This window comes from Gobio gobio (genome assembly GCF_949357685.1).
Source record: "Gobio gobio genome assembly, chromosome: 18".
In the NCBI taxonomy this organism is placed as follows: domain Eukaryota; kingdom Metazoa; phylum Chordata; class Actinopteri; order Cypriniformes; family Gobionidae; genus Gobio; species Gobio gobio.
The window spans coordinates 27,641,821-27,884,320 of record NC_137111.1 but is presented as its reverse complement, the minus strand read 5'-3'; the positions used below and the strand labels follow the sequence as shown (position 1 = coordinate 27,884,320).

The 242,500-nt window shown below is 38.7% G+C and overlaps 9 protein-coding genes across 14 annotated transcripts in view; 4 read left to right on the top strand and 5 right to left on the bottom strand.

Annotated features, from left to right (window-relative positions):
- ogdhl (oxoglutarate dehydrogenase L) overlaps positions 1-23,961 on the top strand; it is a gene marked incomplete at its 5' end in the record, with an annotated part of 24,378 nt that extends 417 nt beyond the window's left edge. The window contains 23 exon segments of the mRNA XM_079842977.1: positions 821-857; positions 860-907; positions 910-986; positions 1,871-1,973; positions 6,869-6,984; positions 7,220-7,374; positions 7,595-7,741; positions 7,828-7,918; positions 8,004-8,183; positions 8,331-8,459; positions 8,580-8,759; positions 12,354-12,506; positions 13,157-13,259; positions 13,887-14,015; positions 15,637-15,787; positions 18,858-18,985; positions 19,220-19,398; positions 20,169-20,240; positions 20,742-20,867; positions 22,308-22,380; positions 22,480-22,643; positions 22,730-22,881; positions 22,963-23,961. Coding sequence (XP_079699103.1) covers positions 821-857; positions 860-907; positions 910-986; positions 1,871-1,973; positions 6,869-6,984; positions 7,220-7,374; positions 7,595-7,741; positions 7,828-7,918; positions 8,004-8,183; positions 8,331-8,459; positions 8,580-8,759; positions 12,354-12,506; positions 13,157-13,259; positions 13,887-14,015; positions 15,637-15,787; positions 18,858-18,985; positions 19,220-19,398; positions 20,169-20,240; positions 20,742-20,867; positions 22,308-22,380; positions 22,480-22,643; positions 22,730-22,881; positions 22,963-23,086 — 2,817 coding nt within the window. The 3' untranslated portion in view covers positions 23,087-23,961.
- A 630-nt stretch (positions 23,962-24,591) lies between these two features.
- cUnh10orf53 (chromosome Un C10orf53 homolog) lies at positions 24,592-25,102 on the bottom strand (the record flags this gene model as incomplete). The annotated part of the gene is made up of 3 exons (XM_079842584.1): positions 24,592-24,656; positions 24,744-24,863; positions 25,009-25,102. 3 exons carry the CDS (start codon positions 25,100-25,102, stop codon positions 24,592-24,594), a joined length of 279 nt encoding a protein of 92 aa, XP_079698710.1.
- Positions 25,103-25,985: 883 nt separating this feature from the next.
- Positions 25,986-41,783, bottom strand: chata (choline O-acetyltransferase a). Its single transcript, XM_079842207.1, has 16 exons — positions 41,637-41,783; positions 41,205-41,315; positions 40,650-40,841; positions 40,425-40,543; positions 38,931-38,984; positions 38,670-38,850; positions 38,348-38,525; positions 37,988-38,157; positions 37,813-37,913; positions 37,413-37,541; positions 32,837-32,959; positions 32,611-32,749; positions 32,395-32,457; positions 32,124-32,261; positions 31,199-31,993; positions 25,986-27,826 (listed from the first exon to the last, which is right to left on the bottom strand). Exons 2-15 carry the CDS (start codon positions 41,250-41,252, stop codon positions 31,715-31,717), a joined length of 1,914 nt encoding a protein of 637 aa, XP_079698333.1. The 5' UTR covers positions 41,253-41,315; positions 41,637-41,783; the 3' UTR covers positions 25,986-27,826; positions 31,199-31,714.
- Positions 41,784-42,531: 748 nt separating this feature from the next.
- On the bottom strand, positions 42,532-45,035 carry slc18a3a (solute carrier family 18 member 3a). Its single transcript, XM_079843021.1, has one exon. The coding sequence runs from the start codon at positions 44,631-44,633 to the stop codon at positions 43,092-43,094; it is 1,542 nt and encodes a 513-aa protein (XP_079699147.1). The 5' UTR covers positions 44,634-45,035; the 3' UTR covers positions 42,532-43,091.
- Positions 45,036-53,270: 8,235 nt separating this feature from the next.
- On the bottom strand, positions 53,271-61,831 carry rgra (retinal G protein coupled receptor a). Its single transcript, XM_079843004.1, has 7 exons — positions 61,325-61,831; positions 60,925-61,081; positions 60,171-60,292; positions 59,456-59,609; positions 59,106-59,223; positions 55,739-55,852; positions 53,271-55,222 (listed from the first exon to the last, which is right to left on the bottom strand). Exons 1-7 carry the CDS (start codon positions 61,401-61,403, stop codon positions 55,079-55,081), a joined length of 888 nt encoding a protein of 295 aa, XP_079699130.1. The 5' UTR covers positions 61,404-61,831; the 3' UTR covers positions 53,271-55,078.
- A 4,402-nt stretch (positions 61,832-66,233) lies between these two features.
- Positions 66,234-70,685, top strand: lrit1a (leucine-rich repeat, immunoglobulin-like and transmembrane domains 1a). Its single transcript, XM_079843003.1, has 4 exons — positions 66,234-66,515; positions 66,905-67,365; positions 68,178-68,483; positions 68,653-70,685. Exons 1-4 carry the CDS (start codon positions 66,394-66,396, stop codon positions 69,693-69,695), a joined length of 1,932 nt encoding a protein of 643 aa, XP_079699129.1. The 5' UTR covers positions 66,234-66,393; the 3' UTR covers positions 69,696-70,685.
- A 105-nt stretch (positions 70,686-70,790) lies between these two features.
- On the top strand, positions 70,791-76,978 carry lrit2 (leucine-rich repeat, immunoglobulin-like and transmembrane domains 2). Of its 2 annotated transcripts, XR_013818479.1 has the most exons (4): positions 70,804-70,961; positions 71,388-72,160; positions 73,209-74,617; positions 74,693-76,742. XR_013818479.1 is itself a non-coding variant. In XM_079843383.1 (3 exons), the coding sequence occupies exons 1-3, from the start codon at positions 70,855-70,857 to the stop codon at positions 74,009-74,011; spliced, it is 1,683 nt and encodes a 560-aa protein (XP_079699509.1). In that variant the 5' UTR covers positions 70,791-70,854; the 3' UTR covers positions 74,012-76,978. The 2 variants fall into 2 exon arrangements, 1 of the variants encoding a protein (XP_079699509.1); XM_079843383.1 differs by having other exon boundaries at positions 70,791-70,961; positions 73,209-76,978.
- A 493-nt stretch (positions 76,979-77,471) lies between these two features.
- On the bottom strand, positions 77,472-219,611 carry cdhr1a (cadherin-related family member 1a). 5 transcript variants are annotated; one of them, XM_079843379.1, is made up of 18 exons: positions 219,567-219,611; positions 207,134-207,237; positions 91,033-91,128; positions 90,400-90,545; positions 90,267-90,317; positions 90,097-90,186; positions 89,851-89,937; positions 87,403-87,522; positions 87,109-87,252; positions 86,228-86,306; positions 86,015-86,115; positions 85,527-85,730; positions 84,902-85,054; positions 84,222-84,386; positions 82,845-82,912; positions 80,530-80,758; positions 80,185-80,439; positions 77,472-78,733 (listed from the first exon to the last, which is right to left on the bottom strand). In XM_079843379.1, exons 2-18 carry the CDS (start codon positions 207,153-207,155, stop codon positions 78,209-78,211), a joined length of 2,535 nt encoding a protein of 844 aa, XP_079699505.1. In that variant the 5' UTR covers positions 207,156-207,237; positions 219,567-219,611; the 3' UTR covers positions 77,472-78,208. The 5 variants fall into 5 exon arrangements, with proteins under 5 accessions (XP_079699505.1, XP_079699508.1, XP_079699506.1 ...); XM_079843382.1 differs by lacking the exons at positions 207,134-207,237; positions 219,567-219,611 and adding an exon at positions 91,587-91,746 and having other exon boundaries at positions 77,472-79,534; XM_079843380.1 differs by lacking the exons at positions 207,134-207,237; positions 219,567-219,611 and adding an exon at positions 91,587-91,746.
- Positions 95,206-102,800, top strand: chst3a (carbohydrate (chondroitin 6) sulfotransferase 3a). Its single transcript, XM_079843020.1, has 3 exons — positions 95,206-95,629; positions 99,644-99,830; positions 99,926-102,800. Exons 2-3 carry the CDS (start codon positions 99,751-99,753, stop codon positions 101,097-101,099), a joined length of 1,254 nt encoding a protein of 417 aa, XP_079699146.1. The 5' UTR covers positions 95,206-95,629; positions 99,644-99,750; the 3' UTR covers positions 101,100-102,800.
- Positions 219,612-242,500: the final 22,889 nt, after the last annotated feature.

Sequence of the window (242,500 nt, the reverse complement as noted above, 5' to 3'; positions counted from 1 at the left end):
TATTTAGCAATATTTTGTCTATAATTACATTTCATTTTAAAGATGAAAAACATTGTTTTATTAAGTTTTAGCTTTTATTAAGTTGTATTTTAGTAATTAAACTAAATGAGAATGATACATGTTGTTAACTTGCTAAAATAAGTTTCAAGTTTTTTTTACATTATTTTAATAATAACCCCTGATTTACATTTATGCATTTTGCAGACACTTTTATCCAAAGCAACTTACATTTCATTCAGGGTATACGTTTGAAAATTCTGTAATTTCTGTCATTACCCTCATGTCGTTCCAAACCATAAGACCTTCGTTCACCTTCGGCACACAAAATTAAGATGTTTTTGATGAAATCCGAGAGCTCTCACCAAAAATGTTTACTTTTTGGTGAACTAACCCTTTAAGCCTAGTCCCAGACAAAAATGCATGTTTGAGCTGTCTTCACTGAAAGCAACTCACACTGACATAAACTTAAAATATGCCAGTGCCGTTGTTTGTCTCAAGATGCACACCAGTAATGTTTTTTTCTATGGCATGTTTATAAAAGCTACTTAAATGTCCTAATTTAACTAAGCCTACTCATGGCTTACATACCAGGCTTATATGTGGTATTTCGCTGAATGTTTAAGCTGCTTTGTACGATAAAAGTGAATGGGGACTGGAGAAAATAAACATCTTGGACATTTTGCTGAACATCTCCTTTAGTGTTCCACAGTCATATGGAATTATAATGTCAGAAACATCAGAAAACCTTTAAGCTTTTTGTTTGAACTAGTAAATAAGAAGATTTGACCTTTTGAAATATGTTCTTGTTATATTGCAACAGTCTTGGGATGCATACTTCCGTAACGCCCAAGTCAGCAGTCAGAAGAATCTGGAGAGAAGCGTCTGTCTTCGCTGCTCCAGGGAGAGGCCAGTCTCAGACACCTGCCATGTCACAGAAGGTGGTGGAGGATCATTTGGCAGTCCACACTCTTATCAGAGCCTATCAGGTAAAGTGAGTAGCTCTGGGTTAAGGCCTGTTCACATCAAGAGCAAGAACTTCAAACTTAAAGTCTTAAAAATCCCAAACTATGGCAATAGCAAAAATAGCAAAATCTGCAAAATACTGTAGCTATAACAATAACAACAAAGATATAATTGAAATCACTTTCAGAACAAGAGCTTGAGCATTTAAAACACCAGATGATGGAACTTCAGCATGCACTGATAATAAACAGAATGTTATCATCCATTGGTGTGGATGCTAATATAGTTATCATTTCACAGTTCATCATTCTTGGTATGAACGGGTCTTCAGACAGATGATCAGAGGCAGAAATGCCGAATTTCAGGGGATAATTTTCAGTTTAGAGTATCCAATACACCATAAATTATTTTGTATAAGTCAATCCAATCATATACACTGGCACTGGACTGCAACAAATCAAAGACGCGCCTGTACATCCGTACATTTTAGAGTGTCCCTGTGTAGTTATGCAAATCACGTGATTAATTCAAACCTAATTAGACTATTTTTTTCCCTTTTGAAAATGAAAATATCAAAGAGATTGCTTGAATCAAAACAGGTGGTAACATTTTTTCTGCATCCGCTAATTAATTAGATGAAGTATCGTAGGGATTTATTAAATTCAGTCTTTTGGCAAAGCCAGCATTTTCTTTCCATCTCCTGTTGCCAGCCTTTTGGGATTGTATGTTTAACTTATTGTGAATCCTTATGAGATTTGTTAGTCATGTGACACGCTGGCTCATATTTGTGTGGGTCATATATCCTCTAGTTACTTCCTGGCTCAGTCTCGCTTCTGGTTCTTTCATGCTTTCCTTTGGGTATGAAGAGAGCAAATCACATTCTATCATTGCGTTTTACCCCCTTTAGGTACGTGGTCACCATGTGGCCAGGCTGGACCCTCTTGGCATCCTTACTGCTGACCTGAATTCCTTTGTTCCCTCAGATTTGATCACGTCAATTGACAAGCTTGGTAAGATTATATCCATTTAGCATATTTCCCACTAATATTTAACTTCATAATTCTTCCTTTCACTGTCCTACTTAAAGAAGGATCTTTGTTCTGAAGAAATTTGATAAATGCTGACTTAGTTCCTTGCTTGAGGCTCATCCTTATGAGGCTATATCCTTTTTTGTTATTATTCTCTGTATCCTTAGCCTCTCCCTCACCACCATTCAATACTGCAGCTGCTGAGTAATACACTTCTCTTTACAGAAACTCTCTATAGAAACTTCTATTTACTGTTAAATATATTGTATTGTACAAACTTTTAAAACAATGTCAATGACAATGTCATTTTCTTTTGTCCAGTCATTAAAAATGCAATTCATATACAGTATACAGTGACTTGAATAGACATTGTCATCTTCTACAAGATGTCTGGATACAATTTATTTTATTTATATTATATTGTAAAATGTATTTTATTTTTGAGGGGCATAAAGTCAAGACCTGTCCTGAAACCGTCATGAAGAAAAAGCCTTATTAAAAGAATAAAATTGTTGAAAAAAATCATTAAGAATTTTGGTCAATCATTCAGAATCATTTGAATTTTGCAGATTTTGCAGGTTTGCCCACTTACAAAGCATGTAGAAGTTATTTTTATCATAGGTACTCTTCAACTGTGAGTGACGGAATATAAAACAAACATCCAGAAAATCACACTGTATGATTTTTAAGTAACTAATTTGCATTTTATTGCATGACATACTGTAAGTATTTGATGCATCAGAAAAGCAGAACTTAATATTTGGTACAGAAACCTTTGTTTGCAATTACAGAGATCATACGTTTCCTGTAGTTCTTGACCAGGTTTGCACACACTGCACCAGGGATTTTGGCCCACTCCTCCATACCGACCTTCTCCAGAATCTTCAGGTTTCGGAGCTGTCGCTGGGCAATACGGACTTTCAGCTCCTTCCAAAGATTTTCTATTGGGTCCAGGTCTGGAGACTGGCTAGGCCACTCCAGGACCTTGAGATGCTTCTTACGGAGCCACTCCTTAGTTGCCCTGGCTGTGTGTTTCGGGTCGTTGTCATGCTGGAAGACCCAGCCATGACCCATCTTCAGTGTTCTTACTGAGGGAAGAAGGTTGTTGGCCAAGATCTCGCGATACATGGCCCCATCCATCCTCCCCTCAATACGGTGCAGTCGTCCTTCCCCTTTGCAGAAAAGCATCCCCAAAGAATGATGTGACCACCTCAATGCTTCACGGTTGGGATGGTGTTCTTGGGGTTGTACTCATCCTTCTTCTTCCTCCAAACATGGCGAGTGGAGCTTAGACCAAAAAGCTCTATCTTTGTCTCATCAGACCACATGACCTTCTCCCATTCCTCCTTTGGATCATCCAGATGGTCATTGGCAAACTTCAGATGAGCATGGACATGCGCTGGCTTGAGCAGGGGGACCTTGTGTGCGCTGCAGGATTTTAATCCATGACGCCGTAGTGTGTTACTAATGGTTTTCTTTGAGACTGTGGTCCCAGCTCTCTTCAGATCATTGACCAGGTCCTGTTGTGTAGTTCTGGGCTGATCCTTCACCTTCCTCATGATCATTGATGCCCCACGAGGTGAAATCTTGCATGGTGCCCCAGACCGAGGGAGATTGACCGTCATCTTGAACTTCTTCCATTGTCTAATAATTGCGCCAACAGTTGTTGCCTTCTCACCAAGCTGCTTGCCTATTGTCCTGTAGCCCATCCCAGCCTTGTGCAGGTCTTGACCATTGTGGAGAGGTTGGAGTCTGTTTGACTGAGTGTGTGGACAGGTGTCTTTTATACAGGTAACGAGTTCAAACAGGTGCAGTTAATACAGGTAATGAGTGGAGAACAGGAGGGCTTCTTAAAGAAAAACTAACAGGTCTGTGAGAGCCGGAATTCTTACTGGTGGGTAGGTGATCAAATACTTATGTCATGCAATAAAATGCAAATTAATTATTTAAAAATCATACAATGGGATTTTCTGGATTTTTAGATTCCGTCTCTCACAGTTGAAGTGTACCTATGATAAAAATTACAGACCTCTACATGTTTTGTAAGTAAGAAAACCTGCAAAATCGCCAGTGTATCAAATACTTGTTCTCCCCACTGTATAATGTAAAATAAAAACAAATAAAATGTTATATATAAAAAGGGCAGACCCTCATTACTGTGTGTCAAGATCAATAAATCTCTTTTTTATGACAAGGTAAGGCTAACTCAGGTTGTAAAATGTCATGTGGTTGACTCCTCAAAAATGTGATGCAGTGTTTATGATATTGAAAGACATGAAGTTATTAAATTGAAACTTCTATTGAAAATCATACAAAAAAATATTTTAAAAAATATATATATAAATATCATAAAACCAACATAAATGCAAATAGTTTATTTCTAAGAACTTGAACATGTGTTTTAAACTAGATTAAAAAAAAAAAAAAGTCTTACAGTATATGATATTGACCCACAGACTTCAGGCTTTTAAAAATGATTTTTTAAATATTTTATTTTATCTACACATACTTTCAATCTTTATCTTTGTTGTTTATTTTGTCTATTGTCAGCGCTACAGTTCTTGCTTGCATTACAAGCCAGCTCAAGCTACCGGAGCTGTGTGTAATGTAATTGGTGGCTGACCTTGCCAACCCCAGCCACTGTGTTTATACGTTACTGTAGCAACAAAGCTGCACCCATCCGCTGCATACATCTCCTTTTTAATTATGAAAGGAAAATTAGATTGTTGGAGCCGACTGAAAAAACTCTTTCATTGCAAAGTGAGGACTTCCAGTTATTAGACCATTCATCAAATGACAAATTGCGAGCCCCATATCATTAAAATGTAAAATACAAACCATTAAATATGCCGAAGGTATAGAATGTGTAAATTCTCTGCAAATAAATCCAAATGCCGTGCTGTTTCTGAGATGTTCCTGCATGTGTATAATCTTTTAGATCAGTCTTTTCATTTTAGCTCAGGGCTTCCGAAGACCATTGGAAGTTGCTTCCACAACCTCATAATCAGAGCTGATAGCACTTCATGTTATATAAGGATCAAGATTATTGTAATGAAGTTTAGTAACACTGCCTGTACCAATGCTTGCGTTTTGGTTATTTGGTGACTCATAGTGCTCGATTAATGGAAAGGGGGAGAGCGAGCGTAGATGTTTCTGCTTTTAGGCGCTGTAGTTTTGTAAGTGGTCAGCAAACAATTCCTCATTTGGCCATTACAGATTCCCCAGTCCCAGACAGCGACAGGGGCTGGAAGGGAGAGCTATGCCCTAGACTCAATCGCAAGCACAGGTTAATGTTATCTGAGATAAAGGCCCATAAATCTTCCCCTTTGCTCCTGTCGGGTCCTATTGCCTTTAGTGTCGCCAGAGTAGAAGGATGTAGCACATGTTCTCACAACAGATCGAAAAAGAGAGAGTAATAGCCAGTGAGAAGACCTCTCAAAACATGCCTCTTTTACCTCACTACTCTCTCTATGTGTCGGTCAGGTCAGGTTTTGTCATAGCTTTTCCTATAGCCTTCGTGCAGCTAATGAGGGCGTGTATTGGACCAGAAGGCTCTTAATTTGGGTATGATGCATCTTTCCTCTTTATCTGTACTGTGGCTTTAATTACATTTGCACCTGTCTCCTCTTGTGTGTGTTCCTCTCTTGAGGAGACACAGTCTTACTGATAGACCCCAGTGTTATCTACAGGATGCATTTGCAAACTACTATGACTGCCTGCATTGCATGGTTTTCGTTCACCGTTTAGGGGTGTAACTAACCATGAAATTGGTAATGATGTTAGTTAGAATTGACATATCAGGGCTCCAGGCTGCGACTGAAATGGTTAAAAATGTGTCGGAAAATAAAGATGTGTTACAATAACTAATCTAGAAAGCTTTGTGTGGGTCTTTATACGGTTACGCTGTATATCATCTTAAAATTGATTGTGGAGCAGCCGTTTTATTCATACATTCATACATTCATGTGAATAATGAATGGATGAATACAGTATATCCACACAAAACAAATGATTGCCAATATGTCTAGGCTTTTCTAGGGCTAATTAACGTATATCATTATTTAAAAATTATTTAATAATTATTTTTGACAATTATTCACAACCGCAATAGTGCAAAGAATCACATTTTAGTGAATAATATGGTAATTCTCACTTTGTTCTTCACTAATCTCAGTTTTGATTAGAATACATCACATCCTTTCTGGGGCTCGCATATGGTCTAGCCACAAAAGTTTAAATATTTCAATGAACCAAAGCTAAAAAAAAACTGCATCCGGCAAATTCTGCATACACAAATGAACGGAACTCCTCACAGCTCCTCTCTATTGTAAATCAATGACTTCAAATCGGTCTTTGTCTGAAAAAAGTGAAAAGGCAGTTTTAGCGTGTGCCAGTGTTTTCTGCAAGCAACGACGAACACAGCATGAGCTGTGAGGTCCGATTTGTGAATAGATTCTTGAAACAGTCATGTTGTGAGAAAGCTATTTAAATCAGAGTCATTTTTGAGCTCACAACTGACTGCTGCACTGAACTGCGAGTCATTCTTCAGTTATGTCCTATTCAAAACAAACAGGGAGCCGGTATTGTACAGTTTACAGTCTATAGTATGAAAATGTAATCAAAAATACATATCATAATTCAACACAGTGAAAGAATTACTGTATTCTAAAAAAAAATTGTAGTTTTAAGATTAAATCGACTGTAAAGGAAACTGTGTTTGAGTAACTTGTTGGAACCATAATCAACACATCTTTACTTCACTGTAAATCATAATATTTGGTTTAAAAAGGAACATGGTGGGGGCCTTCTTACATTTCATTACAGTGTTTTTCTGTTGCGGTTTTTGCTTTACCATGCTTCTCCTCTTTAATCTTTAGAGTCGTACGGCTTGGGAGAATCTGATCTCGATAAATCATTTCAGTTGCCACTAACCACATTTATTGGGGGAAATGAAGGCACACTCCCACTGAGAGAAATCATACACAGACTTGAGGTGGGTAGATGCTGGATTACTGTGATTATCACCCAGTATTTGAGATGAAACACTCCTTCCTCATTTCTCATTAGCTGGTTTTGTGACTGGATTGATTCAGATATGACATTCACTAGCTATTCTGAAAGGATGTAATTTGGGTAAATATGACAAGCTCATCGCTTATATTATATGATGTTTAATTATACTTCAAAAATGAATGCATTAATAAATGAATGTGCTTGGAATGTTCCAGACATCATACTGTGGACATACTGGAGTGGAATTCATGTTTATCAACAATATGGAGCAGTGCCAATGGATCCGACAGAAGTTTGAGACTCCAGGAATCATGACATTTTCTGACAGAGAGAAGAGGACCTTGCTGGCCAGGCTGGTTCGCTCAACACGGTGCATATCTTTAAAATAATGTACTATGTGTTGTTTTCTTGGTTCTTTATTAGAGACTTATTTTTCTCTGCTTAAACCATATTTTGGGAAGTCGTGGTTGTGTGTGTGTGATGTATATTAGAATTAATATATAATTGAATTGAATTCAGCAAAGTAAAACTGACAATGAATGAATGTTATGATAATGGATAATGGCTATGGCAATGATTCAATGTTCTAGGTTTGAGGACTTTCTTGCTCGCAAATGGTCTTCAGAGAAACGATTTGGTTTGGAAGGCTGTGAGGTCCTCATCCCTGCCCTGAAGATGATCATCGACAAGTCCAGCGAAGCTGGTATAGAGAGTGTAATTATGGGAATGCCTCACAGGTACCATGAAAACCTGCTCCTTTCAATCTCACCCTGCTTTTATGAATCCACCCCAGCAATAATAACACAACCTCTGATTCACACAGGGGCCGACTGAATGTCCTGGCCAATGTAGTTCGCAAAGATTTGGATCAGATATTCTGTCAGTTTGATCCCAAACTTGAGGCTGCAGATGAGGTAATATGATGAAAGATGTTTTTGTCATATCGGATTTTGTCTTATTGTGCTTCTGATGTACATTCCTCACTTTTATATACTGTAGGGTTCAGGAGATGTGAAATATCATTTGGGGATGTACCATGAACGGATCAACAGGGAAACGGATAAGAATATCACATTGTCTCTGATGGCTAACCCCTCTCACCTGGAGGCGGTAGATCCTGTCGTTCAGGGCAAGGCTAAGGCAGAGCAGTTCTACAGAGGAGACACTGAAGGAAGGAGGGTTGTACTTTTATCTTCAGATTGTCTTTAAAGTTGAACCACTGCAAGACATAACCACATATTCCGCTTTTTCCTGCTGTATAATGGCATGTTGGATGAATACAAACCAAAAACAGCATTTTGAAGCCAGGAATTCCTTTCTTTGCAGGTGATGTCCATTCTCATGCATGGTGACGCTGCATTTGCAGGTCAGGGAGTCGTATATGAAACCTTCCATCTCAGTGAACTGCCTTCCTATACAACTCATGGCACCATCCATGTTGTGGTCAATAATCAGGTTGACATCCAACATCAGATTTTCCTATTAGAATCGATTTGAGGAGTAGCCTTCTGCAAAACCTTAACCCCTGACCTTTTAATATGTCGTAGATTGATGAGTGTTATCTGATGTTGCCAGATTGGATTCACCACAGATCCTCGAATGGCACGGTCCTCTCCCTACCCAACGGACGTGGCTCGTGTGGTCAACGCACCCATCTTCCATGTCAACGCTGATGACCCAGAGGCTGTGATGTATGTGTGCAAGGTTGCTGTAGAATGGAGAAACACTTTCAACAAAGATGTGGTGATTGACCTGGTAAATACTGTGACGACACGTCATACATATTATTAAAATATCACTGAACCATAAAATAAATCACTTGTTTGGACTGCTATAATGCTTGATTACACAAGATTTATTTTTCTGGTTTAGTATCACAATCTTTTCTGTTACACTTAGGGGTTTCAACCAGTGGACCGTGAAGTTAATGCTGGGGGGCCATGGACAGATATTTAAATAATATATAATTTAAAAACATATCAGAATATGTCAGGGAAAAACATTGTGCAGTTTTTAACATTTTAACAGTGGTGTTTCTTTTGTGAATGAATCAGTGTTTTTGAACGAATCAGTTGAGTGAATGACAAAACGAAACGTTACTGAATTAATTGTTTGAGTGAAATGTCCTCACTACTAAAGACTAGTTCACAATAAGAATGAACTACAACAATAACTTTTATATTAAGTAATAGGAAGGATTTTTATTGGCTGTCAGTGTCTTATTATTCATCAGCTGGGATAAAAAACGCTCTGAAAGTTGTTCCAATTTCCAATGATATTATTGTGGTGTGGACTCCGATATTCAATTAAATTAAATTCACATTTATTTGTATAGCGCTTTTCACAATACATATCGTTTCAAAGCAGCTTTACAGAAAATGCATGTGTCTACATTACAATTTAGAGTGATCTGTTATCAGAGGTGAAGGTCTCTGTAACACGTTCGATCAGGATAAGGAAGGAAGAAGGCAGGGTCGGCTTGTTGGAGACTCGGGTTTCTTTTATTATACTCTTTTCATTACCCAACATAAGTCACGCCCACTGGCGTTCACAATAAACTCAAACTTTCTCAAGGCACAGTCCAACGCTCTCCTGAGCTTCAGCACACTCTCTCCGTGGTTTCCCGAGCCTCCAGACACTCTCTCTCCCTGAACACCTCTCCCGGGTGGTTTATATTCGGTCTCTCCAGCCCATTACTGAAACAAGACACAGGTGTTTATGCTTTGCACTTGACCCACTTACGGCGCACCTGTCTGCCGGCTCTCTCTCCCGTCACAGACCTCGCTAAACCACGCCCCCCCTGGCACATACCCCCACCGCCCGACTCAGGCCGGGGAGCCCATTATCAGCCCACCACATAGAGCAGCCTTTATCTGGGTGAGGGCCTGCTGACACCGCTCCGTCCACTGGACCGGATCTGGCGCTTCCTTTTTAGTGAGATCAGTCAGCGGGCTAGCGAGTTCCGAATAATTGGGCACAAACCTCCTATAATATCCTGCTAGCCCCAGGAACTGTCTCACCTCCTTTTTGGTCTTAGGTCTCGGGCAGGTTGCAACCGCTGCCGTCTAATCAATTTGTGGACGCACCTGCCCTTGGCCCAAGTGGTAGCCCAGATACCTGACCTCCACATGCACACTCTCTCCGTGGTTTCTCGAGCCTCCAGACACGATAAACCACGCACAGTCTCCAAGTTATGTATTTCAGAAATGCACAAATACAGTGGGGATAACAATTATTTGATACACTGCCAATTTTGCAGGTTTTTCCACTTACAAAGCATGGAGAATATTTATTATTTTTATCATAGGTACTCTTCAACTGTGAGTGACGGAATCTAGAAAATCACATTGTATGATTTTTAAGTAATTAATTTGCATTTTATTGCATGACATAAGGATTTGATACATCAGAAAAGCAGAACTTAATATTTGGTACAGAAACCTTTGTTTGCAATTACAGAGATCATACGTTTCCTGTAGTTCTTGACCAGGTTTGCACACACTGCAGCAGGGATTTTGGCCCACTCCTCCAAACAGACCTTCTCCAGATCCTTCAGGTTTCGGAGCTGTCGCTGGGCAATACGGACTTTCAGCTCCCTCCAAAGATTTTCTATTGGGTTCAGGTCTGGAGACTGGCTAGGCCACTCCAGGACCTTGAGATGCTTCTTACGGAGCCACTCCTTAGTTGCCCTGGCTGTTTGTTTTGGGTCGTTGTCATGCTGGAAGACCCAGCCACGACCCATCTTCAATGCTCTTACTGAGGGAAGGAGGTTGTTGGCCAAGATCTCGCGATACATGGCCCCATCCATCCTCCCCTCAATACGGTGCAGTCGCCCTTCCCCTTTGCAGAAAAGCATCCCCAAAGAATGATGTTTCCACCTCCATGCTTCACGGTTGGGATGGTGTTCTTGGGGTTGTACTCATTCTTCTTCTTCCTCCAAACACGGCGAGTGGAGTTTAGACCAAAAAGCTCAATCTTTTTCATCTCATCAGACCACATGACATTCTCCCATTCCTTCTCTGGATCATTCAGATGGTCATTGGCAAACTTCAGACGAGCATGGACATGCGCTGGCTTGAGCAGGGGGACCTTGTGTGCACTGCAGGATTTTAATCCATGACGGCGTAGTGTGTTACTAATGGTTTTCTTTGAGACTGTGGTCCCAGCTCTCTTCAGGTCATTGACTAGGTCCTGCCGTGTAGTTTTGGGCTGATCCTTCACCTTCCTCATGATCATTGATGCCCCACGAGGTGAAATCCTACATGGTGCCCCAGACCGAGGGAGATTGACCGTCATCTTGAACTTCTTCCATTTTCTAATAATTGCGCCAACAGTTGTTGCCTTCTCACCAAGCTGCTTGCCTATTGTCCTGTAGCCCATCCCAGCCTTGTGCAGGTCTACAATTGTATCCCTGATGTCCTTACACAGCTCTCTGGTCTTGGCCATTGTGGAGAGGTTGGAGTCTGTTTGATTGAGTGTGTGGACAGGTGTCTTTTATACAGGTAACGAGTTCAAACAGGTGCAGTTAATACAGGTAATGAGTGGAGAACAGGAGGGCTTCTTAAAGAAAAACTAACAGGTCTGTGAGAGCCGGAATTCTTACTGGTTAGTAGGTGATCAAATACTTATGTCATGCAATGAAATGCAAATTAATTATTTAAAAATCATACAATGGGATTATCTGGATTTTTGTTTTAGATTCCGTCTCACAGTTGAAGTGTACCTATGATACAAAGCATGTAGAGGTCTGTAATTTGTGAGTAGGAAAACCTGCAAAATTGGCAGTGTATCAAATACTTGTTCTCCCCACTGTACAAATTACAAAGTTATTTAACTATTAAATAACTTTGTTTCAATTGTTTATTAATTTAAACAATGTATTCATTTAAGGCGCTTTAACTATATTCTCTTATAGTTAAAGCGATTTTTAAAACTTCATGCTTAAAGTCATTTTTCTTTGTGTGAATGGCCCTTAATATTCAGACTGACAGCCTGTCTGAAAAGCACACTGAGAATTGACTAATTCAAAACAGCGTCTTTGCACCATTGAATGGCACTTCGGAAAGGGAAAACTAGCTGAAGAATCGCCTTCAGGAATAGCCTGCTATGAGGCCATTAGCGAAGAATACATGGGCTCTTGAACTAAAACTATATCTTAAATTATATCTAAAATATATTAAATAAACTTTCATTCCTAACTGATAAAGATGTAGCAAAGAATGGCAAGATGTGAAAATGGGATGGACATCGGATCTTAAGTAGACACTGGTAATATAAATTGTTTTGAATTAATGATACTGAATTTGTATCTTATCACATGTAAAATGACATTGGTGATGTGTTTTATAGGTGTGTTACCGGCGGTTTGGACATAATGAGATGGATGAGCCCATGTTCACTCAACCCCTCATGTACAAACAGATCTGCAAACAGGAACATGTGCTGAAGATATATGCCGACAAGCTCATCTCTGAGGGAGTTGTAACACTGCAAGAGTTTGAGGTTTGTGTCTCACTCTATGGAAATCTCATTATTGGGCCATTATGTAATGTGAAAATGTCCACCTGCTGTTGTTCCTCCCACAGGTCACCCTAATTGACCTTTTTAACTCATCTAAAGCATCTTTTCCACAGCTGTTGTTTTCCTGGCCTATTAGGAGTGATGGGTTTCCTGTGCCGTTTATATATTGTTTCCTGACAATTGATGAAGGTTGTGTTCAGATGCTCAGCCAATGTCTTTTCGCTCTGGCTATGACACGTTTCATACTTCACCCGATGACCCAGGCTCTCATTCCCCGGGCTCAAAGCTAGCCGCCCCTCCCCTCCCAACCACCATCAGATTTGTGTCGCCGTAGAAACCACAATCGTCGGACCAAACCATCCCTCCAGTGCGGATAGCTGACACCTTGTCTCGCCCGGCGACAGCTCGTTTTATTTACAACTGCATCCCTGTCACTCTTCACTCGCTGACATAGCTCTGGGGATTTCACTTAGAGAATAAATTGTGACTGGAATCTTGCTGTTTTCTCTACGCCGTAGCACATAGGTGCCATGAATCATTAATTAATAATTTGTCACAAATGTGTCATGTGTCTGGGTTTTTGATGAATATAGTGGATGGCGGGCTGATGCTGTACTGTGAATTGTTTTCAGGAGGAGGTTGCTAAATATGACAAGATCTGTGAGGAGGCATATACCAGCTCTAAAGATGAGAAGATCCTACACATCCGCCACTGGCTTGACTCTCCGTGGCCAGGTACATTTTGAGGACTTTATAGATACCAGGCGTGGATTTAAACCAGTGTTTCTCAACCATTTTGACTCAGAGGCCCTCCATTGTGCTCAACAATATTCGAAAGCTCCTTAGTCCTAGTTTTAAACGTGTTTTAGTCTATGGGCTCTACTAGTTTTTGTACATTAAAGTAGTAACTAAAATCATTGAATTTCAGAAGTTTTAGGAGCTGAATGTTCTTCAGAATTCCCACTCTTTTTTTAACCAATTAATTTTCCAGTCATTCGTAAAGTATTGGGTAAACATTAAGGATAAACATCTTTTTTTTTTGTCACAATTTCTTCTCAACAAAATATTTTAGAGCTTGGCATAACTAGTAAAATGTTTTTTCTTTATATAAATGCACATGGCATTTTAAGATAATTTAAGACATTTCCAGGTATAGAAATCACGTATCCAGGTTTTCCAAGACTATGGAAATCCTGCAAAACAAATGGTTCTTCAGGGGGTGAATTAAAATAAGAAATATGTTGCTTGTTTTGTCTTATTTTATCTTTAGGCCCCCTTGAAAGTTTGCAGAGGCCCCCTATTGGGCCCCAGTCTCCCGGAGCCACGGATTAGTGGTTATATGTGCTCTGTTTTGTGTTTAAGACTTCTTCAAACCAGATGGAGAGCCAAAGAGCATGAGCTGCCCTTCCACTGGACTAAGCGAAGAGGTGCTCGGGCACATTGGTGCGGTAGCCAGTTCAGTCCCTCTAAAGGACTTTGCCATTCACAGTGGTGAGTTTCAGGTATTTAGATGGGTACGCATTCAATTCAGAAGTCTGATTGTGGCAGTGTTGAATTCACAATTTCCATCTAAAATTATACAAGTATGATTTCTTAAACTGGGTTTTAGCCCAGTGGGTGAAAATCTAGGCCAGTAACTGAAAGGTTGTAGGTTGAAACCCTGGAAGAGCTTGATCCCTGAACTATCACCATTATACCCTTGAGCAAGGGAATGGATGGGGGCCGTCCTGTCAGTCTCCAAAAATACACTATAAAAGCATAGTCCATACAACTATTATGTTATATTTTAATACATTTGAATCTTTTGATGCCATATAATAGCTAAGAAATGAAAATAACTGAAAATCTTTTGCTTGACATTTTGTAATCACTATGGACTTGTTTGGAAAAGAGCCTTTCAGAATACAAGAAAGAAAGTCATACAGGTTTCAAAAAGACATGATGGTTGAAAGAATTTTCACTTTTGCTTGAACTATCACTTGAATTATTGCTGTGGAGTCCCAGAGGCTGTTACAAGCTGTCAGTTTATCAACTAGATTATATCTTACTGTATGCACTTTTAAGCTTTAACCACTAAGGACAAAACCCTGGAAACTGACATCAAAGCATTGCAGGATGATGGTGCTAATGGTGTGGAACAGATGATCCTTACACTTCTGATATTCTCCTCACGGGTCATCATTTTCTTTCTCTGAGCAGGGGACGCATGGGAGCTATAGTGGATTGATGGAGTTGCACTATGGGACCATTGCACTTAAAGAGCCGACTCCAATCTGGCAGCCTTAAATTCTGCTAAATCACCCTAACTACCATAGCCCTCCAGCTAAACTCTGCTTATTGCCTGCCTCTAAGCACAACTACCTCCGAGCATCAAACCATCCCACCGGCAAACTTATTTCTGACACATAATGATGCTTTATTCCAGTGTGATATTGTGTATGAAAAGTAAGACTACTCTTATGGGTTTGCTTCTCATGAGCATGAACTGTGGAAGGAATATAAACACATATGGCATAGACATATTGCATATATTGTAACCTTGATCTTCAAAAGATAACGGCAATACCTAAGATGATGGTTTTTTTTAAATCTAGCGTTATGTTTTAATAAATCATGGTTTTGAGATTGATATTTCAGCTAATTTTAATCTGATACAGTAGGGATTGGTATGAGGTTATTGGTGCAAAAAAAAAAAATTGTACATTGCAAAAACATTACCAGTATTTGCCAGTATTTGTATAAATATATGAACTATTTTACTGTTTAATATGAATTAACATTAAAAATGTTCTAGTTTTTCTGTGTAAATAAAATTCTGCAAACGTAATGCTTGTAAATTAAACTTTTATACTTTTATGTTTTTTTCTTCTGAGACCATTAAAAAAAAAAAGTTAAACTTTTTAGCTGCATTCACCAAGCTCGAAACAGATGTTCAGTCTATTCTGACTCTGTTTATGTATTTTCTTCTAAACTTTTCACTTGGACAGACAAAGCTTATCTATCTATCAAAAAAGTCTGTCTTGACAAACGTTCCTTTTCTAGGAAATGCTGTGTCACAATAAAAGGTACAAGTTTATGACTTTCTATACGTTCTGTATCTATGTTAATTCAGGCTTGTCACGGATCCTTCGAGGCCGAGCAGATATGGTTGCAAAACGCAAGGTGGACTGGGCCCTGGCAGAGTACATGGCTTTTGGCTCTTTGCTGAAGGATGGTATTCACGTGAGACTCAGTGGACAAGATGTGGAAAGAGGAACATTTAGGTAAGACATTCAGTCCATTTCCATTGGAAACTACTGTGGTTTCTTCCTTTTGTTCTTTTATATGATTTATGGAGGACACAAAAAATGGAAGTTCAGCACATGCAGTTATGGTGGACCATACGTTGTTGTCATATACTTTCTAAACAGTGGCATTTCACGTATCTAGGGTCCGTTCTTCGTACATCGCTAACTTAGTTAGCTGGATTTGATTGTTGATGATTTGGCTTGATCTTGGATTGTTTGGTTCTTCAACGCTCATCCTGGACTTGCTGTTATAGCAACAGGTTTGTAAGCTGAAACCTGCTTGGGAGCAGGCTTATTTCATGTAAACAGGATTAGATTGCATCTTTTTAAGCGGCATTGATACTTCAAATCTGTCCTAGCCACTGCTACTTTATTAGTTCCTTACCGAACCTGGGGTAATAATAATTTTAAGTAATAATATAAACATTTATTTGAAAATATTTATATAGATCAGTGGTGGTGACAGATAGTATGGGAGTGGCTTGATGCTGCGCATGAGGTGCAGATAACTTGATCTTGACCGTTAAGAAACTTCAGTAGATCGATTTTTAGTATATTAATGCTGTCACATAACAAATCTGCTTCAAAGGTAAAATTGTATTAATTGCTAATTACAAATTGAAATAAAAATGTAACCCCTGTACAAATACTATAAATCATTAATATATGTATATGTATGTATGTAAATAAAATAGTGCACATTTAATTTATCTATTATAACATTTATTCATATAAAGGTCGAGAAATTCGTCAAGTTTTTCGTCAGGTGTCTTTTTTAATTATATGATGTCATTATGTTGCTGTCTTTACGCAAGCCAATCGCTGCATTCGAGTATCAATGCATCTGCCCTCTTCAGGGACCAGAAGTACGTGCAGTAATCGCAGACATATTTTGATCCAATCCACAAATTTGTTTGAAAAACCAAATTAGCCAGAGTTCGGTTATCATGATTAGAAGATCTGGCAGTCAAATCATCTTAGCGAGGTAAGAAGAACAGACCCCTGGTCACTTTGTAGACTTTAACTGACTAGATTTCTAAAAATAACCAAGTATATATTTTATGCCTTATGGCTCCATTCAAACTAAAATGTCAACACATTGACAAATGACGTCAGCTTTTCGCACACAGATAGAGTCCTCTGGGAGTGTCAGAGAGACACCCACATGGTGCCGTCACGGTACTGCTTCTGAAGGAAACCCGTTTTATGTCAGCCCACAGCAGTACAGACACATACTCCCACGTCTGTTAGCTTCTGTCTTGCGCAAGACATTTTTGCAACCAGTATACATCAATGAAACTCTGAGACATCACCGCAGCTGAATTTATCACACCACAAACAGCATTATTTACTGGTTCACTTTATAGTTTTTGACTACATTTTCTCTAAATTGACAGTTTCATGCTTTGCTTAGAGCATAATGAAGGAAAAATGCGAGTGAAAAGACGTCAGCAAAAGAGCTTCTGTGTGTTATGAGCCTTTTTATCAAAGTAGATTGTCTGCTGGTGCATATATTTTTTTTTCTCATGCAAAGGCTCTGGGAGTGAACATATTGGTGTGCTCCAGTCTGCTGGTTCTGCTTGTTACTCAGGGAGTTAATGGCTATGAGTAATTGATTCAGTCTACTGTGTTTGGGAATGCACTGAGTACTGTGCTCTGGTCCCTTGATTGATGAAACCAACACACAGCTGATGCACTGTTTACTCCCCAGATTCTCTGTTTTTCCAGAGCTAACCCTCAGGGACAGGACACTTTAGCTTAAAGAGCCACTTTTGATTTACATTTGTGATTAAATGAGCAGAGCAGACAGACCCCAATTAGCTTGAACACATTCCTTGTGGTTACATTCTCCATTTCACAAGATTATCTAAGAAGGGAGCTCCTATACGCCAAATGTGAATTACCAGCGGGAAATACGTGGTTAGTACTAAATGTTATATAATGTCTATATACTCATTGTAAGTCGTGACGGCCTGTGCAGGACATCATTACTGTGATATTTAAAGGACTTTAAAGATTGTCTAATCGCACTGGGTCTGATGGTTGGTTTGAACATCGCATCAGAGTAAGCCAGCAAAACATATCAAATCTCCTGTCTCAAATCCACTACTGTTCATGATCTCTCACACTGATACGACATAAAGAGTTAGAGTGCCTCTGTTCTGAGGTTTGACATTACAGCTTAAGAAAATATTCCTTAAGATGGTATTCCTTAAGCTTCTTCCAGAATTCACAGAATCTGGGTGTCAGTAGGTTTTATTTTCTTTTACATATATTTTATACAGACACTACCGTTCAAAAGTTTGGGGTCGATAAGATTTTTAAAACATGTTTTTAAAAGAAGTATCTTATGCTCACCAAGGCTGAAATTTGGTACAAAATAGAGTAAAAGCAGTAATGTTAAAACATTTTTTACAATTTAAAATAACTCTTCTATTATTTTAAAATGTGATTTATTCCTGTGATGGTAAAGCTGAATTTTCAGAAGCCATTAATCCAGTCTTCAGTGTCACATGGTCCTTCAGAAATCATTCTAAGAAGCTGAATTGTTGATCGAGAAGCATTTTTTTTACTGTTATCAATGTTGAAAACAGTTGTGCTGCTTAATATTTTTGTTTAAACCGTGTTTTTTCAGGATTAAACAGTTAAACCATTTTTTTTTCAGGATTCTTTGATGAATAGAAAGTAGAACAATTTGAAATAGAAATATTCTGTAACAATGTAAAAGTCTCTACCTTCACTTTTGATCAAATTAATGCATCCTTGCTGAATAAAAGGATTGTCTTACAAAAAAAAACCCAATAAATAAATAGATACAAATATTACTGACCCCAAACTGAGATTACATTAATTTCATCAAAAATGACAGTATGTAAGTGACGGTACACACACACACACACGCATGCATATCTGTCTGTGTCCCATTTTCTGTATATGTTATGTGAATATTTATAAATATACATGTAAAAAAAAATGGAATCAAGAAATAGGTATCTTTTTTTTACCCTGTTTACTGCTTCTTGAATTTTTGACCTTATCTTTGCAGTCACCGTCACCATGTCTTGCATGATCAGGAAGTTGATAAGCGCTTCTGCGTTCCGATGAACCACCTGTGGCAAGACCAGGCTCTCTACACAGTGTGCAACAGCTCCCTGTCTGAATATGGGGTTTTGGGTAAGCACCACCTGTGCTTAATTTCCATCTGGTTATCAATCAGAGTGCACAGAAATTGAAATCATCCAAGGTATTCCCTGTTTCTGATACCTGTAAAATTACCCTCAGAAATGATCAGCTTGTACAGAGCAATTTTTCCCAAAAGCCCAATTTTCACCGACACATCCCCTTGCAAAAACCATACTCCGAATACTTTGGACAAAAAAAAAAAAGGATTCTGTTTTTTTAATTTAGGTTTTGAGCTTGGTTTTGCAATGGCTAGTCCTAATGCCCTGGTGTGCTGGGAGGCTCAGTTTGGCGACTTCCAAAACACAGCCCAGTGCATCATTGACCAGTTCATCTGTCCAGGCCAGGCCAAGTGGGTCCGACACAATGGCATCGTTTTACTGTTGCCACATGGGATGGAGGGAATGGTGAGTCTGCTGATGGCATGCCCTTTTATATATTATATAAGTGGCATAATATTGCAAATGGAACATTTGCATGGGTAACACTTTATTTCGATTGTCCACTTTAGACATTCTACTACTAATAAGTAAATTTGCATGTCATTAGAGTATTAGTAGACTGCCTGTTTATTATCTGCTAACACTTTATTGTGATGCTTCCTTTAACAGACTGACTATTAGTAACTTTGCAACTACATGCCAACTTACAGTATTCTACTAACCCCTAACCTAACCATCTACTGACTCTCTAATGAGAGTTAGTTGACATGTAGTTGCAAAGTTACTTAGTAGAATGTGTAAAATGGATTATGGAAATAAAGTGCAACCCTTGTATGTTGGTAAACATAAGACGCAAAGCAAGTATCTGTTTTCCTTGCATATGTAATTGAAAACACACAAGACAGCAGCATAAATATCATGTATTATTTAACTTGTTTCTTATTTCTGCTTTTGCCCTATTAGACCATATCAAAGCAAGTGTTATTTTTAGAGTCAGTTATGTAGATCACAGCAGTCCTATTGACCACTGAATCTAATTTCCTGCATGGCTAAAACGCAGGGTAACATTTTTTTCAATCCTTCTCCTCACTCAAAAGCAGAATAGCTGTACTAGAATCAATAATGATGACTCAAGTTTGGTCTGAGCCAATAAATGAGGCTATAATTCTTTAGCTTAGTGTGGCGTTTGATAGACCTACACTCATTAGCGCTGGTGTGTTTGCACTAATGAGCAGGGCCCGGAGCACTCGTCAGCACGGCCTGAGCGCTTCCTGCAGATGAGCAAGGATGACCCTGATCGCTATCCGGTAAGTGGCCCTTCCGGTCATGCCTCATGCTGATGGCCACAGGTAGTTTGAAACGGACACACTTCACTGATTGCCAATTGGTTCGATGCTTAATATAGTTCTTGTTAATACTGCTTTCCTTTTTAGTCTCAGCAGTATGTCAGTCCCAGTGGCAGGGCATCATAGGTAAAGACATAAATGGTACTAATTATAACCCTGATGATCAGTATTTACAAGACATAATCAACAGGGCTATTGACTAAACCAGCCAAAAGTCAAATCAATTTATGATTGTCCTTTTCTTTTAAAGGAAGTAATTAGCAAATTCATCAGTAAAATTAATGAGTGACACCATCTTTGTGCAATCTTGTAATGTGTGTATGTTAAATGTTTTAAAAGAATGGGCATCTTCTGAAATGTCACAGGATTATTACGTTTTTGCTGTGACACATTATGGAATTAGTTTTGACATGATATTAATAGATCATTTTAATGAACTGTGTTTTATTTACTTCATTTAAGGAATTCACTGGAGACTTTGAGGTCCAGCAGCTCTATGACTGTAATTGGATCGTGGTCAATTGTTCAACACCTGCCAGCTACTTCCATGTGCTTAGAAGGCAAATCTTATTACCATTCAGGAAGCCAGTAAGACCATCCTTTTTCCTTTCTATGTGTCAGTATTAGCATGTACAATTTCATTTCTCAGTGTATTTTGTGGATTCATTGTTCGGTCAATATACGTATACATTAGAGCTGCACGATTCTGGTTAAATTGAGAATCACGATTTTTTTTGTTGTTGTTTCAAACAGAGATCACGATTCTCCCACAATTCAGAATAGACAACTAAATAAAACATGTAATCTGCTAGAAGTTCTGACAAAATGTTAATTGCTGCAATTTGAATGAATTATTTTGAAAAGCAGTATGAATGAATGATTCAGTTCTCACTCATAAATACTTCAATTGTTTCGTCGCCACTTGATGGTGTAATGATGCAATCAATACAATCGTCATTTGAAGCGCCAATTCTTTAAAAAATTGATTTCCTCTTTTTCGATCGCTTCCATAGACATCAGTGTTTATATCCCAACTGTACTGCTGTGATCATAATGAATATTGTAACTGAAATAATGAAACTGTGGTTGAGGACTGTTTGTGAAGCTGTTTCATACCTACAGTATACTGTATGATAATGCTCTGGCTCAGCGGCTGCACGGACACATTGGAATGTTCCGGTGGGATTTATTAGTCAAAGGTTTAATAGAAACCGGCGAATAGTGTCATTTAGGAATGAGATTGCATGGGTGTTTGAATCAAAATCACAATCTTTTACAGATAAATCGTGCCACTCTAATATACAGGCTATTCTAATGAATGCACATTTGGTATTATAGATTTAGATAGACTTGAGATATAAGAGTCACAGCTGCTGTGATGGACTAGATGGACTTTATTAACTTAAAGGGATAGTTCACCCAAAAACGAAATTTCTGTCATAATTTACTCACCCTCTAGTTGGTCAAGTTTATTTTTTCTGTTGAACATAAAATAAGATCTTTTGAAGAATGTTGGTAACCAAACAGTTGATGGACCCATTGACTTCCATAGTATTAATTAAATATCTAAAATATCTTCTTTTATGTTCAGCAGAAGAAAGACATTTATACAGGTTTGGATTTTGGATCTACTTGAGTGTGAGTAAATTTATGACAGAAATTTTATTTTTGGGTGAACTATCCCTTTAAGCCTTAACTTTAATGTGAAGGTTTAATGTACGCCCCAATCCTCTTTTGCTTCTGTGCCACTGCAATCGTCTAAAGTGATTCCCTGTTGTGGAGAAATGCAGAGGTTTGTGGAGCATGAGAAAATCTCTTCCTGAGTAAATTAAACTGTGAGCGTCTGGGGATGATATTGTTTGTTTTGTATGAAAGTGCTCTTAATTTACTGTTTTGCTTGATTTCACAGCCGTGTTATATTACTATTTTTGTTTTCCCTGGCCTGAAGTTTCAAAAGTTCCTCTATGCAATGAATCATATACAGTTTGTCTTTATTTGACTTACCACATTTTCATATTTTTTATTCAGCTGATCATTTTCACACCAAAGTCTTTACTGAGGCTGCAAGAGGCCCGTTCCAGTTTTGATGAGATGATCACAGGTACAACATTCTTGTACAGAAACATTGTATCAAGCTGTTTGAGCTCTGTCCAGCTTTAAGCAATAACATGTGGGTGTATCTAATTAATCTATATTGCAGGGACAAAATTCTTAAGGATAATTCCAGATGATAGTCCTGCATCGAAAAACCCCAAAAAAGTAAAAAGGGTCATATTCTGCACTGGAAAGGTTTACTATGAGCTGGCAAAAGTGAGAAAACAGCTTCAGTTGGAGGAGGATGTTGCAATTGTCAGATTGGAGCAGGTTGCCATTATAGTTTCTTGATTATAAGTTTAAATAGCACTCCAAAAATGACTTTATTCACAATCAAATATATTCTTTCCTCTTAGATATCACCATTCCCTTTTGACCTCATCAAGGCTGAGGTTGAGAAATACAGCAACGCTGAACTCGTATGGTGTCAAGAGGAGCACAAAAACATGGGGTACTATGACTACGTAAGGCCACGTTTCCTCACAGTGCACCATAAGAATCCAATATGGTGAGTCTCTTTTTAAGCTAAATGTTTGGTGTAGCCTAAAACTTTGACGCACCAAATTTAAAATATTATTTACACTTTTAGGTATGTTGGCCGTGACCCTGCAGCAGCCCCTGCCACAGGAAACAAATTCACTCATGTGACTGAGCTGAAGAGGTTCTTGGACACTGCGTTTAACCTTGAGGCATTCAAAGGCAGGAGTTTTTAATGCTGTTGTGTCAGTTGTGGAAATTAAATATAATAATAAGGTTATTTTCTTGTTGCCAAAGTATGTCAAATTCTTAAAATACATTGATAAATAGAGCACAAGACAGCAAATATAAATTTGTGTACTCATTCTGTATCAGATTTAGCCGTAGATTTGTACCAGAAATCATTTATCTGTCTTAAGTAATTTTTTTTGTCTTGTCTTCCATAACTGTCACACTTGGCTTCATCCTGAGACATCAGACAGATGGCATGTAGACAAGTAACAATATTCTCTGTGGCAGTGGTGATATTCTCTGTAGCTTCCACAAAATATGCTTCCTTTTTAGACTTTCTGGTTCTTGTGGAGTTTAAGACTTGTGGGAATGAGGACATTTATAACGTCAACATGTCTGTGACAACTTTGAAATGCTATACAGACTGGGAAACAAATATAAGGCGGTAACAAAACAATTACTTAAACAACCAATCTGATAAGCACAAGTATCTGATGCATTATCTTCCTGTGCAATCTTATTCTCAGCAAACTGCTTTTGTTGTGGAATTCATCTATACTAAATCTTGTACATGGTCATACACTAAAGATCATTCTAGCTGCTTAAACAGTTAAATCTTTATCATTCAAGCTGGACTAAACAGCTGTAAACTGGATTTTACTTTAATCTGTGCTGTAGTAATTCACGTGATAGACACTTGCGAAAGTGAATTGAATGCAAATGTTTCTTTTGTAAAAATGTGGTTTTAGTAGGCCTATATTGTAGACACCGGACATTGGTTATGGGGGAAAAAGATCATAAATTTAATTCACTGTGATAGATTGTGATGAATGATAGATGTTTCACAGCAATAATGCAATAAAACTGCGTGTCACTGACAAACGATGGATGTTTGCTTGGTTTTTTATCATTAATCATATACCTGTGTGCACATTCATAAGAGGTCTCTCCACAGGCAGTGTGCCGTCTTTACATACAGCAGGACACCATTAGACACATCATAACATGCATGCCAAAAAAGGCAAATGTTAGTTAGCTCACTAGATTTAAAGACATTGGCTATGTTTTAAATAGTATAATTTACAATTGCTGTGTTAGCATATTGTGCACAATACACAGTAGGCTACACACTACATACATGTAGTGTGTACTGTGTATTGTGCACAAAATGCTAATTTCCTGACTTATATGTGCTGAAATGAGCAGTGTACAACAAAGCAAATGTCATCTCGTGACAAATATAGTTAGGTCATTATTTATGTAGCAAACTACTACTGGTTTACTGTTTATAGTGGAATAACGCCATCTGGTTCACTTATTTATTTATTTTTCAAGTATATTATGCGTACTACAGTATTCATTAAATAGCTAAGCCTTATTTAATTCTGAAAAATGCCACTTAATGCGCAAAGTAGTAAGCTAATTGTTCCATTATTTTAAGTGGACTGCGCAGTATTCAGTAAGAAGTATGATAGTGTTCCATTTCGAACACGCGGCATGTTGATGTTGTTTAATACGCGGTCCTCACTGCGTCGATGGCCTCCAGGCACCGCGGATCAAGTCTTCCATCACCGCCTATGAGCAAAGAGGAAAACTTCATGGTGAACATAACATCTGTTATCTTTCAGAAAGCAGAGGTTTCCAAATGCTGACGCAAATTACCAAACTCAAGGTCAGTTATGTTGCACGTGTAGACGCACTCTCCATTGACAATGAGCTCAACTATATTCCAGTCATCTGTTTTCTCGAGGACACACTGGTGGCCATCGGCTTTTAGGGCAGCTAGAAGTGGGGGAAAAGTATAAGTGACCATATATCCGCCAGATTACAATAGTATTGTTACTACAAACGGTACGTATAGGCTACCCGTAACAAAATTAATGAAACCTATTCAAAGCTGTTACACATCTTTAAGGATTAACGTTACCTTGCAAACCGTCCAGTCGAAATGTTTTGTGCTCGACAATACCACACGACTCATATGGACCATACCGTACAGTTACCACTGAATTAGTAGGCATACTTATACATTACTATTAAAATATATCCGTTAAGCAGCAGAAGGCAAAGTGCTACTGTTGTTGAACTGCGTTTGTGTGTGTACAGCTCTCCATAGTAACATGGGAGCACCGAAACAAGCAAACATAAGCGCCAGCAGGATATACAAAAGGCTTTTCACAAATACTTAACTCTGGGTCATTTTAAACACCGGGTAAATGCAATGTTATCTTTATTCACGTTTCACACTTCTCGAAATTTCCCCCTCAAACGCTAAAACTACTTTTTATGTCCGTTTCCGCAACAGTCCGTGAATGAGGCAGGCGATTAGTTATCGGTTGCTCTAGTCGTAACATTCTATCACCTCACCGTTACACTGTACAAGTTTTGCAGAGTTCAGGGCAGGGTTTTATAACCCCTGGTAAAAAGCAGTTAACCTCGCATCAAAATTACAAGTGTGAAACGTTTCATTACTCGGGGTTTAAAGCGAGTTTAAATGGGTGGTGTATCAAGCCGATTATAGAAATATTTAACTTAATTTAGCAATATTTTAAATGCTAAGCTTTTTGTTTAAAGGGTTAGCTACATTATGTATAAGCACAAAATAGTTTACATTTGTAATCTCAAAAATATTATTGGAGTGTTCTTCTAATTAAAACAAATAATATGGTTCTTCTTCAAAATTAGATTACAAGTGACATTCTTAAATGTATATTTTGTCTCAACTCAACAAGTTGTTGGTTGCTATGAATAAAACAATTTTATATGACACATTTTAATGTAGCCTACTTGGCCCAAATCATTGCAGTTTGTATGTGAAAATGTAGGACACTTCTATGCTGTAAAACTGCTAGAATAAACTGTAGATTTCATTTGTGGTATGAAATACTCAGTGCACGCATCGTTGGATTTGATTAGTATTTTATTGGCATCATTAGAATACAGTGATATTTGATAAATAGACCATTTATCTTTTGAAAACTCAAACTTATAAAAATAAATATCTCAGAGTTAAAGAACATCACAGTTTAAGCACTCCACCACTAGTTTAACAAAATACATTCTGATACATCTTTACTTTCACATGTTTGCTGTTTCCCTCATATATTCCTCCTGTTTCCTCATCCTCATGTATTTATGTTCAACATAAGGTCAAGATGTGCAACTAACATAGTCTATTACCAATACTAAGGCTATAATTTCTCTATATTTGCAGTATATGTATTCTCTATAATCTAGGATACCATGATTGAGTGGTTTAATAGCTATGCTATTTACTACAGTATATTTGATCTAGTTATAAAGTGCTAAAATACATTTCTCAAGGCATCACTGTATTAGAATTTTTTAGACCTACATTACAATTACTATCATGACTGGTTCAACACAGGATATACAAATTAAATTACACACATTTCAATGGAATTTCACAATATAAAAACATAGTGTACATTAGACAAACATCAAATATTGTTCTTTTTTGTTTAATATACTGTTTTGACTGACTGTGCAACATGTCAGTGTCTTTTTCAGACATAATATAAGCACATTGTCACATATAGAATGATGATTGTACTTTAAAAAAAGCTTTTGCCACAGTACTAGTAACTATTCGTTTCTGCTATTGCATTGGAAAAGTAAAATCCCTGTTACTATTATTGCATTGGAAATCAATCCCACAGAATAGACCCACATAACAATGGTCATGCAACATGCTGGTTCGCAATGGATGATATTCTTTAAACATTTATGCACACTGGCTAGTTTTTATAGGAGCTCAGACTGTGCATTTCAGAATATGGCCCATTGAGAATTCAATTGATAGAAAACTTAAACTACAGCACACTTTAAAGCTATAATACCATACAATATAAATTATAATGCCTGGTCCTGGCATTTATTTTGTTTTCTGCAGACCCAAAATAGACTTTGCTATATACGTTTTTTTTTTAAACAGATATATCTTTGATTTGACATACATTAAACAAATTTGAAATATGAATGTGAGACTCACAAAGATAAAGGGAAATAGCAGCGTCTGGTCCGGTTCCACAGAGTCGTCATTCAGAGTACTGTATCTTGACGGCATCTCTAACCGCAAGGTATGGTGACTCTGACATGACCATTAAAAAACTGGTATAGATTGTAAACAGCTATAGGCTATATCACAATATTCATATGCATACTAAACAAGCAGACCTACATGATCTCAAAGGCAGCATCATTGAGAATGTCAAGCAACTACTTAAAAAATTTTCCGACGACAAGCACCAAGTCAGTGTTGCTTTGGACAAAAACAACATTCTTCAAAATATCTTCTTTTGTGTTCCACAGAAGAAAGAAAGTCATACAGATTTGGAACAACATGAGGATGGGTAGATTATTACTGAATTAAAATGTTTGGTTGGACTATCTCCTTAATGCTGCCTTTGACATTGTCAACTATAATATACTCTTAAGGCAAGCTCACACTACACGACTTGTGGCTGGACAACCCCCCGGATTGCGGCCAAATCGGTGCTCGTTGCATAGGAGCAATTAAGCAACGTGATCCGAGACACTGCGTAATTTTCAAAACTGTTTGATATTATCGCCACGTGATCTTGTAGTGTGTGCAATGCAACGACAAAGTGGAACTAATCCAGCCAATCACAGTGCAGATGGTATAAACGGAAAAATCTCGCAATCACTTTAGTGAATTTCTCGCGTGAATTTATGTGAGAGAAATTTTTCTCCGTTGGTCGGGACTGCTCCTCCATGGACTGCCACCTTAACGTGGTGGAGGGGTTTGAGTACCCGAATGACCCTAGGAGCTATGTTGTCCGGGGCTATATGCCCCTGGTAGGGTCTCCCAAGGCAAACAGGTCCTAGGTGACGGGTCAGACTAAGAGCAGTTCACAAACCCCTTATGATGACAAAAAGAAGGAGGACCGTGACGTCGCCCGGTATGGCGCAGCCGGGGCCCCACCCTGGAGCCAGGCCTGGGGTTGGGGCTCGTATGCGAGCGCCTGGTGGCCGGGCCTTCCCCCACGGGGTCCGGCCGGGCTCAGCCCGAAGGAGCGACGTGGGGACACCTTCCCGTGGGCCCACCACTCACGGGAGGGACCGTAAGGGGCCGGTGCAAAGCGAATCGGGCAGCAGTCGAGGGCGGGGGCCTAGACGACCCGATCCCTGGACACGGAAACTGGCTCTTGGGACATGGAATGTCACCTCGCTGGCGGGGAAAGAGCCTGAGCTTGTGCGTGAGGTTGAGAGGTTCCGACTAGAGATAGTCGGAATCACCTCCACGCATGGCTTGGGCTCTGGAACCACACTCCTCGAGAGGGGATGGACTGTTTACCACTCTGGAGTTGCCCATGGTGAGAGGCGGCGGGCTGGTGTGGGTTTGCTTATAGCCCCCCAGCTCTGCTGCCATGTGTTGGAGTTTACCCCGGTGAACGAGAGGGTCGTTTCCCTGCGGCTTCGGTTCGGGGATAGGTCTCTCACTGTCGTTTGTGCCTATGGGCCGAACGGCAGTGCGGAGTACCCGGCCTTCTTGGTGTCCCTGGGAGGGGTGCTGGAAAGTGCTCCGACTGGGGACTCCTTCGTTCTACTGGGGGACTTCAACGCCCACGTGGGCAATGACAGTGAAACCTGGAGGGGCGTGATTGGGAGGAACGGCCCCCCTGATCTGAACCCGAGTGGTGTTCAGTTATTGGACTTCTGTGCTAGTTACAGTTTGTCCATAACGAACACCATGTTCAAGCATAAGGGTGTCCATCAGTGCACATGGCACCAGGACACCCTAGGTCGTAGGTCAATGATCGACTTTGTGGTCGTTTCATCTGATCTGCGGCCGTATGTCTTGGACACTCGGGTGAAGAGAGGGGCGGAGCTGTCAACTGATCACCACCTGGTGGTGAGTTGGATCCGATGGCGGGGGAGGAAGCTGGATAGACTCGGTAGACCCAAACGTACTGTGAGGGTCTGCTGGGAACGTTTGGCCGAGTCTCCTGTCAGAGAGATCTTCAACTCCTGCCTCCGGCAGAGCTTCGACCGGATCCCGAGGGAGGCTGGAGATATTGAGTCCGAGTGGACCATGTTCTCCACCTCCATTGTCAAAGCGGCTGCTCGGAGCTGTGGACGCAAGGTCTCCGGTGCCTGTCGAGGCGGCAATCCCCGAACCCGGTGGTGGACACCGGAAGTAAGGGATGCCGTCAAGCTGAAGAAGGAGTCCTATCGGGCCTGGCTGGCTTGTGGGACTCCTGAGGCAGCTGACAGGTACCGACAGGCTAAACGGACTGCAGCCCGGGTGGTCGTGGAGGCAAAAACTCGGGCCTGGGAGGAGTTCGGTGAGGCCATGGAAAAAGACTATCGGCTGGCCTCGAAGAGATTCTGGCAAACCGTCCGGCGCCTCAGGAGGGGGAAGCAGTGCCCTACCAACGCTGTTTACAGTGGCGATGGGCGGCTGTTGACCTCGACTGGGGATGTTGTCGGACGGTGGAAGGAATACTTCGAGGATCTCCTCAATCCCGCCGTCACGTCTTCCATTGAGGAAGCAGAGGCTGGGGGCTCAGAGGAGGACTCGTCCATCACCCGGGCTGAAGTCACCGAGGTGGTCAAGAAACTCCTCGGTGGCAAGGCACCGGGGGTGGATGAGATCCGCCCTGAGTACCTCAAGTCTCTGGATGTTGTGGGGCTGTCTTGGCTGACACGCCTCTGCAGCATCGCGTGGCGGTCGGGGACAGTGCCTCTGGGATGGCAGACCGGGGTGGTGGTCCCTCTTTTTAAGAAGGGGGACCGGAGGGTGTGTTCCAACTATAGGGGGATCACACTTCTCAGCCTCCCCGGGAAAGTCTATGCCAGGGTACTGGAGAGGAGAATCCGGCCGATAGTGGAACCTCGGATTCAGGAGGAACAGTGTGGTTTTCGTCCTGGTCGTGGAACACTGGACCAGCTCTATACCCTCTACAGGGTGCTGGAGGGTTCATGGGAGTTTGCCCAACCAGTCCACATTTGTTTTGTGGATTTGGAGAAGGCATTCGACTGTGTCCCTCGCGGCATCCTGTGGAGGGTGCTGGGGGAGTATGGGGTCCGGGGTCCTTTGCTGAGGGCTGTCCGGTCCCTGTATGACCGAAGCAGGAGTTTGGTCCGCATTGCCGGCAGTAAGTCAGACTTGTTCCCGGTGCATGTTGGACTCCGGCAGGGCTGCCCTTTGTCGCCGGTTCTGTTCATAATTTTTATGGACAGAATTTCTAGGCGCAGCCAAGGGCCGGAGGGTGTCAGGTTTGGGGACCACACGGTTTCGTCTCTGCTCTTTGCGGATGACGTTGTCGTGTTGGCCCCTTCTAACCAGGACCTTCAGCATGCATTGGGACGGTTTGCAGCCGAGTGTGAAGCGGCTGGGATGGGGATCAGCACCTCCAAATCCGAGGCCATGGTCCTCAGTCGGAAAAGGGTGGCTTGCCCACTCCAGGTTGGTGGAGAGTTCCTGCCCCAAGTGGAGGAGTTTAAGTATCTAGGGGTCTTGTTCACGAGTGAGGGGAGGATGGAACGGGAGATTGACAGACGGATCGGTGCAGCTTCTGCAGTAATGCGGTCGATGTACCGGTCTGTCGTGGTGAAGAAAGAGCTAAGCCGTAAGGCGAAGCTCTCGATTTACCGGTCAATCTACGTTCCTACTCTCACCTATGGTCATGAGCTTTGGGTCATGACCGAAAGGACAAGATCCCGGATACAGGCGGCCGAAATGAGCTTTCTCCGCAGGGTGGCTGGGCGCTCCCTTAGAGATAGGGTGAGGAGCTCAGTCACTCGGGAGGAACTCGGAGTAGAGCCGCTGCTCCTCCACATCGAGAGGGGACAGCTGAGGTGGCTCGGGCATCTGTTCCGGATGCCTCCTGAACGCCTTCCCGGGAAGGTGTTTCGGGCATGTCCAACCGGGAGGAGGCCCCGGGGAAGACCGAGGACACGCTGGAGGGACTATGTCTCCCGGCTGGCCTTGGAACGCCTCGGTGTCCCCCCGGAAGAGCTAGAGGAAGTGTCTAGGGAGAGGGAAGTCTGGGCATCTCGGCTTAGACTGCTGCCCCCGCGACCCGGCCCCGGATAAGCGGAAGAAGATGGATGGATGGATGGGTCGGGACTGCCTCTTGATCAAATGTCTTGTTCACCTCATCAGTGTTGTGTTGTGTATGCACGCTGCTATGACAAGATGACAAAAGATCGACAAGAAACCTTGTTAGTGTGAGCAGCACAGCAATTCAGGTAGTCTTACAGTCCTGTAGTGTGAGCTTTCCCTTAGACAGAATAAAAACTGGGTAGGATTCTTGGAGTCCAACCTCAGCTAGTTCATATATTGAAGGCAGGGGCTACTGGGAATCTGAGCTTCATCTGCTCCTTTTTTAATCTGTATATGCAAGACACCTAAATAGATCTACTTAGTACTATTGTAAAGCGACTACAGCTCCATTGCTGATTTTGTTGGCCGTAATATTTGGCAATATATATGAACTACCCAAAGGGGAATGCCTACTTTGACTCTTTTGCTATGAGCCTTGCTATATTTTTAAGACTATGATTTTCCCCTGAAATGTTCACTCTTTGTATAGTCACAGTGGTTACTTCCTGCACCTTCCATGTGATTTAAACACAGCTTCTTGCTAGGACTTGCTTCCATTCTTCATTACCTTGGGAGTTCCCTCCACCCTTTCTGTGGAATCAGCTGGTTTAACTTCAGTGTTGCATTTTCGGCACAGATCTTGCATTTCCTTCAGGCATCCCTCAAGAGTCTTCACAAACAAATCTGAGCTGGTCTCAGCACTGTCACGGAAGCTTGACATGCAGAAGATGATGTGGTCTGTCTGAGGATTGTAGCAGGCTCCGTAGCCATTAGGGACAACTGGACCATAGCAGCAGAACATCTCCTCAGTGGTAGGAACCTATGTAAAGACAAGCGTTTTTTTTTTTTTTTACAAAAGAGGTTCAGAGATTTTTGAACAAAAGAGATTTCATGCACACTATAAATCACAAATCCATTTGAGGTCTATCTCTCATTATTTCAAAGTGAACCTGGCTTGTAGAGAGAATGAACTGGATGCTGGTGGCATAGGTTGTATCAGAAAACAGCTCTGGCTTTTCGAGTTGTAGCTCCTTGGCAATTTCTCGCAGCCCCAGCAAGTGATTGTCTATTGCCATCCCGGTGATTGCCTGTTTCCACATAGTGGAAAAGCAATATTTTATTGTAGAGCAGACAGTATGACAATCACAGTTTGATAATCACAGTTAAACATGACTAACTGACAGATTGTGTAATGCAAATTCAGCTGTCCGCTTCACTTACTAGAATTGTATAATTGGTTTGGGCTTTAATGGCAGTCCTAAGCATCTCCATTTTCTCAGCATCCTATATGAATAAAGGAAGACATGGGTTATTATTAATTCCTAAGCTATTACTGTTTTGACAATCCACACAGCATTGATTACAAATGAGTTGACATTTGCATGAAATGCAGGGCAGTTTGAATGAAGTGCAATGTAAACAAACTGAATTACATACAGTGATTTTGGAGCTATTGGCCATAGCTTTCACAAATGCTAAGGCCTCAGGTGTTGAGGAGCGAATGTTGTCAACCCGTCCCTCTTGAAAGCGGCGTATTGATGCACTTTCATAGGTGGGCACTAGACGTCCGTGACATCTGAATGCAAAAGGAAAAGACCTAACTCTTCAGATATAAATCTTTCACTCTATAGCACTAATATCTTCAATTATAGAGAAGACTGACCTGTAAAATGCAAACTGGAGGGCAACTTGAACATAAGCATCAGGGCTCATTTTCTGTCTCTTGATGAACTCTTTGCCATAACCAGTGAATTTGTTGACATTCATGTCCAGATTTCTTGCAAGCCTGTGGAAATGAACAGTTTGAAAGTCTTGTATGCTCACCAAGGCTGCATTAAAGGTCTCATGACATTTTTTTATACTGTTGTCTGAGGTCAACTTATGACGTCCACGTGGTTTTTACATTCAGAAACATAATGAATAAGTAATAGGCTATTTTCTTCCTTGGTTTTGAGGCTCTCTGAAGAAACGGTCGGTTTTGATGGGCACCGAAGACTTGGAAGTAAACGCCCACGGCTAGGATTGGATAATATTTGCATATTTAACGAGGTTCAGCTTCTCTCAGTACATGTGGAAATTGTTTTGAAAGCGTCTGGGGAATCGCTCACAGGACTCGCAAAATATCTTTATCAAACAAACACAAAGATTCATCTCTCATCCACCCGCGATTGATTGGAATGCTGTTGCCCGATCAGTGAATATAACCGCAAACCGTACACACACACACACACACACACGTGCGAGCAAGAAAGGAATGTTATTTCTCTATTTAAGATAGCCCGTCAGCAGGCTGAATAACACATAGCCCTGGGGACGTTGGGCTTTTAAAAAAGTCAAGCCCGAGCCCTGGCCCATAATGTTACAAGTCCGAGTATGATCACAAATGAAGCAATAACACTTCAAATAGAGTATTCTCCGCGTGCTAAGGTATGTAATCAATAGATTTCAAGCGATCTGTTACAATCCAATACTAACACATATAAAAAACATGTTTTACTCACATAAGTGTGTGTTGCACCGTTCCTGTCAGATCTAATATAGAAGGCACAGCATTGTGTTTTAATCTCAATATGTCTGCAAATCCAGTCTCAACCTCTATCTTGTTTACAATCAATTCCGCGGTGAAATGAAGCGGACAAACGGACAATGTCTTACGCACGTGAGCTGGAACCGTCATGTTTATTGCTCGGTAGCGACCCGTTTAGCCCCACGAGTCGGCGCGTCTGCATTCTATGACGTCAGTGGTCGACATATTCTGAGATTTCTCATTTCTGGGCCTGGTGTCAATAAAAGCTATTCTTTGACTAACAAGGAAGTTTTCAGCTCTGAAACTTACAGGATATTCTTATATCAAGATGAACTTTTATATACCAAAGACTCAAGGGAAAGTTGATTTCTCAATTCATCACCCCTTTAAAAAAAAACAGTAATATTGTAAAATATTACAATTTTAAAGTTTTCAAATTTTTTATATTTTAAAATGTTATTTATTACTGAGAGGACAAAGCAAACATTTTAGCAGCTATTATGCAGTGTTCAGTGTCTCATGATCCTTCTGAAATTATTTTAATATGCTGTTTGGTGCTCAGGAAACATTTCTTATTATTTTCAATGTAGAAAACAGTTGTGCTGCTTAACATTTTAATGGAAAACAATCTACTTTTTCAGGAGTCTTTGATAGAATAGAACAGCACCAAACAAAGAACAGCATTTACTGTTTTTGAAATGGAAATCTTTCTAACATTATAAATGTCTTCTGTCAATTTTGATCAATTGAATACATCCTAAATAAATACATTAATTTCTTTCAAACTAAACATCTTACCGACCCCACACTTTTAAACGATGTACGATGTATGAAACCCTAAAGATGCCAAACATTTATTGTATTTTACACACTTTTATTTGTCTATTTTTTTTAAATTGTATTTATTTAAAAGTGAAATAAACTAAATCACTTTTAAATGCTCTTAACAAGTGCCCCATTTTTTAGGAATTCTTTGAAAACTATATACCCAAATGAAAATGTCTGCAGCTCTTAAACCCTATGGTCTATATTCATAAACCTGGTCTTATTTTAAACTAGACACTTGAAATATTGCTACCCAAGAGTCATAATAACTCAAAGTAATATGGGAACAGAGTAATATACATGTAAATATACATGTAAGTGACTCACGTTTTTTGTTTATTGTTTTCACTTAGGGAAAAAAATATTATAATTTAATGTTAAGAGCCTGAAAATAACTTAAATGTAAAACTGAATGTCTAATCATGTCATGATTCAAATATGAGGATGATTCTCTCAGTAATGTAGCTTCTGTGAGCTTTTATGTCAAGAAAAGTCTAGGCGTCATTTCAAAAAGGCCATTTATTTCAGAACATTTGCTATTGTAAAGAGTAGTTTTTCATTCAAATAAATCTGCAATAAACTGCAATATACTACTAATTATAATGGATAAACAGTTACTGAAAAACTAAAGCAACTATTTACAGAGATTACAAAGTGTAAAAAACTCATTTAGCTGATGGGAAGCGTCAATGAGAGACAGCGCGCTCCACTGCAGTTGCGCCATGGAGAACGCGCAGCGAGCGCACAAACAGTATTCACCAAAGCCTACCTACGCAAACTGTGCAAGATAATGCCTTTTGATTGGTTACTAAGTCCATCAATCAAACCTTTGTTGGAAAGGCATTGGCTGGGCACCGAGTGCCTTTATCCAACGAAAACCATGGGCGCAATGATTGACAGCTCACCAAGCCTGTAAGGCACTTCCTCTATATGATGCATCCCAGAAGAGACTCTGATTGAAGGAGAGAGACGGGGGAGGGTTTAAAATACGTGGGAGAAGCTATTCTAGCAGGGGGAGTTTGCCAGACATGGAATAGAATCGATATTTCATTGAAAATGGACATGATTGATCACGCTAACTCAAAACTCTCTTGCAAACAACGGAGGATTTTTAGTTTTTTCCCTATTTTTTCGTTGTTTTGGATTAAAAAGTGGGATGCATTTTGAAGAGTGGACTCTTACACAGAGATGGATGCGGGTGTTTATTGGATTCGTCCGATCTGATTTGAACGACAGGAGATGAAAGATGAGTAACGCTGATATTATGCTAATGTTTACATGGACGGTCCTTTAGCATTTCATTTAACCCTTTCCTCTCTGGTGTATTTATTGCAAAAACAAGTTCAGAACATGAATCTTGAGTGTTTTAGCTTTCAAATGATGCATAGTTTGTGATAGTTGATTGAATATTTTGTATAAAACAAAAGTAAATAAAAGTACACACCCCCCCACTTCCGTCAACCCCCCGTCCACGAACCGGTGCGGGTTAAGAAGTTAAATGCCTATGATACATTTGAGGTGGTTTTCAAACTTTATGATGCCAAGGACCCTCAAATATGATGAATCTTTTATGAGGGACCCCCTTCCTAAAATCCATCTATATTTTTTTATGCATGAAAAAAAACAAAACATTTAAACTGTTAGATAAATAGCAAGTGTGACATTATAAATGCAACATATTGTTTCCAAACTTAAATTGCAATACTTAAAGGGATAGTTCACCCGAAAATGAAAATTAGCCCATGATTTACTCACCCTTAAGTCATCCTAAGTGTGTATGACATTCTTCTTTCAGACGAATAAAATCTGAGTTATTTAAAAAAAGTCCTGGCTCTTCCAAGCTTTATAATGGCTGTTGATCTGTTTTTGAAGTCCATAAAAAATGCATCTGTCCTTCAAATAACGTGCTCCATGCGGCTGCGGGAGGTTAATAAAGGCCTTCTGAAGTGAATCGATGCGTTTGTGTAAGAAAAATATCCATATTTAAAACTTTATAAAGTAAAGTTCCAGTAAAGTTGAAAGTGCCTTCTCGCAATTCAAGATGCGTGCGCGACGTCTGACGATGGTACCTGGTAACGGAAGCCTTTGATGGGCAGAGGCACTTTCAACACTTTTTCCATAAATTGAATACGGAAGGCGATCGGTCGAAACTTAACTTTACTTTATAAAGTTTTAAATATGGATATTTTTCTTACACAAACGCATCGATTCGCTTCAGAAGACCTTTATTAATCACCCGGAGCTGTGTGGAGCACGTTATTTGACGGACAGATGCATTTTTTTGAACTTCAAAAACCGAGCAACAATTACTGCCATTATAAAGCTTGGATTAGCCTGGACTTTTTAAATATAATTCCGATTTTATTCGTCTGAAAGAATAATGTCATATACACCTAGGATGACTTGAGGGTGAGTAAATCATGGGCTAATTTTCATTTTAATGTTGGATGTATAAACCTGAAGAAGAACATTTTCAATTAAAAATAATTTGTATAAGTAACTTTCACAATAAATGTATGTATGTATGTAAAGATAAAGCAAAAAAAAAGGGGACTATAGTGAGAAAAACTAACCAGAAAGATACAAAGTAAACATATGCAATTCAGTTAAGTACGTATACGGCAAGAAAGGAGAGAACGATTTATAAATGAAACTAATGTTTGGTAGACTTTATCCATTTAAGCTTTGTCTTTTCTGGGGACCCCTTAGAACCTCCTGGAGGACCCCTGGATGTCCCCGAACCCCAGTTTGAAAAACCCTGTTTTAGAGTGTGCTTTAATAGTATAAAAAGTCTAGTGTATTTAATAAATGGCAAGCTATCAGAATGGTATCTATTAGATTGTTTAGAACTTGCTACCCTGGTGTATCACCTGCTTTATTGACTTACTTCTGTAATTTATCTGCTGAGGCCGTGAGGAACGTTTTGATATCTGACGAGCATTTCCAGCGCAGTCGTCTGGGGGCAGGAAGCTCACTCATGCTGGCCGCTCTCACCAGCTTAGAAGGGCTTCCCCTCCTGTGAGAGAAACAAGTACAGTCCATCACATTGCATCTTCTCTAGCTAGTTGCTATTCTCAGGCTATGTGGGTATAAATCTCAAGTCATCTCATCAGAGTTTTGAGTCTTTGGCAAATACTACTGTGCTAGTGAGAATAAGCAAAAGGATATTACAGATTCTTTTAGAAGTGGATGTATTCATTGAATTTGCCAGACCAACAGTGCATTCTGAATAATCAAAGAGTTACTTTGAAATGAATTGCTATAAATAAAACAATAACTTGACTTGCATGTATCTCAGTAGATACTCTGTACATTGCACGAGCACTATTCCCTCGAAGGGGGAGTGTTCACATACAACGCCGCAGCATCCATCTGCACCTATCACAAACTGAAATCATTACAGTAATTTAATTTTAGAATTCATCTTCTTAGTCAATTTAGATCCAACTGTTGGCTTTCTACCTGCATGGGCTTGTCGTACCAGCGGTTGCCCCCGTTTTTGTCCGTGCCCCCTCCATGGAGCACCAGCGAAGCTCGGTTGGTATCAGTCAGTTCAATGCCAGACGGCTCGTCCAAACACACCAGACACAGACAGCGTTCAATCATGTCTAGTGAGTCCCTGTTGGTAGAATCTGCACCCGATTGAGATGTATTACATTTTATATGTTTGAATCCCATTAACCTGTACAGAATTTCTTGTTTTATCAGGGGAATTTTTAGCAGTTCTCTCAGAAGTTGTTTTGTTTTTTTAATATTTGGATGTCAAAATGCAGGTCTAGTAACCGATACAGCTCGGCTAGCTGAGGATAAATGATGTCTGACCTTTGATCAGTACGCTGCGAGCCTCGGCCCACTGTGTTCTGCCATCTGATGTGAGCAGACCGATAGAAGGCAGACGCTCCTCTTCAATGTCTGCCATCTTTCTGATTCGCTCCAGCTGAGTGTAAAGGTCTTTTTCATTCAGTCGACGAAAGTTTATCACCACGTCTAGAACAAAAAACTGAAAACACATATGGCAGAAAACTGCATCAAATGTTTGCCCTTACAGATTGCTTATGATTTTTTAGACAAACTTTAACATAATTAGAAGGAAAAGCATAACCATATAACAAAAAGAAACAGTACCAGGTGAAGTAATACCTACCTGATTCCTACAAGCCACTATTATATGTTCGGGCTCAGGCATAACCGTACTCTTCTGAGCCACTAAAGTGTCAGTTTTTGGCCCTGGCAGACGGTAGGAGGTGAAGACCTTGTTGTACTGATCCATACATAGGGGCGTCCCGGCTAGCTGCCCACGAGCGTAGTCTACAGGGAGGGCACGTCTGCAACAAGCAGCATACATCCATGTTCACAATACTAGAAGTTAATGTGATTACATGTAAAAACAAGGAGTAAAACTTACCCGTCAATAAGCGATTTATACTCTAATATGCCAGAAATGAGATGGGCAGCATATCTGTTGAGAAAAAATATGCAAGAGTTCATAAATACACTACAGTTTATTTGTAATGAAGTCTCTTAGGTCTCTAACCAAGGCTGCTTTTTTTTTTTTACAGTAAAAACAGTAATATTGTGAATCCTAACTGAATAAATGTATTAATTTCTTTTTTTTTTAATCCGACAGACCCCAAACCTTATATTTCATAAAATAAAGCACATTCACAGTTAGAAATTTAATGGTATTGTTTTATTTAAATAGCACTTAATCAATTTGGGTCTTTTAACTAAGTCATTAGTTTCATTTTATATTCTCTAAGAGACTAATTCAAAACTGTTGCTTACCATTATGAAACTAATTATATATATATTTTAATACAAAATATAGAAACACTCTATTGGAAACGTATTCTTAAGCCTAAAATAGAAATGTTCAAAATGTGTCTGTCTTCCATTTTAGGACTGAAATCAACATCAAGTAAGGGTGGAAGGTACATTTGGTTTACACACTTACTAATCTGTAGATTAAACTATGCTGAATGAGAAATCAAATTTGAGTTAATGAGCACCTCAATTACACAGCCATATGGAACTACACAGTTGGATGATGAGATTGTGCAGGTTACAGACCTGACAGCTTTGCACAATCCTAATGCCTATACAGTATCCTTAGCTTATGTTGACATTGCATTTCCATTTAAATAGTCAAGTCTACTTTATTTATATAACGCTTTTAACAATGCAGATTTTATCAAAGCAGCTTTACAGTGTTGAACAGGAAAATAATGCAACAGAATTTTTTCCAGCCGTATAGCCATTCCGGAGAAAACGGTGATGTCATCTAGCTCATTTCAATTATCCTATAGTGACAATGTGGGCATTAGATTAGTAATTAGATCAGTAATTTAGTTTATATGGTTAATTTAGTTTAATAATTAGATTTATTTGAATATTTAGTTGAAAAATGTATTGTCCCCAACTGAGCAAGCCAAGCAAAAGGCAACAGTGGCAAGGAAACCAAAACCCCAATAGGTGACCTAATTGAGAAAAATAAACCTTGGGAGAAACCAGGCTCAGTCGGGGTGCCAGTTCTCCTCTGGCCAATTAACAAAGAGCGGATGATTATTATTCTGGCAACTTTACAGGTCAGAGGTCATAATAGATCGGAATATTCGAAAGATCGGAGGCAACATGCCGGAGACGGGTTTATTGAGGATGATGTGTCGATTAAACAATTATTAAATAGGAATAATTGAAATATTGGAGTCATCATGCCAGAGACGGGTTTATTGAGGATGACGTATTGATGAAACAATTATTAAAGTGCAATATTCGAAAGATCGGAGGCAACACGCCGGAGACGGGATTAATGAGGGTGAAATCAACTGTTATCAATGAAGACATGCAGTGGGTTCATTGTCATCTCAGTTTATAGGAATAAAAATGGCCTGTCCTTTACCTGAGGACGTCACTTTGACCCTTGAAGTTCTGCTTAGGAAAGACCATAACAGGACTGGAGTTGACAGGTAATGCTAATCTGTTGCTCAAATACATGTCTTCGAGCCAGTAGTCATACACCTAAGACAATGATCAAGAGAGCGTATGAGCAAATCAATAACTTTTAAACAATATTTAGAATGTGCCTGCACACATTGTTTACAGCAAAGTTTAGTGCAGTCCTTACCCAATTGGCCTTATGATCACTTCTCTCCAGTAACTTTTTCTGAAGAAATTCTCCCATCCCACCAGGTGCTCCAAATTTCTCTACAATAGCCTTTGTCTTTCGGAACTGCTCCTCCGGTATGAGGTGACTCATGCACTTCAGGTACATGTCCAGTGTTTGCTTCAAAGGCGGCAATGGGAGCTTCGGAAGGCCCTAATTTGAGATCATGATCAGAGCTTTATTGCAATTCGATCATTTGGACAGCTTCTGCTTAAGTAGCATCTGTGTTCTTGATCTTAAGGTGTTTTTTCTTAAGCTTGTCTAATTAGCCTTGATAGGTTCCTAGTAAATCTTTCATGCTCCAAGTGATCCCTGACAAGTAAATCATTTTGCCCTGTGTACAACAAGATCACTTCTGCTGTATTGGCATCTATAAAACAATATGATCATCATAATATGCAGCACCGTATTATCACATTGTAGATTTCCATGGCTGTTTGTAATCATTGTTAAAAGAGAATGTTTGAAAGACAATGCAAACATTTTTACATAGAGATATATTAGTGTTTTGCTTACACTTGGATCTCCCGTGTCTCTTGCTTGTTCCCTTTTCAAAACCGGCATCCTCAAAGTTAAATAATTCAATGAAGAAAGATGAAAATCCACTGACACTTTTCCCAGTTCCCTCTGGAACAGATATACAGGTATGAGAGAAAGCTTGTGTTGCAAGTAGTTTTCAATTTTATAATCATAAATATAACTATCCATAAACCGTGCCATCTGGGTTTTTTCATCCGCCACATCAGTTAGACAAGACTTAAAGTATTCAACATTAATTTGAATTTTAATATTAATAATCCAGATTTTCCTCATGGATGTAAATGAAAGTAAAGTATTTTTTATAGCTCCATTTGGTCCTTGTTTGCGGAGGAGGCTGTAAGCCTATATAAAAAAATAAACGTTCTTCTACATTCTCAAAAGTGTCAATTAAAAAAAAAAAACACTCACCAAAATGTCTTACTCTTTGTCGAGTCCCCGGGTGTCTCAAATGGTTCATCCAGATTCATAGTCCCGACGTGTTTTATTAAGAGGAAAGTGCCGTTGATGGTGTATGTTAACTTGTTTCAGGCGACATACTTGCATCCCATTCATTGCAAGTCGGGAGCCTCTTAGGATGCTCCTTAGGAAAGATGCTGAAGGAGCGGTACCTTTCCCAGACTCCTCCCACTAAACTCCATTCGCTCGATGCCGCATCTGCCAGCCCACCTCATGCTTGCTTTAAGTTAAGTCCTTGAACGAAATTTATGACCACCTTTCCAATTCTGGCAGAAGAAAAAATGTCCGTACGCGAACGCGCTCGATAATTTAATTAAAACGAAAAGTGGGAAGTCTTATTATAGACCATCTTGCACCACAAGCAATTATTTTTTCTTCTTCTTTTAAATAAATTGGTTCGATTTACTTCTGTTTTGCAAAAGGCCTCGTGTACATTTCCCCCCAATTAAATGTATATTTTGGTTAGTCTCTTTATATTTATGAATCAATTTTGGGGGTGGAAAGAATGAAAAGAGAGTTTTTTTTTTTTTAAACAGCCTTTTCATTATAGCCTATATTTAGTGTAATAGCTATTTATAATAATGTCCTGTTCATGCGTGTTATGTCAGCATATGTAACCTATAGGCTATTTTCGTTTCTTTTTCGTTTTTTGCTCTTTGAAAAAATAAACGCAAATGTATAGACTACCTTTATTTAGGTTTTCTAACTGTCACTAATAAATCATTGTCTTTTGTAAGAAAAATGTAAACCAAAACGAAATTAACTCAAATGTCGATGTAGATATGTAAATCTGGACGTGTAGATGCAATGCTATATGAAAGGAGTCACAGACACACGGCGTCACAGATTTTCTTTTAATTATGTACATTTGATATGCACATATGTACACCAGTATAGGCTATTCCATAATATACAGTAACGCATTCCAGAAATACACCCTAAACATTTAATACTTGAAACAGACACTGAAAAGGCAGGATTCACACCAGTTCCATCATTTTTTTTTTCTGTGAAGGTGTCAGGTGAAATTTTGCATATTATTTGTAACAGCACAAATTCGGCGGAATAACTTCAACGAAGGCCCATTTAATACGTACACACGCGTCTTCATGTTTAATATGTTTGCACCATATTTATATCCCTGAATACAACTTAATACAGCGGAATACTATACAATTAATGTTTTTTAATTATTATTATTATTTTTTACATTTCTTGTATTGGAGAAAAAAAATATTGATCTCATCATTTCAGTAAATTCAGTAAATCATTTTAAGATTGTATGCCGTTAACCAATAGTTTTGCTCCGGACAATGAGTAACATGTAAATGAGTGAATGAAAAACATTTATATTCAGCAGAGGTTTTAAATAGGATTGTAACAGATGACTAGGACAGACGACTCGGACTATATGTATTCTAGCTCAGACGTCTCTTCTTCAGAGAATGACTTTGATTGTCCAGCAAATGTCCCGTTCTCGTCGATGGGCACACAGTTACCGGATGAACTGTAGCCGTGCTTCTTTCTTTGGCGTTCCTCCATTCTGATCGTGTCGTACAGACCCGTGGCTCCCTCCTCCAGTAACATGTTTCTCTCAGAGTGAGATGGTTTCATGAAGCACACGTTGCGCAGGAAAAGCAGGGCCGGTGCGTAAAGTACGTTCGCCAGACCCATGCCCAGATTAAGTTGCACAAAACCTAGATCGTGCACTATTTTACCGGCCACGATGGGGCCCAGCGCGTAGGCAACACAGTAGGAGATGTCTGCGATAGCGTATACACTACCATACACAGACACGTGACGGACATCTACGAGAAAAGCAAGTGTGGGTAATAAAGCTGTGTCAACCAGTGCAATGCCGAAACAAATGCCACACAGGGGGATTATCAATTGCTCAAAGTTTTTGCAAGCCGGCACAATACAGGAGCTGGCACCAATGATAACCATGCCAAGTGCCCCATAAAACCACTGCAAGTGTGGATACTGTGCTGCCAGCTTGACAGTGAGGTAAACGCCTAATATGTGAGGGAAAAAGGCAGGTAGCCAGGTGAGCCCAATCTCCCACTGGGATGAATCCATGGTCTCCTCCATCCAGTTAGCAATGGTGGGCTCCAGAAAAGCAAGGGGGATGTTACATGTGGTCAAAGCTCCTGCCACAACTGCTATGTAGGGATCAATCATTAGTGTGTAAATTGGGGTGCCAATCGGCATATTCTCTCTAGTCCTACTGGAAAAGGGCTTGAGGACAGTCAGGCATAGTATACCATCTGCCAAACATATACAGGCGAGCACAATGAACGGGACGCGTTTGCCCGCGAACTCGTAGAGTACCCCTCCGAACGGGGGCGCCGCCAGGCTTCCGAACGAGATGAACGCGAGGGCAATGCCCAGCGCGCGACTTCTCTCTGGCTCCTCCGTGTACTTGTCTGCTATCATGGCAATCCCTGAAGTGTCTGCGAACGCCGAGCCGAGCCCTTGCAGACTGCGCGCGACGAACAGAGTCGCGTAGTTCTCTGCAAAGGCAAAAATGCACGTCGAGACAAACATGATACTGAGTCCAATTAAAAGTGGGATGTCATAGCCGACTCGGTCTATGAAAGTTCCGGTCAAAGGATTGACCATGAGCTGCAGGATGGCTTTTGAGGCAAAAAGCACGCCGATCTGCAAGTCGAAGTTCTCGTTTTGCGTGCTGTTGATTGAAGAATTACTCTTTACATGCGCCTTCTCTGATTCGCTCTCTAAGCGCGCTAAGTAATCTGGCACAATTGGCACGATGACCATGTAAAGCATATTGTCTAGCAAAAGTGCCACACATACGATGACTAGGATAATCCTTCTTTGTCGCTCCGGGTCTTGGATCGCAGTTCCTAACTGTTTAGTTCTTTCCCCCATCTCTGATAGTTTAACGGCGGCGGTTTGCGCCAAGCCACCCGATTCCTCCGTAGCCATGATCCACACTTTGGTCGGTTTAAGCAAAAGACTCTAACGCTCTTCTACACTGTGCTTTTCTTCCACAAAAAGTCCTCGCACATTGGCTTGTCCAGCACTCCTTGAATAGTGAAGCCTCGGCGCGCGGACCAACTTTTCCTGCTTTACCTTGCAGTCCTTCGTTGTGCGCGCATTTCCTCCCTCTCGACTGCTGTCAGGCAGTGTTGTTTCATCGTATTCGGGTGAGGACGCCAAGTCAAAAACTCACAGTCAGGTCAAAAAAATGTCGCCTTCTTGTTTTCCCCCCTTATTTACACTGGCATTGTAGTAGGACGCGCGGAGCCCGAATTAGCATGAATAGATGAATTCACCTGTAGCGCAATGTCATCATTTCTCCTCAGCTGTCTTCTTATTGATGCCACCCAATGCAGATGCGCTTACATGTTGATTCCATTGGAATCGCTCTTCTTTTTTTCCCAAGGATGTGACGCACTGTTTGCTACCCCCTCAAGTGGTTCCCCGACCAGCTGGGTCTTTTATGCTCATTTAACACGTCAAGCCTCTACCCAGTAACGCCAAGTTGTGCTTTGCTTTATAACTTCCAAATATTGAGCGAGCTTCTATAACTGCTTAGGACCACACACCTTAAGTCACCGAGCTCGGCAGATATGCTGACTGCGAGGAAGATGCCTTCAAGTGTTATTTAAGTTGCTCAGGAAGAACTCACTCGCTCGCAGAGAAGTTATTGATCGCCGCCTACGCTTTTATTTGTTTACGTAAACAGAGTTTGGAAAGTTATATGCTAATAAAGTGCTCTGTGTTCTCTCTCGTTTTTTAGACAAGTTGTAGTATTCTTCGACCGCGTGATTTCCTTTGATTTCAAATATGTTTTTAGATTTCTGTTCGACAGAAAGAGAGAAAGAAAATATTGAAAAGAAAAATTACGCACATAATCTGTAATCTACCCCCTACACCTAAATGGAATAATTGCCGTGGAATTAAACATGCAAGGTTAAAATGGGTTTAATTTGTATGATCACAGGCTTTTTATGATTAGGGACCTCATTGTGTATAAACACAAAACGAACATTTCTGAAACAATTTTTTTTACATAGTTACAAGGGAAAAAACATTTTATTTACAGTATATATATATATATATATATATATATATATATATATATATATATATATATATATATATATATATATATATATATATATATATATATATATATATATATATATATATATATATATATATATATATATATATATATATATATATATATATATATATATATATGCCGGTGATTTCAGCACCACAACTGGCTGGACAGCTCCTCATCCTTTACAGCAAAGATTGATCAGCTTCAGCTGTAAACTGTGAAGATTTGTCCGGAAGCTTTCAAGGTTTCAGTGACAGGAATAAGCATTGTCATTTTTAAAGATTTGTTTTTCCTTGCAGTTGACTGACAGGGATGTAATGTTTGCTCTTGTTAACGTAGGACATGAACTGTGATTTTAGTGATGCAACGCCATCTGCTGTGCACACCCGCCGTCGATCTCAGTTTAGAGTTTTCTGCCTGGTGAAAAACAATAATTGGGTGTTCGTGACATCTGGTGGTTTGTTTGATGTACTGCAACCGATCAAACTTGGATTAGTGTGCTAAATAGTGAATCTGGTCTGGACGAAGCGGTTTTTTTAGTTCATCACAGTTGGTTGATGGCTTTTAACAGAAACTTAAAAACTTAAAAATTGCAGACAGATAGCAAAATAATAACAAAAGAGATGTTGGAGATAGCCTAGTGTTGTTCTTGTTAGAGAATTGAATGAAACAACCTCAGATATGTAACATCAGATATATCCCCTAAAAGAACAAAATTGGTGTGTTTACATTATGAGACAAATAAAGGGGAATAAGCAGCATACACAGCAACAATTAGGTAATTAAGTAATGCTATACTTAACTTTACCACAAGATGGCCATAGTAGCACATATACATGCAAACACAGCCAACAGTGTTTAATAAATACATTATACATGCATATACACCGTTTAGGCATAACATTATGAAGTGAATAACACTGATCTCTCTTCATCACGGCACTTGTTAGCAGGTGGGATATATTAGGCAGCAAGTGAACATTTTGTCCTCAAAGTTGATGTGTTAGAAGCAGGACAAATGGGCAAGCGTTTTTGAGCGAGTTTAACAAGGGCCAAAATGTGATGGCTAGATGACTGGGTCAGAGCATCTCCAAAACTGCAGCTCTTGTGGGGTGTTCCCGGTCTGCAGTGGTCAGTATCCATGGGCAGCCAAGGTTAATTGATGCACGTGGGGAGCGAAGGCTGGCCCGTGTGGTCTGATCAAACAGACAAGCTACTGTAGCTCAAATTTCTCAAGAAGTTAATGCTGGTTCTGATAGAAAGGTGTCGCAATACACTGCATCGCAGTTTGTTGTGTATGGGGCTGCATAGCCGCAGATCAGTCAGAGTGCCCATGCTAACCACTGTCCACTGCCGAAAGCTCCAACAGTGGACACGTGAGCATCAGAACTGGACCACAGAGCAATGGAAGAAGGTGGCCTGGTCTGATGAATCACATTTTCTTTTACATCACATGGATGGCTGGGTGTGTGTGTGCATTGCTTACCCGGGGAACACATGGCACCAGGATGCACTATGGGAAGAGGGTAAGCCAGCGGAGGCAGTGTGATGCTTTGGGTAATGTTCTCTGCTGGGAAACCTTGTGTCCTGTCATCCATGTGGATGATACTTTGACACGTACCACCTACCTAAGCATTGCTGCAGACCATGTACACCCTTTCATGGAAACAGTATTCCCTGGTGGCTGTGGTCTCTTTCAGCAGGATAATGCGCCCTGCCACAAAACAAAAATGGTTCAGGAATGGTTTGAGGAGCACAACTACGAGTTTGAGGTGTTGACTTGGCCTCCAAATCTCAATCCAATCGAGCATCTGTGGGATGTGCTGAGCAAACAAGTCCAATCCATGGAGACCCCCACCTCGCAATTTACAGGACTTAAAGGATCTGCTGCTAACATATTTGTGCCAGATACCACAGCACACCTTCAGGGGTCTAGTGGAGTCCATGCCTCCTTGGGTCAGGGCAACAAAATATTAGTCATAATGTTATGCCTGATCGGTGTGTGTATATATATATATACACACACTCCCCTAAAGGATTATTAGGAACACCATACTAATACTGTGTGTTGACCCCCTTTCGCCTTCAGAACTGCCTTAATTCTACGTGGCATCGATTCAACAAGGTGCTGAAAGCATTCTTTAGAAATGTTGGCCCATACTGATAGGATAGCATCTTGCAGTTGATGGAGATTTGTGGGATGCACATCTAGGGCACGAAGCTCCCGTTCCACCACATCCCAAAGATGCTCTATTGGGTTGAGATCTGGTGACTGTGGGGGCCATTTTAGTACAGTGAACTCATTGTCATGTTCAAGAAACCAATTTGAAATGATTCGAGCTTTGTGACATGGGGCATTATCCTGCTGGAAGTAGCCATCAGAGGATGGGTACATGGTGGTCATAAAGGGATGTACATGGTCAGAAACAATGCTCAGGTAGACCGTGGCATTTAAACGATGCCCAATTGGCACTAAGGGGCCTAAAGTGTGCCAAGAAAACATCCCCCACACCATTACACCACCACCAGCAGCCTGCACAGTGGTAACAAGGCATGATGGATCCATGTTCTCATTCTGTTAACGCCAAATTCTGACTCTACCATCTGAATGTCTCAACAGAAATCGAGACTCATCAGACCAGGCAACATTTTTCCAGTCCTCAACTGTCCAATTTTGGTGAGCAAATTGTAGCCTCGTTTTCCTATTTGTAGTGGAGATGAGTGGGACCCGGTGGGGTCTTCTGCTGTTGTAGCCCATCCGCCTCAAGGTTGTGCGTGTTGTGGCTTTACAATGCTTTGCTGCATACCTCGAGTGGTTATTTCAGTCAAAGTTGCTCTTCTATCAGCTTGAATCAGTCGGCCCATTCTCCTCTGACCTCTAGCATCAACAAGGCATTTTCGCCCACAGGACTGCCGCATACTGGATGTTTTTCCCTTTTCACACCATTCTTTGCAAACCCTAGAAATGGTTGTGCGTGAAAATCCCAGTAACTGAGCAGATTGTGAAATACTCAGACCGGCCCGTCTGGCACCAACAACCATGCCACGCTCAAAATTGCTTAAATCACCTTTCTTTCCCATTCTGACATTCAGTTTGGAGTTCAGGAGATTGTCTTGACCAGGACCACACCCCTAAATGCATTGAAGCAACTGCCATGTGATTGGTTGATTAGAAAATTGCATTAATGGAAATTGAACAGGTGTTCCTAATAATCTTTTAGGTGAGTGTGTATATAAATATCTCATAAAAATCAGTTTAAAATAATCCTTCTGATTTATGTTTTTTATTAAGTATGTTTTTTACTCAAATGCTAGGAAATGCATCGTAAACAAACCCACACACACAAAGAATAATAATTATCCTTTGCGTCACTTGATGTGGTGGATTTATTCGTGGCGAGTAGTGCACTACGAAATGTGCATTTAAATAGTCTGTTACCCCCTGGGAGCTTTTGTTTTCATGTGTTCTCTTACTTCCTATTGCTCTCTTTTTCACTGCTAATCCTCCACTGCCTGTCTTTGCAGTCTATTCATTCACTGGAAATAATATGGTTTTAATTCTTGGCATTGGCTTGATGTGAAGGACATACGTCATATCCCCAATCCGTCCTTCTCTTCCTCACTGGATTCGTTCCCTGAGGATGAAAGATTTTCTTGCTGTTCCAGCCTGGACTCAATTCCGATCTGATCTAAAATCATGAGAAACAAGTTTGCCATGTAATCCGCTGTGGTAAAAAGTATTAATTCATGATGTCTGTGTTTAAGTTGAAGCAATCATGTTTAAACTCCAATTTTATAGGCTTGAAAGCTTAGTAATAAGTTGAAGGCTATCTTCAGTTTTAGTTTTTGCTCTGATTGTTTTATTCTGATGACAGTCCCTGATGACTTCCCCCTTAAATTATAAAAAAAAAGATTCATTCTGATTCTAGAGCAAGACATTTTTACAAGCTGTCATCTTCTTTAGTCTTGTTCAACATTTCTGCTCATCTGCTGGGCACGTTCTGAGCAAATTTGATCCTTTTTTTTTCTTTTTTAAATATGCTAACAATATGGCAGAAATAAGTGTCATTTATTTGATGTTGGCTACATTAATTTGTGTTCATACTCTGATTAAGTTGTTAACTGTTTACATACACATAGAAGGTGACAATACTATTTGGACATCAAACCGTGTCTTGTCTTGTCTTGTCATGCCAAGCACCAACAACATGCTACACACGAATAGAAATATGCAAGGAAAAATGATTAAAAATGTTTAATCCATGTGCCTGAGTGAATCATAAACAAAAGGATTAAGCTAACCTTGTTGAGAAAATACAATTTCATTAATGGAGGCTGGTTCAGACTGCAGCCAAGCTAGTCACTTTGTTACACATCATCAGCTCTCTGTTTCTAAATGAACATATACAAACATGGAGTAAAAACATTTGAGTAGCTCTGCTTAGGAATCTCAAGGTCTCCAATACATTTTCTCAAAGGCCTCAGAGTCAAAGCTCAATTTCACTTAGTTCTTAATAAAATATAAATTAATTGTTTGATAAATAAATTCAGCTCAGTTATAGTTATTCCTCCTCTGGCTGGCTGCTTTAAGATTTGCTTTTATTACATTATTTATATATTTATTACAATGTTATTACATTGTAGTGGCTGAAAGTATTACTGATATTAGTATAATGACTTTATTGTCACTCTCTTTTTTCATTCAGATTTGTTTGTCCATGCTAAAAAAGTAGTGGGCAGTGTTGTTACAGTAAACTAAAATTATTAAAAATGTAACTGAATAAAGCTAAAATATAAATCTTACATTAAAACGTAAACTAATACAGTTAGTTAACAAGACAACATTGAAGTATTAAAATGACTAAAACTGAAATAAAACTAAATTAAAGATCTATAGAAATATTAAAAATGATAAAAACACTTAATAAAATTACAAAAACATCAATGAAAACTGAAAATAGAAAACTAAATGAATTCAAGATATTAATAAATGCTATAATAATACTAAAATAACCCTGTTAGTGGATTATTTAAATGCTAATTCATTCTTAATATCCAGCTTTTGACAGTCGTATTTTTTTTCCAGGTCAGGTCAAGTTACTACAAAAGTCATGTAGGCGATATGCATATATCCTTTTTCATTCCACTTGTTAAAAATGACTTTAGTGCTTTAAATGACTGAGAACACAGAGCTCTCTAAAGAGCAATGACGCACACATCAGTAATCCAGATTACACTGTCCATAATCCTTTAAAATACAATTTCTTAAAAAAAAAAAAAATCAATCCCAATTTTTTTTGTGAATATTTTTGTCTACTGTTAATTGTTCACACATTTCATTTAATGTTTATGATCACCCAATGGCACAAATCCCCAATATCCCAATATATTTAGTGCTAAATGGATCTCGCTTTCATCATTTTTAACTGATGATATATTGAGTATCACTGTTTGTGAAAACGCTTCCAGCGTGAACTGACAATTCAGTTGATATGACAGACTGCTTCCCATGCACATTTGCGTAATGATTGCATAATCTGCTTCAAATGTTCTTTAATCAACTAAAAAATACATGGCTTCTGGCAGCCGATTTGACCTTTCACCCTGCTCTTGAACCTTTGGATATCTGATCGTAAGCTTGTGACTGATTACTCTGGATTGCAGTGCTGCGGCTCAGACACTCTCGCTGTCAGTATGTGTTACATGCCATAAATTGAATACAAATCAGAATTGGAGAGAACTGCTTGTATCTCAAGGCGACGTTGCATGTGTGACTTATTTCACTTGTCTTGTTCTGAAAGTATCTCCACTTGGATTTGATGAAGCTGTGGACCGTTCATGTTGATATATGGGAGAGAGATTGACACACACCCATGCTCAATTTTCTATATACCCTAATCATTGTTATTAACAACATGTATTCTTATTTCACTAAGCCCATTGTCTGTGCCTTAATTTATGTGTTTACATTGATTAATACTACATTGTTAGCCAACTGTGTGCTTTGTATATGTACATTTCTGAAATGCATAACTTGGACACAGTGTCCTCTGATAACAAATCACTTTAAATTGTAATGTAGACGCATGCATTTTCTGTGAAGCTGCTTTGAAACGATATGTATTGTGAAAAGCGCTATACAAATAAATGTGAATTGAATTGATATTTTGAGACTGTTTTGAAGAGGTTTTCCTTTCTGCTTGGTACAAATATTCCAAGTATGAAAAAGCACTTCTATAACCCTTCTAAATGTAATCTTTCTTGACAGTGAAATTCCACGCTTACGCCAGAGTTATGCATTGGTTTACCTCTATAAAAAAACCACTAAATACCAGGGGTATTTCAAAATTCCTAATCTATGAGGTTTGTGACTTGGCTGCCCTCCAAAAATGTTATGCTTTTTTTTTTTTTTTTAAATAGAAGTCACCATATTTTCAGACGACATCTGGAATGACAATTTGAGTTTTTGTCTTTTTTAAAAAAAAAGCATTATTTACACTGAAATCATTAAAAAAAATAGAAGATTTTGTCCCACTATTTAATAACAAGTGATATGCAGATAAGTGTTCAAAATTAATAAAGTATGTGTTTAGTTTGTTTGTTCTTAGTTTGAGTTGTTATTGTTGTCTGGATTTCTGAATGCAAGATCATTAAAATTAATGCTGGGCAATCGATTTATCGCGTCCATAATAAAAGTTTGTGTTTACATAATATATGTATATTTATTATGTATATAAATACACACTCCTTCATGTATTTAAGAAATATTTGCATGTGTGTATATATATATATATATATATATATATATATATATATATATATATATATATATATATATATATATATATATATATATATATATATATATATATATATATAATTTATCTTATTTATATAATATAAATATTTTATATATAAATATAACAAATTTTTCTTATATATACATAATAATTATACACCGTACACACACACACTTTTATTTTGGATGTGATTAAACACAATTAATTGATTGCCCAGCATTAATTAAAATGTATTAAATACATGGTTTCATAATAACTGTTTATACTTATGGATGCAATATGTTTTCATTCTGTAATTCAATAAATGCCGAAGCTAAAGCCATCTGCTTTGTCAATAGTGTTATTTGTGATTTAAGACCTCAAAGAAAAAGACAAAAACAAAAAAATAAATACAGTAAATGGAATAAATACAACTTGAAAAAAATGGTGTAAGCTGATCCATGTCAAGATGTAAAACATCTGGGGAAAATATAAATTACTTTTAAATAAAAATGTGAAAATAAAATGTAGATGCTGTCCAATGTACGATTTAATAGCTTTTTGAATTCTGGGAATGAACATTGTCACAGTTTGCAGAATGGACCCTTTTCACAGACTGTGATGACACGTTTCCACGTGTCTGCAGTTATCAACATCGCATATCTAGTAAAGTTTTTAATATATATGTTATTTTATTTATTTATTTATTTTATGTATTAATATTCAGTAAATTACAAAACACAAATTTGATATTGAAGCACATGGAAATATAAAAATGATATTTGTTGTCATCTCCCGTTTACCACTATAAAAGTTCACCCATTATGATGACTTCCGCTACCAAGAACCCCGGAAATGTGAAAAGGGTCCATTGTTTAATCTCCGTTTACTAAAGTTTGGTCTGGAGAACTCAATTACAACACAATAATGTAGCCAGCAATGTTTATTTCACTGTTGTGCTTTTTGGCTGAGATATACAAATCAGTTGATAATGACAAGACATCCATTGAACATGACAACTTTGCACATCATTCACAGGTAATTCAAAGTGCACTTGAAGAAGTCAAGTTTAAAGAGGACACAAGCGCTTTTAAAGACTAGTCTGATTCTAGCATGACAAGTGATGCATGAACCACTACACATTTATCTATTATTTGTTATTTAGCGTTACACTAACACAATCATTGTGGTAAAATTGTATCTTTCGCATCCTTATATTTTAATAGTTGATGATACAGTTCAGGTATTTCTGAAATATAATATATAACTATAATTGTATTTCATTCTGTCAGCATATTATATACTTTTTCATATTTACAAAGACGTTAAATAAGAAGATAAAATGGGTGTCCCATATTTGTATTTGTGTACATTGTAGTCTGAAAATCTTCTGGCTAAAAATATGCACACTGTATGCAATTGCACACTTTAGGTAGCAAAATGACTTGTTAATATGTCATTATTATGCTATTGACTTGTGATATTCAGTCTACATATGTAGTAATTGATACTGCGTGTATACACACTTTAAAAAGTGAAACTATACATATTTTTAATACTACGTAAAATGCATTTTTATGTTGCCTGACAAAATGTGTACAAAATATCCCCATAAAGAAATGATTTGGCATGAAATAATTTTTGTAAAATGTTTTTTGTAGATGCCAGAATGATTCATGTTGAAATGGAGAGAGAATATGCAGGAGGGAAAAAGGGGATCACCAGTCAGAACATTTCCAATTGCAGTAAGTCTCGTGCATAATCTTTTTCTTTTGACTAATCTTGTGCACTGGGGAATGTGTTTTCATGAAAAGCACCGTTGTCTCTGAGATTAGAAAATGTTGCTCGCCTAATTCTGTCTCATAAGCTGGATGTCTCATAAGCTTATCTCATAGCATGTAATTTCCTTATGTGGAAAATAAAGTAGACTTTACTTTCTATGTGTGCCAAACTGTGCATTTTGGTTAACATGAACATATTGTATTGTCATACTGTAGAAATGTTAAAAGTACTGAATTGAAAGTATTAAAGGTAGCAGTAACTACATTTCGGGGTAGTAGTAGTCGACACATTTTTTTTCACTAAGTGTGACATTTAAAAAGGCAGTTTGAAGTACAGTGTAAGAGCACTTTCACTGTATACCATCAAAAATATGAACAGTTCAATTTTGTCGAATATGATTCCAGCTTAACCCTTATTGAATGACAGCAACAAATTCTCTTCTTACATGTGCTTTGTAATGATCCAGATAAAATTGGACCCATTTCCGTAACATTTCCATTTGGAGCAGCTTATGTGCTTTGTCAAAATATCAGTTAAGACATTTTATTACATCTTGAAATCTCCCAAATTAAATATAACAGACCAAACTATACCACAAACACAGACTTCACAATCATGTCCACAGACAGTCCACAAATATACAGCAAGGATGACATAAGCACACAAAGACAATAAGCATGTGTCATACCTGTTAGAAACTATACCAGGACATTAACTGTTATTATCATATGCTTAGTTTATTTGGACTTGTTCTCAATAGCAATAGTCTCAATCTTTTGACCAGTGAGCAACTGCCAGATTCCTCCCCTGTAGTTCTCGTTTCCGAGGGCATAAACAAAGACGTTGAAAGTAGGTGATGTCTTAGCCAAAATGGGTGCAATCTGTAAGAACACATCCAAATCAGATTCATGCTGTGAATAGTTTAACAGAAATGTTATTTATCAGTTCATGTGTTTATGCTACTGTCTGTATGCTCACCAAGGTTGATTTTGTTTGATCAAAACAGCAATATTATCAAATATTTTATTATAAATAATCTATTTTAAAATGTAAAAGTTGTTACAGGTTATGCTTAATATTTTTGTAGAAACGTGACATTTTCAGGATTCTTTGAATAGAATAAAAAACCTGAATTCATTTTAAGTCGAAATCACTTGTAATATTATAAGATTTACTGGTTATCCATCATTATAGTCATTCCAGTCCTTTCTTCTGAGGAGCACAAAAGAACATATTTTGATGAATATATTGTAGAATTTAGTTTTTTTTATATGATGAAAGTCAGTGGGTTTCAGTGTTGCATTGGAACCCATTCACTTTTATAGATAAAAACAGTTAACTTTTGTGCTCCCTAGAAGACAGTCTAGATATATGCTTTAAAACAATGACTTCCTCACCATTCTCAGTTTAGGAGAGACAAGGGTTGCGTTCTCCACAGCAGCATAGAAAGCCAGGATACCATAGGGGCCCCAGCAAAACAGCATAGTCTTCAGAGGAGTGCTACAGCTGAACTGCACATAGAGACAAAACAGGAGATTTAGTCTTCAGTTGGATTTCTTAGTCACATGCTGCAGATTAAAGGGTTAGTTCACCCAAAAATGAAATTTCTGTCATTACTTACTGACCCTCATGTCGCTCCCTGTAAGACCTTCGTTCATCTTCGGAACACAAATAAAGGGATTTCTGACCCTCCATAGACTGAAAAGTTATTACCACTTTCAAGGCCCAGAAAGTTAGTAAAGACATTGTTTTAAAAGACATTTTATGAAGTGACAAGAATACTTTTTGTGCGCAAAAAACAAAGTTGTAAACACAGTGTAGTGCTTCTGGGTTCTACACAAGAACTTCTCTGACATAGAACCCGGAATCGCTGCACTGTGTTTACAACGTGAACACAGTAAGGAGACTGACATGGAAGAAAATAAATTGTTGAATAAAGTTGTTGTTTTTGCGTCATCTGAGGATTTTTTGGCCAGAGGCTAGAGACTACAGCCAGTAGTAGGAGCTAGTTCTGCATGTTTTCAACCCGCCCATAGGGGAGGGATCTCACTCACAGAATGTAAATGCGCACGGCCGCTGACGCTCGGCTCGGGCATTAATAACGGAGCAGTGCGGAGCAAAGTGAGTGTTTCAACTTTTCAATGAATTCCTATGAAAGTTAAGCTTCCATAGGCATGATCTGATAACGCGCCAGACTGGACACGCGTCGTGAAAGACTGCCGCGCTTACCTCAGCTCTGCTCAGCTCTTCATTCTGATGAATGAAATCGGACTCCTGCTGCGTTTGTGCCGTGACTTTCGTTTGGCTCACTCACACTTTATTGAAAAGACACGTTCAGTTTTTAATTGTAGTGTCTGTTCTCAAACTGAACGGAATTATTTTATTACTATGAATATCAAAACGACGGTGGGGGCAGTGCCGCGTAGGGCAAGAGATTTAACCAGTAGCCGTGGCTTTGGGAGTGGCCTCTTAGGGTAGCGAAGCAAGTGCATTCTGGGAGTTGTTGTCTTCCATCCACATGAGACAAAAATACATTTTCTGTCTTTTCTCAGTCTAGAAGGCACCAAATTCAAAAATAATTTCACATTTCTACTACATAAATGACCCAGTTTAAATACACATTCATCTTCCCAGCGCTGAAGTACCCCTTTAAGGTTGACCACTGTAGTCACATGGACTATTTTAACGATGTCTTTACTATCTTTCTGGGCCTTGAAAGTGGTAATAACTTTGCAGTCTATGCAGGGGTCAGAAAGCTCTCGGATTTCATCAAAAATATCTGAATTTGTGTTCCGAAGATGAACGAAGGTCTTGCAGGTTTGGAACGACATGAGGGTGAGTAATTAAAGACAGAATTTTCCTTAATTAACTTCGGTGTAACTAATACACCATTAAACATGCTACTGTTCATATGTGGGTCAATGACATGACATGTATTTTTTGTGTCCGAATTCATTATTTTCCTAAAAAATACAATTTAATAAATACATGTCACATATCAAATTGATCTACAATATTTCCTTTATAAGATACTCTTTTAATTTTTTTGAAATTCAATTGACTTTTTGAGTTGTGGTGTTTCAAAAACCTAAAATGTCAGGTGGTGCGACAGGCAAATTTACGTTTAAAAGTATCAATTTCCACTGCAATTGCAAAATGAATTAAGAAATATAAATGTAAACCATTATATAATGTATACAAATAATAATAAACAAAAAACAAAAAAACATAACTCCTTATGGAAAATTGTGTTCTGAACACAGAAAAGTGTCCGTTTATATGAATTGGACTAAAAGGGCAATACATATAAAAGGGAAAGGGAATTTACCATGTGATATGCATTTTACAATGATTCATAGGTATATTGTATATGTACATTATTTTAAATGAATATATGGTCGCACCGCCTGACATTTTTTGGGTGGTAAAATCAGAAATTTTGTTTAATAATGAATTAATGCTGTCTTAAAAGCTGTAAAACCAATATGAATCAACACCATACATTTTTTGGACATAAAAATGCATTTTAAAATGTGACAACACTGTTAAAAATTATCGTGATTTTAACTGTAAAAGACTGTAAAAATGCTATGGTAAAAACCTCCTTAGTTTCCTTACTATATAAGTTGTAACTTTAATAGAGCTAGCCTTTCCTTTCATGTAATTTTGCAGTAAAATATATATTTTTTTTTAGTGTCATGTGTTACTATGATAGCGTTTAGAATTTGTGTGAATAACACTGTGCACCTTTTATATATTAGTATTCTCTTTCTCAGCTGCTTGCGATGAGCTTTGATTCATCATGTCACTTTCTCATCACCTGTTTTTGGTGATTGTCAGTGTATTACGAAGGTATAAAACAGATATTAGTACTTTATTAACATTAATATCAGTTTAGGAAATTAAATGTGAATGTTAAAATTAAGTTAAATCTGTAAAACCTAAAATGTTGCTTCCATATTTTTTACGCTAAATTTATGGCAACTACAACTGCTGTTTTTTCAACGTAATTTTTTTTACAGTGTACAGGTGAACACAAAAAATACAAAAGAGTTGATTAGGATTGACATAAGCTAAATTTGGCATGAAGGCTTAACAAAGACATAATTACAAAGACTTATAATACTATATTTAAAAACTAGAATACAGTAGTAGGCCTAAATTAATGTAATACTGTGCAAATGTTATTTTAGTATTTATTTATATACTGTTTCAGTGGGGGGGGGGGGGGTTGTCTCATTTTTTTTTTAATTTTGGCATGTGCTTTTCATTTTATAAGTGGTTTTTTTTTTATATACATATTGCTATTGAGATTTAATTTATTTTTTATTCCCTGTTAATAATTTTAGTGTTTCAACATTTTTCAGTTAGCTGTCATGGCAACATTTTTAATTTAAATTTTTTTTTAATCTAATATTCATATTTTATTTATTTTAGCTTCCAGTTAACAAAAATTTTAATGTTAATAACCCTGTTCTGTGCTGGTCTTAACTGTCTGTAAATGGAAATCCCCTTCTTCTGCTATCACTTTGGTATTGGTGTCCATGCAATTTTTTAGCGTTACATAATAGTTCTGTCCTGGAAAAGGGTTTAGTAGCTGTTGCAGAGATGCCTTTGTGCTCCCAGGCAAAACGTTTCTTTGACCCACTCAGTCACCGTTAATAATGGTCTTATGCAATGTGAGGGGAAATGTAAACTCTGTTCTTTTCATGCACCCTTTGGCCTCACATGCCAAATTCTAATATCATGCAGAGGATACTTTACCTTAGCCTGGCCAGTCTTCTTGAATTTCCTATCAATGGACTGATAGGAAGATAGCACGACAAACACCTGAATGCCCATGTTGAAGATGGCCATGGGGATCAAGTAAGACACGTAGTTCCTGAGGACAGGTAAACATTACATTTATTGGCCTTCAAGTCTCATTTCAGATTGACAAGGAAATGAGACGTCCCCATGAACCTACTATTTCTTTTACATACTGTATTTGTAAATATGGGTCAGAATGCATATTTAAATATATGGGTCAGAATGTGGGTCTGAACCTGATATTAGCGGTGGTGAGCAATGTTGCATGTTATAACATGTCAATACTGATTAACTGTGCATCTTACCTATCACCCTTGCTGTAGTCCAGGGTGCAGCAGGTCCTCAGGGGCTCGTAGTCATACTCTCCCCAGCCAATCAGAGGCATGGCGGACCAGAAGGCAGTGAAGAGCCAGATGAAGATAACCAGGGTGATGGAGCTGCTCCACTGCAGCTTTGTCCCTAATGAAAAAAAGGGGATCAAACATTGTGCTGTGTAAATTGTTTTATTTGATGACTCTAAGGCAGTTTTGTGGCTGTTCGAATGCATTTGACCGCATGAGCTACAAAAGCAATCCGGTTGAATGCGCTTTTTACTTCCTCTGGAAGTGGTCGAAAGTGGACAAGCTCTAAACATTTTAGACTCCTTTCCACCTGTATTTAGCATTGTCCATTGCTGATCGGATTGACTAAAATGCTTCTTAATACCAGATGTAAACAGGGCCTAAAAGTCTTTAATGGTATGGTATGTTTAAAAGTATTTTGCTTTTATGTTTTGATGTTAACCCACCCAATAATGATGGACTTGAGATGTTCAGTGTTGACATAGGCTGCTGTAATAATTTAAAATGGCCATTCACTGAAATTCTGAAAAGAATGGTACCTTCAGTAGGTGGTCTTTGCAACATGGGTGGTCTGAACTAGAACAAAGACTGTCAAATATCCCGTTGAAGTGCAGGTCCTATATGGTGAGAGGCATCTCATTGTTTTTTTTTACTAAGGTTCTTTGTTCCTTTTACTCACTTGTGCAGTACTGGTGGTATCTGTCCCAAGCAATGGCTGCAATAAAGTGGATGCTGGCAAGAGCAGTCATAAAGCCCTGGAAGCCATGTGTCTGGCATCCATCTGATCCATAAGGCCAGTATCTGGAGTTTCAAGAAGATCACACATAAAAAAGATTAATAATGTGTAATGTATTTTAATCAGTGGCAGATTCTTAAACTTTAACATCTGTCTTTCCTATCTTGAATATTTTGTTTGGATCAGTACATTTGGAAATCCAGCTGGTTTCTGGTTCAAAACAGCTGGTAGCTGGTTTGTTTCTGGTCTAAAATGGTCTACCAGCTTGCACCAACTAATGAACAACCTGAAACCAGCTTAAGGTGGATTTTCCAAAAGACAATTCCTGCTTTCCTGGTCTGAGCTAGTGCTCAGCTGGTAATGCACCTGGGTGGTCATGCCTGGGGGCAGCTGAAAATCCTCTAAAAGCCAGCCCGACAAGGCCAGGAGACCAGCTAACACCAGCAAGTCATATTAGGCTGGATTATGTATTGTAGCAGGGATGTGATTAAAAGACATTTCATTCCACAGAGAATTTTTTTTAAAAGTCCTGCCACCCCAACTATCCCTCTAACTTAACAGCTGCACTTTAGTCATTTAATACGAAAAAATGACATCACATCTGTATTTACACACTGGCTTCCGTGACGCACCATTGCCTCCAGGGGTTCCGTCAACAACAACAACATAATCAACACACAAACGTGCGCGTGCTCACCTCAGAAAGCTTGAGAAGGCAGCGATAGTGGCGTTCATAGAAATACCCATATCTGCCATGGCCAGACTGAACACGAGAAAATTACTTGGGGTCCGTAATTCTCTTATTTTTAGAAAAGCAACAACGGTGACAGCATTCAGGAAGAACCCGAGGAGACCTTCAGAGGATACAGAAAAACGTGTGAAAAATCGGAGCCTTCTCGAGACCCCATAACAGCGCGGTTACGAAACAGCAATGAGCTATACATTAAGTGGCAGTCTTCAGACAGTTAGGTAAATCTACATTATTGATGTCGCAACCTCTCGCTCCCAGGTGAAGCGCATCATATCAAGGCTACACATCCATAAAGTAAGATTTACATGCGAGCCTCTCTTTTTTAACCTGAACATGTTCTACTTACCCTCCACGAGCAGACAAGATCCCAGGGAGAACACATCGAGATCGGAGAATCCCTCCGGCAATGGATACGACGTTACCATTTTGAACGCAATTTGGACACCAAAGTGTGCAGAATCACAATCCGCTCGCGCGCGCGATGTGCCTCAGTGTGTTCAAACGGAGCCTTCTTTTAAAGGAGCATTTCACGTGAAAAAGCATAAACGTAATTATGTAAAGCTCTCCCTCTGCCTCAATCCGCGCAAGAATGTCTTAATGAACATAACAACTCCTACCACTGACCCCTAATACGTATTTACACAAGGCATCAGTAAAGCGCTCATTCAGTTACACAACAACCCTTTGTGTGTCGGACGCTTGAGCGCACTGATGATAAGACCGGGGTGGATGTGAACCAGTTCAGCCTGTGCCAATTCAGTGTATTGTGTTCTGTTCGCTGGATGAACAACAGGTGTCGTCGAGCTGGTACTCCAGACACTGTTAGACATCGTGTATTTGACTGTTTGCGAATGGATGATGGGAGTAACTGTTTTACAGTGACTTTTCTCAAATGCAGCACATTGGCTGTTTGGAGAAAATCAATGGATATTGAGTAAAACTTCAGACACAAGAGGGAGAGAGAAAATGTCAATATCTTCACAAATAGAAAAGTAGTAGTTCTGAGAAATAATTTGACCTCGTTTAAACCTGTGCGTCCTATAGGCCTACATTCATAATCATAAGCTGTGTCCCGTGCTGAAATAGAAACATTTGGAATATTTTGTTTAGACAATAACCCCTCTGAATTCTGCTCTATTAAAAGCCGCTTTGTTTCCAGATTGCGTTATTCATACTTGAGTGGAAGCCAAATGATAAACAAGTTACAGAGTAACACTGATACACTAACCTACTTTTGTTCTGAAAATTTACATTCATAGGTGTTTTATCACATGACGTCCGGTGTAATTCCACATAAAATTTGAGCAGAACATATGTGAAATGGTGGAATCCTAATTCAAAGCTTATCATACCATTAAGTTCACAAACAAAACCCATATTCAACCAAGATTATGATGTGAAACCGAAATATCATTTACATGTTGAAAAGAATATGACAGTATAAAAGCAAGTTTTTTTTTTAAAGTAAATTTGTCCCACTCAAGTTTGCACTCTGCATGTTAGAAAAACAGGTTTCATTTAATATTAGTGAACTAACGATTAACAATACTTCTACAATATTTATTCAGCTTGGCAGATGTTAATTTCTACATTTACTAGGCCTACGTTATTAAACTCACAAGTTGTTTCTGTGAACTAACGTAACATATTAACATTAACAAAGGTTAATAATAAAAACTTTAAAACTATATTGCTCATAGTTTATGGTAACAAATGCATTAAATGAGACCTTATTGTAAAGTTGAAATTGTTATTTTCCTTTGTCAAATTATAGGCCTATTCCATAGATCACCAATGTTATGCATTTTGTATCAAAAGATTTATAAAAATGGTTTCAAAGATAAATGGTCTTCAAAATACCAGTCACATGACCATTACGACTAGACCTTTCTAAGCCGTGATTTTCGCACATTACGATCATATGTTTCTCACATACAGGTCCTCTATTCAATAACTTGTGAAAGACAGATTTGTATTTTCCAGCGCAGGGATTAGCATAGTCCTGGACCATAATTCTCAGGAGGTTTACTCACTGCAGCTTTTAGTTTTTTTACTGAATTCTCTAGTTGAAACTATTTTTTCTAACTGTGAAACTCACAAAAAGATCTTTAGTGGAATAATGTGACCTTAGTAGGTGTGTGAGGTTTAGGCAGGGAAATGTTGGGCTTTTATGTTTATATCATAATTGTTCCATTTGCACTCTTTTCACTAGAGTTTTTAAAGCTCATGGCAGTTGAGAAATTCCGTTTTATATTTACTACTTGGCACTCATCAGAACAGATGATCTGGTGCCAAGGTTCAACCCATGTTGTATTTACAAACCAGTAGCATAAACAAATAGGCTTCTGGGAAAAAATAACTCATGTGGGCCAAAAATTACAGGAAACCAGAGATGCCTTTTTTATACCAAGGGAAGCTTTATAGGTAAACAACAAAATACATGGAAAGTTTGAACTCCTTTGCCTTTAGCCCTTCTTCCAAAAACTCTAGATTTCTAAACAATATTATTATTTATTTCATTAACTTTTCTTATTTAGTGTTTTAGCTTATGCTGTTAAGTTTCTGTTTTATTTTTCTTAGGGCTGATTTAAGAAAAAAATATTATTTTTATATATAAAACATTTATATTTATATATATTATAGATTATATAAATGTATATACAGTATATACATGCAAATATTTCTTAAATATATACATGAATGTGTGTGTATTTATATATAAATAATTAACAGAGTACACACACATTATGTAAACACAAACTTCATTATGTAAACACAAACTTTTATTTTGGATGCGATTAATCGCGATTAATCTTTTGACAGCCCTAATTGTAATTTATTTATTGATTTGCATTGGATTGTTTCTGTCTATTAAAGGGCTAGTTCACCCAAAAATGAAATTAATGTAATTTATTACGCACCCTCATTTCTTATTAATGCAATTATCTAATCAACCAATCACATGGCAGTTGCTTCAATGCATTTAGGGGTGTGGTCCTGGTCAAGACAATCTCCTGAACTCCAAACTGAATGTCAGAATGGGAAAGAAAGGTGATTTAAGCAATTTTGAGCGTGGCATGGTTGTTGGTGCCAGATGGGCCGGTCTGAGTATTTCACAATCTGCTCAGTTACTGGGATTTTCACGCACAACCATTTCTAGGGTTTGCAAAGAATGGTGTGAAAAGGGCAAAACATCCAGTATGCAGCAGTCCTGTGGGTCGAAAATGCCTTGTTGATGCTAGAGGTCAGAGGAGAATGGGCCGACTGATTCAAGCTGATAGAAGAGCAACTTTGACTGAAATAACCACTCGTTACAACCGAGGTATGCAGCAAAGCATTTGTGAAGCCACAACACGCACAACCTTGAGGCAGATGGGCAACAACAGCAGAAGACCCCACCGTGTACCACTCATCTCCACTACAAATAGGAAAAAGAGGCTACAATTTGTACAAGTTCACCAAAATTGGACAGTTGAAGACTGGAAAAATGTTGCCTGGTCTGATGAGTCTCGATTTCTGTTGAGACATTCAGATGGTAGAGTCAGAATTTGGCGTAAACAGAATGAGAACATGGATCCATCATGCCTTGTTACCACTGTGCAGGCTGCTGGTGGTGGTGTAATGGTGTGGGGGATGTTTTCTTTGCACACTTTAGGCCCCTTAGTGCCAATTGGGCATTGTTTAAATGCCACGGCCGCCCTGAGCATTGTTTCTGACCATGTCCATCCCTTTATGACCACCATGTACCCATCCTCTGATGGCTACTTCCAGCAGGATAATGCAACATGTCACAAAGCTTGAATCATTTCAAATTGGTTTCTTGAACATGACAATGAGTTCACTGTACTAAAATGGCCCCCACAGTCACCAGATATCAACCCAATAGAGCATCTTTGGGATGTGGTGGAACGGGAGCTTCGTGCCCTGGATGTGCATCCCACAAATCTCCATCAACTGCAAGATGCTATCCTATCAATATGGGCCAACATTTCTAAAGAATGCTTTCAGCACCTTGTTGAATCAATGCCACGTAGAATTAAGGCAGTTCTGAAGGCGAAAGGGGGTCAAACACAGTATTAGTATGGTGTTCCTAATAATCCTTTAGGTGAGTGTATAGTGATAACTGATTTCAAAACACTGCTTCATGAAGCTTCGGATCGTATCGAATCAGTGTATTGATTCAGCGATTCGGAGCACCAAAGTCACGTGATTTCAGCAGTTTGACACGATCCAAATTATGATTCGACTCGCTGATTCGATACGCTCCAGAGCTTCATGAAGCAGTGTTTTGAAATTAGTTATCACTAAGTCGTTATTTTTGTTTTTTTTTGGCGCACAAAAAATATTATCGTCGCTTTATAATATTAATTTTGAACCACTATACTCACATGGACTGATTTAAATATGTTTTTAATGCATTAATGGATCTTGAGAGTGTAAATTGCTTTGCTCCCAGGCCTCACTGAGCCTTCAGATTTCAGCAAAAATATCTTAATTTGTGTTCCAAAGATGAACGGAGGTCTTACGGGTGTGGAACGGCATGAGGGTGAGTAATAAATTACATTATTTTCATTTTTGGGTGAACTAACCCTTTAAGCATAGTTGTTTTTACAAACCTTGCAACAGGCTGTTAGGAAGAAGAAGTTGCCTGTGATCCAAGGCCTAACAGGATTTCATGAAGGAAAATATTTTGTAAAAAATCCTGTCGGATACGCCACTGAACAATAGCAGTGCACAAAGGTCGATGTCCTTACTCTGAGAGAAAAATATGCTGGAGACGTAATATGTAACTCTAATTCTGTGTATTTTCATTCAGTAGTCCTATAGAAACCCATTGATCAAAATTACTTTCAAAAGCACTTGCACAAGATATATGGGGATGTAAATTCTGCTTGAGCGTTGTTTAGTTTTGAACTAGTTTTTTATACAGATGTTGAAATGAATTATTTTCAATAGTCCCTGGCCTCCTTTAAATATATAAAGTTCAATGCAACAATTCATGGTACAGCCAGACCAGCTTCTAAAGTATCATCAGATCTTGCACATTCTAGAAGTGAATCAGTAAAATACAACAAATTCCAACGTTTAAATGGTTGAAAAGAGAGCTGCATATGGGGTATGGGCATTAAACATCATGGCCAATTCGGAAAGATTTCCTCCCTATAATTAACATCATGTATCTCTTTGCAGCCTATCAGATTCCAGGATGCATATGCATCTAAATGAAAATAACGCGCATGCTTTCGCTAATCCTCGTCTGTCCTTTTTATCTGCGGGACTCGTAGCAGTCAGATCATTATGGGAGATCGGAGCAGAGGGACGATGACATGCTGGTTATTTTTTCCATAATTGCAAGTGGATGGTTCTTCGTTAAAACTACGTTCTTACTAGTGTTTTGTTGACACTAGGTGCAAAATGTCTCTTACTGTCTTTTTGGGTCTCCTACTGGCATCTGGTGGCTTTCCACTTGTTCGGAGCACCTGTCCTTCCCAGTGCAGCTGCTTTTATCATAACCTGAGTGATGGTTCCAGAGCCAGGTTCGTGTGTATTTTATTACCTAAACTTTATGGAATGAATGCAATAGCCTAAATGTTTCCACTTGAAATGTGGTGTACTGGTGTATTTTGTTTTTTGCGCATTCCACACCATGCATGTATTTTACACATAAACAATAATACTAATATTTTACACATAATGTATTTTGCAGGCAAAATGTATTTATTTATATTTTATTATTAATTCGAGTTTTAAAAGATGACACATTCAATCACGTTATTTATATGAGTAGCTACATTTTGACGCGATTCATTAATTAATTAAAAAAAAATCACAAGAGGTTGTCAGACTCAGCCAAAGGCTGCTGCTTAAAGATTCGCGTGCGCATGCTTTAAAATCCCTTTATTCTTTGTTCTAATGCGTTTTGCAGGAGCGTTATTTGCAACGATCCAGAGATTTCCCTCGTGCCCGCCGCGTTCCCAGGGGACACTTCGAAACTTCGGATTGAAAAGACTGCCATCAAGAGGATCCCGAGCGAGGCTTTTAGCTACCTCTCTAATTTAGAATTCCTTTGGATGTCTTTTAACGTTTTATCCTCTCTCAACGCGGACAGTTTCCGTGGTTTGTACAGTTTAGAGGAACTGAGGCTAGATGGAAATTCACTCACTTCGTTTCCGTGGGAATCCCTCATGGACATGCCCAGTCTGAGGCTACTCGACATACACAACAACCAGCTGTCCTCGGTACCTTCTGAGGCTGCTCTCTACATGAAAAATTTAACCTACCTGGACCTATCCAGTAATAATCTGCTGACAGTGCCATCTGAGGTCCTCAACAATTGGTTGACGGTCAAACCCGTCCAGGGAGCAGAAAGTTCAAAAATGATTCTTGGTAAGTTTTTCCTTCGTCGTCTTTTCTTAATTTTATATTTTGGCGTTATTATATATATTTAAAAAAAAAAATTATATAGGCTATTTAAAAAAGATAAGTGTATATTTTTAAATAGTTATTCTATTTTAAAATATGTAAAATATTTCTAAATATATAATTATGTTTAAATATATAGCCTACTGTAATAATCACAATATATAACACTGAATTGGTATTTTTCCTGTAACATTAAGATCTTTATTTACAACGTTGAAAAATAGTTTTTTTTACAGTCTTTCTACATCAAAATTTCACATTTTTAATGTGTGAGTTGCCGTTTCTTTGTAGTTATTTGTGAAATTTACTAGCAATTTCTGTGTGAAGTAAATCCTACACCAATGTTTTCAGTGTGTGTGTATAAAACAGTATATATAAAGTCTACAATTATAATGGTTGTCTGGGGCAGTCGTGCCTAATAGTTAGAGAGTCAGACTTGTAACCGGAAGGTTGCTGGCCCGAGTCTCGGGTCCAGCAGGAATTGTCGGTGGGGGGAGTGAATAACCAGCGCCCTTCTCCACCCTCAATACCACGACTGAGGTGAGACCCTTGAGCAAGGCACCGAACCCCCAACTGCTCCCTGGGCGCCACAGCAATATGGCTGCCCACTCCTCCGGGTGTGTGTTCACAGTGTGTGTGTGTGTTCACTACTGTGTGTGTGTGCACTTGGATGGGTTAAATGCAGAGCACAAATTCCAAGTATGGGTCACCATACTTGGCCACACTTCACTTTAACTTAAGTGGTTTTTACAACTTGATTATTTCTTCTGCCCCAGGACTCCATGACAACCCATGGTTGTGCGATTGTCGATTATACGACCTGGTCCAGTTCCAGAAGTCTCCCAGTCTGTCAGTGGCCTTTATTGACACGAGGCTCAGGTGCGCTGATCCAGAGAGCCTCTCTGGAGTTCTGTTTAGTGATGCCGAGCTCAGACGCTGCCAGGGGCCTCGGGTCCACACCGCCGTAGCCCGTGTGAGGAGTGCAGTGGGCAACAATGTCTTGTTGCGATGCGGAACCATTGGGGTTCCCATCCCTGAGCTGGCCTGGAGAAGGGCAGATGGAAAGCCACTGAATGGGACAGGTGAGTCAGCACAATTGCGTGCGGTTAAGCAGTATTAGCTAAGGGTGCTAATGCACTGTGATTACATAGAGAGCTGGCGCAGACACAACATTGCACTGTGATTACACAATACTAATTAGTTTGTGCAAATGTACTCAAGTGTTCTGCTTTTTCCCCTTCAAATTTACAGTTCAACTGGAGAATTCAAAGGAGGGAATAGTTTGGTCTATTTTAAGCGTGCCTGCCGTGTCCTATCGTGACACAGGAAAATACATCTGCAAAGCCACAAATTATGCAGGGAGTGCGGAGGCCGTCATTTCTTTGATCATAAGCGATGCACCCAAAGCAGAGAATCTGACTGTGGATCCAAAAACCAAAGGGAAGTCCAAGAAGCCAAACCCTATAGTCAAGGCAGCCTATCAAGAAAAGCACATTGTCACGTATGTTTCCCCAACACCCAAAAAAGTGCTACCACTCGGCGCCACAGTGAGCTACACAGGCCCGTATCCAGGTATGGAGAGCGACAATGCCGCCAACAGTCGGACAAATACCCAAACAGCCAGTCCCGACGGGTTCCTGGAGACCAATCTGAGCAACCTGGCCGCAAACACGTCCTCGCTTCAGCAAGACCCTGACAGGGTCGTGCGCTCGGTGAAAGTGATTGGCGATACGGACTACACTGTGTGTCTGAACTGGAGGGCACCGACCGCCAAGAACACAACCGCTTTTAGCGTCCTCTACGCCGTGTTTGGGGAGAGGGACATGCGCCGAATTAACGTGAGTCCAGGTAACAACCGTATCCTCATAGAGGGACTGGTTCCAAAAACCAAATACATCGCCTGTGTGTGCGTCAAGGGGCTGATCCCCAAAAAGGAGCAGTGTGTAATCTTCTCAACAGATGCAGCGGCCACTGCTAATGGAACCCAAAAGCTCATTAATGTAGTAGTGATCACGGTGGCCTGCGTGATAGCTGTGCCTCTGACTGTGATCGTGTGCTGCGGGGCGCTTAAGAGGAAAATCAAGAAGTTTCTGGGCAAAAAGTCCAAAGACATTCAAGACTCGTATGTGACGTTTGAGACTCTGTCTCCCAGTACCAAGGCCAAAGGCTTGGAGGGGGAATATCTCACCAGACTGAATGCAGAGGAGTCCAACAGGCTGCTGTCGGCCAGGTCCAGCCTAGACTCGGAGTCCACCGCCAAGATTGAGGGACAGCCGAATGAATACTTCTGCTGACAATATCCCTCAGCCACAATTCCGCCACGCAGCCACCAGAGTATCCAGGGCCAGCCACAGTACCTGAGTGCACATAATCTGTACCAGCAGTACATGACTGGCCGTCCGTGAAGAAGATTCAGGATACTTTGCATAAGTAACAAAGTGCACAAGATTCTTATGTGGTCTTGGTAATGTTGCTCTTTGTTACTGTGCTTTTGGACTTGGTTTTTAAACTAAGCCATTTGGCTGGTGGTGGGGTTGTGACTGAGCAATCCCAGGAACATGCATTCATGGACTTTTAACCCTTCAGATAGTGCTAGAAGGAACTGATTCAAAGGGAAATGTTCATATGAATTATTGTATATTTGTGTATATGTAGGACAAAAAACTATTTATATGTGATAATAGTATTATGTAAGGAATTGGGGATTCATTTCCACATACACAATTAAAAATAAAGGTTCCAAAATAATCATTTTTGGTTCCCTACTGTAAAAGATTATATGATCAATTAGTTATGTTTTTACATTGTTTTAACTCATCAAAATAAGTTATACAAGATTCAACTCCGTTTAAGTTGCAATGACTTAAACATCCAAGTTGATTGTACTTTAATTTACGGCAGCGACCTTTTTCTTCTTCTTTTTTTTATACAGTGAACAGTTGTTCTTGTGTACTACTTTTAAAAAAATATAAAGAACCTTTTGTGGAATGGAAATATTCCATAGATGTTAAAGGTTCTTCGTGGAACCATTGATTCAAATAAAGAACCTTTATTTATTATTTAGAGTGTAGTTACTTTTCTAACAGAATGATGAGTCTAGAGTAACATATGCAAAATCATGCAAATCATTTGGGATTTTCATATGCACCAACATAGTCATCGTTGTTTATGTGTTTATGTTTACCATGTGAAACTTGTGCTATATACCTGAACCATTCGAAACTTTTTTTTTGTCCCAGGTTTCTACCCATTTATGCTTCAAAATAAATTTTCTATATACATTTAAAAAGTGTTACAGTATTTTTTAACAACAATAATAGGTCAGACTTACAATTAAGTTCCAATCAGTCTCTCATGGGGTGAGTCAAGGATTACTGATAATAGGCTTTACTCAACTGTCCTGCAGTCATGTCGTGCACAGACATTGAGTGGATGTAACGTTTGTAGGTGACCATGGATGCCTCAGCTATATTTCGTTTCATTGTTTTCCTTCTTTTATTAAGTCATATCAGCTCAGAATGTTATCCAGGGTGCTCCTGTGGGACTGACCATTATGGGAGGTTAGTTTCAGTTCCTTTCATTGCAAAAAGTGTTTCAGCAGAGTCATCGAGCAAAGATGATTGTTGTTATGTTGAGGATAGGGATAGCACACTGTGAGAGCTAGTCTGGAAATATGAATATATGGGTGATTAGAGGAGCTATTCTGTAAAATTCAACATATTTTATTTGATATTTAATGTATATGTGTATTTCTTCATAACAAAGAATTGCTGTCCCTGATAGTACTGTCATTACCAGCACACCAACCATTTTGGAATGCAACTTTCTCAAAAAAAAAAAAAAAGCTGGTATAAAATGAGGAAGGGAGAATATTGCTGCTAGCTTGATGTCAATATTTTGCACATTTTTACTATATCTAAGATTAGTAGTCAGTTGCCAAGATGTTCATCAACGTCCAATTAAAATTATTGAACGTTTTTCTTTAGGTCACTCACATGCATGGGAATTGCATTAACCAGGGTTCCTGAGGATATACCGGAAGATTTGACTAAAATCCGAATAGAGAAATCACAGCTAAGTGAACTACCAAAGGCGGCGTTTTCCCATGTTAAGTTTCTAAAGCATCTCTGGCTGAATTTCAATGACATCGCCATCATTGATATAAAAAGTCTGGAAGGTTTAGGTAACTTGACGGAGCTCCGGTTGCAGGGTAACAAACTGCGTTCAGTACCCTGGACAGCGTTTGAGGAAACGCCCCACCTCAAGATTCTGGATCTGAAGCACAACCGCATCGACGCCCTCCCTGAATACGCGCTAAAGTTTTTACCAGGTCTCACCTATTTAGATCTGTCCTCTAATCACCTCTCGGTCATTTCAAAAGACGTCTTTCTGAACTGGCCTCTCTACCACGCAGAGAACAAGCATGAAAAACCAGCGTCCAACGTTGTTCTGGCGCTTCACGACAACCCGTGGCTGTGCGACTGTCGCCTGGGAGGCTTCATTGAGTTTATCAAATCGTTGAGTCCGCCGTTCATTTTAATGAACTCATATTTGCCATGCTCTGGCCCAGAATTCAAGGCGGGGAAATTTTTCCATGAGGTCGATTTAAAGACGTGTGTGAAGCCAGTGGTCAGCTCCCCGGTCAACAACATCACCGTGCCTCTGGGTGGGAACATCACGCTAACATGCTTTGCCACGGCCAGACCTGAACCTGCCATTCGGTGGACATATGGTCTTAAGATACTAAGAGGATTTCGTGGTAAGAGATATCCTCGTAAAACATGTTTACATACGTTTATCTTTACTTAAATAGATCTTTCTTTAAAAATGAGGTACTTAACCCTCGACTAGGCTACTGTGCACACATATTATTACACCTTTGCAAATGATATGCAGTAACATCATCTTTTGTATGTTACAAAATTACATGCATTTTTTATATAAAATAAGAATATTTGGACCCACTTTATATTAGGTGGCCTTATGTACTAACATTTTAATTAATAATTTGATACATTGCACTTATTGTATACATACATGTTTTTACATTGTACTTACATTTTTAAAAATACCCACATGTAATTAAACCTGTAATTAATTTCTGTAGTTACATTTGTAATTACACTGTTGACACTTCCCTTACACCAAACCCTACCCTTAAACTTACCCATACCACCACACCTGTCCCTAACTTTACCTGTATCCCACCTCAATATCAGCAAAGGTGTTTTACAATACAATTTGAACACAGTAAGTACATAGTACTTATTTTTTTATTTAAGTACATAGTAGTTAAGGCCACCTAATATAAAGTGGGGCCGAATATTTTAATTCTCCAGTAAATCTACACTCAAAAGAGTGTATGGAAAAAGTGTTTGTAAAGATTTTTTTATTTTTTATATAGGCCTATAATATAACAAAATATATAATTATACATTAAAAAGGAGTGTAAGTGTTGGACAATTGTCAAAAATCCAAACTACTTTATATATTTTCATATTATGCAATTTTGATACATACTGGTCAAGCTTCTAAAAATCACAAATTATGCATTACAAATTATGGAAAATATAGTTTGACATTGTCAAATGACTAAATTATTATAATTTACAACATAAATTATAATTACTATAATTGTTGTTTATTAAAAAAAAATTTATAAATGATGAATTCATATTAATAATAACAACAATGATTATTAATATTATACTGTAAAAATACACACACACACACACAAAAAAAACTTTTGGTCATACCCTATGTTGTCCTAAATTTCACATACTTTATTATTATTATTTTTTTTCTAGAGATTCAGAGCCGTGTGGATGAAGACACTATCAGGTCTCAGCTGATCATTCCTTCACTCCATCTGGCCGACAGAGGACTCTACACCTGCTTTGCCAACAATTTCATCGGCAATTCCTCCATCAGTATTTTACTAGACGTAAACTCTCCGGAAGGCTCACTGTCTCATTCCTCAGACCTCCCTTTTGCCATCGCTGAGGAAAATGTATACATCGATATCCGTATTGCCAAGCAAACAGTGTATGGCATTACAATTGAGTGGCGCGCTGTGACAGACCATCCCGCAGAAACCTGGTTCACCATTCATTTTGGCCGCTATGAAACACTTAAGAAAGAGCAGATATACATTGGACCAGGTATTAACACATATTCTGTCACAGACCTGCAACCAGTCACTAAGTATGAAATCTGTGTTACTCTAAAGAACCAGGCTCCTCGGAACGACCAATGCATCGTGTTCGTGACAGGCAGTGATTTCAATGAAATGGAACAGAGAGAAAAGCTCATTCATATTATCGTCATTGTACTTGCCATGGTGCTCGCTGTGCCTGCTGGAATGTATGCCTGCACCACCGATGCCAAGTTCAACTGCTTTGAGCGTTGCACAGAGATGTGGAGAAACAGGAGACATACGGAGGGCTCGCACACGTCCGACGAGAGGCAGGGCACGTTTGACAGTCTCCAAGCTGCCAGTGATGAGGGCCTCTGCAAGGAGTCCAGCAACGAGAAGAAGGCCCGACGAAGGTCTGCTGAAAAGATACAGAAGATAAAGAATGATCGAAGACCAACAGCTGAGCTTTACTGACATTATACACACTGAAAGACATCCATAGACTGATTTATACCCATGAAAGGAGCAGGGAAGCCTGCATTGTAATTACATTGTGACATTCATCCAGCTTGAGTGGTCGATCTGAGTAAAGTTAATATTCTTATTATGGATTCCACTATCTTCAGAAGAGAGTCTCCATTGATCATGAATTCAGGGATCAGCTGCTGCTGGACAGGATTTTCCAGACAAACTGGCAAAAACAAAAGGAAGCCATTAAATGTCACACTTCTATCCACCTTATTTTGCACCGCATAAGTAAGCTATTTTCTTTGAACATGCGACACTTCCGGTTCTTTAGCCAGTAAACGGTAACTTTTTGTGCTGCATACCAGTGTTTATGATTAGGATAATACATTAAAAATGACAAATACTAGTTTGTAATATAAAGTAGCTTTTGTACAGGTAAAATAACTGGAAGTGTCTGACACTGGAAGCCTTGTACTTTCAAGTTACAAACAGCAGAGCAAGCTCTTACGTTAAAAATAAGGTGGATACACTAATACAAAAATAAAGGTTCTTTATTGGCATCTATGGTTCCATGAAGAACCTTTAAAAGGATTTTCTTTGAATTCTAAAAATGTTCCTTTAAGACCTGTTCACTGAACCAAAAATGATGGTTCTATGGCATTGCTGCTGCTGCTGCTGCTGCTGCAGCAAAAAAAAAAAACTTTTGGAATCTTTATTTTTTAGAGTACAATTACACCGATCAGGCATAACATTATGAAGCAACATTATAGATGAAGTGAATAAAACTGATTATCTCTTCATCACGGCACCTGTTAGTGGGTGGGATATATTAGGCAGCAAGTGAACATTTTGTCCTCAAAGTTTATGTGTTAGAAGCAGGAAAAATGGGCAAGCGTAAGGATTTTAGCGAGTTTGACAAGGGACAAATTGTGATGGCTAGACAACTGGTTCAGAACTTCTCCAAAACTGCAGCTCTTGTGGGGTGTTCCCGGTCTGCAGAGGTCAGTATCTATCAAAAGTGGTCCAAGGAAGGAACAGTGGTCATGGGCGGCCAAGGCTCATTGATGCACGTGGGGAGCGAAGGCTGGCCCGTGTGGTCCGATCAAACAGATGAGCTACTGTAGCTCAAATTGTTCATGAAGTTAATGCTGGTTTTGATAGAAAGGTGTCAGAATACACAGTGCATCGTGAACCAGTCAGGGTGCCCATGCTGACCCCTTGTCCACCGCCGAATGTGCCAACAGTGGGCATGTAAGCATCAGAACTGGACCATGGAGCAATGGAAGAAGGTCGCCTGGTCTGATGAATCACATTTTCTTTTACATCACGTGGATGGCCAGGTGCGTGTGTGCCGCTTACCTGGGGAACACAACAATGAGTTTGAGGTGTTGACTTGGCCTCCAAATTCCCCAGATCTCAATCCAATTGAGCTTCTGTGAGATGTGCTGAACAAACAAGTCCGATCCATGGAGGCCCCACCTCACAACTTACAGGACTTAAAGGATCTGCTGCTAACATCTTGGTGCCATATACCACAACACACCTTGAGGGGTCTAGTGGAGTCCATGCCTCGACGGGTCAGGGCTGGTTTGGCAGCAAAAGGGGGACCAACACAATATTAGGTCATAATGTTATGCCTGATCGGTGTATATTCACAATGGAACAGACCTTTTTCACCTCAATGCACTTTATAGAAGCAACTAGTGATGCTCAAAGTATAGAATATAGGCCTATTCATAATAACTGTGCATAAAATTGTTCATATTTTTGGGGATGGTATTTCTATTTTTAAATTTGTTTAAAAATATTTGTTAAATTCGTTGGCATGTTTTAAGTGACAGATTTATTTTAATGCACATGGTACGAACATAGGGGTATAAAAGCAGATTAGGATTTTTGATGCCTGTTTCACATCATGTGAATCCAACAGCAGACAGAATGCTTATCTTTTAAAATGGACATGAGCGTCATTCAGCAAGCCCTTTGACAAACAATGAAAATGCTACGTACAATGAAAAATAAACAGACTGACACAAGGCTGCAAGAAATTGAATTTAATCTGAATGCTGAACTATTGAACAAGTTGCTTGGGGAATAAATGTTATGAAGATTGTTTTGGTTTTGCTCCTAAAGTATTATATTTTGCCCCCTTTTAGGTGCAATATTTGTAAGTAAGTATATAAATGAAAATGTGTTACTGAACTTATACCATATTTCTGTAGTTGACTGAAATATGTATAAAAATGTAGATCACACATGGACTGTGCAATTCAAGGCAGTCAAAATCATCTGTAAAGATGCCTGGAATAAGAAATAATTCCATCAGTTACCACTGCTGAATCGTGCTGTTCTGCACTAATCCCAGCTCGTTGACAGTTACGCTTTTTTTTCTTTTTCCATTGTGGTGCTGCTAAACCAGGATTAAAACGTACATGACCAACCATGAGTCGCCAGACTCGCCACGTCACTAAAGTGCAGTGCAGTGCAGAGCTCCATGTACGGTATGGTATACCCATGCTGAGAAATATGTTTGTGGAACTTTTTGTAAACGGTTCTAATGGAAATGCAGCTGGGAACAAAAAAAAAGTGCTTAAAGCGATTTCTACAGCTCTCTGCTATTTATGTCAGTGCTAAACTTTGAGTGTTCTGACTTTATGTCCAAAGCTCTGTGACCTTAGCCAGCCCAGTGCTCCAAAATAAACTAGTCAAGTTCCAAATAAAATATACGCATCTTGGTTAGAATGTTCTGTTTTTCTTTTATCCTTGTCCATCAGCGCACTTTGCAAGTTTGTAATCCTCTCTAAAAAACCCAGTAATCCTACTTGCTTTCTACAGGCAACTATAATTCCATGTCATTTGTGCTTTTACTCCCAGTGCTGCTTGTGCTATCTGAAAACAGACTTTCCTCATCAGAGTACTTTTGTCTCATAAAAGAGAGAGTGTGATAAAACTGACCAATGTTGAAAAGCATTCACCTACAGTGCGTTTGTGTCTTTGAATGTATAAACACTGTGTTTATAGATTTAGAAAAGCCAAACGCATAATTCATCTTATAAATCTTAATGTGATCACCAAATCTGAACTTGATGTTAAGCCCCAAAAGAACATGCACGTGCTAAAAATAACCAAACCACTGATGCACGTGGTTAGTTTCTGAAATATTTGAGTTAACTGTCGGTGTCACTTTACTCATAAAATAACATGTGTATTTGAAAAATAAAGCTGGGTTTTAAAAATCTGTATTTTAAATAAACAGAAAAAAGATTTAGGTCACCAACTCCAACATCAGCCCATATGATGAAATGTGGCATTAAAGGAAATAATATTTTCTCAAATCCTATATTACATACAAGAAAAAAACAACAAACACAAGGCTATAAGATAACATCCAGCAGTTTCATATCACAGGACCACTTCGAAAATACAAGCTATGTTTAAAATGTCTCCAAATGAAACACCACACATTTAAATGAAATATCCATTTATTTACAAAAGGTTGAATATAAACAGAGATCAGAGATTATTTTACATTTAATACTGAACTGTGTGAGGCCTGACAATGTACATTAAAGTGATGAAACATTGCACAACATGATAATGTAACTGGTTTTCCTCACTGAGGGATAGGAAAATAATTGTATAACATTGGATTTGTTTGTGGTTTATCAGTCAAATGCATTTATCAAATAAACCAGCAAATTAATGTATAGAATTTGGATTTGTAAATGTTCAAAAGATATTGTATTAGACAATAATACTGTTTTAAAAATAAAAGGGAAAAAAAACTATTGTTCACATCACAGACATATTTAATTTTTGTGCCAGTTATCCACAGTTCAAATGTTTAATTGCTGGATGAAAAGTATCCACAGATGGAGAAATGTCAGAGAAGCATAAAGTAAATGTGAACCAATTCTTTCCCATCCAGAAGAGGGCAGTACACAGTGTCATAGCATGCTGATTAGCAGGGTGTTAGTCTTGGCAAGTGACACTTTCCCACATTTCCACGGTTCAACCTGCAATCCCAGCTGAACTCTGCATGCATTCGGTATGTAGCAGAGTTGTCCTGCTGAGATCGTGTCCTGCTGAGATCGTGTCCTTGCTCAAAACTTGCCTGAAATCTTCTTTGTCAGAAGAAACAGGACAGCGAATTAGCAGAGGGACATATCTTCTCTGTATTGAACACGTATTTCTACACCATAATCAGTATCGGTTTGCCATGTTTTTCTGCTCCAGTCTAAGTTTGAGCTCAGAAACCAGTGCCGTGTTGACAGGATTGTCTTTACCCCTATGGGATCTCCTCTTTGTCTTGGAGGCCACCGAGGCAGATACTGTAGGTACCGTCCACTCGCGGTCACTGTATCTATAGTGACTTGGCAAAGGCGGGGGCATCATGGGGGCGTTAGGAGGCGCAGGAGGTGCTCGATGATGAGAAGAACACACTTTGATGTTATTGTTACAGTTGAGATTGTCTGCTGTAGGGATCTCCCGTTCCTCTCTGAACGGTTGCTGGAAGTCGTCTTGTCTCCGGGGTTTGCGCCTCCTGCGTATGATGCGACGGGAGGGCAGGATCTTGTTGGACTTGACGTTTCTCACGTATATAATAGTAGAGATCAAGACTGTCACAAAAACCATGATCAAAATGACACCACTGATCAAGCCTAGGACATGCATGGGATTTTCCCTGCTTTTCATTAAAAAGGACGTCAAAGGTCCCCTGAGTTGAGTCTGTAAAAGAGCACAAAAAGAAATCAAGTCCATAGGACTCAAAGATGATATACTGTAGGCTTCTCTGTTTTTGGCCAGAGACACATGGTAAAAGCGAGGCATATAAACAATTCCCAGAGAGGCCAGTGGCAGTCAACAAAGCATTCTTGCGTGAAATAGTACTATAGTATATGGTATTATACTACTCCGAATAAATACAGTGTGACTGCATGGCATCTTGACAGCTGAGAACAGATTGAAAGCAATTGATTTGGTGTTTATTTAAATTAATTTGAAAATTCGAATTTGAATGTTACAACAGAGTCTGGTTGCACAGTAAGACAAGATCAGAAGGGTTGAATGGGGCACCCAGAATTAAGACCATGCAGCCTCATTGTCATAATCTCAAAAACATCTACTGGGCGATGGAGAAACGGGCGATTGTTTGGGGCCAGATAAGCATAGAATTTTTATTTTTATTTTGAAAAATATGTATTTTAACTGTGCTCGTGTACTCTTTTACAGACATTTGACTTGCCTTTAAACAACAATAAAATCATTGAAGCAAAAAAAAAAAAAAAAAAAAAAAAAAAAAAGTATAGGTGTCGGTGTCAAAGTATCTCATGGTCAGGGCCTCCTAATAATCTTTCTGATCTGGCCCCTTGGCTGGACCCGGGACTTTTTCACAGATTTCCAGAAAATTATGGTGGATATGAAAACGGTCAGACAGATGGCGAGGACTACAATGCTCAAACAAATGCTGAAAACAGTCCAGGGCCGAGTTCTCAGACTCAAGAAGTAAGAAATCATTCTGGATTTGATCTGTAAAGCACACAATAACAAAAACTTATACTAGGTTTGGCATGAGGTTTTTTCACACTACAGATAAAATGGCGAGAGTGCAGATGAAGTATTTTTCTAGCATGCATTGAAGAGATTTTTTTATAAATTCTGGCTTACATGAGCAATAACGTGACATAAATGAGAATCAAAGAGTTGTTTTGAATGTTAATACTAAAAATCTTGCTTTCACTTCCCAGCAAGCAATTTTGCGTTAAGAAGATGTCTAATAGCTGTCCAAACACAGCCCTGACGTCTAGGCTGAAACATGGCAACATTTGCGCTGTCAGTGAAAATGTAATAGACGTCTAACCATAGCCCAAGAATAGACTAGTCATCTAGAACATGAACATGTCAAAAGAAATTAGACCAAACACCTCGTAATCGCTGTTGACTTTGCTTACATGATGGAATATCATACATCTCGCAGTCGCAAGCTATTTTAGCAAAAACAACATAACCAAATTCAAGATTATTTTAGTAAGAACTTATATGAGTAACCCACTTCCAGCCTAGAAGTAGGTTACTCATAGCTGGACTCTAGTTAACTGAAATTACTTTTCTATTGCTTGCTGGGTTTATATATGAATAGGATTCTCAGTAAAAAAAGTCACTAATAAAGAACCACTTACCGCTTCTGTGATGTCAATCTTTATCACTGTGGTGGTGCTGAAGGATGGTGAACCTCTGTCTTTGGCCTGAACAACCACAGACCAGGTACAGTCCTTCTGATTGGTGATATTCTGGACTATGTCCATGGACTTGATGTACGGCTTCAGCTTTATTTCTCCTGTGTCCGCATCAATGTCAAATATGTTGTCTGGGTCGGCTTTCATAATGGAGTATTCAATGACATTGTTTGGCTCTTCTGCATCTTCATCAGTCGCCTACAATCATCAAACACAGTCAACTGCCAATTACACAAGTGCTCTATTAGAAGAACAACATTTCAAAGAGTCTTTAAAATAGCTGCTAACCTCTATTTTCACTGGTGCACCAATCACCATGGTTTTCTCTAGAGAGTTTTCACTAAACGCTGGCGAATGGTCATTGAGGTCTATAATGGTGACGAAGACTTCTGCAAGGCTGTATTTTCCTTCAGTGTCTTCGGCCTTCACGTAGAAGTTATACTTGGATTTGACCTCGGCATCCAGACTGGCCCAGGGCTGAGTGTAGATGATTCCAGAATCAGCCTGAATGAAAAACCTTCATAAAAAAATAGAAGACAGGAAATGAGTTCTATTGGGAAAATCAGGATTACACGGAGCTTGTTGAACAGGGGGATGTTAACATGATTTAAAGCTTTGAGAATACACACTCTCCTTTTTAAAACTGTTATGTATACTTCTTGTTATGATTTCAACAGGATAAAACAGCGTATCCTTACGTCCAGTCTACTGCATACATTATCATTTAAAAGACTGGGTTGTTAAGATTATTTGAACGTTTTTGAAAAAAGTCTCTCGTGACTTTAATAACTGCTTACATCCATTCTATTTTAATTCTATTTTATGAAATTTAGGATATCTGTGATGGCAAAGCTGAGTTTTCAGCAGTCATAAATACCGTCTTCAGTGTCACATGATCCTTTAGAAATAATTCTGATATGTTTATTTGGTTCTTAAAGGGATAGTTCATCCAAAAATTAAAATTGTGTCATCATTTACTCACCCTCAACTTGTTCCAAACCTGTATGATTTTCTTTGTTCTGCTGAACACAAAAGAAGATATTTTGAAGAATGTTTGTAACCAAGCAGATAGAGCAACCATTGACTACCACAGTAGGGGAAAAATACCCCAATAGTTGCTCTATCTGCTTGGTTAGAAACGTTTTTCAAAATATCTTCTTTTGTGTTCAATAGAACAAAGAAAATCATACAGGTTTGGAACAAGTTGAGGGTGAGTAAATGATGACAGATTTATTTTTTGGGTGAGCTATCCCTTTAAGAAACATTCAATTATACATCAATGATGAAAACATTGAAAACATTCAAAGAATAGCATAACAAAAAAACAAAAAAAACTGAAATCATAGAAGTCTTTACTGACACTTTTGATCAATTTAATACATTCTTGCTGAATAAAAGTATTAATAATTTTTTTTTTAATTACATTTTAATTGTTACATTTACACTGCTCTGTATGACTGGTCCGACACAACAGCTTTTTGACCAGTTTGTACAAAACCCTGAAAGATAGAGGAGTGTTCGGAAAATCTGTCTGGATATTTTTTATTATTTTAAATATTTAATTCCATTTGGTGCAGCTAATGTGCAGAAATGACACACTGCACCTTTAAGTGGGGCTGTTACATGAAAAGGAGAGCAGTCTATTTACTGCTCAAATCCCATTAGTGGATTAACTAAGATGGAGGGCCAGGTAGCTCTTTGTTTGCAGTGAAATTGAGTTTTGCAGTTCTAGTATCGAGAAAAACTGTTGTCATTTGACAAAAATGTGCAGTTCATAAAATGTGATGAATGAAACTGCATAGAAAAGACCGAATAGTGACAATTTCGAGGTGTTGTTGTCAGGTATATAAAATCAGGCATAAGCTGCTATTAACAGGCTGTGTGGTCTGTCTGGCAGAAACATAACAGAATAGATCCCACGCTCACTCAGCCTTTCCAATGAGAGAGTTCACACAGCAGGAAACAGCTTATCGCAAAGATTTACCATGCCTGTTCTGCCAACAAGCCATCATTTACACATCTATGTGGGTTATATTGATGTGCTTTAACCCCTAAAAAATATAACAAATATGTTACTACCAGAAATCATGAATCTGTCTCTGGGTTTGGGAAGCTTGAGACAGATTTTTTTCATTTAAGAGCTGAGAACAGCGGGAGGACTGTCCCAAGATGGCAAGAATATCTCAGCTATTTGAGCGCTGCCTTCGGCATCTAATAAAAGAAAAGAAAATCGGATCCACTTGGGTACAGCTAGTCCTGAGTACAGCTAGAAAGCAAGTCTTACAACAACATAAAAAGTAATTGGAAATTGAATTGTCGAGCTTTAGTATCTGTAGGCTGTGTGTGATGAATCGAGGTGAGCTCCTGTTCTCCCATTCGATAAATAGTCTGTTTTGGCATTAATGATGTTGCATAAGCAACTGTTTTTTCATGTGGCTTATTCCAGTTGGCTGGCATTTTGTCAGTAGGATCTCAGGCATTAAAAAGACCACACACACACACGCACGCACGCACGCACGCACACACACACACACACACACACACACACACACACACACTGAAAAGGAGGGAAAACAACATTAAATGGGGGGTAGGGTACTCACAGGTCCGCTCCTGAGCCATAGATGGAATATTTGACCACACCCCAAAGACCAGAATCAGGATCTGTGGCCTGCAGAGAGCATAAGGAGCAAACGTCATCGGCTGGCATCTGTTCCCATACATAACTGAGATGCCAACATCTACGTAACAAAACAGATTAAGTTTTGAGCCAAAAGGCAAAACATTAGGAGCGATATGGGATTTGTTAATCAGGCTACGTCATTATTTCCCTTGTACTCATGGTTGTAGCATGTCCTCTAAGGTCAAAATCCAGCAGGTCATTTAGCAAATTGTAGTCCACAAACAGGATAACTCCTATATGGCGAGCACCTGCTTACACAGGGTGAGGGTTTATCTCAGTAGGGTTCAATCTCTCTCTATCCACTGATGAAGGGCAGAGTGGGACAAGTAAACATCCCGACAGAAATGAGTTTAGCATCATACCAGCATAATGGTTAGATTTGGAGATTAACCCAGGGGCATAGTCAGGAAAACATTTTCTTTTTTTAAACTTCTGTTCCCAAGTCTATTTTTTATCATACAGTAATTCTGAAAAATCTAATGTATTCCTGTGCTGGCAAAGCTGAATTTTCAGCAAGCCAGTCTTAAGTGTCACATGATCCTTCAGAAATCATTCTAATATGCTTATTTGGTGCTCAGGTAACATGTATTATTATTATTAGTTGAATACAGTTGTGCCGCTTAATAATTTTCCGGAAATTGTAATACATGAATAGAAACCTTATAAGAACATTGTTTATTTGAAATACTATTTATTGTAAAATTATAAATGTCTTTAGTCACTTTTGATAAATGTAATCCATCCTTGCTGAATAAAAATATTTAAACTTTAACTTTTAACTTTTGAATGGTAGTGTATTTCCCCTTGTTTTTAGATTCACCTAGGATGTGTTTGTTCATATAAAATTAAAATTTATATGATAAAATAAAAATAAAACAATTTGAAATAAGCATGATCAGTATAATAGTTTTGTTGAACAAAAAAGCTGTACCATTTTGTTTGAGTATTCTGACACAAAAAAGAGATGTGTTGTTTCTGCCACCTGAATGCTATAATAATATGACCACATCATGATGATATTTTTGTCTATTAAAAATCAAATCTGGGGTTTTAGCGTTACACAACTGAATGAAAATGATAGCCATCTGGCAGCTTACCACGGCACGTAATAGACTGTTTAGCAAGCATTCACATACTGAGCATGATTTGGGATTCTGATCCAACCCCTCGAATGTTATATTTAGATGAATAATGCGTATAATGCGTCTTTTTTTCCATTAACAGAGCACAGTCTGGAGAGGATGACAAACATGTTAATCTTTTTGTGCTTATAATGTCTAGAGTGTTCTGTACTCACTGTCACAGACACAACATTGGATCCTCCGGGTGAATTTTCTGGAATCCGGGCGATGTAAAAATCAGAAGTGAATTTTGGAGCGTTATCATTGATGTCTAGCAGATGAATGATTATGTCTGCCGTGGCACTGAATCTCTCAGGTGTGTCAATCTCTACAGCGAGGAGCTGGAAACAATCAGCATAACACATTTCTGCAAATGGTAGCATATTATTGATTGTAATAGTGTAGGGTTATTCTCAGGCCATCCGTGTGTCCCTTACTGGTGCAGTTAACAAAATCATTTGATAGATTTAATTTCAGTTAGCATTTAGCACAAAAGTAATTGTATTTTTACAAGCCATGTCCATTACACTTTTACAGTAATATGGACATATTTGTTAATACATTGATATTTCAGATAATTTGGCTCAATTTTGTTTAAACCTTTTCTAAAATTGTTGCTCTTTAAACATGTTCCTGAAAAATTGGACCAATTTCAGAGAAAGACCAAGTGAAATTCTTTATTTTATTGCACTTTAAAGTCAAATTAAAGTAGAACATCCACTGTTTCCCTGAAAAATACATGACTGTATAACATATGCAACAAATTTGTTGGTTCATTATTTGTCCATATATCCAGGATTGAGCACATACTGTATAATATACTTTTCTTTAACAGTTCCCACAAATTTCTCTTTACCTTAAATGTTAGGAATTGTGATTTCTCAAAATCCATTGCAGCAGAATCCTCTACAAGGACGGTGACTTGGGCTTCATTCAGAACGGTTTGAGGGACCACTCGTAGCATGCGGCCTGGGCCCACCAGTCTGAGGTGGAATTTTGCATTTGATCCCTGAGAACATGCATATAGTTTAAACACATTTTGTAAAACAAAACGTTCATGCAGAGCTAATATAGAGAACTATCAAATACATAGAAATGGAATATGGTTAAAGCCATTTTAAATGGGAGGCAAACAATGATTGTTAGACGATGAATTCTGCATATCAATGTGACGAAATGCTGAATAACTAAAACTATTATTGCGTAATATGACAACAGCTTGAACGGGACAATGTGCTTGTTTGGGTGCTTTCCTATCTTTTATGTAACAGATAATAATGTTCTACTATGACTGAACAGTGCTCATAAAAAACATGGAATTAATACATTAAACTAATGGTGTCTTATCCTGTCGATTGGTTGAATGGTTGATCTGCACTACAAAACTACTCTAACACTCAATCAGCTGTTATTACATTCTCTTAAAACATAGAACAGATAGACAGATTTTCTTTCTAATGTCTGAAACAAATGTTACCCACCTGGTCGGAGTCGTTGACTGTGATTTTCAAGCCCCTCAGGAACTCTCCCTCAGGAGGATGCTCATACATAGTTAATTCGAACACGTTCTGTGGTCCATTCTCTCCAAAGAATGTGGGTGGATGGTTGTTCAAATCCACTACCTTAATGGTCACTGTGGTGACTGCAAAGTCCAAGCGTTTTCCTTCTGCACTAACCTCTGAAGCCTGAGAAAGCAAGAAATTACTGATTATAATAAATACAGCTAATTACATGAAATGTTGCATTAATTGGCTCGAGACACTCTTGTTATATTTATGAGCATATTTAAAAGAGATGTAACTAAATAGCATGGACAGAGATAGATTAAAGTAATGGGCTTATTCCTGAAATTGGCTTAAGTTCCGTCTCAAGTCAGAGATCAGAGGGAAGCAATGTCCAATAACCAAACCTTTGATAGCTTAACATTTTTTAACTTGGGATAGAATAGAATAGAAATAGAGATTTTAACCTTGACTTTAATATTAAAGACTTCTCTCCTCAGGTCTGCTGGGTACACCTTCAGAGAGATACATCCACTGGTTTTATTGATGGCAAAAACCCCATCTGCTCCTGAATAAATTGGTTGGAAATGTGTTAAGGGAAACGTCATAATGAAATTCCTTTCCAGCCATGAAACAATGTGCAAAATAAAAGCATTTCCATATTAACCAATACTACTTACCAGAGTCTATTGAATAGATGATTGGATTTGGATTATCCATGTCTCCATCTTTGGCAAAAACTGTAAATATCTCAGATCCCTGTTAAAAGATCCCTGTAATTAGATCTTAGAAAAGGAGCAGTATAGTTTGCACAATTAATTAAATAATTGATCTTTAAAATTGAACTGAATCAACACTGAACTCACTTTAGAGTTTAAAGTAGAGTTTTAACTATTTGTTTGCATCATCGAATCAATATTTTTCTGTTGATCACTGTAAAGCTGCATTGAAACAATCTGTATTGTATAAAGCTCTGTAAAAATAAATGTGACTTGACACAGTTTGTTGTGTAATTTTTCCTTAATATTTGATAGGGGATACGCTATCTTGTCTTGACGGCATCTACCATAGAGCATTATTATTTATTTATTTTTAAAGAAATTCATACTTTTATTCAGCAACAAGAATTAAATGGGTCAAAAGTGACAGTGAAGACCTTTATAATGTTACAAAAGATTTCTATTTGAAATAAATGCTGTTCATAATATAAGTTTTGCACAGAAATTTTAAACAGCACAACTTTTTCCAACATCAGCATATTAGAATACTTTATGTAACATTTTAAAATATATTAAAATAGAAAACAGTTCTTTTGAATTATAATAATATTTCACAATATTCAATTTTTTCTGTATCTGTCATCAAAATAATGCATTCTTGGTGAGCATAAGAGACTTCTGACAAAAACATTAAAAATATATTACTGACCCCAAACTTAATTGTGTCTATCTATATATTATAATTATTAGAATTGAATTGCTTTAAATCACATTGAAGTACAATGGACCTGTAGAGTGTTCGTAAGATATCATGGTGTAGTAGTGTTACGATGGATACTCACAGGCGAAGAGACCTCATAGACATAACCAAAGTAAGGAGTTCCAACAAACACAGGAGGGGTGTCTTGAGTGTCAATCACATTTATCGTCAAAGTGGCAGATGATGACATCACTTGTTGCTTGCCCTTGTAAACGCCACCTCCATCCTGAAAACAAAAGTTCATATTTCATTATGATGCAAAAAATAATAATAGCCAAAGGAATAAAATGAGGATTGGTAGAGCAGATAAAGATTGTAAATGGAAGAACTAAGCTTGAACTGGTAAAACAAGGAGAACAAAACCATTCCCTCTCACCTTTGCCACCACAGTGATGAAATGTGTGCGGGATTTCTCATAATCGAGAGCTTCGCCTGGTTTTATCCGCAGCACGCCACTATGGTGGTCGATGGCAAACTTTGTGCTCGGGTCGCTGCTCTGGATTTAAGAAAAAACATAGAGATTCTAATACAACTCTATATGGATTCCCAAATGTCTATGAACTTGTGATAAAATGGTCAATTATGAATAGTATGAAGCAACAGGGATGAAATATCCATACTGTGTTGTGGGAAATATAAAATGATCCAGACCTGCCTAAAATGCCTTGATCGAAGGCCAAATGTTTTTTCCTCAAACATCTATCACAATGTGAAATATTAGCTTAAAGGTTTAGTTCACCTAAAAATTTAAATTAGCCCATGATTTACTCACCCTCAAGCCATCCTAGGTGTATGTGACATTCTTCTTTCAGACAAATACAATCAGAGTAATATTAAAAATGTCCTAGCTCTTCCAAGCTTTATAATGGCAGTGAATGGCTGTTTCTGTTTTGAAGTCCATAAAAGTGCATCTGTCCATCATAAAAGTGCTCCACACTGCTCCGGGGTTAATAAAGGCCTTCTGAAGCGAAGCGATGCAGATTTGTGTAGGAAAAATATCCATATTTAAAACTTTACAAACTGTAATCTCTAACTTCCGCTAACTGTTGTACACGCGTTAACAAGAGACTGGCGATCCAGCACACAGTGACATAGGATGCTCCAGTGAATATATACTAGGTCGTGCGAGAACCAAGTTTTTTTTTCGCTCTATCCTCTGTGCTTCCGTGTTCGTCACCGGAACTTATGCTACGCCTGCGTCCTATGCAAGCGGCAACCTTCCGCAGTTTCTCTTGAAGCCAATACGGAAGTGACTTAAACTGCAATTCATTGACTGGCCACTAGGGACAGGCTCCAGAAGGGAGCAGAATCTCATTGAGCCCCATGTTTAAATGCCCAACTTTACAGCAGAAAAAAACACGTTTACAGCCTGGTACAAATTGTGGTTTTGGTCTTTACGGCTAATTTTGCCCTTCATGACAACTGTGAGGGGGGTAAATTTTTTTTATAACTCATTCGTTTACATTATATAAAGCCTTAAAGTTCTGCATAATTTAGGGCGTGGCCACTTTGAGTAACAGGTGGATAGCCATTTATCTGCTGTCTGTTAGTCATCGGGTCACCTCAGCTCCTTCCACGTCCCGCCTCTTTGTCCATTTTCTGTTAACCAGGAGTGATGCGCGATGACGCGCTGCCAAGATGGCAACGGCCAGCTCGACCCTACTTTACGCTTCAAAACTGCTCTTCAGAATCCTATGGGTGACGTCACGGACACTAGGTCCATATTTTTTTAGTCTATGGTCCTACGTCATACGCTGGAACGCCAGTCTTTCATGAACACGTGTACAACAGTTTTAAATATGGATATTTTTCTACACAACCGCATCGTTTCGCTTAAGAAGGCCTTTATTGTGTGGATTACTTTTATGATGGATAGATGCACTTTTATGGACTTCAGAACAGAAACAGCCATTCACTGCCATTATAAAGCTTGGAAGAGCCAGGACATTTTTAATATAACTCTGATTGTTTTCGTCTGAAAGAAGAATATACACCTCGGATGACTTGTTGAAGGTGAGTAAATCATGGGATAATGAACAATTTTGGGTTACCTATCCATTTAATGCCTAGGCATACAGAAAGAAAGAAGGCAAGGATTCAGTGATTGATTGGTTTCAGTCATGTTGCTGTGTGTTTTGGATGAGAAAGCAAAACCCCTTTAGCTTTCAGAGGTTAATCAGAGGTTAAGATTTATTTATAAATCTGTTCAACCCAAAAGTTTGCTTGTGCACAGCGCATTTTACAGAAGACAGCTTCCTGAACCTGGGAGAGTACAACACCAGCTATATACATAGACTATTTACCACTGTGAAACGTTCTTTTCAAGTCATGATTGCAAAGTTGGTTCCGTTCAATTGGCTTGATCATCCGCATTTTGCAGAATCCGACTCGGGCTCTGATACTCGGGAACTGATATGGTAAAAACTGATGACATTATTATTAATAACTGTGTGTTTACAAATGCTTTAAAAGCCTGGGAAGCTGAAGCTCGTGGTAATGGTATGGGCTGTTACATTATTGACACATACTTGAGGTTTTCGGCCAATCACACTGGATCTACTGTCCAATCAGAGCACTCTGAGCTTTTTGGAAGGAGGGGCTTTGTAGAAATTAGCACATTTCAGACAGACTGGAAACTGAGGTACTGCAATGTACAGTATGCGACTTCAAATGTGCTTATAGATTTATTTTAATTATGACCCATTTATATGGATATTCTATAAGACTTTGCAGTAATGAACAAAAGGGTAAAAACAGTACAATCCTGCACTTTCATTTGACCTTCAGTTCATGTTTGATCTTTCAACTGGATGCCAGATGTTACCTGGAGGAAGTAAGTGACTGATCCCCCAGAGCCAATGTCTCTGTCCACTGCCTGCACTTTGTAGATGCTGCTCCCAGATGTGGTGTTCTGTGCAAACACACATATACAGTTTTCAAACAAGCCTGTTTATACAGATTATATTTAAATCCAAATCATTTTTGATTGCCAGGTATTTTACAAAACATACTCTATATGCTTTTAGTAAAGAATAATTAGGTACAGATTCTCTGAGACAAGATTCCTCACCTCTGGCACATCTAAGATGGAAGGCATGTTCTGAAATTGTGGTCTCTCATCATTGGCATCCGTGACAATAACTGAAACCTTTTCAACTACCTGTCATGACACCAGAGAATTAGAAAGACAATCACTGCAAAACTCATCACATACACCGGATAAGACTCAACAATACTTACTTTATTAAGGCCATCTGAGATGCTGACAAAGAATTCAATATCATCTTGAGCCTGTGATAATAAACAGTGTCATTACAGTGTCACTGTAATGTTCTCAGCACATTTAAAACTTGATACATGTTTTGAAATATACCTCTCTGTCTAGTTCCTCTATTAGAGTTACTGCTCCAGATTTGGGATGAACACGAAAATATTCTTTGTATCCGGGTTCAAAGGTCATTCCATACTTTACTGGCTGGCCTTCGGGGTCAGTTCCATTAAGAACGTATATCTGTGTTCCTGTAATTTACAATTGTAAGCAACGATTGTTTCTTGACAAGTCAAGTCAAATTCATGTCAAAATGAAGCAGCGGTTCGCAACCATGTGTACGTGGCTTAAAATTATTTAAAATGAGACAAAACAAGTAAAAAAAATTAAAAATGAAGATAATTCTTATTTCACTTCAATGCCTCAATAGTTTTTATCTTTGAGGAACCAGGGTTTCCACTGTCTTGAAAAACACGAATATATGAGGAAGCCTATTTAAAAAGTGTGATTTCTATACCTAGAAAAGTCTCCATCGAAATGTTTATAATGATTATACATTTGTCTCATTATGCAAAGCTCTAAAATATTTTATTGGATATAAATTGTGTGCTCCCAGCTCAAGACACGGTCTTTGGAAAACGGCGGCCATGTTAATGCCGTTTACAATTAGACAGAGTAGACATCAATAGGAGAAATCAAACAGTCTTCTAATCAGATGGTACAAAAGGTTTAACTTACCTTTTGGTGTATCCTCTGAGAGATTGAACAGTGCCATATTACCATTGTTACTGTTGGGCCCATTATCATAGAAATAGGGTGCGTAGTCAGTCTGTGCTATAAACAACAATAATCAGATTAACGTACCTCAATTAACAGTGTAACCAGTCTTATGAGGACAAGTACAACAATTGTACCTATCACAATATTTGTCATTTGCTCACACACTGCATAATGTAATAATACTAATGACTCTCTCTATCCACTTGTCTGGGATTACTGGTGTCTTACGTCATAAATGCCTCAATATCCCCTACTTTACCAAATCTATTTCACTATATAAATTCATTTTTGAAATGAATTTATATCTAAATTTAGATTTAGATGTAGTTTTCTTTCAGGCAAGTCTATATTTGCTCACCTCCTACTGTCAAGCAGGAATAAAGGTGATGCAAATGAGAGAGGTACATAACAGTAGTCAAGATTATATACATCAGTCAACAGGATAACATAACCAACTAAAGGAATATTTAATCGCCCGAGACACATCCGGGTTCAAAGGTTTTCATGAATACATACCAAAGCAGAAATGCGCTAGCAGAAGAAATGATGAAAACTGTATTTCCATAGCATTCTTCATCCTAATAAAGCAAAGCATTTACAGCAGGCCAGACAGCGCACTAGTGAAGAGAGCTACGGCAGAGTCCTTCTAAGGGTGTTTATTTCAGATTGAGTAGAGCTAAGACAGGTGCTAAGAGCCTAATCCAATGACACGCCTTAACCCTGGGCACATTTTTAGAAGCCCATCTTTTTGCAGCATGATAACTAATGGCCACTAGAGGGCTTCTTAGGGCTTCTATCTTAGATGTAGTACTCCTGAAATCCCACATTTAGAATGCTAGATCGCTGTCACAAAGGAACCATTTAATACTGGACAGAATATTATAAAAAGAGTCGCCTGATTTTAAAGCTCAAATGATCAACAACAAAAATTGGAGTCATTTTTACTGATTGCACACACACATATTGATATTTATAGATCATACAAAGTTATGTTTTTTTGAAAATGTAAAAATACAGAAACATTTTTGTGATGGGTAGGTTTAGGGGTAAGGTTAGTGTAAGGGGATAGAATATTCAATACAATTCACATTTATTTATATAGCGCTTTTCCCAATACATATCGTTTCAATGCAACTTCACAGAAAATGCTTGCGTCTACATTACAATTTAAAGTGATTTGTCCACGTTATGCATATCAGAAATGCAGAATCAGAGCTGCGTCATCTGAAGTCCTCGCAGGAGTTGGAATATACAGTTGTACAGTATAAAAATCATTATGTCTATGGAAAGTTACCATAAAACATGGAAACCAGGTGTGTGTGTATGTTCAGGTCAAATTTAAAATGTGAAGTTATTATGTAATCTAATACTCATCAGCATTAGCAAATGCCTCCATCTCACTCTTTCATGACCTTTATCATCAGAGCTTTTTAACATTGAATTATGCTTCATTTAATGCTAAACAAAGTCTTTCACAAGTTCCCTAGTTTCTCCAGGTCAAGAGCTCATGTAGATTATTTAGAAGAAAGCATAAAAAAACACACAAATATAGTCTTTGTTATTATAAATTTAAGTCAGTTATAGATGGGTATGGGTGAAAGTGGCTTTGAATGGTATATTACTGACTTTGAATCACAATGCAAGTTCTAATAATGTTTCAGAATCCAGTAGCCCTTTTGTATTACTTTTCACTCAGATGAGCAGCTGTGTGGATCACAAAACGAAACACCTGCCAATTTACCTTCATCTACATTTGTGAGTGTGGCTTTGCTTTCAGGATTAATTTGTTTGGAGCAGGCAGATGGCAGGCAAGCAGATTAACCTACAATAATCCTTCATCATCATGTAGTGTTCAGGGCCAGTCTACAGGGACACACAAACCAGAAGCATCTCTGCATGTGCGCCATAGAAAAGACATCTGAACATTTTGATTATCTTAATATGACCATGAAAATGTTGCCTTGTTAATGCTTATGATTATCCGATTTGTTGCAATGCTCTTGCTTTATCTACATAATGAAATTACAAATAATTATGACACATTTGATATATAACATAAAAAGGAAACTTCTGCATTCCGTTTAGATTTTTCAATCAGAGAGAAAAAAACAAAACAGAAAAGTAGGTCAAAAATCCAGTTTATTGTAAGATTAACCTTGGAAATGTTTTGTATATTGTGATCATGTGCGTCAGTCATACATCAGTAGTGTGGATTATGTGAGGGAATAGAAACCTTGAATGACAGGCAGATTTGCCATTTATGTACAATATTATCATCTTATTTCTGACGTGACTATAATAGGACATTAAAAAAAAAGAAAAAGTTCAAAATGGAAAGAAACCTCAAATGACGTCCAGGGTCTGCCATAGTGAATTTAAATGATAGCAGTGATATTTTATACAAAATAGACAACAAATTATATTATTATAGGAAATTTCATGTTAACAACTAGCATTTTAGCATTTCAGAATCCATGTGCAAATCATATGTGCTATAAGAAGGTCACTAGGGACATCTATCCACTGGGACAGATTAGCTATTTCATCAGAATCCCAGTTTCACAGTAATGTGTAACTATCAAAATTGTAAAGATCTGAAATCTTCGGTCCACATATTTGAATGTTATGACTTGGATTACAAATAAGCTTTGGACTGGATGCAAAGTCTGGGTCATCAACATTTTTGCGTCATTTTAATCTTCTCACAAACTTCAGTTCATTTGAAAATATATTATGTTTTATACCTCAGAGTTTAAGCTTTTACATGGTCTACCAACCCAATCATTTTCTCTCATGTTTCTCCTATTTCCGAAGTATTTTCAGAGATGTAAACACATATGGGGTTCTGTTTTTTAAGCTACGAATAAAGTTAAACCATTCATTATGGAGAGGATAACGTTGCAGACACACACTGCAGAAATAGCGGTTTTATTATGTTTTAATGAACAAATGAACAAATTAATTATGTCAATTCATTCCCTAAATAGAAAATTGTTTACCAGAAAAAATAATTTATATACATTCACAAGAAAATGAAAAAAAGAAAAAACATTTATGAGGTAGCCTACAATCAGCCCAGCTTTAGTCAAAATTAGATGACATTGGGTTAATCTCTGCATGCCAACTTGCTGAGTTAAAACGTGTAACCCAACTACTTTACTTTATCCCAGCATGTGTTCTTTCCAATATTTACTCAGCGCTGGGTTGCCATTTGGGTTATTTTTAACCCAGTTATTTTTAGAGTTAGTAACCTCATTTACACCGTTTAAATGAGACAAGAACAATGCCTCAACTTCACAGCTCTGGCACTTTCATAGTGATTTGATAAGAATTAGCTTGGCAGTATAGCTTTTGGAATCAGGAGGCTATATGATATGCTTAGGCTATGCATAGCGTACAATTGGGACATTCAACAACAAAAGCGCTAAGAATGTGAATATGTTAGTCATTGTAGTGAAGTAAATTGACAAATATTGTGAGCAACACTGTACATCACCGCCCCCACGTGGTTACATGACGATATTGCCGAGTGTGTCGAGGCTCTCCCTCAAGATATTTCAAGAGTCTATACTTAAGTGAACCCTAGGGGTCATTTGGTGCAAAATCAGCAGCACGTCAAACACGAAAAGTCAAACACAAAAGTGCACGGAAAAAACGCATCATAATAATCATAAATCCTTGCCCTACACCAACCTGCAAAGCAGGCTAGCCTACTGCAAGTTACTACAATAAAACTCGTTCTGATCGCCAACACTGTCATCTAAATATATAAATAAATAAACAGAACGACGTTTAAAAACGTACTCACACTGTCCCATTCCAATAAAAGATCCCATAGTAATTTGTTATGATTTACAGTTGAACAATAACTGGGGAACTTTTGGCGGAAACCATATTACAAAGTCATTTTTAAAGGGACACAGATGTGCGTCGTAATTCAAACAGTTGGTTCGCCTCATTATTCATTCACTGAGTGTAGGGGTTTCAGGACAGGTCTCCGTAAATTACCCGCAGCGTGTTTTATCCTAGATTTCAGACCCCATCGACTCCCCACTGCAAAAGGGGGGCGAAGGAATCCACGTAGGAGTGTCCCAGGGCCCTCCTCAAACAGAAAAGCCCTTGTGAACACTCACACTGGGGGTTCTTATTTGACCACGTGACCGTGTATCCAAGTATAGTCCAAACTTGGAGACCCCGCCGAGTAATGGACACGTTTTCCAGCATGCTGCACCGGAGAAAAACGCAAATGGAAATAGCCTACATTTATAAAAGTCTTTCTTCAATGTCGTGAGAGTCTGGAAATGACTTTGGGACCCTTCAGCTTATGAGTTCCAGCAAAAATGCTTTCCTTTTCATTGAATGGTCTCCTTTTGTTCGTGGAAATACGATGATCAGGGTATTAAGTAGGGAATCAACCATTAACTTTTTTGTTTAATTAGCGTTTTCACTCACGTAGATAAGTGCAGTATTTTGGAGTCTTCGCAGGAACAATGTGTACCATGCGCGATCATTCTGCATTCTCCAGATGAACCACTGGAGATTTGTTCAGTCAGAGGTAAGTTTTTTTTCCTCAGTACAGTCACGTCGATGTTATATTTATTTGACCACAGTCGCGGTGTATTAACTTTCACTACTGCTCTAAAGTCCTGTAAATACTTAAAACTGCAACAGTCTGTCTGTGTTATTCTTCTTGCAAGAATTGTAGCCATATGATAAAATGACTGACTGTATTGTATCACAGCAAATCACAGCTTGATAGAAAACTTTGATATAGACCAATTTTAACCAATCTAATCTTCAAGCTAATCTAAAATATGTCTGACTTCAGTCATAAAATACAAAATACACAATTTTTTTTATCCGTCTAAATATTTATTGAAAACAAATACTAATAAAACTAAGCTAAAAAGTAAACAAAAAAACCTGTTTATATATATATATATATATATATATATATATATATATATATATATATATATATATATATATATATATATATATATATATATATATATATATATATACACAATGCAACTATCATGTTACCATACTGTATTTTATTCAGTAGTTAGATTGTCATCATCATGCTCAAACTTGCTAGTCCACAATGATTACTTCAAAACAGCAAGTGAAAGAATGGTGTGTCCTTACTATGCGTGTGTGAGAGAGAAGCCATTTGGTGCCACGTCTCTTTAATCAGAAAGAGCTTTAAGGGTACACACACAAGGAATTTGTCTTGATGACAGGAGCTTCCAGTGCAGAATAACGTATATAGTGCAGACATACATATGAATTAGGCAATAAAAATGAAATATAACACAAATTTTATGAATGTACAGATGTTAAGTTCTGCAGTCATGACTGTTCATTGTAGTCTTCTGATGTCTAATTTGGTAGCTGAACCAAACCAGACAGTTATAGATGCACACGGGGCAGACTCAATGACGGCTGAGCTGCTCCTGTGGCAGGTTGAACTTCCTCAGCTGGCGAAAGAAGTACAACCGCTGCTGTCTGTCGAGGTGTTGCAGGATGTAGTGCAGTCCCATGTTGACTGCTTCATCCACAGACCTGTTTGCTCGGTAACAAACTGAAGGGGTTCCTTCAGGTAGGCCAACACCAGTCTTTCAAACGACTTCATGATCGACAGGTCTGTAGTCATAGCGATTTGGGTTTTTGTGGGGACCGGAATGATAGTGGAGGGTTTGAAGCAGCTAGGAACTTCACACGGCTTCAGTGATCTGTTGAAGATCTGCAAGAAGATTGGGGCCAGTTGTTTAGCGCAGGCTTTAAAACAGGCAGGTGAAACACCATCTGGGCCTGAAGCTTTCCTAGTCTTCTGTTTTTTTTGAAGACCCGGCTTGCGTCCTCCTCACAGACTATACACGCAGGTAGAATGGCAGGAGGGGGGGTTGCAGGAGGTGTTGGTGTATTTGTGAAGTGCAGATCAGAGTGGGCGTGGGGTGTGAGACTGGGAGGTCTCATTTAATGTTTACATTTTGTGATATGTCCATGACAAACGCACCCCCTGTTCCCGTTCCCCTCCTCCACCGCTGCTACAGCTGCAACTTGTGGGCCCAGGCAGCACAAGTGAGCCTGTCACTGGTGATAGTGGATTTATCTCATATAGAAGAACTCCAGCTAAACACTGCCTATCTCCCAGAAGGCGCTATCACGCACTGCTGAACCGCAAAGCGCTCAGTAATGAAACAAGACAAAAACACAAGGATGAAACATGCTCCCTGGCCCCAGACTGCACACACCTCTCTGATACCCATGCTAACTCACTTCCTGTGTCATGTCTTCTGACAGAAAATGACACTAGATTATATCCATGTAATACTCTTGGATAAAAACTGGTGCTATCCCAAAGGTTTAAAATGATTGACCATATGTCATAGACCAGTCTGAAAATGTAAAAAGCTACTGATGTGGCTATTCCATCTCTAGGGAAAAAGTATTTTAAAAACAAAGAAAATTAATCTGAAAAACTGCTCCAGTAAGTCTATTTAAGAATTTTTTCCTAACACATTTATAAGGCTGTAAGAGAAGCCATTAATGTAATTTGTATGAGAATGATGAACAGAGTGATGTCCGTTTCTGCTTGAGCAGATCATCAGATTTGTCAAATGCTCCAGTGGTTTTTGAATATGTAAAGATTTCAGCTCAACCGCCGTGCTTGACAGTTTGACGGCTATGGCATAATAAGCCCACATAATTGGTTTATATTTACTTAGACTGCACACTATCATTCCTTGACGGCTCGAAAATTGTGTCATATCCTAAATGCTACTCTTTGTGCAGACAAATTGCATGGCATTTACCTATGACAGTTTTCCCACTGGTACACGTCTTACTTCACGACTGCATTATTGAACTGTCTCTCCTTGCGTTTTTAGCACGGTTTAGGAAAATGTCACATTCATAAAGCCGTTGTCTGTTCGGTTTATTTGCACAGATGTATTCTTGATATGTTTCAGATTAACCCCTGTCAACTGGTGTTGTTTGCCTTGCCGTGAAGGTAACACATAGCACTGCTGCTGGTAAATGACTGTCCTGAACAGAGCTATGGCAGGTTATGGCAGCTCACCTACTTACAGCCATTCGGTGGGGTTATCTGGGGTCAAACATGCCCTAAAGCTACTGGGTTTATTGCAATGTAACACAGCCCAATTTATTTAGTGGTGTAATGGTGTTGTTCTTTTACAATTTCCTTTAGGAAATGGTTTCTTTTCATTAGAAGTTTTTATACTCAGTACAAATAAAGAGTCTGTTATACATACATTAATACTGTCATAAAGCCTATATAAACCTCTGTATTCAAATGACTTAGAACTGTCATAAAGCCTATTTAACCTCTGTATTCAAAACACAAACTATTTCCGTTTTAAATCTAGTGATACAACTTTGATGAGGAAAGAATAAGACTAAATCCTTATCACCTCCAAACAAAGGTTTAATTAGACAGGTAAACCAAAACTACCCCCACAACACGCAGTACAGTGAACAAATGGCTTGTGGAATTCAGAGGTCCTGAACCCTTGGTGAAAGGGCAGCTGAGAATTTCAGTGTAGTTACTGTCAGCTTTTCTAAGATGGATGGAAAATTACTTTAAATAAATGCTATATAGTACAACAATTGATCATTTTGAACCATTATTACAAACTGTATACTTAACTCTTTTCTCAAAAAATAAAAATGGTTCATTGTCCACATCTGGCTTCCAAGATTTAAAAAAAGCATTTAAGTCTTGCTGCAATAGGAAGTGTCATTTCCTTTAGACTGTGGGTTGCCTAGAGGCAGAACCAAAGCTACTGAGTTATGATTTAGTTTCTTGTTTGCTCCTTAGAGTTTTGTTGCGACGCTTGTGGATCACTCCATTCTCATTCGGATAGCTATTACCTTTTCATCACAATAAATGTTGTTCTTTTAAACTTTCTATTCATTAAAGACTCATGAAAAAAAGTATCACAGTCTCCATAAAAATATTAAGCAGCACAACTGTTTTCAACATTGATAAAACATATGGAAAGATTCCTGAGCACCAAATCAGCTTATTAGAATGATTTCATTCTGAAGGATGTGACTGAAGACTGGAGTAATGATGCTCAAAATGTAGCTTTGCCTCACAGGAATAAATTATATTTTAAAATATATTACAAAAAATAAATTTCAACTGTAATAATATTTCACAATATTACTGTCTTTTAACTAGCCAACCCAAAACTTTGACGGTTTAAATAATAATATAATCAGCATTAAAAAATGGCTAAAGTAGTACTACTTTTTGATGATTCATGGTGATCCACCGTAAGCAGTGCCCAAAAGGGAGACACTGTGTTCTGTGGACCTCATCATCATCTCTCATCACTCCACATTAGTGGAATTACTGGACAGGTGATGACAGTGCAGGCTGCTTGTTTGGGAACAAAGCTGAAATAGTCTGTTTCCTGTGCCAAACGGTATAAATCTGTCACCGCTTGCAATCAATACATAGGGCTGTTGTGTTAGTGAGCTTTATGTCTGTGTGGAAATGGTGCCAAAACTCTTGTCTTGATTTTGTTTATTGCAGATGAATTGTAGACCCAGGTTCTGACATGAGATGAACCCAAAACAGTTGGCAGCAGCGACTATTTAGCAGTCTGTGGAGGCATTTCCTAAATAGAAGTTAATTTGAGAATGAGGAACAAGTATGCAGTCATCCTTATCTGCATTGTGGCACTTGTCATCATTGAAAAAGAAAACAACATTATTTCAAGGTGAGAATGCTTGGATTCATTGAAAAAACTGATTCATTATTTAAGTGATTTTTTATAAGGTTTTTAAAAATGAAATGTTATTTGAATATTTGTAGGGTCTCAGACAAGCTGACACTCCGACGGAGCCCACTGACGCCGGAGCCTCCAGTGCCCTACAATGCTCTGGTAGTAATGGAGGACAACAGTTCCTATCCGGAGGGCATTTATTCTGAGAATGGCACTCAGGCAGGCCGAAAGCACATTCTCTTGATGGCCACCACTCGGACAGGATCTTCCTTCGTGGGCGAGTTCTTCAACCAACAGGGTGGCAACATGTTTTACCTCTTTGAGCCACTCTGGCACGTGGAGAGGATGCTATCGATTGGCACGAGTGGCACAAATGCCAGCACTTCTGTTTGGGTGTACAGGGATGTCCTGCAGCATCTCTTCTTGTGTAACTTCTCCATGTTGGAGAACTTCATTAGCCCTCCTCCACGGAACCACATCACCCCTGCCCTGTTCCGCCGAGAGTCCAGTGTGGCCCTGTGCGAGGAGCAAGTCTGCACTCCGGTCGTAAAAGACATTTTTGAGAGGTACCACTGCAAGACGAGGCGTTGCGGACCGCTTAATCTGACCTTGGCGTCTGAGGTCTGCCTAGGAAAACAGCACAGGGTGATCAAAACAGTGAGGGTCCGGCAGCTAGACACACTTCGTTCTCTAGCAGAGGACCCTCGGTTGGATATCAAATTTATTCAGTTGGTGAGAGACCCTCGAGCCATCCTGGCATCAAGGATGGTGGCCTTTGCCGGTAAGTACCAGAACTGGAAAAGTTGGGCTGTGACTGGGGACGTGCCTATAGAGGATGAGGAGGTCAAACGTCTCGAAGGGAACTGTAACAACATCCGCATCTCCGCCGAGTTAGGCTTGAGTCAGCCTAAATGGCTGAAAAACCGCTATATGCTAGTACGTTATGAGGATATCGCCAGGTACCCCATGCAGAAAGCAGCAGAAATGTACAATTTCACAGGGATTCCGATGACGACGCAAGCACGGGACTGGATCCTGAGGAATACGCATGCAACAACGGAGGCAAGTGGCGTGTATTCCACCCAAAAAAACTCATCGGAACAGGTGGAGAAATGGCGGCGTAGTATACCATTCAAACTGGCCCAAGTTGTACAGAAAGTTTGTGGACCGACCATGAAACTCTTTGGGTATAGGTTTGTAGACAGTGAACAGAAACTATTAAACAAATCTTTTAGTTTGCTTGAAGAAAAACATTTTTTTTAGTCATAAGGGGGAACCGTTTCATAGTTCCTAGAACGAATGGCAGAAGTACCTGCTTTTATTCGTGTTCGCACAGTAGGAACTGGGAATGATTTTAGTTCTAGGAACGCCTTTTGGAACTAAATTAGCTCCTACTTCAGAGTAGGGTCTAACTCAGCACAAAAGGAACTACCAGTGACGTAAGTGTACGCTGATTGGCCGAACGCACACGAAACACCAGCACGCGCCATTTTTAAAAAAACCACCTACACACACAGAAACATTATTATGTATTTCTGCTCAGCTAGCGACATTGGGCATCAACCACAGAGAAAACGCTAATACTTTTTCATATACTGTCTACTTTCTTTGTGTAACAGTTCTATCTAATAGGGTATTAGAAAGGACTGTTAAACAGATCGTAAACTAATGAAGACGGGATGGGAGCACTGTGTGCTCAGGCTCTGGCATTCTCAGCATCGTCAAAATAAAAGTCACAACAACAAGCATGGCTTACGTCACTTCAGAGTTCCTACTGGCGGTGCGAATGCAACAGGGCTGTGTCCGAAATCGGCCCCTATACCCTTAAATAGGGCACTATTTGAGGGGGAAGCCATTTGTAGTGGTGTACGAAACCATAGTTGGCATTATCGAGTGCACTCATTCAATCCCACAATGCACTGCAATAACGAGCGTACAACCAATGTATGCTCAACGACATGAGATAGATGTGTTTCAAATGAATTCCCACATCTGACCCGAAGATAGAGCTCGCAGTTGAGTCATTCATCCATCCATTTTCCAAACCTCTGGTCCAACGTGGCTACAGCGTAATATCATATAGGTATAAATTCCTTTTTACTTGATTATTAAATTGTTTAATTAAGGTTTATAGAAGCTAGTTTCCATGACAGAGTTCAAGATAAATCTTTTCATCTTACTACCAGAGCTGCCAGTTTTCTAAGTTACGAATGATAATTAAACAGCAAGCACAAACAAAATTGGCATCCCTACCAGCACACTCAACGAATTCACTCACTTGTTTTCATTCACTCCCTCAAGTGGACTATATTAGAGGAGTAATGTAGGGAATAGTGAATGAGGGTATAGAGGGCGATTTCGAACACAGCCCAGGAAAATGGCTCTATGAACTCGGGGAACCACCCTGGTGGCTAGTTCCTATAATTAAGTTCCTAGAACTACCCAGTGCGAAAGGGGCTATAGATTATTTTCTTTGATGCATTCATTGATAAAGGAAAACCAAGTGTGTGGAAAAGCAAGAAATGTGACAAGGTTTTCTTTTTATACTGTATGTGGACTAAAAAATATGCATAGCAGAGACACACTGGCACACTGTAACACACTGGGACATTGCTTACACTGGGGTACTTGTGGCATGTATCACCTGACTTATTTGAACATATACCCTCTTCAAAAAGCTAACTGACATTATGAGTTATTGATTTTAGAAGTCTCCATTTGAAGAACAAAGTTTGATGAGGACAAAAATATTTAATACTCATTAGATGAGACATGATCTGCCTGTGAATGTGTGTATATATTTGTGTGTGTTTGGGAACAGCGTTTCTTTTTATCTGAAAAGAGACTAAAGTATCATTATTTCACAAAAAGGGAAGCAAGTGGACAAATTATTTATGTGTGTTCAGCAAGAGTTTTAATTGAAATTTCTTTGTTGACACATTAAAGGCCAAGTTTGGCTTTGTCAAAATTTGTCCTCTTTCATTATTGTAGAATGTAAAAAAAGTCTAAATGTATCTGGAAATTACCAGATATTAACTGTGAAGAAATGTCCACTGTGTGAAGAGACAGTCAATATAAAAAGCAGCTTTTGACAGCCAGCTGTGATCCTGGAGCACAGTAGTGGCATTATTCTCTCTCTCTCTCTCTCTCTCTCTCTCTCTCTCTCTCTCTCTCTCTCTCTCTCTCTCTCTCTCTCACACACACACAAAATAAGGTCACAGAACAGGGTGTTGTCCATGCAGTTGACATTAATTTTTTATTTATTTATTTGTAATATTTTAAATATTAAATAAAATCTGAAGAGTAAAGGTTGGAAAATAAAAACATTTGACATTTAAAGTTTATGCTTTGAAACAAGTAAATGACATTAAACCAATTATTTTTATTATTTTATTCCTAAAAAAATAGATCAAAATACAAAATACTAGTTTTTAGCTAAACTAAAAACACGCTAGAGAACACCAAAATATTCCAAGAGCATGTGTTCTTGTGTTCTTCATGTGGCCACTCAAATAAATTATTTGTTGAATTTACTTAAAAAAGCAGCGTCAAGTGGTTCCACACAACTATATTGAGTCATTTTTACAAATAATAATTAAGTTATATGAACAAAAGAAAGTCAAGTAAAGCTGACAAAATGTATTTAAAGGGTTAGTTCACCCAAAAATGAAAATGATGTCATTAATTACTCACCCTCATGTTGTTCGACACCTGTAAGACCTCCGTTCATATTTGGAACACAAATTAAGATATTTTTGTTGAAAGCTGATGGCTGAGAAAGGCTTCAGATAGGCCTCCATTGGCATTCAGTACATTTACACTCCCAAGACCCATAAAAGGCACTTAAAACGTCGTTACAAAGTCCATCTCACCACAGTGGCTCAACAATAATTCGGCGTTCGGATACATGACCCAGAAGCGATTTGTTTACAAGCAGAGGAAGACGCGCGTATCTAAGCTGTTGAATTCTACATTGATTGTGCTTTAGGTCTCGCCGTAGTTCTCAAAATGGGGTTAAAGTGTGCATTTCATGGATTCCCGAACCCCGGCGCCACGTCATATTCTCGCGCATGTGTTGTGGAGGCATACATGGAAGACAAGAAGAGGTTGAATAAAGTCGTTATTTTGATTTTTTTTTTGCGCACAAAAACCATTGTCGTCGCATTGTAAAATTATTGTAGAGTCACTGTGGTGAGATGGACTTTGAAGCGACGTTTTAAGTGCCTTTTATGGGTCTTGGGAGTGTAAATGTACTGAATGCCAATGGAGGCCTATCTGAGCCATCAGCTTTCAACAAAAATATCCTCATTTGTGTTCCGAAGATGAACGGAGGTCTTACGGGTGTCGAACGACATGAGGGTGAGTAATTAATGACAGAATTTTCTTTTTTGGGTGAACTAACCCTTTAAGTAAATACAAACCATTTGAATTTGTAACTGTTACATAATATTTAAATGTGCAGTTTACTTAATAATGTTATTTTAAATTTATAAAAGTTTATTATGTTAGGTGAACACATTTATTGATTTAATTTACCTTATTAAATTAACTACTTGCTCTACAAGTGTAAGTCGAAAACTATTAAATATAACATGAAGCATATTTTGTGTCCACAGCCTAAACACAGGCACTACTCTTCTGCATAATGGTAACCACAAAATTACAGAAACTCCTCTAAATGTCCAACATAACTGCACATAACACTAACATAAACTAACAACATCTTTAGATAAAATAACACTTTAATCCCTAAATTTACTCTCCTATGCAGTCCCTTGCAAAGCATGCTGGGAACTACAGATCCACTGCCCAGTTTGTTCGTTTCACTCAGCAATGTTAAGTTGACCGAACAAACACTTATTAAGTAAAGCTGACAATACTCATTTTTAGTAGAAACAACTTAGTAAATCTATAAGTAAATTTTGTTACATGAGTTTTTTAAGTAATGTGAACAAGGATGATTTGAGTGCAACTAACAACAGTGAAAGAATAACCATTCACAACCACTTTGCAACCTCTAGTCTTCTCTGTGAGTATGAATTAATGTTAGAATTTAAGAAATGTGAGCATAGCATTCTTAAAATAGTTTATTGCCACTTAGTTTCAACTAAAACCTTATTAAAGCCAAAGCTATTCCAAACATCACATACGTTTTATTGGTGACACTTTACAATAAGGTTCCATATGCATCATTAAAAAAATTAAATGATGGAGGGGAGAGGAAAATAATAATAATATTCTATATTCGATAGACTGAGACTGGTATGTATTAGGATTTAGTTTTTGGTTCGCCCTCTTACCCTCCCGTGGAGAGCTGGCCCATTACACTGTTTCCTTCAAAACTTTTCCTAAACCCTGAGGGCAGAATCAGTTTATTAGGGAGTTAGTCTATAGTTAACTGCTTTAGTTAACATGAACTAAAATTGAACAATACTTCTACAGCATTTATTAATCTTTGTTAATGTTAATTTCAACATTTACTAATAGATTATAAAAAGTTGTATTTGTTAACATTAGTTAATGCATTGTGAACTAACATGAACAACTGTATTTTTAACTAATAAAGATTAATAAATGTGGTAACAAATGTACCGCTCATTGTTAGTTCATGTTAGTTAATACATTATTTACTAACATTCGTTAATACTTATTTAAAGTGTTACCATTTTATTTTTAGAATGACAAATGTGAATTATTGTTGGGAAACATATGGAGTCATAATCTTACATGACAGCATGACATAAATATGAAATCGACATGGACATTCCTAAAAAGTAAGAGCTTGGAAGCTCTGTTTTCTATGCACACGTAACTTTGGATACAATCTTATCTTAATACAGATTTACTGAGAACTAAATATCCACATCACCCTTAAACTATTTCCTGACCTTTCCTGGCCATGGAAAACAACTGTAACAGTGTTTCCCACAGATTAGAAACCAATTTGTGGTGGCGGGCGGGTGGGGGCATGGGATGGGGAGGTGGAGGGGTGGGTCGGAGTGTTGGTGATTGGCACAAATATCGATTTCGATCTTGATTCAGTATCAATTCGTATGTATATAGCCTAATGTACATATAAGGAAAAGTAAGTTTGTCTTTTTTGCACTATTTCTTGGGTTAAATTATATTAGCTTGCATTCATTAATATTCACTTGTGTTTGCTTATATAAGTATCATTAAAAATATTAGGATGTAAGTTATTAACTTTTTAAAATTTCACATTTAAAGAAATCTAGTGTTTGATCATGTCTAAATATTTATTCAAATGCAAAACCTAAAAATAAGTAAGAAGTTATGATCTGCAATACTTTTTTGAGCAACCAGACCATATGGTGCGCCGTTTTTCGCGTGCATATGATACGCACTTTATGGCGTATTATACGTACGAACACCCCCCCACCCCCATCCTACCCAAAAGCGTGTCATATACACGCCATAAAGTGTGTATCATATGCACGCGAAAAACTGCGTAGCATATGCATATACATTCCACGAGATTGCACACTCATACTATTGATACGCATTGTCATGAGATCGTGTTGGTATATTTATTAAAGAGCCATACAAGAACCTAGTGGGTAAACCATGGCGCATTAGTCTTATGTGTGGGAAACACTGTGTAAGCTTAGATGCATTAAAAAATGCAGTAGTTCTTTTAAATGAGGTACAGTAGTATCTTTATGCTTTAAGCTGCATTTACACTGCAAGCATGCAGAATACAAATTCATACATTGTTCTTTAAAGAAATAGTTCCTTCTAAAAAAAAAAACAGCCTACCAAAACACAAATTTGTCATATTTGTAGCAGAATGTCCCGTTTAATCTTACTGCTGCTATCTGTGTGCAACAATAAATAATTTAAGATCTGCTATTGCAGTCACTGGCAGTAGCCTGTAGCCTACTATAAATGTGCATTCAAGAGCCTAGCATCTGTTAAACAATGAGAGAGAGAGAGCAGAGTGTCTGTCTACACACTGGTATTTCACTAACTATGGGTTTACTGTGATACATCAGTGTTGAAATGTCCCTTGGAATCAGAATCCCTGATTTAATGAGTCCATGGGGAAATTTTGCATTGACAAAACATTGAAGCTACCGCTCTGCTTCAGTGTATGCGCTGTGGTCGTCATTTAGCCTATCGTGAAGGCTGATTTCCACAAAAACAAACTGAAAAATCAGTTCTCTGAGAGTAAGAGTTTGTGACGCACATATGTTGAAAATAAAGTAGTATTTCTGCGGCTATAGTTTGTGCTGAAGACGTAAATTCCATGTCACCCCCCCCCCCCCACACACACACAAATCAATATCATACACAGCTCCGATGTTCATAAATGCTTTAAAAGACATGGAGGTCTGTGAATACAAATGTCAGAGTAATTTCCTTTTTAACTGTTTTGTTTAATTCTTCATTGATTTAGGGAGATATGTCTAACAAGAGAACCACAGCTGTTTCAGGAGAGCAGTGCCAGACCCTAAAGCCGGGTTCACACTGTACGATTTTGGCCAAGACTTGGCCGTCTGAGACAAAATTGGAGAATCCTAAAAGATTCCTTTGATCCTAGGCTAAAATCTGTAGTCTTTGATCGCTAGTTTGAAATGTTCGTTGACAGGCGATTAATGCCTGCCACAGACTGTGTGATTTCGGCAATTCTATAAGATCATTACAAATCACACTGCACAACATGGATCTGATAAGTTGATAAGTTGGAGTTGTGATTGATGATCAGCTAAAATTCACTGACCACATTACTGCAACAACCCGATCCTGTAGATTTGCATTATTCAACATTAGGAAGATTAGACCCTTCCTATCAGAGCATGCCACACAACTACTGGTCCAAGCTCTTGTTCTCTCCAGACTGGACTACTGTAGTGCTCTTCTAGCGGGCCTTCCGGCATGCACTATCAAACCCTTGCAACTGATCCAGAATGCAGCGGCGAGGTTGGTCTTTAATGAGCCGAAGAGAGCGCACGTCACGCCTCTCTTCATCAGTCTGCACTGGCTGCCAATAGCTGCTCGCATCAAATTCAAGGCACTGGTGCTCGCCTTCAAAGCAACCACTGGCTCTGCACCAATATACCTAAACTCGCTCGTTCAGACCTACACACCCTCCAGGAACTTGCGTTCTGCTAGTGAACGACGCCTTGTGGTGCCATACCAGAGAGGCATGAAATCGCTCTCACGTAGCTTTTCCTGGGCTGTTCCCACCTGGTGGAATGACCTGCCTAGCTCAATTCGTGCGGCCGAGTCTGTAGCCATTTTCAAAAAACACCTAAAGACACATCTCTTCCAGCAGCACCTGACCAATCAAGAATAGCACTTATCATTCTATTCATTTTCTGTCTGTCTAATTTATTAAAAAAAAAAAAAAAAAAAAAAAAAAAAAACTGTCCTGTGTGTTCTGAGCTAGATTAACTGAGACTTGCTACAGCACTTGCATACTGTTGCCCTTGACTGTTCTAGTTGCTTCTTTTGCTCTCATTTGTAAGTCGCTTTGGATAAAAGCGTCTGCTAAATGACTAAATGTAAATGTGATAAACTTGGGTACGACATGTAGACTGTACGACGATGGATTTATAATGTTAAACTCCAGACAAGACTTCTTGCGTGCCCTCGTTTAATGCATCTTGAATGCCATAAAGTCTGGCATTAAGGACAACTGAGATCCTAGAGTGTGACATGGTTCACAGCGGGGATCATGTTCGTACAGTCCAACAAGCAACAGTTGTTAAGGACTATTATAAATCGTATAGTGTGAACTCGGCTTAACCCGCCCCAACCACTAACCCTAACTTCACACCGGTTTGAAACTGCTGGTCTGGCTCTGCGGTTGGTTCTGCAGTTGGTTAGTATTGGATTTAGGACTACTATGAGAGCGTTGTGCAGGCAGGGTAACAGGAAATCATTCTTGATGTGTATGTGCATGTGTTCCACTCTCTCAGGATGTGCCACACCTTCTAAGTAGAGCTCTGTCCACACTAGGGCTCAGACGGGTGTTGAACAGGCCTTTCATACTGTCTTTCCAAAGCTTCCAGTCTAAAGCACACAGCGCTGCCTGTTTATGGCTAAGAGCCCTGCTGGTCAGCTAGAGTTTGAGCTGACTAATCATATGCAACACAGAGGGATTATTCCACTGACTCATTCATTCATTGATGCCTCGCAAATAACATGAGGAAAAAATAACGTCTAAAACTGGACAAAACAGTAACTTATTATGAGGAGGAAAAAAAAGAATGTGTTTATGGAAAAAAATCCCTTTCAGGGTTTTTCTGAGTTGTTGCTTAGTCGTGCAGCCTTGGGCCTCACTTCTGATGTTTATCTTTAGTGTCTGGTTGAAGTCTACACTGGAAAAGTGGGGGGAAATAAGTGGCTTAACCAGAGAGTGTGTGAGAGAGAGAGAGAGAGAGAGAGAGAGAGAGAGAGAGAGAGAGAGAGAGAGAGAGAGAGAGAGAGAGAGAGAGAGAGAGAGAGAGAGAGAGAGAGAGAGAGAGAGAGAGAGAGAGAGAGTTTTGACTTGTCTGCTTATGCCAATAATTACCATCATCAAACAATAAACACAGGTCCCGGAAAGCCCTCCCTAATAATCAAGTTTCCATTCTTTATGATCTTAGTACATACATTTCTTAACATTAACACATTAATGGCAACCTCCATATTCACAATACATCACAAGATACAAAATATTAACAAAATAAATGGACATGCAGCATCTTAAATGTAGATTATACAATAGTTATACAAATAATACTGAATAAATAAAATTTGATAAAATTGTGGTTGTACTGAATATCAACATTACATACAAAGCTCTTGCTCTAGTGATATTGCTTAACCCTTTAAATGTTACTATCAGAAATAGTTAAAGGGATAGTTCACCCAAAAATGAAAATTCTGTCATTAATTACTTACCCTCATGTTGTTCGACACCCGTAAGACCTCCGTTCATCTTCGGAACACAAATGAAGATATTTTAGATGAAATCCGATTCAGAAAATTCCGGCTCAGAAAGGCCTCCATTGGCACAATGATCTTTACACTCTCAAGACCCATAAAAGGTACTAAAGACGTTACAAAGTCCATCTCACTACAGTGGTTCTACAATAACTTTATGAAGCGACGAGAATAGTTTTTGTGCGCAAAAAAACCCCTAAATAACGACTTATATAGTGATGACCGATTTCAAAACACAGCATCATGAAGCTTCGAAGCGTTATGAATCAGCGAGTCGATTCAGCGGTTTGGATCGCCAAAGTCGCGTGATTTCAGCAGTTTGGCAGTTTGACACGCGATCCGAATCATGATTCGACTCGCTGATTCATAACGTTTCGAAGCTTCATGATGCCGTGTTTTGAAATCGGTCATCACTATATAAGTCGTTATTTAGGGGGGTTTTTTGCGCACAAAAACTATTCTCGCCGCTTCATAAAGTTATTGTATAACCACTGTAGTGAGATGGACTTTGTAACGACGTCTTAAGTACCTTTTATGGGTCTTGAGAGTGAAAAGACCATTGTGCCAATGGAGGCCTTCGGATTTCAACTAAAATATGTTAATTTGTGTTCCGAAGATGAACGGAGGTCTTACGGGTGTCGAACGACATGAGGGTGAGTAATAAATGACAGAATTTTCATTTTTGGGTGAATTAACCCTTTAAGGGATTTTATTTTACAGTATAAAAACCTTTTCTTGTGATTGCAGTCAGATTATTGAACTTTTGTCCCTATTCTGAGCTTATAAAATAATTTACCTGAACCAGTTGTTTGAGATGTACACCATTGCTCAAACTTCTGGGTCAGTATTTATTTATTTTTTGTAAAGAAATGAATACTTTTATTCAGCATGGATGCATTAAATTGATGTTAGTTAAGACATGATGTTACAAAAGATTTTCATTTCAAATAAGTAATCATTGAAAAAAAATTATTATCAAGGTTTCCACACAAATATTTAGCAGCACAAGAAATGATCTTGGGCGCCCAATTAACATAGAATGATTTCTGAAGGATCATGTGACACTGAAGACTAGCGTGCAGAAAATTCAGTTTTGCCATTACAGGAATAAATTATTTTTTTTAAAACATATATCTTAAATTGTTATAATGTTTCACAATAATATTGTTTTAAATATTTGAGAGACTTCCTTAAAAAAAAACCTAGTGACCCAAATCTTTTGAATGGTAGTGTATTGTGCAACATGTAATATTATGGTGATGCTATTTAGCTTCTGCTCTCCCTACATGATGATGTTCAAAAGACCTAAACAACGAATGTGTTTGATTATAATGGGTAACAAAATATGCTTTTTTTTTTGACATTTTTAGAAAACCTGAAGCCTCAACATGTTCGATGCTATTCATATGCCTGGTGTCCTGTTGTTTAAGCTCTGTGACAGTAGAGGGCAGTGTGCACTAGACAATATAGCAGCTCTGTAACAGACAGGTCAGCTACTCAAAATGACCCCTCACTCTTTTAAACCCTGTCCTCACAGCATCAAAGCTATTATTACTTTAAATTTTAAAAGTTAAGCTTTGATACTCTCATGCCATCATTTAGCTCAAATCACACAAAGATAATTGTCTTCTGTCATGAACGAGATACATTTTCATGGAATAATGAATATGACAAACACACCGCTCCTATGTTCAATACAGTAGGTTTGGAAAAAGTGTGTGCACAAGAGCGTAACTGCCTGCTGACTTTCAGTAGAGCGGATGTGAAGAATCCGCTCATCAAAGGGTGTGAGGTCCAGCACTAATCCGCAGTTAATGGCGGACAGGGGTGCCCAGCCCTGTTGTTCTGTTCCTAATGGGCACACCGCTTTAATAGCCAGCATCCACCAGCTACATACTGACCTTAAGCTGCAGGAAGCATATAGAAAATAGACAGGGCTTCTATAGATTATACAAATACAATGGTCAACATGAAAACTAAAAATTATTTTAGAAAATAAAGAAACTAGTTAAAAAAATTGTTAGTAACACTTAACAATAAGGTTGTATTAGTTAACATTAGAACAACACTTCTGTTCAGCATTAGTTTGTTAACGTTAGTTCATAAAAATCCAGCTGTTCATGGTTTATTCATGATAGTTCACAGTGCATTAAATAATGTTAACAAGATTTTAATAATGCATTAGTAAATGTTGAAATTTGTCTTTTTGGTAGCACTTTACAATAAGGTCTCATTTTTTAACATTATTAACGTATTAACTAACATTAACAACGAGCAATACATTTGTTACAGTATTTATTAATCTTTCTTAGCTTTATTTAATGAAAATACAACTGATCATCATATGTTCATGTTAGTTCACAGTGCATTAACAGATACGTTTGATTTAATAAAGTATTACTAAATATTAAAATTAACATTAAGATTAATAAATGCTGTAGAAGTATTGTTCATTCTTAGTCCATGTTAACTAATGTTAACAAATTAAACCGTATTGCAAAATGTTACCGTAATTTCATTATTTTGTTTATTATTATTATTATATTAGTTTATCATTCAAGGCGACATTTCTAATTTTGACTTGGGTTAAGTTTTTATTTTATTTCATTTCAACTAACAGAATATATATATACAGTCAAACCAAAAATTATTCAGACACCAGATATAATGTTTTACTAGTGCGTGCAGGACACTATAGTTCATTTATGTAAGTGAGGATAGCAAAATAAAGTAAACTGTGACATATTATACCCCAAAATTCTTCATACAGTTGACTACCAATACAATTGATAAAAAATTGGGACCAAAATTCTTCAGACACTTTGATCTGACCATGTTTTGCTGAAGTGTTTTTTCTTTAATTGCTAATGTGACCTTTTACACCCCAGACTGAACAAAATTTAAGCATTGCTTGGTAATTGGTTGACCTAAATTGGTATTATCTAATTGTGTACTTAAATTTAACAGCAGACAACTGATTGGTTGATTGTAATCCATTACATACAGTACCTTTCTATCAAAGTTATCTGACATTATCAAGATGAATTTGTTCTGACACAGTTTAACTCTGAGTTCTCTCTGTGTGTGTGTATATATATATATATATATATATATATATATATATATATATATATATATATATATATATATATATATATATATATATATATATATATATATATATATATATATATATATATATATATATATATATATATACACACACACACACGTAGTGAAAACATAGTCTTTATAATGGTAATGAGGAAAGACAGTATACAATTAAATGACATCTGCAAACGTTACATTTGTAAACTCTCATTTCAAACATTTGCAAACATCCAGTCATTTGTTTGAGAGGTTAAAATGATGTCATTAATGATCAAAGAAAGCTTGAGACCACAGACCATAAAAGACCAGACAAGCATTTCGGTGGTCTGTGGTTGTCTTTTAAAACTAATAAAATGGGGTCAAGCTTCGGTACCACTGTCACAATGAAAAAACATCCTAACAATGTCCTCTTCCATAACCGTCACTCGTCTTTTCTTGAAAGAGCTGTTTCTCTCTTATTATTTGGCATGTTAGCTCTAAACATTGCAGCTTTCTATGAGCACTTTCATGTCTGATCTTTAATGAGTGATTTCATGCCAAAGGAAACAGCCTCTATCAGCGAGTGGGAACGTTTTGTGCACAGGGACGTTTTGTGTGGGCTCTTTTTTTTTTAAAACGCTTTCTTTTGCATTTGAGGTCACTGATACATAAATTACTTGCACTACTGCTTTAAAATGTTTACAACTTGGGCAGAAGTCAGTCTCTTTGAATGTGTGGCAGTGACCCTGTCCTTCTCATTATTACTGCAAACAATCAAAATACTCAGATACAAATCAGCTCACATTTCCATCCCAGAATGAGCTGGCAGTGCAAACACAGATGGTTCATGTCCTCTTCTGAGATAATATGTTTTTTTGATTATTTTCTTTGCGGCATCTCTTTACACGGCCAGTTCTGATAAAGGTAACTGGGGCGAGGGGTGGGAGATCCGTCAAGGTGGCCTGTAGATTTTTTGGGAACCAATTCCAAGCTAAAAGCGAGAGGTTTGGTCATGTGTGTGCTGATAGGAGGAACATCAGCGCTTCCCCAAGCAACCCTGTCCCACCTCTAAACCCTCCCACTGAAAGACATATGCAGGGAAGACACTTATGAATATTTCAAAGAGATTAGAGACCAAGCGTTGAGAGGTCAAGCATGTCCTCAAATCAGACCAGCCCACAATCTGGGGGCAGTGAACTATGGATGAGATTTATTTGTATTTTTAAAGATGCCATTTGATTTAATCTTATATTATAATGTAAAAGCAAATAACTGTAAACATTGGCTCAAAAATTTCTCAGCCTTAAAAATCTGATATAGCTGCTCACTTCTTCCAAACGATTATATGACAAGCGGCCCATCTTCAAAAACAGCATTAGTACAACCAAAACATTGTCATTTATTATGCGTGTGAAGATCCTGAGATTGATATTGTCTTCATTACATGGTAATCTTTATTGAGCTGTCTTTTCATGAATACTGGTTGGACTGACACTTGTGTCTATGGCTGTGTTCTTTTAATTAAGCAAACTGGGAGAGGTAAAGGAGATGCTTGGCAGCTTGTCAGGAAAATGGCATGGCAGGTCTACTATGGTCCCTCACAGGAGTGGCGTGCTGTCCATCATCTATACCTGTTTTTGCTGTGGACCTTTCCCTTTGGATTCCACTGTAATGTGAGATGGTGGACATCTGCGTCTGGCTGAATGAGGACGAGCTTTACACAGTTCTCTGATAATATAAAACCCCTATCATTTACACGAGGTTCCTTTTGCCATTGTGCTGCAAAACCTGCAGCTCGTAAATCTAAAAGGGGATTTGTACTGGGGAGTTGTACAGTAAATTAGTAAGTAAACACACACACACACACACACACACACACACACACACACGTGTGTGCGTGTGTATATATATATATATATATATATATATATATATATATATATATATATATATATATATATATATATATACATATGGAAGAAGAGGATAAAAAAAATTGTAAGACACTTAAACATCTATAGTAGGTACATAATTTTAGTGTTATTTTAGTATCATTCAGATACTATTATAGTTCTCAATAATATTTAGAATTACCTTTTATTTTACATTTTAGTTAACACTATTAATTTTGGGTTTGTCATTTGATAAGTGTTTTTTATTTTTATATATATATGTCTATAGTTGTACCACACAAAGAGAACATCCTTGTTAAACTCATCTATAATGCATGCAAAACAACATTTCGCAGTTGTCTATTAAACTTTACTTGGTATATCAAGTTAATGTAAATGAAAATGAGAAACGATGCCCTGGCAAATAGCAAAAATAAAATACGTTTAAGGTTTTAATTAAATATATTTTATTGTTTTATTTAAGTTATTGTTTATTTTATTTAAAGCAACAGCAGAAAATTGTTTTATGGTTTTAGTTTTAGTAAACTTCAATAATCTTAGTAAAATGTTTTTTAAATTACTTGATCACAATTGCCTTACAGTTGAACAGTCATGCGTTCATTCTCCAATCCAATCACTTTTATTCAACATAAACTTCAATATTTTTGCTTCCTTGGCCTTCATATATCTCTAATCTTTACCTATATTTATAGAAGATCTAAAAGTTTTTTCACTTTTAGATTTTGTTGATTCTTGATTAACTTTGTTTGTTTGAGCAAAAATAATGAAAATCACCCCAAAAGACAAACTAATAATGTCCTAATGAGGCTATAATAAGGGAAATTGCTATCCTCATCCAAACTAAAAAGGAAAACGTACATGGGTTTACCGTCACTTTTCCCTTTTTCAAAACGTTCCAGAGGACTTCTAAAGGTTGGTGGCACGTCGTGAGGTCAACACTTTGCACACATAAATAATGGAGAGTTTATTCGTCACTGACACACTATCCAAAGGCGCCTCGTAAACGCAGACCCATCAGTCACTCTCCTAGGAGAACCTTCTCGAATGACCTAAACTATGATTAGTAATTTCTGGATTATTTGTTCTACTTATGCAATATTCATGTTCTCTGTAACAGATATCATGACATTTTTTTTCCTCTGTGTGAGAGGGAATCCCACGCCAGCCTCAGAAAGAGGACATCTATTAGCCCACTAAAATAAACATTGCATTTTTAATTGTTTTAGCATTGCCTAATGCATCATTCAACACAATCTGGAGTAGTATGCAAAGCTCTTTCCCTCACAATTTAGCACACACTGAGAACATCCTTGTTGCACTCGTCTATAATGCATGCAAAACAACTTATCGCAGAAATTATGATGGGGTTCCCACACTTTTTGAAGAAAATCAAATATATAATCAAATACATCTAAAACAAAGTTCTCCATAAGAACAATCAAAATTCATTTATTAAAAACAAGTTGAAGTGCACTTTTTCTTATAACAGCGTTATTCGAAATATCCGAATAACTGGATGCACTGTGCAAACAGACAAACAATAAATAAATAAATACTCTTGGGACATTTTTTCTTTCCTTTCCTGTCACTGACAATAACATGTTGCTGTTGTTGTCCCCAAAATCAGACTCTAATTGGTGTGTACATTGACATGAAGGTTATTAGTGGTCCTAAGGGATTGATAATGGGAAAATCAGAAGTTTAGTTCCCCTTTCCACCCATCACAGGGAATGTCAGTGCACAAGTTGTAAAGTTTCCTGACATGTAAGAAAGCACACTCCACCAAGTCCATTTCCAAATGTCGCAGGCTTTGATATCCAGCTCAGTGAAACTTGTGACTGTTTTAATTAAGAAAGAAATACAATGAAATGACAGAGTAAGAAGAGGAAATCGCCTTCAACTAATGCCTTTGTTTTTTTTCCCCCTTTCACAGTGCGCTATATGCCAGTTTCAAAAGCACCTGCCAAGTTAAATTGTTATTTCTTTCTGTGACATAAAGCAAGAATACAGCAATGCAATAAGATGTACAGCGAATTACGCCTTCAAAAACAGGCAGCCTCTTTGACCTTGAAGACTTGCATGTGCGTTGCTGACAATTCGAAACAACACACATAGACATTTGTATTCATTCTGATACCATCTCAATAAGTACCGTAAGCAAAAAGCTCCATCTATTCCCATCAGTAAGACAGTGGAGCCAGGACAGGGACTAGACCAGGACTGAGGGAGAATATCCGAGCACTTCCACTGTTTATACTGCCTCGGGTTATAAACGGCACTGGCAGGAATGACTGTAAGGCTGCTAACTGTGTTTTTGCTCCAACAGACAATAAGTCAGATGTTCACATATATCCCCCAATTTTTTCACATGAGTTCCGGTCTACAGGATCAACTTTCTACACAGTCAGCAATGGACATTTTTTTATGGTAATCAATCAAATTCCAGTGACAGCAGGCCTGGGCAACTGGCCATTTTTAGCTTCTGATGATGCCGCAACAGCGATAGAGGAAAGATGGCTTTTTGTGTAGCAATGGCCCACTTTGAAGCTGGAGTATTGTTACAGCTTTTAATAAAAAAACTGTTTCTTACAAAAAAACTAGTTTGTATTTAATTACAGTATTAATTCATTTATTGCTGAATGCATAAGCTACATTTTAAGTGGGAAAAGAGCATATAAAACATTTAAAATAGACATATTTAATAAAAAATGTTTCTTACAAAAACCTATTTTGTAATCAATTACAGTATTCATTCAGTGCTGAATGCATAAGCTACATTTTACGTGGGAAAAGGGGATATGAAAAATAGACATATACACACACACACACACACACACACAAACACACACACACACACACACACACACACACACACACACACACACACACACACACACACACACACACACACACACACACACACACACACACACACACACACACACACACACACACACACACACACACACACACACACACACACACACACACACACCTAAAAAAAATAGACCTATATATAGACATTTTATTGTGTCCAACCTGAGGCACACCTGTGCAATAATCATGCTGGCTAATCAGCATCTTGATATGCCGCACATGTGAAGTGGATGGATCATCTCGGCAAAAGAGAAGTGCTCACTAACACAGATTTAGACAGATTTGTGAACAATATTTGAGAGAAATAGGCCTTTTGTGTACATAGTAAAAGTCATGAAACATGGGGGCAAAAACAAAAGTGTTGCGTTTATAATTTTGCTCAGTGTATATATATTTATTTATATTTTATATATCTGTGTTCACATGCCAATAAATAAATGTCAGGTTGGGACAGTCAATATGTATGTTTAATAATAATTATTGTAATGTTTAAAGTTTGTTGACAAACCTGTAATATGCTTTTTAATAGCAAGTTCCATTCTAACATCTTACCCAATATAGTGTGACAACATGCCTTGCTACTGGGTCAAAAGGTCACAGTGTGTTCAATGAACTGTATCTTTTCTCCCTGGGCAAAAGCAGTGGAAATATTCAATAACTTTTTGTAGTCATGACTTTAAGGTATGTGTCCACAGAAATGGACTTTTCAATATAAACCCACCCGTATAAATAAAGTGTGGCAATAGCTTCAGTCTACCCTATTATGTATTTCAGTGCTGCTTAAATAATACTACTATATATAATTTTATTTAGAGGGCATGTTATGAAAACAAATATAGTATCGCACAAGCTCTCTTTCAAAAGCAGGATCTCGTTTCTCCCCACTTTTCCCAGAATGATTGATGGCAGCCACTTACTCGCAGTGAATAGTCTCCAGTCAAACTTTCATTCTTAATACCAGCGTCAACAGTGCATCTCTAGCTCCCGACCTGCCACTTTAGCCCTAAGGAGACACCTGACCAGATTCCAGCCACCCCACATATAAACAGTGTAATCTCTCAGTCTCTGACACAGCAAATAAACACAGCACACAAGCAAAGCTCAGCAACTTAATATCCTACTTCCTTCCTTTGTGTAGACTTGACAGCTTGTAGTGGAGCTCAGGGAAAAGAGAGAAAAAGAAGACATATTTTTTACAGGTAACAATACTAAAGTGACCGTCTTATTGAAGTTGAAGCAAGGTTAAGTGCACTGAGGTTCAGCTCTGGCAGAGGAAATGTGCACTAAAGCCAAATATATATCTGTGTGAATATGTTTTGAATTTTTGGATGTTTTCTGTCACTCAAAGCCACTCTAACCAAACATATGGAGATATACAAAAAATTATCCGAGCAATAAGATAAGCCATGTTAAATAAAGCACCTTGTAAAATGATTTATGGTGAAGAAGATGTTAGAAAAAAAAAAAAAAAAAAAAAAATATATATATATATATATATATATATATATATATATATATATATATATATATATATATATATATATATAAAAAGGAAGCAACTTATGAAATTAAAAGTCAAATTAAAACTAAATTAAATAAATAAAAATAGATCTGTATAATATGACAAAAGAACAATCCACATTTATAATTTTAACTATAAATTTAGCATACAAAATATGTAATCCTGAAAAGTCCTGTATGTGCCAAACAGTTTAGTTACTGTAGCGTATTTACACCACCTGATGGCAGTATTTCCTGTCACACCACACATTTCCTTTTGCCAAAACACTGGCCCAAATTCTTGCTTAAATTTGAATATTCACTGGATAATGCATTTTTAGGCAGTATATATGACAATGAACCGATCAAGGATCAAGTAAAAACATATCCATTACAAATAAATTAACAAATAATGTATTAGCAAAGGCTCATCTGACCCCGAACAAAAACAGAACTTGTCCTGTTAATAACTGACCTGAAAAGTACATAACACAGCACTTTTCTGCTAGAATCACCATCTCTTAAAATCGTATATGAATCAGTTTAGCACTGTAGATACTTGTCTAATATAGCTACTTGTCTAAGGTTTCAGTAGTTCATTTAAAATAATAAATGTATTTGCAAATAAGCATATTTGGTAAGATAAACAATATCACTCACTATATAATTTTATTGTTTTGAAGCTTAAGTGAATAAGCAGAACTACATAGTCCTTGTTAAAAATAAAAAAAAAGATACAACCCTCCATACAGCCTTAAGGGGCAGCAAAAGACTGTCTCATTTTTTGTCTAACCAGGAGTTACCGGCCGGTAACCATATCACACTAATCGGCCTTTAGCGCCAAAGGCTGAAGTTCAGTGCATGTTTTTGGTTAGAATGCTGAAATCAGCTCTGTTGTTGTAAATGTACATTACTGTTTTTTAAAGACAAAAGGACAAAAATGAATCTTACAAATAAGTTGAAAACCTTTTTTCCTTAATAATTGTAGTGCATTACAGAGCAAGATGTAAGCATATTCATTTTGAATTGAATGCCAAAATTAAATAAGACACATTTACAATACTTTACGTATACAATATACATTTACACTACTTTATAATATGGACTTTATTTCAACTGTCATTACATTTCTGTTAGTGACATCCTTTGTAAAAAATATTGTGTATAAATGCTATGCATTATTGATCCAGACTTTATACAGTACACAAAAGCAAGAGACAAGCTCAACTTTAAAAAGCAATTAAATAAATTCCACACTTTATAAAAAGAAACCATAATAATACACCAAATAGATTTTCAGATTTTCTTGTTGTTTTTTTCCTTTAGTCACATTAAACTAAAGAACTGGAAAATGACTGGATATAAAACAACTCAAACCAGACAAACTAATTCTGCGGTGTACAAGAGACAGAAAAGATAAAAAAAAACTGTAGTAAACACACACACACACACAATCATTTTATATAGCTACAGTAGAGATTTTAGCTTTTGATCAGCAAACTCAATTAAACAGAGGGGTTTTGAACTGGAGTGGCGTGTGTGGGCTGTACAAAGACAAAAAGAAGGCCCCCGGTTCAAGGCTATCATGTGAATTGTTTTTCATATGAAAAATGCAATGAGTCAAAAGTTTTGTGATAAGTGACAAAGCAGGCGGTGCCTTGAATTCCACCGTGGGATGCAACACAATTTAATAAAGAAAGAAGGTCTTGAGAGGAAAAGTGTGACGTGAAGGTTAGCCGGAGGTCTCGCGCTAGATGAAAGTGGGAACTCTCTCTCCCACTGCTGTCAGCACTTTTTAATGTGAACTTTGCGATTGATTGGCGGGCCCTGCCAGGTTCCTCTCCGAACTTTCCCCGCCATCCCGTCTCCTACAGTCATACCCTCAACACTTCAATCCAGTGGCCCACACTTAACCAAATGAACACACAAACTCTTTTCTATATTCCAGAAGAAATAGTATCATAATTTCACATGCAAGTACCTGTCAAAAACTAAATGTGTACAAAAATGGCATAATGCAAAAAGTTACAATTGGCAGTGTCATGTGAGTGTAAGGAAGAATATTTATCCAAATGTTTTTAAATGAAAATTAGAGCCTGCAGTTTAAATAAATAATATAATATATAATTTATCATTTAAAAATATATAATATAAATTCTTTTTTTAAATTAATTCCTACAAAATGTATCAGCCACAAGAAGCACAACATTCATAAATGGTGTGTCTAAAATGGCCACTCTTATCTTAGACACTGCATATTACAGGAGTCAAGTTGAGAGCTTTGTCTCTACGGCAATACAGAAAAGAAAAAAAAAACCCTCATGCTCATTTCACATAAAGGTCAGAAATTCAATCACACAACCCCAAAGCATTTCAATAGTAAAGTATGTATGGGTTCGGCTAGACTTTTAATGATTTTATGGGTCAAACTAAATCATTTTTCAACAAGCTGTTTGCGGTTATCTATTAACCCAAAAACCCAGGGGAGAGTCGAAGGAATCCAAGATATAAAAAGTAAATCATGAGCCTAATGTGCTAATTTTAAGTGTTTTCTATATATATATAAAAAAGACAGTGCAACCTTGTAGAGTACGTATAAGAGATAAAATAGCCATAACAGTTTTAGATCCATTCTGATTTATTAACGTGATCCAGACATATTTCCAGGGCAGGCTCATAAATCTGTATAGCCTCCAAAGCAATCCTCCATGTAAAATAATGATTTAATTGTTATTGTAGTGAATTGCATCTAGATTGCTGCTTAAAAAGTGTAAATAACAATCATATTTTAAAAAATATCCTGGCAAACGAACAATCTATAGTAGGCCTATATATTTTGTTCTGTGCGTCACTTCTCCTGAAAGCATTCCAAAATAAGAAAATGAATAAGTTTATGAATATAAATGAAATAATGTCATAAAAGTGCCTGAAAAGCTACTCTGTGAAATAAAAACGAGGGCAAAGGCTCAACTTGGCTTGAAGCAAACAGTATATGGCCTTAATGCACTGCCACAGATTTCATTAGTGAGTCTGAGCATGATGGTGGCGCTATACGTCAGAGAATGAGAGCCAGAGAGACTTTGCTTTGACTTTTTGCACTTAAGGCCAACACAAAGCTGTTCTTCAAAGCCAGAGTGAAAAGTTTCATTCGTTTGAACCACCTGAGAAACAGAAAATACACCGAAAGCGACTAAGACGAAACTTTCTCTCAGAATAACCCTAATGTGTTACCGTGGTTGAAATGTTCTACAGATTGCTATATTACGGTAGGCTTACCCTGTTCTGAAGACAGCCAGTCTCCTACCTGCCTGTGAGTGCAGGGACAATCGGTTTGGTATGTGGAGCAGAGGTGGGTCCAGACATGCACACATGAACACAAGTACACACATACAAACATAACCCACACACATACGCACACGCGCCACGATCCAGCGGACAGGAGAAGTAAGCAAGCTGGTAGAACTCCTGGGGCTTGTGAATCCAAGCTGAACTTTGGAGCAGCCTCTTAACAGATGGCATGAGTGGGTAAACTCACTGGCTGGTCCCGCACAAGCACCCTGCTTTTACAGGGACTGCCGCTTTCTAATCAGATTAAATCTGTTCATTGTTGGGGTCAGTATCTGCTTGAAATCAAACTCCCCGATGCACTGCCGTACTGTACAGTGTTTCAGTATATTACAGGGAATGAATGAAAAGGATTTGACCCCACAGCTACTGTTAGACTCGCTACTAGAGTCTAAACTGATTTTGACATGGATACGCTCTTATGGTAACATACAGTCTGTATAGTTAAAACAGTGCTTAAATAACAGTGCTTACTTTTAGGGTTATAACCCAACCAATCTGTAAGGCAATAGGTGGGATGGAGACCATTAAAACTTGTCTATTACGTTTGCAAGCAAAATGAAACTGTTGAACATTAAAATCCTCCAAACATTAAGCCAAAATCAGTTAAACACCAGGGTCTGAAACACCACCAGAAGCAAGACTAGCAAAAATAACAGCAACACTTTACAATAAGGTTCCATTTATTAACATTATTTAACATGAACTAACAATGAAAAATACTCTTATCTTAGTTAGTTCTTTTCAGCATGTACTAACATACAGATCAAAAGTTGTATATTTTAATCTCATTTAAAGCACCTCCTGAGTTAACATGAATTAACCATGCTCATTGTTAATGGTAGTTAATGTATTATAAAGTGTTAAAATAACTAACATTCACTAGATTTGTGTTAGTAGTGTCTTATAACTTTAATATTCATAAAACAAGGGAGCAGTGTTTCAGAGGGAAAAAACCTCTTCATTTATAGATTTGCCTAATGCTGAATGTATTGGAAATGTTTTACATTTTTTTATCTACGCTAGGTAAATGTCTACTGTTGGAAACATTTGTCAATGTATACACCTGGCTGCACAGAATAGATGATTAGGAGATGAATGAGAGGAATACTGCCAAAAAAGAAGGGGAAAAATGCATAAACTTTTTGTTTTTTTTTAGATTTCCCCCCCTGACTTTATACAGTCCATCTATAAAAGATGATGAAAAGAAATTATGAAGACATTCTTTCTACAGCGTTTTAAATTTAACTAATGTGGGTGGAATAGTATAGCTGTTCTTAAATATGGAAAAAACATGAAATAACATCCACTGCATTACATGAGCTTGGCATTATTTACAATCACTTATTTTTGTTTGTTAATTGGATACATGTTCTATTTCTTAGGGTAGGGAGGGGAAAAAGCTAAATCCTTGCACAGATATAATTGTGCCATGTGTTGATGCTGTATGTTTGGATTAGACAGGAAGTGATCGAAGCAGTCTTTACTGCTGTGATGTGTCAGACTTTCTTTAGCAGGGGATTGGTGTCAACACAGTTCAAATGCTACCACACAAACCCCCAAAAAGCGTACTTTCTGTCACAAAAGATTAGTGCACAACATTCTAGCACATTATACATTTTCAATAATGACCAAATATGCATTAGACTGAGGGAAAAAAATACATTCAGTGCAATCCAAGGCTAAAATTAGGATGCTTTGGGTTGCATAGTAAATACTATGATTAACATATTCCTAATTATTTTCTCACTTCATCATTACTCGTTGACAATTAACATTTGCCATGACTTGAGGCTGAATTAATCTAAACTTTGATACCCTCATGAAATAGACACTCCATTTTATATTTTGCATAGTGTTCAGGGCACATATCAAATATACAAAACTACTTTTTAATGTTCTAAGGCTATAATTACCGACTTCAATTATAAACCATTGGAAGCAATTTGATTTGATAACTGATTGTTTGTTGAACATGATGGAAAAACAGGGGAAAACGGGAAAAGGAACTAAAAACTAATTAAAACAATTATGAATGTACAATTATGGGTGTGACTTGATGCACGGATGACGGTAGCTTACAGGAGAGTTTACAGAACTAGCACAATCCATTTCTATTTCACAATTTCTAAGAACAAGCGGGCACTCTATACTTTAAACCTGGTGACCTAGATCATGTGCCCAAGATCAGTAACTTCCCAAATCCACGTGACTTTGGACTAACTGTCCTTCTCGCAGTTCCCTGAACATGTCACATGACACAAACAATGGATTTTCCTCAAGAACAAAAAAAAAAAAAAACACTTGACCCAGACAAGAACAGGTTACCTTAAAAGTTTTATAATTGAAAGTTAATTAAAAACAAAAATACAATTTCCTTCTGGCAGTGAATATAGCAAATGGTCCACGCTAGAGTCATCAATTAATCAGAGTTTGTAAAGGAGGGCAGCGATGAGAGAAAAGAAAAGGCATTCCTACACATTGCCGTGATTTTGGCCTCAGTGGAAAGCACTGGGCAAACAGCAGAAACTAGCTGCTTGTGAAGGGTAATGGGACATTGAATGCCAGAGGACAAAGGCGGAAGTGGCTTCAGAGAGAAAGATGAAGTAATCTCGGAAACAACTAGACACACTCCACTTGAAATTTTGCCTCAAACAAGATTAAAGTGAAGTTATTTTACACAAGTATGGCAGGGATATCAATCTTCTGCTCAGAGACAAACTAAAAACAACTGAGCAAAATGTTTAAAAAAAATATATGTTTTTTCCATGTTGAAAAAACACCCAAAATGGGCCATCATGAAATGAGTGTCATAATTGACAATATATCTGTAGTATAAATTTGACAATATATGGTACAAAACTACACTGTATACATTGGAAATAAAATGTCGGTCTTTTTACTTCAAAATGTAATGTTTAGTTCAATGTTACTTGCCGACTTTTGAAATGAGCAATTTTCTGATAGAAATGGGTTTCACCAATTATTTTAGTGTATTCAAGATTCAGTCAACAGTTGTTTATAGCAGCTTTCCATGATGGGACGTCGAACATTTTAACAAATAAATACATTTATTTTGCTGGATATTTTTAGTTTTGAAAAATCCACACTTAGTTTACTCTCAAAATCCTACAAAACATTGCATACTACTATTTACTGGTAAATAGTATTAGAGTACTATTTACTACAAGTTTGCTTTCACTTTTTCCACTAAATGGCCCTCTGCAATTTAGGAACAGTGTGAAAGTGAATGTGAATTGCAGTGCCCTGTCAAAAGGCATCTGCCCAAGCCATTTAAAAATTCAACACCGTTAAATCCATTAAATGAGGATAACATAGAGTTTTTGTTTCAGACCTGTTGCATAAAGAATCCCCTCCCTGCTGCCTAAAGCCCTACTGAGAGAGACAGCCTTTTAATGAGGGGGGGATAATCCAACAAAACACCCCCACTAATGAGCTATCATCATGCAAAAATGCCAGCTTGATACACATTAATTGGATTCCCACTTTTTTAACCAATTAATTGACCTGCATTGTCATGTGGCTTGGCTGCAGTGGGTTCCTAAGAGAGAGAGCCTCTGTTTAGTCTCAGTGACTCCAATGGCTATAGGGCCTGTGAATAGAAGTAGGTTTTAGTGAGATCAGCTCTCTCATTAAAGGCTTATGACATTTGTTTGAGCCAATCCCTTTGTTGAGAAAACAGTTTGTGCTGCTCAGTTAAAGTCTCAGCTGTGGCCGGGGCTGCCTGGGATTGTGATGGTCAGTTTTAGCAGCAGCAGGGTCCGCATGGCTGCTCTCAGATCTATTCACCTGCGGGGAGTTCTAGCAGTGAGGCCGGAATAATCCTGTGCACTTGTTGATGCAGATGGCTTTTTAAATGTTTAATTAAAAAAAGTGAACGAAATAAAAAGAATACTTTTTTAAAAATGTCAAATAATAATAATATAAAATAAACTCTTGAAGAACTAAAAATATTCAATCTAAGGGAAAAACCAAGAGGTACCAGTCGTGAAAGGAAACTTGAAAAGGCTTTTTGATTTGGACCATAAAGGCAATCGTGTCCTCCTTCAGCGGCTCTGGGTTATAACCTCTGAAAATGACTTACATACAGTGAATGGAATGCAAAGTGTTTTAGTCAATGATCTCCTCAGGGAAACAATATCCCTCAGACTGCTCCTACTCACCAGTGTAAATGAAACGCCTGTGGATTAAACAGTAACCATGAGTAAATGAGTTCAAAGAGACCATCATATTTTGAATTTAATATTACTTCCCCAAGGAAATGCTTGAAGCTATGCGCAATGAAAATATTTGAACTTGTTTTCAGGAAAGAAAATTCAGATGAGACACAGATCTCACTTAAAGGGATAGTTCACCCAAAAATGAAAAATAAAATGGCTTGAATTAATCACCCTCATGTCGATCCAAACCGGTAAGACTTTTGTTAATCTTCGTAAAACAAATCTGAGTGATTTCTGTCCCTCTGTTGACAGCCTACGCAACTACCACTTTGTCGCTTTAAAAAGTTGATAAAGAGATCGTAAAACTAATCCATTTGAATTGAGTGGTTTAGTCCAAATTTTCTAAAGAGACTTGATTGCTTTATGCTGTATGATGAACAGATCGAATTTAGGCTATTATTTACATATAAACATTGATCAGTGAAAATAAACAGAAGCTCATCCGAACCTGCTTAACGTGTGAGAACAAACCTAATTGGTTCTTGCGGAAGCTCAAACGTGCTGCGTAACACATGAGAATGAACCTTTATTGGTTCTTGAGGAAGCTCAAGTGTGCATAACACACGAGAATGAACCTCATTGGTTCTTGAGGAAGCTCAAACGTGCTGCGTAACATACGAAAATGAACTTCATTGCTTCTTGCGGAAGCTCAAACGTGCTGCGTAACACGAGAATGAAACCTTATTGGTTCTTGAGGAAGCTCAAGTGTGCTTAACACACGAGAATGAACCTCATTGGTTCTTGCAGAAGCTCAAACGTGCTGCATAACACAAGAAAATGAACCTCATTGGTTCTTGCGGAAGCTCAAACGTGCTGCATAACACAAGAGAATCAACCTCATTGGTTCTTGTGGAAGCTCAAACGTGCAGCATAACACACGAAAATGAACTTCATTGGTTCTTGTGGAAGCTCAAACATGCTGCGTAACACAAAACAGAACATCATTGGTTCTTGCTTAAGCTCAAACATGCTGCGTAACATGACAATGAACCTCATTGGTTCTTGAGGAAGCTCAAGCGTGCGTAACACATGAAAATTAACCTCATTGGTTCTTGAGGAAGCTCAAACGTGCTGCGTAACACAAAAATTTACTTCATTGGTTCTTGCGGAAGCTCAAACGTGCTGTATAATACTCAAGAATGAACCTCATTGGTTCTTGTGGAAGCTCAAACGTGCTGCATAACACACGAAAATGAACTTCATTGGTTCTTGTGGAAGCTCAAGCATGTGTAACACACAAGAATGAACCCCATTGGTACTTGAGGAAGCTCAAGCGTGCGAAACACACGAGAATGAACCCCACTGGTTCTTGAGGAAGCTCAAACGTGCTGTGTAACAAAAGAATGAACCCCATTGGTTCTTGCGGAAGCTCAAACGTGCTGCGTAACACAAGAATGAACTTCATTGGTTCTTGAGGAAGCTCATTCCTGCTGCGTAACATACAAGAATGAACCTCATTGGTTCTTGAGGAAGCTCAAACATGCTGCATAACACACGAGAATGAACCTCATTGGTTCTTGAGGAAGCTCAAACATGCAGCGTAACACACGAAAATGAACTTCATTGGTTCTTGCAGAAGCTCAAATGTGCTGCATAACACAAGAAAATGAACCTCATTGGTTCTTGCGGAAGCTCAAACGTGCTGCATAACACAAGAGAATGAACCTCATTGGTTCTTGCGGAAGCTCAAACGTGCTGCATAACACACGAAAATTAACTTCATTGGTTCTTGCGGAAGCTCAAACATGCTGCGTAACACAAAACAGAACATCATTGGTTCTTGCATAAGCTCAAACATGCTGCGTAACATGACAATGAACCTCATTGGTTCTTGAGGAAGCTCAAGCGTGCGTAACACATGAAAATTAACCTCATTGGTTCTTGAGGAAGCTCAAACATGCTGCGTAACACAAAAATTTACTTCATTGGTTCTTGCGGAAGCTCAAACGTGCTGTATAATACTCAAGAAGGAACCTCATTGGTACTTGAGGAAGCTCAAGCATGCGAAACACACGAGAATGAACCCCACTGGTTCTTGAGGAAGCTGCGTAACACGAGAATGAACCTCATTGGTTCTTGAGGAAGCTCATTCCTGCTGCGTAACATACTAGAATGAACCTCATTGGTTCTTGCTGAAGTTCAAACGTGCTGGGTAACATGAGAATGAACCTCATTGGTTCTTGAGCAAGCTCATACGTGCTGCGTAACACGAGAATGAACCTCACTGGTTCTTGAGGAAGCTCATACGTGCTGCGTAACACACAAGAATGAACCTCTGGTTCTTGCATAAGCTCAAATATGCTGCGTAACACATGAGAATGAACCTTTATTGGTTCTTGAGGAAGCTCAGGCGTGCGTAACACACGAGAATGAACCTCATTGGTTCTTGAGGAAGCTCAAACATGCTGCATAACCCACGAGAATGAACCTCATTGGTTCTTGAGGAAGCTCAAACATGCAGCGTAACACATGAAAATGAACTTCATTGGTTCTTGAGGAAGCTCAAACGTGCTGCGTAACACACGAGATTGAAACCTTATTGGTTCTTGAGGAAGCTCAAGTGTGCGTAACACACGAGAATGAACCTCATCGGTTCTTGCGGAAGCTCAAATGTGCTGCGTAACATGAGAATGAACTTCTTTGGTTCTTGCGGAAGCTCAAACATGCTGCGTAACACAAAAATGAACCTCATTGGTTCTTGCATTAGCTCAAACATGCTGCGTGACATGACAATGAACCTCATTGGTTCTTGAGGAAGCTCAAGTGTGTGTAACACACATGAAAATTAACCTCATTGGTTCTTGAGGAAGCTCAAACGTGCTGTATAATACTCAAGAATGAACCTTATTGGTTCTTGTGGAAGCTCAAACGTGCTGCGTAACACACAAGAATGAACTTCATTGGTTCTTGCGGAAGCTCAAACGTGCTGCGTAACACATGAAAATGAACCTCATTGGTTCTTGCGGAAGCTCAAACGTGCTGCGTAACACATGAAAATGAACTTCATTGGTTCTTGCGGAAGCTCAAACATGCTGAATAATACTCAAGAATGAACCTCATTGGTTCTTGAGGAAGCTCAAACGTGCTGGGTAACATGAGAATGAACCTCATTGGTTCGTGAGAAAGCTCAAACGTGCTGGGTAACACGAGAATGAACCTCATTGGTTCTTGCTGAAGCTCAAACGTGCTGGGTAACACGAGAATGAACTTCATTGGTTCTGGTGGAAGCTCAAACATGCTGCATAATACTCAAGAATGAACCTCATTGGTTCTTGTGGAAGCTCAAACGTGCTGGGTAACACGAAAATGAACCTCACTGGTTCTTGAGGAAGCTAATGCGTGCTGCGTAACACACAAGAATGAACTTCATTGGTTCTTGCAGAAGCTCAAACGTGCTGCGTAACACATGAAAATGAACCTCATTGGTTCTTGCGGAAGCTCAAACGTGCTGCGTAACACATGAAAATGAACTTCATTGGTTCTTGTGGGAGCTAAAAAAAATGCTGCAAAATACTCAAGAATGAACCTCATTGGTTCTTGCGGAAGCTCAAACGTGCTGCGTAACACACGAAAACGAAACTCATTGGTTCTTGAGGAAGCTCAAACGTGCTGGGTAACATGAAAATGAACCTCATTGGTTCTTGAGGAAGCTCAAACGTGCTGGGTAACACGAGAATGAACCTCATTGGTTCTTGCTGAAGCTAAAACGTGCTGGGTAACTCGAGAATGAACCTCATTGGTTCTTGAGGAAGCTCATACGTGCTGCGTAACACACAAGAATGAACTTCATTGGTTCTTGTGGAAGCTCAAACATGCTGCATAATATTCCAGAATGAACCTCATTGGTTCTTGCGGAAGCTCAAACGTGCTGCGTAACACACGAAAAAAAAAACTCACTGGTTCTTGAGGAAGCTTAAACGTGCTGGGTAACACACGAAAATGAAACTCATTGGTTCTTGAGGAAGCTCAAACGTGCTGGGTAACCCACGAAAAAAAAAAAAGATTGGTTCTTGCAGAAGCTCAAACGTTCTGCGTAACACACGAAAATGAAACTCATTGGTTCTTGAGGAAGCTCAAACGTGCTGGATAACATGAGAAATAACCTCATTGGTTCTTGAGGAAGCTCAAACAGGCTGGGTAACACGAGAATGAACCTCATTGGTTCTTGCTGAAGCTCAAACGTGCTGGGTAACACGAGAATGAACCTCACTGGTTCTTGAGGAAGCTGATACGTGCTGCGTAACACAAGAATTAACTTCATTGGCTCTTGCGGAAGCTCAAACGTGCTGCGTAACACATGAAAATGAACCTCATTGGTTCTTGCGGAAGCTCAAACGTGCTGAGTAACACATGAAAATGAACTTCATTGGTTCTTGCGGAAGCTCAAACGTGCTGCGTAACACACAAAATCGAAACTCACTAGTTCTTGAGGAAGCTCATACGTGCTGGGTAACACGAGAATGAACCTCATTGGTTCTTGAGGAAGCTCAAACGTGCTGGGTAACACGAGAATGAACTTCATTGGTTCTTGCGGTAGCTCAAACCTGCTGCGTAACACATGAAAATGAGCCTCATTCGTTCTTGCGGAAGCTCAAACGTGCTGCGTAACACATGAAAATTAACCTCATTGGTTCTTGCGGAAGCTCAAACGTGCTGCGTAACACATGAAAATGAACTTCATTGGTTCTTGCGGAAGCTCGAACATGCTGCATAATACTCAAGAATGAACTTCATTGGTTCTTGCGGAAGCTCAAACGTGCTGCGTAACACATGAAAATGAACCTCATTGGTTCTTGCGGAAGCTCAAACGTGCTGCGTAACACATGAAAATGAACTTCATTGGTTCTTGCGGAAGCTCAAACGTGCTGCGTAACACATGAAAATGAACCTCATTGGTTCTTGCGGAAGCTCAAACGTGCTGCGTAACACATGAAAATTAACCTCATTGGTTCTTGCGGAAGCTCAAACGTGCTGCGTAACACATGAAAATTAACCTCATTGGTTCTTGCGGAAGCTCAAACGTGCTGCGTAACACATGAAAATGAACTTCATTGGTTCTTGCGGAAGCTCGAACATGCTGCATAATACTCAAGAATGAACTTCATTGGTTCTTGCGGAAGCTCAAACGTGCTGCGTAACACATGAAAATGAACCTCATTGGTTCTTGCGGAAGCTCAAACGTGCTGCGTAACACATGAAAATGAACTTCATTGGTTCTTGCGGAAGCTCAAACGTGCTGCGTAACACATGAAAATGAACCTCATTGGTTCTTGCGGAAGCTCAAACGTGCTGCGTAACACATGAAAATGAACTTCATTGGTTCTTGCGGAAGCTCAAACATGCTGAATAATACTCAAGAATGAACCTCATTGGTTCTTGAGGAAGCTCAAACGTGCTGGGTAACATGAGAATGAACCTCATTGGTTCGTGAGAAAGCTCAAACGTGCTGGGTAACACGAGAATGAACCTCATTGGTTCTTGCTGAAGCTCAAACGTGCTGGGTAACACGAGAATGAACTTCATTGGTTCTGGTGGAAGCTCAAACATGCTGCATAATACTCAAGAATGAACCTCATTGGTTCTTGTGGAAGCTCAAACGTGCTGGGTAACACGAAAATGAACCTCACTGGTTCTTGAGGAAGCTAATGCGTGCTGCGTAACACACAAGAATGAACTTCATTGGTTCTTGCAGAAGCTCAAACGTGCTGCGTAACACATGAAAATGAACCTCATTGGTTCTTGCGGAAGCTCAAACGTGCTGCGTAACACATGAAAATGAACTTCATTGGTTCTTGTGGGAGCTAAAAAAAATGCTGCAAAATACTCAAGAATGAACCTCATTGGTTCTTGCGGAAGCTCAAACGTGCTGCGTAACACACGAAAACGAAACTCATTGGTTCTTGAGGAAGCTCAAACGTGCTGGGTAACATGAAAATGAACCTCATTGGTTCTTGAGGAAGCTCAAACGTGCTGGGTAACACGAGAATGAACCTCATTGGTTCTTGCTGAAGCTAAAACGTGCTGGGTAACTCGAGAATGAACCTCATTGGTTCTTGAGGAAGCTCATACGTGCTGCGTAACACACAAGAATGAACTTCATTGGTTCTTGTGGAAGCTCAAACATGCTGCATAATATTCCAGAATGAACCTCATTGGTTCTTGCGGAAGCTCAAACGTGCTGCGTAACACACGAAAAAAAAAACTCACTGGTTCTTGAGGAAGCTTAAACGTGCTGGGTAACACACGAAAATGAAACTCATTGGTTCTTGAGGAAGCTCAAACGTGCTGGGTAACCCACGAAAAAAAAAAAAGATTGGTTCTTGCAGAAGCTCAAACGTTCTGCGTAACACACGAAAATGAAACTCATTGGTTCTTGAGGAAGCTCAAACGTGCTGGATAACATGAGAAATAACCTCATTGGTTCTTGAGGAAGCTCAAACAGGCTGGGTAACACGAGAATGAACCTCATTGGTTCTTGCTGAAGCTCAAACGTGCTGGGTAACACGAGAATGAACCTCACTGGTTCTTGAGGAAGCTGATACGTGCTGCGTAACACAAGAATTAACTTCATTGGCTCTTGCGGAAGCTCAAACGTGCTGCGTAACACATGAAAATGAACCTCATTGGTTCTTGCGGAAGCTCAAACGTGCTGAGTAACACATGAAAATGAACTTCATTGGTTCTTGCGGAAGCTCAAACGTGCTGCGTAACACACAAAATCGAAACTCACTAGTTCTTGAGGAAGCTCATACGTGCTGGGTAACACGAGAATGAACCTCATTGGTTCTTGAGGAAGCTCAAACGTGCTGGGTAACACGAGAATGAACTTCATTGGTTCTTGCGGTAGCTCAAACCTGCTGCGTAACACATGAAAATGAGCCTCATTCGTTCTTGCGGAAGCTCAAACGTGCTGCGTAACACATGAAAATTAACCTCATTGGTTCTTGCGGAAGCTCAAACGTGCTGCGTAACACATGAAAATGAACTTCATTGGTTCTTGCGGAAGCTCGAACATGCTGCATAATACTCAAGAATGAACCTCATTGGTTCTTGCGGAAGCTCAAACGTGCTGCATAACACATGAAAATGAACCTCATTGGTTCTTGCGGAAGTTCAAACGTGCTGCGTAACACACGAAAATGAACCTCATTGGTTCTTGCGGAAACTCAAACATGCTGGGCAACACGAGAATGAACCTCATTGGTTCTTGAGGAAGCTCAAACGTGCTGGGTAACACGAGAATGAACCTCATTGGTTCTTGCTGAAGCTCAAACGTGCTGCGTAACACGAAAATGAACCTCACTGGTTCTTGTGGAAGCTCAAACGTCCTGGGTAACACGAAAATGAACCTCACTGGTTCTTGCGGAAGCTCAAACGTGCTGCATAACACAAGAATGAACCTCACTGGTTCTTGAGGAAGCTCAAACGTGCTGGGTAACACGAGAATGAACCTCATTGGTTCTTGCTGAAGCTCAAACGTGCTGGGTAACACATGAAAATGAACTTCATTGGTTCTTGCGGAAGCTCAAGCGTGCTGCGTAACACGAGAGAATGAACCTCATTGGTTCTTGAGGAAGCTCAAACGTGCTGGGTAACACGAGAATGAACCTCATTGGTTCTTGCTGAAGCTCAAACGTGCTACGTAACACATGAAAATGAACTTCATTGGTTCTTGCGGAAGCTCAAACTTGCTGCGTAACACACAAAATCGAAACTCACTAGTTCTTGAGGAAGCTCATACGTGCTGGGTAACACGAGAATGAACCTCATTGGTTCTTGAGGAAGCTCAAACGTGCTGGGTAACACGAGAATGAACTTCATTGGTTCTTGCGGTAGCTCAAACGTGCTGCGTAACACATGAAAATGAGCCTCATTGGTTCTTGCGGAAGCTCAAACGTGCTGCGTAACACATGAAAATGAACTTCATTGGTTCTTGCGGAAGCTCAAACGTGCTGCGAAACACATGAAAATTAACCTCATTGGTTCTTGCGGAAGCTCAAACGTGCTGCGTAACACATGAAAATGAACTTCATTGGTTCTTGCGGAAGCTCGAACATGCTGCATAATACTCAAGAATGAACATCATTGGTTCTTGCGGAAGCTCAAACGTGCTGCATAACACATGAAAATGAACCTCATTGGTTCTTGCGGAAGTTCAAACGTGCTGCGTAACACACGAAAATGAACCTCATTGGTTCTTGCGGAAACTCAAACATGCTGCATAACACATGAAAATGAACCTCGTTGGTTCTTGCAGAAGCTCAAACGTGCTGCGTAACACACGAAAACGAAACTCACTGGTTCTTGAGGAAGCTCAAACATGCTGGGCAACACGAGAATGAACCTCATTGGTTCTTGAGGAAGCTCAAACGTGCTGGGTAACACGAGAATGAACCTCATTGGTTCTTGCTGAAGCTCAAACATGCTGCGTAACACGAAAATGAACCTCACTGGTTCTTGCGGAAGCTCAAACGTGCTGCATAACATGAGAATGAACCTCACTGGTTCTTGAGGAAGCTCAAACGTGCTGGGTAACACATGAAAATGAGCCTCATTGGTTCGTGCGGAAGCTCAAACGTGCTGCGTAACACATGAAAATGAACTTAATTGGTTCTTGCGGAAGCTCAAACGTGCTGCGAAACACATGAAAATTAACCTCATTGGTTCTTGCGGAAGCTCAAACGTGCTGCGTAACACATGAAAATGAACTTCATTGGTTCTTGCGGAAGTTCGAACATGCTGCATAATACTCAAGAATGAACATCATTGGTTCTTGCGGAAGCTCAAACGTGCTGCATAACACATGAAAATGAACCTCATTGGTTCTTGCGGAAGTTCAAACGTGCTGCGTAACACACGAAAATGAACCTCATTGGTTCTTGCGGAAACTCAAACATGCTGCATAACACATGAAAATGAACCTCGTTGGTTCTTGCAGAAGCTCAAACGTGCTGCGTAACACACGAAAACGAAACTCACTGGTTCTTGAGGAAGCTCAAACATGCTGGGCAACACGAGAATGAACCTCATTGGTTCTTGAGGAAGCTCAAACGTGCTGGGTAACACGAGAATGAACCTCATTGGTTCTTGCTGAAGCTCAAACGTGCTGCGTAACACGAAAATGAACCTCACTGGTTCTTGCGGAAGCTCAAACGTGCTGCATAACATGAGAATGAACCTCACTGGTTCTTGAGGAAGCTCAAACGTGCTGGGTAACACATGAAAATGAGCCTCATTGGTTCTTGCGGAAGCTCAAACGTGCTGCGTAACACATGAAAATGAACTTCATTGGTTCTTGCGGAAGCTCAAACGTGCTGCGAAACACATGAAAATTAACCTCATTGGTTCTTGCGGAAGCTCAAACGTGCTGCGTAACACATGAAAATGAACTTCATTGGTTCTTGCGGAAGCTCGAACATGCTGCATAATACTCAAGAATGAACATCATTGGTTCTTGCGGAAGCTCAAACGTGCTGCATAACACATGAAAATGAACCTCATTGGTTCTTGCGGAAGTTCAAACGTGCTGCGTAACACATGAAAATGAACCTCATTGGTTCTTGCGGAAACTCAAACATGCTGCATAACACATGAAAATGAACCTCGTTGGTTCTTGCAGAAGCTCAAACGTGCTGCGTAACACACGAAAACGAAACTCACTGGTTCTTGAGGAAGCTCAAACATGCTGGGCAACACGAGAATGAACCTCATTGGTTCTTGAGGAAGCTCAAACGTGCTGGGTAACACGAGAATGAACCTCATTGGTTCTTGCTGAAGCTCAAACGTGCTGCGTAACACGAAAATGAACCTCACTGGTTCTTGCGGAAGCTCAAACGTGCTGCATAACATGAGAATGAACCTCACTGGTTCTTGAGGAAGCTCAAACGTGCTGGGTAACACGAGAATGAACCTCATTGGTTCTTGCTGAAGCTCAAACGTGCTGGGTAACACGAGAATGAACCTCATTGGTTCTTGAGGAAGCTCAAACAGGCTGGGTAACACGAGAATTAACCTCATTGGTTCTTGCGGAAGCTCAAACGTGCTGAGTAACACATGAAAATGAACTTCATTGGTTCTTGCGGAAGCTCAAACGTGCTGCGTAACACGAGAATGAACCTCACTGGTTCTTGAGGAAGCTCATACGTGCTGCATAACATGAGAATGAACCTCACTGGTTCTTGAGGAAGCTCAAACGTGCTGGGTAACACATGAAAATGAGCCTCATTGGTTCTTGCGGAAGCTCAAACGTGCTGCGTAACACATGAAAATGAACTTCATTGGTTCTTGCGGAAGCTCTAACAGGCTGGGTAACACGAGAATTAACCTCATTGGTTCTTGCGGAAGCTCAAACGTGCTGAGTAACACATGAAAATGAACTTCATTGGTTCTTGCGGAAGCTCAAACGTGCTGCGTAACACGAGAATGAACCTCACTGGTTCTTGAGGAAGCTCATACGTGCTGCGTAACACATGAAAATGAACCTCATTGGTTCTTGCGGAAGCTCGAACATGCTGCATAATACTCAAGAATGAACATCATTGGTTCTTGCGGAAGCTCAAACGTGCTGCGTAACACACGAAAATGAACCTCATTGGTTCTTGCGGAAACTCAAACATGCTGCATAACACATGAAAATGAACCTCGTTGGTTCTTGCAGAAGCTCAAACGTGCTGCGTAACACACGAAAACGAAACTCACTGGTTCTTGAGGAAGCTCAAACATGCTGGGCAACACGAGAATGAACCTCATTGGTTCTTGAGGAAGCTCAAACGTGCTGGGTAACACGAGAATGAACCTCATTGGTTCTTGCTGAAGCTCAAACGTGCTGCGTAACACGAAAATTAACCTCACTGGTTCTTGCGGAAGCTCAAACGTGCTGCGTAACACGAGAATGAACCTCACTGGTTCTTGAGGAAGCTCATACGTGCTGCGTAACACATGAAAATTAACCTCATTGGTTCTTGAGGAAGCTCATACGTGCTGCGTAACACATGAAAATTAACCTCATTGGTTCTTGCGGAAGCTCAAACGTGCTGCGTAACACATGAAAATGAACTTCATTGGTTCTTGCGGAAGCTCGAACATGCTGCATAATACTCAAGAATGAACATCATTGGTTCTTGCGGAAGCTCAAACGTGCTGCATAACACATGAAAATGAACCTCATTGGTTCTTGCGGAAGTTCAAACGTGCTGCGTAACACACGAAAATGAACCTCATTGGTTCTTGCGGAAACTCAAACATGCTGCATAACACATGAAAATGAACCTCGTTGGTTCTTGCAGAAGCTCAAACGTGCTGCGTAACACACGAAAACGAAACTCACTGGTTCTTGAGGAAGCTCAAACATGCTGGGCAACACGAGAATGAACCTCATTGGTTCTTGAGGAAGCTCAAACGTGCTGGCTAACACGAGAATGAACCTCATTGGTTCTTGCTGAAGCTCAAACGTGCTGCGTAACACGAAAATGAACCTCACTGGTTCTTGCGGAAGCTCAAACGTGCTGCGTAACACGAGAATGAACCTCACTGGTTCTTGAGGAAGCTCAAACATGCTGGGCAACACGAGAATGAACGTGCCAGATTCTCTGGGCGGAGGAAAGGGAGGTAACCGTTCCTGCTTGGACGTCAAACCAGGAGACTTCAGGATTGGCTAGTCTGGCCTGTCATTTTCTCAAAGGCAGAGAAAGACAGCCAGAACTCGGTTTTACACCGATCAACATTTCTATCCACTTGGGGACAATATTCAGGCTAGGGGAACTCATATTAATGTTGAAATACCTCATAAAATGAAAAGTTCATGCCATGGGACCTTTAAAATATCTTCATTTGTGTTTTGAAGATGAACGAAAGTCTTACGGGTTTGGAACAACATGAGGGTCAGTAAATGATGACAGAATCATTTTTGGGTGAACTAACTCTTTAAACTGAACTGCCACACAAATAAAAAAAATCTAATTCAGAATCCAAAGATAAACACAGCACATTCTGGGAAGGCTACAAGAACACACGACAAGCCCTGGCTTGCAAAAAAGCCATTGCCATTCAGTTCACCAGAATGGATGAGGCATCTCCATTAACTGAGGTTGATGACGGCTAATTCTGAGTGCACTGATTTAAGGGGAATTGACCTGAGGTCTCGGGGTCAGGATGTAGTGTCATATTGATCCAGCCATGATCTGCATGTAAGAGGCTGATCTACGGCTTGGCCACAGTGGCATACTTATAAAGCAAATGCAGCGGGGGTCGAGGGCAATTATCTTTATCAACAGCTTAACACAGCCGAAACCTATAATGTGAAAAAATTCAGATGTCCTCTGAGAACTGCTTGAATACCATTGCAAGCATCCTAATTCAGTTCATTGATTAAAACCTTAAATAAACAACAGAGAAAAAGAGAAAAAAAGTAAAACATTCTATGAAAAACATCAATGCAAGCACATTAGACAACAGCGGCCTTGGGAAAATATACAAGGTATCTGTTCTAATCTATCACTGTGAGAGTGCTGGTAATAGCAGACATTAGTAGAAGATCATTACCCTCCATTGTGCATTCACTTAACTATACTAGACAGAGGTTACAGTGTAAGGTGGGCAAATGGAATGGCAGATGTTGTTTACTGGACCGATGGAATGAGAAGAAATGGAAGAAACACGTCAGTGCTGTAGGATCCAAGGCAGTAGTCATTTGTAAGTTTACCTTCAAGTATTCAAATGTTACTTTAGAATTAGTGGAAGAGTAAAATAAAACGTTTGTTTTGATTTTAAAACATTTGATTTTAAATGCAATTTGATTATTATTACATATACATATATAGGCCTACATATATATATATATATATATATATATATATATATATATATATATATATATATATATATATATATACATACACATACATACTGTACACTCACCGTCCACTTTATTACTGTAGGTAGGCCTACACCTGTTTAACAGCTCATTAACACAAATCTCTAATCAGCCAATCAAATGGCAGCAACTTAATGAATTTAGGCATGTAGGCATGGTCAAGACAATCTGCTGAAGTTTAAACTGAGCATCAGACTGGGGAAGAAAGGTGATTCAAACTTGGCATGGTTGTTGGTGCTAGTTGGGCTGTTGATGCCAGAGGAGAACGGCCAGACTGGTTTGAGCTGATAGAAAGGCAACAGTAACTCAAATAAGCACTTGTTACAACCGAGGTCTGCAGAATCAGACCTAATCATGTCAATCGAATGGATTCGTATAGTGGATATACAGCCGACAAATCTGCAGAAACTGCGTGATGATAATCATGTTAAAGGGTACATAACACACACAGTTTCTGCCAAACTCTTGTTAATCTTGAGTACCTATAGAGTTGTATTGGATCCTTCATATCTCTGAAGAGTCTTTAGTTTCATCATATTTATAAAAGACAGATGCGCTGTACAGATTCAGGTTCGGTTCATGAAAACAGCCGAACTCGTGGAGGTGTGCCGTGGGTGGAGCTAAAGAGTCACAAGGACATACACACACACATACATACAATACATCATGGCATTATTCCTGGATAACTTTCGATTCGTATAGTTTGTGTTGTTTACATTATATGCACTTGCAAGCAGATTGCAAAACAAAACACAAACAAACACGCCTGCGGTTTCGACTCAGGAACAAACAAACACACTTGCAGATCTCTGTTGCTGCTCTGGGAAAACAAACTGCATCCACTGTTTCCTTAACGCTGGGTTATTTGGCAAGCTGAACAAGGTTATCTTTCCCTCAAAACCAAAAGTGACATTATAGATTTTGAGCTCTAAAAACCAAATGACAGCGCTGCCGACAGCTTCAGTAACCTGAACAAAGACCATTGATGGATGCTCTGGGTGATGTGCGCACACACGCTCATCCGGGAGAAGTGCCCATACAAGGAATTCCACCCTTTATGACCTCATACAGGGCCATACTCCAAAAAGTGTATGCGTATACATCCAACTAATTTTTTTACAAATTTTGCCATGTTTAGCATTAGAATCCAACTCTTTACCAGTGTAAATAAGTCAGAATGCATGAAATAGCATTATACCATCCTTTAATATGGACCAGAATCTCTGATAAATGTTTCCAGCACCTTGTTGAATATTTGCCACAAAGAATTAAGATAGTTCTGAAGGCAAAGGGGTTCCAAACCGGTACTGCAAGGTGTACCTAATAAAATGGCCAGTGAGTGTATGTGTATTAGCTAGTGCTGGGCAAATTAACGCGTTAGCGCAGGCGATAATTTTTTTCATTTTTACGCATTAAAAATATTTAACGCAATTAACGCAGCGTTCGTTTTTATATACATTTTTGCCTAGCATTACATTATATGATCACGCTCTTATTCATGTAAATGCTTTTAAACCATCTAAGTGCGACAAGACACAAGAGAACACGCTGTATGTCAGTTTCCTGTCTTTGTGGCAGCGTCTCAATACTCAATACCTAGTTACGCCAGTCTCATGCACACATTGAGTTCTCTTTCGCTCTTGAACAAACAATAACAACAACACAGAGAATGTTGCCAAAATGCCAGTTTTGTCGATTATTCTCATATTAGGAGTCTTAAATGAGTTAAATAACGTCTTAAATGAACGTGAGAAATTGAGATGCGTGTGACAGCGCATCAGATCCGCATCATGTTCAGCAGCGGCTGATCTTAAAGTGACAGCAGCACTGATGATGTCTGTCATTAATGTTCATCAAAGAACAACGGGAACAGAGAAAAGATTATTAATCTATATTTAATGTATTATTTATGCAGTTAGGAAAGGTGTTTGATAACCATTTCTGAATATGTCTAACAGGGAAGGCCACAGGTAAATATAACATTTATTATAATGGGTTAATTTAAAGATTGTTTTAAGTTCACTTAAATTAAACATTTTTTAAATATGCTGTCTTTAAATTGTTTCTAAATTAATTTGGAGAGTAACTGAAATTATTACAATATCAAAATATAAGAAACTAAAAAAATATTAAAAACTTGCGATTAATCGCAATTAGTTACAGAAAACAATGCAATTCATTAGTTTTTTTTAATCGATTCCCAGCACTAGTATTAGCATATCAGATCATATTTTTATATAATATATCACAATATATTTCAATATTATCATTATTGTTAAACTTTTCTTCAAATAGATGTTTTTAAAACAATATGTTGTATCTGTTAAATGATTATGTAATCTTAAATTTTTTTCATTATGTGAGAGCTTTTAGTAAATATTGAAATAGATGCAAGTGGTACAGAAAAGGTATCTGTTCCAAAGCTTGTAAGAAATGTGTTCAAACTGAATTCAAGAGAAACCTTATAAAACCTCTGTCCTATGCCACTAAAAGGTCACCTCACCATGCCTGTACAAATGAGTTTCTCTGAGTCATTACATTTGCTTTAACTGTGGGTCAGAGGCAAAAAGGTCAAACCTTGAGATGCTTAAGTTTAATTATGACCAACGACTGCACTGCGTTTAATTACTAGACCTATCAGAGAGGACATTAATAAAACTCAAAATGTTAGTATGCTTAATCATTGAGGATTCAATTATTTACATGTGAGTGTCCATTATGTCAGGTGAAAAAAAACACTAAGGCGTTAAATGTCACATACAAGTAATCAAGCAGAACTTCATTAATGCGTATAATGAATTGAGCATGTATTCTTGTCATCTTTTTGCTACCTTTACTTTTATGCTCTGACAGACACGTTTGGCAGTAATTGTTGTCCAATTTTTCTTGGGGTCATGAATTAATCTACATGTCTTTATGCCTGTCACAAACTAATAAACGCACAACTAACTGACTTTTACAGCTTCCTAGCGAATTAACATGGCAATAACTGCGTTGACATGATACTTATAACTCATTTTCCCAGATTTGTTATTTTTATTGGAACACCACAAAAAGTAAATTATAGCAAAAGAACACATAGAGGGTAGACAATGAATAGAGAAGTCTCATCCCTCACAGAGAGTAAAAATTGACAACCTGTTAAAGGATAGTTCACCCAAAATTGTATATTATCATCACTTACTAACCCTCATGTAATAACAATAAAATAAAAAAAATTAAAATAAAAACTCTCTCCTCCACCCTTAAAACACATTTTTGTGGTACGCATTTGAAAGAAAGTCATACAGCTTTGGAACAACATTAGGGTGAGTAAAGTAAAGTAAAGACACATAACGGTAATTATTATGATTAGTTTTTTGATTGACTACGTTATCAAACAACAGCTAATGTGTTGATAATGTTACACAAACCATGTCCCTGTTACCCTGTAACCAATCCCTGTTACATTTCGCCACCTCAGCCTGCCTTCTAAAAATCAGTATATCCTTAGAAACGCTTTAAACAACTTAGAACGTCAGTGGAGAAAAGCATTTAGTTCATCATTACATCATAATATCCATATGCGTTATTCACCCACTACATTGCTAAAAGTACCCGATTCTTCATATCAACAGAAAAAATATACCAGGATAACCTTGCTTCTCTTGAGACTCCCCTGCTTCAGAGCAGTTAATGATATGCTAAAGTCCACCCACACATTGACGTGATTGGTTACAAGGTAATTTGTGACGCAGAAACATGACGATTTCAAACCGCTGTTTGAGACTTTTTTCACTGCAGTTTTATGGATAAAATACTCAGCAATGACGTTGACTTATAAATTTGCACATGGTTTGTCTTAAAGCATATTAAAAACACCACATAGACATATAAACAACATTATAAACTTGTTTTTCACCACAGGGGGTCTTTAAAATAGAATGGTGTTCTCTGTGAAAATTGTGCGAAAATACATCAAATCTCCGAAAAAAACAAAAAAGAGCAATAGAGGAGGTTTAGAGGATTTCCAGTGGAACAGAATGTGTCTGTGAGTTACAGTGTAAACAAAACAAAGGCAGGACTGGAAAGTGGCTAAGATCTTAGATCATTCTGTACAGCAGGGGCAACAAAAGAAGCAATAAAAGAGGCAAGAATAAAATGGGAAAAAGAACAAACACATGAAAAAAAGATGAAGATTAAGAGCACACAATTGTCATTTCCAAGTAATATTTTCACAAAATGCATTCTGTAATTTCTCCCCCAACACATAGCTTAACACTTAACACATAGCATTGTTTTAAACAAAGCTCTGGACTTTGATCTTCAACAATAATGAAGCTTTTCAGGGGCCTTCAAAATGTTCTTTAGATGTAGGCCCACCATAATACAGTAAGGGTCAAAGGTGATGTCCTGCCTATTATCGCTCTTCATATGGTTAAAAAAGCACAGGAGCAAACTAGCAACATAGGACCAAATGAAGCCATACATTGCTTAAAAGATGTAGCCATTCACATCTAGCGCTCCGCTGGGCCACATTCACGGTTACACACAAATTCAGTGTTCATATTTCACACATACACATGCCTTGGCTCCTTCAAAACTCTTAGTCTTTGTTGCTGGTGGTTAATGAACAGATTAGTGGTGAGGGCCAGATAGGAGGAGGAGAGGTCAAGACTAAACCCTTAAACAGGAGGGATAATCAGTGACAGGTGGGTCCACACTTCTCCAGCCACCCCTCTCAAATACCCCTCGACCTCTGCATCGACGGCACTGTCACTCTTCACGTCGTGCCTCAGCTAAGAATCAAGGGGAGCTTGAGGAGTTAACATTTTTTTAAGCACTAAATTGGATACTTGTTGGCAATGTGCCTTTCTTTTGTGCGTATTGTCCGGGCCCATATTTACAAAACGGCGCGGCTGGATCTTCTGAAGCAGATTGCGCTCAATGGGACTCCCCTGGAAGATTGGAGGAGACACTCGAGAACAGGCACACAATGAGAACCAGGGTGCCAAAGGAACGGGAGGTGGGGCGGGGGTGGCAGAGAGTCCGGCATTTGCGCCCGTTTTCATTCATTTCTTTAATATTCCACCGCAGGTTCTGCTTCAGAGAGATGCCCATTGTGAAGCGCTGAATGGGAGACTTTAGGAGTGTCTCTGCCTCCATTAATTAGGGCTCACTGACGCTTCCGCTCCCTGAGAGTCCGCCTCATTATGATTTCCTCACATTCTTTAACACAACTTAACCCCATTCCTCAGCTCTCACATCAAAGAAGAGAAGAGGACCCACAGTCGCGCGCTGGTTTGGCTGCAGTTGTATACTGTGCATGTTTTAGCCTTGGTGACCGGATTATTTGGAGAGAAAACAGGAATACAGTAGGCCGCACGAAGTAATACAAAATACAGACCTGTATTCATTCAGTTATTGAGAAAACACTCCCATTGTACTTTCATTTTGACTTCCGTCCAAGTCGACGAACAACGGTAAAGTAAAATGATCATCACATTAATATCAGAAACAAATGCGAGGGATAACTGTGGAGATCTAAATTGCAAAAAGAAGCCAAAATCTCTCACCAAATATCATAAAAGAAAACAAATGATGTCTTGTTCTACTGCGGAGAAGAAAACTCCACAATATTTATGTTGCAATTTTGAACAATTTAGCTATCAACATTAAATTACAAAAATCAGCAGCCCTGGTCAAAATGATTTTTTTGTTGTTGACATATATGGAATTGTGTTTAATAACACTACTAATAACAGCTCATCTAAATCGCAGCTTAAATATTGTGCATTTGATGTACTTGTAAATATTTTTCAGATCTGGACTGAAAAAAAATCTTAGAATGCCATGAATGACCAATCAGAATCTAGTATTCCAGAAATCAACATTATAAAAATAAACATATTTTAACAAGGTGTAATATAATATATTAAATTGCTTACTTTATATAATAAAATGCTTCTCCGTTGCATTTTCCAGTTTCTAGTAAAACTGGTGCAGAATGTGAAATGCCGCTCTTTGCAAGGATGAGCAGAAAGAATCAATGAATGCATTCATGTGATTAATTCTGATTATGTGCTGATCGGCCTCAAATATGACAGAGGTGAAATGACCCAGATATCTGGGATATCTTTTTTTTTTACCATCCCGAATCTCACACACACACACACAAAGACGTAAACACACTCTCCGACGGACACTCAGAAGAACTGACTGCAAAGAATAATGACAATTCATGACCTCGGGATCACGCAATGACACACCATCTGTATGGTTATTAATGTGACAGTGCAAGTGTCACTTCCCATGGATAGCCCAGTGATACCAGGTTAATTCTGTTTACAAAGGGCTAAATGTTACATTATTTTCAGAGGGGGAAAATCAATACCTGCCCTTTCTTTTGTTATAACGTCTTTTTGAAAATCGATAAGGCTCACTACAAAGACATTTTTGAGATGCTAGTGGGATACAGGTCATTGAAAATTGAATATATATGTAGAGTGATACATTTCATCACAGTGAGGTGATGGCATGAAGACATAATCAGCTGAAGTAGTTGTGAGGAAAAAGACTTTACAGCAACATGACAAGAGTGAAAAGTTTCAAAGTGGAAAGCTGTTTTGTATATCTTTAAAGCTATGTTTTATGTTTTAACATTCAGCAACAAGTCACAAATGGGTTTTGAGTGAGGGGAGCAGTTTACTGACAAAGAACTCGATGCCATTTGTGCATCACAGTGAAGATAAAACAACATCTAGTAGTGCTTGCTGCTCTATACGGCCATTTTCTTCACAAAAACACGCTGAGCGTCGAAGCATTGACCTTAAAGGGAGCTTTCCTTTTGCCAGGGTGCACATAAACGTGCAAACATGACCCGGGGAGTTTTTCAGCACTCTACCCCAGGCTTCCATTTGCAGTGGAATTCACTTTGCCTCATTAGTTGCACACTTTCTTAGTTTTTAACAATGCCTTTGCTTGAGTCCTCCCAGCAGAAATCTTCTCTCCCATTCTCTGTCGATATTTTGCAGACCCGGGAGCAGTTTGGGAGAGCGAAGGTTTTTCCTCTCCCCCTCTACCCCTCTCCTAACTGGTTTAAGACTTGTAATTATCTCTTGCTGGGGGAGGCTGTAAATTGGATTAAAGTGGTGAGTCTCAGCTGAGTGAATTACCTCCATCTCCCCACTTGGTGGGCCAGGCCTGATAAACGTGCAGGGGGAACGGATTTGGATTCAGCCTTCGCATTCATGGCTTCCTCGTGGAAAGAAATGAAATTTTCCGACAGAAGGGGCCGGCGTGCCGGTGGTATCTGTTCGCGTCGTGTTTCATCTGCTTCTGCTCTTCCAGAAATGCAATTACCTGCGTTATCGGTGGCTAAATGGTCACAGCTTGGCACAGAAGTCTGTCTACCTGCTCAAGCCACCTGACTATACTATTTTACATGGCACTCTTCTACTGACAGTGGGTATCCACAGTTAAACTTCTTAGTTTGACGATGAAAAGATGAAAAGAGACATCTTATGACCTCTGTTAATATAAATATAAAAACAAACCACTAACAAAGAAAGCCAATCATTTTAAAGCACACATTCAAACAGTTCCATCCAAAAAAATAAAATAATCTGACAAATGAAAAAACAAACAAAAACTAAAAAAACGGGCAAATGATACATTGTGAAAAAATATTAGTCTGACAAAAGAAAAAACAACAACTGTAGTCTGATAAAAAAAAAAATTTAATTAAAATACATAAAGTTTGGGGGCAGTAAGATTTTATGTTCACCAAGGCTGCATTTATTTGATTAAAAATACAGTCAAAAAACATAATATTGTGAAATATTATTGCAATTAAAAATAACTGTTATATATTAAATGGAAAAGTTCCATTTTCAGCGGCCATTAGGCTTCAGTGTCACACGACCTTTAAGAAATCATTCATCAGTAATATTGGTTTGGTAAAATAGTTAAGCTCCTTAAAGAAGTGTGGAAATTTTTTTTTTCAGGATCCTTTGATGAACAGAAAGTTTAAAGAACAGCATTCATTTGAAATATAGTTATTTTTGTGACATTATACATGTCTTTACCATCATTGTTGATCAATATATTATGTTCTTGCTGAACAAAAGTATGAATTTCTTTCCAAAAAAAAAGCCCCCAAAGGTTTGAAGGGTATAAAAAAAAAACAGTGAATAAAAATATATCTATTTTCTAAAAATGCTATTAAATAATGATTGGTTTTGCGCACATTCTTTAAATAAGCCTTTAATAAGGAAGTCTTAATGACAGCTATACATAAATGAATTTGACAAATAAAATATTTGCAAACGCAAATACTTGTTTAAAAAATCAGAGACCCAATCATCAAATTCACTTGAAAGAAGTACTGTAAAAGTGACTTTTGAAGCATTAGGAGGAAAACAAGTTTGTGTTTAAAATTCAGAAAAAATGACTGTGAGGTCAATAGCGGCTTTTCATTTTCTCCAGCCCTACAAAAGAGAGGAATTTTATTCTAATTCCTTTCAGAGTTACTGGCCAGTTTTGATTTAACAAGTTGCTGGAATCTACTAAGTGAAATTCTCATGGCAAAGTTTGTTAATTCCCATCAGGGGGAGAATGAATAATGCTGATAGAGGGCAAGCTCATTTTTAAAGAAAGAATAGGTGATTTGGTTGGAGTAGTGGGACCTGGGAGTGAGTGATAGGTCACTCTCTGTGATTGTAAAATTGTAATCCTGGTGTGAAATGCCTTTAAGTCTTTAAGGACAGCATGGACTCTGGAGCGTGAAATAGTAAATCTATGTTTCTGAGTGCTGTGAGCTACCTCCAGTATAGCTGCAAGAGTCACTCACAGTCTTTGTCAGCTGCTCCATTTACATCGACCTGCCTATTCGCACGCCCAAGAAATGTAGCAATTTTGCTAAATTATTCAATACCTGTAAGCTAAACCTTTGGTCAGTTCTACATACACAGTCGGTGTAAGAGGAATTTAAAAACTATATAATGCTGAATTTCAAACAGTATTGCATACGTTGCTGTCTTCATGACAAATCACCTTTTATTTCAAGTTACACATTGTTAGAGGATCTGTGCCAGCAGAGGGAGCAACATATTAATATCCACCATATCAAGCATTTCTATACCAAGAAAGGTTTTTTTTGACTCCAGTGTCTCCAGTGTCCAAGTCTATTTTTATTAAATAATGATTAATCAAGTCAAGTTTAATGATATCAGTAAGTCAGTAAGACTTTTTTTAGACTGTAAAACTATAGCAGTGACATACATTCTCTCTCTCTCTCTCTCTCTCTCTCTCTCTCTCTCTCTCTCTCTCTCTCTCTCTCTCTCTCTCTCTCTCTCTCTCTCTCTCTCTCTCTCTCTCTCTCTCTATATATATATATATATATACATACACAGTATATATTAGGGGTGTAACAATAGATCATGTCACTCACAATATATAGTAATACAAAAATGCAACAATATGTATTGTGGATTGTGACAATCTATATTGTGTATAGTTCACCCAAAATAAAAATGACTGTGTATGGAATTTTTTTTTTTTTTCTTTTTTTCAAGTTTTCAAGTTTACAGAGTTTTAGTGTCAGTACTACGTTAAACTACTATATATAATATCAAATATAATGTATAATAATGCAATTGGGGAATATTTGTGGGTCCTGATAATGCCAATGTCTTATGTTACCAGTAAAAAGTGGCCGACATTGAAGTATTTTAAATATATCTAGTCAGTGACAGAGTGCAAGCATATTCGTCTAAATAATTCTGTATTTTCAGCTTCAGAATCATGAATATTTTTACTCTGGTGTCACCATTGTCCTGTGCATTGGGTTACCAACACCATATTAATTTCCACCCCTGATATAATACCAAATTTAGCATTTTAGTACATTTTTGTTAACCTTTTACCATATGTCTTGGAGTATCACAATAATATTGTATTTTGAGTTCAGTATCGTGATATGTATCGAATCGTGACAAGAGGGTATCGCTATACATATATATATATATATATATATATATATATATATATATATATATATATATATATATATATATATATATATATATATATATATATATATATATATATATATATATATATATATATATATATCTGTGTGTGTGTGTGTGTGTGTGTGTGAGTGTGCGCACATCGTTAGTGTTTTAAAAAACTACAATATAACAAAGCTTCAACTCTTAATGTGGGGAGAAGAGAAAAGGGGAGAGGGAGAGGGAGAGGGAGATAAAGACTTCTAGCAACTAACTTTTAGGTTTTTTTTGCAAAGCCGATTACTCTTATTTGATATTTCATGCTACATTGAAGGATAAGTACTGCTCTAGGGTAGAGACACTAGCGAGCAATTCATTTCAAGAGTCTCATACCCACACACAGACTAATAGAAAGGGCTTTCTGCAGAAATATTTGCCTCTTTGACATGTACAGTGGCAAGAGACTGAAAAAAATCAAAGAGATTATGAGTGTTTTTCCCTCTCACTTAAAATGTCAATGTTTTTCAATGCAAAGGATCAGCGGTTCGTATGCATTTCAAAGGGCATATACGCTTCATAATACCCAGAGCTATTACATCCTCTACCATAAACTATGCAGAATGTTTTCTTTAAATAAAACTGCTTGTCCATTTATCAGGGGAAAGAGATATGATCCTTGTTATCAAATCTACATGAGTGTCAACAATGATTAGCTACTAGCAAGCTCATAAGATCAATTAATCATTGTACAAGTTTGTGACATTTAAGACAGAGATGGTATGAGAAGGTATTTTTTTTCTTCAAAGCTAAAGAAATTCATGATGGTTCAGAATGATTCTCTTTTGAAGTCGGTCAGCTCTCCATCCCTTCTCAGCTGTTGAAATATATGTTGGGGAGTGTTAATTGTGGGAGATTCTTTGCCACAGTGGGAGCTTTGCCCTGTCACTCAACATGTTTGTGTAAGATACAAGCTGTTTGGAAACCTCCTCTGCGCTAATTCATTTATTATTACCTTGGTGAAATATGGCCAAAGAAAAATGTGAGGGCCGATCTGAACATCATGCCAGAGATTTTCTTCTGTTTAAATTAGTGTAATGAGTAATATAAATCAGATGCTCTCTGAGAAAAACAAGATCAAATTTTAAACTGGAAATACAACAATCCCTCTAAACAAATCGGAATTACATTAAAATACGTAGGGGGCTTATACATTGTTTTAGAATATTTTTTATACGATAAGACAGGGGCTAGTTGTCACATGGAGAAGTTATATCTCGATATAAAAGGTTTTAAAACGTAAAAAGTCTGAATTTATTAAAGCTTGCTTTCAATGATTCTGTATTTTTGTTTTCAAAGTATTATAAAGTATTATTATTATTATCAAGTATTATATTAATTACAATATTTTGGCCAAGAAAATTGTTAGATTTTTTAATGTACATTACCTTTTTCACCATTGTTGTTTCTCCTTTACTGATTTAATTTTGCTGAAGAACCTTTAAAAGGCGGGCTCCATTGTGACAACTCACCCCATATTGTGTAACAACATGCCCCGCTATGCCCATCTCAAAATGTGTTTACTGAAAAGCATCTTTTCTCCCCCCCCAGGAAAGTAAGATTGAAAAGACTGTTTAATAGCATTTTTATAGTAAAGACATTAAGGTATATTTAAGCCTTTAAGCCTATACAGAAAAAAAATGCAATGTGACAAATAGGGTAATATGCGAAAAAATAAAAAGTGTATTTATAAAAAACATTAAAGTAGATAAAATGTACAGTATATGCTATATATATATGAGGTTAGCAATATAATATAATATTATATTTATATAAATATTTCAGAGTAATGAGTGAAAAAAAACATTTCTACACAACTTGCCCTGAGTTTGCTAACTTCATACATTTAAGAATAAGCAAGACTATAATGGATGCCAATGCCTTGTGCTAAAAGTCCGTCACAGGAGTTGTGCGCGACCAGCAAATGAGTGCATGTTTTCCCGCTGCTTAGAAGACAGTGGTGGTAAAGCTCTTTCATCTTTAATTTCCTGCTGTGTCATCTATAGGGACAGATCAAACAGGGGACAAAGTGTCCCTCCATGCTCTTCTATTACAGATAATCACCCCCCTCCCTCTGCTCTTATCTCCTCACTTCCTCTCCCTTTAGCCCCCTCCTGAGGACCCTCCCGCAAGGTGGAGGGAAAAATTTGATAAAAGATAATTACATCCCCCTCCTGCAAACATTTAGGGAGATCTGTCAATAGCTAGCAGTTGGGGTTTATTGCAAGTGCAAGAAAGGCAATTTGCCCCCAAACACCACAGGAATCTGGAATTCTTAGACACTAGAAATACAGGATTTGGATCCATGTGCAGACAGTAGGAGTGCCACAAGAGGAGAGATGAGGAGAGCATGCTGGTTAGGGAAGAGCATGTTGTTCATCACTAACTGGGATAATGAAAGACATAATGAAGCAGAGGGTATCCAAAATGTCTCTTCCTCGCTCTCTCACTTTCCCGCCGAAGCCCTCAATCCCACTCTGTCACATGGCAGTCCTCCCTCTCTGCTTGTTTTTGATCTTGAAATGCTCGTAAAGGTAATGACAACAAATTAAGGATGAAGGTGAGTGATCACAATGTGGCCAGCCCTCCCCAGCTGGCCCTTTCACATCTGATATGAGATGTCTCTGTGACTTGTACTCCAAAAACGCCTGAGGCATTCCTGCATTTGGTCACTCTTGGTGTGAAATCTTACCGGTCAACATCTGCCGGTAAGCTCATAAAATGTTTTATTTTATTTATAAACTTTTATTTTCATCTCACAAATAAAATGACTCAGTTACCTTTTAATATTTTCAAGATTAACTTCCACCTTTTGTGTACCCTCACAGCCCCATCAACAGGCCAAACGGGTTCTGCGTGTGGAGAATTCAGGAGGAAGTTCTGCAGATTTGTACAGAATTCGAATGTCAGTCATTATATTATATGCTTTGTCCTATACATGCTAATTTTTTCTTTAAGCTACATAAAACATTGCAGTACTCTCAGCTCCATTAAACACATTTTACTATGTTTAAGGGACTCCGTACAGTTCTAAATTGTAGCAAGGTTCAGTGATAAGCGAAAAAGGAGAAGGGAACTGGCGTACGTTCAATGTAACCTTAATATCAAAATAAACAAACAACAAAACGAGGCAGCCCCTCAAGAACGACTACCGCAAACATAATAAAACATAAAACACAACATTAAAGCTGCAAGCAGCGATGAAAGGGCCCTCGCACCCATGAGCACCACCACCCGGTGGCCTCAGGAAAACAATGAATAGTGGGCGACATGAATTTAAGTGGGTAAATATAGGAGAAATATGGCAAAGTTACTTCAATGTGGCACACTTCCTGCTGCCAGCAGGTGGCGCTTTGACTATAACTGAATATTGGCATGTAGATGTCTTCAGGTCAGGACTATTATCAAACGTGAAGTTTGGGGCAAATCGGACATTGTATGCCTGAGTTACAACAACTTCCTGTTTCGTGGCGTAAATCGCATACATTCGCACTTAGCCAAGAGTTGCTTGATTTAATGTGTTTCTAGCATGTTTGGGACTTGATGGCATATTTAAATGTGTTTTTATTAGTGAATTACAGTGTAAAGCATGCCATTTCCTGTTGCCAGAAGGTGGCGCTATGACTAACTAATATTGGCATATAGATGTCTTCAGGCCAGGACTGTTATCAAACATGTGAAGTTTCGGGCAGATCGGACATTTTATGCCTAACTTACAAAAGATTCCTCTTTCATGGCAAAACATCCGAATTTGTCAGGCTACCACAGACACGCCCTTCAGCGAAAACTCAAGATCTTCACAATTTAACATCGCCAAGGCCTTAAGATTAGACTGACCAAATGTAATGTTGTTCTGGTTAAATCTCTTTGAGGAGTTAATCACGGTGTAAAACCTGCCATTTCCTGTTGCCCGCAGGTGGCCCTATGACTGTAACTGAATATTGGCGGGTAGATGTGTTCAGGTCAGGACTCTTATCAATCATGTGAAGTTTGGGGCAGATCGGACATTGTATGCCTGAGTTACAACAACTTCCTGTTTCATGGCGAAACATCGAAATTTGTGAGGCCGCCACGGACACGCCCTCCAGGGAAAACTCAAGATCTTTGCAATTTAACATCGCTAAGGCCTTTAGATTAGACTGTGCAAATATGATGTTGATCTGATTAAATCTCTAGGCGGAGTTGATTAAAGTACAACGTCTGGAAATGGCAAAAACTGCAAAAAAATTAGAGGAGAAAATTCAAAATATCTCACTTCCTGTTGGGTTTTTAGTTTTTGAACGCAGGGTCTTTTTTGTAGGTATTGGGCTTTTACATGTGTCTACCGAATTTCATACTCGTACGTAAAACGTAGATCGAACGGCACTTAATTGAAATGTTGTAGGTGGCGCTATCGAGCCATTTTGCCACGCCTAATTCTGAAACCGTATTGACCATGGGTGTGTCTCAAAGTCCCAAATCAGGGAGTAGGCCATTTTAAGGGCTTTCTCAATTGCAGAATCTTTCCAGTGCACTGAAAAGTTTGCTCCCTAAAAAGTCCCACAATGCACCGCAAAACCCAGGGTGCATCGATGCTCCCTTAACGGAAGTTCTGAAGCGCGAAACTCAAATCACATGAGCCAACTCACTACACATAATGAACGATAACTACACACAATATGTGTTTTTAAAAACAGAAACCATTATTTTATTATATTTCAGCATAAACATACATCGTTAGACAGGTAATGAACACAATCTAGCTAACATTTATAATTTATTTAGGGCTGAAATGTTGCACATACAGTATATGTAACAAGCAAAGTATTTATTATAATGTGCTTTAAATAACATTACAAGTAATGTCAGAAAGATATCAGCTCTGCTGTTGTTCATAAATACCAGTAATGATGTTGTACAATGAGGACGTTGTCGCCGGAAATAGAGTCATCAGTGTCCCAATGTGTAGTGAGCCAGCGTCTTTTACAGTCCTTACCAGTGCCCAAACTCGTGTACACGATATACTGATTCACGAGCTCGGGAGCTAAGGAACTGAATGAAATGCCTAAATAGGGCTGTAACGATTTGACCAAAAATAAAAACCTTGATTAATTGAACATTTTACCTCGATTACGATTAATGAACGATTATTTTGCTTTTTTTTTTTTTTCCTCATAAGTTTTTTGAGTAAGTTCCTGATAAGGTTTGTAGGCCTACTGTTAATATTTTCTACTATTAAAGGTGGAATTTGTTTTCTAATTAAAAAGTGTTTGTCACAATATATCAGGCATTAGTTCAACATAATACACATCTGATGGTCTAAACTCGCTTTAATGTTCAAACTGGCAGGGCTTAAAACACATACAATGACGAAGCTTTGTGAGGACGCAGGTGAAAGAGCTCTGTCTTCAGGGCGCGCACGTTGTCAGAGACGCGACACTGCTCGGCTCTCTGTGTCACAGAAAAAAGCTGATCACTGAACGGAGAAGTTTTCCGTATTGTTGTTTTTGAATAGTGCACAATCGCTTTAAATGGTGAAACTGGCAAGCCTTTAAACGCATTTACTTGACAAACTTTATGAGCACGAAAGTGAAAGCGATCTGGCTTCGGGGCTTGCGCGCGCCGTCTGTGTGTGTGTGTGTGTGTGTCGGTGGCAGCGCGTATAGGCTATAAGAACGGCGATTAACTGACCTGTATATAAACTGTGTAAAACATGCAGTTACTATAGTGATTCTGGACATCTATAAACACAGATAACCGCTCCTGCATCTCTCTGTGTGCCTGCAAACTGCACTTGATGTGACTGACGGAGCGGAGTCACGGGAAAACCGAAATAACCGACATGGGAAAAATACGCCGGTTAGAGGTTCTGAATGTCGGTTAAGGTTATTTTCCGATTAATCGTACAGCCCTATGCCTAAATGCATTGATTTGCTGCCACATGATTGGCTGATTAGATATTTTCGTTGATGAGCAGTTAAACAGGTGTACCAAATAAAGTGGCCGGTGAATGTGTATACTACACACACACACACACATATTATATACACTGGGGAGAACAAGTATTTGATACACTGCCGATTTTGCAGGCTTGCCAACTTACAAAGCATGTAGAAGTCTGTAATTTTTATCATAGGTCCTATTCAACTGTGAGTGACGGAATCTAAAACAAAAATCCAGAAAATCACATTGTATGATTTTTAAGTGATTTAAGTGATTTTCAGCTCCCTCCAAAGATTTTCTATTGGGTTCAGGTCTGGAGACTGGCTAGGCCACTCCCGGACCTTGAGATGCTCCTTAGTTGCCCTGGCTGTGTGTTTCGGGTCGTTGTCATGCTGGAAGACCCAGCCACGACCCATCTTCAATGCTCTTACTGAGGGAAGGAGGTTGTTGGCCAAGATCTCGCGATACATGGCCCCGTCCATCCTCTCCTCAATACGGTGCAGTCGTCCTTCCCATATGCAGAAAAGCATCCCCAAAGAATGATGTTTCCACCCCCATGCTTCACGTTTGGGATGGGGTACTTGGGGTTGTACTCATCCTTCTTCTTCCTCCAAACACGGCGAGTGGAGTTTAGACCAAAAAGCTCTATTTTTGTCTCATCAGACCACATGACATTCTCCCATTCCTCCTCTGGATCATCCAGATGGTCATCGGCAAACTTCAGACGGGCCTGGACATGCGCTGGCTTGAGCAGGGGGACCTTGCGTGCGCTGCAGGATTTTAATCCATGATGCTGTAGTGTGTTACTAATGGTTTTATTTGAGGCTGTGGTCCCAGCTCTCTTCAGGTCATTGACCAGGTCCTGCCGTGAAGTTTTGGGCTGATCTTTCACCTTCCTCATGATCATTGATGCCCCACGAGGGGAGATCTTCCATGGTGTCCCAGACCGAGGGAGATTGACCGTCATCTTGAACATCTTCCATTTTCTAATAATTGCGCCAACAGTTGTTGCCTTTTCACCAAGCTGCTTGCCTATTGTCCTGTAGCCCATCCCAGCCTTGTGCAGGTCTACAATTTTATCCCTGATGTCCTTACAGAGCTCTCTGGTCTTGGCCATTGTGGAGAGGTTGGAGTCTGTTTGATTGAGTGTGTGGACAGGTGTCTTTTATACAGGTGACGAGTTCAAACAGGTGCAGTTAATACAGGTAATGAGTGGAGAACTAACAGGTCTGTGAGAGCCAGAATTCTCACTGGTTGGTAGGTGATCAAATACTTATGTCATGCAATAAAATACAAATTAATTATTCAAAAATCAAACAATGTGATTTTAGATTCCGACTCTCACATTTGAAGTGTACCTATTAGGGATGTTAATGATTAATCAATGATTGATTTATTGTCGATAATACATTTAATTGATAAAACCTATCGATCGTCGATTAATTAGGGTCATGCGCGTACGTGCTGCTCAACCGCGAAACATGTACTGTAAATCAGACACGAGGAATAAAGCCGCACCATAGACTTTAAAAAGGGTCTGCGCAGTGCGCGAGGGTGACTGCGCGAGGGTGCGCGTGGCAAAAATGGCGTCATCGCAGAGTGCCAAGCGGACGAGGCACGCGCGCAGTCAGCCTCCGGAAGTATAAAACAAGGCTTAATGATGCGAGCGCACCGGAGCTCTGTTTGGGACCATTTTACAGGGACGAGTTACACCTTCATCTTGACTACAAGTTTGCATGTGCATTCGCAGCCTTTTGCTTTCTGCAAATGTAAGTTGTAATATTGTGTTTATTCTGTGTGGTCCTATCTATAGCTGATTTTTTAATCTCATATAGGATGCATCTGTTTAAAAATGAATGCAGTAGTGAAGCGTGCCGGTGATCAGCGTCAGTGCATGCAGCTCCAAAAGCAATGCACTTATACTAAACTTATTATGACTATGATTGGGACTGTCATGTTACATATCATTATAAAGAGAACAATGTTGTAATACATCGTTGTAAATTTAATGGGTCTAGTTGGCGTTTTCAGCGCGTTGTTTCAGGAAGAGCGCGTCCACGTATTCTGAAGAGCATGCATCTGAGGTGGAGTTGGTGACACGTTGACTTGTATTACTCATATTTGATTATTAAATAAGTAATTTAATTAAATGATCAATCACATCGATTCATTTTACAATCCTATAGCCCTTTATTTAGATTAAAAACCCTTCTCATTGATTTGGTGAGGAACATGGCGTTTTGTCAGCGTTTGCACACTCTGTCATGCGGTCGGCTATAAGCCACTGCTGTAGACCCATTATGCAGTGTTAAGGCTAACGATTAATCGATTAATTGATCGTAAATTTAAATGGATCATGGAAATTTGTGTAAATTGACATCCCTAGTACCTATGATAAAAATTACAGACCTCTACATGCTTTGTAAGAAGGAAAACCTGCAAAATCGGCAGTGTATCAAATACTTGTTCTCCCCACTATATATATATACAGGGTTTTTCCTGGGTCAAAAATGGTCTTCGGTGGTGGCAGACAGACATGGTCATCCATACACACACACGCACGCACGCACAGTAAAAAAGTACCATACCCACGTGATCTGCAAGCGCAATACTGACAATACATTTTAAATAAATTCAAAGAAAGTTTGTAACTTTTGCTTATCTTATTTTGATCCCACATGAAAAAATACTATAGTATATTATAGTAAAATTACTCTAGTAAATACTAAAGTGTTTTTGAACCGTACTATAGTAAATATACTACAGTAAATTAACAAAGTGTAGTAAATACTATAATATACTACAATATACTACAATTTACTGTAGTATCTTTACTATAGTATGGTTCAAAAACACTATGGTCATTTTACTATAATATACTATAGTATTTTTCATGTGGGATACCTTGATGTTTGTTTTTGTTCCTCATTTTTACACTATTTACTGATAATTGTTTTGGTATATAATCATATCAATATTAAAAAGTAGTATTAAAAAAATTAAAGGGGTCATAGAATGGTACATGCACTTTTACAAGTTGATTATACGGAAATGTGTGTTGGCAGTGCCTGTACACAACCATCCTATAATGATAAAAATACATCCAGTGTTTTTTTTTAATCTCCTTATATATTTTCCCCTGTCTCAAATCGAGCCGTCTGATCATGTGACGTTACACGGTGTACGCCCCTCCTAAGATTGTTGATTGACAGCAGCGTTTCAACACAGACCCGCCCTGAGCGAGCTGTCATCCGTCTGCCATTGTTGATACGCTGCAGCAGAATGGCGTCTAAGCGATTGTGGTGTTGTGTTGTTGGGTGTAATAACGAACACAGCAGTCATTTTGATGTTCCTAAATCCGAACTGCTGAAGACCCAGTGGCTGCTGAGTTTTGTTTTAGAAGGGAATATTCCCCCCGATCAACGTCAATGTTTGCGCGAATCATTTCTCAGCAGACTGCTTTATAAACGAGCGTCAGTATAAAGCAGGTTTTGCTGATAAGCTGCTCTTGAAAAAAGGATCGTGTTCCTGCTGCACCTCAGGAAGATGTGAGTGTAACGTTTTATTAACCTTTATATTAATCTTTGCAAATCGCTTGCACGCTTCACGATGAATGAGGCTAAAGTTTACAGGGTAAGTTACATTACGGCATGCTTTCTGTGTATGATGTTCTCAATATAATTCATAATCCCACGTTTATAATGAACAACGCGTTATGTTTGTTATTACAAACTGTGTACTCGGGTGATAAAGTTAACGTGGTAACACTACACTAAGCTTACTTTTGTACATGGTTTATAACGGTGTCTGTTACTGATTAAGAAGTAATGTTAAAAAAAAAATCTTATAACATAACATCAATCTGTCAATGAACTAACACATCAGTAAACACATAGCAACTACGCTACTCTGCCAGTACAAAGATAGATCAAAGTGACATGACGTTAACCAACCATTCAGAAACGTTCGTCATCTGTTCCTGGTCCGACTCCGGTTCAAAATGATAAGGTTGCTCAGATGTTTCCTCAGAGACTCCCGTTGCCATTATTTCTCGAAAATATACCCTCAAATGTTGTCAAGGCAAAACTCCACGTGTGTTGTGGTGTTGTGTCGGGTCGAACCGAACGCCCCTACAGAGCAGAGGGGGCGGGGTCAGCAAAGCTCATTATCATTTAAAGTCACATACACTGAAATGAGTTGCTGAAAACTGAGCTGGTTTTGACCAGGTAAAATGAGTGTTTTCTTACAATACTAATGAGAATTTTTAATTAAAGTATATTACAAACTTTTCATTTAGACACTAAAGAATCATATTAACTTGTACAAAAATGTCATTCTATGACCCCTTTAACAAATAGCCTAATTTTCTGCCATAATACAATTTCATAAAATTATCAGCTAGCTAACAACAACTTTGTTCTGGGTTCACCTCACTCCAGTCTAAACTAAGTGATTTATAGACTATTTATTTTACTACACATTATGAACATAAATAAGCTGAAAGACTGTGGATAATTAAAACTAACTCTTACACCCACTCTTGCTAAATTGGGTAAGCACACTTGTGTTCTCATTTCAGATTGTTCTGAGTAAATTTAAACTGATTCGTGAGTTCAGTGTTGGAAAGATCAGTTGTTCTAACCAGTCGTTGAAATGATTCGGCTCAAAGGAGTCATTAGGTGGCGAATCGGACATTAGCAGACGCGTTGTGTGCGAATCCCGTCTGTTAGAACATCGCAAAAGATTTGTAAACACACAGAAAACACTTCATAAGCGGATAGGATTTGTTTCCCGTTTATTGAAAGTGAAATGTCAGTGGTTTATGTCAGCTGGTCAGTGAATCAGTCAATGTTTTTTGAGCGCATTTCACACCCAGCGGTAATTAAAGGAAAACATCGTCTGATAGCGCCACGTGCAACATGGATTCGGTGTTCCGACCTTTTGATTTTGATTAACGTAATATGTGAAATATTAGAAAGCTAAGAATGCTTATTTTGAAGACAGAGAGCGTGCGAGCGGGGGAGGAGCTCTGATCGTCTCTCTGTCACTCAGTTACAAGCGCAGCATCTATTCTACATCATTCATAAATCACAATAACTCATCAAATAAAGCTTTGGCGGGACAAAAATTTGTTTTGGCGGCCACCAAAAAAATTTCAATGTAGGAAAAACCCTGTATATATATATATATTGGGGGTGGGAGAAAAAATGTGATGCATCGCGATTCTCTCCAACGATTCTGGATCGATTATGAGAATTTTAACCACAAATACACGATGATGATTTTATAAACACCCATATTCTGCATGCTTCCAATTCCTCACACACACACCACTCGAACCTTCCATAAAATACTATTTCATAAAGTTTCGGAAAGGTTGAAGCGAATTACAATGACATTCGCAGGCTTCATTGCACAGGATATGCGCAGAAACTACGCTTGGCTTGATGTTTCGATTGCAATGAGTGGTCTCACCCGGCTGTATTGTCCTTACAAATTGTCTACGAAGGCATCATTTATTTTATTTGGGATGCAGTGGGCTTATATTAAAAATATGAAACTCACTGACAGAAGGCTGCTTTCAATTTCAAATGCTCACGTGCACTTCACTGCTCTTGATTCTTGAATGGAAAACGTTAAAATACTCTTAAATACTGAGAACACTTTTTGTTTATTGTTTGTAATATGTTTATTTTTTTCTTCTTTATTATTTACTACTTGTTTTTATGTTTTGAAGCTATATTAGTTTATATATACAGTGAGGAAAATACGTATTTGAACACCCTGCTATTTTGCAAGTTCTCCCACTTAGAAATCATGGAGGGGTCTGAAATTGTCATCGTAGGTGCATGTCCACTGTGAGAGACATAATCTAAAAAAAAACAGAAATCACAATGTATAATTTTGTAACTATTTATTTGTATAATACAGCTGCAAATAAGTATTTGAACATCTGTCTATCAGCTAGAATTCTGACCCTCAAAGACCTGTTAGTCTGCCTTTAAAATGTCCACCTCCACTCCATTTATTATCCTAAATTAGCTGCATAAAGACACCTGTCCACCCCATACAATCAGTAAGAATCCAACTACTAACATGGCCAAGACCAAAGAGCTGTCCAAAGACACTAGAGACAAAATTGTACACCTCCACAAGGCTGGAAAGGGTTACGGGGAAATTGCCAAGCAGCTTGGTGAAAAAAGGTCCACTGTTGGAGCAATCATTAGAAAATGGAAGAAGCTAAACATGACTGTCAATCTCCCTCGGACTGGGGCTCCATGCAAGATCTCACCTTGTGGGGTCTCAATGATCCTAAGAAAGGTGATAAATCAGCCCAGAACTACACGGGAGGAGCTGGTCAATGAACTGAAAAGAGCTGGGACCACCATTTCCAAGGTTACTGTTGATAATACACTAAGACATCATGGTTTGAAATCATGCATGGCACGGAAGGTTCCCCTGCTTAAACCAGCACATGTCCAGGCCCGTCTTAAGTTTGCCAATGACCATTTGGATGATCCAGAGGAGTCATGGGAGAAAGTCATGTGGTCAGATGAGACCAAAATATAACTTTTTGGTCATAATTCCACTAAATGTGTTTGGAGGAAGAAGAATGATGAGTACCATCCTAAGAACACCATCCCTACTGTGAAGCATGGGGGTGGTAGCATCATGCTTTAGGGGTGTTTTTCTGCACATGGGACAGGGCGACTGCACTGTATTAAGGAGAGGATGACCGGGGCCATGTATTGCAAGATTTTGGGGAACAACCTCCTTAACCTCCTTCCCTCAGTTAGAGCATTGAAGATGGGTCGAGGCTGGGTCTTCCAACATGACAATGACCCGAAGCACACAGCCAGGATAACCAAGGAGTGGCTCTGTAAGAAGCATATCAAGGTTCTGGCATGGCCTAGCCAGTCTCCAGACCTAAACCCAATAGAGAATCTTTGGAGGGAGCTCAAACTCCGTGTTTCTCAGCGACAGGCCAGAAACCTGACTGATCTAGAGAAGATCTGTGTGGAGGAATGGGCCAAAATCCCTCCTGCAGTGTGTGCAAACCTGGTGAAAAACTACAGGAAACGTTTGACCTCTGTAATTGCAAACAAAGGCTACTGTAACAAATATTAACATTGATTTTCTCAGGTGTTCAAATACTTATTTGCAGCTGTATCATACAAATAAATAGTAAAAAAATCATACATTGTGATTTCTGTGATTTTTTTTTTTAGATCATGTCTCTCACAGTGGACATGCACCTACGATGACAATTTCAGACCCCTCCATGATCACCCTGCAAAATAGCAGGGTGTTCAAATACTTATTTTCCTCACTGTATATATATAATAAATATATAAACTAATATACAGTAGCTTCACTATATAAACTAATATATCTGTATAACTGTGTAGGTCATTGATTCATATGCAGTTAAAATGTATGGAATGGGTGCAGATTGTTGGTCTAATATAAAATAATTTTCACACAAAGGAAGCTGGTCAATTATGATTACAGCTCAAAAAATGAAGATGATAATTACGTACGTATTAACCTTCATGTGTAATTATTGCATTCAACATCTTGGCCACTGAAAAGCTCTTCACCTTTAGAGTCGTTGGCTGTTTACGCTTCAAAATATCTGTGTTATCAGTTCTCCTCATCAAAAGATTTTTATGGGCCATCCAAATGATTCATGTCAATCAAACATCTGCTAAACTGTCCACATGTCACAGACAACACCTGTTGACCTCTGAGTGACCTCCACAGGTACATATCACAGCATCCCTTGGGTCACACCAGATAGACATTGCCAGCACGCACCCCAAAAACACTCACACTTAACGATACATCTAGAAAACTACTCTACTTAGACTTCATTTCCTTCCATCCCCCCATCTTTTTCACCCTCCTTCAATAAAGCACCCAAAAATCTTGCACAGGGGACAGAGAGGTGAAATTTCTCTCATCCAAATGGATTGCAATTTCCCTCCATTTAGCACCTGAAGGTAATTAGCTTGAAGAGATTGCAGAGTGAGCAACACGTTCATGGAACATTAACTCTTGCACATTCTCCAGTTGCAGGGAATTAATAGGAAAGATTAAAGTTTAAAGAGAGCAAATGCCATTACCGCACAAACCACCTCTCAGTGGCTATAAGCAGCTCTCGCTAAGCCAAACTCTCCACTTCTCCTCCCTTTTCTCAAAATAAGTTGACATTAAGACTGCAGAGAATAACATAATATCTGCCTAAATGACTGTGTGTGTATGTGCACGTGTGATTGTGTGTGTGCAAGAGAACAGGTCCAATAGCCTGCAGCCTCATTTTTCCTCCCTAACAGCTTTTTGCATGCTTTCTCAGTTCTAGGACACATTTTGCTAATTAGCACCTTGGCATTCGTTAATCTGGCCAGCATGCTGAGTAAATGTACATGCAAATCCAATTTCATAAAGGTCTTCATGGTAAATTATCAAGCCCGGTAACACAGATCTTCTTAATTAAACTCTTTATTCTATATTTCCTGTTCTTTTTATATGTTTCACGGATGTCCGCGGCGGTCCACATTAAATTGTTGCGCACTAAAAGAGCTTAAATTCCCATTTTATCGAATCCATGTTCACAAATCACATATCAATACTTTTCATTGCCTGGAGATAAACACACTACACTATTTGCTCACGCATCCGTCAATCCCTTGATCATAAGAGGATTTTTTTTGGTGGGGGGGGGGGCTGGCTATTGGCAATGAATTTTTAGAGGCCATCTCACTCAGAGATTCAATCACAGCCTGAAAAATTCAGAGTGGGGAAAAAATGAAATTGAGACATGGTAGAATTTATTGCCCAGAAAATTCCATTCTACTATCTGATTTGAAAAGTCCAGTCCTCCTAGCTTCAGAAAATCTATTTTCCACATTTTAATACCCCACGTAACAGTCTTCATAATTCATTCGAGTGTGTTAAGCGCAGTTTTATTAGATCTGAAACAAATTTTGGTGGGGGATCCTATAGGTCATTAACCATGGAGTAATTTTATCCTTGTTTCCCTAATGATGCCATAATGGTGAGTGAATTTCTTAACTAAAGACCAAAGAACATTTTGAAGGTCAGCTTCATCTGCAAGCTCCTTCAAGCGCTTCTCGGAGAGATTGGAAAAGTCTGAGATTTTTGAAGAGTCATTAATAACGCTAAAGCTGAAAGCCTATTTGCGTTCTCGCTTTCTACCTTTTAATTTCATACCCTTTTTTTCTCCTCCCGCTCTCTCTTTCTCTCTCCTTCCTCTCCTCTGTTCTCACAGTTGCCCTCATGCAGAAAAAATGGAGTGCTGAGTGTGGGGGCAAAAATGGCAGCCCGGTGACATACAGATCCCAGATGTGATGCCGCAATAATTTAAATTTTATGCCTTTGTTATCACTTTAATCATTTTCTTTATTCGTTTTGTTTCACTGGTCAGAGAGAGACACCTGATAGGATAAAATACCAGGGGAACAATTTTTATTTGGAATGTGGTACAGAGTCTAATTAGAATTTGAATTTTGCTGAGCCTTGAAATGGCCGGTGCTTTATCCTGATCGCCTTAGATATTGTTCCAAGTCAATCATTTGTCACTGCGCAGCATGCTGGGAAGGTTCTGCTAATCAACTCTATTTCTTCCACCATTTTTTTTGCTGCACTGGCATTTTTGTCATTTAGGCTTTATAAGAGTGGCTATAGAACACATTCATGTTCTAAGGTTCCTTGTAGCTATGGCTCAACGTGCTTTTTCATAGGGTTTTTGCATACTTTTGTACTGAACATAGAAGCAAAATTATTTAAAAGTTTTCAAATGACTTCATATGTGAATTAGGAAAGTGTCATTAGTAATAAATTAATTACTGAGTAAATTGTAAGTACTTTTGATTTGACTTTTCAATGTGCAAGTACCAACATATGAATGCAGTAATGAGATGATGGCCAATTTTTATTATTGCTTATTCAAAAAAAAAAATTATTTAGGTGTATAACAAATGATAAAATAATAAAAATCCATTTGAATTAGAAACAAAACCTATTTTACACACCATCAGTAGGCTATTATAATAACATCCATTATAGACCCAAATTATATGTCACTCAATCACCATTATTGGTTACATCCAGATACTCGCTCATCTGATGTGGTGCAAAGTCTCGAGAGCCATAAATGTCTTTTAAGGGGCGAGAGAGTGTCCAATGCTGTCGGTTGGTGGTTTTTGTCACTTCTTGTCTGATCTAATATGTGCCTTGGGAGGCAGAGAGCCTCCAGCAGAAGTGTACAAGCATTTTGTTCCCCAGGTACAAGAGGGTCTGGGACAGAAATTGGAGCTGACAAGCGTTAACGTTTAGAAATTTGCCAATAAATGGCTCTCATGTGGAGATATTCTGGGCAATGGTGGTGAACCTAGCGTACGTCTTAGTTGTAGAAAACAGGATGTAAACTAGAATGAGAGCTGAGAAGTAAAAACCTTGTGCAATCATTCAAACGCATTACGCTTCTGTAATACAATGTGTGCAAACGAGAGTCTTCCTCGTGAATGATCTGATCCTGATTACACAGAAGGTGAAGATGGCATTACTATAAAGTCTTTGCATATACTATAATTTAGGATTAGATATTCTGTATTGATTAATCAGGGCCTGTGCATTTATATTTCATTGCAAATATAAATTCCCAGGCTTTTCTTTTAACAGCATCAGACATTTTTCCATTTCACCTGCAGGTTTAATTGAAGAGTTGTAAAGGCCACTTTGAAGGAGTGGAAAAAATAAAATCCATCTGACAAGATGATCGATTACCTGTAAGACTACCTGACATAGAAATTAAGGTTTTTTAATGACGAGCTGCCTCCTCTTGCACATGAAATTCAAATTCTCTTCAAAGGCTCCCTAGCAGCCATCACCTGTCTCCAGCGCACGCGTCCCCCAAACGGAGCTACTTTGTCTCTGTCACCACTGAGAGGACATTGTTTTCACCAACAAGCGTTTGTATTAACCAATCTCACACTGCATCCAGGACACATCTCATTGAGTCCTGCATCATTGGTGGGTTGAGGAGAAACAGAAAGAAAAAAAAAGAATCCGACAAACAGCGGTGGTCCATCAACACAGCTTTTGTTAGGGCTCTTGTTCGGGAGAAATACTGTGCAAACAACTGCACATATTTATATGTGAAACCAAAATGCTTTTGAGAAGCCAACTTAAAAGAATGCAGGCAAATACAGTAAATTAGATGAAAAATTATAAGACAACATAACATTGTTTGATATATATATATAATATATATTGATACAAATATATATATATTTGATATATATATATCATTTTAAAAGTAAAATAGTTACTTTTGAAAGTAATCCGTTACAATATTGAGCTGCTCCCTAAAAAAATAACTAATTGCGTAGTTACTTTTTATGGAAAGTAATGCATTGCATGACTTTTGTGTTACTTTTTCTCACCTGAGCTGGACTTGGTTGTTTGTTTTTTTAATAAGGAAAAAAAAAGTTATACTTTTGGCAAATGTAAAGGCCCTTTCACACCAAAAGTGAAATGACGCAGGAGAAGAAAGTTCAAACACTCTTACTTCAGCAATAATAATAAAAAAAGAAACACAAATGTGATGTTTAACTAAAGTAATTTTTGCTTAAAGTATGGTTAAATTGGATAATCGAAAGCCAGCAGCAAAGACATTGATTATTAAAGTGAGATTAAACTTAACTATGGCAGTCTGCTTAATAATTTGCATTTCACTGTTTTTATTCAATTTTAGGAATACTCAATGTGTTATTGTGCAAGTGAGATGAGTAAACGCATGCTCAAATTCAGCCCATCATGTTTACACCGAGCACACATCACCTCTGCACCTTATTCACGATTTCACTCAGCAAGAGACAGGAGAGGTGTCTGTCAATAAACTGAAACTAACTTATATATATATAAAAAAAAAATCTGGTCTCATAGACAACTAGACAAACTTTTATTGCAAAACACCATCTATTTAATGATAAACACTTCCAAATGAAGTTCGTGCTTAAAGTTCTTGCCGAGTAACAACACTGCTGTCTTGTTTTGAAGAAGATGTTCATTCAAATATTTAATGCATTTAATTACAGGTCGCCAGCTGTGTTCAATGATTTAAGTTTATGGGTTTGAAACCTGTTAATTATGAAGTCAAATGCATAAAGCAATCTCCGGTGGACTATATTGGATGCAGACAGTTAAATTTACTTTAGTGAATTTTCTGCAGAGTATACTGCTCCCCTCTCCATGCTCGGTGAAATGAAGGTATTCAGTCACAGCACATATGCCATAATGCTAATGTTAATTAAAAAAGCTAATCACTGTGATTCTTCAGAAAAGAGTAGCTCAGGACATCTTATCTATTGTAGAAACTCACTCTTAAAACTTTAAGCGTGTTCGATTTCAGGATAACAAATATGTCACATGCAAAACAAAACAAGGCTGCTTGCAATCTTACTTATGCGGTATACAGCCCATGTATGAAGTTATATGTGCAAAACATGTGCATTTGCATAAGAGATGCCAAAAAAACCTACTTAAGCTCCAACAAGATCAAAACCCTCACATAATGACTAAGACTTTAATAGTAGAGACTGTTTAAATCACTTTTTTCCAGTTTTTCGTTTGCTTGAAAACTAAGAGCCAGGTTTATAATTGAGCTCCGCACCATCCAAATAAACTCTGGGGTAATTTCATCCATTTAACTGGTCCAAAATCAGCTCTACAAAAAAAAACCTGTCCTCCTTATTTCAACCAATATCAAAGAAATAATAAAATCTAACTACTGCCCAGCACCTAAGGACAAATTGTGTGTGTTCCACTCAAAGGATTTATTCTCATTAAGCAGGGCAACAGTGGAGAGTGACGGGCAGCCGAGCGTTCCAGCCCCATGGGTCTCTGTGCCAGTCTTGCCTCCTGCCCTCCGTAAATGTGCCCAGCTTCAGCTCATGCCATCTTATCATATAGCCTGTGTCTACCTGAAGTTCCAGCCAATCGTCTTCATTACATTTCTAAGAGTTTGGTTGAATGTATTGGCAAAGACTAATGGCCACTCACTGCCTAAAAAAAAAGTCAAGTAGGTCTCGATATGGTCCTTTTTCTCTTGTTCTGCTTGCATTATTGGGCAAATTGACTCATGACTGGCGGTTGGTAACAGGCTTCTAGGAATAATGTTCTCCATTTTTCTTTCTTTCGTCCCTCTCTCTCTTTCTCTAACACAGACTTTCTCTTCGCCTGCTCCTTTCCAGCTGAATAACTGGGGACTGGACGAGGAGTGATGATTCCGAAAAGTAATTCCATTAAATGTTTTTTAAAAGCCGCAGGAGCTGTGGTATCATGGCCATTATTGATGATATCATTATTATGTATAGGATCTTGCCGTGAATAATAACCCATTATCTTTCATTTCTCCTGTTTTTGTCACTGCAAGTGGAAAGGTTAGGTAATTTATTTTAATGTGCAAAGTGTCAGCTACCACTGCTGCCATGCACTGGTCCCCGACAGATTCCACACTTACAGGCCTGATTGTTTTTTCCAAATCAGCCCTTATTTCTGGCAAAAGTGCTCCCCATAAATTACCCTCACATTCTATTTCAGCAGTCCGGCTCTCTACTTTTGCAGCTTGCGTTTTCGAGTTCAAGCTTTAAAAAAAGTGTTGTTCCTTGTAAGATGACAAATCAGAGCTAAGATGAAAAATATGCGAAAGTGGTGCTAAACAAATCAAATTTGGCATTAAAGTATATATAAATATAGCATACTTAACACATATTTAAAACATAGTTTTGCACAATACTAAATGATCACAATAATTAGTGTAGTTAACGCACAAATATACTTTGTATAATGCCATGGAAAAATATTTGACAATAACTTGATACATAAAAGCAGGTTGCATATCACGGTGAGAAATGGTCTTGCAAATTCCTAATACTCAAGTGGTATTTTTGGCACAGGGCTGTAGAACAATGGAAAAGACAGGAAAATGGGCTTTTGTGCACATATACAGTGGGGAGGGGGGACCAGCACGCTTGACTGCATTTAAATTTATACAAACTCTCTGCCATTGACAGTGATAAATGTTACACTCTATTCTACAATATGTTTAATGCATAGGTCTGTGGAGTTAAGTTTTCTTGGCTTGTATGATGCCGCGGTCGCCATACCACTGTATGTTACATCAGATTCGCTTCCATTAAAATGCCAAGTGGCACAGTGAAGACAACAACAGAAAATGACAAGGAATTTGTTTACCTGTCCCACTCCTTCCCTCCCTGTCCCTCCCTCCCCCAAGCTTTCTTTCACTTTGTCCTTCTCATTCTCATGCAGGCTGAATCCTCCTAATACACCATTGGGTGTTGTAGACATATAAATGCTGTTTTTGGTGTACTTCTACCAACATTTAGTGATTTGAATTAAACATCAGTTACAACCAAAGGAAAATTAGCACATTTACTCTAGCTTCTTTCAGAGTTTTTTCCTTCGTTCATGTGCAGTACTCTGTGAAGGTCTTTAGAAATGGCCTGTGCAACAAAACCTAAACCCTAAACATCATGCTAATATAAACTGTACTTATATCATCTACCCACCCTCATATTGCTTGAAACACAACTTTTTTCCCCTTGTACAACACAAAAGGAGTGATTTTTTATAGAACAAAAATGTTGATCCCTAAATGTGAGGATTAGTTACAATTCTGCTTGATTTATTAAACATTAAATAGTAATAAGTAGAATGAAAATAGACTGTTTATGCTTTACATACACTATCATTCAAAAGAGTGGGTCTGTCTTTTTTTTTTTAAAGAAGCAAATAGGCTTCAAATTGATCAAAGGTGACAGTAAAGACTTTTATATTGTCACAAAAAAAATATTGCAAATAAATATGGATCTTTTAATTTTCTATTCGCCAAAGAATCCTGAAAAATCATGTATCAGTTTCCACAAAAATATGAAGCTAACATTTTTAACATTAATAAGAAGAACAAATGTTTCTTGAGCACCAAATCAGCATATTAAAATAATTTCTGATGGAACATGTTAATTAATCTTTACCATCTCAGAAATAATTTACATTTATATTTAAATAGAAAACAGGTATTTTAAATAATATTGTTATTGTCATAATACATGTAAAGTTTTATTTTGCTGAATCAATATCTTATACACTTTTTAATGTAGGGTTACGGAAAAGTCATTGTTTAAAACAAATCTTGCATGCTTTGTCATTTTGACAAATCATAATTGAGGAAATGTTGCTAAAAAAGTATTTTTGCTGATATGATGATTTAGGGTAAAGAATTATGAATTGATTTAATACTTTCCATATTTTGTTCTACATCTGAAGTATTGCATTTTAATGTACATCAGTATTAGTAGTAGTATTGTTTTATTTATTTATAGTCAAAATCAATATAACACAATAATATGTCACAGTACTTTCCTTTTACTATATTTTTTATCAAATAAATGCAGCCTGAAAGATCCTTCTTTCAAAAACATAAAATAAATCTCACAGACTCCATGGTACAGAGAGTATAATATAAACGATACTATGTTTTATTTGATGTATTTTAAATTGTATGTATAAGACTAAACAAAAACAGTACAACTGGACTAATGCATCTTACACTTATTAAAGAAATGCGTTGTTAAAAATTGTGGGTTTCTTTCCCTTTGTGTCATGTCTTATCTCAAAAAGGGCACCAAGCCAGGACTGCCACCGACGGTGACCCTGTCGGAACCACAAAATGTGAAAATCTTGGCTTATCAGGCAGGACAAGGCATGATGAAGAAGGGTGTAGCCGTTTAGAGGGATGGTCAAGCCTGTAGCCTGGTATATATTTGTTCCAGCACCATGAGATCGGTGGGCCTGGACTCACTGTAATCAGCCATGCGCTTGAGAGAGACTCTATTCTCAGTGATGCAGGCTGCTGGGACTGAGGGAGACATCAGTGTATGTGTGTCCTTATAGGCTTTGATTACAGAGAGGAAGCCCCATTGCATGCCTGACCTGTCTGGTTCAGCTCCCTGTAGGCCTGCTACTGCTGCACACTGGACAGGGAGAGGAAGAGGTGATAACATATCAGATTGCCCCAATGTCCATTTTAAGCACGCATGCACGTTTGATATACAGCAGGATTCGTGTAGAGACATACTTGGATATGAGTTATGAGCCCCATTGATTAATTATTCTGATGTAAAATGGAAAAAGCCCAGTGCTTGCATGACCTCCAAACACATACATTATAAACCAAGCTTGACATCTAACTACATCATTATCTTAGTGCTCCTGACCCCATTTTAAAGATGTAGCCATGCTGTAAAAGAAGTAACCCAACTCCAGTGTCACACAGAGAAGAACATAACTCTGGTGGAGAGAAGCTGTTAATCACAGCTTTCAATCATTTGCAGTTTGCACATCTACAGCTTACACGAATGTGATTTTGACTATAAACAAATAAAACAATACTATTACTACTACTTATACTAATGCACATTAAAATGCAATACTTCAGATGTGCAACAAAATACGGAATCAGGAATCGATTCATAATTCTTTATCCTAAATCATCATTTCAGCAAAAATAAAGCATGGTTTTGAACATATTTGAACATAGCAGCATATCCTCAATTATGATTTCTCCAAAATGACAAAGCATGCGAGATTTGTTTTAAACAATGACTTTTCCATAAACATACATAAAAAAATGCTGTTAGCTGTTAATTCAGCAAAATGACTTTTTACGATGTTCTGAAATGTCAACTTCTGGGAACATTGCACTGTGAACGTCAAGCTCCATAATGCACGGACACTTTTTCATCAAACCATGAACTCTATTTTCAACACTGCAGCCTACAGACCATAATAGACCCACAAGCAAACAAGCTAGAGAGAGAAACCCGCACAATCATGATATTCTTTCATTTTATGAGCCATACAATAGCTTGAGCAGAGAAGGCCTTCCAGCTTACTGGGACCACAGTAAAGACTGTGATATGTAAACAAACAGGCCGGAACTTGGTCTGATTTACAGTGCTCCCGGCCTTGCTAGCGATTCCCTCACACCAAACAGGCCAAGCAGCCAGGTATTTCTGCACCGACAGTTTGAGCACTTTCGATTTTATACCTCAGCAATTTTTATAGCGTCTTTAGGTGTGCATAACACGCGCTTCAGTATATCCTTAGGAGAGAGAGCCAGGAACGGATGTTGGCAACGTGGTAGTGGCGGTGGTGGAGGGAGTGGGGTTGTGGGTGTGAATTCACAAATAACAATTACACAACAGAAGATTTTTGAAGACTTAGACTCGAATGCTGGGTCACGTGCCCCTTGCCGCCCCTGTAATTGGAGGACAGCCGAGAGGCAGCTAATATCCTGAGCCGACTCTCGATCTGCGTCCTCGCCTCCCCCCTCCAGATTAAGTCTGGTAGAGTAACCAAGCCTCGAAGGGCCCGGGCAGCTGTGCAGGACTGTTGTAACTGATACTGAGCTGCTCTAATTAAAGGTTCCGATTGAAAGAGCGATGTTTAATATACAGCACCTCCTCTCATCTCTTCTCTCCCCCTACTGCTGCAATGGGCAGGGATGAGTGAAGGGGTGCACCGCCAGATCTCTTCACTCACCCCACTGCGCTTACCAGCACCTCTGGGTGAGATTCAGAGGAGAAGGGCCTTTTGAGTGCCAGGACTGCACCATATTGTTTCTAGCAAGTCATGAATGAAAGGGTCTGGTATAGTTTTTGGAAACAAAAGTTACAGCGCTTGATCATTTCTGCTGAATTCTCACATAAAAATTCCTAAACAAAACTAAAATTTCATCAAACCAACAGTTCACATTTGATTGGTGGGAGAACAGGCTTTTTGAGAGTCAGGACTACACTATTTTGTTTCTAGCAAGTCATGAATGAAAGGTTCTGGTAGTTTTAGGAAACAAAAGTTAGAGCGCTTGATCATTTCTGCTGAATTCTCACATAAAAATTCCTAAACAAAACTAAAATTTCATCAAACCAACAGTTCACATTTGATTGGTGGGAGAACAGGCTTTTTGAGAGTCAGGACTACACTATTTTGTTTCTAGCAAGTCATGAATGAAAGGTTCTGGTAGTTTTAGGAAACAAAAGTTAGAGCGCTTGATCATTTCTGCTGAATTCTCACATAAAAATTCCTAAACAAAACTAAAATTTCATCAAACCAACAGTTCACATTTGATTGGTGGGAGAAGAGGCTTTTTGAGAGTCAGGACTACACTATTTTGTTTCTAGCAAGTCATGAATGAAAGGTTCTGGTAACTTTAGGAAACAAAAGTTACAGTGCTTGATCATTTCTGCTGAATTCTCATATAAAAAATACCTAAACAAAACTAAAATTTCATCAAACCAACAGTTCACATTTGATTGGTGGGAGAATGGGCTTTTTGAGAGCCAGGACTGCACCATATTGTTTCTAGCAAGTCATGAATGAAAGGTTCTGGTAGTTTTAGGAAACAAAAGTTACAGCACTTGATCATTTCTGCTGAATTCTCATATAAAAAATACCTAAACAAAACTAAAATTTCATCAAACCAAGAGTTCACATTTGATTGGTGGGAGAAGGGGCTTTTTGAGAGTCAGGACTACACTATTTTGTTTCTAGCAAGTCATGAATGAAAGGTTCTGGTAGTTTTAGGAAACAAAAGTTACAGCACTTGATCATTTCTGCTGAATTCTCACATTAAAATTCCTAAACAAAACTAAAATTTCATCAAACCAACAGTTCACATTTGATTGGTGGGAGAAGGGGCTTTTTGAGAGTCAGGACTACACTATTTTGTTTCTAGCAAGTCATGAATGAAAGGTTCTGGTAGTTTTAGGAGACAAAAGTTACAGTGCTTGATCATTTCTGCTGAATTCTCATATAAAAAATACCTAAACAAAACTAAAATTTCATCAAACCAACAGTTCACATTTGATTGGTGGGAGAATGGGCTTTTTGAGAGCCAGGACTGCACCATATTGTTTCTAGCAAGTCATGAATGAAAGGTTCTGGTAGTTTTAGGAAACAAAAGTTAGAGCGCTTGATCATTTCTGCTGAATTCTCACATTAAAATTCCTAAACAAAACTAAAATTTCATCAAACCAACAGTTCACATTTGATTGGTGGGATAAGGGGCTTTTTGAGAGCCAGGACGGCACTATTTTGTTTCTAGCAAGTCATAAACTAAAGGTTAGGATAGTTTTTGGAAACAAAAGATACCATGCTTGATCATTTCTGCTGAATTCTGAGATCAGAATTCCAAAACAAAAGTAAAATTTCAACAAACCAAGTGTTCTGATTGTTGTAATGCTGGAATGCATTAATCTACCACCACCCAAAAAAATGGATAGGCTTAATCATGTAGTTCTCAGTAAAATGCGCAAGATTTAAAAATTGTTCTAAGCCATATTTCACAGCCGACATTCCGGTGGGTTACTGCTCTTGTCTTTCGCTTTGTGAACAAGGTTAGCTCTTTCAATTGGTCTATATTGTCCCCCATTACTCATTTTCTGGGTAGCAAATCACATGTGACAGTTAGATTTTGACAGTGCAGAAACCTAGCCTTGGTCATTAGTGTTAATATTATGTTTCTTTGGCGATCCCTCATCATTTTTGGGCCTCATTGACTATTTTTCTTTATAAGATATTAAGTATTCAAAGCTCATTTACATCCTTATTTTTCAATTTGCTGCCGCAGTAGTTTAATTTATTCCATATAATTTCTTTTTCTGAGAGGGACATTAATCATTGCCTGTATGTTTTAGTGCCTCTGGGCATTTTTTAAATCAATAAAATAAGGAAATAAAAGCATTACTGTGACAAGGTACGAAACAAAAAACACATTTTAATACCTACCAATATCATTTCTTAACTGATAACTGATTGATTCAGTGATCGATTGATCCCAGATCACCCTCAACTGTTCATCCTATATTTATGTAGTATATAGTTTATGTAATTATGGTCATTCATATATTTTAACATGGCTAGTCCTGCATAGTCCTGTGCACAGAGGAGGTGGAGCTGTGGCAACGACTTAACTGTCCTTTACAAATTGTTTTACACTTCACTAGAGCAAAAGATCCACAGGCTAAATTACTGCCCAGACACAATGTTAATATCCTCTCTTAATATCTTCTCTTCATCTGTGGCTTTGATCAAACAATATAGAGAAAACCTTCCCATGTTATGAGCATTTTCTTAGTAGGACGGACAATCAGACAAGTCAAACAGCGAAACGCAACTACTCAATAATAGCACTGTATTTAAAAATTTGCACATCATGTATCATTATTACTCTTTGTCAGCTGGATATTTAAATGACAGCACTTTGAACCCTAAGAATAATGTGTTTACAAACTCAATAATCAGTCAGTTCATGCTTATAATGGCATGATAAATACCGCACGGTTATTCAAGTGCAGCGTTTTTGCTGACATGCCAACGAGTTAGCGTGATCCTTCCAACGTTCATTTAGAGAGCTTCATCTTAAAGCAGCCTAAAAATGAATTATACACATGTGGATGCGAGCCATCCTGTAATGCTCCTGGTAGTTCTGTATTACTGGTCTGTTGAACTTTTGGCCTAAACACCCGCATGCTCTTTCTTCTTTGCCTTTCTTGTTGTTTCTTCATCCTTTTACATTCATTTTATGCTTGGCTATTCCTTGGGCTATCAGTGTATTAATGCTAGGGCTTAAGGGAAACCGCTTCTGGAAGATAAGCCCCGCAGTCGACATCTGGGTGCTCGCGGTTCATACATCACTTCATGCCAAACACCCTGACCAATGGCCACCAAAATCACAGCCAACATCATTTCCGAATTAAAAAAAAAAAAACATCATCCTTGCAGACTTGTAGTGAAATTCTAGACTAATAATTTGGCTGAAACACAACTTGATATGAAACATCTTCATTTGCCTTAGTGCCGCGGGCAAACCTTGACCTTCGCAGTTTGTGAGAGCCGAGTTGACAGAGCGGGGGGCTGAGGTGTATTTGGATACATAATGCAGCAGAGCCATAATACTTTGTGCATGGCCGGTTGCAGGCTGTCTATTCATGAGGAGAAGACCCTCTGTCTCACTCCATAAACCCCAGAGAGTAAGAGGACGGGTGTGGGGGCACAATGTCACTTGTAAATCCCAAATTAAACTCAACTGCCCAAAGCTTCATCACATAAAAACAGCCCCCCGCCCCGCCACCAACAACCCACCCCAGACCCAGGTGCACAGACATTCTTAAAAAGACGGGACAGTCTCGCTAATGTCAACTGTGTCATGTTGCGGGACAGTCTATTTGCTGCGGCCTTGGACTCTTTTGATCCATCCATTGCATCCATTTCATGCCACACGGACATTGCCAGTCCAGCTTCAATCATGCTAGAATTTTGGATTCTGATGAAAAAAGTATAACATACTTTGTGTTACATGCCTGAGTACTACACACTTTAAACGTTCACCTAAAAGTGAGCATTTATTTAGCCAATGTCATTGTATGGACAAAAACGTACACTGATTTTAACGGTAAAGACATGTGACAGTAAAAACCCTGTTAATTGTTTAACCGTAAGTTTCCTTACTTCATACAGTGAATAACTGTAATAGATCGAACCTTACTTTTAATAATTGAAATAGATTTGTATAATTTACAGTGAAAAACGTAAATTGACATTTCCAGAAATCCCAGCAATAAACTTCACATTTGATGTATTTTGATGTATTGAAATTTAAAAAAAATCTGTTGTGTACATTAGGGTTTTATGTTATGTACATCGAATGTTGTTTAACATTATTTTAGTGTCATGTGTGTTACCATGATGGTGTTTAGCATTTGTGTGAATGACACTGTGCACCTTCTATATATTAGTATTTACCTTCATAGCTTGTGGAAAAGCTGCTTGTGATGAGCTTTGATTCGTCATGTGACTTTCCCATCATCACCTGTTTTTGGTGGTTGTCAGTGTATTACACTGACGGATATTAGTACAGGTTGGTATATTAACATTATATCAATTAATAAAACGACTTCTGTGTTCTAGAGAAAGAGTGAAATTCATACAGGTTTGGAGTAAATCATGGTGAACAATCCCTTCCAGTCTGAAAAAAAGGACATTTCAAAATTGCATGCAGGCCGGTTTGAGCTTGCTAAGGGAAAGAACCTCCTTGAAGGCAATCTGTTCATTAAGATAATGTGTTAGTTCCAATTAAACTAACATTAAAATGGTCCTCATAAAGAGTTTAAGTCAGCGTTTTTCTTAACTTGCTCCTTTAATTACATCGTTCCTCTGCTGTCATTAAGGGTATTAAAAATTCATTAACAAGAATAGTACAGAAGCCTGCCAACAAATCAGCTAAACTCTCATCTCATGTTGTCAAAAGATTATAGCTACTTTATTTGTGAGACTTTACTCCTCATAAAAGGTTACTTGTGTATCAACAGGTTAGTTTAGTAACCTTATTTCCATAAATGTGTTGAGATATTCCAAATAGCATGTTTAATGGAAAAGAAACACATTTAAATGATGTATGTGAAATAGTGATTCAAAGTTTTATGTGATGCAAGTGTCATTTATTACATTTACATTTATTTGCAACATTGAAATTTCCCTCTAATGCGTTTCGACTGCAGCCTGTAATGTTTGCGACAGTTATATTTCTCTGCTCTAATTTGTTTTCATCAGATGTGTTTATGGCTATGTGAATGTACTTTAAAGCTTTCTTACCAAACCATGCTGAAGAAAATGACTGAATCCCTGAATAACATAAGGTTACATGTTTTTTCAAGAAGGAGAATCACACCAATTATTAGAGAGTGTACACCATTTTGAAACCTGTGGGCGCTAATACAAACTTGTCTCTTGTTTTTGACTTTTTGATGAGTGATATTATTCATGTCCAATTGCCACGTTTGCTCTGGTGTTTGTTTGATAGATTGTGTTGAGACAATTTGTTTACTTTGGGGTCATGGATGAAAAATTAGTGCTGTGGATATAAATTTAATCTTGTAGCTTCAGTGGTTTTGGTAGAGTGAAACAGAGATGCTACAATAAATGCTCCAGTGTCCTCAGAATAATGTGTAGGTTGAATCGGCAGCAGGTGTACAATCTTTGGCAATGGCACCGCCGTGATCATTGTTTTGGCAAGAACAGTTTGATTAATTGCATAAATACATGTTAATCAGGACCTATCAAAGCACATGATGAATTCCCCTAGATTAATCATTTTCAATATGCACAAGTGTGATTTTAGGACAAAAGTAGATAAAATATCAGGATTGTTGGGGTGAAAAAGACCACTAGAAAATGCTTCTATTTGGATTTTTACAAATAAATATACAGGTGTGGTCAGAATTATTGGCAACCCTGGTAAATATGATCAAAGATGGCTTTAAAATTGTATTTGCATTGTTTATCTTTTTGCTCTTTCATTAAAAGAATTCACAAAAATCGAACCTTTCATTGAAGTAAACAAATTGAGTATGAAATAAATGGTTTTCTCCAAAACATGTTGGCCATAATTATTGGCACCCTTTTATTAAATACTTTTTGCAACCCCCTTTTGCCAAGATAACCGCTTTGAGTTTTCTCCTGTAATGCCTGATGAGTTTGGAGAACACCTGACAAGAGATCAGAGACCATTCCTCCATACAGAATCTCTCCAGATCCTTCAGATTCCCAGATCCATGTTGGTGTTTCTTCTCTTCAGTTCACCCAACTCATTTTCTATAGGGTTCAGGTCAGGGAACGTCTCGGTTACGGATGTAACCCTCGTTCCCTGAGGAGGGAACGGAGACGTAACGTTAGTGACTAACGAATGGGGGTTTCGCTTAGAAGCCTATCAACTTCGAGTTTTGAGAAAACGCCCAATGGCGTGCCAATGCCATGGGCATGCGGAATTTGCATACGTAACTCCGCCTCACTGCGTGAGTATATAAGGAAGTACGAGGCAATATCGCATTATGTTACCTGCTTGAGGAGCCAAAACTGAACTCCTGCGTTCCAGGTAGCACAGCTGATGTGGCAAGGGGACGTTACGTCTCCGTTCCCTCCTCAGGGAACGAGGGTTACATCCGTAACCGAGACGTTCCCTTTCGTTCAGTCACTACGACGTAACGTTAGTGACTAACGAATGGGGGTCCCAATATAATCCCGCCACTCAGCTGTCTTCCAGCGCCCTGCGTAAGTGTGAGTACCCTGTCGTAAGACTAGTACGGACGAAGGACTCCCACTTAACACAGGAATACCAAGGTACACTGGGAAGCATATCCCAGTGAGGGAATGCCAAAAATGCCTACCCGTGGGGAGGACTTAAGAGACACATATGACCCGCTGAGGGTTGCATATGGAAGATCTCTAGGGTACCAGCCGAAGGTGGATTTTTAACCCTAGGGGTGGCGGGGACACGCCAAGGGAAGAAACCCGCTCACTGCGGAGACTTACGGTGAAATACACATGTGGGGGTCGCCGGAGGGAACCATGCACATGGGGCACCTGGCCGGACATGAGGGTCTGGGCTCGAAAGGGCAGACTGAACTGATGTCTGCGTCGACAGTGCTGGAGGAGCTCAGGGCTCTCGGGAGCTCACCTGAGGAAAATATCGCACGTATCCAGTCCGTGGAGTGGAGTGGCGAGCAAGCGAAGACACCTGAGCCTGGCCCATCACCGGCCCCTCGGGGGGGCGAGTACATAGTCGGACACTGGCTCCACTCGGAGATTGTAGAATCTGGCGAATGTGTTGGGTGTCGCCCAGCCTGCAGCTCTGCAGATGTCTGCTAGCGAGGCGCCATGCGCTAGAGCCCAAGAGGAGGCCACACTCCGGTGAAGTGTGCCTTCACTCCAAGGGGACATGGTCGGCCTTGCTGCTGGTAAGCCAAAGCAATGGTGTCCACTATCCAGTGAGACAGCCTTTGCTTTGAGAGAGCACTTCCCTTCCGCTCTCCACCATAACAGACAAAGAGCTGGTCTGAGGTCCTGAAACACTGCGTCATGTCTACGTAGGCGCGGAGGGCGCGTACTGGACAGAGCAATGCCAAGGCTGGGTCTGCCTCCTCCAAAGGCAGCGCTTGCAGGTTCACCACCTGGTCCTTAAACGGAGTGGTGGGAACCTTGGGCACATATCCAAGCCGGGGTCTCAGGATCACGTGAGAGTTAGCCAGCCCGAATTCCAGGCACGCTTCGTCAACCGAAAATGCCTGCAGGTCCCCGACCCTCTTGACTGAGGCCAATGCGGTCAGCAGAGCCGTCTTCATAGACAGAAACTTAATATCAACCGACCGCAAAGGCTCAAAGGGAGGTCTCTGCAGAGCAGTTAACACTACTGCGAGGTCCCAAGAGGGTACGAGAGGAGAGCGAGGAGGATTCAGTCTCCTGGCTCCCCTCAGAAACCTGATGACCAGGTCGTGCTGACTTACCTTCTTGTTCTCCAAGAGATCGTGGTGGGCAGATATTGCGGCCACATATACTTTGAGGGTGGAGGAAGACAGCCTTCGCTCCAGCCCCTCTTGGAGAAACTCAAGCACGGACCCGATCGGGCATTTCCAGGGGTCTTCTTGGCGGGAAGAGCACCAGGTGACGAAGAGGTTCCACTTCAACGCATAGGCATGCCGAGTGGACTCTGCCCTAGCGGAAGTGATGGTGGCGACCACCGTAGGTGGTAGGCCACTCAAACCTGCCGCGTCCCGTCTAGGAGCCACACGTGGAGGCTCCAGAGGTCGGGACGCGGGTGCCAAAGGGTGCCCCGTCTCTGAGTAAGGAGGTCCGGTCTCAGAGGAATAGGCCAGGGAGGGGCTGTCGCAAGGAGTATGAGTTCGGGGAACCAGGTCCGGCCGTGCCAGTACGGGGCGACCAAAAGGACCTGCTCCTTGCCCTCCCTGATCTTGCACAGGAGCTGTGCGAGTAGGCTCACTGGGGGGAACGCATATTGCGTAGGCCCCGCGGCCAGCTGTGCGCCAGTGCATCCGTGCCGAGAGTGCCCTCGGTCAGGGAATAATACAGGCTGCAGTGGGAAGAGTCGTGGGAGGCAAACAGATCTACCTGTGCGTCGCCAAACTGTTCCCAAATCAGCTGAACCGTCCGGGGATGGAGTCTCCATTCTCCCGGGAGAGGCTGAAACCGCGAGAGCTCGTCGGCTGCATGGTTCAGGACTCCCGGAATATGGACAGCACGAAGGGACCTCAGGCGCTTCTGACTCCATAGGATGAGATGGCGGGCGAGTTGAGACATACGGCGGGAGCGTAGACCGCCCTGGTGGTTGATGTACGCTACTACGGCCGTGTTGTCTGTCCGGACAAGCACATGTTGACCCTTCAGCAGCGCTCGGAAGCGGTGCAGGGCGAACCGTACTGCCAGCAACTCGAGGCAATTGACATGCAGGAGGCGCTGGGGTCCTGTCCAGGAGCCCGCGGCTGCTTGTCCATTGCACATGGCACCCCAGCCCGTGGCAGAGGCATCCGTCGATACGACAACATGCCTGGAAACTCGTTCTAAGGGCACACCGGCCCGTAGAAAACTGAGGTTCGACCACGGGGTGAGCGTCTGTAAGCAGGCCCGAGTCACTTGGACCCGGAGCGTGCCAGACTGCCATGCCCATCTCGGGACTCGATCGCGAAGCCAGTGCTGAAGCGGTCTCATATGAAGCAATCCGAGCGGCGTTACCGCGGCTGCAGATGCCATATGCCCCAGGAGCCTCTGAAATAATTTCAGTGGAACCGCACTCTTGCTCTCGATTTGTCGGAGGCAAGTCAGCAGAGACTGCGCGCGCTCGCTCGAAAGCTGCGCGTACATGGCGACCGAGTCGATCTCCATACCGAGAAAAGAGATCCTCTGCACGGGGCAAAGTTTGCTCTTCTCCCAGTTGACCCGAAGGCCCAGACGGGCTAAGTGGTGGAGAACCAGATCTCTGTGTCCGCAAACCTGCTCTCGAGAGTGGCCTAGTATGAGCCAGTCGTCGAGGTAGTTCAGGATGCGGACCCCGTGCTGCCGAAGGGGCGCAAGGGCTGCCTCGGCGATCTTCGTGAAGACGCGAGGGGACAGAGATAACCCGAATGGGAGAACCGCGTACTGGTATGCCCGCCCCTCGAAAGCAAACCGTAGGAACGGTCTGTGTCGAGGAAGGATGGAGACATGGAAGTAGGCGTCCTTCAGGTCGATCGCTGCAAACCAATCGTACGGACGAACGCATTCGAAAAGGCGTTTCGCAGTCAACACCCCGAACGGAAGCCGGTGAAGGGATCGGTTCAAGATGCGAAGGTCCAGGATTGGTCGTAACCCACCGGTTTTCTTGGGTACAATGAAGTAGGGGCTGTAGAACCCCAACCTCATTTCGGCTGGAGGGACAGGCTCGATCGCACCCTTCGCCAGTAGAGTGGCAATCTCCGCACGCATGACGGGGGCATGGGCCCCGGTCACGGTATAGCGGACTCCCCTGTAACGGGGAGGAGCCTGCGCGAACTGAATCGCGTAGCCGAGCCTGACGGTCCGGGCAACCCAGCGGGACAGCCCCGGAAGCTGAAGCCAGGCTTCCAGAGACTGCACCAACGGGGTCATACGGACGACAGACGTACCCTGGGTGGGGCAGCGAGGCAGCGTTACCGGCGCGGACAAGGGAGGCTGTTGGGCGTCCCGGGGTCGGAGCACGGTTAACGGCTGCGCCCTGACAGAGGAGACCAGGGAAGGACTCGCGTTCCACTGGGGTCTGCTCTGCCAGGGGGCTGGCGACAGAGAGGGATGCGAGTGGCGAGACCCGAGGGTGGCGCGCACTGTCATCACCGGTCTCTGGGTGCTCAGAGACAGGAACATGAGTTCTTCCCAAGCGCTGCTAGCCCGGGGGCCAGCAGCGGAAGGATTTTCCCCCGGCCCTCACCGGGGGAAGGAGAGGCCCTGCCACCATCCCCTGGGAAGAACTGGAACCCATCTCTGAGTTGTCCACTTCCATCCTGGCGTTTAACCAGTCTGGGGAGCGGACTGGGCGACATCCTCAACCACCTCCACGGCGCGGCCCAGGTGAAGGCTGCTGCTGGGGCCGGGCGGGAAGAGGGAGGGCGCCCTCGGCGGCGAGCGGACTGAGGCGACTGGGCCGGCGGCTGGTGCAGCAGCTGGCCGCCGGGGCAGTACGTGTTACAGCCTCAGTCTGCTCTGGGGCGGCCGAGAACTGTTGGGCGCAGTTCTCAGCCGCGCCGCCGAAGAGGCCAGCCTGGGATATGGGTGAGTTGAGGAGGCAGGCCCGCTCAACGTCCTCCACATCACCAGGTAAGGCCCGGTGTTCTCCCGGACCACAGCTGTGGACATCGCCCGACCCAGGGAGCGTGTGGCCACCTTCACCGCCCGGGGGCGGGGTCAGTTGCGGCACGCAGCTCAATGAAGAGCCCTGGGTCGGCTCCACCCTTGTGCATGTGCAAAGGGGCGGCGGCCTGCCCGTAGCTCTGCGGGACCACGCCACCGAAGTAGACGAGCCCACAGGCTTTGGGGGGGGTGCTTAGGACAGCCACACCACGCCACGTCAAAGCCCTCTGTGGACACCGTAGTGCGCAACAGAGAGTTCAACAGTGGGGGGGAGGGGGCCCCAGTGTACCCTAGGCCGCGGCCCCATCAAGGGCAGAGAAGGCGGAGGAGGCCACCAAACGGTCACGGGAAGCACGGGGACTTCCGGGACCGCGTGATCTCCTCATGCACCCCGGGAGCGAAAGGCATTGGGGGCGGGGCCCAACAGCTGTCGGGTGCCGCCCCCAAAAACCAATCGCGCAACCACGAGCACCCGCGACTGGGCGGAGTTCCACACCAGCGCGAGACTCGCGGCTGCCCGAGATAACATGGCTGTCAACTTTAGGTCAGATCAGGCAGTGCTAACACACCCGGAGGCGGAGCACAACCTAATCGTCATCCCCAAAGGACTCCAGCCCACCTTGGGATGCGGCGATCAACATCTCACTGCTATCCGGAGCGTGAACTGAACGAACGGGCGTCAGAGACGGGCCGTAGATTCAATCCAACACTCACGGAAGCGATGTATAAGAGGGGGGCGTGGCCCGAGGAATGAACGTCGGGGTTCTTAATACCACAGCACCGCCCTCAGGTCACCCTGGCCACCAGCCAAAGTACCATCTCACTCGGGGACGGTAGATTGGGGTGTGGCAGAGGGGACTCTCTCTCCTCACGGAGATCATTGAGTCTCGACCGCGACATCGCGATGGTCACGCCCCCGCAATGGAAACGTGACACATCCGCAAACACTGCCCGAACGTGCTGAAGCCCAAACACGCTCGAGCAGTGAATGCGTCCATAGACAGCAGCGGAAAATCGATCGCACCCGGAAGTGCACGGGCGAGCCGTCTTGAAAAAGACGTGCCACGCGCAAGCTCTTTTTGTGAGAGGAAAGCCTCGCAGTCGATGCCGAAGCGCCCAGGGAAACACACACCAGCTGTCAAACGGACCACTGCGCAGATCAGCAGGCAGGAAGTATGCGATCACTGGAACGCGCCGTCACACCAACACCGACTGGAAAGCTGCTCGTCTCGAAGAAGCTGACAGAGTCTCAGAAGGCTGTAGGAGTGAAGAGGTAGGTACTCTTGGCTCCGAAAGCAGAACATAATGCGATATTGCCTCGTACTTCCTTATATACTCACGCAGTGAGGCGGAGTTACGTATGCAAATTCCGCATGCCCATGGCATTGGCACGCCATTGGGCGTTTTCTCAAAACTCGAAGTTGATAGGCTTCTAAGCGAAACCCCCATTCGTTAGTCACTAACGTTACGTCGTAGTGACTGAACGAAAGGGAACTGGGATGCTCATGGCAGAAGCTTAATTTTGTTCTCAGTGACACATTTTTGTGTTGATTTTGATATTTGTTTTGGATCATTGTCCTGATGGAAGATCCATTATAATATTTCTAACAGAGGCCATCAGGTTTAGATTTTTTTTTTCTCTTGGTATTTGCTTGGAATCCATGATGCCATTTATCTGAACATGATGTCCAGAACCTCCAGCAAAAAAAATTGGCTCACAACATTAAAGATCCAGCGGTATATTTAACAGTGGGCATTGGAGTACTTTTTATCCCTGTTTGCACCAAACCCTTCTGGTGGGTTTGCTGTCAAAAAGCTCTTTTTTTAGTTTCAAAGAATCCGGTCCCTTTTGAAGTTCCAGTCGTATCTGAATTTTTTGGATGAGAGCAGAGGATTTTTCTTGGAACCCTCCCAAACAACATGTGGTGATATAGGGGTTGTTTCTAAGAGTCAACTAATCTCTGCAATTCTCCATCTGCGATCCTTGGATAGTCTTTGGCCACTCAAGCTTTCCTCTTCGCCGTGCATCAAGACAGCATAGACACAGGTCCTCTTCCAGGCAGATCCGTAACCTCTTTAGTTGATTTAGAACTTCTTAATTATTGCCCTGATGGTGGAAAAGGGATTTTTTTTAATGCTTTAGCTATTTTCTTTTCTTTCTCTTTCTATTTTGTGAAGCTCAACAATCTTTTGCTGCAAATCAGAACTATATTCTTTGGTTTTACTCATTGTGATGGATGATTAAGGGAATTCGGCTTTTGTGTTGCCTTATATTTATACTCATGTGAAACAAGAAGTCATAGCTAGACAATTTCTTGTTCCTAGTGTGCTAAAAAATTTAAATATTCATGTGAATATACTTCAGAGATGTTTTACTCATAAAAAAATTCTAGGGGCGGCAATTATTGTGGACAGCATGTTTTGTAGAAAAACATTTATTTCCAAATATGACCTCCAAATATGATCAAAAGGATAAACAATGCTGATTTATTTTTACAGCCATATTTGATCATATTTACCAGGAGTGCCAATAATTCTGACCACAACTGTATATATTGTTTATAGATTATAAAAGTTGAAAAGTAGATTCTGAAGAACATGACAACTTGAAGTGAAAAATAAATATGAATTTATATTAGTAGAACTTGAGCTGCATGGAGTCAACTGATATTGATTTGAGAATAATCCAAAGAGCAACATGAGCCCCAATGGAAGCACAAACATTTGCACTTTAGTACAAAGTTCACAGTCAATGTCACAAATTTGCTTATTTGATAAGTGACCAAAAAATGTTTGGTTTAAATTGTTCAAAATCTCAACAATTCGAAAAGTTTTTGAATGCTAGGTTTTCAATGTGGTCTCAGACTTATGGACCCCACTGAATATGCCACAGGATTGTGTAAAGTAGTCATGATCTCGCACAGACATAAACCGGTGTTCTCCATTGACAAATACTGAAATCCCGTTGTTGATTTATCATAATCACATGGACATTTAAATCTCACACAAATATCTTTTCTACCACAAACCAAATAAGACAATTATAGAAACCAAAGTAGCCTTGTTAATTGCACTTTAACACCATTGACAACAGTATCTTTACAATTCATCTTGCCATCTCTTATCTTCCATTCTGTCTAAACACTTAGGGTGAAACACCAAGCACTGCAAATCAGACAAATCAGACAATGAAGATCTAGTGACTCTGGTGCCACTACCCCCAATGTCAGCATTTAGTCATCTAATCTCAAAATAACAATAATGGTGATTAATGGTGGAGGCCTGTCTCAGGGATGGAACACACAGCATTGATGCCACTCATGGTTTCTGAGCATGCTGATTTGACTCTGATGTGAATTAGAGTAGAAAGAGAGGGCTCCCTGCCGTGTCTGTGCATAGAACTAATTCTGTCACTAATACATACACACACACACACACACACACACTGTTAATGGCCTTTTCACAAGGGTGCCAAAAAATGCTAATAATTGCGATAATGGGCTTCTTTTTATCACTAACCAATGCACCAATGCGTATCATAATGTTTGTGTCAAAGAGGCTGTACAGTGACTGAGCAGAGTTGTGGCATGAATTAGCCTTAATAATGGCAACAAAGCCTGACTAAGTTTGAGGACCTGAAACATTTCTGCACCTGAAACAGTGAGTTACAGAACATAAAATCTGTAAGGTATTTCAGTTTTTTTTAAACATGACAGCTAATGGTCCATCACAAATGATCTACCGTACAATAACCCCAAAACAGAAAACAAAATACAAAACAAAAATGTGGCCTGACATGTAGGGTTGGGTATCGTTTTAAATTGATTGATTCCGATTCTGCTTATCGATTCCGAATCTTTTTGATTCCCAGTTTTCAAAATATTTATTCTGTGTCTTTTGGCAAAACATTTTGTTTAAGATGATTTCCACGAACACATTTTCCTATGGTTTTAACATAAATACCACAGCAAAAACTGGACTAAATAATATACATTTCAAACATTATTAAAGACAAGTATACAGTAATAAAATAAGAACACATAAACAAATTAGAAATTGCACAAATAAATACAACTGAACCAAGTTCAGGTACAGAAATTGCAATCAAATGTAAAATAACACTGCAAAGTTTTCTTTTTAAAAATAAATTAATCCCTATTAAATTTACAAAAGTTCAAGATCAGTGAATGATTTTCTTTTTATTTTGTTCTTGATTAACGTTAATGACAGAAAGTGACAGCAGTCTATTAAACCTGCTGCAGTCTAACACGGGACGTGATGCCGCGACACGCGATAAAAGGCATCTTTTCCATGTAAATTAGAGTTTTTGTCCTAACCAGCTGCGATGGCGACAAACGATGATTCTATTTTAGAAATGGTTTCTATTTCTGCGACGTCGCCACTGGAACAACAACACAAGACATGGCAATGATAATCTCAAGTAATGTTTATGTGCTTTATTTAATGTTAAAAGTGTGTAATATGACTTTGAATATCATTTAGTGCTCCCAGCTTTGTAACGTAGTCGTACTAAAAGCAACAATGGATAATTCACCTCAATTCTTGAAATTAAACAAATAGCAAGAACGTTCAAACTGTGAACAAACAAGTATATTCTATGACAAAGATTGTTTTAGTGACTCAGTGTGTATTTTTAGTAATGTTTAAATTGTGTAATATTTGTGAATTTGATCATGTATTTATCCATTTCCTTGCAAGGGCCGTTTAGATTAATCTCTGGTGCCGTACACTTGACGCGAGAGCCCGCCCACATGCTGTTCTGACTGGCAGTGGTTTTTGATTTGTCGCATCTCGTAGTTGCATCGCGTCTGGAGTGGAGAGACAAGTTGCTTGTTGCTGGAATCTTATCGCATTGCATGTAGTTAGGACACCGTGTAAGACCTTATGCAGGATTCAATATACTGTTACTACACTCTAAAAAAAGTGGTGCTATATGGCACTAAAAGTGGTTCTTTGGCTTGTAATCATAGGGGAACCACTTTAAGTGCTGTATAGCACCAAATCTTGGTTCTTCAGTGGTTCTTCAGCGGTTCTTCACCGGAACCACTTTTAGTGCCACATAGCACCATTTTGTTAAGAGTGTAGGGATAAACCGAAATGAAAATTCTGGGCTGAAACCGAAAAAACAAGATGCACTTAGTCGAAAAATGTAACCGATAAAAGACGATAAATTTAAAACGTATTTAATAATCAACACTTAAATAGCTATAACTAAGTTGTACACACATTTAAATTGCACATACGACATTTATATCAACTTTTTAATAACATAATTGTTCTACTCCAGTTTCTACTCTCAGACATTGTTTATCCTACAAGCTGTTTGGTTTATTGACAACACTTCGTTAGCCAACATTTTTGTGCATCCCTAACTGTTACACATGTGTTTCCTTTCTCAACTGTTTACGTTCGCTTAAGTCAAAACCGACTGTGTTGAAGCGGATATTTTGACATAATTTTGTGTGTATTTGTACGTTCAACGAGAACTCAACTCAGCATCGTGCACTATATGAGAGGCTTTGGATGTGTGCACAAAGAAAACAGCGTGCATGTGCCGAATTGAGTTCTCTTTCTTGCGCTTGAAAATGCTTTGAAATCACATTAAAATGCCCACGCAGGAATCAATAAGCGGAATCGAAATTTACATTTTATTACAAGTATCCGATTCCAGAATTGGAATCGATTTTTGATTCCCTTGATTCCCTACCCTACTGTACTCAGCAAATCAGACCTATTTTACACAATCATATGTTATAGAACATACAGTATGTTTTTGCTGATAAAATAAAGTATATTAAAAATATAACACATAATAATATAATTAAATAATAATACAATAAAAATATTCTGTGGACAGAAATGCAGCTCTTTATTGGCTTTACTAACTGAAAGCTGAGGAAAAACATAACATATATGCATTATTAATATTCTGATACAGCCGATTGTAAATTCTATCTGTGTGGTGTCACCTTTGTATCAGAAGCCATTAAAATATTTATACACACCTAATTAATTGGCATTGCAGTTTTTCTATTGCTACACTGTAAATTAAGACCTGGATTAGATTAAAATATTCATACTGGGCACAGGTGTAGGTGTATGAAGTTATGGACTACGGAGACACAAAGTGCCAATTAAATCCCTTTTATTTATAGATGGATAATCCTCTGTACTACGCGAAAGCTCAAAGCCGACTCATGATGAGCAATTTTTTTTATATATATATATATATATATATATATATATATATATATATATATATATATATATATATATATATATATATATATATATATATATATATATATATATATATATATATATATATATATATATATATATATATATATATAAAAAATTATATAATTGCTCAGGTACAGAGTTTTTTCTTTCTTTCCGTGAGCACAGTTAACATGTTATTGAATCACATTATCTTCTCTAGTGGGGTCTCATTACTCACAGAAAGTAATCTGTAATGACGGGCTATCATCAATGAGCTGAAGCACATTGTGCCATTGATTGCATTCGGCCAAACTACTGAAAAAATACACAGTCCCTGTGAGAAGTCCTCACGAGCAGCTCCAGATTCATGAACTGAACTCTTTAACCATCATGTATTTTGTCTCACTGCTTACTGAGGGATGAATGTCTTATTGATCCGAGCTCCTGGGCTTTGACCAGCCTGTGTATTCGGGGGTGGGGGGTGCAGCTCTGGTACTGCCTGTTTACATAAAAGCATGGTGTGATTGTATTCAGTTTAGGCAGCTACTGCAGATGGCCTGCAAATCCATCAGACTTGACAGAGCCATTATACATTCACTTTTTACAAGTTTTGTCAGCTTATGTACTCCCAGATATCACTATATAACTAAAAACACATTCATAAGGGCCCCCGGGCAGCAGTAGCAGGTCTATTAAACTGCCTCTGGGGTTTTCTAATGTGCTTATGTTTTATTTTTTTTATTGGTTTGTGAAAATACTATTCACCTCCCAGTCTAAACTGAGATTACATAGGTATTTCCAATTAAGCACATTAGAATGTAAAACAGGCCCTGCCATTTGTCACTGTCAGGATATTTTACAGAAGATGGAGAAGGGAGGAGACCCCAGAGGAAATGAAGAATTTAAAGACATGAAATCTGAGAGTGTTTCAAATACAGTAGCCAAGGCAATATGTCTAAAGCAACATAACCAACTATTCTATTTTAAATGTTCCATATAGTTTCATAAAAGGGGTCATATTGGATTCAGCAAATTATTTTTCCTCAAAGAAAGGCCTTCCTGTTTGAACACTTCTACCTTCTTGTCATGATCTGTTGGACAATCATTCGGGTGTATCTAAAGTTTGTACTATAGTATTTGTATACAAGAGGCAGATAAGAAGATGCAAGTAATCACTTTTTTGATAAGGCTATAATAATGACAAATAATAAAATACAATTTAGAACAAAAAATGTATTTTAATAAAAAGGTTTAGTAAATATATGGATCAAGGAATGTATTACTCGTATTGACAAAACTTATACTACCATTCAAAAGTTTGGAAGCAAGAAATTATTACTTTTATTCAGTAAGTATGCATTAAACTGCAGTAAAGTGACAGTAAAGACTGTTCTTTTGAGCCTTTATTCATCAAAGAATCCTGAAGAAAATGTATCAGTTTTCACAAAAAATATATTAAGTAGAACAACTGTTTTCAACATTGATGATAATGTTTCTTGTGCACCAAATCAGCATATTAGAACAATAAAATAAGTACACAGAAGACTACTGAAATGAGCTTTGCCATCACATGAATAAATGACATTTTAAATGTATTCTAATAGAAAACAGCTATTTAAAATAATATTGCACAATATTTCTATTTTTCCTGTATTCTTGATCAAATAAAATGCAGAATGGGTGAGCATATATAAGACAAAAACATTAAAAATGCTTACATGACCCAAACTTTTGAACAGTAGTGTATAAAACAAATTTTAAATACTTGAAATAGTGATAAAAAAATATTTATTTGGAATGTGAACCTATGACAATAACATATGAATATGAACTTATATGAACATAAGTAAAAGACATTTCTGAGGCTCTATGAGAGATACATGGAATATCAAGGAATGATTTTGTTGAACAAAAATATTACAAGAATAACACCCTACTGAGACCATTTGACCCCTTTTATGCATTTGAAGGTTAAATCCATAATTCCTACTTTTCAGTAAGCAAACTCGTCTACATCTTAAAAGACAGGCTTCAGTTCCCGTTAGAGAAATGGCTATTTAAATGATCTGAGCGGTGACAGGCCTTCTGGGAAAAGAGGACGGATTGTGTTGAGTAAACAGGCCCCAGAGCTGAATGCTGTCCCTGGAGTCTGTGTCAGACCCCGAGGCAAGACGCTGCAATTGTTTCAGCACGGCTTTATTCCTCAAAACATATTGTCTTTGTGGCGGCAGAGAAAAAAAATTATAATTTGAGGGACTGTGAACGTATTGCTGCGCGTGTGTTGAACTACGGGGTGGTTGGGAAGCGTTTGATTATTCATATTAGCATGAGCCCTAAAAGGTGAAATACTTTTCCACTTCTGCTTATTCACTGTGACTGATAATCTTTGCTAATCCTTTCCTGCACTTCAAGTATCCTCTCGCCACAATCTGCAGCACCAAAGCAAACACTGGAATGACCCTCTGCCGAAAGACAGAGGGATCCAACAAACCAGCTACAAAGCCAGGAATATGTGCCAAGAGCCTAATACAATGTATTCATCTATTTTAACCGTATGCATTTTGTTCCCTCTGTTACATTAAAAATTTCCGCTTCAAGGACGGTATTAATGTTCAGCCATGCCCACAGGGACCAGGCGGCATGTTGCACTGGGACGTTTTCAAGGCTGTAACGTCCCAGCATGCCGTTTGATGGTGTCACAAGGTTAGATAGGCAACGCTGTGGGCACGGGTTTAAGCTGTATTCCAGCGACTGTTTAAAAGGCGACCCCCAGCTTTTTTGACTTAACCTTTTTTGGAAAGCACTGGACAAAAGCCATCGTTTCCTCTGAGATATCCTGTTAAAGCTATTCTGAAGCCGGCCGACCGTGGGCCTCCCTCAAAGAGACGGGTAACATTATTCAGCTTCCTCCTTCTGATCCTCGGCCTACAACAAACCATGTAATCCACAGCTCAGTGGCCAAAGAGAAAGAGTGGGCACAGAATGTCCCTGTCACATGCTGCAGATGGGACCGGTTGAGGAGCAACAGCAAAGTGTTCTCCTCCACAGGTTTGGCTCTGAGAACGAAGGAGAACGTTTTTGCCATTTTTAAGCGATTAAAATCAGTTGCATGTATTTGCGTTTACTAATAAAATACCATATATTTTTAGTGTCATATATTTGCTAAAATACTAATAAAATTTTTAAATATTAAATTTAAAATCTGAAAAGACAATTACATTTCTCTATGTATTCTTTTTTTCCAATATGTGGATATGAAATAAAAATAATTACAATTTAAACCATCCCAAGGGTCTCTGACTCTCTGGCAAACCCCGTCGGTCACCTGAAAATGACAAAGGTCTTTGTTTGCCGTGATCCGGTGGGCTGGAGCCCCACAGACACAACATAGGGCCTGCATTAGCAGCAGCCTGAAACAGGCTGGCCTGAGCCCTCAGCATAATTAACACCCCCAACAGTGTTATTAAATGGAATTGCCATCAATGGAGATAGTGACTAACCTAAAGAAAGAAGGGGAAGAAAATTCAAAATGCATATCTCAGGGGCAAACATGATAGGATTACAAAATGAGCAGCTTGCAAACTGTCTTGGCTTTGATGAAGAAAACATTTAATTATCCCCCAGTGGAAGAGATCCCCTATTGTTTAAAGCTAATTTGTCCCTTTTGGCTACTTCCTCGGCCCAAAGGCCTGTCAGTCTCATATTTCTATTCTGCTCCTGCTCTCTCACTAATGTTTCTGGGTTGTTGTTTTTTTACTATGAAAACTATTAGGCTTATTCAACAAATGCATTTTAGATTAAAGGAATAACCACATGATTCAAATACTAACAATCAACAACAAAGAAGGCTTCTCCTTTCTTAGTGTATAAAGCACACAAGTCTATAAACATTAAAGTTCCTATGATAGCTGGGGCATAATTTCATTTGTTTAAGTGCTACTTCAAGATCACGGACCTCAAGAGGAGATGAAAGAGACAGAGCCGCTCCCCCAAAAGGGATCAAGCAGGTCAATTTCCCTTCACTTTGTCCCAGCCAAGGGTTTGTATTCCCTTCTCTACAAAGGCCACCATTGGGCTGGACTATGGGCTTAGCCACTGAGAGTTAGCCCCGTTTCTTGACCACTTGATATCTTTGAATAATAGAAGGTAATAAGTGTCCTCAAAGCACGCCTCCCTTCTCTAAGAGAAGCAAGAGCAAATACTCCCTAAACTGACAAAAGAGCATCCAAACAGAAATGGATACAGAAAAAGTCCTCCGACGACTATCGACACAAATCATCTGCGGGCAAGGAAAACACACTTTCGAGAAGGAGCGAATGTCTGCCTGTGTGGTAAAGCAAGATTAAAAGTACAAGGGAGAATGAAGAGGAAAAGTTTCTAGTATTTCTCAACACAACTAAAAAGACAGAACCTACCTTAATCAATTAAATAGCCAATATATTTGGTCTACGAGCACATTCTTCTCTATGCTCCCCATTACACTGGCTTTCTTTTCTGATCATTTCTCATCACGATTTAACAATACATTCACATTAGCTTTGACAGTGAGCTCAGTTCACATTTAAATGCAATTTAAAAGAGGCACATATTTGCATAGTGAATTAAAATTAAGAGCTAATTATGCAAATAAATTATGGAGAGGAGCAAGGGGTTGGTTTGCACTTCGGTTTTTATCCCAATTTAGGAGACAATAGTCACTTGATAGTCCGAACGACATTGTACGCATTTTGCTGGAGACCCAAACAATGGAGTTAAATATTCAAGTGGTATTTAATTACCAAAAATTAGGAGCTTATAATTTACAAGGGCTGCTTCTTAAGTACAGCAAGACAAATTCCCTCCCAGAGGACTAAGGTTTTGTTAATATATATCTCCCCAATTCATTTAGCACCGTAAGAGGATAACTGTGAAATACACATAAAACGCAGGCTTCTTCTGAACAAATGAAACCATGTTGGCACAGTGTGTTTTAATTGAACAAGATGAGATGAACAGCCATTTCATTTTATTTTAACCGTTTTGATGATAATGCTGATTTTACATCCATCATGAAGGTTTTCATCATTTTAAAATTTGCTAGACTGTGAGTTGGTTTTGCAATCTGTAAGTGAAACAAGACCCCACAGCCTTAACAAAGGGAAGCTCTGTGAATGGATTGAAACTCCACATCACTACACCTGACCATGCTGACAGAATACAATTTTAAGCTTAAGCAATAGATAAAACTAATGTGGGAAAAGATTTGAGGAAAAATTATTAACAAAAGACTTTTTGACGCATTGTGTAATGAAGAATCAATGTTTTCTTCGGTTGTTTTTGCAATTGTTATGCAATTGCAATTTGATTGAATACAAGATTAGTGGTGGCCAAAGTTTTACAAATGAAATTATGAAAATATGTATTTTTAAAATACATGATGACAGCAAGTCTGTAATTATTCAGATCACCATCTCAAAACAGGAGCAAATATTAGGGTGTATAATCATGACTGTACATTAAAAGTTTGTCAAAAATTACAAGATGATGTTCAAGAAACAAATAATTAAGAGCTTTTAACTGACTTCTCTTTTAGAATATAAAAGCTTTTAAATATTGAGCATGAAACATAATACACTAGCAGTCCAAATGCAACAGAACTCAAGAGACGTCCCAATGGCATGGAGAAAATGTTCAGCCTCCAGTAGGGGTCCTCCCACTTACAGCGAGCAGTGGAGGTGCCTGCTTTAAAGCAGAGACCAACAGCAGTCAAGTCTCTCTGTTTGTGTCATGTATGAATTCATATTGTATATTTCCTCTCTTTAATTAGTAGGATTTTAATACCATGCTATTAGGAGGCAGGAGCCACAGATTCTGAGCTGGTAGATAACTTTTATGTCTGAAAGGTCTGTTGGCACGAAGGTATAATTAAAAATCATACAGTTAAGGATAAGTGCAGTCAGAAAGAGACAGGCTGAGTTTAAAATTAAATTGTCCAATTTAAGATTAAGAAGCAAATAAAAAAGTGATTATCCCAGTGTAATGGTCAAAAAAGTGTGTGTGTGTGTGTGTGTGTGTGTGTGTGTGTGTGTGTGTGTGTGTGTGTGTGTGTGTGTGTGTGTGTGTGTGTGTGTGTGTGTGTGTGTGTGTATATATATATATATGCATTTATATGTATGTGACCCTGTAACACAAAAGCAGTCATAAGTTGCACGGGTATAATTGTGGCCCTAGCCAACAATACATTGTATTGGTCAAAATTATCGATTTTTCTTTTATGCCAAAAATCATTAGAATATTAAGTAAAGATTATGTTCCATGAAGATATTTTGTACATTTCCTACCGTAAATATATAAAAAATGTATTATTAGTAGTAATATGTGTTGCTAAGGACTTCATTTGGACAACTTTAAAGGTGATTTTCTCAATATTTTGATTTTTTTGGAATCACCCTCAGATTCCAGATATTCAAATAGTTGCACCTCGGCCAAATATTGCCCTATCCTAACATACCATACATCAATGGAAAGCTTATTTATTCAGCTGATGTATAAATCTCAATTTCAAAAAATGTAATTGTATGACTGGTGTAATGTAATACAAATGTAATTGTATGACTTATGACTGGTTTTGTGGTCCAGGGTCACATATTTATTTTGAAAACAAAGTGGGATTAAAAGTCCCCAGAAAGGATAAGCGAAATACTAAATAGATAAGTGAATATTGATGGAGCAACACAATTAGAAACTGAACTGTAAAAAAGTTTACTTTTGCAATTTACATTATTATTTTTTTTTTTAAATGCTAGTTTTGATATTAATGATTTGAAGCAAGAGTGGTTTGTACTCCACACTTGAATATATATGTAAATATATATGCATTTATATATTTATTTTGAAAACAAAGTGGGATTATTTAAAAAAAAAATGCCTAGTTTTGATATTAATGATTTGAAGCAAGAGTGGTTTGTACTCCACACTTGAATATATATGTAAATATATATGCATTTATATATTTATTTTGAAAACAAAGTGGGATTCAATTATCAGCTTGTACAAATCATTTCAAATATATTATCTAAATAATACACAAGTGCATACTTCAAAACAACTATTTAAGCAAAAAGGGAACAAACAGTGAATTTATCAAATTAAAGTATTTTTAATACTGCAGAAAATATATATTGCAGAATTCTATCTTTTCAGGAACTGTGTGCGAAGATTTGCTGGCTGGCTAAATATAAAAAAAAAACATTTTTTATCCTAAGCAGTGCAATACAAAAAGCCAATAGGAGTCCTGAATCTCGAATCACATGCATCTTTACTATTCATACCGGTAATTGACTACGGTCTGATGGAAAAGCTCCACAAACTTGATAAATGAATACTATTGTATCATTTTGTGGAACTGTGATTCTTCGGTATCTTGCTTTATTTCCACCTTTACTGTGATCTATGTGCTGTCAAAAAGCTCTGATTATAAACATCTTTGCTCTGCATCATTGTTAACATGGCTCGTTCCTTGGCTAATTTCATAGGTTTACTTTCAGAAATGAATCCTCTTAATCAAACTCCCTCGTACTAACTCTATCAAAGGGAAATGTTTCCGTTTATGAAACAAATTGCCTGATAATGAGGATAATCTTGCAAATATAAAAAAGGGAGAGTGGGGGAAAAAGAAAAGCTCGTGCTGTTCTGCCACAAGGGTTGAGTTAATTTAAAACATTTATAGAAGGAAATGAGCGTCTCCATCAAACAGCCTTCCCCATTTACATCTCTTGCATATAAGTCAATTTGCGAGTGCCCTGTCTCATAAATCAATGCCAGCGGATTGCTGTGTTTATACCAACAGACACTGGTGCACACTTGAGGTACCTGGGAAAGACTGTTCATATCTACCATTTAAAACGGAATCGATACGAATTTTGTGAGCAATTACACACGTCACAAAGACTGGTAACAATAAAAGTCATACAGTGCCCATTGTGACACACACATTTAATAAAGAGCTCTTTGACTATGCAGCCCGTATGTATGAGTGTTTGATGCGAGAGATATAAATGTTAAAACTCTGTAGTTCAGTCAACAAGTGCTTCCTTTGTTGAAGTACACCCTGCAGACACAGCAGGTGCAAAGCGGTCATGAGAGAGCTAGCGAAAACACACCACCTCACACAGGGAACTGGAAAATAATTTGCCGTCTTAGTCATAGAAGAGAAAAGTGCTGCAGGCTTTCTCTGTCAATTCCACTCCTTTGGGTCAAACAAACAGCCTTCCCAGAGCCAGCTCAAAGGCTAGTGTCTGGTCAGCCAAGCTGAAAATGTCTGTTGTCCTGTGCTGCAATGTAGCATTTCATCTACCAGCTGTTTGCTCTTTGTCAGTGACAAAGAGTTGTAGTATGAGGAAGCATCATATTTATTGAGCAGATAACCCCAGTGTTCTCACAGGCCTTTCATCCTGCCACAACAGAGCGGCTTTGTTACTTTTTTCATCAATTCAGATTCACAAATGTGTGTTGTAGAAGAAACAATCCTGGAGGGGGGAAGGACAGCATAAAAAAGGACGTGAAAAAAAAGAAGTTATGTCTTGTGAGCAGTGAACCAAAGGTTCTTGTTCAGAGTATGAAAGCGGCGAAAAGAAAACTCTTGCGACACTTGTATGATCTTAAGGGCAATTAAAGGTTTCATACGGATAGTAATGAACATGTGTGAAGTTAAGGCAACAGGGTCTTTTAAAAGCATGTTGTGCTAAAATACATTTTTATGCTGTCACTGTACATTCTTGTTGACAAAAAATTGTCACCATATACGAATACTTTCAAAGATATTTTCTGAGTGGCACATACGTATAAAAAACTGTGACATTTTTTAGTTTTAGCATTTCACAATCTCTCAGGTCTTGAATTTGTATATATAACATTTTATTTTTAATCCTAAAAATCCATTAAAAGTCCTGAATCTAGATTAACATGCATTTTTACTATCCATACTATTCATAATTGACTACAGTTTGATGAAAAATTCAATGAATAAACTTTTTATGCTGTTACTGCACATTTTTTGCAGAATGCAGAATTTATGTGAAACTGGACACATGCAAGATAACGAACTGGTATAAAGTCAGATTAATTTACAGATCAAACAAAACAAAGTCTTGTGTGGCTCAATGTAACAACAATGTTAAATACTGATTTGAGTATTAAAGCATCTCCACTGTCAGATTAAGTTAGCCTTAAAATGATAGCACGGCTTAATATGTAAATACATGACAGTAGGTTTTGGCCTAATATTTGATCAGGATTGCATCTTAAATAATATCATAACTTAACACATAGTTTAGCTTAAATGCGTTTAATTACTTCTGATATTTTTGATGTGGGAGAGAACATGAAATGTTGGGTTACTGCATCATCCTGATACTTAGTTTACATTATCAAACTGACTCCTACATTTTGAGCTGACATTCTTGATGTCGCTTGGCAATTAATTTTTCCATTAACAGTGAACTATTTGGCAGCCAAGCAAACAGATCAAAGTGGCGGACACTACAAGACAACTTCAACAAAAGAAGAAAAAAAAAGGAGAGCGCATCAACTGCTAATGATAGATTATAAATCATATTATCTCTCAGGCAGGACAACGTGGTTAATTAAAACAGGCAAGATGAAATCATATGCATATTTGCAAATGCAGCACATTTTTTTATGATTATGCATTTACATAATATAATGGTCTTCTTAAAATTCTTTTCTAATTATTTTAGTGAGTCCCATTAGTCATTTGGGCTAATGCACGCTCTAGATTGAGATGATGCCTCAAGGGTGACACCCTAATTTTCGAAGTTTTCACTTTTTTTGAAGGAAGACCAGCATTAAACATGCATTTTTAATTTTCGAAAATGTATAATTGAAAACTGCGCATGTACAAACAAGTAAAATAAAAGTTTCAGTCCGATTCAACAACATTGAATCGATATGATTATAAAGTGCAGAGAAACACATGTACGGAGGCCGTGTATTCCCGCCATACAGGACACAATGAGGATGGCTTTCCCTTTCAGAGCCCCTTAGAGCTACGCATCCTTCCCTTCAGCCCTTTCTCCCTTTTTTTCTGTTGGCTAAGGGCCCTCTCAGGCAGTGGCAGCGGGGGTAGCGGGGCGCCACGCGCTGAAAGCCCCCCAGCTCAGAGAGCAGCATGTCCCCCAGGCCATAGGCTTGCCTCCAGGGGCTCCGAGAGAAAAAGTGAAACCAATAGTTTATCCTCTAGCAGCAGGGCCTGCAGCACGCTCCAAGGGGGGGCATTGTAGCACATTACCAAGACAATGCTGCCATATGGGGAACAGAAGGAACTCCAACTTGCAGCCCACCAAAAGCAAGGCAAACAACCCAGCCTGATATGCAGAGAGTGGTCATTTTGGGTTAGCTGTTTTTAACATAACAACAGAATGAAACAGAGAAGTCATTTTGTTGCCATTAAGACTTATTATCTGTGGGGGGGGGGGGGGCACAAATTCATAGGCCTCAACCGTATAACTGGCGAATAGGTTAGGGGCCCAGACTGTGTAAATGACAATAGAGCTTTGGTTACATTGGGCTTTAAATCCTATCTTAAATCCTATCTAGAGAAGACACTTCTCTCCTTTTCATCCTCGCGAAAATAAGCTTAAAAGGTACAAAGAAGAGGAAATGAATACATGTGATATTGTCTGATTTAATGGGACACTTTTCTTCAATTTGCAGCTAAGAATCACCTGCCTTGTACAGTGTTGTCAGGATATGGACGGAGTGGAGAAGGCACAGAGCAAATCGTGATTGTGATGCTAATGCTGAAAATGTAATAATTTTAAGCAGAATTAAAAAGATTTAATTTACTTAAACAAGCCAATTGAATTGTTGTTGTTATTATTATTATTATTATTATTATTATTATCAAAATATATAAATTATTGATATAAGTAAAATATCTCTGCTAATGCTATTAAATAATAATTTAGCAAAACAACATAAGACTATCTAAAATTATTAGATTATAAAATAACAAATTTCATAATTTATAATCAAAACTGCATTTTACTATCAGAAAATGTAATGAACACTTTTAGAGCCAAAAAAAAAAAAGTTTATGGATTACAGTTGGGCAGGAGGTTAAAAGGAGGTTCAGTCATTAGTTTCCAAGCTGTCAATAATTATTGGTCCATCTGTAAGCCAAAAAAAGGACTCTTCTCATAATCTCCCTCATGATGGTTTGAAAACACTATAGACTCCAGGAAAGAACAGGAGAACATATTGATCTCTAAGACAAATGCTCCTTAGAATGTTTACAGTCTAATTTGTTTTAATGATTTCCTTCCCTCCTAAGGATCATCCAGGGTCTAGGGTGCCAGACTAAGAATAAGTAAATAAAAGTAATTGGCAAGCAAATGACTAAATGACTTTAAAAATTCTGAATTTATTTTCCATAATGTTGGTCAAATTATCTATGTAATATATCACAAATATCTAATAACACATCATATTGGCTACTGATCATACTGTCTTTCATTTCCAGACAAAAACAAAAAGCATGTATTAAAGATTTGTGTTTCCTTTCCGGGTAGTGTGAATGGCCAACTGCAGATCTCTTGATCTATCTGACAATCTCTTCACCTGTTTAGCATCCCTCCTTCTAATGCACCAACATCAATTGACAAACAGCTGAGGAGCAGCCTGAGTCTGTGTTCTTTTTACTAGCAATTCTTACTTTTTATCATTGAAAGCAATGAGCCAATCTGCAATTTATGCCAGCCCGTGCACTATGAGTGTATTCAGAACCTGGTCACACAGCCAATCTCCTGCTAAGGAGCAGCGATAATGTAATAATGCCTCACTGATGTGCGGCCAGTAATGGAGCTGAACACCTCGCATTCATCTAACACTACCTGATCATTACTTGAACAGAATAATACATTACCCCTGCAAATAACTCAGAGTCTGCAACTCCATCTCCTAAATGCGCACTTCTTTATTGTGATGTGAGGGGAAAGCTTCTGTGTGTGTGTCTCCACTCTCTATAAAAGATACAGACTGAAAGGGATATTATACATTTAATATTTGCTGCTAAATGTATGATATCTCGTTTAATCTATGTCTAAACGCAAACTGAGCTTTTCTCATTTTTATAATAGAATATACTGTATTTACAATAAACATCATAATTAATAATTAGGAACAAACGAAAATAAATAAGTAACAAAGACGAGAAAAAAAATACCACCCCTCCAACAATAATTTGTACTGTCTAAATGGCATAATACAAAAAATTCCCATTTACATTTGGACTACTCATGAGTGTGTAAGTAGATAATAAACTTTTGATATTTTTTTTCTTCTGTTCACATTTTATGAAAATCAAAACCATAATGAAACCCTGACAAAATGTATAATATAATAAAATAAAATAATATAATATAATATAATATAATATAATATAATATAATATAATATAATATAATATAATATAATATAATATAATATAATATAATATAATATAATATAATATAATATAATATAATATAATATAATAATTAGAAACAAAATGGGGGGAAAAAGAAGAAAAAAACAAAGTAGAGAAGAAAAAAAACAATACCAACCCACCAACAATAATTTTTAGCCTACTGTCTAAATTAATTCCCATTTACATTTGGACTACTCATATAAGGGCATAAGTAGACAAACTATTGATTAATATAATAGAATAGAATATAATAGAAAAAAACTGTACTAAATAGGTTTTAATCCGAAAAAAGTAAGGTCAGACGGTTGCAAGTTGCACCTGAAATTCAAGATGGATTAGCCATTAACTGTATTTCCTTGTGACAGGCAACCTAACCTCAAAATAGAGACAAGCTACCGGCACAAGACATCAGCTGACGAAACTAAAAAACAGAGAGGGTTTATTTAGTCTCTCTATTGCTCTGCATTTAACCCACATCATACAATATCGCAAAGTGCAAACAGTTTTTAATAACCAGAGGGTGTCAGGCTGCATCAGGAGGGCAGTCGACTGCTGCAGCATAACCAAATGTTACTGAGGAAAACAGCATGTCACAGTGCCGTTTGACATGGTGAAATGAGATTAGATGGAATTCATTTCTAAGTGGAGAAAATTACAGGCCTACTCGTGCTCCCTGCACTCTGGCCCACCCCCCTCGCCCCACAACAGAAGCAGTCAGGCATGAAAGCTGACATGCTCGTGGAATGACCTGACCGCTACTGCCACAACCGTGACTACAGGAGTAAACTGTATTGTTTTAAGCTCTGGGAGATACGGCGGAGACTATAGCTTGAATGCACTGTTCAGGTATAAATGGGCTAAAGATTGTGATATATTATTTAAATATTCAAATATCACCATGCATGGCATTTTCAGTTATGTTCTATAGCTGATTGGCTAGAGCGCCAAGAATGTGCATGAATAAAAAATAGCATGTCACAATACATCACTATATGCAAAAATGCAACAATATTTACTGTGGACAGTGACAATATGTATTGTGTATAGTTTATCCAAATTGAAAGTTTAGACTGATTTAATATGTTACACCTAAAAGCTCACACATTTGAGCTTCCATGTTTATTTATTAAAATAATAAATTAAAAATAAAGTTCATGATTTAATAAAATACAATATTTAAAACGTGTTACATGTATGTAGCCAGGGATAGAGTGCAAGTATATAGTGTCTAACAGCAGTCTAAGCAGATGTGTCTATGTGTCTAAGCAGAATTATGAATATTGCTATTCTGGTGTCACCATTGCCCTGTGCATGGACCAAGGACCAAGTCCAAGCCTATTCAAGAGATGTAATAGCAAATATAGCATTTTTAACAAACAATATTGTTTATTATATGATAATATTATATGTCTAAAGTCAATATAAAAAAAAAAAAAGTGGCATGAGTGTAGTGTTACACTCTAACAAAATATGCAATTTACATTTTGTTAATTCACACTTTTTTTTTTTTTTTTAGGGGGGCTATGCTCCGATATTTCAAATCTCCCAAGGATACCTTGACCCTCCTTGGAATTTAAATTCATGTCTCAGTAATGCTCAAGCATTAAAATGACACCTTATGAAAGGGCCCCCAATCTTGGCCGAGCTAAGAAAAAAAGAAGTGTCAGTCTCCCACAGGGAGGGGTCTGCTTGAAGGTTAGAAGGTTAGCAAGTCTACTTGGCCACACAGATCTTGGCCTTGGAGAGGCTGCCATAATGAATGCTAATTATATAGCCATCTGTGAGGTGGGCTGTGTTATGTAGACACCTGTTCATTAAGACGACACAGAAGATTTTGGGAAGAAAAAAAAGTCTTCTTTTTTTATTTCCAAAAGAGCTTAAAAGAGAATGATGAATGTCCTGAGCTATTGTGTACTTAAATGGATTATAAAAATCCATCTTCCGGCTATATTAAATATACAAAATCCTGACAAAATGTCTGCTGTTGCAACTAGAATAAACATAACACAACAAGTCTGACTGATGTCCTCATTTAAACGATTCATCCTATAACAGAACTTGCCTGGACAGCAGGTGATTGATTTTTTTTTCTGTAATACCTTTACAACTTTTGGGCCTCATTGGGCTAACCACATTAGGTGGAGGAGTTGAAGAGGAAGCCAATAAAATCCTCATGGATGTTTGCGCACTAGGATTGGAGTCTGTCAATTGACTGCCCCTAAGAGGTGATTTGCCATTACTGAGCCATAGGAAACAAATGAGGCCATTTCCTCTGCCAGCTTCCCATCTGAGCTGTCAATACACACTCACACATGGCAAGACGCTGAGAGAAAACCTTTCCATCCCAGTCAGAGGTGGACTACAGTTGCTTTTCTTCAAAAGAGCAAAAGAATAAATGCTTGAAAGAACATTTTCATATTTTCATGTTAGCATTTTCTTTTCAACTAAGATTTCACATAATCAGGTTTATCTTCTTTCAGTGTACAAATGTTGAATTAACAAAAAAAGAGAAACATCTATGCAAGCAGCATTTGCATATTTGCTAAAAATAAATTCATCAAATGAAATGAACATGATTTTTATTTTTATATTTCAAAAAGTTAATTCCTTCTTAAGCTGATATTCCTAGCCAAACATATCCTTCACTTATTGGGATAAGGTAGGCGGTATTAAGCTGTTAAATCTCTAAATCAGTAGGATATGCACAGCTAAAGCGATAACATCATCTAAAGTGGTACAAATCTTCTTCGTATCAGCGTTAAAAACATCTCAAATACAGACAGCTCCAACTGGATAGAATGTGTTAAACTAAATGAACTGGAGGCATGAAAAACAAGCATTTAGCTTTAAATCCAGTTGATTTTTAGATGCGTTTATCTGTCTTAATGCCTTCGTCTCAGATTTAAGAGGCTGAAGATGTCACATAATTCAAGATGTTAGCTTATGACTGCTCAGTTTCAAATTACCCCAGCATGTGATTCAAAACAGAAAACATGTTAAAGCAGCCCAATTACAGCACTGATTTATTGATTTTACAGAGTGAGATGAGGTTAAGTTGATGACAGGCTCTTTGACATATCATTGCCGCACTTCAAATTAAGTACTAAAGGACTATTTTTCACAGCGATCACGTGTGACGATTCCCTATAAGGATACTTTTTTTTTTTAAAGGGTTTGGAAAACAGCAAATCAACTTAACCCTGACGAAATAACTGCCTCACCAGACCTGGTTACGCTGATACATTGAATTACATTTTACCAACATGCAAATATCTGACCTTTACAATAATAATGCAATGCAAAGAGAGCAACAAATGCAGCCATTCTGTCATACAATCCCACAGCAGATTACAAAAATAGGCCAACATGTTATAACGTCTGCCACCACATGCAAAAAAAAGCCTCGGATTCTAACATATGCTCAGGTGAATTGAGTCCTCAGGCTCCAATCTGCCTTTTCCAGATCTCAAAGACAAATTGAAGGGGCCATCTCTCTCATTAAAAAGTCTAAATAACCGCCATATGCATTGCTATTATTAGAGGGGTAACAGAACACTTCCCATTTTCAAAGTTAAATTATCAAGTATAACCTTAATTGGTGAGAAGCGTTGTTTAGTGGATAGCATCAAGAGGACACCGAGAAGATAATTCAACAGATGGCTTAGTCTTATGACTTGTGTTAACACCTTCGATGTTTAATGAAGTGATAATTGCTTTTCTAATATATAATGGGACTACCAGAATACCAGCAGTAATGCAAACAGATTAACGCACTGAAGACAGATAAACACACATGGTATTCAATGTCACTGTTAAGTAGCATGAAAAACAAAACAAGGTGGGGGACACAAAGAGCGGTCACACTGAGAAGCACATAAACAATAAGGCTGAAGTTTCTATTCACTTCCAGCGGCATTCTGGCCTCAAATGCTCGGGAGATTAGACCGAGCACAAGATGACATGAGAGGGGGGAAAAAAAAGAGCGAGGGGACTCCTTTATCCTTGTCTGCTAACATCTCAAAGGATCGGGGAAGACATGTTGGACCTCCCCGAGATCATTCAACTCTAAAAGCGAGCTGAAGGAGGATGGCGAATTAAGGTTGCTGAGTTAAAGAGGAAGTTATACATTTAGCATAGGTTTACTTTGAGGGCCTGCCTCAATAACCATAAGACTGAATTATATTTTAACATGTGTTCATTACATTTATGAGGTCTATTCCTGTGATACTTCAGTACAACAGAATCACAATGCAAAAACATTAATCTGGAACTATAAAACGTTTCCATATTAAAAATAAATACACTGTCGACACCTTGAATACACAATGTAGTATTATGGAGAATACTGTACATACTACTAGGTATGAAAAATACTATGTTTACATCCCAAAATATTTTCAGATCACTGTGATTTCTATAAGCAATATAACTAGGTTGACGAACACATGTAGCTACCTAGTAATTGTCTATTATAAATAACTGTAAATTGAAAGAGCTTATATTAATTTGCTGCCTTACCTCTAGCATTAGGAAAGAGCATTTGCCTTTGGATGCCGTTTCAGGAAAAAGAAGAAAAGTCCATTGTTAACAGTCCAGCTAACTCCAGTTCATGCAGACAGATACTGAAAATGCAGATAACATTGAAAGGTAAACAAAAGGTTCTAAGTCATCAACACCAATTTTCTGATTTCACCAGTTTATTTACAATATTTTGTAAATTGATACATTATTATTCTCAAAGAAAACTGCTACAACTATAGGCAACCATCTTGGTGCTACAAGCGCTGACAATAACAAATGATCACTATTAAATAAATAGGTCAGAATGGTTGTACAAAATCTTTCAAACAGTTCATAAAAAAGTGAAATATAATGATTCACAGTTGTTAGAGCATTACATATTTCAATTCAGCTACCACAAAAACCATAGCTTTTAGACCATTACACCAAGAAAATGGTCAATATAAAACATTAAATTACTTTAAATAATGATAATTCTAAACATAAGCATTCATGACAAATTGCACAAGATTAAACTGTGCCAATCCACCATAACCAAACTCAGAATATAATCGTTCCACAAGTAGTGAATACAAATGTAATTTTTTTTTAAAATAATATGACAGGCATACTGTAAGGTCAACATTGCCATAACTGTATAGTCCACTCTGAATTAAGTGTATTAAAAATAGTTATTATATTTAACAGAGAGATAATTTTCTAAAATATACCTCTGTAAAAATAGTAATATTTCTATCATCGTCTTTTCTTACGCCAGTCTCAGAGTAATGCCACCTGTGCAAACTGCGGTTTATTAAATTAAGTGCTTTTTAAGGTCAATATACTTTCCTAATAGCTTGTCACTTTTTATCACCATGGGTTTAGCTGTACCTTGATCCCCCCCATTCAGTAATTGTGCTCAACTCTGTCAGAGCTAATAGGCTCACCCTGTAATGTTTTTCAAATTTCAGCGTAGACCGAGCAAGTAATGCTTTGCATGCTTAAAATCCATTTCCATAAGTAAGTGCAATTTCCGTACAGTTTGTTGCTGTTTAATGAAGTGAAATCTTGTTTGTATTCATCCCCATTTCACAAGAAAAGCCACTGGAGCATAAGTGTCAGAATTAAAACAAATTAAAATTAAAGCTCCCGCTATCTTCAGCCGAACACAACTCCACTATTCAACTGAAACACGGAGCCTTTGCATTAAATGCATTAAGGAAATTTAAAGACCTGCTTTCCACTTTTTAAATGCAACCAGTTTTTATTATTATTCTATTATCGGAACTATTTAAGCAGCTTTAATGATGGAACATGCAAATGGTGTGGAGTAGAGAAAATGGCTAACATTTATTTATCCTGGCTGTTCCCATGTCTTGTTGGTGCCATTAGAACAGCTCGCTGCATCCCATTCGCTCCCATTATCTCAGCTATCAGCGAAGCCCAACCAGATTCAAGCAGGGCCATAAATACTTCCCCTGGACCACATACGGCTTCCACATCATCTCCCAGGCACAGCTTAATGACAGGGAAAAAACACAATGGGTTTTTGCTCTCTTTTCCACCCTTCCTTCTCGTGCATTTCATATCGATGGCACAAAATATGTACAGAGGCAGCAACAAAGTTACATGTAGTTAAAAAGGTACATTAAACCATCATTTCCAAATTCTCTGACATGATTGATGGATGTAATCATGGTGCCCTAATGCACAATTCAGGCATCTATGTTTTACAGCACCAGGGTAACAGACCAGAAGGTACATAGGGAATGAAACAGCACTAGAGGAAAAAGAGGGGGGGCTGCTGGCATCAACAAAGCAGAGCTGGACATACATGTCGTTTTAAATGGCGAATCTAAGAGTGTGCAGATTCCTTCATTATAGTTAATGAATCCAAGCAAATGATATTTGATGTGGTAAATGTCTGCTAGACAATTAGACATCACAATGAGCCTCATTAAAGCTCACTGGAAGATGGCATTACAAAAGCACTCAGGTATGGCTCTCAAATGGAGGTCAAATAAATGGTGAATGAAAGGGCACTGTTTAAGAGATCATTGATGGGACAGGTCACAGGAAAAAGGTAAAAAAAAAAAACGGTTGTTTACCAGTGTTAGGGAGTAACCAAATATGGCGACAATACTAACCTAACAACACTTTCAGTATTGTGAACATAATTCAGCTGTTTTTAAGTAGCTTATCAAGTTAAAGGTAGGATAGGCAATTTTCTGAGAGGCTAGCAATAGCGAGCTAGCTTTGAAAGCATAAGATTCCACCCTCCCTTCAGAGCGTCTCCAAAGCTACGCCTCCTTCAAAACACATGAGTGCGTACAGCAGGGAGTAGGGATGGGAATTTTTGTCGATTTCTCATTTCGATCATCGATAGGTCTCAAAAACGAGTACTCAAGTAATTGGGGGCGGGGCTTGTGCGGGGGGCAGGGCGTCTCCGTCATGGAGATATGAAACTATTTTAAGAGTGTTATGAAAATTAATGTTGACAAATACAAACATCACATGTCTATGAAAACATGAACATATGACTAGAAAAAATAACTGCTAGATTATGATGCATAAATGCTTTTGAAAAAGAAACATCTAAAATCAAAATAACCGTCAATAATCAATAATAACGGGCATTGTAATTGAACTGAAACTGTGAATAAACAGCACCCTACATAGCTTTGCTAGCAGGTTAATAAACTCAACCAAACGCACCCTATTAGATTAATCAGTGTAGGCTAACTACTTGCATCAGCACAAAAGGACGCGAATGCGCACGTGAACTTGTTTGTGCTAGTTTTTACACATTTTGAATGCGCTCTTCCCTTAACAACAACGCCGATACACGGGCAACTTAAGCACAAATAATTAACAACACTATTACAATTGTGTTCTCATTATAATGTTGTGTACATGACAGATTGGCTCTGTGCATCTTGCACTTAATTGTATTTTTCCTGATCAAAGTGATTACAGACATCACTGCGCGTTTTCGAAGGCATAATGAGAAACAACTTTAAATAAAACATAGGTCTACTGTTAAAAAATATGAGAACGAAATAACGTTGCTGCATTAATATCATCAATGCTTTTGAAAAAGAAATAGCCTATCTAAATGAATATATCCGTCTCAAATAACCCAGAGTCATGTCGGACATTGTATGTGAGCTGAAACTGAAGAGAACACCAGTTGGTAACGGCAGCGCTTTACTAGCTGGTTATTAAACTCAACCAAACGTGTCCATACGAGATTAATCAGATATAGTCAGGGCGATCATCGTTTTCATGATCGATCGTCGCTGTCACGTTCGAGAACTCAATCACTGTTGCCCATCCCTTGCAAGGAGCAAACAAAAATGTCACGAGAGACGGCGTTAAACTACCTCGTGTCTCAAAGCACATAACATTACAATAATAATGAACATAAACAACTTAAAGAGCACTGACCTGTACCGCCTGACTGCTGCGGATTCATTTTGGCGGTGATAGTATCTATAAAAGGTGGCTGCTGTTTCGGTTGCGGTGCTTGTGACTGACATCTGCCTAACTCTGCATAGCATGAAACGCGCTGATGACGTGTGATGTCTGTGGACACATATCTATTGTGTGTTTTGTGGCCTTAATTCAGTGCATTTTTTGTTTTTTCAAAAACCATGAATAAACGTTATTCTCTCAAATTATTCGTTATTCGCTCACATATTATGGTAGCCCAGTTTGTGCTGAATACTTTTGGAGCCTGTCTCTAGCGGCCAGGGGGAGGTTGCCACCTCTTTCTGCGCGTATGTATGAAAAAATACATACGTTGACAGGCAAGTAGGACATTGAACCGAATCGGACCGAACACATTATGATTGGACGAACATTTTATGGTCCTACGCCTTCCATAGACAATATTATATACATATAAATACATTTAGACCACTTAATTTATTGCTATCTGGATGTGAAAAGACTTTCAACCAGCATAACAAAACAATGTATGAAACAAATCACCCCTGCATTTAACCCATAGACTGTAAATAAATATGGCGTCACCTGTAGGATTCTGAAGAGCATTTCTGAAGTGTAAAGTCGGCCATTGCCATCTTGGCAGCGCGTCACTCCCGGATAACTAAAAATGGGCAAAGAGGCGGGAGCTGAGGTGACGTGATGGCTAACAGACAGCAGACAAACGGCAATCTACCTGTCACTCAAGTGGCCTCGCCCTTAATTATGCAGAACTCTAAGGCTTAATATAATTATTAACAAATAAGTTATAAAAAAATTCCACTCATTGTTGTCATGAAGGGCAAAATTAGCTGTATAGACCAAAACCACAATTTGTACCAGACTGTAAACATGTTTTTTTTTCTGCGTAAAGTTAGGCATTTTAACATGGGGCTCAATGAGATTCTGCTCCCTTTTGGAGCCGGCCTCTAGCGGCCAGTCAATGAATTGCAGTTTAAGTCACTTCCGTATTGGCTTCAAGAGAAACTGGGGGAGGTTGCCGCTTGCTTTAACCATGTAGATTTTAGGGTGGGGTAGAGTGTCCCTACTCTTTTTACTGGGGCACGAGCCCCTGTATAATATTACTGATAAATCCTTGTCTAATGGTGGAAATCACTTGATATTCATTTTCCTTAATATTTCAGCAATCAATCTAATTTTCTATCAGCAGTTTAGAATCTAGCAATTCACCAATGAATAAAATCACATCTAATAGGTCAAATGGGTTTGCAAAAAGGTATGAAATAAGTTTGCAATTCAGTTTGATTCATTTAGACAGATCACTCATGCCTTGAATCATTTATTTGTATAAATCTGTCTACTTGTAAGACAGAAATACAAATATGCAACGCTCTGAAGACCGACTTACCTACTTTTTATATCCATTTATCCAAAAGAGTATGAAAAAAATGGGGACACTTTTTAATAGGGGACATGTGCTCCAGTATTTATGAAATGCTAGAATGGTGCTGATGAATTTTATAATACAATATTTGATTTTACGATAAAATATTTTTTTATTAGCGAGCGCCGAGCGATGTATGTACGATACACAACCAAACATATAAACTTATGTATTTCATCAATATATTACTCATATAATGTCCATAAATGTTCATTGTACTTTTACATTTCGATCATCAATCATAGTGCACACTCTTCGCAAGTCTCGCAATAATGTTTACATATGCCATCGCCAACTTTCACCTCACCATACATTCTGATATAGTTGCTCCCCAGTGGTTAAAAACAACTGTTGTTTCTAATGTCTGAGCTAATAATCAAATGTACTCACCTCAAAAACCCACAATTTCTCTCAAAGCATTGAAAGTCAGATTCATCCTAGTGAATCAGTTAATCCTAAATGATCTATGAAGCGCTGAAAATTCAGCTTCATTCTAATAATCAGTGATCTCGCTCATGTGAAGCACTGGAACGTCCACATGATTCTTTCTTGTATGTTGCGCTGGAAACTTTAGATTGATTTTAGGCTGTTCATGTGAAATCAACAATTAAAAATTATTCACCAATTTGACTCCCTTTTATACTTCAATGTACTATATTTTCGACTCGGTTATTGTTTGCTGAATTTAGATCAAGATGCTGACTCTAATATAGGCTAAGCTACTTAATTCAAAATGGGATATCGTTTTTGTGCCTGCAGAAGTACAATTGATTAATTTATAAATAATACAATTGGATATTATTTATTTATAAAAACAAATTACTCCCTTAATAACTTCAAGCTACTACTTGTTTTTAGCTTGTAGCTAATTACTTTTTTATAGTTGCTTGGCTGTAGTTTAACTGCTTGATTAGTTTGCAGCTTGGCAAGCTACGGTTTGAAAGCAGCTTCCCTAACACTTGTGTTTACTAGGTTCACTAAGAAAAACATTTCTTTGCTACTAATGGATTATGTGAAATCTGTCCAGGAGGTTTAGCAAACACTTAAGCTTTGTAATGACAGGATTTGGGGGATTGGTTAAGATAGATGTCATACAAACACAGGAAACACTTTCATTAGATAGGGGTGAAGAAGTAGGGAAGGAGACGTGCACCTTGACCTTTTTGAGGATTATTTGGCCCCTTGTGCACCGCAGGGGAAAATACACGGTAAACACACTGAGGTCATAGTCCTGCATTAATTTACCTCCCGCGGTGGGCAACACTCGTAGATGTGCTCAAAAACAAACAACAAAAAAATCATTGGTGCATCTCATTCGAAGCTTTCCATCAATCCACATTTGTTTTGCCGGCTGATGCACATCATCCTCACACAGGAAAATCATGCACTATGACTCCCGTGTGTGTGAGTGTCACAGGTCTGAAAGATACTCAATGACAAGTCTGAGCTTGTCACTCAAGCAGCACTGTGGCACAATGTCATGTGTTTGTTTGGGTAATGCTTGAGAGGCGTATCTAACGCCACCCTCTAAAATGCGCTCAGGTGTTGAGGACTGTACACATTAAGACCACGAGCCTTCCTCTTCCTCGACCCAAAGACCCTGACACAGAGGACAAAGTGTGTGCCTCATTTCCTGCTCCTAATCAATGTTTACACCCATTGGCGTGGCGACAAGCGCGTAGGGGTGCATATAAATCACCAGCTGACGGCGCTGTGCAAAGCATCAAGAGATCTGGCGCTTCTCTTTTCCTCTCTCTCGCCCCTTTTTACTGCTTATCTGTTTCAGTGGTGACTCTCTCTCTCTAATGGGTGCAGTGGAATTACAGCTAATTACGGATGTAAATGGACCCGAAGAGTGACAAAGAGCCTGCTTGTAATTCCACTCTAAATTGTCTCTTACCTCAGCAGAAAATTTATCACAGGAGACAATGTCAACTTTTACAGGGAAGGGCTATTTGCATTTGCGCATTCATTAGCGGGGCATGATCACAGGGCTGGCAGTAATGGCAGGAGAAATGCTGCCCACCCGCTCCCCACCAAGGCACCTGATAGGGGATAATCTGATAAGTTCCCCCTCAACAGTCTGCCCCCGACTCAAAGGGAGCAGGAGGATATTATGGGATGGGCGGAGAGGGATCTGACACAAATGCCTGATGTTCTGACAGCCTCTGAAAGCCAAAGTGAAGCACTGTGTAATCACATTCCATTTTACATGGCAAAAGACCAGTGAGCACAGCGCCACACAAACAGACATCGGAAGGCTGAGCGCAGTCATACCCGCATCCGAGATCCATGCGGAAAAAAGACGCTCCCTACCACGTTTCCAGACGGAGCGCGCGGTGACTGGTGCGACAGGGAACCTTGTTGTGATTTATGTTGCTTTAGATATGACTGCTACTTACGCAGTAGCAAGACATCGATCTGACAAAGCAAAGCAAACAATAAAGAGGGAAGGAAGATGATGTGCTTAGTGAAGTGAAGAAATGGAAAGTGTACCTATAAGAGCTAATTATCTGCACACATAATTCTTCAGGTTAAGACAGGGGGCTTGAATGCAGGCCAGCAGGCTTGGGTTCTGGGAGATGACTGTGTCAAAGGGCAGAAATGAAAGGGGGAACTGCGGAGACCCCGGCCAACCAGACAAAAATGCATTACAGAAAGATACTTATATACCACCCCCACATCTAAATAACATATAAACATGGTTCTTACATATTTTGTGCACCAGCCTATTGTTTTCCAAAAGTGGCTTTCGTTGCATTCAAGTAATACATTTTATCAGTTCATGCATTCCCCATAAGCAAACCCATTACTTTGGCATTGCTAGCATCATGCTAACTGATTGGTAGACAGATGCGGATTACAGTTACAAAGCTTTGTCATAAGCGGTTTCAATAAGTTAACCTTAATCCCAAATAAACATGTAATAAATTAAAAGAGGCTTTGAAATAAGAGAGCAATAATAAAAGCTGCCGCAGGAACTCGCAACTTTTACAGCGCTCTATAACAATCATTGACTGGGTTCACAACCCACAGTATGAATACAGATAGCCCATTACAACCCAACCTCCAAAGGCAGTGGGGGAAAAAAAAAACACATTATTTGCTATGATTATATCCTATCTTTTGGATTCATTCCTTGCTATAACTGTTTGGAGGTTTTAATTAGATGTACACTCTGGGCGGTTAGCATTGTGTCGTTAATAACAGCATATAAAAGCAACAGAAGACAACCGCTGACACTTTTAATAGTTGGAGAAACAAGATCCAATATGCCAGTGGTGCCAGGAACAGCTCTATACTTCAAGAGAGCAAGAATACATCAAAAGCACAGACATTAACACAACATAAAGGAGGTACAAGGTCAATGGAAGATTACTAGATTCTGTCAGGATGTTCCATAACAGGTGATACACATAATGACATCACCTTAGAACCATGCAAGACTCACTTACATTCTTAAACATACTTCAACATAATTCTGGTAACCATTATTTTTAAATGAATGCTCTAAATCAATTGAATCCCAGTATAACTGTTCGAGTGGTTGAGGGGGAAGATGTTAGACATGGAATGTTTGCTATTTGTTCATTCACAGTTTTTTTTGCACTCGCATGATTTATGTAACTCATGAATTCATACATTCTGAGAACACTGTATGCCCATATTAACAAGGACTTGCATTCTGGGAAAAGATCCAGTAGAACATTGGCAGCAAATTTACTGGGACATGTCCTGGCACTACAGTGGAGTGCTAAACAGTGTTTATTTTCTCTACTCACAATTGCACCACGTTTTCTATGTTCAAATGTTCAAATGCTTATAGTATATACACAAATTATAATTTAAATACTTTTTAAATTAGTAATTTTAACATTATAAGTAGCCTACTACTATTTATCCAATGTACAATGTAAAATGTGTCCATTCACTACCATGCAAAAGATTGAGGTTGATAAGATTTTGTAATGCGTTTCAAAGAAGTCTCTTATGCTCACCAAGGTTGCATTTATTTGATAAAAATACAGTATAGTGTGAAATATTATAACAATTTAAAATAACTGCTTAAAATGTAATATAAAATGTAATGTTTTCCTGTGATGGCAAAGCTGCATTTCAGCATCATTACTCCAGACTTCAGTGTCACATGATCCTTCAGAAATCATTCTATTATGCTGATTTGGTGCTCAAAAAGCATTCTTTCTATTATCAATGTTAAAAACAGTTGTGGTTGTTAATATTTTTGTGGAAACTGTGATTCATTTTATTGTACATTATATAAAATGTACATTATTAAATAAAAATTCATTCAAATGCTGATATAAATGCTTAAAAAAAAATATATATATATATTAGCTTATATAAACATTTATATATATATATATATATATATATATATATATATATATATATATATATATATATATATATATATATATATATATATATATATATATATATATATATATATATATATATATATATATATATATTTTACATGCTTTATTCTTTTATATTTTAAGATGTCAATATAACCAAAATAAAGGAATAAATATAAAAGACACCTAAAGATAACTAATTGTGCTATTGTATTCAGAGTACTGCATCAGGGAGGTTGCATTGCTGATCTGCTCTAGTTAGTCATTAGACAGAAGCAGAGCATTCCACTTCCTCAGCCTTTTGGCAGACATGCAACTGTGCACTTGCTGGCGTTCCGACTCTGCCGCATCTGAAGCTTGGGCTCACACAGCTGTACAAACAGCGCACAGCTCCGAGCGGCCATCTTGACTAAAGCGTTTATGGGATGCCAGCAGTCGTAATTACGCTTTGATTTGTAGATGCTCGTTCTGCGCCTTTATCTACCCGTGTCAAGAGTCACTGATAGAGGGGAAGTAGTTTGCCCGGCCCACTCCGTCGGAATTCAAAGTGCTCACTAATTTCAAAGGGCGATTCATCTCCCTCCTCTTTGCATTAATTCATGGATGCCGCTCGTCTCGTCGCTGTGCTACAAGAGATGGGTCCGGGCTGGGCGACCTCGGAGCACATGCGGTAATCTCAGGTCTCCTCTGCCTTTCGGTGACCCGGCTGCCCCGGCAAGTGTCTAGGGCCACTCTCCCCTCACACTTTCATCAGAATCCTATTTCCTCCCCTGTAAGGCGACCCGGGCTGAAACACTACCTCTCATACTACTGATTTTCAGTGCACATGATGGATGAGTCCCACTCCGACTCCCTCAGCCTGTCTATCAGACTCCCGCGATTAAAACGTACAAATGGCCGGTGCCCCCCTTTCCCAGTCACCTCCACTGCCCCTTCATCCCCTTCCCGCATCACACTCTCTCTCTCTCTCCACTCCCGCTCTAAAGCCCCAAACACCGCTATTCATCTTGCTGAAAAAAACATCATTTATTTTGTACTTCCCTGATAATTTACTTTTTTCTTTCTTTTCCTTTCTACAGGAATTCTCCATTTCCCTATAAAATGAAAATTCATCTAGAATTACATCTTATGTCATCATTATGTTTATTAAGCGTGGATGATGTATATGAACAGCGCTGGCTTGCCGCTGAGTGCTTAATGATGCATAAGATTAAGCCGAGGCTCTCAGCTGTGCTGTGACTCCCCTCTGGTTCCCATGCTGCAGTAGCATGCTGGGAGAACAAGCTCCAAACGGCCATCAGGTGAATGGAAATAGCACTTTGTGTGTGTGTGTGCGTGTGTGTGTGTGTGTGTGTGTGTGCGCGTGTGTGCATGTGTGCCCATCTATCCTGAATTTTTTTTTTCCTTTTTGCATGTGAGCGCATGACAGAAAGAATAAAAGAACAAAAGAGGAAATAGATCGCATTTGGAAATCTCCAACTCGCAGTTTGTCCAGTTGCATTACATAAAACAATGTTGTCTCGGTTCCACTTTGTCTCCGTGTCCCTCTATCTCTAAACCACCCACATAAGAGAGAAGCTCTTTCTGTCTCCCCATATCTGGCTCTCACTCTGTCTTTTTTCGGTCTCTTCATCTTTCTTCTCTCCGTAGCCAGACTAGCGCGCTCCGGCATTCTCTGACAAAAACATTATCCTTCTGCTGCTAAACAATCCAATAAAGCTCTCTACGGGGAAGAACTTAACCTCTTGTCTCGTCTGCTGATGCTTTTCCAACCACGTGACGCCTGCTACAGTAAATTCAAATCATTAGTCTTCTCACCCCCATCAAAAAAAGGGAAAAAACTTCTATTAGTAATGGAGACCTCGTAAGAGACCTTCCTCTGAGAGGACTGCCTTCCCAATTCCCAGTGGAAAAATCCAGCGCAAAAAACTAATTCTACTTTTAATAATCTGTCATGAGGACCAGAGGCAGTCATAAATTATGTGGGGAGCATGTGCGAGAGCGAGCCACAAGAGGGAAATCGGAGGAGGGAGGAGAAAAAAAAAAAAAAATCAAAGCCCAAGTTTGACAAAGTTTGCTGAAGATAAATAATAACTTACAAACAGGATTAGTTGTAAAGTCACAGGCGAGCGCACAGCCGAGCGCTTCCCATCAGCCCATGCAGAATGAAGAATTTACAGCTACACCTGTCATTAGCTCCCCCCCATCTCATTCCTCTTTCCAATGCAGCCCCCCTTTTTCATATTCATTATCCCTCTGCGTTCTTTTCCCCACGTTCTGTCTTTTATCATTAACCCTTTGTGAGAAGCCCACCATAAAGGTCCCGAGGATGTGTGGGAGGACAGGGAGAACACACTGAGAAAACGGCCAGGGTAAATAAAGATGAGAAACGTGGCAGACGTTCGCGGAGTTAATCGCTAGCTGAATGAGTTTGCGGGGGTCTTAACGACCGCCTCCAGTCACCCAGACGCTTGGGCCGATTCATCAATGGGATATCAATGGGAATCATCCACGGGGGATACTTCCGTGATGACTCTGTGCGTATGTCGCCGCGTGTTGGGAATAGACAGGCTAGCGGCTGCAGGCTGTGCTCTTTGTCCCTGTGTCAATATCTCGGCAAACTATCGACATGCATCATAATCCTGCCTCTCGATCAAGCGCAGACTAAAGAACAATCTCCATTAGATGACGGCACCGGGGCTGGGTGATAAATGCCCCCTGACGGTGGGGAAGGAACTGCGTAAAATAAAGAGGCATGTTCCTACATGTCTTGTCAAAATTGTATTGATTTAATCATCTACAGAACCACACATTCTTGGCTACTGTAGCGTGCAGTAACCTGGGCGCAGTTTGCAGTCGCCGGGCACACAGCGCTCTCCCTCATTGGCTTTGCAGGTGATGAAATACACAAGGAACGGATGTCTAATTTTTTTCCCTCCGATGTTGGCCCAACAAAAACACTGGCAATCCCATTTCGTTTCTATTTAGAGGCTGAGGAAGTCTATATATAACACTCAAGCCTAAGCACCTCGCTGGTGACATATCCAGCGGATGGGGGGTGGATAAATAGCTCTAGTTCTTCATCACGGAGACAAAGCCGGTGTGTATTCCCCTGGCCGGAGAGCGGCGGCCAGAGGTCTGCCCCGCTTATTTAACAGCAGGTGTTTGGAAAAACGCTCACCTTGGGAAACAACTAGATGCTCTTCTCCCTCAGCTCCCAAGTAAACAATCAATCTGAGGGGTCTGGAAGTCGCGTCCCTCCGTGGGACAAAGTCATTGAAGCAGGAACTTCTTAGTCAGTCGAATTATCGCGCTGTGATGATCCCCCCACAAGAGGTAGACTGCTAGAACTTGCTCTGTTGAGGAACACAGACAAAAATACGTTCTTGATCAGTACTAAAGTACCCAACATTCGAATCCTATTGGAAGTTACAGTGTCTTAACTATATTTAAATATGCACAAGACAACAAAAACATTAATGAAGCTGTTGTAATAAAATGAGTAATGACGAGACTACGCATTGGAAAAGCGAATCTTAGTCATGGCGTCAAGCTTAAAATCCTCCATAAAAAGTTTTTATGAAACAGTTCACTACTCATAATATAAAAAAACAGGTAAAATGACCTAGATGGAAATGAGATTACTGATTCCTACTGAAACACATGGCTCAGAAAGTCAAGTCCTCAATTTTCATCCTTTCTTCAATTCCAGCAAAGGAACTCAATCATATTGGGACAGTAATACAAGCCAAGGACAGCTCACTCATTCTCAATCCTGTCCTGGTTAGAGGAACGCTTGCAGAGCACTAAAACACTGTGTGTTCAATTCAAATGGGAGAAGGCAGAGGCCAGCTAGATTCACCATGATGTCTGTGGTCTGATAGATCACCTTCCTCAGTAAGGACAAAGAGAATGAAGATGACTGTGCTGCCAGCCACAATACAGATGAGACCAACACCTCTGAGTAAGTGGAACACTAGCTGTCTGACTGTCCATTTGTTAAACCTCAGACAACAAAGACAGAGCGGCTAGAACATTGCTTACATGGTGACACAATCATTGGTGACAAAAAAAATGTAAGGATAGAAATATTTTTCGTTTGTGGCAGATTCTTATTTTTATTTAATGTTTCTCTTTTATAGCCCAGGAGACTTAATAGTTAAAGTATGGCATCAGCTTTGTCTCAGATGTTTCTAGAAGAATAAAATAAAACACCAATTCTTAATAGGCAGTAGATTTAAAATGAATAGCATGGCTCAGATTATTCAGTTTTGAAAGAATTATATTCTAAAACTATTGCAATATCAGACTTTAATTTGAAGACTCTGATGTTTGAGCAGAACAGATGTTGTTGAGATCTCTTCTCCAAGACATCAGAGATTATTTCTGGGGTCTGTTTCTTATGTAGAAATGTAAAAAAACTAAAAAATATGTTTGCTATGCAGTATACAGTGGCTTAAAGTGATGCCCAGAGGGGATATTTGTTTTTAATCACCCTACAAGTTCCAAGTATATATTATCAGTTTAATATAGTTTATCAGTTTAATATTTTTTTAATATATATATATTTTTAATATATAGTTTAATATTTCACAAAATTGTTAAAAAAAGTTTAAATAATATTTTAATAAAGGGTGAAGATGTCAATTTTCCTAGGCCGATCCTAGCCCCCTGTCTGTGCATTAAAGGGATAGTTCACCCAAAAATGAAGTATGAGTTTCTTTCTTCTGTTGAACACAAAAGAAGATATTTTAAATAATGTTGATAACCAGACTGTTGATGATACCCATTGACTTCCATAGTATTGTTTTGTCCTACTATGGAAGTCAATGAGTGCCGTCAACTGTTAAATATCTTCGCTTTTTGTTCAACAGAAGAAAGAAACTCATACAGGTTTGGAACAGACAACACACAATATATATTTATTGACAGTGTCCTAATTTATAAGGCCTTAAAAAGGCCATAGAAAAACTTTCAGAGGCTTTTATGCAAAATTGGAAGAATATCACCTTTAAGTTTCTTTATCCAGGCACAGCAAAACGAGATGTAGCAGAGTGGGGTGGGGGTGAGCTTTCACTCTCTGTGTGAACAGTAGTCATATATTACAGTGCTGCTGGATCAGCCAGGGCAGTAACTCATTCTGTTCCTGCTGCCTGTTCCATCCTACCTTACTGCCAAGGAGTCACTTCAGAAGGTCATCCCTTTCATCAAGTATTCTATTTGCATCCAAAATTGTATGTACATGAAAAATGTGCTGGAGTGTTTGCCGAGGCCCAGAGAGGTAGATGAAATTTCTGTAGCCTGATGCACGCTAACCTTTGCAGATGGCACAGCTATTGCTGAAAAATGGATTGCTTAATAAAGCATATCATCCGACATATTTGCTGCTTGGCTGACCAAATAGAGGTTGTTTTTTGCACAAATTTCTTTGTCAAATTTGTCAATGTTCATGTCATTTTTGTTTTAGGTCATGGAATGCGGCGGAAATTCCAAGCGTGTCACGCAGGACCAATTTGTAGCCGCTTCTGGGGATGAACCGATATTTTCCACAAGGTTTATTCCATAATAAGACAAAGCTGGGTCCTGGCTCGACGAGAATTTCTTTATGTATTTCTGATTATTGCCTGGCCAGCGGTGGGCAGGGCCGACTGTGATAAAAACCACCCAAGCTGATTAATAGGAACATCATAAGAATATTACCGATAGCGCCTCATCTTATATCTGTGTGTAATTTAGTCTGTCTTTCTGGACATGCCCATGTAATTATGAGCAGTGGATCGAGCAAGGTGGAACGTGCTAAGGCACCGAAACTGACTTAAGGAAGCATCTTAATTTCGAACCTAGTGAAAGCCATCGTTGAACATCGTATTCAAAGTACACCATAAAAGTGAAAAGCAAGTGATGAATGGCCCATGCCAGCGTGTGCCGCTTTCATACTTTTGCCTGCTCTAAAGTGTACGCCACTTTGAGACATCTGATACAGAAGAAGCTCCCCAGACTCTGTTTGTGAATGTCTTTCATCAAACTTGCATATGAGAGCAGCCACGTGCTACATAGGCTCTTAGCCACACGCTTTGCCTCCTCTGATGGTCCGGCCAACCAATCCATCTTCCTGAGTGCTCCCACAGATGAGAAGTGGGCACTAGGCGCTTTCGTCGCTGAGCTACAGCAGGAGATGAATTGGAGTGCCATAGCCCACCTCCAGACTGTCCCAGTATAGCAATCTGGACCCCAGCACTGTGCAGTGAGAGACGGTCTTATCCTCCCATCCGCCCAGAGTGGAGGCAGACTCACCCAGCCCCAGGAGGCCCAGGAAGCACGGAGGCGGCCAGAACACTGCCTGCTGGGGCCTTCCACCCATTCACACAGCCAGACCATGGGAGGTGAAGCGGACACATGGATCTCGAGGCTACTGCAAGATGCTTTGATTGTTGTCCTGCTGACGATATCCGACTACGTACTAAAGTGAAAGATGACAGAAGTTGCATCAACAACACTGATCTGAAAGTCAAAGCAACTAATTTGTTGTCCCACTGTGAACATCTAAAAAATATTTGAAAAGTGTGTGGCACAGACTGTAGAGCCCAACAACCATACACCCAGTCTATTTCGGAATGCTTCTTTTAAATGCCACCAAAAAGCCATATTAACATTAACTATATAAAATATATGGAGTTATAGGAAAAAATAGAGAGAAATAATATAAATTAATATAATATAATATAATAAACCATGTAAAAGCCTGACAATTGAAAATAGTAACAAAATAATAATAATAATAATAATAATAATAATAATAATAAGTGAAAGAGTGTATGTTGCTCACACACAAAAACATCTCAATTTGAAGCCCAAATTGAAAAAAAAAAAAAAAGCATATAATGCAACGCAATATGATGTACAAATAAACATTCCACGAAAGCCTCATGTAACACATTTTAACATGCTTTTTCTAAAAAGTTATGTATGGCTAATTAAGTAAAACTACATTGCTTCAGTCCAGTAAGTGTTCATCTTAAAATATTAATAGCCGTATAAAATATAAGCCGTATTAAATAAAATGACTTGTGTACCACAACCTGGAGGTGGACATTTTTAAAATGATACTAAAATCCCTTTTGCTTGCTAAAATGTGTGAACTATCAATCAGAGGACAGATGCGTACAACAGGTTTTTCCATCAGCAAAGTTTTTATCATGATGATAATTTAGGCCTTGGAAATTTGTGAATGAAACATAATACAGCAAGCTTTATTTGGTTAATAATTAATTTTCAATGACATACAGTAATTTGGCCACAACCTTAATAAATGCTTGTAGGTCTCTATTTAAGAATACAATCTTTAAGTTTAATTTTTGTGATCAAACACATCAAATTTGAAATGGATGTCTCATTTTATCAGCCCAAAAAAAGTCACGGATATGGACCCAACTGCTTTGCATGAAAAATTTAGCGAAGTAATAATTCATGCTATGCTAACATTTCTTGTAAAATGTCACTTCATGTTCGCAATTAATTTTTAGGATTAATAAGCTATATATCTAGACTAAGGAATCAAACTAATGAAACTCTTTATACCCAAACAATGAATCATGGTGCTACCTGGAATGATGGGAAGGTAATTGAAGTAACACACTGCCGAGATGCTTGCACTTTGACCACGTAATGCTTCATTTATGCGAAGAGAGATAACTTGGGTAACAGATAGACATGTTAAGGAAGGAAAACAAACAAACCTGATCAGCCAGACACATGGAAACATACAGTAGCTACACACAAATGTTTAGATGAACGAACACACAAGCACAAGCCAAGTGGCTTGCATGTGTAGGCTATCGAATTTATATTGCGCCCTCGCTGGGAAATTCTCAAGGGAAAAAAAGCACAGCAACTAAATACCTGACCCCTGTCAAGCTTTGTAAAAAGCCTATGTCCTGTCCTTTGGCACCGGGCTACTGTCAGTCTTTCTCTCTTGCTGATAGCATCAGGGAGCAGGGTGGCCAGACACGCAAGACAGGGAGCAAAAGTTCTAGAGGAGGACGTTGTGTTATATTACCTCCTCTGTCTGGTATCAAGTGTCCTCCATCTGATGTTAGGCATGGCCCTCTGATCAAAAGGCCTCCTGAAGCAAAGGATCACTGTCTAAGGAGAGCTGCTACAGGTAAGAGTCCAGACACAAAACATTGCCATGCCTCTTTGACACTAGTGCTAGTCCGAAATGCAGTTAAGCCCTTGGGAAAATGCATTTTCAGCACTGTCTACATGCAATAGATCTTGTGATAAATTGTCTCAGAGAGTCAAAAATGTTTCAGACACTCGTTTTTAAAGGAACAATTCACAATTCAAATTTACTCACCCTCATGTAATTCTAAACCTGCACGACTGACTTACTTCTGTGAAAGACAAAAGGAGAACTTTATAATTCTTTAATATTCCAATATGACATTTTATTAAACTAAAGTTTAGATCTTTTTTCAAATATACTATATAAAACGAGTATAAAAATAGAAAAAATGCTGTAAAAGTAATTATGTAAAAGAAAAATAATAATCAGTGGTTAGTTTGGTAAAAATTTTAATTTTTATAATTCAACGTAGTTACTATGAATGGGTACTGGAACTTCAAAAAGAATGCAAAAGCACCATAAAAAGTGTATTTTAAGTACCATAAAAACATTCCATACTCCTTGTGCACTATATTCTATTCTATATTCGTCTTATGGGGCCATATACAAGTACTATGTTAAAAAAACAGACACATTTTATTCATTATTCACTGATAATCTTCCAATCCAGTGAGCTGTTATCACTAGGCCAGTTCGTTAAAGGGTTAGTTCACCCTAAAATGAAAATTCTGTCATTAATTACTCACCCTCATGTCATTCCCAACTGTAAGACCTTCGTTCATCTTCAGAACACAAATTAAGATATTTTTGATGAAATCTGAGAGCTTTTTGACACTTCCAAAGACAGCAATGTAATTATCACTTTCAAGGTCCAGAAAGGTAGTAAAAACATTGTTAAAATAGTCCATGCGACGTGGTTCAACCTTAATTTTATGAAGCGATGAGAATACATTTTCTGCACAAAAACAAACAAAAACAACGACTTTATTCAACTATTTCATTCTAGCCTGTCAGTGCAGCGCTTTCGAGCTCTACAGCAGTTCACGTGAGCACCACAACGCATGTAATCAAATTCTTCATTGTTAAAGTCATTGCGAAATTGTTAAATAAAGTCATTATTTTTGTTTGCTTTTGCTCACAAAAAGTATTCTCGTCGATTCATTATATTAAGGCTGAACCACTGGAGACACATGGACTATTTTAACAATATTTTTACTACCTTTCTGGACCTTAAAAGTGTTAATTAAATAGCTGTCTATGGAGGGGTCAGAGAGCTCCTGGATTTCAACAGAAATATCTTAATTTGTGCTCCGAAGATTTGGAACGACATGAGGGTGAGTAATTTCTTTTTTGGGTGAACTATCCCTTTAAGCCAGTGATATATATAATATATAATATAATACATTATTATTATTATTATTTTAATTATTATTATAAAGCACTATTATAACAAACCAATGTTTATTTTACTCTAATTTATTAGTTTTTTATGTTTATTTTACTCAAATGTATTTATTTTATTCTCATCTCACACATTGTGGATCTTCACTCAAAAGGGGATTGATTTTTTTTTTTTGCAAATGGGACGTTTTCTATATAATGTATTTCTATAATAAAAATACATATGTGATGCTTAGCTTACAAGAAATGTAGAAGCAAAATGGCTAAAAATAAAAATAAATTATTTATACAACCATATTAACTTTGCAAGCACAGACCCTTTATAATTTATAATTCACATCAAACAAACAATATAATTCTTGTTCACAGTAATACGTTTTAAAAATCATTGCACGATTTGAAGCTCGGTTGAGAATATCTTTAGTTGATAATACACGGGGCAACTTTTTGAGCAATATTGCAGAGCTTATTTTGGCAATATTGTTGCTTAGGCACTTTCCCATTGAATGGGCAACAAATCCCTTCTATCTGGATACTTTAGATTGGTCGTGGGCCCTGTGTCTCACATGGTTGCCCGTTGCCCAGCAATATTGCTCAAAAAGTTACCTTGTGGCTCATCACCATTTGTGTGGTCACTGTTATCTCAGAGTTTCCGGGTTGACCGAACTTAGTTTTTCAGGGAATAACAACATAAATTCTATAAATTCAGAAGAAAGCAAGTCATATAGGTTAGGAGTTCATGAGTCAAGGTAAATGGTGGCAGAATTTTTTTTTTGGGTGAATTATCCCCTTAAATCTATGAAAACAGTACAAATCTATGACAAAAGCTCCAACTTAGTTCTGACTAGTGTCTGCCTTCATGGCGCCAGTGTCCATACATTTGTCCCCGGCATACATTTATCACCCATCCCCAATCATCTGTGGCTCACGGTGGTGCCGTGAACCCAGCATGTAATCGATAGACAGATACACACTCTTCATATGTTATGGTGTGGGGACAATATCTGTGCACTTCCCGTGCCATTTCACAGTTCAGCCTTCCAATTAACCTGCCCATGTTACCACGCCAATCATGGGGGGGTGGCTTTATCGACAAACAGCATACAAAGAATAATGCTGTTAGGATGATGTAGCTCACTGCAGGGGGGCTCCTCTCCGGCTGGCGACAGGGAAGTTTGCTCCAGTCATTTATCAAGTCCTGGCTGGCCACCGAAGGGCTGCCCTGTCCCCTCGGTCCGCTTGCCACTCCTGGGGGAGGGGCAGCGCGCAATATGTGCACTTCAGCGGTGAAGAGAAAGTGCTGATATGCCCAGCGCCGCTAAGTTTGATGGATCTGTTGTTGTCATTTGCCCGTGCGCCGTCCCCCCTCCACAAAACAAAAGGAATCATTAACTCTTTTGTGCCGCTCAGGAGTTTTATAGGTTCCAGATAATGCAGAAGGAGATGGGCTACAGATGGGGTCGGCTACGGGAGGGGGGGACTTGCGTTCACAGGCAGGCCACGCTAAGACTCCGCTCTCAACATGCATGGATGGATCCGCACAGAGAGCTGATTACAGGATGATTTAGTGACTGCTGATATTGCCTCTCTCATCCTCACACCCACACACACAAAAACATACATATGTATTTCTCTCAAAACTCAGATGTTAACTTACATCTATAGATTCCGTTCCAAACTCATATGACATTCTTTTTTCTGTGGCATGTGTTGCTATTAATTACTAACAACGAAAACTCTTAAAAAATAGTACATTTTGGTAATTGAAAGAAGTATAAATATTAGGTGAAAACTTAAACTTAAACTACCTGAAAAAAGTTATTAAAATGACTAAAGCAAAAACTAATGAAAATATTTCAAAAACAACAACTGCAAAAAAAACATAAACCTTATTTAAAACACCAATAAATACTATAAATAATACTAAAATAACACTGCAATGGAGTCTAAAACTTTCAAGCTTAAACATCACTGTGACGGTAGTGAAATTAATTCATTTTATGTCTTTTAAAGAGTCACTTGGTATAACACAAGTCTTAAATCACCTTCTAATCAAACCAAAATATTGATCAACACACACATTTACAGACTACATCAAATATGGCAAAGAAAAACGTCAATTATCATCAAAACTCATTGGTTCTCGCACATCATGTGACCGAACATCATGAGCTTTTATACCTGCATAGGTGGTGGCGTGCATGTATGCCTATGTTGATCAATGTTTTAAAACAAATAAAACAATTCAGAAGACACAATATAACAGTTGAGTCACATGGATACATTTTTTTGGAGCTTGAAAGTTTTGGACCCCTTTGTCTTTCCCTGAATGGACAAAAACTGCTGAAACATTCTTTAAAATATCAACAAAAGGGTGATTAAATAATGCCAGAATTTTCCTTTTTGAGTAAACCGTCCCTTTGAACCTTCAAGCGGGCCATAGGATTATGAATAGTAATGCTTACACTATTATGAGCTATCCAATGTTGACTCATCAACACTGAGCTACAAACCAGCCCTCACAATGAAGCCCCTTTTGACTTTGTGTGATGGCTGAATGTATTCATTCTGTAAATCCTGGCATGAAGTCTAGTGGACTGCTGGGCTCTCTATAGCAATCTAATTGTGAGCACGCCTCCTTTTCTGCAGTAAACATAAGTGTAATTCTCCACTCCCTATGGGAGACTGCTGTAAGATGGGTAGCACACAGCACCCACTCTGTGCCGGGCATTTTAAAAACATGCAAAGTAATTCACGGCGGCATTCCGAATATGCGAGCTCATTAACAGATGTAATGCAGTCAAGAGTTAAGACGGCAGAGACTATATGGTTTGTAGAGCTGCCGTGGAATAAAAACAAAATTACACAAATGAGCCGGGGCCATGCAATGTGAAAAACATACAAAATACATCAATGTAAATTCAATTTATGCAAATCGAACAAATAGAGCAAAACTGAATAATAATCTACTGTACTGAGCACGAGTCTAACTAAATTATTCAAAAACAAGAAAATAATTTGCCTGTTAGGGTAAGAGGATTAAAAAAAGCAATATCTGATAATACAGACCAATAATAAAAGCATCATCATCCTCATTCAAGCCGTTCTTTAAATTATTCCTGGTAATTAGTTTAACCCGCCACAAAAAATCTGACGTCTGGCGACAATTTGTGGCATTTCGTTCTAATTATTTATTCTTCACACAAGTCTCAAAAACAAGTTATCCCGCCTCCAGGAAGGAGATAAACTCAAACGATAGATCAATCCATTCATTTTACCATGTCAAGTCGTAACAGCCCGAGACAACATACAAATTGAGATCATAGCGAAGGGCTACTACTGCAGCCAAGTGTGGACTGCTGGGTTCCAGGGGTGATTGAGAGCGTGTTTGAATGCTCAGGGCCAAACTCAAACAGCACTGTTACACTGACAAGGTCAATTCAGTGGAAGAATTCCCTCACCTCCCCCTTCTTCATACAGCTGTGCTCTTCTGGTCGCTTTGGCCAATGGCGACTTCAATATTGATTATTGTTAAGAAAACTGCTACTCAAGGAATACAATCATAAAGATAAATGATATTGTGCTCAATGTCGAGCGCAAAGACTTGGGGAGGGGGGGGGGGGGGGGGGTCTAAAAACCATGAAAAAGAAACATTGAAGCAGCGAAACTTCCCGAATCACACAAGATTATTATCAAATTAGAAGGCCGAACTGTACACGCATCCCCGTATGTAAAAGTAGGCTAAATTGCATAGGTGCTTATCACATCCCATCAGCTAACCAAACATGACTCTGCCCTTGTTTGTGAATTTCCATTTTCAAACCAAACCTACACAATAAAAATCCTCACTCATCCATAAACCTAATCTTTCCTTTCCTTATTGCATTTTAATGAAACAGTGGTGCTTCTAAGCCTTTAATTCTTTTCATTTGTTATGTTTGGACAACTCATTAGCTGTCATTTGTTATCATTAGCCTGAAGTTTTAAGCCCTTCTCGCCCCAGAAAGTAATGCAGTTTTTTTTGTTACTGAGAAACATAGCTTTTCTATTCTATAAGTTGACAAATCAAGAGCATCTGTTAAGCAAATTATAGTGAACACACAGTATATAAAGCTGTTATTTCTGTGTTTAATTTAGTACAATGCCATCAGTTTCTCCAACATCTGTGCTTTAAAACTTGATATTCATGATAACTTCTAAAAGTTCTCTCGAAAGCATAACCTTGCTAGACATTTGCTGGATTATGTCTGGGGTCATCCTTTCCCAAAAAAGACAGTACTCTGTCCACACCTCCAGTTTAAGGTAAGCCTGTGCCTGATTCATTGTGTCCGACAAGAGACGTGATTGATAGTTTCCTTAATCTATTCATGGTGGTAATCGAGCCCCTGTGTGTAACCTTGCATAAAAATGCAAATGAACACAAGAGAAACTGCATAAAATATGGTGAGCTGCCCAATGCAAAGGGTGTGCATATATAGGTTTGGAGTAAATTACAATGAAAGGTGGGGCCATTTAGGGGTCCAATGAATTTAAGTGACAGTCACTTTATAAAAATCTTTTCTTTTTTTTTTTTGTGGAGTAAATTTGTGCTAGGCTATGAAAGTTGTTTGCAAGTCTTTCCCAAAGCTGAGCAGTCAAGCCTGTCCAGTGATCACACCCAGATCAAAGCTATGGAATCAGATGGAAGTTCTATACAAAAAATTGACAAAAATATGCATAGTAAAAGAAAACATTCACTTATAAAAGTTTCCATAGCTATCCAAATGAGGAAAATTGGATGGATTACAGTAGTCAGAAAAGGTGGCAAGTTTACTCAGATTCCCTCATCAGCTGTTTTTGAAACTGTGTGTAAAAGTGGTATAGTTGAAACAGTGTGTAACAATATACAATGTTATACACTCAAAAAAATAACTCATTGGACAAACTCAATTTAATTGAGGGCAGGTTTTCCATCCAATAAATATGCGTAGCCCCATCTCATAAACTAATTCATGCAATGAAATATAATTGAGTTGGTCCAACTCAATTTTATCAAATACAGATTAAATAATATTTACATACTTATAGTTATAACATTACTTTTTTATACTTGTCAAACTTAAATTAAAACATATTTAATTGGAAAATCAATTATAAGCCGTTTCATTCGTCATCATACACAATGTATAAAATGAAAATATAAGAAAAGCGGTGTCACTCCTGGCATTAGCATAGATCACCGAGCGCCCACAGACTGAGCACAGGCGCCACTCTTCAGCATAACGGTAACCACAAAATTACAAACATTACAGAAACTCCTCTAAATGTCCAACATAACTGAACATTAAACACAAACATTAACTAACAACATCTTTCCTTTACAGAAAAAAAACTAATAAAATAACACTTAATCCCTAAATTTACTCTCCTAATGGAGTCTCTTGCAAAGCATGCTGGGAACTACAGATCCACTGCCCAGTTAGTTATGTCAACACAAATATTTAATGTAGTTTGAACACAACTTAATTAAGTAAACTTCAGTTTTAAATATATTAGGTTGATTGAACACAATTAAATTAAGTTGTGACAAAATTAGATATGTTTAAGTAAACTGAACAGAATTTAAATGTGTCATATCTATGAAGGGCCTGAATACAACATATGAGTTAATTAATCTCAAAACTGCTACACTTAGCATATTGCATTTAAAACATTCAAATAAGAAATACTTTGTTCAGTAAAATAGCTAGCTAATAATAATCACACTCATCCTCGTAGTTGTAGAGATATCCGTCATCTTCCTATTTGGCAAATGTTGTAATTGTTATCAATAATTCAAGGGATGTTAAAGCCAATTCAGAGAAATATGCAATAGGGTTGCCTAGTTGGATCTTTATGAAATGATTTATTTTGTTAAAATAACAAAAAGTACAGTGACAAACAATCGAACATTAATGGAAATTTAAATGTATACATTAAGAGGGAGAAAAAGTTGTACAAATTTACACTGCTAAATTAAACAGAAATACATCTTCAAAAAGAGCCCATCATATATTACGAGACAAACTGCTCAGTCAACTAGTGTGTGGACACTCTTGCTATGTAATCGCTAAATAAAAGACTAGGCCTATTATTAAACTAAATCAGTTTACTTAGTGGAAGCAGTCATCTTAATGATAAGCCGGTCAAAGTCTCTCAAGTGCATGTTAATGTCCTTTCTGTAGTCCTCCACAAAGCCTACACTGGTTTTATAAATGGGTAAAAGTATGTACATATTTAGCATATTTCTAAAAGTTTATATGATTGAGCGCGTCTGGATTGCTGAGGCATTTTGCTCATTAGGATTTTTTTCCCTAACTGCATAAATAAAGTTGATTAATTAGCAAGTCAAAATTACAGAGGATGATCAATGTAGAATACATCACTGTCACAGGAGTCACTGAATTTTTCATTTACAACGCAAGCATTCTAATTGCTGCGCTAGTAACTTCATAACATTTCCAGCCAGACTATAAAGGCATAGTTTAGTGTGTCAATCAGCTTTGCCTTGTCATGCCAATTCTCCAGGAGTTCTCCTGTCCAAGGTTTGTGTTATGTGATTAGACCAAAAGCAATTCCTCAAGAAAAATTCACTGACTATTAACAGTACAGAGCCAGCAGATCTCATCACACTCTCATCTATTGCACTCTTGTGTTAATTGACCAAATTGACTTGACTGAAAATGATATGTAAGGCATTACAGTTATACTGAACAGGTAGGCTATGTGTCCATTAGCGGTGATGAATAGAGTCTAAAGATCACCATTTACTGTAACCACAAATGCATAAATTAACTCTACATTTAAGTTTCTTATAGGACAAAAAGAGAAATGTATGTACATAGGCTGATGTCACTAATTTCTCTTTCTTCTTAAAGTGGCTTTACTTGCCATCTGGGCTCCATTAGCAGCTCCCGTGGGAACAGTAATGAAAGACAGTAATCACTCATAAGCAATTTACTTTCTGAATGTTTGTACTCGCAGGAAACAATATGTCGCGAAGTTTAAAAACTAATGAGTGAGATGCTCAGAGACTGACGTTCCCTGTAGACACATTAAACAATGATCACAATAATAGGAGAAGATAATTTACTCACTTGATTTTGACTCCCAAATGTCAAGTTGTTGTTGTTGTTGTTGTAGTTGTTGTTCTGCCTGCAACACGTGTTCCACATGCAAACGCTCGACTCCAAATTTGAACGTCAAACACTACGACATTTTCACTGTATTTGTGTAACAAGTCCCACGCAAACATACAAAAATGACTTTATATTGACTTGAAGCATATTCCTCGTGAGAAAAATATTTTTTTAGGAGATTATTAATGTATTATGATTTTAAAATTCCAACTGTAGAGTAACTATGGATTTGGTTCTATTTTTAGGATTACTGAAGGTTGCATAGCCTGTATTGTCAACAGTTTCTCATTAAGCTACAATGGCGAAACTGTTTCTTAGAAATTCAGTCGACCTTAGCATGTGATTTCTACACATGAATACGAACAATATTCAGCAACACAGTTAATGACATATTTTCCTTGTGTACAATACCGTTGAAACGTTTGGGGTCAGTAACACTTTTTTGTTTAAGAAATATATAAAATGAAATCTAGAAATATATATTAGAATGACTTCTGCAGGAACATAGATACTGAAGACTGGAATAATAATGCTGACAATTCAGCTTGAATAAATTATATATTTTTAATAATCTATAATAATAGAAATAATATATTTTAAATAATAATATATTTCAATAATATATTTCAATTCAAAATAAATAAAAATATATTAAAATAGCTACTAAAGCGGTTTTTAGTCTACATTTTAATAATATTTCTCAAGATTACTGTTTTGCCATATTTTTGAACAAATAAATTGTGTAAAAAAAATCTTACTGACTCCAAACTTTTGAACAATAGGCTACGTCAATGAAATCACCAAAAAAAAAATAATAATAATAATACAGGCAAAACAGAAAGTTTGCACTGACCCATCAAAAACTTTTAAAAGATTTAGATTGATATCTTATAAATGTTATCTCATAAAAATTTAACTCATAAAGGTGTGTAGGGAATGAAGATGTGGGGGAGGACGTGCGTGCGTGCGTGTGTGTTTGTGTGTGTGTGTGTGTGTGTGTGTGTGTTGTGGAGGTAAAGTGGTCTGTGGCAGCTCACTGTGACCAGTTCCTAGTGGTCAGTGGTCCAAATCCAAGAGACTAGATTGAATTTATTGCTACTGGGCTAAAGGTAACAAATACATGCAATATAAAGAGGTAGATGGTGCTATTATTCCTAGATGGATTTTGAGCCCATCTCAAAAAGCAATCAAATGGAATAGATTGATACTGTGAGCAATATCATTATATCATCATATTTTAAGTGAACATCAGCACCATAGTGGAATACGACTGGGTGCACTTTAAATCTGTGGGAAAAAAGTATGATGTAAAAAGTTAAGACCTACAAGTGATATATTTCACCCATGTATTACAAGTTAGGCCAGTGCATTGCACCTTCTTATTAGTGCCTAGGTCTTTGCATGATTAGAACATGTCCATGCATTAATTTGATGTTCTGCATGTGCATGTGAAAATATCTTCATCAGCCAAGGCAGTCAATAGGGATATGTTGGGATGCCACGAAGGCCAGAAGAAAGGTTACAGGAGGTCATGTAGAACGACTTTCTGTGACAGCGGCCTCAGATCCCCCTCCTCTCTAGACACGGCCACGCTAAACAATAGCCAGCGAGGAAATTAAAAACAAACAAAGTCCCCGTGGCAACTCCAGTGTCACCACAGCAGATCCTCTCATCACCACGGATACGGAAACATCAAAGGAGCAGCAGTGTGGTTAAAGAAGATGACCTCACACTCAGACATCAACAAAGGCTTGTTATACAGTTACAATGGACCACAGGAGCACAAATGAATTTTAACATGTTGAATGTGTTGTAAAGGTGGACTGAAAAGATGCGATTAATTAAGTAAATATATGAATACAAGCAGCAGGTTCAGGGAACAAGCAACTTGCAAAAATAAACAGCGCACATCTTGAATAATAAATAAATAATTGCAAATATTAGATGTTAATATATTTCTAAGATCTGCTATTTCTAATAGCAAACAATACTGCAAGTTCTGGGAATCAGCAAGACTTATGAAAATAACATTTAAATGAATACATTTATATAAGAATTTTAACATGTCGAAAATGTTGTAAAGATGGTCGGGAAACACATTATTAATAGAACAAATAAATAAATAGACAAAATAGACCTCACAGTTCAAAGCAACATTTTTCCATTCTAGAAATAAGTCGACTTGTGGACATAGACATTACACATTTTTGGCTTATATAAATCTATATAATAAAAATACTTATGTCTTACATAGATACATGTAAAAAAAAAAAAAAAAAGCAAATATTTAAATATTTATAGGTGTTAATAGATTTATAATGTTCATTTGTCTATGGCCTGGAGGCACGAATCAGTGACATTTCAAATAACTGTTGTTATAGGCGTAATCTCCAAGGGAAAATGGTGCAAAAGCAGAGAGAAGATTTAAGTAAATGACTGTGTCAGCCTCTATTTATTTGTGACATGACTGCCGGAGGCAGAGCCCGAGGGTAACCATTAGGACTTGGACCATAAAGGAGTCAAATGCAGAGCTATTGCTGAAAAGTTAGTATGTAATGCAGCAACTTATCAGTAAAGTGTTCCCTGTGGAGAAATAGAGAGAAAGAGGGAGAGAGAGGGAGGCATTATGGGAAATGAATGCCATGCACTAGCACCTTAGGCCAAATGCATCCACTCTATTAGAGTTATTATCCAAAGCCAAGAGGATCATTCAGAAATGGTCGGTCAGTGTCCCCGCAAGACAAATAATTTGAACCATAATAGCTTATAGATTATAACTTTAAATTTGAAGTATTAAACATCTGCATAAAATAATGAAGTCACCATTTATACCCCCAGAGTTCATATCGGTCCGAGAGGAAGCTCAATACAATTTATTGCCGCAATTTAATTATAACAACATTGCGCTTATGATAATTACATTTATTTACAAGAACATGCCGAGCACTGCGTTTCCTTGGGAAAATAATTTGCGTTCCATATATTTATATCTATTAAAATTTTGTGTATTTTACCGTGACACCACGGGGAGATGTAAGTGAAGATGAAACGCGAGCCTGAATTAATTAAATGACACTAATGCGGCACGGAATAGAGGACGCGGGGTCGAAACAGTTTGTAAGGTCTGCTAGACAACTGGCGCAAGTCCCTGCGGGGAGGAGATTATGATGGGTTCGGTGTCACTCAAACCGGGGGAACACAATAACTTCTCTAAACAGAGGAGAATGCAGCCCGAGGCAGGACAGCCTCTGCCAGTGCGCCTCTTCCTCAGAGGGGACCGCAGCAACCCTGGCCCTCACAAAGAATGCCTGTAATCTGCAGGTTGGCTGGGGGTGATGCCGGGCCCGGGCTCTGCTCTGCAGCAGGCCTGCCACTATTGTCGGCGAGCCTCAAAGATGCTGGCTGGGAGGGATTTGGGGTGGGGGGGAGGGAGGGAAGGGGAAGATGTCGGGAGGACCTTGTGAGAGCATTGTCTGGGCATTACAATTGCACTTTTTCTAATCCTTTGTGTTCTCCTGTTGACAGTGGATATTAAGTAAGCAGTCGGACATGGAAAGGATATGACTCCCTCTTCTGTCTTGAGGCCAAGAGAGGAAGAAGGCCGCCCGGTTTACTCACTGCAGATAGAGTGAGGCCGCAAAAAGGCGTTTGAGAGATTATGCTAAAAAAGAGACTGGGTGAAAGGGGTGGAGCAGAGAGCCAAACAAAGACTGAGGAGAAATCTATGGTTGGCATGTAAATGAGCAAGCGAGAGAGATGCTGCACTCGAAACAAGAGAAAGAAAGAGCAGAGACTTTTTCCATCATGGCAGACACTTTTTCTAGCTCCTCAAACAGATGCTGAGGCAGATGGTAGCGAATTAACAGAAAATGAGAGAAGAAGAAATGAGAAAGCTCGCTCATGACTGGTCCAGGGAGGCAAAACATTAAAAAATAAAGATTAAAGTGTGTGTGTCTGTGCTTCAGAGAGCGAGTCAGTGAATACAGTAGGTGATCATCCCCATATTTGTGTGCGTGTGTGTGTGAGAACAGAGCAGGAGGTGGGCTTGTCCTGTTAAAACAGCAGCTCAGCTGGGGAAGAAAACAGAATGGGTAGACGAGCAGTGCTCGGAGCTACAGTGTGCAATAATAATCAGAGGCATGAAATTACAAGGGTGATATTTGTGGGACCCCAGGGTGTGGTGTATGGACTCTCCTGGAGCTCACCTGGGTCTCTCATCACACACTCCATACTGGCCCGCCGTCATTAATAATCAGAGGAGCAAAGCACCCACACTGCAAGAACTCTGCTCATATTTACATCAGCGACCTGTTTTTTGCCAGCTAATCACAGGTGGAGAGAATGTGCACGTTAGGCAAGTGGTGCTTTTAGTAGGCCAGTGCTGCAAACGTGAGCTCATATGACAGTAGGAGGTATGTGATATTTATTTTTTAATCAACATTTATATGGCATGGACCAATAGAACCAGCAGCGAAGCATGAAAATCAATCATCAACTAGCACAATTAAAGTTTTATCAGAGACTAGCACCCAACACACGTTCCAGTGTTTTTACACTAAGAGATTGGAGAGAAAAGAAAAGTCACAAACATAAACATTTGGTATAATACTATTTTAATTCTATACAGTACATACTCAAACCCAAACAAGCTTTCATTGATAATGTGTCAGCACCAAAAATAATTGTTTTCAAACAGGTTTTTCCAAACTTTCCTCTCATCTGCCATTGGTCAGACAAACCAATAGCCCCACCCCAAACTCTCACCATTGGATGACCCACTGTTGCTATGTCAGTCTGGTTGGGAATTTTAAACAAACGGTAACACTTTATTTTAGGGTTCAATTATCGCTATTAACTAGTTGCTTATTAGCATGTATATTACTAGGATATTGGCTGTTTAATAGTACTTATAAAGCACATATTAATGCTTTATTCTGCATGACATTATTCTACATCCTTAATCCTACCCAACACCTATAATTAAATACTACAACAACTACCTTACTAACTATTAATAAGCAGTACATTATGAGTTTATTGAGACAAAAGTTGTAGTGAATATGTGTTCCCCATAGTAAAGTGTTACCAAACAAACAAATAATGTTTTATTATCAGCACTTTAGAGGGGAATTAACCCATAAATGCCTTACGTATAGCTGCATATTCTGCATATTAATCTGGGATAGCAGAAAGTATTTTAGAATTTTAAATAAATTACACACCATTAAAATATTACCTGCATGAACTACTTGAAAGAGAAGCACTTAGACTGCAGCTCTGTGGACATTCATATGAAATTGCCCTTCTGTCAATGGTTCCTTTCTCAACAGGGACCTCCATCTTTCCATCTTTCTATCTCTCTGGTGAAAGTTACAGACCAGGGTGTTGTCAGGGTAAAACTGATAATAACAGGCAGAGAGTGCTCTCCTCCCGCTCAGGACAACCCCATATTTTCACCCCTAAATGGCCTAATGACAGAGTGAAAGGGGCACTGTCGGCCCTGCTCTGACAATGTGCTGAGTGGACATAATCAGCTATTGGCCAACATAGACCTTTCTCTTTGGCACAGAAAGTCGGCTTTGGTTTATTGCAGGAACACCGCCTCTTGTCTCATGCTACTCCTCATTCACTTCACATCGAATTGAATTTGAAATAAGCATGTTGAATGTTATCTATATATGTATTCTTTAGTTAAATATTTATATAGCCAAGTAAAAGGGGGTAACACTTTAGTTTAAGGTCAAATTCTCACTATTAACTTGTTGCTTATTAGCATGCATATTGCTAGCATATTGGCTGTTTATTAGTAGCCTACTTATAAAACACATATTAAACGTCCCATGGCATGAAATTTTCATTTTATGAGGTTTTTCAACATTAATATGAGTTCCCCTGGCCTGAATATTGTCCCCAAGAGGCTAGAAATGTTGATTGGTGTAAACCGAGTTCTGGCTGTCTTTCTCTGCCTTTGAGAAAATGACAGCCCAGACGAGCTGATCTTGAATTTTCCTGTTATAATGTCATAACAGGAATGGTTACCTCCCTTTCCTCCGCCCAGAGAATTTGGCACGCCCATGCGAGCGCCATATTTGTTTGTCCTCGAGAGATCATGGCTTGTGAACGAGTGAATGCTGGCAGTTTCTCAGTGTTTGAATGTACAAATGAAAACAGAAGTCTTTTTTCAGTTCCTTCTGATCTGTGATCAGTGATTTCTGATGTGTAGCTAATTATTCAAGTTCACACAGAACTTTATTATTCGTGCACACGCTGCGGCTTCTCTTTCTCCCGACAGAACAGTGTTTTCTATCTTGTGAGTCAGTGTTTTTGTACGTCCTTGTCGTGTCTATCTGTTCTAAAATGTGCATACAGTCATGAGTTTCTGCTCAACATCGGCAGAGTCACATCTTTAGAGATAAACCTCATGCACGCCGAAGCTCGGGCTGCACTGACCGGTCAGGCCCACAGCATCTGGCCCACAGCGGAGGCACCTTATGCGGCACAAGATTAAGCAGAAGGGGGGTAAGCGTGAGCGTATCCAGGCTAGGTTAGCCAGCTATCCCCACAATAAGCTGGATTACATACGATTACTGCCCTGTTGTGTCTTTTTTTGCACTGTGTACTCAATGCGCGTCACTGATGCTTTTCACATGATAGGAAAATATCTAAAAATAATGCTTTAATCAACACTTACTCGTAACTCGTTCATCTCGACAGCTGTAAGGGTACATTACATGTGTTACAAAGTTGGTAGAATAAGGAGGAAGACGGGCTCTGCGTGACTGGGACTCGTGTTTATTCAGAACTCTCAGATACAAACCAAGTCTGCAGCGCTCCTGTCAGAAACTGAAGCTTCCGCGCCTCGATCGCCCCCCGGTGGCTGGTCCCAGTATAGCTCCTAAACCCCACCCCTCCATGTATTTGAATGGACGCGAGACACACTAAACAATTCAATTACACTTCAAATAATTGTTTCCTAAAGATGGTTTCTGTCATTTCAGGCAGTTTTTATTATGATGATTTCATTTCAAGTGTTCGTTTTTTAAATAAGTTTAGTTTTAGTGAGTTATGTGATGCTATAAAAATGGGGGGTGTGACGTCATGATTGACAGCTGAGATTGACGGCTTCTCTGAGTGAAGTTTTCACTGAGGCACTAACAGACTTTTTTCTGGATTTTTGGGAGGAGATTGGAGCTTTAGCTTTAATTTCTACATTTCTATAACGGTTTATTTCACACCAACATAATGAATTGTTCTGCATCTGTGAGAGTGTGGGCGGGCTTTTGATAATCGCGCCTCTACTTCCTGTTCTCTACTGCTCAACTCCGGTCCCGAGATCGCTACTGCGCAGACTCAGTCCCAAGATGTCAACGCCGTGAGCGGGCCTACGAAAGCTTCAACTCTGGTCAGCGAAAGTCACAACTCAGTAGTTCTTATATAACTTTGTTAGCAATCGCTCCATCTCTGGTCCGTGATGTCCGGTTCGCGAACGAATCGTTCTTTTGAACCGGTTCTTTTTAGTGAACTGGTCGAACCAGTTCACCAAATAGGACTGAATCGTTCTAAGCAGTTCGCCTCTCGAGTCAGCGCTGATCCATAATTTACTAAAGTTACTAACTTTCTGACATGAGTGACAGTCCCTCCGACTAGAAATAAATTAATAACCTGAAGTATATGCTAGTAACTACAACAGTTCACTGAACTGAGACGTGCTGAGAGAACTGATGAGTGAACTCAGGTCCATCCGTCTCTCTGGCAGTCTCGTGCCCTTTGCTCGTACCTCGTGGACCTCATTAAACCACGCCCCCTCTGCTACAAGATCTGATACTCATTTCAAATGCAAAGATGTAAGCCAATTACGACAGTGGGCGTTTTTACTGCAGTCTCACAGCAGACTGTCGAAGCAGGGCTTCGACCTTGAAACAGGGCATTCAGCCAGAGGGCAAACATCAGTATAGAAAAAATGCCTTTTATTTCAAAATTATGACATTTTATGATGTAAAAATCATACTAACAAAATAAGTACACCTCAGAATACATTATAAAATAAAATAAAAAATCCATGCCATTGGACCTTTAATGCCTTATTCTGCATGATCATATTCTACATCCCTAATCCTTCCCTATAAATGAACTACCTTACTAACTATTAATACGCAGTAATTGGAAGTTTATTGATGCAAAAGTCATATAGGTAATATCACTCTAAAAATGTTTTGATATTTGGCACTAAAAGTGGTTCTTTTTAGTAATCATATAGGGGAACCACTTTTGGTGCTATATAGCACCATATCTTAACATGTTCATATGGTAGCGGTGCTATATAGCACCTCAGTCAGCGGTGCTATATAGCTGTTGAAGAACCACTGAAGCACCAAGATTGGTACTATACAGCACTTAAAGAGGTTCCCCTATGATTACGAGCCAAGAACCACTTTTAGTGCCATATAGCACCATTTTTTTTAGATTGGCTAGTTAATAGTGAGAAGAGAATTGGACCCGAAACTAAAGTGTGACCTAAAAGGGATAGTTCACCCATTTTTTTGTTTCAAACCAAAAATCTGAATAATGACTTGAGATACAATTTCAATGAATGGGGACTGAGACAGTTAAGCTTCAAAAGGGATGCAAAAGCACAATAAAAGTAACACATTATATATATATATATATATATATATATATATATATATATATATATATATATATATATATATATATATATATATATATATATATATATATATATATATATATATATATATATATATATATATATATATATATATATATATATATATATATATATATAGAGAGAGAGAGAGAGAGAGAGAGAGAGAGAGAGAGAAAAATGACTGCAGACTTGCAGTTAAAATCTGACATTTTTCGACAGTAGTGGGAACTAATTTAAACATATTTTGCTTGATGGAAATAGATGTAAATTATGTTCATGTATGAACAATGCAGATAATGTACTGGTATGTGGTGTATTGGCTGTTTACTTTAACTTTGTGTTATTGTTTTTTTATGTGTTTTGTTTATTTATTCATTTATTTACTTTACATGATTAATATTAAATGGTATGTAACAGTGCTCTGTTCATAAGAAAAGTTAAATAAAAATGTTTTTCTATCATTCCTATTAATTTATGAAAATGTTACTTCTGAATTCTTTGAACAACCAGATTTTTAAATGTTTTAAAAGTTTTTTTTTTAGTTATCTGAACAGAATATGGGAATGAATGTTCTCTGAACGTTCTGAAACAAGTACTACAATTTTAAAATGTTAGACGAAAGTCCAACTGAAATGTTCAGAAATAAAACATTCATGATCAATGTATAAATAAAGTTTTTTGTGTCAACGTTTTGAGAACATTATAAGACCAGATAACACTGAACGAATGTTCTATCAACGTTAATGGAATTGTTTGAGTGAACC

Coding starts and splice junctions, on each gene's coding strand:
- chata (XM_079842207.1), bottom strand. CDS start 41,252: ATGCCGGTTTTGAAAAGGGAACAAGCAAGAGACACGGGAGATCCAAGT. Junction 40,544..40,649: donor GTGATCATAAGGCCAATTGG/GTAAGGACTGCA, acceptor TCATTGTCTTAG/GTGTATGACTACTGGCTCGA. Junction 32,458..32,610: donor CCAATAGCTCCAAAATCACT/GTATGTAATTCA, acceptor TTATTCATATAG/GATGCTGAGAAAATGGAGAT.
- slc18a3a (XM_079843021.1), bottom strand. CDS start 44,633: ATGGCTACGGAGGAATCGGGTGGCTTGGCGCAAACCGCCGCCGTTAAA.
- rgra (XM_079843004.1), bottom strand. CDS start 61,403: ATGGTAACGTCGTATCCATTGCCGGAGGGATTCTCCGATCTCGATGTG. Junction 59,224..59,455: donor GACTACAGCAAGGGTGATAG/GTAAGATGCACA, acceptor ACCTGTCCTCAG/GAACTACGTGTCTTACTTGA. Junction 55,223..55,738: donor TCTCTCCTAAACTGAGAATG/GTGAGGAAGTCA, acceptor GTGTTCTTACAG/ATTGCACCCATTTTGGCTAA.
- lrit1a (XM_079843003.1), top strand. CDS start 66,394: ATGTCTCTTACTGTCTTTTTGGGTCTCCTACTGGCATCTGGTGGCTTT. Junction 66,516..66,904: donor AGTGATGGTTCCAGAGCCAG/GTTCGTGTGTAT, acceptor TGCGTTTTGCAG/GAGCGTTATTTGCAACGATC. Junction 67,366..68,177: donor AAGTTCAAAAATGATTCTTG/GTAAGTTTTTCC, acceptor CTTCTGCCCCAG/GACTCCATGACAACCCATGG.
- lrit2 (XM_079843383.1), top strand. CDS start 70,855: ATGGATGCCTCAGCTATATTTCGTTTCATTGTTTTCCTTCTTTTATTA. Junction 70,962..71,387: donor GGGACTGACCATTATGGGAG/GTTAGTTTCAGT, acceptor GTTTTTCTTTAG/GTCACTCACATGCATGGGAA. Junction 72,161..73,208: donor GATACTAAGAGGATTTCGTG/GTAAGAGATATC, acceptor TTTTTTTTCTAG/AGATTCAGAGCCGTGTGGAT.
- cdhr1a (XM_079843378.1), bottom strand. CDS start 91,669: ATGCTTTGCTTTATTAGGATGAAGAATGCTATGGAAATACAGTTTTCA. Junction 86,116..86,227: donor CATCTATTCAATAGACTCTG/GTAAGTAGTATT, acceptor CAATTTATTCAG/GAGCAGATGGGGTTTTTGCC. Junction 78,734..80,184: donor AGATTGACATCACAGAAGCG/GTAAGTGGTTCT, acceptor GCTCTTTTACAG/ACTCAACTCAGGGGACCTTT.
- chst3a (XM_079843020.1), top strand. CDS start 99,751: ATGAGGAACAAGTATGCAGTCATCCTTATCTGCATTGTGGCACTTGTC. Junction 99,831..99,925: donor GAAAACAACATTATTTCAAG/GTGAGAATGCTT, acceptor GAATATTTGTAG/GGTCTCAGACAAGCTGACAC.